Raw genomic sequence first — 288,358 nt, forward strand, 5'->3', positions numbered from 1 at the left:
GCTCCGAAAACCAATAGGGAAACCAGAAAGGCTGCAGGTCCCATTAAGGTTAACATATTTTAAGTCCTTGGGCTGCTGTGGCTGCCAAGGTTTCAGGTTGCTTATGTGTGACATTTTCATAATTTCACTGTAAATATGAGTGACATTCAATGACTATGAGTGACACTTTCTTAGGAGCAAAAACAAGCAATGACGACGAGGGAAACATGTAAATATCAGAAATTGCACCGATTTGAGCAACAAGAAAGTGTAAGAAAATGTTAAAACTGCTTTAAAGTGCCTGAAATTGAAGGGCACAAAGTTAGTAAAAGCAGTAGCTCACAGCTAATCCTCATAAGATACAGTTTTGTAAATATGGGTGATTTATGTTCTTATTTGAAAACTGTCACTCAACAAAAGCTGATCTTGCCCCAGCACTCCATCATTCACCAGAGTTCTCTTGGCATTTGTATTATTGCATGAACACTCCTGGGAACACAAAGAATTCAGCTCCACTACAAGTTGGTTTTTACCTCATGTTCTTTAAACGAAGCACCCTCCACCCCTCAGGTGAGTTCCAGGGGCAGTGTGTGGCAGAAGTTTCACTAGTAAACAAAACGGATCTCATGATAGATGTGGTTGCAAAGTCATCCTGTGCCCTAAGCACCCCCCAACTTTTTGCTGAATGGTACTAGTGGTAACTGACTCTCACTGACCCTGGGCTCTGCCTAACCAGGCCCAGGGCCAGTGCAATGCTGAAAGACACACATTTAGAATACAGTGAAAACACCTACATACACTAGGGTACACTATGGAATGGGGTACCCCTGTGATTGGCATGACCTACCTCCTAGGGCCCTAGTGCATATTAGGGCAGGGGGGTGAAAACTACCTATCAGCCCCTAGTATAAATAGGGCATGGCAGTTTAGAGGCCAGCAGCTCTTTAGCACTTGCATGTGTGCACTGCTGAAGCCTGAGGTCAGTTTTAAAAGTAGCTCTGGGTGGCAGGACTGCTTTTAAAAAGTAAATTGTGCTCAAACTCTATTTTGAGTTTTGGGGCATTTAAAAAGGGATAACCTCCAATGTCTTGGCATATATTAGGAACCCCCAGGGTCTCCCTTAGGTGTCCCAGGGGTGGGGGGTCAGGTATTTATAAGGTAAACCCTTATATAATTAGTTTAATATGACCTGGTTAAGTGAGATTTCACATTTCACTCCCCACATTGTACTAAAGTGCTGCCCAAATTCGACTTTGATGCTAGGAGCATAGTGGAGGGAGAATCTGCAATATTTCTACAGATTCAGAATCCTCCAAACTTCCCCTAGTTGTTCCAGGGAATGGGGGTCCTGTAGCTATAAGCAAAGTACTTATAAAATAGGTTTTGGAAGTCGTGCAAAAAGGAACCAAGTAATTTTTCCCATTGCAAATCCCCTGCCATATAGGTTAACATAGCAAGAAGTTATTAAATAATAACTCTGTACTATCCTCAGGTCATATCATTATGTTCTCTGTACCTAGCTGCTCAGCCAGAGTGAGTGTTCCAGTTAGAATGTTAGTGTGAGTGGAATGTTTGAGTGCCTGTGTGTGAGTGTTGTCAGTTGTGAGATGGGCTGAGAAGCTAGGAGGCTGCTCCTGGTGGGGCTTGCTGTAACTACGTCTAAGAACTTGATAAACTTCATCTACTTCTACCTGGCCTCGTCTACAGCATCTACTTGTGACTCCTGAACATGTGGGACCAGACCAATACAAACTCTTGATAGGCGAGGGCTAGAAGTCCCATTCAAAGACTTCCCAGAATGGTATTAGTAAATTCAAGACTATGGTATTGTTGAATTTCTCCTAAAGTGTAGATACAAGAAGTTATAAGACTTTCTTGTTTGTAAGTCCAAATTCAGCCTTCCAGTGGTCTGCCCTGATTGGTCACAGTTAAGTGGATTAGCCAGGCTGCCTTGAAGAGGTAAAAAAGAGCCCCTCGGGTTAACCAGCTCTGCTGGGAGGGCAGTGTGCTGCTACACAGGAATGCCAGAGCAGAGTTAGGAGTCGTAAACCAAGGTCTTCAAAGGGAAGAGGAGGCCTTAGTGGCATTTACAACTCTAAACCCTCCACCTCAGCCAGAGCCAGGCTTATGGAAGGAATGCACAGATGCAAGGGGAGTGTATATAGAAAGTAAGCCATCCTAGGGTTGTGTTTAGCCAGCTCTTACCTCCCTGCTGGAAAATCAGCCATTATGAATTTGGAGGATTTGGTGCACCCAGGGACAAAATAATGCCACACTCTACAGGATGTGGTCATATTTTTGGGGAGTTGGCCTTCTCCCATTGGTCGGCAGTGACCTCCAGCTTGGCCCAGAGATTTGGGAATAAGTATCTGAGAGAGGCAGAGCCTCTCAGACCTTCGGCTTGAAACTTAAGGAAGCAAGACGTTGCATTGCTGAGAAGTTGGGGTGCAAAGTTCTAAGGCCTGTCCTCTGAAGACTGCACCAGCTGAAACTACAGCCCTGTGGAATACCTTGCTACAAAATAACTAAAGAATGGACTCCCTGCAAGCTACAGGTTAATAGAGCTCACCTGGACCATCACCACCAAGGATCCTCAACCTGGAGAACACCAGTGGATTTGTAAGGGTTTTGTCCAAGTGGCTTGTGGGAACTGAAGTCCTCAACTTTCATGGACCATCTTGGAGCTTCCAGACCCTTGGAGTGAGTTTGAGACTCTTTGGGACCCCTTGAGGAACTTCAGGAACAAGTTCTAGAAGTTTGGAGAACTTTCGAGGAACTTTGTAAAAAAGCTCTATAGAGGGACCGACTCAACCTGGCCAGCCAAGCTGCCTGCCTTCAACTGCAAGCCAGACAAGCCATCCAGGTTCGTCCCTCTAAAAGCTCTGTAGGTCCCACTTCCAGAGTTTGACCAGTAGTAGAAGAAATCCAAGGGCGGTGAACCCTCACCGAATACGGCCTCGTGAAGAGCATCGAGGGACCCCGCGAGAAAAAGCTCCGTAAAAGTTTCTATGTCCGAACGAAGAAAAGGTGCCCAGGAGCAACTGCGAAAGCCAAGCCGCCTGCCTTCAACCGTGTGTCGGCATGGATCCTGTTTGCCCCGCTGAAACGCTCCGGAGGTCGGACTTACATAAATTTGACCGGGAGCTCATCTCAAGGCAATCCGGCAAACCCTCACAGAATCCGGACTGGTTGAGAGCTTCGAGGACTCCGGGAAGAAAAGCTGCAGAAAAGTTTCTAAATCCGAAGGTAAAAACTGTGACCCGAACCTACCGCGAGTGGTAGCAGCTCAGGGCTCCATCGCGGTCAGCCTGAAACTTTAACTTTAAGCCGGTTTATCACAACCAGATATCCCAATAAGGTGCTATATGTTTTTAAGTGCTATATAATGCTAAATATTTGAAAATTCATATCTCCGGTTCCCTGCATTGGATTTTTGTCGTTTTGGTTTCATTTTAAAGATGAAAATATTTCCTATTTTTATAAATTGGTGTTGTATTTTATTATGTGTTGTGTCTTGATTATTTACTGAATTGGTGTTTTTAAATGCTTTATATAACTGTCTTTGAAGTTAAGCCTGCCTGCTCACAGCCAAGCTACCAAGGATGGAGCATAGGAATAATTTTCTAAGACCTATGCTGAGTCCTATCATGTATTAGTGGCCTTATTGCCAGTGGCAGACCTACATTTGCCCCTACCAATAATCCACTTTCCAACAGATGTGCTTTTCGAGTCACTGCATTCAGGCTGAGCGTAGCTGTACTTTACTCACTTGTGATTGTGCCATATATGTGCTTTCCGGTGATTGCAGCCAGGCTGAGATAGAAAGCGTGTATGGCCGTGCTGGGTAGGGGGCCACGGGGCTGCATTTACAGTGTGGTGATAGGGGTGTGACGCGCCGGCCTGGCCTTGTACCTCCTGCTCACAGAGAGGCTTTTAGTTTTCTTTACTGGTTGATTCCTGCCCCCTTGCAGGTTCACCTTTAATCTCTTGTGTGTCCAGGTTGATCATCAGTTGGACCCCATTAATGAGTGGAGACTAATGCTACTAATCTGGTTAAAGTGCAGCCCAGCTCATGGCCTGTAGCACACACCATCCGGCGCAGTCAGTCAGTAGGCTGAGCAGTAACTAACAGGCTCAGCATCCAGTGTCACAACGCTTTGAATTAAAAATATTAAACTAGAAATATGTTAAATACCTGTCAATGAGTGTAGGAAAGTGGCTCTATATATACTGGACCAAAGTAAGGTACAGTGTGTATAGAGTCCCCAATCCCCATAGGTTTGGCAGAGGCTAAAGTTAGATATAATCTTATTCTCTAAAGTGGTAGCTTGGTCGAGCAGTAAGGCAGTATCCGAGGACAGTGTAAAGCATTTTTTGAACACACCCAGTCAGCAAATGGTCTCATACACTCAATAACTGAACTCTATGCCAATGGTTTTATATCAAAAGTTATAGTTGTTTTATTTTTAGAACCAACAGGTATCAAAATATACTTTTCTCAATATGAGTGACTTTAGGTAATTACTTTGCAAAAAGGTAATAGACTTTGTAAACACAATAGCTACAGTGGTTGAAATAGGCAACACAATTTCAAACACAATTTAACATTGAGCTCAATGGGTTTTGCTAGATAAATGCAGTTGATTACTTTATGGACATTTTTGTAACCCCAGGACTGGATCCTAGATTCAGACTCGGGACATGCACTGTAAACAGTTAAGTAAAAGCGTTTTGGTTACAGTAGTGATTTTTAAAGGAATATAAATGTATTTTCAAAGTTGACACTTAGAAACTTTTCAGTGAAACCCAAGCAATGATATCCTATGGGAGGAAATTCAAGTCACAGGTAAAGTAGGTTCTCGTTACTTTTGTAATCCAGTACAGGACTCCTAAGTTCAGCACTGGGACCGCTACCTAAGACAGCCAAGTAATTACGTTTTGGTAGCTGGTGCGATTTTTAAAGAATATTTGTAGGGTTTAAAAATCGACAGGAGAAATTTCACAGAAAAACAGTCAATGGTTTCCTATGGAAGAAAATTCAGGTTACTAGTAAGACCAGTTACGATTACTTTTGCGGTTCAGTACTGGGCTAAAAGGTACAGTACTTACTTCTCTCCTGATCATAGGTGAATAACTCGGAATTCGTTATTCGGCTCATTTTAAATGAATATTTGAAAGTTTCAAAACTCCACACTTAAAAGAAATTGCAAGTAAAACCAGTCAATGTTAACCTATGGAAGGAAAATTAGTCATCGGCTTTTAGGTAAGTACTCGACTGGTGGAGTTAAGGCTCTGGGCATAAACTCAGGGGTCTCCCAGGGTCGGAAAGGTACAGTTGTCGCACCCTCAGCGGCACAGGGGCAGCCTGGGGCAGAGAAAGTAGGCCCAATGCAATCCAAAGGAGGGTAGGGGGCCTTTGGTTGTTGGCTGTAGGCAAGCAGGCCACACGGCTGTGCGAGCTGAGCTCCTGGTCACTTACTCAGGGCAAGTGGGGAAGTAAAGTAGAGTAGTAGTTGCACTTCCAGCGGGGTGAATGGTGCTTTTGAGCCTTCGGGCGGTCAATGTTATTCAATAGGAAAGTTAAAAAGTGAACTAAGACTGCAGACTCGGGGACAGAGATTCTTCAGGTGCGACCACCACTTCGAGAGGTAAGTTGGGATCTTGGAGAAGAGGTAGGCACCCCAAAGGAAGGCACAGGGAGCTGCAGGGTGCCGGATGCAGGGGTGTCTTTGGGTGTCAGGAAATCTTACCCTCAGCTAGTCGCGGTTGGAGGGGTCCCTGGTTCTGAGGCTGCAGGTGTTGTCTGGGTCATCGAGGAGTGTCTTTGGGCACTGGACTCTGGGGCACAGTCACTGGGGGGACTTCCTCATGGTCTTGGATCACTCAGGCACTGGCCGGGCTCGGCAGGTGCAGAGTGGGCTGGATTTGTGGTTCCTGGCTGGCACCAGGGGTATTGCTGTTTGAGCAGAACCACTGCTCTTGGGAGTCCCAGTCTTTTGAACTGCTCAAGGCAGGCAGGTCCTCCGGGGTTTTCGAGGTTGCTGTCTGCAGGAGACACCGGAGTTTCGCAGGAGCAGGTTCAAGGACCAACAGGCCTGTAGGGTGCTGGGGCCAAGTCAGTGGGCATCGTCCTCTTGTTAGCAACTGCATGGCAGGTCTTCTTGTTTCTTGGTCTTCTTGTTGGAATCGGGATCTGTCGAAGGAAGGTTCAGGGGGCGTTACAGGTAGGGTGAGGGCACACCCCCTATCCTGCTCCTCTCCTGTGGGAGGGGGCAGGAGCCTAGCTGTGAGTTGGTGGGGTTCCCCACCCTCAAGATGGCGGCAGCCTGGGGTCGTGCTTCACCTCGCCTCTCCCACCTGAGGGGTGGGGTTGGCACAGGCTGGCACACCACCTTTCCTGACGTAGGGTTTCCTGCCAGTCTACCCGCCAGAGTGGGAGTCAGAATGGGTGGGGGCCAGTTGTTGAGTACAGCAAGTGGCCTGGAGAAGCTCACAAAGGCGGCATGCATTTGAAGCTTCCCCCTGCCCATCCTGGGGGAGGAGACCTAGCACCTCACCCAGGATGTGCATTGTTGCAGGCCCAGGTGAGCGGGGGCTCTCCACCCAGGGGTCCAGCAACATGTCTGCTGTGTGGCAGCTGAGGCAGCCTCTGAGACAAGATGTGGATTGTAGGTTAGGTAGTGCATTTTACATTAAATCCCACACTGGCATCAGTGCGGGTTTAGTGTGCTCAGAAGTTTGATATCAAACTTGTCAGTCTTCAGTGTAGCCATTATGGTGCTGCGGAGTTTGTAATGACAACCTCCCAGCACCATATACTCTTAATGGCCTCACTGCACTTACAGTGCCCAGGAATGGACCTGGGTACTGTAGGGGCACAGGGTCATGCACCTGTGCCCACACCACTAGGGCACCCAGCTAGAGGGGTGACTGATATATGCCAGGGCAGTGGGGTTGTGGGCATGGCACACAGGGATGTGTGCCATGTTGACTCTTTATTTAGTTCTGTACCAGGACACTCAGCCTGCAAAGGCAGTGTGGGTGTGTCAGGGTGCAGGGTCCATAAGGGTGGCACAATAAGTGCTGCAGCCCTTAGGGCTCTTCTCTGGTCACAATGCCCTGGGTACCTAGGGTACCAGTTACTAGGGGCTGACATGTGGCCAGAGATGCCAATTGGGTTTTAGTTTGAACACAGTCTTAGGGAAGGAACACCTGATTGGCAGGAGCCCAGGACACACTCAGTCAAAGCACATCAGCAATTCAGCAAAAAGTGGGGGCATACCATGCAAGAAAGATGGCACGTTCTCACAATGAGTGACAGTCACTCAGAATGAGGCACGGCATGTATATGCCAGCCGCGGTGCCTCCTCCGGCAGCAGTCCGGTCCAGGGACTAGAGTGGCTGACATGAGAGCCAGCTGCAACATAGACACGCGGTCCGTCCCGTCAGCTGGGTGAAGTTCGAAGTCACGCGGTGTACCGCATCACTCTGAGGCAGCAACGAATCCGCATTGTACAACACTATTGGTGAGGGCACAACAGCTGCCAAAGTAGAAAACATAATGGCCACCCGCTCACACGTGACGCGGGCGGCTAGCCTATAACTCCGGTCTCTCTGCAACCATTGGGAAGAAAGCACTCATTGTTGCAGCCTCACCATGACACCATGTAACATGGTGTGCTGACTCATACCGGCGCAGTGTAGGTGAATGGAGCAGGCATGGAGCACTTTTGTGGCAGCCCCCTAGGCTGCGAACAGCGCGGATCGGTCGACAGCGTCTTTTGCTAATTGCTGAGTGCTAAATATACATCGCTCTGGCCAGACTGCTGAGGAGGCCTGTAATGCATGACTTTGTATTTCAGTGCGATCATGCAGACCACCACACTGAAATGCATTAGCCTAATACCTGATGCGTGGTACTTGGCAGGGCTAGGCTGCCACACAGCCTGTGACGCATGCCGGTTGAGGAGTAGCAGGGCAGGCCTGCAGAGCCTTTGCAGGGAAACTCACTCACACACTCAGAGCTTTAATTATGGCATTTTGGCTTATGGCAGTGAAGCTAGGCACCTTGCTGCGCTGCCCTATGCCAAAGTGTAAGGGCAGGATGCACCGTATTTAAGCAATATGGTGCATTCCTATCCTTTCTGGCTGCGCTGGTGCTGTTTTGGCAGCCTAGGGCCAATGTAGGAACCCTTGCACCATGGTGCAAGATTGCCTCCATCGCAGGCGGGATTGTTTTTGTGCAGGAAGAGGCACCTTCCTGCACAAAAACAATGTTATGAGGCATTTGTCCTCTATGTGTGAGCACACTTTGCAAGAGAAAAAAACAAGGAGAAATTTACATATGTCTCCATGTTACGCCTCACCACAGAGGGTAGACGGGTACGTATTTGACGCTTCCCAAGTTGACATCACTTTGTAAATCTGGGGCAGCGCAAATTCCGTGGGCGTTGCATGGGAAACTCCACCGCAACACCCAAAGAACGCCTCCCAGGCGTGGAGTTAGGTGACTCAGCAATTTGCACTGCGTCGCCTTACTCATGATTTGTGAGGCCACTTAAATCCACGCAGGGTGGCTTTGTGTGGCTTCATAAATCTTTATGAGAGCCCTGCGTCACTCATGGACTACTTTATGTGGTGAAAAAGTGACGCTGGGTTCTCATAAATAAGTCCCTAAGTCCTAGGTTTGAGGAAATGCGATGCAAGAACCATGACATTCACGAAGCACCACAGTAAAGTCCACACAGTTCTTAGTTAGTGGAGTGAAAATCCAGCTTACATTTGCAATATTTCAGTGTAGTGATTTTGCATTTCCAAAGTCTGAAGTGCCAGCTAACCAGTTTTAGAAACAAATATTTATCTCATTGGGGCTTTCGAGAAGAGCACACCCCTTATTCGTCTCATAATATTCTCTCCTAGCTGTTGGCTGCGTGATGTCAGGCAAATATAATGATTTGAATTCAAATTTATAAAAGCGAGCAAATACCTGAGGGTGTCCTGGTGCTAAAGAGAAACAGAAGGCAAGACTGAGAGGCAGATTTACAAGATTATCACGCTGTGCAGCGCAGCAATTCACCTTGCTGAGCTGCACTGCGTGACAGTGAAAGGTAAGGAATGCGCTGTATTTAAAAGAATACGATGCATTCCTGCCTTTTTTCCCTGTACTGGTGCACTGTTGGCAGCCTTGGGCCATACCAGACACCCTTGCATCATGGTACAAGGGAGCCTCTGTTGCATGCAGTATTATTTTTGTGCACAAAAGGGCACCTTCCTGCACAAAAACAATCCTGAGAGGCATTTCCTTTATGTGTGCTGCACAATGCAGCACACATAGAAAGAGTCAGTAACAAGGAGAAATAAATATATTTTTTCTCTTACGCCTCTCCTGGGAAAGCGTATCTTTTTGCCACATTACCAGGTCTACCAGTTCTGGCAACTATGGGAATGCGTCAAAAACTCCCATGCAACATCCATGGAATGCCTCCCTAGCGCAGAGTAAGGCAATGCAGTGATTTACACGGCACCTGTTTGCAGTCCTTTAGGAAGTATAAGAACCCGTTCAGGAAGGCCAGCCGAGTGTCTGTCCTGGAGAATGACATGAGAAGATGTCTCAAAAACTGCTGGCAAATCAAGACGAATAAGGGCAGCTGAGCCTCCAGCATCTAACATAATGCAGATATCATTGCTGGTGGCAGTAAACACAGTTTCAGTGCAGACTATAGGACGAACCCTGATTGATAGTTCTTTGACAGAAAATTGTCTTCCATCACTGCAAGTTAACACAGCTCTCAATCATTTTAGCCATACAGGAAGAAGGGGAACATGGTGATAATTGGATAACATTGTGGCCGCCAGATTAGTTTTTTTTCAGAAGAGGATTAACTATCACTCTTTTATAGAAATCAGGGACCTTGACAATAGCAATTGATCTATTACAGGTCAGGGTAATAGCCGAAGCAGTGGAGGCTGCAATATTATTCATGGTGTAGCAGCACATGGGTCTAATGCAGAGCAGGATGATATGAAATGTAGGGGCATATTTACAAGCCCCTATTGCCACCTCAGCGTCCATTTTCAATATTTACAAGGTGGCGCTAAGCCACTTAGCGTGACTTAACGCCACCTTATAAATATGTCTCTTTCCACCGCGGTCCTCTGCGGCATAGGGGCATGCAATGGGTGTTCTCTGACCATTCCACTGCAACACCAATGACTTTTTGATGCTGCCCCAGATTTACAAGGAGAATGGCTCAGAAGGAGAATTCCACAGCAAACATAGAAAGAGCAAAAAGTCATTAGTTATTGTTTATGTGCTGGAAGGTGTCCCTTCCTTTACATAAGCAATCATTAAATATTGTTCATGTGCCGGAAGGGGCACCTTTCTGCACATAAACAATCATTCCCTGCAACGCAGGCACCCTTGCACTATGGCACTATAGCTAGAGCTAGGGAAAACACAGAGGTGCGTCATATTGTTGTAAATACCGCGCATCCCTGCATTTTGTAAATGTTGGAATGCGGCGCTGCCAGATGTGGCGTAGCTCCGCGCTCCAACATTTTCTAGTAAATATGCCCCATAGTTTTTACAGTACGGCCACCAGGCTAATGGGATCAAATCTGGCCTGCACAGTAAAGTGTCGCTAGACCAATGGAGCATCTCCCTAATCATACCTTAATGAGAACCAGATCTGTAGTTTGAGAGTTTTCTTGGATAAAGAACCAAAAGACTGTCACAAAAAGGAAAAAATACTGGGAGACATCCAGGACAATGGGAAAAAATGTCGGTCTGGAAAAGCAAAGCAATGGTTGTTTTCTAGCTAGGTATTTTGAGGACATGCAATATAGTGACCATATCCAGTTTGTAAGGTGTTCCAATGTAATCATACACACAGACGAGATGCACAAGGTGCCGGTCTGTCTACGTCTGTCCTTATTAGAGCTCTGGTATGTTATGGCACCTGAAAGACATTGCTTGTTGAATGAGATATTTATGTATCCGAAAATGCCAATGTCCAAGTGGGTCATAACATAGCTCTAGAAGCGAGAACTCAACCTGAAATCCTACTGTATTTTGTGTTTAAGTTAAATCCAGAAATGAAGTATTTTGTATTATGCCCAATGCTCAGTTTAGCTAGCCTACACATGTTAAAGTTACAGTGCAGGTGTGCTAGAGTCAGTTTTCAGTACTGCTGTGTCTCATACTCAACCAATGACTACTACCCACATGATAAGGTTACAGTCTTCCAACTTTCAGTACTGCTCTGTCCACAGGTTATACTGCATTCAAGCAATGATCACTCCCTGCATGCTAATGTTACACTCTTAAATTTTCAGTACTGCAGTGATCACAGGTTGCACCTCACTCGAACAATGATCACTCCTGTTTGCTAATGTTACACTCATAAAACGTTCAGCATTACTGAGTCCATAGGTTATACCCCCCTCAAGCAATGATCACTCCCTATGTGCTAATGTTTCAATCTTACAACATTCAATATTGCTTTGTCAACAGGTTATACCACATTCAAGCGAGTGGTTGAACGGCTTGGGTGTCTGAGTGACCCGGAGAGCTATCCTGGTGGAAGCTTAGACAGGTTACAGGTTCGCCCAAGACGGACAGGTCAATGGGTAGAGACCAGATGAAGCATCAGCCACTATTCCTCTTGGTTGGGTGTTGGGCATAAAGCTAACAACCTGATCCTATAAAAAGTAGTTGTTTGGAAACAGCAGCAAGAACCACTAAATCTTCTGGCCACAAGGGACTTCCAGGGTCTCTGCAGGAGAGACAGTAGTTAAAGTTGCAAGGAAACTACTGACATAATGACTGGGTTTTTGAGTGCAAAGTGCAAACAATCAATCAGTCAGCATTTGGAGAGTGCAGCACTGTCACCCCTGGGGGTATATGGGCGCTGGGGTGCAAAGTCTCTTTCTAAAAGCCAGGTCTTGAGGAAATGGTGGGAAAAGGGAAGAAATGAGCAGAAAAGGCAAAATAGAAGACAGAAAAACGAGCAAGCAGAAAAGGCAAAACAGGGAGCAGAAAAATAAGCAGAAAAGGCAAAACAGAGGGCAGAAAAGGTGAAACAGAGCATAAGAGGTCAAACCAGAGGGCAGAAAAACTAGAAGAATAGGCAAAATGGTGAGCAGAAAAATGAGAAGAAAAGGCAAAACAGAGAGTAGAAAAACAAACAGAAAATGCAAAACAGAGCAAGAAATGAGCAGAGGAGGCACGCATAACTGTCAATTTTACCAGGTCTATGTGTGATGTGCTGCTCCACTCCAGGTTTTTTCTTTGAATTTTGGGACTTGTAGTTCTGTTTTATAATGGAATAAACAAGACTAGAAGCCATAGAATTCTAGGAAAAGTTCTGGACTGGAGCAGCACATCATGCATAGACTTGGTAAACTTGATAGTTTTGGGCATAAACAGAGGGCAGCAGGTAGACAGGCAGAAGAGGGTAGTGAACTGCGGGTAAGCTGGGAACGAGAACTGTCACAGGGGGAGCCGACACGTGGATATGCTCAATTGAGTTGTGCTAGGGCCTCCACTAAGTAGGTCCTGGGGGAGGATCGGGCGTTGGGTGGTGTAAGGAGGGAAATGGCAGGAGGAGGGACATGGCGTTAAGAGAGAAGAAGGGAGCAGAAAAAGGCAAAACAGAAAACAGAAAAAATAGCAGAAAAGCCAAAACAGAGCAGAAGAGGGCAAAACAGAAAACAGGGCAGAAAACTAGCAGAAAAGGCAAAACAACGGGCTGAAACACAAGCATAAAAGGCACAACAGAGGGCAAAAAAAACAAGTAGAAAAGGCAAAATGGAGCAGAAGAGGGCAAAACAGAGGGCATAAAACTAGTAGAAAAGACAAAACAAGAAAGGAGCAGAGGAGGCACAAACAGAGGGCAGAAGGTAGAAGGGTAGCAGAGAGTAGCGGACTACAGGCAAGCTGGACTGGAGAACTGTCACAGGGGGAGCTGGCAAGACCAGAATTAGTTTCTGGAATGTACGGATTATGTATGACACATGAAAACTCACTCAAGTAACATTTGAGATGAGTCCAAAGAACACTTGGAGACAAACCGTAGAAACAGAAATGAAGGCCCTGAACTAAAGATGGGACACCATACAGAAATGTGCTTAAAACAAGCAGAAGTGGAAGCCCTTTGATGCTGGCCTTTATGCCAGCTGGATTAACAGGCAATAGTTGTATTAGAAGTGTCCACAGATTATACATCACTCAAGAAACTATCACTATCCGTGGGCTAATGTTACACTCTGATGGGCTTATTTACAAGCCCCTTGCGCCACCAGTGTGTCACTTTTTATGACTCACCGCTGGCGCAATTTCCTGCCCCATATTTACAAGGACACGTAAAGCCACCCTGCGTGGCTTTTCCTGTCCCTGTAAATATAGCCCCTTCTCACACAACACTTTGCGTGAAAGGGGCGTGACAAGGGTGTTGCTGTGCGTGTTCTCACGCAACACCCATGTATTCTGCCGCAATTTCCAGATTTACAGGAATTCGTAAACTTGGAAATGCGTCAGAATACTACGCGAGGCGCAACAAGGAGAAATTTTTACATTTCTCCTGGTTTTTTCCTCTTTCTGGGGGTGCTGCATTCGCCAGCCAGCACAAATAGAAAGAGGAAATCACCTCTTTTTAAATATTTTTTTTTTTTGTGCAGGAAGGTACACCTTGTTGCACAGAAACAATCTCCCTGCAATGCAGGCACCCTTGCACCATGGCATAAGGGTGCCTGCTTGGCTCACGGCAGCTGATGATGCGCCAGCGTAGGGTAATGCACAGGGATGCATCATATTGTTGTAAATATGACATATCACTGTGTTTTGAAAGTGCTGCAGCCAAAGGGCTTGCGGTGCCGCGCTGCGGCACTTTCTTATAAACAAGTCCCATAATGTTCATTACTGCAGGGCCCACAAGTTATACCACACTCAAGCGATGATTAGTCCCTGCGGCCTAGTGGTACTCTAACTGTTTTATTTCAATGCTGCATCTCCTCCTGTTAGAAACAATTGAAAATAGTATCTAGTTTTCGTCACTAAAGACTTCTTTTACTCCTTGAGTGCATATGCATTTGAACAGGGCTCTGAAGTTGTTCCTCTCGATGCCTCTTGTGGTCTTAAACTTGCAAATGCTCTTTCTAGGGCTCTAAAATAGTTCCAGCAGGGGCGGCCTTAGGCATGTGCAAGCTGTGCACCTGCACAGGGCCGCCAAACCCCAGGGGCCGCCACGCCAATATATATCCTTAATATAATAATCCTCTGAGGACGGATACATATTTGCGTGGCGGCCCCTGGCAGGGATTTGGCGGCCTCCGGCTCTGTTCCACTTCCAAACACCCTGACCCCTCCCTCTTCACTGGCCTCCGCGCCTGCGTTCCTTGTTCCAGGGGCGGCCTTAGGCATGTGCAAGCTGTGCACCTGCACAGGGCCGCCAAACCCCAGGGGCCGCCACGCCAATATATATCCTTAATATAATAATCCTCTGAGGAAGGATACATATTTGCGTGGCGGGCCCTGGCAGGGATTTGGCGGCCTCCGGCTCTGTTCCACTTCCAAACACCCTGACCCCTCCCTCTTCACTGGCCTCCGCGCCTGCGTTCCTTGTTCCAGGGGCGGCCTTAGGCATGTGCAAGCTGTGCACCTGCACAGGGCCGCCAAACCCCAGGGGCCACCACGCCAATATATATCCTTAATATAATAATCCTCTGAGGAAGGATACATATTTGCGTGGCGGCCCCTGGCAGGGATCTGTTCCACTTCTAAACACCCTGACCCCCCCCCCCCCCCCTCCCTCCCCCCCCTCTTCACTGGCCTCTGCGCCTGCATTCCTCCTGGTTCCTGATTGGCTTATTTTTTTCCCTACCCACTGCTGGCCACGTCGTGCGTCACAATACCCTCCTTCTCCTAAATGTTATCGTTCTGAGACGAATTTGGAAGTGTAGGAGCAGCCGCATGTACTGGTCATCTTACGCCTTTTCTGGACGTTTTTATTAAAAAAACACCTTCCTGAGCTCCGGGGGGGCTCCCCCCGCCTAGACCCCCTCTTCCGGGGTCCTCTACCTACGCTCCCTGCCCAGGGCCGCCATGAGCCTAGAGCCGTCCCTGGTTCCAGACTATGCTACCTATACGCATGTGTTTACAATACCCTATGCAGTGCTCTGAAGCCTCACTGGGTGGAGTTTGTGCTATAAAAAGACAAATATGAAGCTGGGTATAAACTAACCCGGGAGAAGGCACGTGTATGTGCATTTATGCCGCGGATGCATCCACCGACCAGAGGGAGGGTGTCAGTCAGATGTTGACGATATGCTCTGGCTCCTACTGCAAACTCAGAACTCATAAACACGTTAGTGTAAAAACGCAGGTCACGCACCGTACGCGCTGCAGTGGTGTAGTCACAGCTCCAGGGAACAGGCACATTCCTGGCAAACACCATGTATTAGTCAATAGGCAGAAGAGGCCAGAAAGTGCGAGATGGTGTGAGACAGCAGCAGGGGAAGAGGGGAAGGGAACACAGGAAAACAGGGAGAGTGAGGAACAAACTGGAGCCAGGCCGTCTCTCATTGGAGTAACACTTTTTATTGCATTGCTTGTTGTTTTTACAATACAATGTGCTAAACGAATAGACACAATAATACATTTAATTCATTTTGAGCTACTAGTCAGAGGGGCGCAAGTAGCCTGCAGAAATCATCGCTCCCATAATGCCTTGCCTCAGCAATACCCATAAATTAGTTATTCAGCCTGTCCTACAAAACCGCACTTCCTGACCACCCGGCCTCCCATGATGGGAGAATCCTTGGTGCCCCGGCTGAGCCCCTGACCCGGGCACCAGCACTCCCCGCCACGGGCGCCAAATGGTCATGCTATGTCCCACGTCATGTTATATGGCCGGTTGTTACTGTCATTGGGCGACAGGCCGTACCCCCAGAGTGCTGTACGGGTCGGATACCCCTTTCTTATTAAATATCAAACAGGGAACCATCCGTCTTCATAAACACGGATGGTACAGCGGTTAAACTGTCTTCAAATGAACGTTATGACAGAGGTAAACGTTGCGGAGCCATGACTGCCTGTGACATTCATTCCTGCTGCGCCAATGCTCTGCCTGAGACCCCCGGAGGATGAAGGCGCTACTGGTACCTTTTACTTTACTCCCCAGACTGCACACAGATTCATTTTAAAGCTAAGTTCGGTCACACCGCATTTTGCATCACATACATGGCCGGAGGCCTGAATGCGACACCCCCGGTGCCACAGGGCACACGTGCACACAAGCTAGATAGAGGATACACGTTTAAACACATTTTCTAGCGGCAGGAAAAATTTGAGGCCTGGTGAAGAGGTCTTTCGGGGAATGAAGAATACCAGTGAGTTATGGAGTCATTAAAATAAGAAAAGGTAAGTGGCTAAAATGACAGCAAGGAGTCGTATGGGGCCTGATTCTGTTCCAGGAGCACCTCCGCCAGCTTGAGTAGTACCACCGCCAGCCTGAGTGCCACCGCCAGCTTGAGTACCACCGCCAGCTCCACTTCCACTTTCTGCAACAAAAGATACATTTACGTCAGGATGAGAAGGACAGGTAAGTAACAACGGCACAGAGAAATATCAAAGTATGTCCCCCCTAAAAGCTGCTGCCCTAGAGTTTTGGGGCCATTAAGCGGTCTCCCAGTTTAGATTCAAGAGATTCACAACAAACATTTAGCTTGTCAGTCTTCCCTCGCCTTTCATCTCTGCCCCATTCTCTGCGAATTACAAGATACAGGCGCAAACACGAATTTAGTCGTGATGAGAAATCCTCCAGTTTCCTAGGGATTTATTACACCCTCTGGTGTAATAGCCTCCACCTTGCAGTAGCCATGCTGAAGGAAATTCTGCTTGATTTAGCACGTTCTTCGGAAATTGGAAGATTTTACATTGTTGTCAAACTCTAATCCAAAATGATGAAGAAAATCCCATATTATAATTCCTGTTTTTTTAATTTCTTAATAATGCCAACTCAGGACCCTAATCAGAACCTCCCACCACGTGCAAACAGGACAGAGTGGAGTGCATAAAACACATCATTTAAAGTGTGAAAACAATTAGGGACCTTGCAGTAGGCCAAAGAGAGAAAAACTGACTGCACCTCAAAACAGTCGCAAAAACAGTGTTAGTACAAGTTGCAGTAGTTGCTATCACCACCAGTACTATCTGGAGGCAAAAGCCGAACATGATTGTGATCAAGGCAATAGCAATAAGCAATAAGAAGCAAAAGATATTAAACTAAAACCAGGCTGTAAGGTGTTACATTCATGCAACAAGGTATAATCACATTGAAGAGATTTTGTGACTATTAGAAGAGTTGTTTTCTTGTGTAAAGTAATTATTAGAGGCAATCTGTGAGGCAGTAATACGTGTTTTTCTCGTGTCACTTTTCCTGTCCTGTGTTAGTAAATTCAATTTTGATCTGTGCATTGTAGTAATAAATGCATGAATGTGTTTTGGTTGGTAGAGTTGCTCTAACCAACGTACAGTTTTATGCCAGATTTATTTTCACTGCCATGACAAATATATTACAAACTGGCACTAGCCACTGTTTAGTTATGTTTGAGTTATACTTTCCATTTAAAAGGCAGTTTTTGATTTGCCTATACCTTTTCACCCTGTGGATGGATTTGCCATAAACTTGTCAGTACCTTCGTTGAGGTACGTTTTAACATGCCAAATTCCGTGAAGAGCCGTTCACAGGGCAAAAAGTTATAGAGTGAAAGTGAAAAAATAATTCATTTCCTCTTTTAGCTCCCTTAGGATATTTGAATCTCACCTACAGTCCAAACGCTGAACGGATTTATACATTGCAAAGGGCCCTGCATAATTCAGCTGGGAAGCCTGCTGCCCTGTACCTGCACAGCTATGTCTGCTTAAAAAGACTATTTCCATGTTGATGTTGAAATGATGGAAGTAAAACCCTATAGCGGATCAGAGCAGAGCCTTTGAGTTTTAGATTATTGTATGGGGGCAAATACAAGCAAGGTTCCAAGATGTCTCCTCAGTGACGAAATATGAATCAAAACTTCAGCTGTAACAGTGGCAAGAAGATGATTGTTGGCAAAGACAGTGCCTCACCCCAGGCAATAATACTAAATGGGCTGTGATTCACAGCAGGCTTAACCAGCAAATGGAGACTGAAAGCTATTCACACCCTTGTAATTTGCTGAAGGATGTCGACTCAGATATCTGGCTATGTTTCCGTCATCAGCCACCTCCTAATTCTAAACAAGAAGGTTGTGGAGGCGAGAGCGCCCGACACGCATTGCCGTCACTCCATCGCTGTGTAAATCAGGGTAATCAACACCTTTAGACATGCACAATATTAAGTGGGAAGTACATGTCATCTGGCTTTGACAATACAATTATTAAATAGTACCGGTGTGTGGGGAAAGTATTAATTACTTAGGCTTGAACTCTCAATCACACAAATTATTGTTAATTTTGCTAGACTTAGGGGCATAATTATTTACTAGAAAAAGACTCAGCACAGCGCTGTAAGCATTCTTGCTGCGCCGAGCTGTGTCATTAGGTGAGTTCAGGGATGTGTCATATTTACTGGAATACAACGCTTCCCTGTGCTTTCCTCTGCGCTGGCGCAAAATTGTCCACCTAGCGCCAAAACAGGCACCCTTGCACCACGGTGCAAGGGTGCGTGCGTTGCAGGGATGATTTTTTTTGTGCAGGAAGGGTCACCTTCCTGCACAAAAACATTAATTGATGGCGTTTTCCTCCTTCGATGTGTACTGCAGTATAAAGGAGTAGCTGTGTCATGTTTGATATCTGTGGAATGTTAATGACAAATCCTCTTTAATGGTAAAATTGGAATTTACATTACTAGTTGAGAGAGTGGACATTTCTCTGCTCTTACAACTTTGAGTACCTGCAGTCTTTCTCCAATACACGTCTGGGGTGGGTTACAGCTACACTCTGTACATTCCCTTTAGACAGCCACAAACACAGGAAGGTTAGGTGTGTCTGAGTACCCATTTGCATCCTGGGCAGGAAGGGAGGGAGGAGCTGACACTTGGAGCTGAGGTCCTATCCCCACACAAAGGCTTTTGTGCACTTCAAAGACCCTACTTTGAAGTCAACCCCACTTCAAAGGCACAACTTGGTACAAGTACTGGGTCTCTGACCCCACCAAGTCAGACACTTCTGGACCTGTAAAGAACCACTGGCAGAAGAACGGCTGTGCTGATCCTTGGACTGTCACTCTGCTGGATTGTTGCTCTGGATCAACAGCTTTTCTGCTGTGCTGCCCTGCTGCCTGCTGCTCTCTGACCCTGCTGAGGGAGAGTGAGACTCTGCCTTCAACCCAGAGTTATCCCCAAGGGCTTATTGGCTTGCATCCTGTTGCTTGAGACTCAGGACTATCGAAGTCTCTACCCCTGCTCATGTGCCTGGTTCATTGAAAGTGGACCCAGATACTTGCACCAGAGAAATCAACGCATCTCCAGTCTGCTTGGAGCAGAACTGGTGCATCAACCCTTTTGGGTGAGTAGAATTGGTGCACCGCACTTGTAACCACCGCATCACATCTGGAATCATTGCTTGGAAACCAACGCATCACCGCCACTGCATGGAGAAGATCAACTCATTGCCCCTCTAGGGTGGGTTAACCCAGGGCATCGCATTCAGGACCGCTGCAGTCACAACCGGTGCTTCGCTTAAAGGACCTGATGCATCAGTGCAGCTGCGTGGAGAAATCTGGTGCAACAACATGCCCCCTGCATGGGGATCATTGACACATCTTGTGCTGCGACAAGGCTTAAGGTACTTTTGCTCAGAAAGCCCTGCCTGGGTCCTGTAGCTTGCCTGTGCTCCATTGTGGGCGGCCTGAATTGTTGACTTTGTCCTGGCCCAGCACGACCAGATAACACCCATTGCTGCTTTTTGCTTCTAAGGGCTAGATCTCTTTTTATTTTTTTAAAATTCATACCTCGACTTTGTTGTTTTGGTCTTGATTTATTTATAAAGTTATTGTCTATTTTTCGAAACCTGTATAGTGTGTTTTTGTGGTGTTTTGATTGTTACTGTGTGTGTGTGTTGCATAAATACTTTATACATTGCCACTTTAGATAAGCCTGACTGCTCTGTGCCAAGCTACCAGACGGTGAGCACAGGTTATCTTTTTGTGGTTATATAGCTTACCCTGACTAGGATTGTGGTTCTTGCTTGGGCAGGGTGCATACCTCTACCAACCAGAAACCCAATTACTAACACCAGCATTCATGTGAATTGGTATCTGCTCATTGGTATGTTAGGCATCTCTGTGATATCAATAGATAGGTTCACTACACATGCACTAATTGACATAAATATCACAATGAGACACACCTGAAGCTCCACAAAGCTGTTGAAGCTAGACAAACCCTTTCACGTATTAATCCATATTGCAGGGCCAGGGGTTGCGTAAAAACCCTCCTCTCTTCTCTCACATAGTCATAGTGTCTCAATACAGTTTTCTCTCTCTCTGTCTGTTCCAATGTTAAGCGGCTGAATTAGAATATTCCAGATTTTGTGAATAAAGTTGATATGGTTTGCAAAGGTATCTCCAACTAGTCTCTGAAAAACCTGTAGATACTCTTGCCACCTGTTTGTTCCAGTAACAGAAACATTTCCTTATTTATTAAAAGATTTATTTATTTAGACAGTTTTGTATAGCATGAACAAGGCCCTTGCGGGTATCAGAGCACTTTACAGTGCAGATATATCGACATAAAAATGTAAAAATACAATGAATTAGGTGAATACAGTAATTGTAAACATTAGAGAACAGCACATATTTACAAGAGAGTATAAATGATTCAGGTGAATTTGGCCAGGAGAATCGATTTAACTTCTTTTTAAAAAAAACTGCGGATGGATTAAATCTTGTTTCTGGGGGCAAGGCGTTCCGAATCCTAGGAGCCATTCCTGAGAAGGTACGATTGTATGTCTTCTTCTTGGAGAAACTTTGTGGTTTAAGTAGAAGATTGTTAGAGATCCTAGTAAATCTGTTACTACCCGAAAGTACCAGTTTTGTGATGTAAGGCCTTATGTGTCATACAGGAGATTTTCAAATGGATTCTGGCCTCAAAAGGTAGCCAGTTGAGGGCACGTAGGTCGGGGGAAATGTGGCAATTTCTTTTGGAGCCTGTGATGAGTCTGGCGGCTGTACTGATTGAGGCTCGTAGAGGAGCGGTCGTTGACCTGGGCAGGCCGCAAAGAGCAACACTACCATAATCCACTCTGGGTATTACTAGAGATTGAACTGCCTGTTTAAAGTCACTTGCCGGTATGAAAGATTTCACTTTTCTCAGGGTATTTATCTGGAAATTAGCTCCTTTAGTTGCAGCGCTGATGTGCCTCTGCATATTTAGCTTATTGTCCAGGGTTATTCCTAGTGATTTAGTGGAATCAATGATAAGAGGTTCACCATCGAGTGCTGTAATGTGCTTCATCCACTTGCGGATGATGGTTGTTTGGTTGGGAGGAGTGATTAAGAGAAATTCTGTTTTTAGGGTGTTTAGTTTCAGATGGTTCTTTGCCAGGCAGATCTGAGTTTTATGGAGCATTGTATTAAGGGACTTGATGTCTTCAAGTGAGTGGACCTTAATGTAGAGTTGTGTGTCATCGGCATACATGTAATATTGGATATTTGAGGAGTTGAAAAGATCAGTGAGTGGTTCCATAAACAGATTGAAGAATGTCGGGGAGAGGGAGGAACCCTGGGGAGGTGACCGGGGAGGGGTTAGATAACGATTGGTTAATCTTGAATCTTTGTGTTCTGTTTTTGAGGAAGGAAGTGAACCTGTTTAACACTGTACCAGATTGTTTCATCCTGTGTTTCAAGAGGTTTAGTAGGTTGTCCTGTTTGACTGTATCGAAGGCTGAGGATAAGTCAAGCAGGATTAGCAGGCAGGCCTTGTTTTGATCCAATATTTGTAATGCGTCATCGATTATGTGGGTCACGGCTGATTCTGTACTGTGCCCTGATCGAAAGCCTGATTGGAATTGATCGAGCAGGTTGACGTGGTCTATGTGATTACTAAGCTGCATGTGGACACATTTTTCTAGTTGGCCGGGGTCGAGATGTTGGAAATTGGGCGATAGTTATTCAGGTCAGATGGGTCTGCCGTTGGTTTCTTTAGGATGGGGATACCTGACCAGCTGTGAAGATGTCTGGGGTTATCCCTTTTAGAAGAGAGGTGTTTATAATCCTAGTCCATAGGGGCACTAGCAATGGAGTGAAGGTTTTTAAGTGGGTTGCTGGGAGAAGGTCTGAAAAGTGGTTGGAGGGCTTCAGGGCCGTGAGCATTTTTAAGATAGTTTCTTCATTGAGAAAGCTTAAGTCGGTCCAAGAGGCATTGTTCTTGAGTTCGAGCTTTGTAGAGCAGATCATCGGGGTGCCTGATGTGGTCAGTGAGGCTCTCATGTGTGAGTCGGTATGGGATAATAGATCGTTAAGCAGGTCTGTCTTTAAGTTTTCAGTCTTTGTTGTGAAAAAGTATGCAAGCTCCTCGCAATTGGGGAGTGTTTCAGGATTAGCTTGTGGGAGTGGGAGACACCCTTAGATTGGGCTTTGATTATTTCAAATAGTCTTTTGGGACGATTCTTGGCTTGGTCTAATTGTTGACGAATAAAGTCAGCTTTTGATCGTCTAATCTTTCTATAATAGGAATTTCTTGTGCTTCTTAGCAATTTGCGGTGGGCAGCTGATGGATCGGCTCTCTATTGTCTTTCAATTGTTCTTAGTTATCTTCTGTCTTCATTTAGCCTACCATCATACCAGGGGTTTGATTCTTTTGCGGTGACTCTTTTCAGTTGTAGGGGAGCTAAGCTGTCTAGTACCTTGTTCATAGAGTGAAAGTAGTGATTGGTCAGATCATGTACATCCTTAAATCCATCCAGTGATGGTGTGAGGGTGTGACTAGTGGTTGTGAGAGAAGCATGGTTAATGTTTTCTAGGTTCCTCTTCCAAATTTTCGTTCTTATAGGTTGGACAGAGAGTAGTTTGACTTCTTCATTGATGTGAAAAGCAATTATGTGATGGTCAGAACAGTTGCAAGGGAGGATCGATTCCCGCTGCGTAGAGTATGTTTTGGCAATTACTAGGTCGAGGGTTGAACCCTTTTTGTGGGTGGGGCTGTCACAGATTTTGGACAAATTAAGGTCGGACAGAAAAGCTCTGAGGCTATTGACCTCTGGTTCGTCAGGATCATACCAGTGAAGGTTGAAGTCCCGAGAAAGATCTGAGTATTTTGCTGTCCGACATATGCAGCTAGGATATCCATTACATGTTGGATAAATATGGGGTGTTTTCAGGAGGGTGGTAAAAAGAATGTAGAGAGCATAGACTCCTTTCCCCCGGCAGTGACTATGGGCTCGACCAACTTTGAGGCCATTTTGTCTCCACTAGCCTTGCCAGGTCCGACGTTGGCCGTGTTTCCTCCGATCTCTCCCTCTGCCTCTTTAGCCCTCATGGGTAATCTTAAATCTGGTTCGCCTTTGTACCCATGCCCGGCTAAAATTCTGGTGAAACTGGCAGAGGTGATCAATCCGCTGGCGAATTCGTTATTTAATCTTTCGTTGAGCCAGGGATTGGTCCCGTCAGCCTGGAAGCAGGCTATGGTGATTCCACTGCTTAAGAAACCAGGATTGGACCCGAAGGCCCCTGTCAGCTATAGGCCTATTTCCTTGTTGCCGGCTCTCACCAAGATCTTGGAAAAACATGTTCAAGTGGTGCTTTCCAATTTTCTTGAGACCAACGAGATCCTGCATGCCACCCAGTCTGGTTTTCGTCCCCATCTCAGCACAGAGACTGCGCTCCTTGAGGTTTCAGAGACTGTCAAAGGTGTTCTGGACTCGGGGGGCAAAGCCATGCTGGTGATGTTGGACTTGTCGGCGGCTTTCGACACCGTCCCCCATGATCGCCTTCTCGAAAGACTTTTTGAGATAGGTGTGCGGGGGACGGTGTTCAGCTGGTTTTCCTCCTTTCTAGCTGGCCGCCGGCAAACGGTCTGGGCCTCGCCAGATTCCGCCGTGATGCCGCCGCTGGGAGTCGGGGTCCCTCAGGGCTCGATTTTGAGCCCGACCCTATTTAATATCTTTATGACCCCTTTGGCGGCGTTGGCGGAGTCGTTCGGGGCTCGGATCGTATCCTACGCGGACGATACCCAGCTCCTCTTCTCATGTAAGAGAGGAGGAGACTTTGACGGGGAGAGTATCCGGGATTGCCTTGGGGCTGTTTTTCATTGGTTCCAACTAAACAGCCTCAAGTGCAATTCCGAGAAATCTGAGGTACTCTTTTTTGGGTGTGATACCGAGCCCAATTGGCAGGACTGGTGGCCCATTGACATGTTTCCTCCGACTTGCTCCTCCAAGACGGCCAAGAACCTGGGGGTCAAGATGGACAATGGGCTTTCTTTAAAATCTCAGATTTTGGGGGTGTCAGGCACCTGCTTTGGCCTCCTCAGGATGCTGCGGAGGTTTCTCCCCCTGTTGTCCGAGGAGCACAGGAGGCTGACGGTACAGGCTCTGATTGGGTCCAGGTTGGATTACTCCAACATTCTCTACTTGGGCCTACCAGAATACCTGTTGCAGCGGCTCCAAGTGGTACAGAATGCGGCCGCAAGAGCTATTTTTGGCTTAAATAGGCGGGCTAGTGCAAGGGACCTGTTGAAGACATTGTACTGGCTTCCAGTCCGGAAACGGATTGCCTTTAAGGCTCTGACCTTGGCTTACAAGGCCCTTCATGCGATGGGAGCAAAATATCTGCAAAAGAGAATGACTTTTTATCAGCCAACTCGCTCCTTGAGGTCTGAGTCTCTGCTCCTGGCGGTTGTCCCGCGAGTGAAGAAAGCCCGCTCGGGTGGCCGCTCCTTCGGTTTACTTGCACCACAGCTGTGGAACTCCTTGCCGCTTTCGCTGCGGGGAGCAACCAGCTTACTGGCTTTTAGAAAGGATCTTAAGACGTGGCTTTTTACTCAGTAGACGTTATTTGGTCTGCTTTTTAGGTTTTCACTGTTCTGTCCTCTTTTAAACGTGTTATGTTATTATGATGCAGCACTCCTTTACCAAAAAGCGCCGGGATACTCTTTTTGAGTCGCCGTGCGCTATACAAAAGATTAAATAACATAACATAACATAACATAGAGTATTGTTATTGCTCGTGATGTTTAGGCAAAGGTACTCACAGGAGGAGAGCACCGGTGAGTTGGTGTGGTTCACAGAGAGGTAGTTCCTATGGATGCAGGCAATGCCACCCCCTGGCCTATTGAGTCTATCTAGTCTTGTAATGTAATAGTTAGGGGAAACTAGTATGTCTAAGAGAGGCGTGGATGAATCATTTAGCCACGTTTCCGTTAGAATTTTGAGATCGGGTTCATTAGTTATTATGAGGTCAGCTATATCAGTGGCATGACGTGCTGCCGATTTACAGTTTAGTAGGATACATTTTAGCTGGGTCCTGGTGGGAGTAGTGTTGTGGTTGTGAAGGATGGGTACCCTCCTGAGGTTATTTTCAACAATTCCTCTGGGAGTATGTCTCGAAACTCTAGAGGCGTTGGGATGGATGGGTTGGATACAGGACAGTTTTTACAGGTTGTCCGTCTGCACAGGTTCATGGGGAGGGGATGAGAGTTCGGAAGAGTGAAGTGGGGGGTAAGATCTTTCAGTGATATGGGGATTATGTTCCTAGTAGGACATGATGGGATATTAGGGTAAGGTACTGTTTTCCATCTGGGGGGCAACTGAGGTGGGGGGGCTAATGCATGGCCGATAGATGCATTTCGTTTGTGGCTTGTGTTGTTGCAGATCAGGTCGTGAAGGGTTTGGATGTCCTCTTTGACTTGATGTAGGGATAGTAGTATCACATCAAGTCTGTGGTCAGATGTAGGGGCTATCGTGTTAGTAGCCTGAACTGTGGTTAGGTGAGGAGGGGTTATTGCTTGTGTGGAACCCAGGGGTGTGCCCTGGGCTAGTTTGACATATGGTGGTTTACCAATGTGATAGTCCATGGGGGGAGGGGTGGGGAGGGGATGGAGTGACCTCTTCAGTGTTTGAGTAAGCCAATTGCCTTCACCAGCAATAACATTCTCACACCTGCATTGTAGCCAGCTCTTTTATCTCTGGTGCGTTTTGACTTCCTTTATTCATTTAGGCATTTAGCCCTCCATATGGAAAAAAGGGAAGGTCTTCACGTTTTGGGACCTCTAATCTTTAAGGATCCTTCACTCTGCAATTATGTGGCTACTCATAGACACCCTTAGTGACAGGGATGAGGCTGTTCTCCTAACATAGACAGCCTGATTAGCAAAGTTTAGTTTCCATTTGATGACCACATCCCGAAAACCATGAGCACATGCAGTACCGCACAGCAAGTACTCTATACCTTAATGGTGAATTTGCAAACAAGATCTCCTGCACATTTTCAAAGTATGTAGTCAAGTGACAATAATATACAAGCAGTTGTCTTCTTTCTTTCTGTTCCTTATTGATTCTTTATGCAGTGAGCTGAATCACTTTCTAGCCAATTGAGTCTCTTCTAGCCAACATCTGTTTTGTTTTGTTACCACACTCGGCCTACTCACTGTCAGTGAACAACGTTGAAGATTTAACGTGCCGGATCATGTACAAGGATAAGCAGTCTCCTTAATTGGAGCATCTCAATGAGGAGGAAACTAACTCGGATATAGTTTGCATTACATTGAACTGAAGAGAACATTTTTCAGAGGACTTACGGGTCGGGAATACAACCGGACGTAAGGGTTCTTGAGAGAGATATATTAGCCGCTAGGAAGTCGTGGAATTTCTTCCCATTAAGATGACAAAACACGCTTTTGAGCGCTTGCAGGAGATCTTATTTGCAAATTTATGTTGTCATTAACCACATATTAGGGAATAGAGTGGTTTTCCCTAACTCCTTAGCACTGCATTTACCTTGATTGTATTGACAATATTCTGTGTTTGGTCTAGTTTTTCAACAACCCCTGGCTTAAAGGGTTGTGGTCAGCTCAGTGTACTTTGGCCCAGGCTGCTAAAAATCCATCACAAATGTTGCGGAAAACTGTTTGTTTGTATGCCCTGCCCCTGGTTATGGGGCTGTGACGTGGAGAAGAGAGGCGGCGCAGGAGCACCATAAATTCCATTGAGGCGTCTCGCCCCTTTAGAGGACTTGAATGAGTTGGATTGACTTTGTGATTCGGAGGCAACACATGCGCAGCCCCCCCCATCAAAAAGGCCCCTTGTGTCAGGATCCTGAAGCAGTTAGTGACCCATTGGTTTAATTACCAGCTAGGATATCATCAGAGTGCCCTCCCGAGTTGAAGTCCAAAGCCAATCCTGACTCACAGGCAAGGCCTTATATGCTTTTGCCCCCCTTAGCTGATTTAGGAGATTCTAACTATAATCCCAAAAATACATTTAATCTTGTCTCCTGAAATGTGGCTGGCTGGTCCGCCAAAGTTTCCGATGATAGATGGCTTTTATATATTAGATCTTTCAAAATAATATGTTTACAGGAAACCTGGAAGATACAGAATGATTTTTTTGGGATGGGTATAAGACTTTTTAATGCCCAGCACAAGATTCCAACATGGGAAGAGCTAGAAGGGGTCTTATCATATTTGTTGAGCTAGAATTTTGCAAGGAGGTGCAGATTTTCAAGTGGGACTCTTGGGTGTTCCAGGGAATAAAATTGCCTATAGGGAGAGAGCGTCCACTTGGGATAATCAACTTCTATAACATGAAAAAGGGTAAGGGCCGGCCGACCAATATTAATGCTCTAAACATTGCCCTAGACTCCTTAAATGGTGAGGCTCTTGGACATATGAACCTTATTTCAGTGGATGATTTTAATTTCCACCTATGTTAATTTTTTTTAATAGACCCTCCTATCACACAGCCCTGTCCACTCACAGAGGAATTGCATATGGAGCATACCATGGAAGGTGATGAGTTGAACAATCTCTTATTTACGCATAACCTAGTGCACACCCTGGACCACTGGCCCACAGGACCCATTTCACATCTGCCCCCATCCTATAAAGGTTGGGGATCTGCCACCACTATAGACTACATTTTTGTGTTTGCCTCCCTGGGCGTGGTTTCAGGCCTTTTTTACCATTGAGCAAAACCCTTTTAGCGACCATAATCCCCTGACACTCACACTGAGGTGGGAGGGCATTCATACATTTGCCTCTTGTAATTTACAGGCACCTCCAACATCGACGGATCAGGGTAGACGTCTACGTTGGTCAAGCATAGATGCTACGGCCTTTAACCATAGTCTTTTCACCTCCTGTCGGCGTGAGATAGCCCTTTGCTTGGACCTCTGCCTCAAGTGCGGTCATTCTAAGTTCTTTTATCTTTATTTCCCAGGTGGTCTTCGGTTCCTTAACGTCACAGTCAGTGAGGCATGTTCAGACTCCTCACTTGTGGTTTGACCGCAAGTGCTCTCAAGCACTGAGGAGGTGAAAGGCTGAAGCAGGTGCCTCGGGTGAAAGATAGAGTGATTCAGTGCCAGCATCTATACAAAGGGTCAGTGGAATTGTGCAGGCACCAGTTACAAAAACAGGGGTGGAAGGTCCTATGAAAGTAGGGGAGTTAAGGGATTCAGCCCTATTTTGGAAATCAATAATAGCCTCTGATTTGAAGAATCTGCTAGACCTTCCATATGTCATCATATCACTTCAGAACAGTGGGTATCTCACTTTGAAAAGGTATATTCCGTAGGACCCCAGGAGGAGCCATGGGTAGATATACTGCCTAGCCCATCTGTATTTCCCATCAGTTTTTCGCTGGGTGAGGTTCATTTAAGTATAGAGCGGCTATTGCTAAATAAGGCCTCGGGCCCGAAGGAATACCCCCAGATCTGTTTTGTGATAATATCGAGGTCTGGGCCCCCCTTTTAACCCAAGTTTTTAATGCGGTAGCCTTAAAGGGGATGCTGCCCTCCTGGTCTACTGCCATAATTATTCCAATCTATAAAAAAAGGGGACAATGACAATCCTCATTCGTATCACCCGATCTCCCTTATTGATGCTGTTGTAAAGGTCTTGGGTCAGGTTCTTTTATGTAGATTGTCTGTGTGGGCCATAGATAACCAGATTTTAGCGGAAGTCTAATTTGGTTTCCGGGAAGGCATGTCAGCTACAGACCAGTGCCTCAATCCGTATCTTTTGACTGCCAAATACACACTGACACAACCGGGCGTCCTGGACTTAGCCTTTATGGACTTCATGTCTGTGTTTGATCATGTCAACAGAACTAAGCTATGGGATATCTTGATCTCCCTGGGAGGGGAACCTTCTATTGTCCATCTACTTATATCACTTCATGCCCAGACGGTTGCCACAGTGAGATATATACCTGGGGGGAGGGAACTCACAAATCATTTTAACTGCTTGAGGGGAGTGCGCCAAGGCTGCATTTTAGCTACAGTCTTAATTTCTGTATATATTAATGGCCTTGAGGCAGCCCTATTGGCACTTCAGTCGATTCTCCTAAAGTGGGGAGGAGAGACTTGTCAGCCTTACTCTATGCCGATGATGCAGTGTCTTAAAACTGTATAAATCCAAGACTATTGCGAAAGTTGTATATGGCAGTGAGGTGTGGGGGTATATCCCCTCTCATAGTTTACAGGTGGTGGAAAATAGGTTTTTACGGGTGGATTTTGTGCATCCCCCAAGGTACACCAGCTTCTGTCTATGAAGAGCTAGGGGTGGATTAGCTGGTAGATCAAGTGGCAATTAAACCATTACTTTGCTGGATAAATATCTGTTCACATGAAGATAAGTGTTTAAACCACTTGATTCTAGCAGATTGTTTGGCCATGGATTAGGGCTTTAAAATTCCCTGGATACATTATTTTAAGGAAACTGCACAGGTTAAAGCCCAGACCTTTTTTTGCACATGACACTTTACACCCTGGGGATTTGAATAGCACAAAAGAGGTATACTATAAATGTGTCACTGCCCAGCGCGAACATATTGAGCTTCGTAAACCTTTAGTGAGGGCTTATGTAATGTTAAAGTCTGTGCCAGGTATGGAGCCTTTTATCCTACGAAGGCTAGACAGTTGTTGTCTTCTGTTCCAATACTTCTTCCCAGGAATCATTCTTCCTGTCGTTATCGCCTCCTCCGTATGAGAACATCACTACCAGGTCTCTAATACAAAACAAGTGTCAATTCACTTTCTAGAGCCCATGATAGATTTTTTATTTTACGCTTTAGATTTAACCAACTCCACCATCTTTTAGCCTCACCAGTGGGATTTTTTACCCCATCCCAAAGAGGTCCCTGTTGCTGTGATCTTAGATCTCACAGGACACGCTCCATTTTGTTTTACTGTGTAAATTATTCTCAGTGCCAAGAAAACGATTCTTCCGGCTCTTACTTAAGACCTTACAGTTTAGACAGGCAAAAGTGGCACTTTTGCATTTACAGTTGCTACTAAAACCCCACACCCTCCTTGTTGTGATTAGTATTTGGAGATCAGCTTACAGATCTAGGTTATCAAGAATTGATTGAACCCCTATTGCATTGTATTTATGAGGTTAATACTGGTGGGATGGGGTACATAACCAAAGATTTGTGGGGTTCATAGTATTTTGCTTTGTCTTAACCCGTTGCTTACTTTTACCTGTTTTAACTGATTTTTGTGACTGTTTTATTGTATCTTTTTATGGATGTGTTGTCATCCAAATAAAGAATTATTATTATTGTTGCAAAATATGATTATGTTTTAAACATGCCAAAAAATCCACCTAAAAGTGAACTGAGATTCCAATCCTAAAAAAAGTATTGTTTTAGAGTACTGAATAGGTCTAGACCAAAGTCAAAGTTGTAAAATCTTGTTAACGCGGTGACTATACTAATTCGGCGCAGTGACAGGGAGCACTGGACACAAACAGAAGAAATTTACAGCTTCAACTGGTCTGCAACTTCAAATTTCCAACTGTGGGAATTATTGATGCTGGAAATGGAATTGTTCTCACTGTAGGTCTACTGGGACTTTCAAACCTTACTACCCAGAATCTTATGAATGACTGATTGTACTCAAAAGTCTCAGATGGCATGTGACCAACTGGACTAGGGGACCCACTTTCCCCGCTGGTTCGTAGCTGTAACGTGATAAACAGGATTCCGGGCTAAGGACAAATTGCACCTTTAGATTTTGAATTCCCAGAAACTGTAATAAATTATTTAAATATTGCCGGAACCAGAGCGACTGGTGTTAAGAATCCTAACGCTACTGTAAGGCTTGGAGTAGGTGCAACCACCCATGCTCCTATCAGGCCGATAATGACATATGCTTGCTCCCGCTATCATGTAAGCAGACACAGTGCAGGTTTCCCACAACCTTAGCTCACAAGAATGGGAATCCTAGTAAGCTGTCTTGTCAAAGTAGGACAGCAGATCTCTTTTCGATTTTAATGTGAATTCAAAGAACTTTTTGAGACCTAGTTCTTACCAGTGTGGAGTAGGGAGGGCTGAACAAGTGGGAACCTAGGAACAAATGTAAACAAGTGCCAGCTTCAAAAATCATAACCCAAGCCAATCAGTGGTGGGCACATCTTTGTGGGCACATACCTAACATAACATAACATAACATAGGCTATACTTTCCTGAACCCGTGTCTCGCATACACCTCTCAAATGAACACAAGGGAGTGGGCACTGATGGTCACTTGGAACCAGGTAGTCAGTAGATTTGACCCTCATGGTACCCACATTCCCAGGCTGATCTCATTTTTTTTTATTTCCTTAGGTCTCTGCTCTAGGTCTTTGTTGCATGTAGAAACTAAGTAAAGGAGAAACGGTTTGGGGGCTCTGAGGTGCAGCACCGATGCATGCTCCAAGGACAAGGAAGCCTAAACCTTCTGTACAGAACCGCCATTTTGTGTGGAAACAACCAAATATCTCCACATGAAAATTTTAAAATGAAGATACTATACATGTAATATTTATGAGAATGTTAAGCAACATGTTCAATATTTGAAATGAATGCTGTATCCCAGGAAGATGTCTATCAGCACAAACATTGTTTTGTTTGTTGTACACCCATGGCTATGTTAAACCTTAAGTGATACAACATGAGCACATTGCACTAGCAGGATTCTTCCAAAGCCAGGGATTCGGACTACGGGAACAAGTGCACAGTATACAGTCAGAGGCATAAAACAGTTCCTCTCAGCTTTCGCGCTTAGTATGCCCATGCACTTATATATGAAGCGGCCTATACTGTGTGCCGCTGAGGCGGCTAGCATCGCATGGTAAGGCCTCACTCCTTTCCTCCGTGGGTATTTTGTACTGCTTCTGCCCTACCTTGTTCAAATGTAGCCCTCATTCCCCTAGCTAGCATCTCTACTCCCTCAGACAGTTAATAGTACGCACTAAAGAGGCTCATTTCCGAACCTAACCTTACCGTATAAGCATAATTACATGTTTAATTGACACTGGCAGTGCCACTGAAAGTGTCACACTTAAGCCCTGTAATGTCACACATAAGCACACACTGAATACAGAAGTGTCACACATAGGTAAACTGGAAACTTTACAGCAATGGTCTAACCCCTGATACGTGACACTTGGCAGAGCCAGGGTATCAGGATGAAGGTCTCCACACTTCAAAGGGCTGCTTGTATCATTTCATAAGTTGATCACTTGTAACTGTAGCTCAACATCAAATATTTGTAGCATAAAATCCCCCTGCCACTGTGCTTCAAACTCTTTTTGGTATGGTAGCAGACTCAAGTGTAATATTGAAGACCCTTCATTCTTACTGTGATTTTGCTGTGATTTGTTGACCTCTCATTGTGCAAAGTTTTTAAAAAACTTTTCTTCTCTTTTGTTCTTTAATCTGTGATCAGTTCTATTCATTTCAATTGTACTTTTTTTGTTTTCCTTTTTACAGACTGCCTGGCCTGTGCATTTATTTAGCACCACATACACTGTGCGGGGGGACTTCTCTTCTTTTTCAATGATTCTCAGAAAAGGTATGTTTTCCAAAGACATGCATTTATACTTCTTGATAGTGCAATGGATACACATTTTTCATACATATAGATATGTCAATGAGTGATCATGTGGCTTAAAAGGAACGGAGTTCCAAACTGAAGGCGCTTGGAAGAATAATCTTTAAAGGGCAGCACTACAGACAGACTTTCAACTGTAGTGCACCGATTGCTTTCTAGGTAATTGGGCAAGTTTCTGCCTGTGAGGTAGGCGGGTGCTAGCCAGCTGCAAATAGACTTCCAAGGAAGGCAAGTGACGTCAGAACCCACAGGAATCCAGTGAAGTAGCATTCTACCTTGGGAGGTAGGCCCACCACTTAATAGGTGACAAATCACATGGGCTGCTGCGCCTTGTGTTCTCATAACTTGGGAGTTAGTGGCACAACTCCAAAGGACATTTTAGTAGCTAAGAGGAGAATCAACCATGGCACACTGACTCCACTTAGGCTGGAGTCTTGGTTCCATTATCTGATCTTCATTCACAAATTAAATGAAGTTTTTGATACACACTGGGCTTGTTATCCATCTTGCGGACTACAAGGCATATTTAATCCAACCACGTAATTCACCACATCCATGCGGAAAACCAGGTCACATAACTATATATTTAGCCTCAATCATTCAGGCCCTAAACACGCTTAAACACTCAATTCAAGTCAATTCAATATTGCTTTATTTCGATTTTGGATGCAAATCATAAAAGCATACAAAGAGATAGACATATACATGTGCATAAATAAATACAATCAAATAACCCTTTATAAAACAATTTTTAAAATACAATATTTACAGTTTAAAATATTAAACGATTAGCAACCAACGAATTGAATTCAATTTTAAAAACTTGACGTTGCATATTACAGTGTTAAATTTCAGATTTAAGTGTTATAACATGTACAATCTAAAGTCATACGGTGGCGGACAAGACATTTGAGAAAGCTAGCCACTAAGCATACCAGCCGCTCACCCTGTAACAGTTGTAGAAAAAGCAATGCTGGACGATATTGTATAAAGCCAGTACTCCTTAAAAGAGGTATCAGCCATTTTTTCCTGAGTTTGTGATAAAAATTACAGAACAAAATGGTGTGGGAAGTAGATTGGGAAGAGACACCATCACAAGGACAGGGCAACAGCACTTTTGTCCAATTGTTTCTAGAAGGAAATGCAACCAATCTATAAAAAGAATTCATCCTGAACCTTACAAGAAGATGACACTCATAACTCGTGGTGTTGTAGGTGAGGTACGGCTGTATAGCGGGTACCGCTTGTATAAGCAAGGTGTGAATAACAGAAGGTTTGGTGATTTCACTCATCAATCTCAAATCCTCTAGATGAGACAGACATTTCTTTTTTAGAACCTTTCTCGGTACCTCACGAATTAGGGAGGGATTTAGATAATATTGATCCCACCCCAAATCATGGAAGAACCTTGCTATATACCGCAACCACCTTGAGTTATTAGCGTTATCCATTTTCAAGCAGTCAGAGAGAATAAATTTAGTTAAGGTTGCCTTGTCTGAGGTCCAAATCCTATGCCACAATAACAGGGGTTCAATTTTTGCTAGGTCCATTACATATGCGAGACCCAGCTCAGTGTGACAAGCAAAAGTACCCGAGCTGCCAGGCACTCCAAGAAGGAACCTTAAAAAAGAGTTTTCTACCCTTTGGATACTATCAAGGGCCACAAAGCCCCAAAGACCAGCTCCATACAAGGCCACAGATAGACATTTGGCTTTGTATATCATAATAATTTCTGGGGGATCTCTCTTTCCCAGCTTTTTGGTGAAATTAATTAGGGCTGCTGTGGTTCTTAAAAAAAGCAATTATCGTGTTTCCACAGCTGCTGTCCACGAGAGTTTGTGGTCAATTGTTATACCCAAGTAAGAATATTTATCAGTAATCTCTATCTTTTCCTTGTTGAGGTAGATCCCCCTCATTTTATTTTTACGACCTGAACCTACCCTCATAACAAAGGTTTTGCTAATATTTATTTTCAGATCCAAACCTGCCATAAACGTGGAGTATCTGTCCAGGTTTTTTTGAAGTTCGAGGGGGGTACGGGCTAGTATGACTGTGTCGTCAGCATAAAGGAGTGCAGGAATTGAGCGATTGTTCACCATTGGGAGATCCTGGCACCCCTTCAGCATCTCTCTTTCCAGCCCGTTCGTATACAATGTAAAGAGGAAGGGTGCCAGGACACACCCTTGCCTCACCCCTCTTTCTATTGGAAACTCCGCCGTCAGCTCCCCCCCCATCCCATAGCGGACTTTTGCTGTAGCATTTGTGTAAAGTTCTCTCAGGAATTTTATTGCATTCGGTGGTGCACCCATGTCGATCAATATAGACCAAAGTTTGGAGTGGGAGACACAATCGAATGCGGACGATAAGTCCACATAGACCATGTACAGGTCTCCTCCTTTGATGGAAACGTATTTATCAATCAGGAGGGAAAGATTTAAGGCCTGTTCAGTAGTCCCCAAGCCTTGACGAAACCCGTATTGTAGGTCTGAAATGATTCTGCCATCATCTGCCCAATCTTGTAATAGTTCTAAAATTACTCGACCAGCCACTTTACCAAAGGAGTCTAGAAGAGAGATTGGGCGATAGCAAGAAACCGACCCTCTGTCCCCTTTTTTAAATATGGGAACTAACACGGACCTCGACCAGGATTCCAGTAGACCAATGTTGCAAGTTACATTCAGAACTCTGGTTAGAACAGGGGTCCAAAGGTCCATTTGGGCTTTGAACAGATCGATTGGGACACCATCAGGACCCGGCGCCTTCCCATTTTTGCTAACTTTCAGAGCCTGTTCAATTTGCATTGGTGTAAACTGTAGGTCAATTGGATAAAAGCTAGGTGGATCAATGGGTCTGGGGTCCTGTCCGATTTGAGAATCCGAAATAAGAGAAAAAATCTTAGAGAAATGTTGGACCCAATCTTTCTCTTCTATTGCTACTTCTATTTTTGGAAGCTTGTTATTGTCGGTTAAGAAAGGGGATTTGACCACTTGCCAGAAGGCAGCCGAATTCTTATAAATGCAGCTTTCGTGCAATTGGTCCCATAATTGGTTTTTTAATTCCTGTTTTCTAATTTAAGTGCAGAATTGTATGTCTTCCGTAATTCTTTTACCTCTTGTGAGATCCTAACTGGTTTCCTCAGGGCAGTTTTTAAATTAGAATAGGCAGCCGTGCAAGCATGGTTAAATCAGCCCTTTTTCTGTGTGGTTTTATGTTTTACTTCAATCCACAAAACCTCATTAATTACTTTTATAATTGCCTCAAAGTTGGTAATGATTTCTTGATCTGTTACATCCAAGCTAAGACATTTCGTGAGATGAGGGAAGGCCCTTGCTACCACTTGCTTTGTTATTTCTGTGGGGACTATTTTCCCCCATTTCAAAGCGTAACCATTTATTCTGTTTAAGACCAAGTTGTTTTGTGCTAAAATGGAGCTTTAACCGCTTCTTGGATTCTGGGACAATGGCATTGAGATGCTAATTGGAGTGTGGTCACTTAATGCAGTTTTATGTGAAGTGAACACTGCTTTTGCCGACCTTTCGCCATTTGAGACCAGGATATAATCTATGACTGTTTGGTGCCCCCTCCCATGAAATGTTGGAGTAAGTAACAAATCTGCCTTATTAAGAATATTTGCTACAACTAAGTCTAATTCAAACATTGTTTCGTTGAGGAGGTTACCTAAGGTGGAATGCCTAAAGTGTGTGATTGGGTTGCTGGCTTCATCTAGGATACCACAACTATCATTTTTTCCAGAAATACATGGTCCCAGATTAAACCCCCCCCCCCAAAATAATTACCTCCTCCTTGACTGCCTTTCTCTTGCGAGCTAGTAGTATAGAGCGAATCAGGGATCCCACATTCAGTGCTTCAAGATCTGACAGGTTGTTATAGAAATTTACTACAAGGAAGTTATCCTTATTATTGAAGCATAACCTTAGAATCTGGAAATGTGTGTCTAATTTAATAGGCACAACTTCAGTTGTGTTGAGGAGGTTTGCAACATAAATTGTTAGACCTCCTTTCGCTCTGCCTGAAGTAGATGGTTGGGCAGGTGAGAAATAGGTCTTAAAACCCTCCATATGTATCACAACACATGCCCAAGTCTCCTGTATTGCTATAATGTCAAATTTGGGGATAAAGTCCACCCATTTATCATTAGTCACTTTGGCCCACTGACCTGCCACATTCCAAAATAGAACTGTGACACAATGTTTTTTCTCAACCCCTGTATGTCCCCCATTGTCTGATGTCAGTCTATTAGTGGTTTTAGGGTTTAAGTCCTGTTTAAAGGTGGACGCTATGGAAGAATGGTTCTGACCCGCGGTCAGAGTCGCGAGGTCAATCACTATATCCTGCGAACAGGTTTGCTTTGGGCATTGAGTGAGTAAGATGGCCTTAGGGGATTGTTCCATAGTCGTAAACGACACCTTTTGTGGGCTGTCAGAAGTGTTGTTAGGTAAAATCCCAGAATCAAGTCAGTCAACTCCCTCCATGCCTGAAAAGACGGCATAACGATTGTACACGGGAATGGGATGGTTAAATTGCTGGTGGGAAAAGAACCTAGGACAACCTTCCAAATATAAAAATGGAGGCCTAAACCAGTCACTCTGGTTTCGGAATGGGGGCCCTGTGTGATTGCTCTGGGGATGAAACAGGGACCTGACATTACTTACAGGGGCCATTAAACCTCTGGGATAAAAGTATGTCAAATCGCGTGCAGTAATTACATTACTGCCATTTTGGGGAATCCAATTTATAATATGTCCAACAGCTCTTTCGTCCTTAAAATGTATTACTATAATGTCCCCCTTTATATCTTTTTTCCTTTTTCCTAGCCAGGGAAGACGTCTGACATACAGAATTTGCCGTTTATATTTGGAGGGAGTGGGCGATTCTGTTTTAGCCAAAAGATGTCTTTGTTTCTCAGTTGGTATTCAACTTCTGCGCTACCCTCCTCTAGAGGTGGCACGCCAGTAAGAACCGCCACATATGGGACTGATTCCGGTGGCAATTCCACTATGGGCCTTTTAAGTGGAATTTCCCTCACAGCATTTTCTTGGTCATTCACTTTTGGAACACTCCAGGGAGGGTTCGATTTTCCACTCACTAGGGCCTCCTTCTCTTTTCTTGTTATGTTTATATTTGGCTCTATTGTTTTAGGGGGGATTAATTTTGTCACTTTTATTTTAGGTGGATTCATAGTTTTTGTTTCTTTTTGAATCGTGATATTTGGGGCTGGGACAGATATTGGGGGGCTGGTGTGAACTTTTGTAGGTCCTTAGTGGCCTCTTTAATTTCCCCAATGACTTGTTCCAGCTTTCCCAATTGTAGGGCTATTCTTTTTAGCCTCTCTGCTAGTGGCAATATGAGGGATCTAATTAAATGTTCCATATTGCCCACTAGGTCAGTGGTGGACGAGTCTTTTAATAGAACGTGTGTTGGTGTAACTACTACAGATGTTAGGGATGGATTATCTAAGGAGCTTTTGGTGTTCCCCAAGTTGGTATGGGTGGTCTTATTTTTATGTAGACCACTGCCCCTCTTCCACCTTTTTTTTGGGGGGGGACCTTGGACTTGGTTGGGTTTATGTGTCTTTTTTACTTTTTGAATTAACTTAACTTTAGGTAAAGGTGTATCTAACAGAACTTTGACCTCTGGGATCGGGTTAGAAGAAGATGTTGAGACATTTATTGTCGGGTGACTAAATTCAGCTAGTGTAGGGGATCTATCCTGGAAAAGTAGTGGGATACTGTTATTAGGGGATTCAGCACAGCCCTCCTTTTCGTGAATGGGACTAGGGACGGGTGAAATAGCTTGCTGCAACGTGCCCAGAGACGAACGCTTATTCTTAATGAGCTCCACTGAGCGGCGTCTCTCGGTCCGTCGCTCTGCAAGCATAGTTTCTATGTCAGTGTCTGAGCCAACCCTGAAAATGTAATTATCGAGTGTACCTCGATTAATTCCTCCAGGCAATTGTGATTTTTCCTTTTGGAGGGACGACATTATAACAATTAGTAGTGGGTGGGAGAACCTAATTAGAACACGCTTCAACTCTAATCAATGAACTCAGGTCAATTTCTACTAAAGCATTTTACTACAAGAAACCATTTAGAGTTTTATAAGTGGATGTGCTTACTCAGTGATTGTAATGACATCAATATACTGATGGAAAGGGAAGGGGCCCAGCCCGGCGCTCCCGCGCAGCGGCAGACAATAGTCAAAATATAGGGCGGGCAGGTGCCAGTTGGCGGGTCTCGCTGGTAGCGCTGGACCAGGTGATGACAATCAAGCAGGGACTCTTGGGAGATTGAGTCCCTGCTACACTGCTCCTCGCGCCTCACAGCAGACACAGGCGTTCCTGATTGATGGATTCAGCCGCCCAGTACCGCCAATCCAGGTAGGGAAATCCTTACCGGCGCAGCGGCACCCGCGAAGCGGGTGCGGCAAGATTTAGCGTTAGAGCGCCAAACCAGTCCTCTTACAAAAAAATAAGCATTCCACTCCTAGTGAAGCAATCTCACGAGGTGTCCCAGGGTCAGCAGGATAGCGTGGAGTTTTTGTCCCGTGCAGGCGCCAGTGGGCGGATCTCGCTGGTAGCGCTGGACCAGGTGATGACAATCAAGCAGGGACTCTTGGGAGATTGAGTCCCTGCTACACTGCTCCTCGCGCCTCACAGCAGACACAGGCGTTCCTGATTGATGGATTCAGCCGTCCAGTACCACCAATCCAGGTAGGGAAATCCTTACCGGCGCAGCGGCACCCGCAAAGCGGGTGCGGCAAGATTTAGCGTTAGAGCACCAAACCAGTCCTCTTACAAAAAAATAAGCATTCCACTCCTAGTGAAGCAATCTCACGAGGTGTCCCAGGGTCAGCAGGATAGCGTGGAGTTTTTGTCCCGTGCAGGCGCCAGTGGGCGGGTCTCGCTGGTAGCGCTGGACCAGGTGATGACAATCAAGCAGGGACTCTTGGGAGATTGAGTCCCTGCTACACTGCTCCTCGCGCCTCACAGCAGACACAGGCGTTCCTGATTGATGGATTCAGCCGCCCAGTACCGCCAATCCAGGTAGGGAAATCCTTACCGGCGCAGCGGCACCCGCGAAGCGGGTGCGGCAAGATTTAGCGTTAGAGCGCCAAACCAGTCCTGTTACAAAAAAATAAGTGTTCCACTCCTAGTGAAGCAATCTCACGAGGTGTCCCTCAGGTGTCACTCAGATGAAGCTGCATGCTCCCAATGTCTATGCTCCTTTCCTAGGCACTGAGGTAAACACTATTATTTCTAGCTGCTCTCCAGGAGCTTCTCCAGCCGTCCCTATGGATGCTACAAAAATATATAGAAAGGCAATATAAAAGGTGTGTGGGCCAAAGTGATGCTGTAGCTGCCCTGCATTCCTATGGTTTCATCAAAATGTGAACAAGTGGAGAACTTTGAGTGGAGAGATCGACAGCTGGCTCATACTTGACAAATAAGTCTTGAACACAACTAACCCCTTAGACAATGGAGCAAGGACCCACTATTTCACTCACCAAGTTTGACAGCCCTAACAAGTAGTGACATACAGCACATGAATCCCTTAATGCTGCTTATAAGTTATAGGGTCAAGCCTACACTCACTCTCCTTATTTATTTATTGATGCAATTTTATATAGCTTGTACTTTACCCATAGGTGTTAGAGCGCTCTACAATAGAGTGAAGTACATGCATGAGAAATTCCAAGTAAAGTGGTAGAGGTGACAAAATGTATAACTACTACAGTTACTCATGGTGAGGGTTACAGATTTGCAAATTACATATTAACTAAATATAGTATATATTTAGTGAGGTTTAGTTTTGTACGGTACAGGCCAAGGGTATGTATTTGTAAGGTGCACCTGTTTCCAATAAAGCGACCTTTTATACACCAACAAGCTGGTCTTTGGTATGTGCTGCCCCCCCACCCCATTATGGGCCCAATGTTAATGTTAATGTTATGGGGGATTTGTAAAGCGCGCGGCTACTCCTAGAAGTGTCCCGGCGCTGAGAAATCCCCTTTAGAAAGAGGGACCCTAGTCACTCACAATCCTACACAGCTTCATTACTGATGGAACAGCCAGTTCTTAAGTTGGCGTCTAAAGCTAAGCATCTCTGGTTCTTGTCTAAGGGAGAGAGGCAAAGAGTTCCAAAGTCTACCCACTACCACCTGGAAGGCTATTCAAATGACTCGCCATGTGAGTCCTAGACCCAACTAAAGAGATCCCTCTGGCTGCCGCATTTTGCACAACCTGTAGGCGGGCCAGTAAATAATTTGGGATGCCCAGGTATAATACATTGGCATAGTCCAGCCTTGACATAATCAAGGCTTGGACTACCGTCTTCCTGTGGGACAGTGGCAGCAGTGGTAGAAAGTTCCTCGTCATTTTTAGGAGCCTAAAACATGTGCCAGCCACCATTGAACCTGCGACTTCATAGAAAGATCTGAATCAAGCATGACTCCAAGATTTTTCAAAGTGGTGACAGGACTGGATGGAGAAGGATGATCATGGGGCCACCAATTCCGCCACTCATCACCCAGGGTGTGACCAAAAAAGATAATTTCAGTTTTGGTGGAATTGCATGACAGTTGGTTCTGTCGAAACCAATCAAACACTTTAGTCAGGCAATGGTGTATTAAACTTTCATTTAGCGGCTCATCCTTTTCATATGTGAACAATAGTTGTGAGTCATCGGCGTAGGTTATAACCTTTGCCCCGAGTTTCTCCACTAGAGGTACCCGTGGTGCCATATAAATATTAAAAAGAGTTGGGCTCAAAACTGAGCCCTGAGGCACTCCAACATTCACCGAAGGAATATCAGCTGAAAAAGGTGGGGACCAGACAAATTGCTGACGGCCTTCCAAAAAATAAGCAAACCACCTAAGAACCGTGCCCCCGAGGCCACATTCCCTGAGTCTCTGAAGGAGTCTTCCATGGGGCACAGTATCAAAAGCTGCCGAGAGGTCCAGCAGTATTAAGACTTCCTTACCTCCATTGTCCAGTCCCAGGACTTCTAGGGATTCTGACCTGCATCCAAGATAGAGCCGTCCATGCTTATGTTTATCTGAAGCAGATCTTGTTTGTATTGTGCCAGGGATGCAAGGTTGGAGACTGATAAGGCAGGACTGTTTGCAGTTTGCCTCAAGACCTACCATTGCCTGTTCTATTGTGCTCAGGACACTTTTAGAACACTCAGTCCTATTTTGATTGTGAATTTCTTTATAGTGATTTTGAAGTAAAGTTCCTACACATGTTCTGTGTCATTATCAGTACCTTACAAAGGCATACAGTTGGTAAGTTTGTAAAAAATAATCTTTTAATCATACTTTGCTATATTTTGGCACATTTTCTCCATATTTTAGTTGGCATCAGTTTCCATGTCCTTATGTCCCTGACCTGGCAGCAGCTTCTCCAACCCTCAAAGAACACCACAACCCTCCACCCTTCAATGGTAGTGTAAATCCCTGTGGATTACCAAAACTGACAAAGCATTAACAACTATCAATGGCCATGGACACTTCAATTCAGCAATGCAGCTGTCCATGGGGCCTGAGCTGGTGCAAGGAAATAAAGAAATGAAACAGAAGAACTTGAAAAACATCCACAAAAAGGGGCGGCACTAGAGGAATTTAGGACAACATTTGCAACAAGCATTGCCAATGCCAATGCTTTAAAGGAATGTTGTATGGTAATGTGAAGCATTACAAGTAAATAGCATGGAAATGAATATGTATTTGTATGGAAGCAAAGAACTGAAGAACAATATTGGTGTAGGTTAACGATCATATGACCATTGCACTGTCAAGTCAGACATATACATCCATGTAGGTTAATGGCTACCCTCCTCCCCTCTGTGCTGATGCCACAAAAATACACCATCATTTATCTAGGTTTCTGAGACATTTAAATAGCAGTACAGTGCCATGTGTGTGCCCCAGAAAGTTGAAGCTCAGGCAGCTAAATAAATAATATTAATACAGCTGTTTAGAGGGCAAGCACATTTTGTGGAACCACACTTCTACCCAATTAAAACATGTTCTCCTGGCTTCAGATATGTGGGCGGAGCCAACGCCCCTCTCAAGTAATGCTCAAATAATCGTCTTGTGACATCTCCATTGTCAAGTCTGACTATAAAAATGGAGGAATTTGAGACATTCGAAACAAATAGAGCATTTGGAAATATTGGTTTAGGGACATCATTGTAAACTTCAAGTGTACCCGCAGTCAGAGTGAAGTACAATTTATATTAAGCTACCAAAGCACTATTCAGAATATTAAGGGACATTTTGACTATTAATTGTAATGGATTTATTAAAACAGATTGGTTGCAAACACCGACTCTGAAGTTAGAAGATCTGACTCAACTATTTTATGAGCATGTGATACCAATTGTATCCAAATCAGGGCTTCAGACTTTACTCCCAGTCAGACACTCCTCTTCTGGCATACATGCAGTCACTGCCACTAAAGCAGGTTGCAGTCCAGACCCTTGGATGCCTCGTCAGTACAGGCTCACAAAAATACAATGTCGCGCCGAATTTCCTGGGCACGGTAATTGTAGCAGCGCTAGAGACAGCAGGAACTCTGCACAAACATATGAGACTACATGAGTTATTTGCCAGGATTGATAATGGTGCTCTGCTTGCACCGTGCATGTGATGTGATCCGGACCGTTCTTTGCACTGTGTCCAGTCTATTAATCTGGCACCAAGTGAAAAGGCAGGTCACAAGGATTGTAGAAATCCTTCCGCATAAATATTCATGAGGAAGAGTGCCTTGTGCAAATTCTTGTGACTAGCTGGAAATGCAGAGAGGGAGGCCTGCAACCGACAGGTGGCCTCTCACTCTGTGCTCACATGCACAGGGCTCCAACGTGGTAAAGGAAGCAGCTTCTCCCGCCACCACAGACTTTGAAGGACAGAAGGTCTGCTTCCGCGATGCAAAGGAGTGCCAGAGGCAGTCAGCATCCTTCAGTGCTGGGACTTGCATAGCACAAGGAGGGCCGTGAATGCCTCTTTGCGACCCCCGTTTGTCCATACACACTTTCGGATAGCAGGAGGAATGAGGTCCCTCTGTAGGGAGTGTATTACGTACTTTACCTACTTAAAGGGAAAGGCAAAACATAAAAGGAAATATATTACAACAAAAAACGCATAATGCAAGCGCAGAATTCTTATTAAACGGGTGAGTTCGTTTTTATTTTGCCATGCAAGAGAATTTCTCTAGGTTATCGGAAATCCTTTTGTCTCCAAAACATGCGTAAGTTTAGCTGCTATAAGCCATAAGTTAGTATTGCAGGGAAAACGGAAGCTGCGTTTTAGCAAAATTCTCTTGACTGAAAATTTAAATAATGAACTGTATAAACGAACAACTGTATGTGTTCAAGGCCATCTATAGGTCTGTTTTCCCAACATGCAGCAAGACATGCCGAGTGGGTAGACCTCCTTACCTGCTGCACCAGAATGGTAAAACAGGTGGAGGCCTTCTGCATATTCTTGGGAAGGAGTTTTGCTGAAGAAGGCAGTTCCCTCAGGGGTGATTGCTTGTTCTGTGTTAAAGGGTGGTTGGCTGCTTTCTCCACGGTCCTTCTCTACTTCTGGAGACGTTCTAGAGCGGATGGATGTAAACAGCTGAAGAAACCCATTTGTCTCTGTTGCGATGTTGGATTCTGTTGTGTCTTCCAACTCCACTTCTATGTCTGTAGACGGCACAAGGCTATGGGATGATGTCCGAAGAGTGGAAGTGGTCGCCTCTGTTGTAGCACGGGGTGTGCTGACCTCTTCCAAGCTTACATCTACATCGAAAGGTGTGTAAAGGCCAGGGGATGTAGGCCTCCTAGGAGGTAGAATTTCCTCTTTTGTGAAGAATGCACTTGTAGTGCCTTCCAAGTCTATTTCTTCCACTAATGAAAAACATAAAGGGCTATAGTTAACACCTAGACTTCTCCAACAGAAACAAAACGGAGCGCTAATACTAATGACACAAACCTCCAGGAGGGTGCCTCTCAGCTGATGTGGCTTAAAGACAGAGATGTACTGCAAAGCAGACAAAACTCCTCAAATGCCTCATTATAATGTGTTACACAGCTCTGAAATTAGCAGGTTCAATGCTGTTATGGCTTTATCGATTAAGGCTCAAAATTCTTTCTCTGTAGCGATCTGCTCTGGTTATCTTCCATGTGAGATTGAGTTCACAATAATAGTCTTTAATTGTGCCTAGAGTCTGAGGAAACACCATTGCATATTCAGTTGGTTTATTAAAGGACCAAGAATTACAATATAAGATTATTAGATGGTGTCCTTCTGCCAAGATTTAGGGTAGTCACACCAAAATTGGTTGAACACAAGCTGGTGAGTGCTGCTGTGGAGGCGAACAATTTACACCTAAAACAGCTCAGTTGTGCATAGATTTCCATTTGGCCAACCCTGTGTGAGTGGAGGCTACTTTTGAACTTTTTTGTTATTGCTATACCACATTTCTATATTCTATTCAGGGAACCCCCTGACTGGGTTGTGTTGCATGCTACAAAAATGAATGACGATGATGATGATGATGGAGGATGATGATGAAGATGATGATGATGATGATAAGGACGACAATGATGATAATGATGACTAGGAAAATTGTAACAATAACAAAGTGAGGAATTTTGGCTTTGTTGCTAAATTGCCAACCATGAATCCCGCAGACATGAGGTCCCGTTCCAACTCTCAGGTTTAGCCACATTTCATGATTTTTGATCAAGCTAATTCATCTGTATGGGTTTCAGTTTCCATAACTGTGGCAACTGGAAACATATAGTAATGGTTTAAATGCTACCCTCAACTGCTGAATAAATAACTGAAGCTTGGCATTGACATAGTGATTAAAACATCAGCGAGGAATAGCTGCCCAACAATAATAGATCTTCCACTAGAGCAATTTTTTGTGAATAGATTCAAAGGACATGCAATGCTAACTGTAGCCTCGATTTATCATAAAAATGTAATAAATGAGTAATAATAAATGAGTAAACCGTATATACCTAAATAGACAGGTTGTTGTCAGGGCTTTCTAAAGTTGGTCAATGAATGCCAAAGCCATGCCAGATCTTCAGATGTACCCCTGCTTGTGTAAAGGATTCTCATTTGGACACATTGTACGGAAACATATCTCGTGGCTTTAGACACCCCTGTGTCAATGGTCACAGAATACTGATCTCTACTTCATTCTTCATCCAGTCACACTGTCATAAAGCGATCTATGATAAGATTCTTGTTACAGTGAATACTTCTGGTATCTCTCTTGTGTGTAGGATCTACACTTCAGTTACATCACCATTGCCTCGACTAGTGGTTCTGAGACTTACCACAAAGAGAGTTGACACATTTGTTGTTTGCTGGACACTTGGAGCAGGGGAGTCCTTTGGTGTAAGGCTTTCTTCCCACCACGTTACCCCTGCAAGAAGATTGACATGTTATGATGGAAATGCTGCCATTATTCTCACAGGGCACTTTTATATACAACAGATATCATTTCAGTTTGTACTACAAGCGCCCAACTCGACAAACTTCTGAAATCATTAAAAACTGTAATGAAAAGCTAAATTCAAAACCGAAAGTATTCTCAATGACAAATACACTATTTGAAGCGAACACTTTCTCTTTTTTTGACACTCACTTTGAAGAGTCAATGAGAGATAGAATTCACTGGTGGTTTGTATCGAACACTTCATTTGTACAAGCAACAGGTCTATGAAAGTCTTCCAGCAATAGTGTGTTTTATCCAAAACGTGTCACTTCGAAAATTCTCTACAGAGTAGTGATTTAGCCTCCTGTGTGAAATCACTAGTTACCATAGTAATGTGTGCAGCCTTTATAATTGTTTGCATACGGTTTTTTGTAAACGACTGGGAGAGATATCATCATGAATCTGAGGGAACTCTCTACAGCTGTACAATTTCACTGGGTAGTAATCTTAACTTACTTGTAATCTTAAATCTCCAACATTCGTTAAATTCATGAACCTTAGTAAATACTGACAAACAATCCTGGTCAACTACCAAACTCCTTCTCAGTTCAAAGAAAATGAATGGAAATGGCCCTGGAGGGCCTGTTCCAATACAGTACTGTCGGGCACTGATGCCAAGCCAGGGTCAGTAGAAGGTTGTGGTAAGTAAATACAATCCATCATTCTTACCAATCACTGAGCAAAAGAAAGGAGTGAGCGGGCGCTATCTGATGGCAGAGATGTACATTACAGGACAGTATCAGGATGCAAGGTTGTTCGTTGTGGAACAATAGATTGAAAAAAAATGCCCCGATCTCCTACACTTTGTGCGCCTTTGTAGCATCAAGAAGTGGTGCTTCAAGGCACCAAGACGTATAGTGGCTTGGAGAAATACTGAAACGGGTAAGGGGCTGCCAAATGTAACAACAATTAGGGTTGGTCTTTAGGTGCTCCAATGGGTGATCACCAGAAGCAGCTCGCACCTGATTACACATTTTAAGGCTCCTTGATAGATCCACACTGTGTGGGAAAGTTTAAGGGGGAAGATCAGAGGAATAGAAGCGGGTGTTTGGCATTAAAGAAACAGAATTTATCAGCCTGGACTGGAAGCTAAAGCCATAGCCCCCTGTTGCCACACGTATCATTGTCTCTGAGCATGTGCCATATCTGCGATCCTCCCAACCATGACCTACTAGAAAAGCTGCTAAGAAGAAGAGAAAAATGATGCAGCAGAGCACCCCAGGACATGAAAACTTTACAGAACCTTCCAAGCAACTCCCAGCACCATAACATCAAAGAGGTGCCTACACACCACACAGGAGGAGAACTTTGAAGCGCTGCAAAGACAGGACCAAGTGAGTACCACGGAATCTCCTACAACACAGCGACATGTGGCAAGGCTACAATCCTCTGCTCAATCAATCAATCAGTGGTTTGTAAAGCGCAACTATTCACCCGAGAGGGTCTCAAGGCGCTGAGGGGGGGGGGGGAGGCGCCCAGCTCCTGGGGGATCACTTTGATTCTCCGAAAAGCCGTCTTGAGTGATAGATAGGTAGTGGCCCCCTCCATGTACTTTGCAGGGGGGGGGTGTCTTGTTATGCCACTGCCTAGCAGAGTTCTGGGGGCACATGTTCCTTCTTTGCACTATGGTCCATGGCACCCTAATAATGCCAGTGCCTTTGAGGCACACTCCATGTCATGTCCACCACAGCAGCCACTGCTGCTCGTGCTCAGTTGCCCCAGCCCTCGAACATGTCTTCCCTCAGCTTCGGACTCTCTCGGAGGGGGGAAGGCGATAGAATGAGTATGCTTGATAACAATAAATATTGGTTATTTAAGGGGAAGCAAACCCTCAGAGTGAATATGTGCTTTACCAAAGATACAGGCGTTAGGTTGCTAGAGCCTCCCGACGCTTCCTTAGAGCTGGGTACGTCTCTGTACTCTAAAGGCCAGAGAGCCTGCACCCTAGGACCACCCTCTCTCTGGCTTCCGGCCCCCCGAGGTCCTGAGGCCGCCCATCACTCCTCCCTCGGCCTCTCGTAAGAGCCGGCTTTAAGTAGAGCCCCTTCCTTAACTGCCCTTCTCGCTCTTTGGCCAGCATGCCCACCGGAACACTTAAGAATTGGAAAGATTCACAAAGCCAATGTAAGGTAACCACGTTTTGGCGGGAGCCCTTGGAAATTCAACTTTACAGTACTCGTAATCAGTGCTATTACAAATGTTACATATTCGTGTAGATTGTATGAACCATCCCACCATTCATCCGTAAGTGCATTAAGTTGCCTTTATGCTCGTGTGTGTTCCGGTGTCACGATAATCTAGCGATCGAGAATGGCACAAAGCTTTTATATCCACAAACTTTGTTCACTTTATTGTATTATATTATCATTTTATTTGATATAACGAGGTGGCACGATTTTACTACATGGCATTTGTTTGTACTGAGCCTAACTTTGTATACTGAGATATCATTAAAGCGCTGTTTCTCTACTAAAACTGACAACCCTGGTTGGACATTCACATATTTACTGGAACTGTGATCATTTTGTTGTACTGAGCCCTGCCTCTACCAAGCAATACCTTCTTATAATGAAACCTTAATTGTTCATCACATCTACCATCTACCATAGGTTGAAATGGTTGAGGGAGTGCCAAGGCAAAAGTTATCGAATGTTGGGTATTGATAAAATTGTTAGACCTAGAGTTGAGAAGTTTCAAGCAAAAATGAAAAGTCAGTATGATGCGGTGCACAGGGTGCAACCCATTAGGACAGATCTGTGTGCTGGGGATTGGGTTTGTGTCAAAGATCCCAATCATGTTGCGAAGGGGAGGTCAAAATGCGAAGCACCAGTGAGAGTGGAAGTTGTGACCAGAAATGCTGTTCGCACTGACAGTAATGAATGATGGAACAAGGGAAGAGTTGTGAAGGTGAATTTCCACAAGTCTTCACTTGCATCCTCCTCTTCTGATATGGCTGATGTCAGTTCTTCCTCTGGCTTTGTTCATCTTCCCAAACAGAGGAGAAGTGGTTGTACTATCACCAAACATTTCAGGTTTCATGATTAACCCTTTCTTTCGCCTTTAGCTTGTTTGCTGGATACCATTAATGATATTTATCAGTTTCTGCTTTCTTTCTTTGTTCATGTGTTGCTGTTTAACTGCAGCTGGTTTTCATTTATTTTTTATTTATTTTTTTATTATTCAACTGTTATGTTTTTGCCCTTTTGTACCTTGTGTAAGAGAGGGAGATATTGTGGTGATGTCATTTCTTTTACATTCCAGAACTCTTTCTCTGGAATGTAGAATGCTCATGTTGATTTGGTGTAAGCCAGATTCCAGGTTCACCAGTTGCTCCTGACTGTGGATGCTGTGGCTAATAAATCCAGCGCTCGAAAACTTACGTTTCCTTCCTTTTCATTCACACTGCGACACATAGGGCCAAGGAAACCTAGGAGGCCAACTTTCCACCGCAGAGCGAGTACCCTATGTCCTGGTTAGCTGGGGAATAAGAGCACTCTCCCCTTCAGCAATACCTAGCTGTCCCTGCAACTGCAGTAATCGGGGAAAAGCCTGAAAAGCACCAAAAAGTAAAGGGGCTTATTTACAAGGCCCTTGCGCCACTTTTGCGTCATTTTTAACATGGGAAAAGTGACACAAAGGAGGTGCAAGGGGCTTGTAAATATGCTCCAACGTTTGTAGATGAAGTACTAGAAAGGAGTAAGGCCCCTGATGGACTACAGCACAAACTATGGTTATCTTGCAGACTCAGATGAGTGAGTGCTGAAGGCACACACACCTGGCTGTGTTAACCCTTAGGGCCCCTGAGAGTGGTTCAAGTTCACCTTCTCGAGAAGATAAGCACAACTTGCAACAAGTCAGGAACCTGACTGCCGAAATCACTTAATGTAAAGGAGGCATGGCCCAAATTGTCCACCTTATACATGGCTACACCCTCGATGGGCACCTTTGTTTGAAATAAAGTTCTCAGGATTCCTTGGGAAAGCTTTTGTGCCATAGCGGATGTTTGTTCACCTTCTTTGTGTTTTTACTCCTTTGAATACAACAATCTGCAAGACGTATGGAGGGGAATTTTTTTTTCAATTTTTAATAACACAGCATAACTCTGTTGAAGTTGGGTACACCTGAACTATCTCCTCAACCATAGTGTATGGCTGTATTGCCCTTTTAAACTGATTGTCAGGAGACTCTTGGTGGTGGCGGTGAATTATTACGCAGGGTTTTAGTTTACCTGTGACCCTGAATGAGAGGAGGCCTGCTCCACTTCATTGCGAAGGTCTACCTAGCTCCCCATAAATTGAGATCCTCGCCTCTCTTCATGTGTGGGATATGAACGTGCACATGTGTGTGTTTCACCTGGGTTTAAATTCAATTGAAGATATCCACTTGGGACACAAAGTGCATGTCTGCACAGCGTGTTGGTTTTCCCTGCAGACTATTTGTGGCCCACGGAAGATGAAACGCCCTGCCGACTCCTCTGCTCAGTGCCACATCCCGAAGTTGTAGTTGCCCGGTTGAAGGAGAGGAGTTGCTGCCCATGTTTTGTAAGCATGGGGTTCTTCTTAGCTCAGTGAGGCTGACACTCCCTTTGCTTCATGTGTTGCTGGCTGTGCCTTTGCATAGCGAGCTCTCTGGCTGCATTGGTGCAGCTCAGGTACACTTCCTGACCTTGACGTGTTATGACGGCCACACCTGTGGCTGCTGCTGCAGAAAAGGGCACTGTGCACTCCTCAAGGATTGCAGGGGATTTGAACTTTGAATACAACTGGGCATTGGTTGACTCGGTCTTCCCCCGCATGAATCCAAAGTGGACTCAGTAGGGCCCACCTTGAGCCAGTAACAAATACGTCATCTGAACGTGAGGGGGCATTCCTGCCACTGTCGGGAGTGACGTGCCTGAGATGATGGGACGTTTACTGGTGGTGGTTTTCCTTTGAGACTGATGAGCTTTGAGCCATGGCGAGTCCTTGATGCTGTATCGAGCAGTAGAACTGGAGCTAAACAGTCCAGAAGTGAGCAGAGGTAACTCCTGACTGCCACGAAGGCCTGCACAAGGCAGGTTGGATGAATAACTGTACGGTGGTCAGCTCAACGGAGTGAGCTGCCCTTGGCTCTGTTATCTCTACAGCCCAGCTCACATTGGTTGTTCAGCAACTACAGGCTATTGCTTCGAGTTGTGGATCTGAAAAGACGTTGTATAGATTTGTGGGTGTATGAGACTTTGTCATTGCAGTTGCCTGAAATCTGGAACAACTGATAGTGAAGACATTTTTGCAGAGGTCTCCTGTCAGCAGTGCTTAATTTGAGCCTGTGGTTTCCGGTGCTCGGCACTGGCACTTAATTGTCAACACCGGCACTTGTGACGGTCTGTCACAAGGCGTCACTGTATGGTTGATTTAGAGATGACCACAACAACAGATAATTATTAATTCACTATACATCAAAATGACTATTAATTGTCACCCAAGCCATTCTTATCTTATATCTTTGGGGTCATGGAATAGTGTGAATTATCGCACTTTCAGGAGTGTGATGGTAAGCAGTTGTGTTATTACTAATATTGGCAGCATGGTAGGGGAAATGTGTGGTGCAAGCTGCAGTGGCCTCCTGACAAGACTACTGGCACTTCTTTTTTTACAGATTAAGCACTGGCTGTCAGATGTGTATAATGTGGCACATAATGCATGATGCAATTGATCCCAGAAGAAAAGTGATATATCTGGCTGTTTATTCAGTACTGGCTTGAATAAACAAACGTTTCTGGGATATAGAAGATTTATTTTTCCAAAAGAAACGCTTTTATGATCCTTGTACGGTATCGGCCGACTGCCCTAAGATTGGGGACAGATTTCTCCCCGTTCTGTTATATGCGGATGACCGCAAAGGGGTTGGACCTGTTGCTGGCCAACTATGGGTCTTTTATGGGACTCCTGGACCTAACGGTCAACTTCTTTAAGTCCTACGTAATGGTTGTGGGCCCCAAACCTACCACCAGTAAGACCTTCATGGTATCTAATTTTACCTTGTGCAAAGTTAAGGCCTTCCCTTATCTGGGTGTTTAATTTGATGGCAGTAACTGCTGGAAACCCCTGGTGGAGGTCAAAAGATCAGAATCCTTAAAACTATGGGGGTGGGTTTTAGTTTTGCACATGGGCTTGGGTTTAGGGCACCAAGGGATCTTTTAAAAATGTATCAGGTCAACTGTATCGCTCAGCTGCGTTATGGTAGCGAAGTCTGGGGGTATGTCAAGGTAGATCAGATTCAGTCTATGGAGAATCATTTTTTGCGCAAGTTGGTCCAGGTCCCCCAGTGTATCCCGGTGTTTTCTGTGCATGTGGAGCTAGGGCTTCGTTATGTCTCGGCCCGATCTCCTTGAACCTGCTCCTGTGTTGGATTAAGATCTAGAGGACAGCAAAGCTGATGCTAAGCTGGTTGATCCTCAAGGACTGGTTATCTTTAGACAGGGCTACTAGTATACCCTAGTTTTCTCATTTTAAAGCATCCTTTTTTTCTCAAGGCAGGCACAATATTTTTATGATTCATATTTCTTTCTCCGGGTTCGAGTTAGGGAGCAGTAAAAGATTATTCCTGGAACACTCCTGTTCGGAGAGAGAAGGTTTAGAACTTCAGAAGCTATCAGTCAGGGGTCATATGCTTTTAAAAACTGTACAGGGGATGGAGCCATACCTGGGCTTGGTTCGCTCACAGCTTGTTAGGTTTTTTCTGGTCAGGTTTAGGTTTAATCAATTGCACCATTTTTTGGCTTCCCCGTCTGGGTAGGTTCGCCCTGAGGCAAGGGTACCCTGCGGCTGCGACAATGTTTCTCCGCAGAACTTGCTCCACATCATAATGTTTTGCTCCAACTTCAGTTGGCATAGGAATCGTTTTTTAATCCCCTTGTTGGAATCACTGCAGTTTAAACAAGTCAGGCCCGCCTTGTTGTATCTTCAGATGCTCCCTGATGAGTATGTGACTTTTACTGTTTTATCTTTTTTACGAGCTGTACGGGCGTCCAGGAAAACGAGACTTGATTAATTGTTTTATATGTTTTGTGTTCTCATGAGCAATTTTATTGTTTGTGTTTTATTACTCAAGAAATTGATTTAATTGTTTTTGATCTGTTTTCTTTTATGGTGATTTTACCTACCAAATAAGGATTCTTATTGATTGATTGATTGACTAGCCAATTCAAATTACAAATATCTAATTTGACTGAATTCTATAGCATGAATGAGATTTCGTTTTTTTTCTAGATTCAGTTACAGTCAAGAAGAAATAGCAGAAGCCAGGGCTAGTATTCCCTTACAAAGACATAGCAGCTTCTCTCTTAGCCTCCATACTACAAGCCCTCTTCAAACAGTACTGTGGAATGTGCTCTCTTTCCCTTCAGACGATGCTTACACCTCCTCGTGCTAAAGGCTTTTCCCAAACAAGAAACTGCAACCCACTTTTGCGAACAGATTTCACTTTTACAAAACCAGCTGAGTAAGCATTATTTACTTTGTAGTCGTTATATGTTTGTGTTCCAAATAAAGTAGAAACTAAGAAAATGTGCTGGGAAAAAAAAGATAGCCCTGGCCATCTTTTTATCTGTGGGGGTCTCCTTCCGACTGCAGAGTTTCTGCAGTTGTAAAGTTACTATTAAATCATAGTTTGTGAAAACCGAAAAAGAGTAAACTTACACAAAAGTGTAAGTTGATGTTTGTGGATCATGCCTGCAGTGTCAAGGCGGACCACATAGCCCCCATCCTGCAGAGCAGTCTGCACATTGTTTAGGACTAGGGCGAGATCTTTCTATGCATGCAGTCGATCACACGGTATCATCTTCTCACTGCTGCACTTCCGTTCCGATGAGTTGCCCATTATTAAGAAGAGGAGGGCCTGTGTTATAAACTCAGCAACTAAGTGGGATAGCCACCACCTGCCCACCAGCCTTGCGTAATTGACATATTAATAGAAAAGCACAACACGGAGGGCTTCGTTTTTAAAAACCTCAATGACAAAATAGTTTAGTACCCAGTCTACTATGATTAAAAAAAATCAAGGGTAGAGGAGAGTAAATTTGAATATAGCTCTAGCAATAAATATAACAGAGGTAAAATATCAAGTGGAGTTGAAAATGAACTGGTTGGTGCTCTGGAGCAACGCGACTGCCTTAAAGGTGCACAGGCCCATTTCTCTCATTAAGGGTACTGCCTATATTTTCAGTCTTTATATTGAAGCAAAAAGCAAACAAGCAGTGATTTTAAGTTATCTATAATTCTAATCAGCTTTAGTGTCAGAAAACCTTTTAGGGCATATCAGCAAGGGCTTTATCTCCGCTTTCTTGGCTTCAAAAGCCAAAAAAGCGGAGATAAAACTATCGCCCTATCAACAACAGGGTGCAAACATGCAAAATCGCATGTTAGCACCCTTTTTCACTACGCCTCCCTTTGAATCTCTAATGAGATGCACAGTGGGCGTTTCTTCTGAAAATAACTGGAGAAATGTCTCCAATTATCAATTGGCACGCTAACAAGCATTGCGATAAGAAAAGTAGCGTTAACCGCGATAATCGCTACTTTCCTTACGCCTGCTTTTAGTTTGACTTAGCCATGATATCCAATGGAAGGCGGATATCATGGTTAAGTATGCCGTGCCCAATCAACAACTTAGCGCCAAACATTGTGCAATTATCACTGGAATCCCAGCGATAATTGCTCATTTGGCAGCTAACTCTGGTATTTTTATCACTCTGGAGATAAGCGTCGCTGATAGCGCGCTATCTCCGCGAAAAAACAAGCGATAGCCGGCGATAATTATCCTAGCGCTAAGTGCGCTTAGCGATAGTTATCGCCGGTTGTTGATGATATGCCCCTTTGTTCTTTATTTTTTGAGAGAGAGATTTGTCTTTGTTATAACGTTGTTGGAGCCTATACATCAACGTAGATGATCCAGCATCAGAATAACTACCTCATGAAGGAGAAGAGATAAGCAGGCATCATTGTTTTACAGCTGTGGCTGGCCTTGTTCTAAATTCTCACTCCTGTTGTCTATGCCATAACCGCCTGTGTAAGCATCAAAGGTTCCCCTCTTCAGTGCGAAGCCAGAGTTCAACCTGGAAATGTGTGACTCGGTATACTTTCATGAAATCAAATGTTGTGCTAATGTCATTTGAAAGTGAACTTCGGACAGAAGGCACTATCAGTTGTTGATGTCGATATGATTTCAAGTTGTTTAACGAAGGTGCATTTCCCCAGCATGAATAATGCTAATGAGGTTCCCCCATGGTCAAATTATAATTTCTTATGTGGCAAAAACTCACAACATTAAATCAAGACCCTTCAAATAAATACAGGTACGACAAAAGATCCCTTATTTAATTTATACATTTTATTTCTTTTTCCGTTATTTTATCAAAAATATTTTTTCATTTTTTAAATCTTTACTTATGTATATATCCTTTCACAAACATTGATAATAATCCAATTCATATTAAAATTTTACAGTGTAAATACAGTGTGTTGAGAACCTACAGTACTTTGCAATGAAACCTAATACCCAGTTTGTCACACACCAACCAACATACACACTTACTCATACATACCGCTTCACACAAATATATAAACTCAACAAAGACTAAAAGGGACTCAAAGAAACACAAAAAAACCATTTCTACGGCTGAGGTAACACAGATATTATTTGTGCAGTATCAACGCCAGGTCTACGCGCGTTTCGGCGGATTCAACCACCTTCCTCAGGACCAGACCAGATAGAGTTCAACTCTACTCCCTTTATGTGTGTACAGGGTACCTTTAATTCATAAACACCTAGCTGTGTCCAGTTTCTTTTGTGTGTGTCTGATAACTATTCACGGAGCTTTGGCCACAGGGAAGGCCACAGGGAAGGACGACGTGGGATTTCCTGCGCTGGGATAGCGCTCGTGTCTCTGTGTGGGGTGTGCTTTGGGACAAGGATTTGGAGTGCTGCATACGCCGAGGGACTGCGAGGACCAGCAGGCTCTCTGCTCCACACCTGCTGCCTCTTCACTCGGCGTTCCCGCCCCCGCCTGAACATTTAAATACCTATCGCGGCCCCCGCTCCGCGGGTGCCGCTCACGGAGATTTGGCCACAGGGAAGGCCACAGGGAAGGACGACGTGGGATTTCCTGCGCTGGGATAGCGCTTGTGTCTCTGTGTGGGGTGTGCTTTGGGACAAGGATTTGGAGTGCTGCATACGCCGAGGGACTGCGAGGACCAGCAGGCTCTCTGCTCCACACCTGCTGCCTCTTCCCTCGGCGTTCCCTGCCCCCCGCCCGCAGTGCATATAATCTCGCGCCTAATCCCGCAACGCGGGACGCGCGCGGGACATAGCCCGGGACGAAGCCCGGACAAAGGGCGGGCCCTCTACGGCCCTCATAGGACCGAGGAGGCCGGGACGGGCCACCCCCCTTGGCTCTGCAACCAGAGGAAGCACATCGTTTGACTTATACCCATAACACTTCCTGGTCAGTGTTTCTCTTTCCTGTAAGACTATGTCACGTAAGGGGTCCAAAAATAAATTACCTTTAATATGTGATCCAGGCCAGGGGACCCATAACTTTACTGTGACCAAACAAACACTGTCCACTTTCGGTGAATACGTGATCGAGTCGCAACAATCGTCAGACACCAGTCAATTACCCCCATTCAACTCTGTTAACTCGCAAAACTTGTCCTTTTGGGAGGACATGAATTCTTTATGCGGCACTAAATATGCCCTAGTGGCATCCCCTTCCCCCGTAAAAAGTTCTAGCATTTCTACCCCATTTGGGAAACCATGTGACTTATTAGAAAATACCCATGGTGTTGCCTTGTCTCAGGGCCCAAATAATAAAAGGAAGCAAGACGAGACTATGGAAAGTGGGAACCATCTAAACACACCATGTGCTGGTCTTTCATCACCAGTCACCAATCCCCCCCTAACCATGGTAGAGAGTGGAACTTACGTAGACCAAGTACTCTTACTGTCCCAGATAGAGTTATTGTTTAATTCTATCGTATCACCTCTGGTTCACAAAATTAATGCCCTTGGCGATAGAATTACGGGTATCGAGAGAATCATTCAGGCCAACCCCCCATCACTTAATAATGATCCATCCATTGGGTGTAGAGCCCTGCAGGCTATCTCCATAACAAAAGATGTAAACCCTTCTACCCCTAAGAAGGTTATAGCCAACGGTCCAGACTTATTTTTTGCCTCAAAAGTTCCATTGCCTATTAACCCTAGCAAACATGCCCAAACTTCACCACAGCTTTCTAAAAAATGTGGTATTACCAAAGTTGCCCCTAAATTCGGGTCTAATAATTATACTGCTGCCAGAGCGGATCTAAATAGAGTAACAAGTAGAGCGGCATCTATACACTTGCCTCCTGAAGCCGCTCCTTTTGTTCTTGTTCTATCAGGTATACCGGCACCCTGCCATGGGAAATTTGAAAGCCGACAGAAACTTTTAAATAAGGTCTTATTCTGGCTTTCCAAAAACAGACCTCTCGCGCCCAATCATGACGGTGGTATTCTAAGTGTTAGAAGGGTGGGCTGGCTAGGGTCGCTAACCAAAGACATTAGTGGGGATCTGGTCCTAGTGAAATTCAAAAACAAGAACATCGTCCCCCTTCTACGATCTTACCTGCCCCAAAATGGAGACGGCCCCATATCCGTCTGGGACTTACATGACTTTTATCCAAAGTATAATATATATCCTGCTGTTGGGAAGGGGTCCTCATGCGGTTTAACGTGTTCTTAAAAACTTTTGTAACCACAGCCAGTCTTCCACAATTGTAATGTTTGTATTTATGTACATCATGTATTATTATTTTTTTATGTTGATGTTGCTTTTATGATTTTTAATCCTACAAAAATCGAATAAAGCTTAATCGAATCGAAATAAGGGATCTTTTGTCGTACCTGTATTTATTTGAAGGGTCTTGATTTAATGTTGTGAGTTTTTGCCACATAAGAAATTATAATTTGACCATGGGGGAACCTCATTAGCATTATTTGTGTATTGTCCTCTCTCATCCCCGGTCAATTGAATTAACCATAGAGAGGGTCCCAATATTCTTGTGACGGCATTTCCCCAGCATGGCCATATTCTGGCGTGCTGATGTCTTCAGACTTGCCATAACATCAACCACCTTTTCTTAGTGTGCAAAGCTTTATCTTTTCAGAGATGTCCTCAATGTTGTCTTCCTTTTGAAGGTATGTAGATGGCTAATTTTGAGGGACTTGTTAGCAATTTTACAAAGTGAGATAGTCATAAACATTAGGGAAATGCGCCACATGTGCAGGAAGATGTCCCTTCCTGCACATGAACAATCATTAAATAATGGGGATTTAGTACTTCTATGTGTGCTGCAGAAGTAGCATATCACCATTTCTTAATGATAATTTATGTGCAGAAAGGGACAACTTCCTGCACATAAACAATCATTCCCTGCAACGCAGACATCCTTACACTATGGCGCAAAGGCTGCCTGTGTTGGCTCTAGGCAGCTGTTTTTAGCACCAGCGCTAGGGAAAACACAGGGCTGCGTCGTTTTATTGAAAACATGGCCGCATCCTGGCGTTTTGGAAACAGCGCGGCGCTGCAAAATATTCCCCAGTGCTGCGCTATTCCTTGTAAATATGTCCCTCTGTTCTTGGTACTTCATAATCCTGCTTTCAGTTTGAGCGCTCACATGTTCCTTCTGTCCTAATGATGACCTTTACATTTCATAAGAGCTTGGAAAGCATCCAGGTAGATACTATTAGGCTCCACGGCCTTGCTCTTCCTTGCATCTCTGAGTCTTGAGTCATTTATTAGTACACACACCTAAACCCTTCATGTCTGCTGTCCTGAGTGATCACTTCTTTAAGCGCTCCATTGCCTTTTATTTATTTTAGTCATTCAGAAGATGATGAGTTAATTGACTTAAGTTTCTGTACGGATTAGTATGATTTGACTGATTGTTGTTTGCAAGTATTAACTACATGTTGGATCATGTTTGGATATCAGTGTACTCTTGATTATTTAAACTAATTGAGTCCAAAGTGAAACAGTGTCTTTTTTATATTATGTTTTCTTCTGGCACATAATGTGAAACCGGTCCTGTCCATTGAAGACCCAAAGCTAAGGTTTCACTCACTAAGCTGGCTCACACGGTGAAATGAGGAGCTGGGTTTTCATCTTTTGCAAAGAGCAGCAGCCACAGCCAGAACATGAAGAGGGGTGCAGGTTTTCAACCTCTCTCTCGCCCCTCGCGCATATGACTCATATAAAAGTGTACAATGTTTTCTCTCTCCTTGGTCCTCCCCATTACTTTTTCCTTTTTTTCCGTTTGGTTCTTTTTAGCTCACCCAGTACTTCCATCCTCGCACTAAAGCTTTTTGGCGTTTTCTTCTCATTTTCCTTTCTCCATTTTTTCACTCCCCTCATCCTCCTTCATCATCATCATTTGTTCCTGGTTAAATATTACAACACACTACTGTATTCACAGCACTTTCAAAGATTTCCACCAAAGCCGCTGGAATTCCAAAACTCACGGGGACAGACCGCTCCCTTTACAGTCATTGTTTGCGGTTCCATTCTTTTTGTTGGTCAATGTATGAATGAACAAGCAGTGGACCAGAAAAGGGGGGCCAATCGGCCCCCACGCAGGCATGGCGGGGCCCGGCCCCTCCCATATCCCGGTTCCTTCGTGGTGGCTTGCCCCCCGCCCTCGCCCCGGAAGCAGTTGTGCACTTCCGGGGCAGGGCCGCGACGGCGAAGGGGTTAAAAGCCTGGGGAGCGCGGGAAGCGGCCTCTTTGTGCCCGCGCCCCCAGGCTCGCTCCTCGCCCCACCGTGGGGCTGTGTAATTTTCTCTATTTTCTATTTTCCTCTGCAGGTGTCGCGAGTCACGGCGGTGCTATAAGCAAAGAAGCCGGCGTGAACAAGCATCTCGGCGAAATGAGGAGGCGCAGAGTGAGCCGGGCGTGGACAAGCATCTCGGCGAAATGAAGAGGTGCAGAGAGGACCGTGGGCCAATAATGGCCCGTAATTTGCTTTCCCACTTTGTCTTTCTGCAGGTTGGCGCTCTCACCTACGGGAAATTGGCGGTCTGGAGCGTGATCCGAAAACGGAGGGGGAGCACAGCCTGAAGCCCCACGACATAGAGGGACAACGTGGGACCAATTTTCGTCGTGGCAGTTCCCGGTGGCACACCGTTGTTTGCTGGAGGCGGACTTTCGGTTGCAGATGGCAAGAGCGACTACGTAAGTTCCCCGGCCGGGTTTTGCGCAATTATCTTGCTGGGCCTGTTCTTGTATGATAAAAGGTTACAAAAGGCAATGAACGTTACAGTTACAGCGATGAAAATAAGCGCCTATTTGAGAGCATTGTCCGAAAAGCTTCATTGGTAGTCGATGAATTTTAAGTTATGTTAACCGGTCCATTATAAATATGGAATTGAAAGACGCGTAATCTGAACTTTCAGGTTCAACTTCAGACGCGGCTGTGGATTACTTCAAAGATTCAGTGCAGGAGCCGCGTATGTTGTGTGTTTTGGTCGAAAGCATTGCAAAGTGAAATGAGCTATTTTTCTGTAAATAGAAATAAAAGCAAGCGATTTGGGGGGTATTGATTGACATCATAGTGCGCACGCTATTTAAATATACACGCACTATAAATCTGCTAAATTGTTTTTAGGTTAAGCATTTATATGGAGAGATGAAAGGAAAATACTTTTAATTTACACAAACATGACACTTTCCAAGGTAGAAGATTGAAACATGTCTCTGTTTGCTCAATACGTTACATTTGCAATAGCAAGTGAGGTATTTCGAGATGAGCTGCAGGAGCCGGGGCCCATTGGTCTTCCGTAATTTGTGATTCTCGATATTTTGCAGCGCGTATGGAAGGATGAGCATTATTTGCATTTCCGTTTGATGTGCAGTGATGCTCATGGCAAAAAACATGAGAGGTATTACCTAGAATTCCAGGGGAAAGGAAAAGGATGAGCATTATTTGCATTTCCGTTGGATGTGCCGTGATGCTAATGGCCAAAAAACATGAGTTATTTAGACCCGGGCGCACAGCCAGCCTGTCGGACACGCCGCTAGAGGCCATGGCCTCTGCTCCCTTACTTTTCTTTTGCAAGGTTGCCTCTGGTGTAGGAATTCACGATGTTTTCTCATGTTGTGGCAAGGTAGTAAAGTGAAAACTGACATGATTTAAAGTCAAAAGTACATACGAAAGAACAAAGAAAATATCAACGTCAGGTGCCGTCATTAGAAGGTAGCCCAGGTGGCGATTGTAGCAATTTGGGGTGATGTCTACAGGCACTTGTTTAGAAAAAATGTCAGTATGGGCGTGGAGATGGTGGCGGCTCCTAAGTAATAATCATGTTGTCATGACTTGAGTAATGATCATGAGTTAAAGTAATGAGTGCAGCATAGCTTTATTAAATTTGTCCAAGGCCTCCGTAGAATTATGGAACATTATTGGACGCAGAGTTATGTTGCTGATCAAGGAAAAATGCTATGGCTGGCCGAACACCAATCAAGGGACACTGTCATTAAGTCCGATATCAAAGGTTTTAAGACAGTATACCCAACGTTGTTCTTTATGAAAGAGGATTAGTTCTGCATCGGTGTCGGCCTCATCGAGTGTTTCCAGAATTACCCATTCAAGTTCATTTGCAATGGTTGAGACGTGAGATAATGATTGTTCAGACTTGTAGTGGCTTATTTGCACCTGATGATACTACGGTGTTCCCCAAACCGTACTTTAACTTTGCGGCTCGTCATTTCAACGTCCTTAATCAGTATGGACATGTAATTATGTAGACAGCATGGGTTGTATTGCAACTTGTGTGACCTTTAAGAGCCCATGAAATTCTCACTCAATGTGAGGACCTTCGCCGCTGACATAGTTGCCAAATAGACGGGGTAATTGCGCCTCGGGGACTGGCATGCTCCTCGGGTGGGGGAATAACCCTATGCGTGCAGAGGATGGGCACGATCTCTGTCACGATGTCAATGGTCCTGTAGGGTGATGATTTTAATGGTGCAGTAGGTGCAGTGGCGCCAAGTCAAAAGTTGTCAGAATTCCTATAAACAGTTAATGTTGCTATTACTTAGGTAGTGGTGTTCCTATACGTTCGTATAAGTTAAAAAACTGTTTCTGTACTAAATACGAAAGTTAAATTAATTCGACAAGTGTAGAAACATCTTGCATACACGTTATGCTCAAAGAGTGTGATGCTAAAGCACTGCCTATAGCCCTGATGAGAATTGCAGTGTGATGTTTAATGTCTTCTTCTTCTACCAGTATCCTTACATTGCCAGGATTCTTACCCTTTAACTATTGAGATCCGGTAGCGCTTTGGTGTGTGATATCTCCGAGATTATAATAGATTGAGTCAAGGAGGACCATTGAAATATTAAGTTCTTCGCCTTCCTCATGCGGGTGTAAGAGGGGGGTTGGGCAGATATATACTATGAGGTTGATCTATGGGTTAGGGACTGGCATTTAGCCCCCCCCTCTTCTCATCAGTATGGAATAGCATTCTGCTGCGGAGTGTTAGTTTATTGGATTTTAGAAACGACAACAGCAGCAAGTCCCTCGTTTTGTTTTCTTGCTCCGTCTACTAGATGGGACGGGACCAGAGCTCAGGATGGCTCTTGTATGGATAGTTGAATGTTGCTCATTCCTATGGGGGGTGCGTCACATGGTTATCTCATGAACATCCAACTCTTCTCTTCTGAACTCTATGCATTACTGAATGCAACGTATTTTAGGTGGCGATGACTTCCAGGGCTTGGCCTCTGGGACCAAAAAAAAAAAAGTGAGTCCTCAAGTGGATTTCTTATTGAAACCTGAGTGGGAATCTGAGGCGTTACCACTGTTTTGTACGCATTCCTTACATTTTGTTTGTAGTGTTCCTCCTTTTCCTTGAGAAGGCCTTAAACATGGATCCAGCCTGATCAGGTAGCCAAATTATGTGAGCATAGTGTGGGAAGGTTGCCTGACATATGCGGCCCATTATTCTAGGGGGCACATTGCACCAGTCCAAACGACCCTTATTGATGGCGGGTTAAAGACAACCTTATTAGAAAGCTATCCTAGTGGTAGCTGTGGAGAGCAGCCGTCAGGCTAAGGCTGGTAGGGAGGTAAAGCAGCCTGTGTTACCAGTCTAAAATCTCACGAGTAAGGAAATGAAAGTTGTACCACACCAGGTGGACATAAACATAGGTATTTATTCTAAACACATGGTTATCTCATGAACATCCAACTCTTCTCTTATGAACTTTATGCATTACTGAATGCAACGAGACTTAGGTGGCATTGACTTCCGGGCTTTGCCACTCGGACCAAGAGAGTGAATCCTCCAGTGGATTTCTTATGGAAATCTAATTTTGGAATTTGAAGTGCTACCTCTGAGCGAGGAGCCCTGTTTTTGTCTGAATGACTTACAGTTGGTTTATAGTGGTACTCCTTTTCACTGAGATGCTCTGTAGATGGTGCAAAAATGCCTTAAACATTGATCTAGCCAGATCAGGTAGCCATCGGGGTGCCTGTGGAAGTGGCGTCATTTGTTCTTGGAGCAAAGTATGTGAGAATAGCGTGAGAAGGTTGCCTGACATATGCTGTCCATTATGCTAGTGGGCACGTCGCACCAGTCCAAACGACCCTTATTGATGGTAGGTTACGGACAACCTTATTAAGAAACTATCCTAGTGGTAGCCATGGAGGGAAGCCTTCAGGCTAAGTCTTGGAGGAATGCAAAGCAGCTTGTTTTACCAAGGGACGGTTCTCATTTTTCTGTCAAACAGACTGTCCTTTTTTCACACATAGAGCCTATGCATATCTGTGATCATGTCTGGTTGGCTGAGATGGTATTTACCAGAAGTCAAAGTGGGGAGCTAAAAGGGCTCTTGTGCCATTGTACAGCCTGGCATAGTTAGGGCTGTGCTAACCCCTTTTTTGGGTATAGACTTTGATGCTGCACTGTCAAACACTGTTCGGTTCACACATAGATCCTATGGTTAGGGCGGTGTGGATCCTATGCTTGAAGATTTAGATGCTGCACTTGGAAACAGACTGTCCCTTTTCAAACCTAGATCCTATCGCCTAAAGACGTGGGTAGAAAACCAGGAATAGGAGGTGATGTCAAGGTCTGCAGCAGAATTTTTAGTAACAATGCAATGTGCCGTGGCACCGCACTTCACACTGGGTAGCGTCCTTAAGGAGTCATGAGGGCGCTATTGTAATCACGGTGGGCCCCGGGCACTGGGTCGCTGTACTGCACACTGGATATTATTCTCTAATGAGGGTCACTAAGCCAAACACACGACATGGGACACAAACTGAGGCTCTGCGGAACACTCGCAGTTGGAAGTGTTAATGTGTATGCATCTGGCGTCTTATCTAAAACTTAGCAAGTGATGGCAATGTAAGACTAGCACGTGTACAGCAGTTATCGCCAGAAACACTAATGGTTTGTGTTTATCTTTTCCATTTATGTATGGCCGTGTCCATGGTGGATATCTGGAGTGCTCCACATCACAACAGCTGCAACTGGTGGACAGCCCAAGGGATGCTTATGTCAGGTAGAGGATGGCAAGCAACAACGCAAGTGGGATGGGCGAGCGAGCAAGGACGCAAGAGGTGCCAGCACAGGGTTGATTGTTTTGGTGTGTAAACCCTGAATTGGGCTGGCTGCAGTAATGTAGCAGGATGTTGCTTCACAAAAATGGCAGTATTTGTCTTAACAGGAAATTGTATCCCTACAGTAACGACGCCTGCGCTCGCAGGGCCACCAGTGTCAGCATGGTATATTCATAGATCACCAATTGGTAAGGCCAACGGTAGAGATGGGGCAGTACACAAGGGTGTGCATTCCTAGCCTTGGCAACCCCAGGAATAATAGGCCTATGCAACGCCTCATCACCCCTGTTCAGGAAGTGGGTACTTCCATAGTAAAAGTAGTACCATACACGTAACATTTTCCAGAGCGTAGTGGCCAGGTGTGGGTGGTTAGCAGACTGCACAATATGCCAGTGGGAGGGGTACAATGATAGTACCAGAATACCCCCGGTCACAGCATCTGCAGGGACCCTCCATAGGCATGCCCCCACACCCTCAGTCATAATAGGACATGGGGTAACAATGATAGGGGTTAATTGGGCAAAGGCGTTCTGGTGGAAGGGATAAATCTCACTAGCAACCAAGTTAGCGAAATATAATACCCAGACTGCACCATAGGGGGGGCTCAGTTTTTCCCAGGCTGCAGGTAAAAGGGGGGGGTGGACTAGGCGAGTGCACGGAGTCACTCGGTGAAGAATCACTCGATAAAGAGGATCAACACTTGGTTTGAGAAATTATTTCAAACACCTTAATGGCAGAATATCCCACAGGGGGGCATCTGAGAGGGACAATGTAGACTAACAGTCGGCTGATAATGAGGAGTTGACAATTATTAGAGGGGTTGTCTCTACTCACAGGGTGGGGGGTCCAGTTGACAGAGTCAGGGAATGCCCTATGGATAGGGAACAAACTGGCAGGGGTAGAGGGTCTTTTTTGATTAGGAAGATATGACCTTTCAGTGTAGGCGGTTGGGGGGGGGCCAGATAGTCGGTCAACTATGCTGGCCTGTGGCGGTAAGGTCATAATCGGTGAGCAGCAATTTAAGGTCCTTAGGGGGGGGCGGTCCCATTCACGAAAGGGGCCGCCCAGCGGGAGGGGCGATTGGTCTCTCCCAGAACTTCAGGGGCAGGATATGATATCCATTACTTAGAAGGATGCGGGGGAGGGAGTCTACGCTTTCCTCAGGCTGGTAGCCACCCCTCACAGACACTATGACGTCATCAAGGTGCGCGAGTGTACAGGCCCTCCTGTTATGGTTAAATGGAGTTCAGGGAGCGCACGTGGGTGAAACGTGCCCTGGGTTGCGCGCGCACGTGGGTGAAACGTGCCCTGGGTTGCGCATGCGCATCTCGAACGTGAGAGCGTAGCTGTAAAAGGATCTGACACCGGTTAGCGACCTTGCCGTACGACTTAAATTATTAGAATGCATTTTAATTTTCAGGATGTTAGATTCGGTTAGGAAACACGCTGTACTAGATATTTGTTAAGGTTAGCCCATCATACCATGTCAAAAATGGATGTAAATCTAATGTTCTGAAATGTGCATTTAATAATTGTCTAAATGTTTATTTTATTAAAATTTTAATTTTGTTTTTATATTTTAATAAATACGGCCAGGGGGGGGCCTGACCCCCTGACTTCCAAAGACCCATGTGTTGAATGGTTGAATTAGGTAATGCTGTCAGTGTATTAAGGAGGGGGGTGGCCGGTAGTCCCAGACCATGAGAAAAGGGGGGGCCAATCGGCCCCCACGCAGGCATGGCGGGGCCCGGCCCCTCCCATATCCCGGTTCCTTCGTGGTGGCTTGCCCCCTCGCCCCGGAAGCAGTTGTGCACTTCCGGGGCAGGGCCGCGACGGCGAAGGGGTTAAAAGCCTGGGGAGCGCGGGAAGCGGCCTCTTTGTGCCCGCGCCCCCAGGCTCGCTCCTCGCCCCACCGTGGGGCTGTGTAATTTTCCCCACCCTCCATCCCCTTGATTAGCGGAATTTGGGTACATTCAGTGGTAGGTATACTGTCTAGTGATGTGCAGGATCATAGGAATATCATGCTTGCCTCATTAGGCCTTTTTTCCTGTTTACAGGTGGAATGTACATATGGAGATGTTTTGTTCTTTACTGTGGTTTTTATCTAATTTTCTCCTTAGGCCTTTTTTCCCGTTTACAGGGAAATGTACATATGTATAATTTTTGGTGCTTTATGTTAACTAATTTTCTCCTTAGGCCTTTTTTCCCTCTTAGTATAGCAATGTCGTATTTATTCTGTGTGTCTGGCGGTAAGGTCATAATCGGTGAGCAGCAATTTAAGGTCCTTAGGGGGGGGCGGTCCCATTCACGAAAGGGGCCGCCCAGCGGGAGGGGCCATTGGTCTCTCCCAGAACTTCAGGGGCAGGATATGATATCCATTACTTAGAAGGATGGGGGGGAGGGAGTCTACGCTTTCCTCAGGCTGGTAGCCACCCCTCACACACTATGACGTCATCAAGGTGCGCGATTGTACGGGCCCTCCTGTTATGGTTAAATGGAGTTCAGGGAGCGCACGTGGGTGAAACGTGCCCTGGGTTGCGTGCGCACGTGGGTGAAACGTGCCCTGGGTTGCGCATGCGCATCTCGAACGTGAGAGCGTAGCTGTAAAAGGATCTGACACCGGTTAGCGACCTTGCCGTACGACTTAAATTATTAGAATGCATTTTAATTTTCAGGATGTTAGATTCGGTTAGGAAACACGCTGTACTAGATATTTGTTAAGGTTAGCCCATCATACCATGTCAAAAATGGATGTAAATCTAATGTTCTGAAATGTGCATTTAATAATTGTCTAAATGTTTATTTTATTAAAATTTTAATTTTGTTTTTATATTTTAATAAATACGGCCAGGGGGGGCCCTGACCCCCTGACTTCCAAAGACCCATGTGTTGAATGGTTGAATTAGGTAATGCTGTCAGTGTATTAAGGAGGGGGGTGGCCGGTAGTCCCAGACCATGTTCGTGCGGGGCTCTAGCAGCCCGTAAAGAACTGCGAGCAGCTCCTGCTGGGCCTGCAGCTCAAACACCTCTCCACCGTCTCTACGGCTGGGCCTGCAGCTCAAACACCTCTCCACCGTCTCTGCGGCTGCGCCTGCAGCTCAAACACCTCTCCACTGTCTCTACGGATGCGCCTGCAGCTCAAACACCTCTCCACTGTCTCTACGGATGCGCCTGCAGCTCACACCGCCTCTCCACCATCTCTACGGCTGGGCCTGCAGCTCAAACAACTTTCCACCGTCTCTACGGATGCGCCTGCAGCTCACACAGTCTCTCCACCATCTCTATGGCTGTGCCTGCAGCTCACACCACCTCTCCACCGTCTCTACGGATGCGCCTGCAGCTCACACCGCCTCTCCACCGTCTCTACGGATGCGCCTGCAGCTCACACCGCCTCTCCACCATCTCTACGGCTGGGCCTGCAGCTCAAACACCTCTCCACCGTCTCTACGGATGCGCCTGCAGCTCACACCGCCTCTCCACCATCTCTACGGCTGGGCCTGCAGCTCAAACACCTCTCCACTGTCTCTACGGATGCGCCTGCAGCTCACACCGCCTCTCCACCATCTCTACGGCTGCGCGTGCAGCTCACACCGCCTCTCCACCGTCTCTACAGATGCGCTGGCAGCTCACACCGCCTCTCCACCGTCTCTATGGATGCGCCTGCAGCTCAAACACCCCTCCCCCGTCTCTACAGCTGCGCCTGCAGCTCAAACACCTCTCCACCGTCTCTACGGCTGGGCCTGCAGCTCACACCGCCTCTCCACCATCTCTACGACTGCGCCTGCAGCTCAAACACCTCTCCAATGCCTCAACGGCTGGTCCTGCAGCTCACACCGCCTCTCCACCATCTCTACGGCTGCGCCTGCAGCTCAAACACCTCTCCACCGTCTCTACTAATGCGCCTGCAGCTCAAACATCCCTCCCCAGTCTCTACGGCTGCGCCTGCGGCTCAAACACCCCTCCCCCGTCTCTACGGATGCGCCTGCAGTTCAAAGACCCCTCCCCTGTCTCTACGGATTTGCCTGCAGCTCAAACACCCATCCCCCGTCTCTACGGATGCGTCTGCAGCTCAAACACCTCTCCACAGTCTCTACGGCTGCGTCTGCAGCTCAAACACCCCTCCCCCATCTCTACGGCTGCGCCAGCAGCTCAAACACCTGTCTCTACGGATGCGACTGCAGTTCACACCGTCTCTCCACCATCTCTACGGCTGCGCCTGCAGCTCACACCGCCTCTCTCCACCATCTCTACGGCTGCGCCTGCAGCTCACACCGCCTCTCCACCATCTCTACGGCTGCACCTGCAGCTCACACCGCCTCTCCACTGTCTCTACGGATCCGCCTGTAGCTCACACCGCCTCTCCACCATCTCTACGGCTGGGCAGGCAGCTCAAACAACTCTCCAACGTCTCTACGGATACGCCTGCAGCTCACACCGCCTCTCCACCGTCTCTACGGATGCGCCTGCAGCTCACACCCCCTCTCCACCATCTCTACGGCTGGGCCTGCCGCTCAACCACCTCTCCACTGTCTCTACCGATGCACCTGCAGCTCACACCTCCTCTCCACCATCTCTACGGCTGCGCCTGCAGCTCGCACCGCCTCTCCACCGTCTCTACGGATGCGCTGGCAGCTCACACCGCCTCTCCACCGTCTCTATGGATGCGCCTGCTGCTCAAACATCCCTCCCCCGTCTCTACGGCTGCGCCGGCAGCTCACACCGCCTCTCCACCATCTCTACGGCTGGGCCTGCAGCTCAAACACCTCTCCACTGTCTCTACGGATGCGCCTGCAGCTCACACCGCCTCTCCACCATCTCTACGGCTGCGCCTGCAGCTCACACCGCCTCTCCACCGTCTCTACAGATGCGCTGGCAGCTCACACCGCCTCTCCACCGTCTCTATGGATGCGCCTGCAGCTCAAACACCCCTCCCCCGTCTCTACAGCTGCGCCTGCAGCTCAAACACCTCTCCACCGTCTCTACGGCTGGGCCTGCAGCTCACACCGCCTCTCCACCATCTCTACGACTGCGCCTGCAGCTCAAACACCTCTCCAATGCCTCAACGGCTGGTCCTGCAGCTCACACCGCCTCTCCACCATCTCTACGGCTGCGCCTGCAGCTCAAACACCTCTCCACCGTCTCTACTAATGCGCCTGCAGCTCAAACATCCCTCCCCAGTCTCTACGGCTGCGCCTGCGGCTCAAACACCCCTCCCCCGTCTCTACGGATGCGCCTGCAGTTCAAAGACCCCTCCCCTGTCTCTACGGATTTGCCTGCAGCTCAAACACCCCTCCCCGTCTCTACGGATGCGTCTGCAGCTCAAACACCTCTCCACAGTCTCTACGGCTGCGTCTGCAGCTCAAACACCCCTCCACCATCTCTACGGCTGCGCCAGCAGCTCAAACACCTGTCTCTACGGATGCGACTGCAGTTCACACCGTCTCTCCACCATCTCTACGGCTGCGCCTGCAGCTCACACCGCCTCTCTCCACCATCTCTACGGCTGCGCCTGCAGCTCACACCGCCTCTCCACCATCTCTACGGCTGCACCTGCAGCTCACACCGCCTCTCCACTGTCTCTACGGATCCGCCTGTAGCTCACACCGCCTCTCCACCATCTCTACGGCTGGGCAGGCAGCTCAAACAACTCTCCAACGTCTCTACGGATACGCCTGCAGCTCACACCGCCTCTCCACCGTCTCTACGGATTCGCCTGCAGCTCACACCCCCTCTCCACCATCTCTACGGCTGGGCCTGCAGCTCAACCACCTCTCCACTGTCTCTACCGATGCACCTGCAGCTCACACCTCCTCTCCACCATCTCTACGGCTGCGCCTGCAGCTCGCACCGCCTCTCCACCGTCTCTACGGATGCGCTGGCAGCTCACACCGCCTCTCCACCGTCTCTATGGATGCGCCTGCTGCTCAAACATCCCTCCCCCGTCTCTACGGCTGCGCCGGCAGCTCAAACACCTCTCCACCGTCTCTACGGCTGGGCCTGCAGCTCACACCGCCTCTCCACCATCTCTAGGACTGCGCCTGCAGCTCAAACACCTCTCCACCGTCTCTACGGCTGGGCCTGCAGCTCACACCGCCTCTCCACCATCTCTACGGCTGCGTCTGCAGCTCAAACACCTCTCCACCGTCACTACGGCTGGGCATGCAGCTCACACTGCCTCTCCACCATCTCTACGGCTGCGCCTGCAGCTCACAACGCCTCTCCATGGTCTCTACTAATGCGCCTGCAGCTCAAACACCACTCCACTGTCACTACGGATGCACCTGCAACTCACACCGCCTCCCCACCATCTCTACGGCTGTGCCTACAGCTCACACCGCCTCTCCACCATCTCTACAGCTGCGCCTGCAGCTCCCACCGCCTCTCCACCATCTCTACGGATGCGCCTGCAGCTCACACCGCCTCTCCACCATCTCTACGGCTGTGCCTGCAGCTCACACCGCCTCTCCACCATCTCTACAGCTGCGCCTGCAGATCACACCGCCTCTCCACCGTCTCTACTGATGCGCCTGCAGCTCAAACACCCCTCCCCCGTCTCTACATATGCGCCTGCGGTTCAAACACCCCTCCCCGTCTCTACGGATGCGCCTGCAGCTCAAACACCCCTCCCCCGTCTCTACGGATGCACCTGTGGCTCAAACACCACCCCCGTCTCTACGGATGCGCCTGCGGCTCAAACACCCTTCCCCCGTCTCTACGGATGCGCCTGCAGCTCAAAAACTCCTCCACCATCTCTACGACTGCGCCAGCAGCTCAAACACCTCTCCACTGTCTCTAGGGTGCGCCTGCAGCTCACACCGCCTCTCCACCATCTCTACGGCTGCGCCTGCAGCTTACGCTGCCTCTCCACCATCTCTACGGCTGCGCCTGCAGCTCACACCGCCTCTCCACTGTCTCTACGGATCCGCCTGTAGCTCACACCGCCTCTCCACCATCTCTACGGCTGGGCCTGCAGCTCAAACAACTCTCCACCATCTCTACGGATGCGCCTGCAGCTCCCACACCCTCTCCACCATCTCTACGGCTGCGCCTGCAGCTCACACTGCCTCTCCACCGTCTCTACGGATGCGCCTGCAGCTCACACTGCCTCTCCACCGTCTCTACGGATGCGCCTGCAGCTCACACCACCTCTCCATCATCTCTACGGCTGGGCCTGCAGCTCAAACACTTCTCCACTGTCTCTACGGATGCGCCTGCAGCTCACACCGCCTCTCCACCATCTCTACGGTTGCGCCTGCAGCTCACACCGCCTCTCCACCGTCTCTACGGATGCGCTGGCAGCTCACACCGCCTCTCCACCATCTCTACGGATATGCCTGCAGCTCAAACACCCCTCCTCCATCTCTACAGCTGGGCCTGCAGCTCACACCGCCTCTCCACCATCTCTACTGCTGCGCCTGCAGCTCACACCGCCTCTCCACGGTCTCTACTAATGCGCCTGCAGCTCAAACACCTCTCCACTGTCTCTACGGATGCGCCTGCAGCTCACACCGCCTCTCCACCATCTCTACGGCTGTGCCTGCAGCTCACACCGCCTCTCCACCATCTCTACAGCTGCGCCTGCAGCTCACACCGCCTCTCCACGTCTCTACGGATGCGCCTGCAGCTCACAGCGCCTCTCCACCATCTCTACGGCTGTGCCTGCAGCACACACCGCCTCTCCACCATCTCTACAGCTGCGCCTGCAGCTCACACCGCCTCTCCACCGTCTCCACTGATGCGCCTGCAGCTCAAACACCCCTCCCCCGTCTCTACGGATGCGCCTGCGGCTCAAACACCCCTCCCCGTCTCTACGGATGCGCCTGCAGCTCAAACACCCCTCCCCCTCTCTACGGATGCGCCTGCGGCTCAAACACCCCTCCCCCGTCTCTGCGGATGCGCCTGCAGCTCAAACACCCCTCCCCCGTCTCTACGGATGCTCCTGCAGCTCAAACACCCCTCGTCTGTCTCTATGGATGCGCCTGCAGCTCAAACACCTCTCCACAGTCTCTACCGATGCGCCTGCAGCTCAAACACCCCTCCCCCGTCTCTACATATGCGCCTGCAGCTCAAACACCCCTCCCCCGTCTCTACGGATGCTCCTGCAGCTCAAACACCCCTCGTCTGTCTCTATGGATGCGCCTGCAGCTCAAACACCTCTCCACAGTCTCTATGGCTGCGCCTGCAGCTCAAACACCCCTCCCCCAGCAGCTCAAACACCTCTCCACTGTCCCTATGGATGCGCCTGCAGCTCACACCGCCTCTCCACCATCTCTACGGCTGTGCCTGCAGCTCACACCGCCTCTTCACCATCTCTACGGCTGCGCCTGCAGCTTACACCGCCTCTCCACCGTCTCTACTGATGCACCTGCAGCTCAAACACCCCTCCCCCGTCTCTAAGGATGCGCCTGAAGCTCAAACACCCCTCCCCCGTCTCTGAAGCATACAAGGCACAGGTTGGCTCTGGACACGTCACTTACGCGGGTTCGTAGTTACACACCAGCAGAGACGCCTTGGAAAGTTCGCTTCCTTGTACTTTTTCACAGAAATTCTCGCCACATCCGACTTTGGTACTGGTCGCCCACACCACCTGGAGCGAGAGAGAAAGGCCAAACTCTTCATTCTCTTACAATAATTTACAGCGTAATAGTGGAGACAATGCTTGCCACTGCCCGCTAAACCAGAAACAGTCAAATACAAGAGGTTAACTTTGAATGCACACAGAGGTACACAGCACGCGGGCAGTCATGCACATATGGAACATACCCAGACACAGATTAGAACACACCTGCCGTCATACGTCCACATGGAGGCACCCATGTAGATGAGTCAACTCGCATCCAGAAGGCTTTGAGGCCAGACCAACACTCAGGGTGAGGTATACGGGGGTGTGCCTCAGGCGACACGAGGCCGTGAGCATTTGGGAAGCACAGGCTTTCGTGCACAAGTGCAGCGCTAGTGATATGCCTCATAGCACCCCTGGCAGATGCACCTCAGGGGAGCCGAGGGTGATGCCCCTGCGCGGACCCCTGACTGATGTGCAGAGATGGCTCGGACAAGCATTGGGTGATGTTCATCAGAGGGGCACCTCACAGCACCCGGTGCACGAGGCCAGCCCTGATTACTGTCCAGTAGGCCACCACTGGGTACCACACTTTCAGAGGCACAAGGCTATGTGTCCCTATGGAGCACAGGATAGCGTGCAGTGCGCCTGCAGGTCCAAGACCTCGCAGTGCTGCAGATTTACAAGTTTCAATAATTCCCAAAAGTTTACTGAAGCAGGCCTGAAAACCATACTCTTAGCACAAGTTTGTGATTTCTGTTTTCACATGAGCAAATCTACATTTGTATATCTGGGCATGCAAAAATCTGCTGAGTGATTGCAAATACACTCAATTAAAAAAAAAAGATCTCCGGAGACAAAAATATTTCCCTCATGGGGACGCTCTTTTCTCTAAACCCCCACTGTTATCTCAGCCTGGAAAACATTTTAATCCTGCCCTTGTGGGCAATAAAGTTCAACCTTTTCCAGTGTGGGAAGAGATTGGCGAGGTTGGCGAATACTCTTAAACTTGTAAGTCTATCAGTGTCCACAAACTCACAGGGCATGCCAGCCCTGGAACTAATGCTTCCCCCTTCTCTGAATACCCTGCATCTAGATTTGAAGCAAGGTCGCAAAATCAGAACTTTGCTAGAATCCAACCCTTAATAGAATATGACCCCTGGCATATTCAGAGAGGCCATTATCAGAGCTCTGATTTATTTTTTTTAAATAAACATGCAACATCATCACTGTTGTTCATACAGTAAAACATAGAGATAAATCAAAACGCAATGCAGAACTTCAATGGCCTGTAAGACAGATGAAAGGGCAGATATCAACGTTATAGCCAACATTATAGCCAGGATACAGCGAGGTCTAGTGATAGTGAACACAAGAAGGGCTTTTGATGCATATGGAACAACAAATAAACAAAACAATCACCCATACCCTCAACCAACCCGCGGCCTCCACCCACCTCCCTCCTTGAAAACTCCATAGATCAATTTAATAAAAGGCCAGTCGTCCGCTAGTATTTCGGAAGCGGTGTTCTTTGCCGTTGGTCAATAGCGCTTTAGGGAAACTGGACACCCAAGCTTGATGCTTAGGTATCATCGTATCAGGGACCCCATGGGTGGTCATGGAGGTCACCCGAGGAACACTTAGTCAGTAACATCAACTTAACTCTCAGTCTCACCTCCTGGAAGCCAGGCAATATGATGTCCCATGCTCTTGCAAACTCCATGGACCTTGGAGCATGGACCAAAGCAATCCCTTCCCACGCCACCCAGCGCAATACATGCGCCCTCGAGCCCTCTAAGCGGGGACCCTCGGCATGTTTCCAAAGCATGGTGATTCTATGGTTAGGCAGCACCAAAGCTAGGTCTATGAACCGGGCGGTGACTCTATATTTAGCAGGGCGATGATAAAGGCCCAGAAGTCACAACTGGGGCGTAGGAGTAAATGTATGATCTGTAGCCTCAGCCAAAAGACGAATCACCTCTGTCCAATAAAGGGTCGACTGAAGACACCTTCAGAACATGTGGCGGATATCATCTGCAGCACCATGACAGCATGGGCAGTCAGGTGGGGTACTTGGAAAATTAGGGGGAAATGTACAATGAAGTGGCAGAGAGTGTCGTTAGCCTCCTTTTATTAACGACACTCTACGCCATTTCGGACACGCAAGGCTGCACCATATTCACAAGAATGTGGTGCAGGCTTGCGTTTCCCTCTGCGATGGCGCTAAGTTTAATAACTTTGCACCTACACAGGCCCCCTTCCACCAGAGTGCAAGGGTTTCTGCATGCAGGCGAGGATTGTTTATGTGTAGGAAACTGTCCCTTCCTGCACATAAACAATCCTGAAATGCAATTCTGTCACTTCCATGTGTGCTGCATAAAGCAGCACACATGGAAGTGACAGAATTGCATTTGTTTAATGGTTTGTTATATACAGGAAGGGACACCTTCCTACACATAAACAAACCATGGCATTTTGCTTTTTCCATGTGTACTGCACACATGGAAAAAGCAAAAACGAGGAGAAATGCATCAACTTAAGACCAGGATTTTCCTGGTCTTAATTTTGGCTCTGCCTTCTATGTACGCCACCCTTGTACATAGATGGAACTTCAAATACAATGAGTGTTGCTGTGGGACGCCCACCGCAACACCCATTGTCCACCCCTTCACGCTAACCATAGAGTGAAAGGGGGCCTTATTTACAAGGCAGCGTTAAGTCAGGTTAAGTGGCTTAACGTTGCCTTGTACATAAGGCAAGGCCCCTATCGCCACCGTAACATCACAAAAAGTGACATTCCCATGTCGATAGGGGCTTGTACATATGCCCCTTAGTTGCAGGGGCATGAGATATTCTCTGATATAATGAGAATTCTGCTGGAATTTCTCACATCTCTGGAAAAGGGACAGGGGAATTTTTGTTTCCAAGACAAGCATATTTCCGAATCATTCCATCTCTTTGACAAGTAGATAGTTTATAACATTCCAAATGCCTGGAAGCTTATCTAGGCATCTATGTTTTATTTTGACTTCTTAGTTTTGTAAATATTGTTCACTATAGAAAGAGATGCACATAAGTGGTGAAATGGTTTATGTGTAAATAAATACATCATTTACTCGTAATAAAACGCCTTACAATATTGAACTATTGAAACATGATCCTTTATTTAAAAAAATATACAATTGAAAACATAAACAAAATATGTTTGAGAGTGTGGGTATAGGTGAAGATACATATTTGTAAAATATTATCTATTTGTGACTGTTGCGTATGACTAATCTCACCAACACTGCTCACATTATAGCCATATTATGTATGTCTACATTTAAAAATGTTGACAATTACATGTTTATACAAATGTGTTCATATAACATGTATACCTGTATCATTTAGACATCACACTTATATTTCGCAGATATGTTCATCGTCCACACAAGACAATTCACAGAAGAATACGTCAATGCGTGTCCAAATCACATACAGATCTAGGGACCATGCAGGAAAAGTACATCATTAAGAAGTACTGGCTGAACCTCAACACAATGAGGCATTGGATTACCAATTATATTATGAACTTTTGCCTGACGTCAGAATTCAGACTGCTATCCCACCTGTTGTGAAGGTTATGGCAGTGTTACATTTTTGTGCGACTGGCTCATTCCAACGTACAGTGGGTGACTCAATTGGAAAGTCTTAGCCAACTTTTCCTCTGTTCTCAACCAGGTCCTGGGTGTTATGCTCAGAAGCATGAATGATTACATTGACTTTTCTATGGATAATGCTACAGTAAATAGCTTCAAGGCTTCGTTTTACGCATCAGAGGTACACCAAATGTTTAAGTACCCAAGATGGAAGCTATGTTGCTTTGGTGCCACTTACTGATCGGGAGCTAGCGAACCACAGTAAGAAGCACTTCTACTTCATCAATGTGCAGGTGGTTGGCATTCTGGACCCACACCACCAGTGTCTTTGTAAGATCACGAAAGTCCACCCAGGACTTGCTGGTGCTATGCAGAGCCAGTTGTCACAAATATGTAACAATTACTTTATTTCTTCACAATGGGTGGATTTCTTGCATACCTTGCACTGGAACGGTCATATTTTATTTCCCATTATGCCTCATACTACTGTTTATATCCAGATATGGAATTCCTAATGTTGTGTCTACTCTGCATTGCTTGTATGTAGACAAGTGTCTGTACACATTGTTTACGGGTTCTTCTCCTTTGTTGAGATTTTGGATATCTACCACATTTAAAGTAAAATATTTTTTTTCCAAACAAAAAGTACTGTCGTTTAATATACTGATGTCAGTTTTGCTATAATTGTTGGCGAGACTGTGTGCCTAGCCAACACGATTGTCAAACATAGTCACCTTTCTGCAAAGTATGGATGGGTTGTGACCAAATAAGTTGTTTGCAAAAAGATTCTAAGAAGAAGGTGCTTACTGTCATTATTTTGATTCAATAATGAATTTATTTATCATGAAAACAATAACTTTAAAAATAGTTTAGACCTACTAAGATTCTCAGAAAATAAGGTAAACTGGATGTTGAGTGAATGGGGTGCTCTTGGACAGACTTTGTGATATTAATTATAGAAAATTAGCCACTCAAACCGACACTGATGCCAAGAAATCAGAGAGATTATTGACCAGACTCCTGATGTATGAGATAGGACACCCCCCAATGACAGCCATCACAGTTATTGGGAAAACACAATGGAGCCAAACAGATTACATAATAGAATTGTATACATACCAATCAGAATTATAAAAAAATACAGATCAAGTTACTCAAGATGAGATTATCTTATTTTTAGAATTTATGAGGTAGTCTAGTTCAACTCTATCCTCTGAGTCAATTCTGGGGACCTCCGATTAGGCATATGGAGAATACAATGACAGTGGTATATCCAATTGATATCAAAAAGAAACTTGTACTCAAAATTTCTCAGTGTTCTGAAGGTTTTCTCACTCATCTAAACCTGCTACGTTTTAACTACATACGAAGTGTACATACAATATTTTGCTCTATATATAAATATATATCCAACCAAGGTGCCTCTGAACATAGAAACGCCACTCCACACAGAACAGGTTAGCAAACATTTTGTTTATTGCATCTGTACTTCAAAGTCCGGTATTTGAGTCCCCGGCGCGTTTCGAAGCAGCATGCTTCTTCCTCATGGGGTGGGCAGCAGTTGACGAAACCGGCCACAGCGTCATTTCCCCTTTCAAGTATGCTATCTCCAGTGATGCATACTGGGTGCTGTAGTCGTGCAATTCTTCACTTCAGGTAGAGTTCGTCATAAAGCTTGTAATTAATTTATGCCTTTTGTTATTAGTTTTTACAGCCCTCCAGTGGGCCCCAGACTCACAAGTGCAGGTGCCAATTTAAATAGTTCTTGTGCGCTGTATCCAAGCTGAAAGTTCACAGCGAGGCAGACCCATTCCATGGTAGCTGGGCGGTGCGTTCCCCGCGGCTGAGGCCGCCGCGACACAAATCCAACCAAGGTGCCTCTGAACATAGAAATGCCACTCCACACAGAACAAGTTAGCAAACCTTTTGTTTATTGCATCTGTACTTCAAAGTCCGGTATTTGAGTCCCCAACGCATTTCGAAGCAGCATGCTTCTTCCTCATGGGGTGGGCAGCAGTTGACGAAACCGGCCACAGCGTCATTTCCCCTTTCAAGTATGCTATCTCCAGTGATGCATACTGGGTGCTGTAGTCGTGCAATTCTTCACTTCAGGTAGAGTTCGTCATAAAGCTTGTAATTAATTTATGCCTTTTGTTATTAGTTTTCACAGCCCTCCAGTGGGCCCCAGACTCACAAGTGCAGGTGCCAATTTAAATAGTTCTTGTGCGCTGTATCCAAGCTGAAAGTTCACAGCGAGGCAGACCCATTCCATGGTAGCTTGGTATAAATATATATGCATGTTTATGAAGAAATATTAACTCCAAAAATTCCCAGAAAATCAAAATAAACGATTATTACTGTAAATGTTATATCATGTACATACAACTCACACTCTTTTTTGTACTTCTAGGTTAGGACACAGCATCCTTAACTGCTTAACCGCGGCGGCAATTCTGCCGCGGTGTGGCGGTTCAGTGCAGTGGGCGGAGCCGCGTCGGTCAACGGACGTGCGCAGCACTACAAAGGTAGTGCGTGCGACGGCCGTTGGCCGATGCCTGCAGTGAAGGGCTTAAAATTCTCCATTGAGAGAGGACTACCATAACCAGGGATCTGAAAAACGACCCATAGTCCTGATGAAAGCCACCGACCCAAGAGGGCGTAAGTAGGCTAAAACATGTTGACCAGGTGTTTCTTGATATAGAAGGGGGGGAGACCTAATTCCTACACAAAACACATCCTGTAATTTGTTTTAAACATGCCACTACCCCCTATATATTGGAAAAAAAGTCAAATGATTTGGGAGGTATGATGTCATTTCAAGCATATTGTTTTTATCAAGGACTAGCAGCCCGTCCCGACGTTGTCCAGGCATAAAAACAGAATGTCTTCAATGGTTCGAGTAGGTACTAATAATTTATTTTAAAACCTTAACACGCTCCAGTCGCGAACGTGTTTGTCCGCTGTAGCCGACGCCACTGCAATATGTACCTTAACACGCTCCAGCCACGAACGTGTTTGTCCGCTGTAGCCGACGCCACTGCAATATGCGAACTGTGTCCGCTCCAGCCGCGAACGTGTTTGTCCGCTCCAGCCGACGCGTGTGTGTTCGCTCCATCCCCGAACGTGTTTGTCCGCTCCAGCCTACGCCACTTAGACGCACAACATCGCGTCAACAACCACCGCCCACAACAATGCTAAAGGACACGCCCACTTGTATTGGAACGCTAGTCCCACACTGAACGCTTCTCGCAAGCGGTATAATCCCGCAGTCTTTTGCCGAATGCCGCGCCCATCGCTTTACAGCACAACGCACACGCCCACAACGGACTACTTTGCACAAAACATTCTTTTCCCCTTCTAATGTATATTTTGGGCTGCTGTATAGCCTATGTCCATCTGCTGATACTGTCTTTTGCAATGCTGTATTGGGTGTTCCGATTGGCGCTGTGGTTCCGGACCTTACCCGCCTCAAAGGTTTGGGCTCTCTCTTTATAATATTAGTATGGATTCCAGAATGTCTCTGGTATGAGAGACATCTCCACCTGGTGTAGGACAAACCTAACGTTGTTACTATCAGTCATCAGTATATCAGCGGGGAACATGCCACAGACAGACTCACTGTTGAGGGTCCTACAAGAATTCCTGTTTAGGGATACTCGATTTGATTTTGTCCTCTTCCCCTCTATTTGATTTCTCTGTTATCTCTATTGAAGCTGAGTGCCTGCAGTGAAGGGCTTAAAATTCTCCATTGAGAGAGGACTACCATAACCAGGGATCTGAAAAACGACCCATAGTCCTGATGAAAGCCACCGACCCAAGAGGGCGTAAGTAGGCTAAAACATGTTGACCAGGTGTTTCTTGATATAGAAGGGGGGGAGACCTAATTCCTACACAAAACACATCCTGTAATTTGTTTTAAACATGCCACTACCCCCTATATATTGGAAAAAAAGTCAAATGATTTGGGAGGTATGATGTCATTTCAAGCATATTGTTTTTATCAAGGACTAGCAGCCCGTCCCGACGTTGTCCAGGCATAAAAACAGAATGTCTTCAATGGTTCGAGTAGGTACTAATAATTTATTTTAAAACCTTAACACGCTCCAGTCGCGAACGTGTTTGTCCGCTGTAGCCGACGCCACTGCAATATGTACCTTAACACGCTCCAGCCACGAACGTGTTTGTCCGCTGTAGCCGACGCCACTGCAATATGCGAACTGTGTCCGCTCCAGCCGCGAACGTGTTTGTCCGCTCCAGCCGACGCGTGTGTGTTCGCTCCATCCCCGAACGTGTTTGTCCGCTCCAGCCTACGCCACTTAGACGCACAACATCGCGTCAACAACCACCGCCCACAACAATGCTAAAGGACACGCCCACTTGTATTGGAACGCTAGTCCCACACTGAACGCTTCTCGCAAGCGGTATAATCCCGCAGTCTTTTGCCGAATGCCGCGCCCATCGCTTTACAGCACAACGCACACGCCCACAACGGACTACTTTGCACAAAACATTCTTTTCCCCTTCTAATGTATATTTTGGGCTGCTGTATAGCCTATGTCCATCTGCTGATACTGTCTTTTGCAATGCTGTATTGGGTGTTCCGATTGGCGCTGTGGTTCCGGACCTTACCCGCCTCAAAGGTTTGGGCTCTCTCTTTATAATATTAGTATGGATTCCAGAATGTCTCTGGTATGAGAGACATCTCCACCTGGTGTAGGACAAACCTAACGTTGTTACTATCAGTCATCAGTATATCAGCGGGGAACATGCCACAGACAGACTCACTGTTGAGGGTCCTACAAGAATTCCTGTTTAGGGATACTCGATTTGATTTTGTCCTCTTCCCCTCTATTTGATTTCTCTGTTATCTCTATTGAAGCTGAGTGATGCTCTTGTGCAAGCTACCCCCTCCCCCTTTGATTTGTTGTTGTTATTATCAACCAAGCCAGGGTCAGTGGGCAGCAGTGTCCTGTTTCATGGAGATGCCAGCTGGAAATGTTTCTGGGACTGAGCTTTAAGCAGATGATACATGACCACAGAAAGAGTCCGCTAAATCAGACACTGCGCACCCCAGAATGTAGAGTTTGAACACTCAGGTGATGCTTCCGGATATCATTCTGGGTGCTTGGGAGTTTAATAATCTGGTCCAGTTGATACTCCTGCTTTCTGGCTGTACCCATCAGGTTTCTACTCATGATGTTCACATTAGTGACCTCAATCTGAGCTTTCCTGAGCTCAAAAGGTCCTGCATCAGCACTTTCCAACCCATTCTATGACCTTGACTTGGTGGACAAGGCGGCCTGGTTGTAGACAGATGTTTTGGCTGTTGTTGTCACAGTAGCCAGGACAGTGGGCACCACAGTTGTTGGAGGGGTGAGCCCACAGGAGGCTTGTCGCGGTACTGATGTTGCTAATGGAGGCACAACTCTGCTGGATGTTTTTTGATCTTACATCCTCAGTGAGAGGTTTAGAGCACTGGTAAGCCAATCCTGAAGGGTCAGGCTGGTCTTCAATATCTACTTCGTCTACAGTAGTACAGCTTCCACTGAAGACCTGGAATCTTGTGCCCCAGGCAGAGTGGACAATGCAGTCAAGGCATAGCACTGTGATCTTGATGTCACGTTGAACAAATATAACACAAAGAATCAACACGACTTTGTGGAAATGATAGTTGTTACCATATAAATTGAGATGGTACGCTATTAAACATTTACCCTTTATTGATGCTTGTAAAGTCTGGCAGCTCATCACTAATTTTCATTGCCCTATTGATGGAATTGAGGGACAATTTTCATTTTAGGTCATATACCTAAGATATCTAATGAGTGGCCTATTGATACAGTGTGAAGTTAAAGCATTTGTGAGGTCCACAGGGCTTGGTTGACCTAGTGGGTTGCAGCTGTGGAGCCCAGGGTTATTTGGCTCGACCTACGCTATAGCACAACAGTGCTTGATACAACTATTCAAGCACTTGACTGTCAGTGTTAGTAATGGCAACTAATCATAGGCTTCTCAAGGAGATTAGTGTGGGTATAAAGCACATACAACCTAGTGTTCATTACATAAATTGAGTGTCAAAATGTTTCAGTTTCAGTAAAAAAAGGACTTTCTTACTTTGAAAAAAATACACAAACTACACACAATTTCAGATAGGCGTTATGCAAGTATGAGGCAAAGACCTAAGATTGCTGATTCCCCGTGACTCCGCCCAATCCCTTTTGTACTATTAGGAATATTATCAAGATACACAATGCAGGTGTTGCACTACCCATCCCACAAGTTACTACTTGTGTAACGATATATCTGTAAGAGACATTAGTTAGTATTAGATTCCTTTCCTTACCCACTGAAACTTCAGGTCCCACTGCAGAGCCCGCATCCGCCACCTGGCGTGATGCACCAGCAGGATGCAGGAGGCCATCAACCCCAGAAGCCGCAGCGTCAACCTGACCGAGACCCGGGATAACGGCTTAAAGATAGGAATCAGAGCCTGAATATCCCGGACCCGCTGCTCGGGTGGCTAAACCCGAAACCGCGCCGAGTCGAGAGCCGCTCCGATGAAAAGGAGCTTCTGAGAGGGGCACAGGTGTGACTTCGGCACATTGATGGAGAACCCCAGCCGATGCAGGAGATCTGCCGTAGTCTGGAGGTGGCTGACGACTGTCTGGGGCGAGCCCGCCTTCAACAACCAGTCGTCGAGGTAGGGGAAGACTGAAACCCCTAACCTGCGCAGATGAGCTGCGACCACCGCCATCACCTTTGTGAACACCCGTGGGGCGCTGGTAAGGCCGAAGGGGAGCACGGTATACTGAAAGTGCTCGTGGCCAACCGTGAACCGCCATTGTCCCTGACCGCCGGGACGGCGGTTCCCACGGCCGCCACCGCGTTGGGTATTACCCTGCGGAGCGTGGCTGGCAGCATGTGTGGGTACACCCCTTCCGTGGCCACGAAAGGAATGAAAGGCAGCCGATTGCTGGCGCGGGGCCGAGAGGCCCAAGGACTTGGCCGTAACCCTGGAGTCCTTAAAGCGCTCGAGCGCATGGTCTGCCTTGTCGCCAAAGAGGCGACGGCCATCGAAGGGCATGTCCATCAATGTGTTCTGGACATCGGCCGAAAAGTTGGCGGACCTCAACCAGGCATGGCGTCTGACCGCCACCGTCGTTGCCATCGCTCTACCCAGTGAGTCGGTGGTATCCAGCCCACACCGTATGGAATATTTGGCTGCATCCCGGCCCTCCACAAGGGCTTGGCCGAGTTTGGCCCATACCTCCAACGGACACTCTGGCAGCACTTCCGCGACCGTATCCCACAGAGAGTGGGTGTAGCGGCCCAAGAGGCATGCGGTGTTGGAAGACCGCAGTCCCAAACTTAGGGACGAGAAGATCTTTTTGCCGTACTGCTCGTACCTCTTAGATTCCCTGTCCGGCAGTGCCGACGGGAATGCGGTCTGGGAATTAGAGGCCTGGATGACCAGGCTCTCGGGGGTAGGGTGGGTGGACAGGAAACATGGGTCAACCGGGGCGGGGCGGTGGCGTCTGGCCACGTTCCTATCTACGGGCGAACCCGTAGCGGGCTTGGACCAAGTGCCCAGAAGAACGTCGGTCAAGGCCTCATTAAAGGGCAGCAGAGGCTTAGCCGAGCTTGACTGCGGTTTAAGGACCTCAGTGAGGAGATTAGTCCTCACGGCCGCGACGCGGAGCTCAAGGCCCAAGGCAGCCCTCATCAACACCACGCTGTGGGTAGCCCCCTCCTCCGAACCAGTGTCTGGAGAGGTGTCCAGGCCACTGGCCTCCCCAAGGTCTCCTGCCAAGTCCTCATGAGACTGACACTCTCTGGTCAGAGGGTCCTCAGACCCCTCCCAATCCTCTTCATCACCCATCTCCTGAAACTCAGGGTTCTCAACTAATGGGGCCTGTTCATAGAAGTGAAACTCCCCAAACGACGTCTGGAGCGGCACCCATCGGGGCCGTCCCGACGTCGGAACAGGAATGAAGGGGGCATCGGGGACGGCGCCGCCCGAGGACGGCGCAGGAGGCGACACCTGATGGTCCAACGCCGGGGAGGTCGTAAGGTCCACCGGTGACGATCCAGATCCCGAAGAAGGTCTAGCGGCGTCCCGCGGCGCCGGGCCCGAAGGCGCCGGCGGCGCCGGGACAACTGGACCCCGCGGCGCCGGGAGAGCGGGAACCTGCGGCGCCGGGCCCGAAGGCGGCGGCGGCGTCGGGGCCGAAGCACCCAACGGCATCGGGGCCGAAACCCCCGACCCGCTAGGGGTCCCAGACGGGTCCGCTGGGCCCAAAGGCGCCACGCATCCCGTCGGAGGAGAGAGTTTCCTCATGGCCATGAGGAAGCGCTCGATCTCCTCCGGCGTCGCGTTGAGCCCAGTGACCGGAGGGTGTGGCGCTGAACGCGGCACCCGCGACTCCGACGGAGCCGCATGGGCGGTGTCACCCGAACACCCGGCCGCATCGCGCGAGCATCGGGGGGAGTCCGCAGAGCGATGACGCCTCTTGGACTTCTTGTGCTTCTTACCTGACGACGACTTCGACCCGGAGGAGTGCGGCCTACTCTCGGAGCTGTGGTGGCTTCGAGCCCGCGACCTGTCCCTCGACCTCCCGTGGGACCGAGACCTCTCGCGGCGCAGGACCGACTGCCGGCGTTCGAGTCGCCTGCGGGACCGCTCCCGCCTGGCTTTCAAAGAGAGGGCCCGGCAGTCGGAGCAGGCCTTGTCGTCGTGATCGACGCCTAGACAAGTTAAACATAGGTGGTGAGGATCCGTGACCGACATCAGGCGGTCGCAATCCTCGCAGTGCTTAAAGCCGGGCATCCCTACGGCACCAATCGGAGTCGAAAAGACTTCGAAAAATGATCAAAAATCGATCAAAAAGTTAGTCAAAAATTGACTAGGGTTACTGCTTTTTCCAGATCTGCGCTTGCTGGCGCGGAAAAAAGAAGAACTGACGTCAGCACGCGGAGGCGGCGTCTAAGTACTCCGACAACATCATCACGGCGCTCACGAGGCCGACGACGGACGCGGAGCCGCAGACGACGCCTACCGACGCGCAAGGGTACTGCTACGCAAAAGTTTCCGGATCCAGTCTGACCCCTGGGGATATTCTAAGGTAAGGAATCTAATACTAACGTGTCTCTTTCAGATATAGTATCTGTGGCTGTGTTTGTGCTACAGATTCTTCAAGTATCTCGGGCCATTAGCAGACAAAGGTGTCCCTTTCACTTAAAATGTGTTGATACTAGAGGTTTGATGGTTCATAGCTGAGTGACACAGCTGCACCACTCTAGTCAGCAGGCACAGGCCACTTTGCAGTACTCTTCAATGACTTAAACAAAAACCTTGCTCTATTTTCTTTTCAGGGTAGATGGGACAATGTATGTGAGTTAGGTTTTAAAATAAAACAGAAGAGTTCTTGCACTTTTCAAGCCCCATCCTACTCACTGTTATTGATGCGAACCATATTTGCAACAGTAGTGTGTTTATTATTTGATGAGATGAATCAATGTCACTATGGCACCACTTTTCTACTACTTGACTTTGCTTTTACATATAATTAGAATTTTAGTTCTATAGGCTAAATAAAATAGTAAAATAAACTCCCAGAATACAGTGATACATAAAATATTATGCCAGATCCGGAACAGTTTTGGCCCTGTGACATGGATTCACCGGTCCGCCTTATGCTACAGTCTATTTTTAATATGGCATCGCAGTGACTCCATGGAGTGAGAATATGCTATCTGAATACAAGAAGAGTGGGCGAAGCTTACAGTGAGATGACTAGCTTGATAGATGTTGCTGTTACATAGAAGAAGGTGTAATTTGTGCTTAAAAATCCCAAAATGGTATTTTATTTTTGTAAAGAAAAAAAGTCATTCTCTCCTTACCATGGGAGTCTTCTCCCATGGCAGGGGGAGCATTATTACGATTTTACTGTCCCTCACTACTGAAAGACAGTAAAAAATGGCTAGATGTTCAACCATCTAAATTGGGCGGGTGGACAGGTAGCCATTTGATGGCACTTACTCGCCAGGGCCGTTAGAAAAGTTTGGTCACAGCAGAGACAAACTAGTCTCCTTTGTAGCCAAATTGGCGGTTCACCAAAAATTAAATTGGGTGGGCGGACCACTATGTTGGCGGGGAGGGAACACCATCGCCGACGCAGAGAAGATCCTTTCCTGCAAACTGATAAATCAGGCCTAAAATTTGGAAGTCATAAGCCATTAAAAAATATTAGACCTTTAAATACATTTTCCCCGAAATATTAAAAATGTCTAAAGAATATTGTGGGTTTTCATTTGAGGAAGACAGCACAGACCTACATTGAATAGCCACGATTCTCTTCGTTAAAGCCAACGGGGAAAATCATGAACTTCATCACCAAGGAACCATGTGGCTATCAACATTCCCGCTGATTAACTTGATGATCTGTCAGGTAAAGTGTATCTTTGTTTGGCGAACTCTTGATTTTATCTGTTGGTTGGAGGAGGCTGAGCGGGCAAACTTTTTTTCAAATATATATATTTTAAACAGTTCTTGGTGGAATTTTTACTTTCTTAGAAAGTGTGCAGTCACATTTTATATTGCAATGGGAAAACATAAGCTACCTGTTAGCACAACCAAGCCCCACACTAGCACTTCCCTAAATGTTTTTTACAGCATGAATTAGAGGAGCACTCTCTTTCCCTTTCCCCACCTCCCCGCATGCCGCCTCCGAACCTTTCTCTGGAGGTCTCTGGCTTGTATGATGTGACCTTAAGTAATTTGGAGGGTCCAAGTGTTATTACTTCTCTCACTGTCCCTTCTACCCCGGGACCAGGTGTGCTCCCGGAGCCTCAAATTTAAATTATCCCTCTGGCGTCTAAAGGCTTAAGAGGGAAGAGAAAAAGATTAGAAATGTGCAACAGGTCTAAATGCCCACGGACGATGCCTAAAAACCTGCAGGGGGATGCTGAGGTTTGCAATAAGACAGAGACTGAGGATTTGCTGGAGAAGCCCTATGGAAGATTTGTAGGCGAACTAGAAGTAAAGCTGAAGCCAATACATGATTGGTTAACTGTAATACAAGCTGAACTTTGTAATCTTGATCTGCGCCTGCCCGAGGCCACCCGGTGGCCATCAGGAGGGCGGGCCCTTAGTCACGTAGGGCCACCCCCGACCCCCAGCTTATGGTTCCACCCCTCCTCAGGGCAGGTTGCCTGGTGGAGGTGGGCGGACCTGTGACGCACGTCCGGGGCTGGCAGGGAGAGGGTATATCTCCCCCTCTGGCCGTTGTGGTGGCCTCTTTGCCGCTCCGGACGTTGCGACGAACACATCGGGACACTCTTTCTACCTTGGTGCCGTTGGCTCGTCCTGGTGACGCGACGTGTCTTGTCTGGCGTCGGGTTTTGTCCGGGTGAGTGCGGGCATTTGAGGTTGTGGCCCCCCCCCCCAATTTCCTATTGTGGCTCCGTGTGGGAGTTGGGTCGTCTGGATGGTGGGGCAGGGGTTTGTGGTTATGGAGGTCCGTGCCCCCCCCCTCATTGGCTGGGGGTCGTGTTGTGCGGCAGATGCTTCCGTGGCCTCGTGCTCGGGTGACTGGGTCTCGTTAGCCCGGCTTGGAGCTTGATGTGTGTGCCGTTCCACCACCAGGCCTCAATGCTGGCCTGCTTCTTGCTGCTCGGTTCTCGTGCGGTCCATGTTGGAGGAGTACAGGCAGGGGCTTGCTGGTGTTCACGTGCGCATTCGTTGCGCCTCGAGGGTCGCTGTTGTGAATCTCGGCGCTTTATACAAGGGCGGTCGCAGCGACTGCTGGGGTCTGTCGGCCAGATTGCACATTTGTGGGGTGACCGGGTTACACCGTTCCATGCCTTGCTGGCGGCAGCACGTGCTTGCGTTTGCGCTATCTATGGACATGAGAGCATGAGCAGGGCCCGGCAGCGGTTGAGCGGCGACCGAGAGCATGTGGTAGCGTTCGGCAGGTGGACCTCTCTACCAGCAAGGGCTGATCGGGGCGCGATCTTGGATATGTGGGGTGTGTGCTGCGAGTTGGTATGGTGTCAGCCCCCCCCCCCCCTCTTTGGGTAACTGCTGGGATTACGAGTGACTAAGTTGATGGCGGTATGAACGGGGGTAAAAATTTATATGATGATGATGTTTTGCCGTGGTTGTGCATAGTGCTTTACTTTTGTTGACTAGGATGTAATGGGGCGGGGTGGCCATCCGGTCGCTAAGCAAACTAAAGGAGAGTGGCTTAGCGGTCTATGTTGCAGCATCCAAGGCTCCCGTTTCTTCGGAGGCATGGGTTTGTGTACCATAGCTGGCAGTTTTCTTATGCATTGCAATGTCCGATCATTAGTCAGCTTAGCACTCCGATAAGGTTCATCACGGTTTGATCCCCTACACCGGCGGCAGATGAGTCCGGCACATGTGACTCTGGGTAATAGCTATAAATCTTCCCGACGGCCCCCAGCTCCTGAGAACCTTATGGGTGATTGCGCGCGTTACTACAAATATGGATTTAATACACGTCAGCGCTAAGGGTCTCTCCCCTGTTCTGCCAGGCCTCCAATTATCAGTCGGGTGCTCGAGGTTGGCGGTAGAGCTGTGGGGATTGGGCCTCTCCTCCTCAGGGTCGGCATTCCTATTCGTTGTGCAGAGGATGTAGGGCTAGAAGTATTAAAATGTGGGCACGGGAGTCGTCTCCTTCATGCTTTCATGCTCTTAAGCGACCTCCTTCGCTAGTCGCCATAGTGATGTTCAAAGCAGTAAAGAAGGGTTTCCTGTGTTTGTCCTCCAGGGCTAGGCGGTCTGGTTTTCAGAGTGATGTAAGCCGCTGTACTCCTCATGGCTTGCCCCAGGCACCGACATGTAACTTAAACGTGTTGCATGCGATTTATACATCTCCTAAAAGTGATTTATATCATATATATCTTACTGCTTCCGGATAGCCGCGGTTAGGAGTAAGATTGACTTTGGTTTCGGACGCAATGCATGTATTGTAAGGCTGGTAAATATTTGTTGTTAGTTGGGAGGATGTTTCACTTGTGCGGCCTTGTCGGGGCACGTTGCCGACTCGCTTCGCATTTTGTGTTGGGGGTCTTAGGGCGGCAATCCCTTTGCGTTTGTAATCTTCGGCTGGGGCCTTGTGTTTCCGGGTCAGGGTCCGGGCCTCGGTTGGGTCCGGGAGGCACCGGCCAGCCTGGCTACCCTTTCCGAGTTGAGTCGCGTTCGGAGGAGGACGGGAGGGCCGCGCCTTGTGCCGGGTACGTTTTGTTTCCCCGCTCTCTGGCGCACACGAGGCGGCGAGTGGTGGTTCGGGGACTCGGGCGGAGGCCGCTTGGTCAAGCGCCGGGCCCCATGGTTTTGGCGGGTAATGCAGACCCCCCTCCCCCACCTGCTCCCCGCCTCCTAGTCTCGATGCGGTCCCCCTCCCTTCTTTGGCGCGCGATTCCATTTGTGAGAGTCGTAATCTGTTTTCCTTATTTACTACGTTGTAACGCAATTCACCCTGTGGTAGCCGATTCCAGTTGAGGGAGTTTGAATCTGTTTCTTTCTTTACAACGTTGTAACGCACTACATCCTCTGGTTCCGGCGGATGCACATTTCTTGCATGATAATGTTTAAAAGAAAATGCGCTATTCCTTGTGAGGGAGTGTTAATCTGTTTCTTTGTTCAAAAGGTTTTAACGCACTACATCCTCTGGTAATGGCGGATGCACTTTTCTGGTATGATTACGTTTTACTGAAAATGTGCGTCGATTACGTTTTACTGAAAATGTGCGTTTCCGTGGGAGGGAGTTTTAATTTATTCCAAAGGCAAAACAAGTCCCCTAGCTCAGTTTCCAGTTCTAGCCTCAAATATTTAGGCCTCTTACCCTAAAGCAAATTCTCAAGATGCCATTAGCCCGGAAACTGAGGCGTGTAGAGTATCGTGTAGGTAATTCTGGTTGCCTGGAATAACCTTCCTGGTTTGTTCCCAGGTACCTCTGTTATGAATTTACAAGCTATTTATAAGGAAGGGCACTATACGATTTGTATGGGGGTCAGTCGTGCGGTGCTAACCCCTTATTCATGTTACTTCATTATAAATTTACCCGCATCGGTTGTGCCTTCCCTACAAGTCGCCATGAACAGGTGCGAGTGCACAAGCCTTCTACGTCACCAGTTGTTTTTGTAGGATGTGCAGTTATGAATATTTCTAATTCACGGTCCCCCTGTACGCCATTTTGGTCCGGTTTGGGAGCCCGGCATAGGGGGAAGTCTATGTTAATGCGCAAACATCCATCAAATATATATATTTTAAACAGTTCTTGGTGGAATTTTTACTTTCTTAGAAAGTGTGCAGTCACATTTTATATTGCAATGGGAAAATGTTAGAAGCGGCTGTCTCTAGTTGGCAGAGGTATACACTTCTGACAAATAGGGACACACCTTTTCTAGTCAGGGCAAGGAGATCACACACTTAGATAACCCCTGCTCACCCCCTTGGTAGCTTGGCAAAGCAGACAGGCTTATCTCAGAGGCAGTGCGTTAAGCATTTATGACCACATACAGTAATAAAGTGGATACACTACAAATGGACACGACACAGTAGTATTATAAAAATAAGTATTTTTATATAAGGCTTAGCACAAGACCAAATAACGACAAAAATATACCACAATCTTAATAAATACTCTTGGAAGGAAAAATAATAGTTCAAGCACGGTTTCTTCTTAGCACAAAGTCTTTAGTATCAAAAGCAACTCTTCTTCTCTAAAACACAGGTCTTGGCAACAATGTAACCCACACTGGAGTCACACGACGTCGAGGCAAAGTTAATCCAAAGGTTCGGCGTCGACCGCGAGGAGCGCTACGTCGAGCCCGGAGTCGCACAGACCCCAACAACACAGTACCTTGGAAAAGTGAAGCACTCGATGATCAGCGGCGTCGAGATGTCCGGCGTCGCGTCTTCGGCGTCGATCGGGCCTCGGAGTCGGGGCGATCTGCAGCGGCGTCGACCGAAGTCAGGCGGGAGCAGCGCTCACGGGATGAAGCAGGATACGACGTCGTCGATGTCGATGTTGCAAGAGTGAGCAGCGCTCACGGCGTCGAGAGGGCTCGAAGTCGATGCGATCAGCAGCGGTGCAGACACGAGGTCACTTGGAGCTGGAGCCGAACTCACTACTCACTGGCGTTGCTGCTGGCGTCGATCGGGCCCGGCGGCCGGCGTCGAGGAAGCGGGACACTGGAGCCGTTACTCACGATGTCGAGCTGGATTCGGCGGCGTCCGTCGGCGTCGAGATTGCTGGATTCTTTCAGAGGTGCTGGATTCACAAATTCCAGCAAATAGCACTTTAAGCAGATGAAGTCCTTTAGCCCTGTGACTTCAACAGGAGACTGGCACTCTTCCAGCCCTTGGAGATTTTCTTAGCAAAGAGTGAGAGTACACACACAGTTCCTCTCTCCTGGTTCCTTGGCAAAAATAAAGAAGCAATGCAGGATTCCCCCAACAAACAGCACTCTGGCAGAAGGGATAGGCAGTCCTTAGATCAGCAGGCTTCTTGTCCTTGGTTCAGGTTTCCTTGTCAGAAGTGATCTGAATTCTTGGTTCAGGGGTCCTTCTCTTATACCCCTTTTTGGCTTTGATCCCTTTGTCCATGCAGGGGAATTTCCCCCCATCCTGGGTTTGTTGTGGGTGTTGCCAGGCCGAAGCACCTGGCCTATTCACTGGGCAGGGCAGAGTCCTCAGCCGCTCAGCAGGAGCGGAGCCAGCATTGTCACTGGCAGGGGCAGGGCCATCAGCTGCCCGGCAGGAGGCGGGCCAGGAAAGTCCCAGGCAAGCACAGAGTCATCAGTCGCCTGGCAGGGGGGCGGAGCCAACATTGTATCAGGCAGGGCAGGCTATCAAGAGCTACTCTTCCCCTACTCTCAATGCAAATGCCCCACTCATCCCACACTGACTCATTCAGACTCTCTGGAGCCACCCAGCTCCTGTCACACACACACCAGAACCAGCAGAGACCGGTAGACAGTTAGACAAGAAAATAGCTACTTTCTAAAAGTGCTATTTTCAAACACAGAGTCCAAAAACCATCCACACAAATGGATGCGTTATTAAACCCTGAGTTCCGGGATACCAAACTCGACATTGCACCATGCTCCCCGAGCCCGCTAGGATTATAACATTAATAATCCTGGCAGCCCATTCTAACTGATGGAGAGCAGGTTACCTTACAATAGTGAAAAACGACTATGGCTGTAATTCACTATTAGGACATGCCAACCTTGTCAGGCTTGTCCTACCTTATGCTTACAATGCACCCTGCCCGTGGGCCTACCATAGGGGTGACTAACATGAAGTTAAGGGAAGGTTTAGGGACTGGCAAGTAGGTGTACTTGCGCAGTCCTCGTGACAGTCAGACTGCACGTGGTCTGGCAATGGCAGACCTTCAGACATACTTTTACTAGGCCGCTCTTGTGGGTGGCACAACATGTGCTGCAAGCCCACTAGCAGCATTTGTATTTACAAGCCCTGGCACTCCTGGTGCACTCTACTAGGGACTGATAGTAAACCAAATAAGCCAAACATGGAAGTCAATCAATACAGCAATTTCACATGGGGAGCACTTGCACTGTGGCACTGATCAGCAGTGGCACAGTGCCCAAAGCATATACCAGCAAAAACATTGTAAACAGAGGAGGCAAACAGAAAAAACGGAGGGGAGACTCATGCCAATGATGCCAGGTCTAACACGTGTCCCCTCCAGCTGAAATGTGGGGAGAACTACCCTTACCCTAGGGAGTCCTCATCACTAAGGCGGAAAAATCTGGACAGACCATCAGCATTGGCGTGATCTGTGCCAGGGCGGTGTTCCACCGTGAAGTCCATCCCCTGTAGGGAAATGGACCACCTCAACAGCTTTGGATTCTCACCCCTCATCTGCATCAACCATCTGAGGGGCCTGTGGTCTGTCTGCACCCGGAAGTGAGTCCCAAACAGGTAGGGTCTCAGCTTTTTCAGTGCCCAGACCACAGCAAATGCTTCTCTTTCTATCGCACTCCACCTCTGTTCCCTGGGAAGTAACCTCCTGCTGATGAAGGCTACAGGTAAGTCTCGGCCCTCTTCATTCACCTGAGCTAGAACAGCCCCCACGCCATGCTCTGAAGCGTCCGTCTGGACAACAAATTCTTTAGAAAAGTCGGGTGCCTGGAGTATGGGTGCTGTGCACATTGCAGTTTTCAGGGTGTCAAAGGCTGTCTGACAGGCGTCAGTCCAGTTCACAAGTCGTGGCTGCTTCCTGGAAGTCAGCGAAGTCAAGGGGTGCACAATGTTACCATAATCCTTGACAAACCTCCTGTAGTAACCCGTGAGACCCAGGAAGGCTCTCACCTGAGTCTGGGTTTTGGGCGGTGCCCATGCCAGGATGGTATCAATCTTGGGTTGCAGGGGGGCCACCTTGCCGCTCCCTACTTGGTGCCCCAAGTACACCACTGAACCCTGCCCAATCTGGCACTTACTGGCTTTGATTGTGAGGCCTGCTCTGCGCAGGGCCAACAACACTTCCTGGAGGTGGCACAAGTGTTCCTCCCAGCTGGCGCTGAACACTGCGATGTCGTCCAGGTAGGCGGCACTGAAATCCTCCAGTCCAGCCAAGACCTGGTTGACCAACCTCTGGAAGGTGGCAGGGGCATTCTTCATCCCAAAGGGCATAACCCGGAACTGGTAGTGCCCATCTGGTGTGGAGAATGCTGACCTCTCTTTTGCCCCATCGGTCAAGGCGATCTGCCAGTACCCAGACGTTAGATCAAACGTACTAAGGTACCGGGCAGCCCCTAACCGATCGATGAGCTCATCAGCTCTGGGGATGGGGTGCGCGTCAGTCTTGGTGACTGAATTGAGTCCTCGGTAATCCACACAGAACCGAAGTTCCGGTGAAGCACCAGGCGCTGCAGCCTTTGGAACCAAGACCACGGGGCTGGCCCAAGTGTGGAAAAGTAAATTTTGCCATGTTCTGTGTCCCTACGTGTCATCCATCATATGTTATGTGTGCATGATTAAATATGCATATGTACTCCCCATGTCCGATTAATGACGCAATTACAATTGTGTCCACCTCTAGTATGCCAGTTTCCAGTCCTCGTGAATACTACGAATATCAGGCCTATGTAAAGCTACGTTGCCACGTTTCTCAGTGTGCACGTTATTCCATTATAAAGTCCCCGTTTCTAGGCCTCAAAAGGGCCCGGACACCAGATTCAGCTCCTGTCTCCTGAAGCTTCGCTGAGGAGGGATACAGCCCCCACCTGTATCCTCGACCCTTCACTTACTTCCTGCCTCGCAGTGCCCGGTCCAGCCTGGCTCAGTCTCTGAGTCTGCCAAGAATATGTTATGATTCCAGTTATCAGTTCAGTCCTCCTTCCCTGCATTCCTAAACTACTGAACTGCATCAATAGTTTCCGTCATTGTCTAGCCTTCACGTCTCCACGTTGGAGAAATACTGCATTTAATGGTCATTTAATATTCTTCATCACGCACTACATGTAGAATAATGCATGGTCCAGTCTTAGAATCAAGTTAGCCTTTCCCCTCCTAACTTCTAGTTTATATCAACATGTTCCCTAAACATCAGATACTAGATAGGGTTTAGGTACATGTCGCTCCGACCCTCCAGACTTCAGTCTCTGCTCCTAGCACAGAGTTCATAGCCCCCAGCTTCTCCTAGTGATACGTCATTGCCAGTTTGCGCGCACCATCAGGTTAGAGGTCCCGGCTCCTCAGGTAGCCCCCTCCATGGTTTCCGCCCCATTCATGACATATCCTGTTACGTTTGCATCACATGTCTATGTATACGCCCTGTTACACCTCTTTTCCCCCTTATCTTTCGCGACTGCTACGCGTCACGCCTACTGCTACGCCCACTGCAATGTAATGCTATGTGTTTGCGTTATGTATATATGCTCATGTATTGTTATTAAAAGTCAGCGCGCTCATCCCAGATCCAGCCCCAGCAGCTGCTGGGCCCTGTCACCCTGTCATCCTATTCCTATGCAGGTTGTCCTGATCCTGTCCTTATGCTGTAATAAACCTGCAAAACTCCTACTACCTCGAATCTTGACTCTTATTTATTGAGCTATCTGTTATGATATATGTCTAGTCAAAAATAGGGTATTATTTATTTATTTACCACATAATGGCGCCCGAATAGGGACTTGCCCTTTCCCCACGCGTCGGTGAAGCCACGCCGACCCCCTGACCCTCTGCAGTCGTGACGGAACTCTTCTGCGCAGTGGCAGATATTTCTGCTCAGGTATCCCTCAGGCCCACGGAGGAGACGGAGGAGGCGGTCCAGCATCCAGACGAGACGGTGGAGGAACGCGGCGAGTCCCGACCAGAGCCCAAGCCAAGAGTCCAAGGTCCGAGGTATCCGGAGGTCCACCCGTAACTGAAGTCCGAAGTCCGAAGTTCGTCGTCCGTCGTCGTAGCAGTCCAGTCCAGTCTGAGGCCTTCCGTTCTTGCTGCCCGGTGAGTACCGTTACTGGGGTGGTATCTAGACAGGGTCAATTTAATTGACTCTGGTCTGTGGGTTGGTGGTACACAGTCCCACAAACGAAGTGTCCACTTCGGTGGATGCGGGTCCTGACGTGTCTCTTTACGAGACCGGTAAGTTTCGTACTGTTTCAGCAGTGCATCTAGTTTTTGTTCTAGTCAGTTTCTGTTCTCGAGAAAATTTATGTGTTCTGTTCTCAATATTTCCAGGTAGTATTCTGTTCGAACTGTTATTTTAAATGTTTTTCATGTATTTTAATGTCGTGGTATGAATGGGGTATAAGTATCGTGTTTATTGTGTATTGTATTGTGTCTAGATTACAGTTCAGTCATGCCCATATTTTCCAAGTTACGTCAGTTAAAAACTAGAAAGGGTCTGCTGGAAGCAGCAGTTCCCGTCCCGCCCAGGGACAGTCCAGGTCACTTTATGTATCAGAAGCATGGCATAAGTGCCATATTGTATCTAGATTTATGGGTAGAGTATACCAAACAGTTAGAAGAAAAGTATAGATGGCCCGTATCGGGTACATGGGATGCCGAATGCATCATGCGAGTAGAAGAGGCATTATGGAAAAAGAAAGCCAGACAATCACAGAAAGATGCCATTGAGTTATGGCGCAAAGAAGCTCATAAAAGAACCGAAAAAGAAATCAGAAAGTCAGAATTAAGTAGAGAATCCTTAGAGCGAGCCCAAGAAAAAGAATTAATCGAGATAGGTGAACAAGTCAAAGCCGAACAGTCAGACAGACAGAGGCATGCCCTTATTAAGGGTATGTATCCTCTTCTTGCCGAGGGCTTGCCAAAAGCGACCCCGGAGGCATCCAGTAATTTCCCGCCACCACTAGTTCCGACCAAGCTACGTCACAAACAGACCGCAGCTGATATTTTTATTTCGTCCTATCTGGACGACACAGTCCCTGAATATGCAAATCCTGTTCGCGCTCCGCCAGTCCCAGTAAATCAGGCACATCCTGCTTCTCCAGACACCGGGGCACCCCATGCAGTACCTGCTACGGTACCCCCGGTCCAGCCAGCATTTCAATTTCCCGCTCCACCAAGAAGAATATCAGTCGACGATTCTAGTCTAGGGGCCGCAGGAGGAGGTCCTCCTCAAACCCCGCCGCCACGCAAGCGTTTATCAGCACTCGAATTACATGCTCAAGCATCACAGCGTACTCCCAAGAGTAATAAGTCTGTTGCAGAAATCAGGCAAGCCCTTGGTGAATGTGCCTATGACCCAGTCCCAGGCGAGAATAATATGGTTTTATATTCAGTACGCGTAAGGAGGGTGACCGAGTATCTAGTCACCCTACCCAATATGAAAGAAGATCTAGACAGAATATATCGTTTCATCCGTACAGGGGATGATCCAGAAAGTATTAGTGATGCCATGTCTCAAAGGAAAGCTGAGATCCAGCGTATGATATTAAAGTTTTTAATTAACTGTCTAATAAGAGAACAAGATTACCCGTCTAAAGATCCGGCCGAAATGAAAATCCTGACAAAGTGGAGTGATAATATAGCCGAGGGTAAGCACAATACCATTAGTGCCATGGAGAGTATGTACAAGAAAATCCGTAGAGAAATAATAAAGATACACGAACAACGTAAAGCAGCACAAGTAAGCGAGAAAGAAAGTAACTCTGATCCTGAAGAGGAAGACGACGAGAATACCGCCAGAATAGCGTATGTAGGAAAATCTAGATTTCCAGATCGCCATTTACGCCTAGAACACAAGTCAATTTTCCATCATTCAGCACCAGAACAAGGTTCCCTAGAACAAGTGTTCCAAGCTACCGATCACATTCTGAAATCACGAATCGGTTACAGTGAGTTAAGTACCATGCATGAACAAGAACTAGCCCGATCAGCAGTCCGATGGATTACTGATTCTACCACTTTTCCAGACGAAATAGTGGCACAAATGTTTCTGAAATTGCCCCCAGCCGAGCAGCGACTGGTGGGTATGTATATGATTCAGCACCTCATTACTTTGTAGGAGGGTCAGCACTCTGATCCAGGTCCGTTACACGATGTCCTGAACGAGTTACTCCAGTATAGATGGAGAGGTCTAGGTACCGATTTAATTAGTGTCATTCTCGAACAGCGCCACAAATATAGAACGTTTCTGAACCCGCATTTTGTTCATGTCTCACCCCCAGAAAGTAAACCCTTTTACATAGAAAGACAGAACCCGTTACGAGAAGTGCATCCAGTTAAGACAGAGGACGGTGAAATGCAACGAGTGTTTGTTTACACCCCGATTACAAAGATGGAACTCCTTGAAATGAAGAAATTAATTCCCTGTCATGACAAAGATCCAGCAGGGTTCCATAGAGAATTAAAAGACATGCTCCGTATGGGAGAATACACTTACCCAGATATCATTAAAATGTTAAAGGTCCTGTTGCCCGCAGGGGTGTATGAAAAGCTAAAGGAAAAAGAATGGGAGGTGGGAGAGAAAAAGATAGATTGGGCAGTTCTAGAAGCCGAAGACAAGGCACGAGTACCAGGTACCGGTCTTGGAGATAAATGTAAAGAATTACCAGAATTATTAATTCAAGTTTTACCCAGATTATTGACAACTAGAAAAGAAGACTGGGATGCAATCTCAGCCTGTAAACAGAAACAAGAGGAAGATATTAGTGATTTTTATTCTAGATTTGAGAAATGCTTTAGCATCAATAGTGGCCTCAAGACAAGTAGTGAGTCATACCCTCACCTTTTTGTTACTAAACTAGTCGAGAATTCAAGCCCGCAAGTTAAAACTCGAGTTTTGAAAGTCGAAAGTACCTGGCAAGCTAATACTCCGTCCCAGATGCTCCAGATGCTCCAGTACCACCAGAATAGAATCAGGGAAGAGCAAGAACACGAGAGAAAACGTATGAAAGATACGAAAATGAAAGTACTAGTTGCACAATCTGTTCCTCAAGACAGTCAGAAGAGGGGTCCGAATCAAGTCAATCATCCCGCAGCTCCCGTTAAAGGGAACTGCAACTATTGTAAACAGCCAGGTCATTTTATAAACGAGTGTGCAGTTCTGAAACACAACATAGCTACTGGTAAGACTAAAGAAAGACCACGTCCGCCTAGACAAGAACAAGTTTCCCAGATTCCTCAGTCACAGAATGCACAACAGACAGTTACAGCACCGCAGCCTATTGCTGCAACACAGCACGTTACATCGCAGATGTACCAGTATGCGCAGTCTGAGTATCCAGAGTACCAGCAGTATTCATGAAACAGCCTAGAGAGGGAGGTAGGCTTGCCTCTCATCGAGATACCTGTAGATCAAGAAGGTCCCTATGTTCACAGTCAAGTATTAGGGAAAGACAGAAAGTTTTTGATTGATACAGGGGCAAGTAGGACCACAATTAGTCACGCCGAAGTTCCAGGGGCTCCGCTCTCAGGCTCAAGAAATGTTTCCCTTGGATTTTCAGGAAAACCTATCGTAAATGAGATTTCAAAGCCAGTTACTCTAGAAGTAGGTCCATTGTCCCGCACTACTGATCTGTTACTTACTAAATCATGTCCAGAAAACCTATTAGGCATTAAAACACTGAAAGAGTTAGGTGCAGTTATATGCTGTTCCCCAGAGGGAATACGATTGTTCCTACGTGACTTCAAGGGTCACTATGTTTTACGAGATTTTGATTCAAGACTGTCTAATGTTCCGCAGCACTTATGGGCGCAAGGTCCAACTGATGTAGGTTATATGCAAATCACACCCTATCGTGTGACTCTCAAACCAGGTGTAGTGTTACCACGAATCAGACAGTACAGATTGCCACCCGAGGCTGTAGCAGCCTTATCCAAAATTATTGACGAGCTCATCGCTCAAGGAGTGGTTGTAGAAACTGACTCCAACGTATGCAATTCTCCGATCATTCCAGTCATGAAACGTACTGATCCAAATGCACCCCCAGTATATCGATTAGTGATTGACCTACGAGAGCTTAATAAATGTATTATTCCTCAGTACCCAGTTGTCCCAGATATCTCTTCCCTATTGACAGCCATTGATTCCGAAGCCATGTTCTTTACAGTAATAGACCTCAAGAACGCATTTTTTAGTGTTCCAATTCATCCAGACAGCCAGTTTCTTTTCGGATTTTGTTTAAATGGAAGGAGCTATATGTTTACACGAGCTCCTCAAGGTTTCACAGAAAGTCCTAGTATTTACAGTCAAGCACTTAAGAGACAACTTGATAATGTTCACATGCCAACTGACACTGCCCTGCTCCAGTATGTCGATGATCTACTGATCACAGCCCGTTCTGAACGTGACTGCGAGCGAGCGTCACTGACGGTTCTGTATTTCCTAGCCGAGATGGGGCACAAGGTGTCCCCTTCTAAGCTTCAATTTTGTGTCCAGCAAGTGGTCTACTTAGGACACTTACTGTCCAAGAGGGGTAGGCAGTTGACACCAGACCGTATCCAGTTAATAGCGAGTCTTCCTCAGCCCAAGACCCAGAAGGAGGTACGTGCTTTTATCGGCCTTACTTCTTATTGTAGACAATGGATTCCCCAGTATGCATTTCTAGCCAAGCCACTGATACAGTTAACGACACAGGAGGCAGCCGCATCGACTGTCCTCCCTTGGACATCTGAACATACACTTAGTTTCAACGAGTTAAAGAAAGCTTTATGCCAAGCTCCAGTTCTAGCCACACCGAACTACAGTAAGCCTTTTACACTTTTCGTCACAGAACGTGAAGGTACAGCATTATCTGTTCTCACACAAGATCAAGCAGGACAAAACAAGCCATGTGCTTACTTTTCGAGCACATTAGATCCTGTAGCCCAGGCTCTGCCTGTGTGCCTCAAGTCAGTTGCAGCCACAGCACTAGCTATCAGACAAAGTGATTCTATAGTCTTAGGACATACCTTGACGGTACAAGTTCCACATTCTGTGGAAGTTCTTCTGAACCGAACACAAACTCAGCACTTGACAATTGCACGTTTAACAGGTTATGAATTGACACTGTTCCAGCCACACATAGAAATCAGACGCTGCAACATTTTAAATCCTGCTACACTGTTACCATCAGTTACTTCGAATCCTGACCCACATGACTGTGTGGAAGTAGTTAACATTACGACAAAGCCAAGACAAGATCTGACAGATATTCCGTTATCAGATCCCGACCTGACACTTTATGTGGATGGTTCATGCCTAAGAACTAGTACAGGAGAACTAGTCGCCGCGTATGCAGTGACTACTGACACTGAAGTTATTGAAACACACCGTATTGACACTCTGTCCGCTCAAGCAGCAGAGCTAGTTGCTCTGACACAAGCCTGCATACACGCCAAGAACCTGAAAGTTAATGTTTACACAGATTCACGCTACGCATTTGGAGTCGTACACGACTTCGGAGTGCTCTGGCAGGAGAGAGGTTTCATGACTTCTCATGGAACCAAGATTCAGCATGGTCTCCTTATTCAAGCTCTGTTAAATGCCATACATTTACCGACATCTATCGCTATCATGAAGTGCAAAGCCCATACGAAAGTCACTGACATTATTTCCCAGGGTAACGATCTAGCAGATCGCACAGCCAAGCTTACAGCACAGACTCCAGACATTCCAGTTAACATGACACATACTCCAGATCCGACTACATGTATGACAGTTAAGGACCCTACTCAAGATGTCATAGATATCCAGTTACATGCTACTCCCGATGAAATCAAGAAATGGTCCGAACAAGGAGGGGTCCAGACAGATCAAGGATGGTTAACGAAGGGTAGAGCCACATGGTTTCTCCCCGACTCTATGGTTCAAGTCATTATTAATACCGCACATAGTCCAGCACATTTAGGAGAAAAAGCTATGTTAGATAGTATCCAGAACATTTGGTTCAACAAGCATTTACGAGCTGCAGCTAAGCAGAAAGTCCGTACCTGTATGATATGTTGTCAGTTCAATCCAGGTAAAAGTGTCCCGGTGGAACAAGGTGGTTTCCAGCCTCCTGACCACCCTTTTGAAGTCCTCCAGATGGATTATATTCAGATGGAGCGATGTCGAGGTTTCAAGTATGTCCTTGTAGTTGTATGCGCTTTGTCCAGGTGGACAGAAGCATATCCAGTCCCAGATTACACAGCCGCGACCACTGCCAAGCAGTTGGTTCGTGAATTCTTCCCTCGTTATGGACTCCCTAGAGTCGTATATTCTGACAACGGCCAGCCATTCTCCTCAGAGTTAATGAAGCACGTTTCCCTTTTGCTAGGGTACCAGTGGAAGTTCCATTGTGTACGCCATCCTGAAGCAGCCGGTCTCGTAGAGAGACATAACCAGACCCTGAAAATCCGAATCGCCAAAGTATGTAAAGAAAAAGGTGTGGACTGGCTAGTAGCTCTGCCAGTCGCTTTATTTTATATGCGCATGGTCGCACATTCCAGATCAGGTCTGTCCCCGTACGAGGTCGTCTTCGGCCGCCCCCCTAACATGTGGGGTACTCCTAGACCCCGAAGTATTACCGATGTTTCAAGTAATATGCTGACAGATTACCTAGCTTCCTTGATGTCTGCCCTCAACTCATGTCGTTCACAGGTTGCTGCCGCATTTCCAGACAATACCGAGGTGGCACCGCATGAAATCGTTCCAGGATCCATGGTGATGGTCCGCAACTTTGACAGATCAAGTCCGCTGGAGCCTCGTTGGAAAGAGCCCCGTCAGGTCCTCCTCACCACCCGTACAGCCGTGAAGTTGGAAGGACGCCGAGGCTGGGTGCACCTTTCTCATGTTAAACTTTTTAATGGACTGAAACCCGCCTTAAAGAACATTTCCCAGGATTCAAAGGATTGCCAGAATATTGCTCTCAAGGACTGTCCCGCAAATGACATTGATTCAAAACCCCCCCTGTTAGAGAAAACTCCGCAGCAGGAGTATAAACAGAAACTACGGTCTAGTAAATTAAGTCAGCCAGTTTGATTGTCTAAGTCCTCCCCTAGGTGAAACGGTTAGACTGTTTCTGACATGTATAAAATAGACCCCCATAGTGAGAGAGTTAGTCAAAACTCAATCCGATGTATCGTTTTTCTATGTTTCATATTATTTTCCAGCCTTATGATTTCCTGCACGAGTTATGCATTTTACCTATGTTTCCCAGTTTCACATGTAAATAAGTCTGCTAATGCTACAGTAGAGCACACGTTTAGTGATCTGCCCCCTCATGAACTGTCCTACCGCCTCGCTATGCGTAATAACTCCTTTATCCGCATGTTACATTACTCACACCAGACCAGCAATGCCACTAATTGTTGGGTGTGTGGTCGACTCCCCCCTTTCCAGACACCGAAGGGAGTTCTGCCACTTTTTCCTTATCCATTTTCACATAATGGTTCGTGTGGAGCATGGTCCACGTTAACGTCATCCTCAACAGATATGTCTTTTCTTAACAGTACATGTTTCCCAGACAAGCAAGGTCTCCCTCACAGAACCGGGTTAGATCTAGAAAATGAAGTGTATAATTTAGGTAATTATTCTTCGAATTTCATGGTCTTGAATGTTCAGTCTGATACTACTCCAGACTTACCTGCTATTTCAGTACTACCAGTCAAAGGCGAATTATGTGTCCGAAATAATGGTTCCGTACATGTAGGACATAGTGATTGTACTACTGTTGTCAAGTATAGTGACAGTGGGAAATCTATTTTTAAAGCTTCACGTCATTCATATTTTATTTGTGGTCAAACCGCATATGTTCGTCTGCCCCTCGATTGGGAGGGAACCTGTTACATTGCCTTCCTACTGCCACCAGTTTTTCTAGCCCCACCTGATTATCATAGAAATACACATCTAGTACACATTAGACATAGAAGGGAGTCCCCAATTGTCGATTATACTGAAACTACTCTAGAACAATATACCGATTTCAATAAAGGTTTCTTCTTCTTTATAGGCCCTGTCTAGAATAGTAAACTGATCCGTAGGTTAACCAGAACCCTTGAAGCTGTAGTAAATGAGACTGCCTCTGCTCTAGGTAACTTAACCGAAGAGCAATCTGCTATGAGATTTGTCGTTTTACAGAATGGTCTCGTCCTTGACGTCATACTGGCCGATAGGGGCGGGGCCTGTAGAGTCATCGGATCTAGTTGCTGCATTTTCATTCCAAATAACGCGCCGTCTGTCTATTCAGCTATAACCAGACTCCATAAAATTGCCCATCTGTTACACCAAGATCCAGGCACCTGGACATGGTCCGGTTGGTTCTGGAATATAATTTCCGCATGGGGATGGAAAATATTGTCCTTCCTAGGTATAGCAGTAGCGATCATATTTAGCTGCTGCCTCTGTATACAATGTGGCCCTGCGATTTGCGGCATTTGTGCTACCTCTTGTATTCCTAGTCCCAAGCCCCGTTCTAAATCCCGTTCCAGGATAATTCGAGACGAGCAAATGATACTGTATGAAATGATAGATGGTATCATGAATATTGATGTTTCCTGATGGAAACGTAGTGACAAGGAGGGAATGTGGAAAAGTAAATTTTGCCATGTTCTGTGTCCCTACGTGTCATCCATCATATGTTATGTGTGCATGATTAAATATGCATATGTACTCCCCATGTCCGATTAATGACGCAATTACAATTGTGTCCACCTCTAGTATGCCAGTTTCCAGTCCTCGTGAATACTACGAATATCAGGCCTATGTAAAGCTACGTTGCCACGTTTCTCAGTGTGCACGTTATTCCATTATAAAGTCCCCGTTTCTAGGCCTCAAAAGGGCCCGGACACCAGATTCAGCTCCTGTCTCCTGAAGCTTCGCTGAGGAGGGATACAGCCCCCACCTGTATCCTCGACCCTTCACTTACTTCCTGCCTCGCAGTGCCCGGTCCAGCCTGGCTCAGTCTCTGAGTCTGCCAAGAATATGTTATGATTCCAGTTATCAGTTCAGTCCTCCTTCCCTGCATTCCTAAACTACTGAACTGCATCAATAGTTTCCGTCATTGTCTAGCCTTCACGTCTCCACGTTGGAGAAATACTGCATTTAATGGTCATTTAATATTCTTCATCACGCACTACATGTAGAATAATGCATGGTCCAGTCTTAGAATCAAGTTAGCCTTTCCCCTCCTAACTTCTAGTTTATATCAACATGTTCCCTAAACATCAGATACTAGATAGGGTTTAGGTACATGTCGCTCCGACCCTCCAGACTTCAGTCTCTGCTCCTAGCACAGAGTTCATAGCCCCCAGCTTCTCCTAGTGATACGTCATTGCCAGTTTGCGCGCACCATCAGGTTAGAGGTCCCGGCTCCTCAGGTAGCCCCCTCCATGGTTTCCGCCCCATTCATGACATATCCTGTTACGTTTGCATCACATGTCTATGTATACGCCCTGTTACACCTCTTTTCCCCCTTATCTTTCGCGACTGCTACGCGTCACGCCTACTGCTACGCCCACTGCAATGTAATGCTATGTGTTTGCGTTATGTATATATGCTCATGTATTGTTATTAAAAGTCAGCGCGCTCATCCCAGATCCAGCCCCAGCAGCTGCTGGGCCCTGTCACCCTGTCATCCTATTCCTATGCAGGTTGTCCTGATCCTGTCCTTATGCTGTAATAAACCTGCAAAACTCCTACTACCTCGAATCTTGACTCTTATTTATTGAGCTATCTGTTATGATATATGTCTAGTCAAAAATAGGGTATTATTTATTTATTTACCACACAAGGACTGCTAGAGGACTCAACCACCCCTAGGGCAAACATCTTGGAGACCTCCTCCTTGATGTATGCTCTGACCTTGTCAGTCACTCTGTAAGCCTTGTGCTTGACAGGAGTGCTGTCCCCGGTGTCTACATCATGGACACACCACTGAGTAACACCAGGAATCAAGGAAAACAGATCAGGGAATTGCCCCAACAAATGGCGACAATCCTGCTGCTGTTCAGGGGTCAGTGTGTCAGAGAGGACAACACCATCCACTGACCCATCTTGCTCTTTTGCATACAGGAGGTCAGGAAGAGGCTCACTCTCCTCCTCCATTCCAGCATCTGTAGCTAGGAGCATGCCCACTTCGGACCTTTCTAAGTGGGGCTTCAAACGGTTGACATGCAGGACCCGCAAGGGGTTCCTGGGAGACTTTAAATCCACCAGGTAGGTGACATCGCTCTTCTTCTCCACAACCTCAAATGGTCCAGTCCACCTGTCCTTGAGCGCACAAGGTTCCACAGGGGACATGACCCAAACTTTCTGTCCAGGCTGAAGCTCTACCAGAGTGGCCTTCTGGTCGTACCACCGCTTCATCTCCTCCTGGCTGGCCTCCAGATTTGCCTGAGCAAGATCCCTGAAGCGCCTAGTCTGGTTCCTAAAGGCCAGCATGTAACTGTATACATCCTGGGGAGGTTTCCTGGGAGATTGCTCCCAGCCTTCTTTGACCAGACTTAAAGGTCCTCTTACCGGGTGACCATACAAAAGCTCAAAGGGGCTGAACCCTAGAGACTTCTGTGGCACCTCACGGTAAGCAAACAACAGGCATGGCAAGAGGACGTCCCATTTACGCCTCATTGGTTCTTCAAGACCCATGATCATGCCTTTAAGGGTACGGTTGAATCTTTCAACCAACCCATTACCTTGAGGGTGGTAAGGAGTGGTGAACTTATAAGTTACCCCACACTCCTTCCACAGAGACTTCATATAGTTGGAAATGAAGTTGGTGCCCCGGTCTGACACCACCTCTCTGGGGAACCCCATTCGGGAGAAAACACCCATCAGTGCCCGTCCCACCACGGGGGCAGTCACTGTTCTGAGAGGGATGGCTTCCGGGTACCGTGTGGCATGGTCCACCAAGACCAGGATGAACCTGTTGCCCAGGGCTGTCTTGGGGTCCAGTGGCCCAACAATGTCAATCCCCACCCGGTCAAAGGGGGTACTGACCACGGGAAAAGGTTGGAGGGGAGCCTTCTGCTTCCGCCCGCTTTTCCCACTTGCCTGGCAAGTCTGACAGGTCTTGCAATGGACATCTGTGTCCCTTCGCATCTGAGGCCAATAGAAATGGGTGACAAGCCTGTCATAGGTCTTGTCCTGCCCCAGATGTCCAGCTAAAGGAACGTCATGAGCCAAACCCAGTAGGAAGGCTCTGAAGCGCTGGGGTACCACCAGCACACGGGCTGACCCAGGCTCAGCAGCCTTAGGCTCGCTATACAGGAGGTCGTTCTCCCAGTAAACAAAATGTGACCCTGACTGATCACCTGAGGTTTGGGCTGAGGCCTGCTGCCTCATACCCACAAGAGAAGGGCACACTTTCTGTTCTGCACAGAATTCCTCCCTGGAGGGACCACCATCCTGCTGCCAATGGGTCAGCTCGGGCAGGTCTCCCAGTTCGGCAACTTGTTCACCTGTGGGTTCCAGGGCATCCCCCTCGAGGTCTGCCTCCTCCTGGACCACGGGAACTACGGGGGACGGTTTCCCGCGCCCCCTGCCTCTTCTCTTCACCGCTGGGTCCTGGGCCATACTTTCAGGCTCCAGAACCCCATCAACACCCTTACTTGCTGTCATGGATCGAGTGGTTGCACACACCCACTCTGGCACACCCAACATTTTCAAATGTGTCTCCCTCTCCACCTTAGCCCAAGGGGAGTCTTCCAAATCATTGCCCAGGAGACAATCAACAGGCATGGCGGGCCTCACAGCAACCTGAAGAGTACCCGAAACTCCCCCCCATTCAAAGGAAACTTGAGCTACCTCACACTCTCTCTGGGAGTTGTCAGCAGCTATCACAGGGTAGAATGCGTGGGGAACAACCTGCTCTCTGGACACCAAGTGACACTTGACAGCTGTCACACTCGCTCCGGTGTCTCTGAGAGCTTCCACTCTATGGCCATTAATGGTCACCCACTGCCTATATTTCTTAGTGTTACTAGGCAGAGGGGGTGGAGGGACCAATTCCATGTCTCCTAGAGAGACCAGGGACATCTCTGCGGGACCCTCCCCACCATGGGCAACCATCTCCTCCCCTCCCAGAGCTACACTAGCCAACTGACGGGGTGGTGCACTGGGTAGTGCACCAGACTTCTTCAAGGGACACTGAGGGTCATAAAAACGGTGTCCTACCTGCTTACAAACGAAGCAGGTCAGTGGGCCCCTATGACCAGGTTTACCTGGCGGGGCCTCTGATTTCTTCACAGGGGGAGGCTGGGAACCTTTCCCTTGGTTCCCTTGGGGATTACTTTGGGGCCCTTTCTGGGACTCCTTCTGTTTACCCCTGTCCCCCCCACTCTTCTGCTGGGGACCCTGCCCACCTTTGGCTGAGTCTCCCACTGGACCCTTGTGGACCCTGGTACTGACCCAGCGGTCCGCCTCTTCAGCAAGTTTTCTAGGGTTAGATATCTTGCTATCAATAAGGTGCTGGCGCAGCTCTGGAAAACAGTTATTAGACAAGTGCTCCCAAGCAAACAAATCATAAAGAGCATCATAACTTTCCACTTTGCTGCCCTTTACCCAACCATCCATGGCTCTGCAAAAATATGACACATACTCCACCCACGTGGTACCAGGCAACTTCTTACATTCTCTAAAGGCCTGTCTGTACTTTTCTGGGGTTAGGCCATACCTTAACATTAAAGCATCCTTCATATGAGCATAAGACATCCTATCTTCAACAGGCATGTCTAACAGGGTATCTCTTCCCTCATTCACAAAGCGGCCCCACAACCCCGCTCCCCAATCCTTCTCAGGGACCCGGTGGGCCAACAATGCTAACTCATATGCTTTAAACCACTGACCAATATCCTCATTCTTCTGAAAATCTTTGATCACATCTTTGGGAAAATAAAACCTACTTTCTGCAGGCACAGATGGGATGCTGCCACCAGAGGGATTCAATTCTAACTTTTTAGCTTGGAGCTCCAACTCCCTCAACTTGGTATCACGCTCAAAAGCTAACTTCTCTCTTTCAAACTCTAATCTTTTGATCTCCAAATCAGCTTCTCTCCTGCCTCTTGCATTCTCTATCTCCAACTGCCCATTTATCTTAAGTTTTGCCATTTCCATGTTGTAGGCTCGCTCCTTCGCCCTTTCTTCTCTTTCTTCAGGGGAAAGACCTTTGGAGGAAACACTGCTGCCAGGAGGGGATACAGGCCCAGTCACGGGCACTTCCTCCTCCCCTTCCTCTGTCGGTACCACCACCGGGGCAGAGGGATTTCTGGCCTCTAACCAGGCCTCCAATGCTTTGCGAAATTCTGGTTTGTTTTTGCAGCCTGGGGTAGGAACTTTAAATTGCTTGCAAAAGGATTTCAGCTCCCTTAAGGAATAATCATTTATCTTACTCCTATCAAATTCCTCCTCAACAACAACAAGGGGAGTGACTCCGGTATCACTCATGGTTAAAACTGGCAGTGTTCAAAAAATCAAGCTTCAGGAAAAGCGGAGAACAAGAATAGAATATCCAACCAAAACAGATTGTGGCTGCGCTATGGTCTGCTTTCACTATGTAGTGCACACTAATCACTGCACATGGGTCATAAATGCAAAGTTCAAAATCCCACCGCTGGCCCACCAATGTTAGAAGCGGCTGTCTCTAGTTGGCAGAGGTATACACTTCTGACAAATAGGGACACACCTTTTCTAGTCAGGGCAAGGAGATCACACACTTAGATAACCCCTGCTCACCCCCTTGGTAGCTTGGCAAAGCAGACAGGCTTATCTCAGAGGCAGTGCGTTAAGCATTTATGACCACATACAGTAATAAAGTGGATACACTACAAATGGACACGACACAGTAGTATTATAAAAATAAGTATTTTTATATAAGGCTTAGCACAAGACCAAATAACGACAAAAATATACCACAATCTTAATAAATACTCTTGGAAGGAAAAATAATAGTTCAAGCACGGTTTCTTCTTAGCACAAAGTCTTTAGTATCAAAAGCAACTCTTCTTCTCTAAAACACAGGTCTTGGCAACAATGTAACCCACACGGGAGTCACACGACGTCGAGGCAAAGTTAATCCAAAGGTTCGGCGTCGACCGCGAGGAGCGCTACGTCGAGCCCGGAGTCGCACAGACCCCAACAACACAGTACCTTGGAAAAGTGAAGCACTCGATGATCAGCGGCGTCGAGATGTCCGGCGTCGCGTCTTCGGCGTCGATCGGGCCTCGGAGTCGGGGCGATCTGCAGCGGCGTCGACCGAAGTCAGGCGGGAGCAGCGCTCACGGGATGAAGCAGGATACGACGTCGTCGATGTCGATGTTGCAAGAGTGAGCAGCGCTCACGGCGTCGAGAGGGCTCGAAGTCGATGCGATCAGCAGCGGTGCAGACACGAGGTCACTTGGAGCTGGAGCCGAACTCACTACTCACTGGCGTTGCTGCTGGCGTCGATCGGGCCCGGCGGCCGGCGTCGAGGAAGCGGGACACTGGAGCCGTTACTCACGATGTCGAGCTGGATTCGGCGGCGTCCGTCGGCGTCGAGATTGCTGGATTCTTTCAGAGGTGCTGGATTCACAAATTCCAGCAAATAGCACTTTAAGCAGATGAAGTCCTTTAGCCCTGTGACTTCAACAGGAGACTGGCACTCTTCCAGCCCTTGGAGATTTTCTTAGCAAAGAGTGAGAGTACACACACAGTTCCTCTCTCCTGGTTCCTTGGCAAAAATAAAGAAGCAATGCAGGATTCCCCCAACAAACAGCACTCTGGCAGAAGGGATAGGCAGTCCTTAGATCAGCAGGCTTCTTGTCCTTGGTTCAGGTTTCCTTGTCAGAAGTGATCTGAATTCTTGGTTCAGGGGTCCTTCTCTTATACCCCTTTTTGGCTTTGATCCCTTTGTCCATGCAGGGGAATTTCCCCCCATCCTGGGTTTGTTGTGGGTGTTGCCAGGCCGAAGCACCTGGCCTATTCACTGGGCAGGGCAGAGTCCTCAGCCGCTCAGCAGGAGCGGAGCCAGCATTGTCACTGGCAGGGGCAGGGCCATCAGCTGCCCGGCAGGAGGCGGGCCAGGAAAGTCCCAGGCAAGCACAGAGTCATCAGTCGCCTGGCAGGGGGGCGGAGCCAACATTGTATCAGGCAGGGCAGGCTATCAAGAGCTACTCTTCCCCTACTCTCAATGCAAATGCCCCACTCATCCCACACTGACTCATTCAGACTCTCTGGAGCCACCCAGCTCCTGTCACACACACACCAGAACCAGCAGAGACCGGTAGACAGTTAGACAAGAAAATAGCTACTTTCTAAAAGTGCCATTTTCAAACACAGAGTCCAAAAACCATCCACACAAACGGATGCGTTATTAAACCCTGAGTTCCGGGATACCAAACTCGACATTGCACCATGCTCCCCGAGCCCGCTAGGATTATAACATTAATAATCCTGGCAGCCCATTCTAACTGATGGAGAGCAGGTTACCTTACAATAGTGAAAAACGACTATGGCTGTAATTCACTATTAGGACATGCCAACCTTGTCAGGCTTGTCCTACCTTATGCTTACAATGCACCCTGCCCGTGGGCCTACCATAGGGGTGACTAACATGAAGTTAAGGGAAGGTTTAGGGACTGGCAAGTAGGTGTACTTGCGCAGTCCTCGTGACAGTCAGACTGCACGTGGTCTGGCAATGGCAGACCTTCAGACATACTTTTACTAGGCCGCTCTTGTGGGTGGCACAACATGTGCTGCAAGCCCACTAGCAGCATTTGTATTTACAAGCCCTGGCACTCCTGGTGCACTCTACTAGGGACTGATAGTAAACCAAATAAGCCAAACATGGAAGTCAATCAATACAGCAATTTCACATGGGGAGCACTTGCACTGTGGCACTGATCAGCAGTGGCACAGTGCCCAAAGCATATACCAGCAAAAACATTGTAAACAGAGGAGGCAAACAGAAAAAACGGAGGGGAGACTCATGCCAATGATGCCAGGTCTAACACGAAAACATAAGCTACCTGTTAGCACAACCAAGCCCCACACTAGCACTTCCCTAAATGTTTTTTACAGCATGAATTAGAGGAGCACTCTCTTTCCCTTTCCCCACCTCCCCGCATGCCGCCTCCGAACCTTTCTCTGGAGGTCTCTGGCTTGTATGATGTGACCTTAAGTAATTTGGAGGGTCCAAGTGTTATTACTTCTCTCACTGTCCCTTCTACCCCGGGACCAGGTGTGCTCCCGGAGCCTCAAATTTAAATTATCCCTCTGGCGTCTAAAGGCTTAAGAGGGAAGAGAAAAAGATTAGAAATGTGCAACAGGTCTAAATGCCCACGGACGATGCCTAAAAACCTGCAGGGGGATGCTGAGGTTTGCAATAAGACAGAGACTGAGGATTTGCTGGAGAAGCCCTGTGGTAAATAAATAAATAATACCTCTATTTTTGACTGGATATAACAATAACAGATAGCTCAATAAATAAGAGTCAAGATTCGAGGTAGTAGGAGTTTGCAGGTTTAATACAGCATAAAGGACAGGAACAGGACAACCTGCACGGGCAAGATCTGGGATGGCTAGCAACTTTTAATAACAGTGCACAAGCATATATACTAAAACAATTGCATTACAATGCATACAGTAGGCGTGGCAGTGGGTGCGGCCTGTAACAGTCGCGAAAGATAAGGGTGAAAGTAGGTGTAACAAGAGGCGTGAACAGGGCGTATACATAGACATGTGATGTAAACGTAACAGAATATGTCATAAATGGGGCGGAAACATGGAGGGGGCTACCTAAGGAGTCGGGACCTCTAACCTAGTGGTGCGCGCAAACTGACGATGACGTGTGACTAGGGAGAAGCTGGGGGCTATGACTTCTGCGCTAGGAGCAGAGACGAAAGTCTGGAGAGTCAGAGCGACATGTACCTAAACACTATCTAGTATCTGATGTTTAGAGAACATGTTGATAGAATCCAAAAGTTATCAGGGTAAAGGCTAACAGATTCTAAGACTGGTGCATGAATTATTCTACATGTAGTACGTATTGGGGAATATTAAATGACCATTAATACAGTATTTCTCTTACATGGAGACGTAAAGGCTAGACGATGACTGAAACTATTGATGCGATTCAGTAGCTTAGGAATGCAGAGAAGGAGGGCTGGACTGATAACTGGAATCATAACATACTCTTGGCAGACTGGCAGGCAGAGCCAGGCCGAGCCGGGCACTGTGAGGCAGGAAGTAAGTGAAGGGTCAGGGATACAGGTGGGGGCTGTATCGCTCCTCAGCGAGGGTTCAGGAGACAGGAGCTGAATCTGAGTCTGGGCCCTTTTGAGGCCTAGAAACGGGGACTTTACAATGAAATAACGTGCACACTGTGAAACATGGCAACGTAGCTTTACATAGGCCTAATACTCGTAGCTTTCACGAGAACTGGAAACAGGCATACTAGAGATGGACACAACTGTAATTGCGTCTTTAATTGATCATGGGGAATACATATGTATATTAATCATGCACATATAACATAAGATGGGGAACACGTAGGGACACAGAACATGGCAAAATTTACTTTTCCACATTCCCTCCTTGTCACTACGTTTCCATCAGGAAACATCAATATTCATGATACCATCTATCATTTGATACAGTATCATTTGCTCGTCTCGAATTGTCTTGGAACGATATCTAGGACGGGACTTAGGACTAGGAATACAAGAGGTAGCACAAATGCCGCAAATCGCAGGGCCACATTGTATACAGAGGCAGCAACTGAATATGATCGCTACTGCAATACCTAGAAATGACAATACTTTCCATCCCCAGGCAGAAATTATACTCCAGAGCCAACCGGACCATGTCCAGGTGCCTGGATTCTGGTGTAACTGATGGGCAATTTTATGAAGTCTGGTTATAGCTGAATAAACAGACGGCGCGTTATTAGGAATGAAAATGCAGCAACTAGATCCGATGACTCTACATGCCCCGCCCCTATCGGCCAGTATGACGTCAAGGACGAGACGATTTTGCAAAACTACAAATCTCATAGCAGATTGCTCTTCGGTTAAGTTACCTAGAGCAGAGGCAGTCTCATTCACTACTGCTTCAAGGGTTCTGGTTAACCTGCGGATTAGCTTACTATTCTGGATAGGGCCTATAAAGAAGAAGAATCCTCTATTGAAGTCTGTATACTGTTCTAGAGCAGTTTCAGTTTGATCAACAATCGGGGACTCGATCTCCCTTCTATGTCTAATGTGTACTAGATGTGTGTTTCTATGATAATCGGATGGGGCTAGGAAAACTGGTGGCAGTAGGAAGGCAATGTAACAGGTTCCATCCCAATCAAGGGGCAGACGAACATATGCGGTCTGACCACAAACAAAATAAGAATGACGTGAAGCTTTGAAAATAGATTTCCCACTGTCACTATACTCGACAATAGTAGTACAATCACTATGTCCTACATGTACAGAACCATTATTTCTGACACATAATTCGCCTTTGACTGGTAGTACTGAAATAGCAGGTAAGTCTGGAGTAGGATCAGACTGAACATTCAGGACCATGAAATTCGAAGAATAATTACCCAAATTATACACTTCATTTTCTAGATCTAACCCTGTTCTGTGGGGAAGACCTTGCTTGTCTGGAAAACATGTACTGTTTAGAAAGGACATATCTGTTGAGGATGACGTTAACATGGACCAGGCCCCACACGAACCATTATGTGAAAATGGATAAGGAAACAGTGGCAAAACTCCCTTCGGTGTCTGGAAAGGGGGGAGTCGACCACACACCCAACAATTAGTGGCATTGCTGGTCTGGTGTAAATAATGTAACATAGGGATAAATGAATTGTTGCGCATAGCAAGACGATAAGATAGTTCATGAGGAGGCAGATCACTAAACGTGTGCTCTACTGTAGCATTAGAAGACTTATTTACATGAGAAATTGGAAAACATAAATGCAATGCATAGCTCGTGCAGGTAACCATCAAACTCAAAAATAATATGAAACTCAGAAAAACGATACATCGGATTGAGTTTTGACTAACTCTCTCATTATGGGGGTCTATTTCATACATGTCAGATACCTGTCTAACCGTTTCACCTAGGGGAGGACTTAGACAATTAAACTGGCTGACTTATTTTACTAGACCGTAGCTTCTTTTTATACTCCTGCTGCGGAGTTTCCTCTAACAGGGGAGGCTTGGTATCAATGTCTTTAGCGGGACAGTCCTTGAGAATAGTATTTTGGCAGTCCTTAAAATCCTGGCAATCCTTGGAAATGTTTTTAGGTTTTAGTCCGTGAAATGTTTTAACATGAGACAGGTGGACCCACCCCTTCCTGCCTTCCAGCTTGACGGCAGTACGGGTGGTCAAGAGGACGAGCTTCGGCTCCTTCCAACGAGGCTCCAGCGGACTTGAACGATCGAAATTCCTCACGAGAACCAAGCTCCCTGGAACGATTTCATGCGGTTTCACCTCGGTATTGTCTGGAAATGCGGCGGCAACCTGTGAACGACAAGAGTGGAGGGCAGACATCAAGGAAGCTAGGTAATCTGTCAGCATATTACTGGAAACATCTGTGATACTTCGGGGTCTGGGTGTACCCCACATATTTGGGGGGCGGCCGAATACGACCTCATACGGGGACAGACCTGATCTGGAGTGTGCGACCATACGCATATAAAATAAAGCGACTGGCAGAGCTACTAGCCAGTCTACACCTTTCTCTTTACAGATTTTGGCGATGCGGATTTTTAGGGTCTGGTTATGTCTCTCTACGAGACCTGCTGCTTCAGGATGGCGTACACAATGGAACTTCCATTGGTACCCTAACAAAAGGGAAACGTGCTTCATGAGTTCAGATGAGAATGGCTGGCCGTTATCAGAATACACGACCCTAGGGAGTCCATAGCGGGGGAAGAATTCACGAACCAACTGCTTGGCAGTGGTCGCGGCTGTGTAATCTGGGACTGGATATGCTTCTGTCCACCTGGACAAGGCACATACAACTACAAGGACATACTTGAAACCTCGACATCGCTCCATCTGAATATAATCCATCTGGAGGACTTCAAAAGGGTGGTCAGGAGGCTGGAATCCACCTTGTTCCACCGGGACACTTTTACCTGGATTAAACTGACAACATATCATACAGGTACGGACTTTCTGCTTGGCTGCAGCTCGTAAATGCTTGTTGAACCAAATGTTCTGGATACTGTCTAACATGGCTTTTTCTCCTAAATGTGCTGGACTATGTGCGGTATTGATAATGACTTGAACCATTGAGTCGGGGAGAAACCATGTGGCTTTTCCCTTCGTCACCCATCCCTGGTCTGTCTGGACCCCTCCTTGTTCGGACCATTTCTTGATTTCTTCGGGAGTAGCATGTAACTGGATATCTATGACATCCTGAGTAGGGTCCTTAACTGTCATACAAGTAGTCTGTTCTAGAGTGGATGTCGGTGTCTTGTTAACTGGTATGTCTGGTGTCTGTGCTGTAAGCTTGGCTGTTCGATCTGCTAGATCATTACCTTGGGAAATAATGTCAGTAACTTTAGTATGTGCTTTGCACTTCATGATAGCGATAGCTGTCGGTAAATGTATTGCATCTAACAGAGCCTGAATGAGGAGACCATGCTGAATCTTGGTTCCATGAGAAGTCATGAAACCTCTCTCCTGCCAGAGCACTCCAAAGTCGTGTACGACTCCGAATGCGTAGCGTGAATCTGTGTAAATATTAACTTTCAGGTTCTTAGCACGTATGCAGGCTTGTGTCAGAGCGACTAGCTCTGCTGCTTGAGCAGACAGGGTGTCAATACGGTGTGTTTCAATAACTTCAGTGTCAGTAGTCACTGCATACGCGGCTACTAGTTCTCCTGTACTCGTTCTCATACATGAACCATCCACATAAAGTGTCAGGTCGGGATCTGGTAATGGAATATCTGTCAGGTCTTGTCTTGGTTTAGTCATAGTGTTAACTACTTCCACACAGTCATGTGTGGCAGGATTTGAAGTAACTGACGGTAACAGTGTAGCAGGATTCAGAACATTGCAGCGTCTGATTTCTATGTGTGGCTGGAACAGTGTCAGTTCATAACCTGTCAAACGTGCAATTGTCAAGTGCTGAGTCTGTGTTCGGTTTAAAAGAACTTCCACGGAGTGTGGAACTTGTACTGTCAAGGAATGTCCTAATACTATGGAATCACTTTGTCTAATAGCTAGTGCTGTGGCTGCAACTGACTTGAGGCACGCAGGCAGAGCCTGGGCTACTGGATCTAGTGTGCTCGAAAAATAAGCACAGGGCTTGTACTGTCCGGCTTGATCTTGTGTGAGAACAGATAATGCTGTACCATCACGTTCTGTGACAAAAAGTGTAAAAGGCTTATTGTAGTTCGGTGTAGCTAGAACAGGAGCTTGGCATAAAGCTTTCTTTAACTCATTGAAACTAAGTGTATGTTCAGATGTCCAAGGGAGGACAGTCGATACGGCTGCCTCCTGTGTCGTTAACTGTATCAGTGGTTTGGCTAGAAATGCATACTGAGGAATCCATTGTCTGCAATAAGAAGTAAGGCCGATAAAAGCACGTACCTCCTTCTGGGTCTTGGGCTGAGGAAGACTCGCTATTAACTGGATACGATCGGGTGTCAACTGCCTACCCCACTTGGACAGTAAGTGGCCTAAGTAGATCACTTGCTGGACACAGAATTGAAGCTTCGAAGGGGACACCTTGTGCCCCATCTCGGCTAGGAAATATAGAACTGTAAGTGATGCTCGCTCGCAAGCACGTTCAGAACGGGCTGTGATCAGTAGATCATCGACATATTGGAGCAGCGCAGTGTCAGTTGGCATGTGAATATTGTCTAGTTGTCTCTTAAGTGCTTGACTGTAAATGCTAGGACTTTCTGTGAAACCTTGAGGAGCTCGTGTAAATTTATAGCTCCTTCCATTTAAACAAAAACCGAAAAGGTACTGGCTGTCTGGATGAATGGGGACACTGAAGAATGCATTCTTGAGGTCGATTACTGTAAAAAATATTGCCTCAGGATCAATAGCTGTCAACAGAGATGAGATATCTGGAACAACTGGATACTGGGGAATAATACATTTATTGAGTTCTTGAAGGTCAATCACTAATCGATATACTGGGGGTGCATTTGGATCTGTACGTTTCATGACTGGAATGATCGGAGAATTACATATATTGGAGTCAGTTTCTACAACTACTCCTTGAGCCATGAGCTCGTCAATAATTTTGGATAAGGCTGCTACAGCCTCAGGTGGCAGTCTGTACTGCCTGATTCGTGGCAAGACTACACCTTGCTTGAGAGTCACACGATGGGGTGTGATTTGCATGAAACCAACATCAGTTGGACCTTGTGCCCATAGATGCTGGGGGACATTCAGTAATCTTGGATCAAAATCTCGTAAAACATAGTGACCCTTGAAGTCACGTAAAAACAAACGTATTCCTTCTGGGGAGCAGCAAATAACTGCACCTAATTCTTTCAGGGTCTTAATACCTAACACATTTTCTGGACATGATTTCGTAAGTAACAGGTCAGTAGTTCGGGACAATGGACCTACTTCTAGAGTAACTGGCTTTGATATCTCGTTTACAATAGGCTTTCCTGAAAATCCAAGGGAAACATTTCTAGAGCCTGAGAGCGGAGCCCCTGGAACCTCGTCGTGACTTATAGTCGTCCTACTTGCCCCTGTATCAATCAGAAACTTTCTGTCTTTCCCTAATACTTGACTATGAACATAGGGACCTTCTTGATCTACAGGTATCTCGATGAGAGGCAAGCCTACCTCCCTCTCTAGGCTGTTTCATGAATACTGCTGGTACTCTGGATACTCGGACTGTGCATACTGGTACATCTGCTGTGTAACATGCTGTGTTGCAGCGATAGGCTGCGGTGCTGGAACTGTCTGTTGTGCAATCTGTGGCTGAGAAGTCTGTGAAACTTGTTCTTGTCTAGGCGGACGTGGTCTTTCTTTAGTCTTACCGGTAGCTATATTGTGTTTCAGAACTGCACACTCGTTTATAAAATGACCTGGCTGTTTACAATAATTGCATGTCCCTTTAACGGGAGCTGCAGGATGACTGGCTTGATTCGGACCCCTCTTCTGACTGTCTTGGGGAACAGATTGTGCAACTAATACTTTCATTTTCGTGTCTTTCATACGTCTTCTCTCGTGTTCTTGCTCTTCTCTGATTCTATTCTGGTGATACTGGAGCATCTGAAGCATTTGGGACGGAGTATTAGCTTGCCAGGTACTTTCGACTTTCAAAACTCGATTTTTAACTTGTGGACTTGAATTCTCGACTAGTTTAGTAACAAAAAGATGAGGGTATGACTCGCTACTCGTCTTGAGCCCACTGTTGATGCTAAAGCATTTCTCGAATCTAGAATAAAAATCACTAGTGTCTTCGTCTTGTTTCTGTTTACAGGCTGAGATTGCATCCCAGTCTTCCTTTTTAGTGGCTAATAATCTGGGTAAAACTTGTATCAATAATTCTGGTAATTCTTTACATTTCTCTCCAAGAAACTCGTACTGGTACTCGTATCTTATCTTCAGCTTCTAGAGCTGTCCAATCGATCTTTTTCTCTCCCACCTCCCAATCCTTTTCCTTGAGTTTTTCGTATATATGCCCGCAGGCAACAGGACCTTTAACATTTTAATAATATCTGGATACGTGTATTCTCCCATACGGAGCATGTCTTTTAATTCTCGGTGGAACCCTGCTGGATCTTTGTCGTGACAGGGAATTAATTTCTTCATTTCTAAGAGTTCCATCTTGGTAACTGGGGTGTAAACAAATACTCGTTGCATTTCACCACCTGGTGTCCTAACTGGGTGTACTTCTCGTAACGGATGCTGTCTGTCTATGTAAAACGGTTTACTTTCTGGAGGTGAGACATGAACAAAATGCGGGTTCAAAAACGTTCTATATTTATGGCGTTGTTCTAGAATGACACTAATTAAATCGGTACCTAAACCTTTCCATCTATACTGGAGTAACTCGTTCAGGATATCATGTAACGGACCTGGATCGGAATGCTGACCCTCATACAGTGTAATGAGGTGCTGGATCATATACATACCCACCAGTCGCTGCTCGGCTGGGGGCAATTTCAGAAACATTTGTGCCACTATTTCGTCTGGAAAAGTGGTAGAGTCAGTAATCCATCGGACTGCTGATCGGGCTAGTTCTTGTTCATGCATGGTACTGAGTTCACTATAACCAATTCGTGATTTCAGAATGTGATCGGTAGCTTGAAATACTTGTTCTAGAGAACCTTGCTCTGGTGCTGGATGACGAAAGACTTCCTTGTGTTCTAGACGTAAATGTCGGTCTGGAAATCTAGATTTACCTACATACGCTATTCTGGCGGTATTCTCGTCGTCTACCTTTTCATTTTCTTTCTCGCTTACTTGTGCTTCTTTGCGTTGTTCTTGTAACCTTATTATTTCTTTACGTATTTTCTTGTACATACTCTCTATACTATTGAGTGTCTTGTGCTTACCCTCGGCTATATTATCACTCCACCTTGTCAGAACTTTCATTTCGACCGGATCTTTAGTCGGGGAATCTTGTTCCCGTATTAGACAATTGATCAGAAACTTTAATAACATCAACTGGATCTCAGCTTTTCTGAGAGACATAACTTCAGCAATACTTTCTGGATCTTGTCCTGTACGAATGAAACGATACATTCTGTCTAGATCTTCTTTCATGTTCGGTAGGGTGACCAAATACTCGGACACCTGCCTTATACGCACGGAGTATAGAACCATACTATCCTCGCCTGGGACTGGATCATAACAGCATTCAGTAAGAACTCGCCTGATTTCTGCAATGGACTTATATTTGGGCGTACGCTGTAACGCACGTTCATGTAACTCGACTGCTCCTAAACGTCTACTTGGCGGCGGGGTACCAGGAGGACCTCCTCCTGCGGCCCCTATACTGGAATCATCGACTGATACTCTTCGTGCTGGCAGAGTGACTGAAGTAGCGGGAATTTGTACTACGGGCTGGACCGGGGGTACCGTAACAGGTACTGCAACAGGTGCCCCGGTGACTGGAGGACCATGAATTACATTATGTACAGGAGCTGGTAGAACAGGATTTGCATATTCTGGGACTGTGTCATCCAAATAGGACGAGAGAAAAATATCAGCTGCGGTCGGTTTGTGACGTAGCTTGGTCGGAACTAACGGTGGCGGAAAATTACTGGATGCTTCCGGGGTTTCTTTTGGCAAGCCCTCGGCAAGAAGAGGATACATACCCTTAATAAGGGCATTTCTCTGTCTGTCTGACTGTTCGGTTTTAACTCGTTCACCTATCTCGATTAGTTCCCTTTCTTGGGCTCTTTCTGTGGATTCTCTACTTAATTCTGACTTTCTGATTTCTTTTTCTGTTCTTTTATGAGATTATTTGCGCCATAACTCGATGGCATCTTTCTGTGACTGTCGGGCTTTCTTTTTCCATAATACTTCTTCTACTCGCATGATGCACTCGGCATCCCACGTACCTGATACGGGCCATCTATACTTCTCCTCTAATTCCTTGGTGTACTCCACTCATAAATCTAGATATAATATGGCGCTTATGCCATGCTTTTGATACATAAAGTGACCTGGACTGTCCCTAGGCGGGACAGGAACTGCTTCTTCTAACAGACCTTTTCTAGTTCTTAACTGACGTAATTTAGAAAACAAAGGCATGACTGGGCTGGAGCCTGGACACAATACAATACACAATGAACACAATAATGACTTTAAAAAACACCACTTTCATACCACGACATTGAAATACATGAATGACATTGAAAATAACAGTTCAGACAAAATACTACCTGGAATACTGAAAACAGAATACATGAATTTCTCGAGAACAGAACAGACTAGAACAGAAACTAGATGCACTGCTAAAACAGTACGAAACTTACCGGTCTCATAAAGAGACACGTCAGGACCCGCACCCACCTAAGTGGACACTTCGTGTTGGATCTGTGTACCCCAAACCCACGGACCAGAGACAATTCAATTGACCCTGTCTAGATACTACCCCAGCAACGGTACTCACCGGGCAGCAAGAACGGAAGGCCTCGGACTGGACTGGACTGCTACGACGACGGACGGACGAACTCCGGACTTCTGTTACGGGTGGGCCTCCGGATACCTCGGACCTTGGACTCTCGGCTTGGGCTCTGGTCGGGACTCGCCGCGTTCCTCCACCGCCTCGTCTGGATGCTGGACCGCAACCTCCGTCTCCTCCGTGGGCCTGAGGGATACTTGAAGCAGAAATATCTGCACGTGGCCGGTATGGTTCCGTCACGGCTGCAGAGGATCAGGGGGCCTGCGTGGCTTCTCCGGCGCGTGGGGAAAGGGCAAGTCCCTGTTCGGGCGCCATTATGTGGTAAATAAATAAATAATACCTCTATTTTTGACTGGATATAACAATAACAGATAGCTCAATAAATAAGAGTCAAGATTCGAGGTAGTAGGAGTTTGCAGGTTTAATACAGCATAAAGGACAGGAACAGGACAACCTGCACGGGCAAGATCTGGGATGGCTAGCAACTTTTAATAACAGTGCACAAGCATATATACTAAAACAATTGCATTACAATGCATACAGTAGGCGTGGCAGTGGGTGCGGCCTGTAACAGTCACAAAAGATAAGGGTGAAAGTAGGTGTAACAAGAGGCGTGAACAGGGCGTATACATAGACATGTGATGTAAACGTAACAGAATATGTCATAAATGGGGCGGAAACATGGAGGGGGCTACCTAAGGAGTCGGGACCTCTAACCTAGTGGTGCGCGCAAACTGACGATGACGTGTGACTAGGGAGAAGCTGGGGGCTATGACTTCTGCGCTAGGAGCAGAGACGAAAGTCTAGAGAGTCAGAGCGACATGTACCTAAACACTATCTAGTATCTGATGTTTAGAGAACATGTTGATAGAATCCAAAAGTTATCAGGGTAAAGGCTAACAGATTCTAAGACTGGTGCATGAATTATTCTACATGTAGTACGTATTGGGGAATATTAAATGACCATTAATACAGTATTTCTCTTACATGGAGACGTAAAGGCTAGACGATGACTGAAACTATTGATGCGATTCAGTAGCTTAGGAATGCAGAGAAGGAGGGCTGGACTGATAACTGGAATCATAACATACTCTTGGCAGACTGGCAGGCAGAGCCAGGCCGAGCCGGGCACTGTGAGGCAGGAAGTAAGTGAAGGGTCAGGGATACAGGTGGGGGCTGTATCGCTCCTCAGCGAGGGTTCAGGAGACAGGAGCTGAATCTGAGTCTGGGCCCTTTTGAGGCCTAGAAACGGGGACTTTACAATGAAATAACGTGCACACTGTGAAACATGGCAACGTAGCTTTACATAGGCCTAATACTCGTAGCTTTCACGAGAACTGGAAACAGGCATACTAGAGATGGACACAACTGTAATTGCGTCTTTAATTGATCATGGGGAATACATATGTATATTAATCATGCACATATAACATAAGATGGGGAACACGTAGGGACACAGAACATGGCAAAATTTACTTTTCCACAGCCCTATGGAAGATTTGTAGGCGAACTAGAAGTAAAGCTGAAGCCAATACATGATTGGTTAACTGTAATACAAGCTGAACTTTGTAATCTTGATCTGCGCCTGCCCGAGGCCACCCGGTGGCCATCAGGAGGGCGGGCCCTTAGTCACGTAGGGCCGCCCCCGACCCCCAGCTAATGGTTCCACCCCTCCTCAGGGCAGGTTGCCTGGTGGAGGTGGGCGGACCTGTGACGCACGTCCGGGGCTGGCAGGGAGAGGGTATATCTCCCCCTCTGGCCATTGTGGTGGCCTCTTTGCCGCTCCGGACGTTGCGACGAACACATCGGGACACTCTTTCTGCCTTGGTGCCGTTGGCTCGTCCTGGTGACGCGACGTGTCTTGTCTGGCGTCGGGTTTTGTCCGGGTGAGTGCGGGCATTTGAGGTTGTGGCCCCCCCCCCCAATTTCCTATTGTGGCTCCGTGTGGGAGTTGGGTCGTCTGGATGGTGGGGCAGGGGTTTGTGGTTATGGAGGTCCGTGCCCCCCCCCTCATTGGCTGGGGGTCGTGTTGTGCGGCAGATGCTTCCGTGGCCTCGTGCTCGGGTGACTGGGTCTCGTTAGCCCGGCTTGGAGCTTGATGTGTGTGCCGTTCCACTACCAGGCCTCAATGCTGGCCTGCTTCTTGCTGCTCGGTTCTCGTGCGGTCCATGTTGGAGGAGTACAGGCAGGGGCTTGCTGGTGTTCACGTGCGCATTCGTTGCGCCTCGAGGGTCGCTGTTGTGAATCTCGGCGCTTTATACAAGGGCGGTCGCAGCGACTGCTGGGGTCTGTCGGCCAGATTGCACATTTGTGGGGTGACCGGGTTACACCGTTCCATGCCTTGCTGGCGGCAGCACATGCTTGCGTTTGCGCTATCTATGGACATGAGAGCATGAGCAGGGCCCGGCAGCGGTTGAGCGGCGACCGAGAGCATGTGGTAGCGTTCGGCAGGTGGACCTCTCTCCCAGCAAGGGCTGATCGGGGCGCGATCTTGGATATGTGGGGTGTGTGCTGCGAGTTGGTATGGTGTCAGCCCCCCCCCCCTCTTTGGGTAACTGCTGGGATTACGAGTGACTAAGTTGATGGCGGTATGAACGGGGGTAAAAATTTATATGATGATGATGTTTTGCCGTGGTTGTGCATAGCGCTTTACTTTTGTTGACTAGGATGTAATGGGGCGGGGTGGCCATCCGGTCGCTAAGCAAACTAAAGGAGAGTGGCTTAGCGGTCTATGTTGCAGGATCCAAGGCTCCCGTTTCTCCGGAGGCATGGGTTTGTGTACCATAGCTGGCAGTTTTCTTATGCATTGCAATGTCCGATCATTAGTCAGCTTAGCACTCCGATAAGGTTCATCACGGTTTGATCCCCTACACCGGCGGCAGATGAGTCCGGCACATGTGACTCTGGGTAATAGCTATAAATCTTCCCGACGGCCCCCAGCTCCTGAGAACCTTATGGGTGATTGCGCGCGTTACTACAAATATGGATTTAATACACGTCAGCGCTAAGGGTCTCTCCCCTGTTCTGCCAGGCCTCCAATTATCAGTCGGGTGCTCGAGGTTGGCGGTAGAGCTGTGGGGATTGGGCCTCTCCTCCTCAGGGTCGGCATTCCTATTCGTTGTGCAGAGGATGTAGGGCTAGAAGTATTAAAATGTGGGCACGGGAGTCGTCTCCTTCATGCTTTCATGCTCTTAAGCGACCTCCTTCGCTAGTCGCCATAGTGATGTTCAAAGCAGTAAAGAAGGGTTTCCTGTGTTTGTCCTCCAGGGCTAGGCGGTCTGGTTTTCAGAGTGATGTAAGCCGCTGTACTCCTCATGGCTTGCCCCAGGCACCGACATGTAACTTAAACGTGTTGCATGCGATTTATACATCTCCTAAAAGTGATTTATATCATATATATCTTACTGCTTCCGGATAGCCGCGGTTAGGAGTAAGATTGACTTTGGTTTCGGACGCAATGCATGTATTGTAAGGCTGGTAAATATTTGTTGTTAGTTGGGAGGATGTTTCACTTGTGCGGCCTTGTCGGGGCACGTTGCCGACTCGCTTCGCATTTTGTGTTGGGGGTCTTAGGGCGGCAATCCCTTTGCGTTTGTAATCTTCGGCTGGGGCCTTGTGTTTCCGGGTCAGGGTCCGGGCCTCGGTTGGGTCCGGGAGGCGCCGGCCAGCCTGGCTACCCTTTCCGAGTTGAGTCGCATTCGGAGGAGGACGGGAGGGCCGCGCCTTGTGCCGGGTAAGTTTTGTTTCCCCGCTCTCTGGCGCACACGAGGCGGCGAGTGGTGGTTCGGGGACTCGGGCGGAGGCCGCTTGGTCAAGCGCCGGGCCCCATGGTTTTGGCGGGTAATGCAGACCCCCCTCCCCTACCTGCTCCCCGCCTCCTAGTCTCGATGCGGTCCCCCTCCCTTCTTTGGCGCGCGATTCCATTTGTGAGAGTCGTAATCTGTTTTCCTTATTTACTACGTTGTAACGCAATTCACCCTGTGGTAGCCGATTCCAGTTGAGGGAGTTTGAATCTGTTTCTTTCTTTACAACGTTGTAACGCACTACATCCTCTGGTTCCGGCGGATGCACATTTCTTGCATGATAATGTTTAAAAGAAAATGCGCTATTCCTTGTGAGGGAGTGTTAATCTGTTTCTTTGTTCAAAAGGTTTTAACGCACTACATCCTCTGGTAACGGCGGATGCACTTTTCTGGTATGATTACGTTTTACTGAAAATGTGCGTCGATTACGTTTTACTGAAAATGTGCGTTTCCGTGGGAGGGAGTTTTAATTTATTCCAAAGGCAAAACAAGTCCCCTAGCTCAGTTTCCAGTTCTAGCCTCAAATATTTAGGCCTCTTACCCTAAAGCAAATTCTCAAGATGCCATTAGCCCGGAAACTGAGGCGTGTAGAGTATCGTGTAGGTAATTCTGGTTGCCTGGAATAACCTTCCTGGTTTGTTCCCAGGTACCTCTGTTATGAATTTACAAGCTATTTATAAGGAAGGGCACTATACGATTTGTATGGGGGTCAGTCGTGCGGTGCTAACCCCTTATTCATGTTACTTCATTATAAATTTACCCGCATCGGTTGTGCCTTCCCTACAAGTCGCCATGAACAGGTGCGAGTGCACAAGCCTTCTACGTCACCAGTTGTTTTTGTAGGATGTGCAGTTATGAATATTTCTAATTCACGGTCCCCCTGTACGCCATTTTGGTCCGGTTTGGGAGCCCGGCATAGGGGGAAGTCTATGTTAATGCGCAAACATCCTGTCCCAATGGTATCTTGCTATGGTTGTCCAACCATTCCATTACTATGCCTGGCATTTAGGTGGCAAATGACATGCCCACGTTCTTATTACCCAAGATAAATATTGGATATTCTGCCAGGATATTCTGCCAGCGTCATCAGGAGTTTAGCAGGACAGTTTCACTGGCGGTGGAGGTTGTGTGTGGTTCATTATAGACTTTTGAAAGCGATCCTCCATATCCCAGCCTTCCTTTGTTAGGCGCTAGGTATTCTTGTGTGTGATATTCTTACGCTTGTCTGGCCCGATTGTTTAGGGTTTTGTTCGCGCTGTATGACTAGTGTTTTCTTGCCTCTTGGCCGCGTCACAGGCAGGGTTCCTGGCCGAATCTTTTCAGTAGTGTTTAGTGCGTGCTGGCTAACCTAGGGTGCGGCTGTAATAGTGGCTTCTTGTAGTAGTGTGTGCTTAGATGGCGCTGCATTATTAATGGTTCCTTCGCACGATCGCGTTCACATGCAGTGACCAGGTACCCACCGACCTTGCATGTGCCCTGGCTTGATGATGTATACTGCACATAAGCGCTCCTTCGCCGGGGACGCGCTCGTACTCCCGACGCGGGTGCCGGTAACAGGTTGCGAGCCTTGGGTCGCGTCCAATTAAGTGTACTTAGACCAAGCGCGTTGCATGCTGAGATTTCTGTCGATTCAGTCTGTGTGCTGAGTTTGCGCTTCTTTACCAGGGGACGTTGGCCAATTCGTTTTCCCTGCATGTGCCGGTTTAGGTAAAGAATTGCTGCTCATTAAGCGCTCCTTACTTGTGGGCCGAGCTCGCGCCCCTGTGGTTTGTGCTAGCACCAGGTCTCTGGTCCATAGATCAGTGATAAGGAAGTAAGCTCCCTTCCCTCCCCCTAGCGCTTTGAGTTCCTCGGGGTGAGTAGTGCGCTATACAAATTTAAACTTGACTTGACTCATTGCTTCCCTCTGTCTCACCAAGCAGGGCCAGGGGTCAGAATGGCTTCCAGTGTGGCGTTCATTATTGCGGTACCAGCACGCTCGCGTTCGCCGGTCACTGCCTGCTGATCCCAGATATGATATTCACATCCCCGAGTATATCCTGGGTGCCTGCTGAGAAATTAAGGTGTTTTTCAGTCTGCTTATGGTTTTGAGTACCTGCATTGAAGTGGGTAGGACACCAGGCCACCATCTAGTGTACTCAGCATAAGGCAGTTAATGAGTACGCGTGTCTGGGTGCCCCTGTGCAAGTCGCGTGATACCATTAACTCAAAACAAGATAGTGCGACTGTCAGAACTTATGTACGTAGAATACATCAGTGAGGAATAAGTCTGCCAAAGGTTTTTTTCAGTCACTTTTCATGTATTTGGCGTCTTTTGGTCTGCTCCAATACTTTAGTGCTGGCATTCCATTGAATTATACGTCCAAGTGTACTAGGGGGGGCCCCGAGCCACGTTGTGACTCCTTTATGGCTGTGTGGAAAGTTATGGCACCAGAATAGCTTACATATTGCAGAACTGCTACTGTGCGTTGCCCTGTGGCGTGCCACTTTGGGGCCTTCACTTTGGGTATCATCGTACTGTACTGTCATGGCAAGGTAGTCCTGTAGGGAAGTCCGTTCTGGATGTGCAATAGTTTGGATATTGAGCTAATGCTAGATCGAGCCAGTTTGGAATCACTCGTTTGTGTGCTATGGGGAACCTCGAGCCGCGTTTTGTGACTCTGTTGGTTGTGTGGAAATTATATTGCCCCTTAATATTATACATATGACAGAATCCTGGGGCGCTCTGGGGGTGGGGCCCTCACTTTTGGATATTTTCTGACTGCTCTGTCAGGGGATGGTTTTAGTATATGGGAGTCCACCTTTAAGTGCCAAAATTAGGATAGTAGCAAATCCTAGGTCTAGTCCTAAGCTATTAGGACTTGTAGAACCTTGCACATATCATCCTGGGGCCTTACCAAGTGGTAGAGTTAGTCTTGCTTATGTACATTCCCGAGTCCTGCACTGTTTAACTTTCCTGGGAAGATAGGTCATTGACAATGATCAATCTGCTCGCCTTCATACTGCTGTCGTCTGTCTGTTCTTCCTAGGCTCTGTTATCTGGAAGGCAGCCTACCCGCTGCGCCTTCAGTTCTGGACCTCCCGGTAGTCGGTAGGGTTTTCAGCCTGCAGTGCCAATCAGTTCACGCACTAGTGGAGCAACTGCAACCACTGCCTGAGCCTGGACTGCCAATTATACCTATAGTAGTGGGCCCCCAGCAAACTCTCTAGATAGAATGGCTCAGATATTGAAGACACAGAATGTCTGAACAATATGGGGGTCGCTCAAAGGGGCGGGGCCTATGTAATAAGGGGTGATTGAAAAACAGGTACGCAAACAATCTGTGCTTGCATATTGTGATGCCCGACTTGTCTTTTGCGGTCTCTGTCATTGCATCCAGATATATGATTACAACAAGTAACAGCAAACCTACAAGTCAGGACTTTGGCTTTGTCATTGGTTGGTAGTTGCATAAGAAAAATAAGCAGCAACTATAGGTTGTATATAATACTGAAAAAAAAGCTTCCACTTAAAGCCCGGTGACATCTCAACAATATTGCTGCTCCTGAGTTTCAAAAAGAGAAGGGAAATCAGAGAGAAAACGGCTATTTAAGTGTTTCCCTTCTCCTGTAACCCTCACCTGGCATGACGTATGTCGTAACTTCTCCACTAGTAAGAAGTGAGCAGGGTGAGCACGCGCACTTGGTGCCTGCTGTCACTGCAGTCTGGAAAAAGAAAGGACAGCCTGAGCCTGATAGCGACCCGTTCCGTGGTCTCCTTTAAACAAACATTTACAATACAATAGGTCTCACATTTACACGTCTAAGCTATGGCATTGTATCTGACAATGCCTTTTATTTATGTTTAAAAATGAGTTTCCGCTGGTTTCCTTGTGCTCTTCCCTAGGTGAGAAGTTGCCCTGTGGTTTGTCAGCGCCAATTCTGGGGAGCTCCTTGGTTCAGCTTTTAAATCCCTCCTGGCGGGGGTCGTAATGCAACTTTACATACAGGCTATTCTTTAGGTAGCAGGGTTGAGCTGCCGCCAGGTCTAGGGGGCATGTGATACCAGCTGTTTACCTTGGCTATCGTGTATATAAAGTGTAAGTCCACCTCGCAAGTTATACTAAATTATGCGTGCGCACTGTAATATCCCTCGGTACTTCGCTTGAGTATAGTGGCACAAACATTCTCTAAGCACATTTGCATTGGAGAACTGCGCTTCGGCAGAAGTTATACGTTACGGGGGACCCCGCGAACCTGGGATAGTCGATATTATGGCTGTAGAGGGTTTGTCACGGGGGTTTATGCTCTATAGTGTCAGAGGGGCTTATGGTCAGCAGGCATGTCATGTTACAGGTCGGGATCTTAAGTGTGCACTTGGTTCCAGTTCCTGCAACCCCTGGGGGTGGTCGTAAGTCTCCCTTACAGACTAGCTATCTTAGTGGTAGCATGGCCTAAGCTGTTCCAGACTAAAACCCTGAGGGCAGGTGGTGCCTGCGTTTAATACCTCTTCTGTATTGGCACAGGCATGGGCATTGTCCTAGTTATATAGTATAGCCTGCTATGCCTCTGTGCTCTTTGACTTAGCAGCACAAGCGTTATCAGAAGCACAATGTCCTATGTTATGCGGAGAGCGGCGTGACAGCAGGTTGCAACTAAGCTTGGTGTAGCCTGCTGGCTCTTGTCGTGAAGGGTGTTTGAGTTTCACGGCTTGTGCTGGAACGCCTATTAATTGATACGAAGCGCCTCAGCAGTAGGGGCCACTCCTCTTCACTTTGTCACCTCCTGGTAGTTTGACTACACGACCCGGGGTTGTTTACGATATGTTGTAAACGAGTAAGACCCGGGGTAGCTGCAGATTAGTGGCAGAAGGGCCTGGGCTTCCTCAGGCATGTATTTCATGTCAGGATCAGGTCTCTGGGGAGGCGCTAAGTTGTGCCAAGCATTTGTCAGGTCTAGGAGTAAAGCACAGCGCCATGAAGAAATCCTCCCATACGGGTGGCGGGTTTTCTTCTAACTTGAAACAATTTAGGACATAGTCTAAGGCTATTTTGAGGCGGATGGGGTTCATCTCACGCTGTGGGCGTTGACCTATTCCTCCCCATTTAAAAGAGGCTCTTTTGAGCAAAGGTTGCAGGTAAAGGTAGTAGCGTTGGTGGGGGACCCGTGCGGCGGCGGGTACCATCGCACGGGCTGTGGCGGAGTTACAGGGCAATCCGGAAACAGAGAGGTGCAACACAGTACTTCAGCGGGCACATAGGGGTGCCAGAGCCTAACCTAGAACCTCATGGGAGGCTAGGAATCCGAGACGGCGCCCCAGTAGTCCTTCGGGCGGTTTTGGGCCTGTGCAACCGGGGGTCGCTTAGATACGCCCCGCAAGGGGCGTGAGTAGTTTATTACCATAATGATCAGCAGCTGGGTGGTTCGCCACTGTGCTGATTGGCTCATCAGGCGGGCAGGTGGCGAGAATGCGGCCTGCCCTTGGATTGCCCGTAAGATAACCCAACGTGATTACATAATGTTGTATGTAACAATAAACCTGCAGCAATTTTTCCCAATCTTAACACTTGTGTCTGCGTGTTATTTGCGGGATGTTTGTTATATGGGGGCGGGGGGTTCCTGTGGCCCTGAAGTGACTATGCGCCTGCCCGAGGCCACCCGGTGGCCATCAGGAGGGCGGGCCCTTAGTCACGTAGGGCCGCCCCAGACCCCCAGCTAATGGTTCCACCCCTCCTCAGGGCAGGTTGCCTGGTGGAGGTGGGCGGACCTGTGACGCACGTCCGGGGCTGGCAGGGAGAGGGTATATCTCCCCCTCTGGCCGTTGTGGTGGCCTCTTTGCCGCTCCGGACGTTGCGACAAACACATCGGGACACTCTTTCCCTCCCTACCTCTAACCCTGAGTGTCAGCTATGGGGGGGCTCCTGGGGGAGTTTTAATGTGTTTCCTTTTTCGTTGCAGGCGGAGTTACAGGGCAATCCGGAAACAGAGAGGTGCAACACAGTACTTCAGCGGGCACATAGGGGTGCCAGAGCCTAACCTAGAACCTCATGGGAGGCTAGGAATCCGAGACGGCGCCCCAGTAGTCCTTCGGGCGGTTGTGGGCCTGTGCAACCGGGGGTCGCTTAGATACGCCCCGCAAGGGGCGTGAGTAGTTTATTACCATAATGATCAGCAGCTGGGTGGTTCGCCACTGTGCTGATTGGCTCATCAGGCGGGCAGGTGGCGAGAATGCGGCCTGCCCTTGGATTGCCCGTAAGATAACCCAACGTGATTACATAATGTTGTATGTAACAATAAACCTGCAGCAATTTTTCCCAATCTTAACACTTGTGTCTGCGTGTTATTTGCGGGATGTTTGTTATATGGGGGCGGGGGGTTCCTGTGGCCCTGAAGTGACTATGCATACTAGCCGTAATGGCTGCCTCAAGGGCTACTCTATTTCTACGGTATCTGTCACCACAAAGAATTGGGGCGCTACTTGTACAGGAAATTGCTCCTCAGATAGGGGCAGCGCATAGTGCCCTTCCCTTATTAGAAGTGTGCAGCCAGGGGGTATACAGGCATGTTCCACCGAGAGCAGGAATGATGTTGAATGTGGGTGTAAGGAAGGCAGCGGGGCTATGGAAAAGTGACACCAAACCTCTACCTAATGCTGTTGGTATTGATCTTCTTCCTCAGGCCTGCCCTCATGTGGTAGCGTTATTTAACGTGCCATGTTTACCAATGAATACTACTGAGTCAGTCATCCAGCTTAAGAATAAGCAACTTTATTGGTTACATTCACATGTCACTTTCCCTTACTCAATGGCCTCAGGTATATTGATGGTCCGAAGAGTAGGAGGGGTAGGCCCGCTGCTCAAATGTGCTTTGTTCATTGTGTTATTGTTAACTTCAGCTCTCCCTTTGTTGTCCACAAACTTATGTCCAATTGCCATATAGGTGGCTATATACATTCTGTACAAAAGAGGGTGGTGATGGACGGAGCATCTGAACCAATCAAACACTCACACCCAGTCAACAGATCTGGGTTTAATCCATCACCGTTCTTTAGCCCACTCTGCCACCCCAGTTCAGACATGGCTATATGCAAATCAGTCTGACGCTGTGCCTCATGGGAACAGTCCAGCCCGAACTGCCAAGCCATGCCTTCCCTGGACCAGAATCAAGCTTCCTAGGACCGGTTTCTGGCATTCCAGCCGTCTTCAGCCAGGCTTGCTTGAATCCAGTGGCAAAGTGAGCAAGGGACTCACGTCTGAGCATACCCTGCCACACTTATGGTGGCCAAAGCGGTACAAAAGGGGGTGGTGATGGACGGAGCATCTGAACCAATCAAACATCACACCCAGTCAAAAGATCTGGGTTTGATCCATCACCGTTCTTTAGCCCACTCTGCCACCCCAGTTCAGACATGGCTATATGCAAATCAGTCTGACCCTGTGCCTCATGGGAACAGTCCAGCCCGAACTGCCAAGCGATGCCTTCCCTGGACCGGAAACAAGCTTCCGAGGACCGGTTTCTGGCATTACAGCCGTCTTCAGCCCGGCTTGCTTGAATCCAGTGGCAAAATGAGCAAGGGACTCCCGTCTGAGTATACCCTGCCACACTTATGGCGGCCAAAGCGGTACAAAAGGGGGTGGTGATGGACGGAGCATCTGAACCAATCACACACTCACACCCAGTCAAAAGATCTGGGTTTGATCCATCACCGTTCTTTAGCCCACTCTGCCACCCCAGTTCAGACATGGCTATATGCAAATCAGTCTCACCCTGTGCCTCATGGGAACAGTCCAGCCCGAACTGCCAAGCCATGCCTTCCCTGGACCGGAAACAAGCTTCCGAGGACCGGTTTCTGGCATTACAGTCGTCTTCAGCCCGGCTTGCTTGAATCCAGTGGCAAAGTGAAACATCGTCCGCCATTTTTCCACCCTGGTTGCCTTGCGGCCGGGGCGCAAAAAGGTTCATATGGAAGACACCGCCAGCCATATCATGATGGCCAGATGCAGATGCCCTTCATACGGCTTTGCTTTGGGGGCCTGTTGTGGGCCCCCAGGGTGAAGGGGTGGGGTGGGGTTGCACATGGGGGGTACCTATGGTACCCCCCTGCGTTTCACAGTACAACATGCCAGGCACCGCGCGGTGCCTGTCATGTTGTGCTGTGAAACGCACAACATGCATTTTTGACATTGTGGCGGACGGTGCTTTCAGCACCGTCTGCCGCAATGTTAGAAATGATCGACCCCTAAATCTGCATTTTGCTCTCCAACTTCTGACAGTCAGTAATTAGAATTTAAATAAGCATGAATGAGGTGTGAACTTGCTCCAGGAGCAAACAATAAGATGACCTGAATGAGCAATGATGACTCATCTGAACCTGACAGACTATGCAGGGGGCTGGGAGGATGATCCTTTTTGATATTAAAATGACCAGGCCTGTGTGAATGTCACATCCTGCTTGACAGGACCACTGGCTCTTTTCATATGACACTTGGGGCACACTTCAAAAAGCTCCTTCCCCCCCTTGCCACAGGCAAATGTTAGCTTATACTTGGTGAGGGCCCTTCGTTTGACAGGTCTGCTGGATTTACAAATACCATTTGGGGCACTCTTGAATTGGAGTGGAGTTGACTGGAGTAGGGTGGACAAGAGGGGGTTTACTGGGGTGGGGTGAGTTGGAGTAGGGTGGATTGAAGTGGGGTGGGGTGGATCGGAGCTGATTGGAGTATATTGGATTGCAGTGGGTGGGGTGGATTGAATTGGATTGAACTGGATTGGAGTGAGGTGGATTGGATTGAGTGGGGTGGATTGGACTGGGGTGAAATGGATTGGGGTGAACTGGAGTTGGGTGGGATGGATTAAATTGAGGTGGATTGGATTGGGGTGGCGTGGATTGGAGTGGGGTGGGTTGGATTGGAGTGGGGTTGATTGGATTTGGCTAGATTGGGTTGGATTCGATTGGTGTTGAGTGGGGTGGGGTGGGTTGGATTGTAATGGTGTGGATTAGATTGGAGTAGGCTGGTTTGGAATGGGGTGAAGTTGATTGTAATGGAATGGGGTTGTTGGATTTTTTTGGATTGGAGTGAGGTGGATGTTTCGGATTGGAGTGGACCATATTATTTTGAATTAGAGTGGGGCAGATAGGTGTGGGGCTGATTCGAGTGGGGCAGATTAGAGTGGGTCAGATTGTTTTTGATATGAGTGGGGTGGATTGGGGAGGGAGTGAGATGGATTGGAGTTGAGTAAATTGGATTGGAGTGGGGTGGATTTAATTGGAGTAAGGTGGATTGGAATTGGGTGGGGTGGATTGGATTAGATTGGTGTTGGTGGGGTGAACTGAACTGGGATGTGATGTATTGGATTGAGATGGATTTGATTGGGGTGGGGTGGGGTGGATTGGAGTGGGGTATTTTGGATTTGGGTAGATGGAGTAGTTTGGGGTGGATTAGATTGGAGTATGTGAATTAATTTGGAATGGGGTGGATTAGATTGAGGTGAGGTGAATTGTTATAGGGTGGGGTGTTTGAATTGTTTTGGATTGGAGTGAGGCAGATTATTTTGGACTGGAGTCAGGCAGATTACTGTGGGGCAGATTGGATTGGGCAGATTAAAGCGAGCAGATTGTTTTGGATTGGATTGGAGTGGTTTGTGGCGGATTGGGGAGAGCGTGGGTGGATTGGATTGGGTAGAGGTGGATTGGAATGAAGTGGGATAGATTGGATTGGGCTGGATTTAGGTGGATGGCATAGGTGTGGGTGGATTGGATTAGAGTGGGATAGCTTGTAATGGATTAGAGTCATGTGAATCGGGGTGGACTGTGGTGGGCTGGATTGGATTGGAGTGGGGCAGATTGAAGTGGTCTGTTTGGAGTGGGGGAAATTATTTTTGCTTGGAGTGGGGTAGATTAAAGTGGAGCAGATTGGAGTGGGCAGATTGTTTTTGACTGGAGTGGGGCAGATTGGAGTGGGGCGGATTGAAGTGGGGTGGATTGGGCTGTACTGCACTATTATGTGTTAAAACATCATTTCTGAAATTACAAATAAGAAAGAAACAATGTTGCTGTGTAATATTTAGAATAACATAATTCTCACCTTTTGACAACAGCTCCAACGAGTGAAAACAAAAGAAAACATGAGTGTACAGTGAGAAAAGAAGCCTTGGCAAAATAAAAGAAAGTTAACTATAGAAAATAAATCTTTGTAATTGTGTTTGGCCTGTTAGTCATGTTTTTTTGTCAGTCACATGCCTTCTGTATGGGTTGGCACTAAAAGTTAAAAAGACAAAATCATTCACTTTGGGAGCAGCGGACAGGCACTCATTAAGTTGAATCAACCAGTGCTTGGTCCCTGCTCCACAGAAAATGATGATAGGCATGTTTAGACCAATTATGAGGCATTAAAGAAGTACGCCACACAAGCCAACAAAAGCAGTGGGCGGACTCAAGGTCCTTTTTCTTAACACTAGTGCATACTCTCGCAAGGTAGACCCCAAAAAGTGAACCCAGGAAATGGTGTGTTCCAGGTTGGGGTTGGCTTAAAAATGCAGGTGACTTTTCACCTGCCCCCATACAAAGTTCTCAAATGAGGAATGGCGCGCGGGCGGTTAACAGGTGTACTGCTTCTCTGTGGTCAGCTGCATTCTCTGGATGACAGAGGAGCCAGTAGTCGCCCTTCACCAACTCCTGCAGCCTCTTTCCAAATGGGAATATGACACAGGTACTCACTTCTCTGTGGGCCACCGGAAAGACCTGACCTTATCCAAGAAATATGGGCAAGCAGTACAAAGGCCACATTTGAAAACACCTGCTTGGGTAATCAAGTATGAGAAAGGTGTCCTTTACCTATTTACTTTAAAGACATTGTCGGACAAATATATGGGCACATTTTACATTATAAACATTTAGATCTACATTAGCTCAACTTTATTTGAAAAATCCGGTATCCAGCTACAGTAGTGACCACGTGTGGCACCTCAGGCTCCTCGTGCTTCCTATTTGACATGATAGAATTCATATTTCACATTTTACTGCTGCTTCATTTGTTGTTGCCTGTCAGGGTCTCAAATTGTAAAGTCTGTTGTCACTAATGAGTGGTTGTATGATCTTACAACGAACTCCGTTGTAACGCATGCCTTTACCACGCATGCGTTACAACGGAATACTATATTCACGCTTTTCCTTCTCCACGTTTTTTCCGTGGTGACGTCATAAAAAAAATAAAAAAAACGGCCGTTTCCCTCTCCTGCGCCGCCGATTTCCTGCACATCTCCTCTAAAGGTTAGTGGTTTATTTTTGGGGGGGCAAGCCCCCCCAAGCCCCCCATTTTTATTTATAACCTTTACCACACATGCCTTTACTACGTACATCGTAGTAAAAGTATGCGTGGTAAAGGCAGTCGTTGTAACCACGCATGCGTTGTAATGCATGCGTGGTTATGTTTTTCGTTGAAACGGCCTCGTTGTAGTGGCCGTTTCCCCTAATGAGTGTGCATGCAACGGCTGACTGCGTTACAATGTGTCTTGCAGCTCCCGATTTAATTTTGCTTGTTAAAATCCCAAAGTTTGTCACATTTGTGTAGAACGACTGAAACATTCACAATGGTTTCCCTTGCAACGTGTGTGCTCAGCACTGAGGATGTGATGGAATTTGGCTGCGGGCCGTCCCTATGGAAATCTACATGGTGGCCGGCAGAGGCAGATCAATGTCCGGTTCCATCCAATAAAGTCAAGAACCTTGGGGTTATTTTTGACGACCAGCTGAATTTTTCGGCCCCGATTAACAGCGTGACTTCTTTATTTTTCTTAATATTGAAGCTTCTCAGGAAGATATTCCCTTTTATACCACAGGGTTTAAGTAAATCTGTGGTAGTTGCCCTCGTCCTCTCGCTGCTTGATTACTGCAATGCGCTATATATATAAGCATTGATAAAGCCCAGAGGCTAAAACTGCAATCCATGCAAAACGCTGCTCGGTTACTGCTAAACGTCTCTAAAGGACACTCCACTTCTGCTGCTATCAGATCACTGCACTGGCTCCCGAATCAGCAAAGGTCGGACTTCAAGGCTCTGTGCCTTATTCATAAGACTCTGTTCAGCGGAGGGCCTTCCGACTTTCGGAATCTTTTCTCCTGGTATTCCCCCACCAGAAACCTCTGATCCTCGGATGCTTGTTTCATTTCCACCCCTAGAATTCATAAAGCTCGATGGGGAGGCAGAAGTCTGTCCCACTGAGCAGCCAAACTCTGGAACCAGCTGCTGATTTCCTTGAGATTAAAGTCCAACAGGCTTCATTTCAGGAAGGCACAAAAAACACGACTGTTTCCACCTCCTTAAACTTAGTCATAGCCGCTCAATTCCCTTATCTCACCTCTCAGCGTCAAGACGCTTCGGCATTCGAGCGCTCTATAAAACCATATCCTATCCTATCCCAATTAATGAATTCATTGTCTTCATTTCTGCACTACATGGGGGCCATTCTCTACTGTGACGTGCAAGGATCTACTACCTTTTGAATAGATTTATAGTTATTTTACTGGTATTGTTAAGTATATTTTTCTCTTTTATTTGTTTTCTAATACTGTAATCCGAACAAAAAACGTACTTGACGTGCTAGTGTGTATTCACAACATGGCTGTAGCTCACCTCTGCTCAGCAGGTGGGTAGCCTGCAGGATATTAGGGATACCAGTTACATTCATAATTTAGCTTACACTCCAGTTTCAGACCTCCTCAGCGAGCCTGAGTTCTATATGTATCTTACTGCCAAGGGAGACTCTTAAAGGAGCTTTGATGTTCTGCACGGAGATATGAGGAAAGAATATTGTACAATTCTGCAGGGGCATTGGTGAAGCTTCACGTCTGTCATCCTTTGCAGGTGAGACGTGTACAGGGATGTATACCAACAGAAGAAATGGTGAGCCAATTTGGCAATTATATAGAAAAAGCATAGGTATTTATTCATCCACTGGCTTCCACCTTCTATAGGAAATCCTTCTTAGGACCGACTAATGACACCGAGGTAGAGAGATTCATGAAAAACAAGATACATATTTGTGAGTCAGGCTGATTTTCATAAAGAAAACATGGGGGCATATTACCAAGGGCCATTATCGCCGCTTTAGCGGGACTTTTTCCCGCTAATGCGGCGATAATTTTATCGCCCTATTACCAAGCTGTGGCTAACACCAGTTAGCGACAGCTTGTAGGCGATAGCAGGCATTTAGGGGTCCACTTTGCATGTCAGCGATAATTATTGCTAATGACATGCAAAGTGGGTGTGCCTAAATTTTCAGCGACTGAAAACAGTCGCTGCAATCGCTATCGCCTATGCTCAACACAGGCGTAGTTTTGGAAATATTCGCACTAAGCGCGAATATCTCCAAAAGCTAACGCCTGCCCTGACCAGTTCTTAGCCATGTTATCCAATGAGAGGTGGATAACATGGCTAAAGCATTGCCACGGTAATGCCTGAATATCGCTGTATTGACAGCGATATTCATGCATTTCGCCTGTTTTTTATCGCTCCTGAGATAAACCTTGCTAATAGCAAGGTATCTCCGCGATTAAAAACAGGTGAGGGGCGGCAATAGAAATATTCCCGCTAAGCCAACACAGTGATAATTATCGCTAGTTGTTGGTAATATGCCCCATGGTTATTTAAACACATATGCGTCCATAGGAATGCAGTGCTGAGAGTAACTGAGAAAAATCACACATTTTTCGTCTAGAGAGCTGCCCTATTTATAAAAAATACCATACACATTAATGAACCAGGTTGATTAATGAACCAATGCACACTTCTTCCACAGCACCTTCATTCCACAATGCTCCCCGGTTTAAGGTAAGCACTGTGAAATGACGGAGGGGGATATCTGTTCCCAGCAAAGAGCCAGATGCTGTTTGGATATTGTTTGATCGTTAGAAAGAGATAGCAGCATATTTGCATAAAGGGCCAAAGAAATGCATTGGTTTGGGGGTGACACACTTCGTATGCCACATGCTAGGGAGAATTATGCAAGGCTCAGTCAGGAAGATTACACATAGAAAGTGGAGAGGAGTACACCATTCATAAAAACACGTGACTATTTGTGTGCCAAACTCATAATGCTAATAGTTATTTGTACATATCTTCATGTATTGATAGGATTGGGACACCTTGGCATCATATTTCATTAAAAATGTTGCTTCGCCTTAAACTGATTCTAAATGGCTTCTGTGAAAATAAACCAAACATTTGTGAGACAATGTGACTTTAATGTAGGAAAAGTATAGTCATTTGGTTGGAGATTGGACATAACTTCATGGAACTGCATTGCACTGATCATTAACCTTTTGGTGCCAGGTATTGTGACAATTCCTGCTTCGCTCGTGCAAATAACAATAAAAGGTGCAGAAAGGAGCGTGATTTTAAATAATCTTATACATATTTGTGAACCAATGTTATTTTCCTATAGGACAAGTATGATAACTTATTCGGATTGAACTGTATAGAATTATATATTGAGAAGAGAGGAACCCGTTCGGTGTGGCAAATTTGCTCAGCTCAGACAATTTACATTCAGGTAATGTAGAGGTATAATCCTATTATTAGGATTATTATGAATACTGGTGAGCCAAGCTGATCTTCATGAGCGAAAGGATGGTTACTTATTTCTCTTTAACGCCATAGAAATGCATTGGATGAAGGGTGGCACTCAGTGCCCAGGTTTTTGTTGGAAATGTTGCTTAGCTCAGGCTAAACCCCTCATGGACCTTGGAGGGGGGTGTAGTGTGTTTGAAAAGAAACATAAATATTAGTGAGCAAATGTGATTTTCCTTTAGGACAAATATGATTACTTATTTTGACCTTGCATTGAAAGGTATTGAGGTGAGGGCCACTGTGATAAATTTTGCTAGGCTCAGACGATTTACATACAGGTAGTGTAGAAGCATGCTCCATTTATTAGCATCAATATGAATACTGGTGAGCCAAGGTAATCTTTGTGAGGGAAATGATGGTTACTTATTTGTCTAAAACACCATAAGAATAGGTTAGCAGAAGGGGCAGAGTAGGCCTAGGTTTCAGGAGGAAACGTGCTTAGCTCAGAATAAATTCTCATGGACCCGCTAAGTGGGTATGATGTGTTTTAAAAACAGCGTAGACATTTGCAAGCCAATGTGATTTTACAATAGAACAAATAAAATGACATATTTGAATATAACTGCACAGGAATGCATTGAGGTGACGGTGGCCTGTTTCGTGCCAGCTGTTGCCACACATTTTGTTTGTTTCAGAGGATTTACTACTAGGTAGCGTAGAGGGATGCTACCTTTATTAGGAACGATATGAATATTTGAGAGTCAAGTTGATCTCCACGAGGGGAAGGATGGTTACTTACTTGTTTATAACTTCATAGGAATGGATTGGCTGGAGGGTGCAGAGAGGGCCTATGTAGAAACCTTGCTTAACTCAGGCTAAGAACTAATGGACTTTGTAGTGGGATGTGGAGTGTTTTAAAAAGCATCATGGGGGCGTGGCTTCGCGGGCGAAGATGGTGGACGCAGCCTGTTAGAGCTCCCACCGGCCCGACATTAATTTGCCCATTTATCCTGGCTCCCGGACCCGATCTGCAGCGCATAAGCGTTAATAGGGTGGCGGACGGCGGGGGGTGCCTCCCGGTGCTGCGAGCGGGGCTCCCGGGCCCCCCAGAGAGGAGATAGCGGCGGCGACGGCCAGCGGCCTGGTCACAACGTGCGAAGCCGGGGCCTCGATTTTGGTGACTCCCGGGCGGGCGTTCCGGCTGTGGGCCCGCGGCCTCGACTTTCACTGCTGCTTTGGGGCATCGACTGGGCATCAGAGCGGAGAGTAGAGGTTCCGTCATGCCCCCTATTGTCTGCGTGGCTGCCCGGGCCGTAGGGACGTCGGAGGAGGGCTGCGGCCTGCGCAGCGATCCAGAGACCGGGGCCTCGAGTTTGGCGGTCCCTGGCCATTGGCTGTAACTGTTCGCCCTACACATTGGTGACTATATGGGACTGCGGGGTAGGGTTCTGGGAGCTCGTTTACAGGGGCTATTTGCCCCCTAAGTGGGTGGGTGTTAGAAGGGGGGGTGCATCTTGGTTGAGGGGGTAGTTGGGGATCCATTGGTATGGTTGGTCTTGGGCGCTCTGTTTTGGGCCCGAGGTCGCCCATGCCGCGACAGATTCTTCTGAGTTCTATGAGGCATAGGGGTGGGGGGCGGGGGATGCGGGAAGGGGAGTTGAGGGGGATGTTCTGGGGGGGTGTGGGAGTTGAGGGCGGTGGGGGGGATGTGCACGTAATTTCTAATGCCTTGCTAGTACTAGTGTGGTGTAGTCAGGCCTCTGCTGGGTGCTCTTGCTTTGTGTCCCCTGGGATCATGGTTGACGCATTAACTCCGGGGCCCCCCACGGCGTCCATGCACATACTGAGCTGGAATGTTAGGGGTATGTTGGATAAAATCAAGAGGGGGGCCATCTTGCGATGGGGGAAGAGGGAAGGTGCAGATGTACTACTACTCCAAGAAACGCATATGATGGGGACGAAGGTACTTAACCTGCAGCGATTTGGCTATCAGCAGGTTTTCCATGCGGGCTTCTCTAGGGGCTCTAGGGGGGTCGCCATCTTGGTCCATCGGCGGTTGGCCTATGTTCATGAGAGGCAGTGGCTGGACCCGCAGGGTCGATATATCTTCGTGAAGGGGATGGTGGGTGTGGAACCTGTTGTATTTGGGAGTGTATATGCCCCCCCCATTACAGTGGTTCCTAGCTGAGAGGCTGTTTGCAGTGTGGGCGGAAATACCGGAATCCTTAGCAATACTGGGTGGAGATTGGAATGATGTGCTTGGATGCGAATGTGGACCGACAGAGGCTGCAGGAGTCACTAACGGTTGCTACCCCTACCCGATTGAGCGCGATGGTGGAGGGGCTGGGTGGATGCCTGGCGACACTTGCATGCTGCGGCCCGAGAGTACACCTATGTTTCAGCTGTGCATGGCTCTTTCTCGCGCCTCGATTGTGTGTTTGTGCCCGGTGTGTATTTAAGCAGAGTGCGAGGGGCGGCTATCCTGCCTAGGGGGTTGTCCGACCATTCCCCAGTGGCCGTAGATATTGAGTTGCACAGGAAGAGGCAACCGTTTCGGTGGCGAATGTCCTCATGGCATCTTCATCAAGCTGAATATATACAACATATGCGGGGGGCGGTCGCCCAGTATTGGCAGGAAAACTTTGGCGCGAATGCAGATGTGACAAATGTCTGGGAGGCCATGAAGCCCACGTTGCGGGGAGTGGACATAGCGTGGTGTGCGGCGGCCCGTCGTAGGCGCAGGGAGGTCATAGTTGTGGCAGCGGTGCGCGTGGAGGTCCTTGAGCGGCAGTGTCAGGAGGAAGGTGACGGTGGGGTGGTCTGGCTGCTCTTACAAGCACAACAATCCTATGCGTCCGTACTGTTAGATGAGGCCAGACAGGCATGGCTGGCCACAATTAGTAGGATTTACCAGTGGGGAGACAAGTCATGTACTATGCTCCATAGGCTGTGTCAAAATACCCTGCAGCCGCTTACGCTGCCGGGACTTACAGATAGCGCTGGCATTACGGTGACGGACCCGGCGGAGCTGGCGGCTAGCTTTGCTCGATATTATGCGGAACAGTATGCGCCGCAGGATTGCCTCCCAGCTGATGCAGTCGATAAATTAATTGCTAACCTGCCTCCGAGGGCCGTCTCAGATGAGACGCGTGCGACATTGGATCTCCCCCTTACTGTGGAAGAGCTGGGGGACGCGTTGGCACAACTTAACACCGGAAAGGCGCCTGGGCCTAGTGGCTTCCCATGCAAATTCTACAAGAAATTCCAACTTCAATTGGGAACCCACTACAGAGCTGTGTTAGAGGCAGCGCAGGAGCTGGGTCGGCTGCCGGCAGACTGGCGCCATGCCGAGGTAGTAGTATTCCAGAAACTGGGTAGGCCGCCTGCTCGGCATGATTCATATCGTCCTATATCTCTGCTTAACATTGAAGCTAAGTTACTGGCGAAGGCGTTGGCGAACCGGCTTCTTCCCTGCGTGGCTGACCTAGTTCATCCGGACCAAGCCGGCTTCATGCCGCATAGGGCGACGCGGCACAACATCCGACGGGCACAAACAGCTGTGGATGCGATGGGGGCCACGGGAGAACGGGCCGCCCTGCTCCTGGCGGATATAGATAGAGCGTTCGACTCCGTGAGCTGGGCCTACTTGTTTGCGCCTCTGCCCCGTTTCAACCTGGGTCCGGTGTTCATTTCATATGTTAAGCTGCTGTACACTGATATCACGGCGGCTGTGCGGATCTCCGGGGCGGTATCCGGGAAGTTTCCAACTGGTCGTGGGACCCGCCAGGGTTGCCCGCTGTCCCCATACTTGTTTGCTTTGGCCATGGAGCCCCTGGCCTCCTGGGTGCGTATTGATGCGCAGCTACGGGGCTTCAGGTGGGGCGGGGGACTCACCGACAGGATCGCACTATATGCGGATGACGTTCTCTTCTTTCATACGGACCTAGATAGGTCGGGCCCGCGGGTATTGGAAATTATGTGTATATTTGGCGAGGTCTCGGGTCTGTATCTTAATCCACGTAAGTCCACCTTGTGGGTGCTGGGCGATGGGGCTTCTGCGGGCTCCTGGGCATCGGCCTTGCAGGTGGCGGCCGGAGGCTTGTTGTATCTCGGTGTGTTCCTGTCCGAATCAGCGACGATTTCTTGGGAGCGTAATGTAGTGCCAGTTTGGGAAAGAGTTCAGTCAGACGTTAGAACGGGGTCCCGGATGCCCCTCACAATATCCGGTAGATCTGCGATTTTTAAAATGGTTGCGCTCCCACGCCTTCTGTATCAGCTACAGAACCACCCGCATCCAGTTGCACCCCAGTGGTTCCAGCAGGTTAATTCAGTGCTGGGACGCTTCTTGTGGGCTGGGGGTGCCGCCAGAGTGGCGCTGCGCACATGTTTCCTGTTCACATACTGTGGTGGGCTTGCCACATCAGACGTGCTGTCGTACTATCAAGCCTCCCACTTGTTGGTGCTGAATGAATAGTGGTACGGGGATAGGGGAGACCCAGCATACGCCTTAGAGCGCTCGCTGATGGGTGTTCATACATTGCATACGATTTTGTACTCGGCCGGACTACGGAGGCGGCTGCCCCAGGCCACGCAGGTGGTGTTTATGATATGGTGGCAGGCTCTGCGTCGTATGGGCTGGTGGGGCCGATTAACAGCGGAGACTCCTTTGTGGAATAACGGCGACTCCCCGCACTAGCCTCGTTGTCGGGGTTCGACGGATGGGATTCTATAGGGATCTCTTCCCTGGGTGATGTCGTATCCAGCGTGGCCCGCAATTCATTCCAGGAGCTCAAGGACGAGTTCCATATGCCCAACGCCCCAATTTTTTAAATACCTGCAGTTCCGCCACGTGATTGGGCCCAGCTTGGTGGGTCTGGAGTCGCTGCCGGTGTTTAACCCGCTGGAGGCGAAGATCTTCATGGGAGACCTTGGAGACAAGAAGGTCTCACGAATCTATCAAACCCTAGTCACTCATTGTTCCTCCTCCCTTCTTAAGTTGAAGGACGCCTGGGAAAGGGACATTGGACCATTGGATGATGACGATTGGAGAGAAGCTTTGGAGTCCCCGCGAGGGACTGCAATCGCGGTGCGCTACAGACTGGTTCAATTTAAATATCTACATAGGGCCTACTATACGCGAGAGCGACTGTGGACAGCAGGGTTGATTGGGTCCCCAGAGTGTTTGAGATGTGGAGCTGAGATGGGTACTCTGTTGCATACTGTGTGGTCTTGTACTGGTCTGGCCCAGTTCTGGCGGGGTGTAAGGGGCTGTCTATCGGAGGTACTGGGATGGGATCTTCCCCGGACGCATAGGTTGGCCCTTCTCCATGGGCTGGAGGGCGTTGGAGGAAACCTTTACAAGCGTCACCTGCTGCTGCTGGGCCTTGTTGTGGCCAAGCGGGACTTGGCACAAGCATGGAAAAGTGACCGAGCCCCCCCACTGAAAGTATGGAAAGCAGGGATGGACTACTGTATGGGGCTTGAGCGCCCGGTGTTCGAGGCCAGAGGATGCCCCCGAAAACATTACAAGATATGGAAGAGATGGGCGGAGTATAGGGGTTTGACTCTGGATCCTCCAGTGGAACCTGACAATGAGGTGGACTTGGTGGATGGGCTCCAGGCCTGAGGAGACACCTGTTTCCTTGCTTGATACATACAGTTTCTGGAGGCTGTCTGCGATTGCGTGCGCTGGGCTAGGGAGGGATAAGGGGTGGGTAGAGGGGTCGTTGGGTGGGTGTGGGTGGTGGGTGAGGGTGGGTGGGGCTGTTTCTGATTGGGTTTGTGACATGCTCATACATATTTTGTTGTTTTGGCAGGTCTCTCCTGACTGTGGAGGACTACATACATGCTTTACCTAATCAATAAAATAAAAAATGTTGTTGTGAAAAAAAAAAGCAGCATAAATATTTGTGAGCCACTGTGATTTTCCAATAGGACAAACATTTAACTATGGGAATACACTGAGGTGAGGGCAACCGTTAGGTGCCAGTTTTGGGAAAGATTTTGCTCGATCCGGATAATTTATACGCAGGTAGTGTAGAAGGGTGCTCCATTTATTAGGCGTAAGGTGAATTTTGAGGGTGACATAGTTGTCCCATGTTTTGGTGGAAAAGTTGCTTGGCTTAGGCTAGATCTAATTGACTTCATAGGGGTATGTGTTGTGTTGAAATACAACATACTCATAGACTTACAATGCAAAGTCTTATTAAATAGATGGAGTTAGCTGAATTATGTTTGGTTCAGTAAGTGGAATATGTGGTGTATAACATGTTGCCTGGAAATAAGATGCTGGCCATATATAACTCTAGCTTCTATTCTGTGAAGAAGATGCTGGCCAAATAAGATGCTGGCTTTAGCCTGCGAATAAGATGCTGAACGCATAAGAGGCTAATTTCAGCATCATGCCCACCCCATTGTTTTTGTTCTTTTATAAATTTCACTTTACCTTGGAAGGGGTTGTTATGCTTTTTTCAAGTTTGAGAAAGCGTCCATACTTTGTGCTGAATTCCTTATTACAAACAAGTTCTCTTGCATATCTTGCCATTGGTATGCAAATGAATAGGGGATATGTGTGACATGCAGAGTCCAGAAGAAAGTAGGATTAAAACACACAACAAAATTAGTCAATTTACAAATCCAGCTGCTCCTTAAACACCACATTGCAGTTGCAGAACGAATATGTGTTGCCAGTTCCTTCATTCAAAGTTTCACACCTACGGTACCACCAGCCTCATGCGACCACAGCTCACCTCAGGAGGTTCCTTAGTGATTGCCCATGGGGTGCCTGTGAGTTTCAGAAGCTGGATTTTGAGCTTCCTATTTTACTCGTAATTAAGAGTTTTGACCTCCTAGCAAAAATGTTTTTATATATCTCTCTACCTTTACAAAAGTCACAATGTATGTATAACTTTTAATGTCCTTTTTACTATAACTATTTTAGAATAAGACACTTTGCACTCTAATTTAAAGTAGAATTAAACAGATTTCAGCAACGTGCCACGATCATGTCACAATAGGTGTTGCACAATGGACTACCTAATCCGAGCAACGCAATGATAGAACGACGTGCAATATGGTTTTGTGCAAAAACAAGCAACCTACCTGGGTATAATGGCCACACATTTGATTAGCGGCACACGTTGAAGTATCGAAATTGTAATATTTATATTCATTGTACCAATCTGCAACAGCAGTGTCTACATTCACGGTTGGAGTGGTGATCAGGAATAGGTTTTCTCCCCTTTCACCTCTGTCTGGGTTGTGCTCCCAAATGCATTTCTTTGCGTAGGCCGTTGCAACACCTTCCAATGTTGTATCCCATTCCTGTAATAAAAAGAAATAATCTGAATGTTTTAGTCAATTCACTGAGCAACATTTTCCACTGTCCTTAATAGTCACATCATTTTGACGTGCCTCACTATGTATAGCCAGGGTGTCAAATTAGTTTACTGTACAACCATATCTGGCAAGTATGTACGAAAGATTCTACCAGATCAAGAGGCCGGTTATACTTGACATATTCTACATTAATGCAAGCAAGAAGTGGTCATTAAATCCAAATCTGTGACTGCAGGTGAGTGTCTTAACAGTTTCAGCGCTCCGTCCATCATCTCCTAGGGTTTGCCCTAAGTTGGCAGGGTAAGCCCAAACGTGGATCCCTTGCTGTCTTTGCCACTGGATTCAAGCTAGCTAGGCTGATGAGGGGTGAAACCCACAAGCCGGTCCCAGGTTGCTTGTTTGCTGTCCAGGAAAGACCTGACTTGGCAGTTTGGGATGGACTGTTCCCATGAGGAACATGGTCAAGACTGATTTTCATATGGCTGGGTTTGAACTGGGGTGGCGAAGTGAGCTAAAGAACGAAGATGGACAAAACCCAGATCTGTGACTGCGGTGAGTGTGGATGATTCTTACCTCCAAGATAGGGAACATTTCTATCCAGTTTGCAGAAGACAAAGAAGAGACAGTCCGACCCCCAACTGAGACAAAACAGATGACTGTTCCAATCAAAATGAAAGGGGTAAACTCAAACTCAGAAAACAAGGTTGATTGTTTGTACTCCTGGTTCTCAGTTGGATTTGTCCTGCCAGACCTGCACTCAGCTCTGCGTCCTGCTCGATTCCAGCTAGGGATGGGGCTTTAACTTAAAAGTTTAGGTCTGACTAGGGTGACCACTACTTTCCAGATCCTGGACTTTTTGTGTGTGAAAATCTAATTAATTCTGGATGTAGTATCCTTGTTTTGCCACTTCTGAACTAATTAGAACAACAACCCTGAAAAAAATGATCTCTTAGTAAAATGCTCAGAACTGGAGACAGTTCCATAATGACTTGAATAGAAGTGGTCACCTTAGCCTGGCCAACAAAGCTGTGTGCTTCAATTTGAGCTGGGTGTTGCAGATCGAGCCCCCCCACACTCATTTCTGAGGGGCAGCACCAATTTGTCTTTAACAAACTTTCATCCAGAGCAACAAAGAGTGAACACAAAAGGAGGAAAGTAGGAGGAAGAGAATGGGGACAAAGAGCAGGAATGAAAAAGAACCCTTGAGAGTGAGATAAAGAGCCATCTAGTGCTTTATTAAAGCGTGGTGGCTATTTAGCCAGCCACTGGGTAATTTATGCATTTTCTTTTCTATTTACCTGGGTTTTGGCTAAATAGTAAAGATTATTTACTATTTGGCCAGTGGCAATGCAGATACCAGGCAAACTTCACTATTTAGTTATCTGCTGTCTAAAGCATAGAGGGGCATATTATCAAGGACGGGCGATACATTATCACCGCTTTTATCGGCAGGAAACTGCCGATAAAACGGCGATAATGGACTTGATAATATGCTCTATAGAATTCCTATCGAAGCCCATGTTAGATGTCTTCACATCTAACATGGGCTTTGATAGGAATTCTATAGAGCATATTATCAAGCCCATTATCGCAGTTTTATCGCAGTTTCCTGCCGATAAAAGCGGCGATAATGTATCACCCGTCCTTGATAATATGCCCCAGAGATTCCACACTGTTTGGTCAGTGGTTGTGCAAATAGTAAAGAAACATCACTATTTACTCAGCTGCTGTCTATATAAGAGAGAATATACTGTTTGGCCTCGGGCATTGCAAGCATTTGGAGGATATCCAAACAGATCGAGGATATGGCAGCTATTCTTGAGCCTGGCACCACTTTCAGCAGCACCCTCACATTGTCTGCTTTCTGTTCCATACAACAAGATGCAGTCTGTGAGAGACTTTCTAATTTTCGCTCCAGCTAGGCCCAAAAACTGGCCTGATTTAAAGAACCATCAGCCAGCTGCGGCTCCTCCTTAAAGGTGGAGGAGGGTCACCCCACTGAAGAATGAAAAAAAAACCGATAATAAAACAATGTTATCATCGTTTTATTTTTCACTGGCAGTCACTGCTGAGTCTAGGGAGGGGCCAGGCAATACTCTCTTGACAGCTCCAGGACTGGGAGGAGTGGAGGGCACTTTTAGGGGTGCATATCAGTTTAGATTGCAGTCTTAGGCCGGCCAAATAATCATGCGCACTTAGATTTCTCCAAAAATTTGATGTATTGTACAGTTGGATGGAGAACCCGCACAGGCTCTCAGTCGCTTAGTGAGCGATTAAACATATCGTCCATAACAGTATTGGAGCCTGTGCTGGCCCAGGGACTTCCGGAAGGGAGGAGGACTGAGGCAGCCAGCAGCAGGAGTAGCAGGTAAGTGCTTTAAAAAAAGTATTTGCCCGAGTACTGCCCCAGCACCAGGGCCGGACTAGCCATAGCGGACCGCACGGGTGGGGGCCGGTTTTGGGCACCTGGGGGCCGTTTTTGTTACCGGCCCCGGCAAAGAGCTCGGCGGTATTTAATTTAATGCAATGGTTGGGGTAGTCTGTACTTAAAAGACTTAGGGAATGATTACGAGTTTGGCAGAGAGGATACTTTGTCACAAAGGAGTACCCTCTCCACCAAACTCAAGTTCCGCTCGCCTCATTTACAGTCAGGCAGAACTTAAGTATTTCAGTGACGGAGACTACTTTGTCTCTGCCACTGGCACACTTTTCCAAAAACTGATGAAGTGAGTAACGTGGGAGGTTTGTCCATTTGTCCGCAAACCCTACTTAGAGTCGAGAGACATATGGCCAGATTTTAGGTTCACACACTGCCATACAAAGCCTGGGGGTAAGTGAAAGTAAGAACATTTTAATGGCCCTATCACCATGGGAGAAAACTCCCATGGCATGAGGGCCATTGTTCTTTTCTTTTTAATAAGAAAATGCCGCTTTGAGATTTTGTTTTTCAAAGTAACAAATATATTGAAAGTGTGCTGGATGGCACCAATATGTTTACAGATCCATACAGCACACTTTCAATGCATCAACAGGAATCACAGTGATGGTGGGTCCTGCCAATGTAACAGTTGACCGCAGGGGTCTGCAGCAGTTATTCTGATATCTGAATCAGCCCATTTGTTACTATCCTAAGGAACCCTTTTTAGAGATCTTAGAATGATGACAGATTGTGAAAAAAAGGTGCTAAATCCATAACTTGCATTTTGCATGCAGCCTTTGATGCTAGTTCATAGCTCACTGGGGAAACAGCCTTGGTTCATATCTCACTGGGGAAACAGCCTTAACAAAGTGGGCTCAGCCACGTGTACAATTTCCCCGCAAGCCGTACCACACTTGCCTTAACCACGCAAATACCTTAACCACGGATATGCGTGGTTAAGGCAATTCCTGTCCTTGTAAATACGGCCCCTTTACACGCAGCATTTTGAGTGAAAGGGGCGTACCATGGGTGTTGCTGTGGATGTTACCACGCAACACCCATAGAACCTAACACATTTCCAGATTTACAAGGAATCGTAAACCTGGAAATGCGTTAGAATGCTACGGCACCCTAGGGGTGGCGTAGTGAGGAGCAGCGAGGAGAAATGTTTTAATTTCTCCTTGTTTTTTCCTCTTTCAATGCGTGTTGCATTCTACAGCATGCATTGAAAGAGGAAAATGCCTGTACTGCTTGTTTTTGTGCAGGAAGGTACCCCTTCCTGCACAAAACCAATCTCCCCATGACACAGGCATCCTCGCACCATGATACAAGGGTGCATGCGCCGGCGCATGGCAGCTGTTTGTGCTCCAGCGCAGGGGAGAGCACAGGAATGCAACATATCATTCTAAATATGCCACATTCCTGTGCTTTGAAAGTGCCACAGCGTGGCACAGCCAAAGGGCTTGTGGTGCCGCGCTGCGGCACTTTCTTGTAAAGAAAATTCCGCCTCTGGATTTTGTTTTTCAAAGTAACAAATATATTGAAAGTGTGCTGGATGGCACCAATATGTTTACAGATCCATACGGCACACTTTCAATGCATCAACAGGAATCACAGTGATGGTGGGTCCTGCCAATGTAACAGTTGTCTGAAGGGGTCTGTAGCAGTTATTCTGATATCTGAATCAGCCCATTTGTTACTATCCTAAGGAACCCTTTTTAGAGATCTTAGAATGATGACAGATTGTGAAAAAAAGGTGCTAAATCCATAACTTGCATTTTGCATGCAGCCTTTGATGCTAGTTCATAGCTCACTGGGGAAACAGCCTTGGTTCATATCTCACTGGGGAAACAGCCTTAACAAAGTGGGCTCAGCCTCGTGTACAATTTCCCCGCAAGCCATACCACACTTGCCTTAACCACGCAAATACCTTAACCACGGATATGCGTGGTTAAGGCAATTCCTGTCCTTGTAAATACGGCCCCTTTACACGCAGCATTTTGAGTGAAAGGGGCGTACCATGGGTGTTGCTGTGGATGTTCCCACGCAACACCCATGGAACCTAACACATTTCCAGATTTACAAAGAATCCTACACCTGTAAATGCGTTAGAATGCTACGGCACCCTAGGGGTGGCGTAGTGAGGAGCAGCGAGGAGAAATGTTTTAATTTCTCCTTGTTTTTTCCTCTTTCAATGCGTGTTGCATTCTACAGCATGCATTGAAAGAGGAAAATGCCTGTACTGATTGTTTTTGTGCAGGAAGGTACCCCTTCCTGCACAAAACCAATCTCCCCATGACACAGGCATCCTCGCACCATGATACAAGGGTGCCTATGCCGGCCATGGCAGCTGTTTGTGCTCCAGCGCAGGGGAGAGCACAGGAATGCAACATATCATTTTAAATATGTCACACTCCTGTGCTTTGAAAGTGCCACAGCGTGGCACAGCCAAAGGTCTTGTGGTGTTGCGCTGTGGCCCTTTCTTGTAGATCTGTCCCTGGGTATCATGCGTGAGGGTTGGAAATGTGTTTCCATCATTTCATAGCCAACTTGTGGTTCTGTTTAAGTATGAAGTGAAGCGGTCTATTTTAAGAGAGATAGAGATGAATTTTCACACAGGTACCATCTACGCGGTGGTTGTGATTGGCTGGTAGAATGTGGGTTTATATTCTGGCATATTAGAGAAGTATTAGGTGGCAAATAGAAAGTTGTAAGGAATGTTCCAATCAACAACAACAGTCTTGCAAGTGCTTTTTTGAATGGGGTGGGCAGGGAAGTGTAAGTCAGATCTGTGGATTAATACCATCATCCTCTAATCTGACCTAGATCTGACCATCTGTGTGGGAACAAAATAAGTAATCACTCCACGAATAACTGGAGCCACACCGTGCAATAGTCAAGATTCTTTCCTGTACCCATAAAAAAGAGAATGTACAACCGTAGTAAATTGAGCAACCACACCCTTGCAATGACCCTTTTGTTTTAGCGTTTATCAAAAAGATAATAGTTAAAATAAGAAACGAACACATTTTAACATATCTATATTTTATTGTCATTATTAGTAATGCAATTATTAGCATAACCATAAACACAAACACATTGGCCTTATTCACATTTAAGGCAATTCCTTATTTACATTTGATAGATATTATACATCAGTCCTATTTTTCAGACCTCAACAGTCAACCAACAGACACCCAAACATATTGTTCGGCCCTGTGAATATTTTAGTATGAAGAAAGTTCTTTAATTTTAGAATAACATTAAATACTGCACAGTTCAAATAGAAACACAGTTACCAGGTTGCAATCTTATCTGCGAATTTCACTGAAACACTACACCCAGACTGTCCATACTCCAAACGTGTTAGGTTTCCAGATTTCTTTTACAGAGGCTGCCCTGTCCACCACAAAAATGAGTGCCCAGTAGACACAGTTCCTAGGCTGTTTCCTAGGCTGTTTAAACATTGCGTAGCATATTAAAAACAAAACTACAATGCCCAAGATACATTGAGTGGGCGACTGATGTCAGTGTGGCAGAAGGAACCACTCAGAGATATGCCAACAGGCCCGATTCGGGCAGGAGACTACTGGTTTTTTTTTACCTAAAAATGGCTTTATTTCATCTGTCTCCTGCTTAAAACTGCCTTTGCTTTAATGTATATCAATAGGAATTTCATGACTTGGGACGAATACGCATCCATGCCTGAAACCCACTCTGCTGGGGGAATATTTTGAACAAGTGTGTTTATTCAGCTGGAAGCTGAGCAAATGAACACTTCCCTCCTGAATTACCCAAATACACAGTTTACCTGTTTTTCACTTCCCCATTCCAGAGAAGCATATTTCTGAGTATCACCAATGTATCTATTTCAAGTCCCCCCAAAACACCGTGCCCCCTAGAACCAATTGCCTTATGTAAGTTCTCCTCCCTCTGTGGCCCAAATACATAGCTTTTAAGGTTTCGATTTGCTTATGTGCAACATTCTTTGGTTTCAATGTGCGAATGAGTGATATTCTACTGCTCATTGTGTGGCAATTTCAAGTGAAATTGCCTCCTTTAAAAGTACAGCAACAACTAGTATTTGTGTGCCTCTGAGTTTTCTATTATTGTTCCCAGATATCTAACACGATAATCAACATGTCATAAAACAAACAGGACCAGTTGATGTGCCAGTGCGTGCTAGTCGTATCAGATGAAAGAGTAATAAAAAAAGATTTTGTTGTCGATTATAATTAAACATGTTTCTGTTCGGAACATATTAGCCTGTTAATTGAAACTTAATAAGGTCTCTGAAAGGCGAGAAGCCTTCAGAGTTCTTCAATAACTCACGTTCCCCCATTCACACCATTTTTCTCTGCAATTTCTCATTCTTTTTCAGCCACTTACATTCTATGTCTCCCCAGATATTTTAGAAATTCTACATGTATCACCCATAACATCACTATTATCACATTCCAACCTTCAACATTTACGTACTTGTCCCCCCCCCCCATGCTCACTCAAACATGGACTCTCTCTTCATACACAAACACCTTTCCTTTTTCGTGGCAGCTGACAATATTTCAACAGATCAAAGCAAACATAAGGAGATAATGGACTGAGCGCTGAAACTTTTCAGATACTCACTCCCAGATCTGGGTTTAATTCATTCATTCATGTTTTTAGCTCACTTCATCACCCAAGTTCAGACCCAGCGATGTGCAATTCAGTGTTGACCCTGTTGCTCATGGGAATGAGAGAGCGCAAACTGATAAATGTATGAGTACATCACACTTACCTGTAGTAAGCACAAGTCATGAAGAGAAATGCCATGAGTGCTAATAGTATTTGCAAATATATCCTAAAATGTATAGCTAATGTAGAGATTTAAGTAGAAGTGGAACTAATACAGAAATGTGTGACATTATATGACTTTATTAGACGTGATTATTTTGAATCCATGTCGTGAAGCTGCTAAAACATGAGATGGTATGCGGTTAAACGCAGAACGTGGTAGGCCTCAGGGCCAGAGCTGGAGGGAAAGGGAAGGTGGTTCTTTTCACGACACAGATTGTTTTAAGGTTTTTGGCCATTGCATTAAATAGGCCATGATTTATAGAAATGTTTACTTAATAATAGAATAAGAGTATTAACATGTTTTAATTAAATGAAGAAGTTGAGTGCTATAATCATAATGAGAAATATTGTAGGCCTGAAATGTTTTAGCATTGATTTACACGTACATGTCTGGGCTGAGAAATGTTGCAAGCCTTTTAGAAGTCTATGAGAGTTGGGTTCTTGGCGGCAGATATCTGTCTGCAACAGGAAAGGGGGGATCCAATTATAAATGAATGAATAGAGGTCTGTTCAGTGGACGGCCCAGACATGGAGGAGGGTTCTGGAATGTTTAAGGGGTATCAGCGGGCCGGAGAAGAGACTGAGAAGCAAGGTCAACTCTAACGTCTGAGGCCCAATACAAAGCATCATGGAAAAAGCCTGAAGTTGCACCACGTGAGAGGCGTTTCGCAAGGGGCGTCTCAAATGTTGTTGACTGTTTTGTATTAGGGACAGCACCCCTGGGTGGAGTTAGAGCAGAGACCTGAGGACCCTTTAGAGAGCGGATGGGTAGGCAGTGAGGGGTCATGACTGGAGAACTTTAGGTTTTCACCAAGAGACTTAGAGTGGGTGACTTCCCTTGGGGGTCATTCATTGCTGACACCTTTGTTAGGTTGGGATTTGGTTAAGTAGGGATACCATCTAGAACAGGGTAGGGACGCCTAACCTGTGTTTGTTTTCCTCCAATCTAAATGAAGGAGCGATATGCGTCTATGCTGATAGCTTTACTATTTTTAGAACTTGTGTTAGTGATTTCTGTTGCTCGTCTGAGGGCTTTTCGAGAGCACATGTATGTAATTGGACCTGTGTATCTCGTGAATCTCATTCTGAGATGTCTGTATTTGCAGCTCATTATATCTTTACAATAAACTTTTGAAACCTAGAAGTTGTCCGTGATCTTTGAGAGTAGAGTCCTTTATTGGGTGAACTAACTTGCAGATAGGTGTACTGTTTTCTTCCAAGACAGGCAACAAAGGTTCAGTCGACCAGATCGAGGTTTGGATCAATAGATATAAGGTATCGATCAAAATCTCGCCCTTTCAGTTGGTAGCTATAGAGGATGGTTGCCTTCTTGAGGACGGTGACCTAGGCCAGGTTAGCTTACCCCAAGGCCCCTAGAGATCGATGATTGGAAGAACAGCCCGCTGGAGAAGATCCGGATGACGTGAGACAGGAAAAAGCAGCAGTATCGGTCGAGAGTGAGTATAAAGGGTTATGCGTGTTAGATTGCGGTGTTTTGTATTGTATCTATGTTGTAATGTCTGGCGGAGTTGAATGTCTGTAGAGTGACTGTGGAACAGGTTGTGAGCGCGCGCAACCGGTGAAAATCTTAAGTTCAAGGAGAGCTTAAGTGGTTCGGGTGTATCGGACACCTAGAGTAATTGTCAACTAGTGTGAAGGGGGTCATGAGGTACCATTGATCACCCGAGAGACCGAGATAGGGGGAACGTAAGAGTGAGTGCGTGAGTAACGGACGCTGGTCGGAAGTTACTGTGTGTGTAAGCAACCTATCAGAGAGACGATAAGACATCTCGTCAGTTGTGTTGACAATTACAGATAGACTGTGGACGTACAGTCGAGAGAAGTGACCGCTTGGTCGGAAGTAGTCATTTTTCGGTGTATGAATGGGACGCATGCATAACCGGGAGACGAGTTGAGAAAGGAGGGGTGCTGCTGCGAAGCGGAGAAAAGTGACGTCAGGTGGTGTCGCGCAGTGATTGGCTGACCGGCGAAAGACCGCGCTGTGATAGGCCAGCTAGCGAACACGTCACACAGGGTTGCGACGTGATTGGCCGACAGGAGAAAGACCGCGCTGTGATAGGCCAAGCTAGCAAAGCCGCGATAGGATTGGTGGATTGTCATCAGGAAGTAAACAGAGTAGCGAGGCTGGATTTTGTGCGCATAATTATGAAGTGTTTTAAATGGTTGAAAGCGTTGTTTAAGAAAGAGAAGCGGGGATCGTATGAAGGGGAAGAAGCCCCGCCGGAGGGTACGCCAGCTCGTTACATGGCAGTAAATGTTGGGTTGCATACGATCCTTTGGATATCAGAGTGGAGTAAGATTACTGAAGGAAACGAGGAACTGACGTTCCCGAAGTACGGGACGTTCAGATTAGAGGTGTTACATCGATTAAAATCAGTCATGACCTCAATTAGACCCTTGCCTAGACCAACCCAGTTTGAAGCTCTTGAAGCATGGATTAGGGCAGCGCATGAAAAGAATATGAACAGACGACAAGAAAGGGTGAAACGATCGGTAAGGGCAGTACAGGATGCCAGGTGGGATGCAGATGCTAAAAGATGGAGAGTGCATAATTTGGAAATAAATAAACTGTACCCAGTGTTAGAGGCGCCAGTAAATAAAAGCCCCCTAGAAGAAGATGATGAGAGCGAAACAGAGGATAGCCTGATAAACAGATTATTGACAGACAGGCCACCCCCATATAATAAAGCAGGGGGAGAGGTCGAGAATACTGAAGGAGAAAAGGGGGGCATTGCAGGAGAGCATAGACCGCTTCCCAGTTCACAGTGGGATCCTGAGCCAAAGAAAGAGCTGTTCCAGCCTAGTCAGGTGCAGCAGGTGGTCGGTAGGTTTGTGGTACAAAGAGCGCCGGAAACGGAAAGTGCCACATCCTACCCATTACCAGATGCACTACAAGTACCTGTTACCATAGGTCCTATAATATCGATATATGACCAAGAAAGAGCAAGAGGGGAAGAACGGGTACGGAAAGACAGAGAAAGAGCAGAGAAGGCTAGGAGGAACGATACCACTAATTCCCCAAGTCAGATGCCGATACCCAGAGAATGGAGTACACCGATGCACACAGCAGGGGACCCGGGAGGAGATCCTGGGGGCCCTAGATGGCCAATGGATCTGAGGGGATCGGGACGAAAATCCTTTCAAGAGCTAAATGAGTACATGAAGCAGTGGGACGAGGCAGTGAAGGCTCAAAAGTGCATCAATGCTGCAGAAGCAGAAAGGGAAAGTCAGGACAGCAGAGCACGGACTCACTGCGGGGCTGGGGAGAGTAGCCCGGAGTGGGACTGTAGAGGGAGTAGGGGAGTCACCCATTGGGCCCGGAGTGGAGGTAGAACAGACCTGGAAAACGGGGGCCCCGGGAGTGAAGGGGTGGCGCGCCCAATACTCAGTGAAGGGGAGAGGAGAGCACAAGAGTACAGAAACAGCTTTAAATGTCCACACTGTGTGCCCGGCACCAGAGAACTGAATGGGAGTTGTGAGAGGTCGCACCATAGTCCCTGTGATGACGGCAATGAGCGCAGCCCAGGGAATATGGGGAACCAGGAAGGATCGTATCGGATACTGAGCGATACGAGGCAAAGGGAGTGTAGCGACCAGAGGGAAAATAACAGAGAGATGTGCGGTGAGAGGAGAGAAGAAGAAGAGAGTGGGCAGAGAGAGAGTGGGGGTAACAGGCCCGTGTTCCATCACCTTCCTAGATCGGATGGCCGAGCATGGGACCTGGAGAGATGGGAGCGAGGGAGACCACCCATTAACTCTCCCGAGCCCAAACGCAGAGCTCGAAGTTGGGATGGTAGGGAGACCAGTGAGCCCCCTTCGAAAGACATATTGCGAGCTGAGATAAAAGCCAAAAGACTCGATGTCTCCAGTTTAAGGTCAGATCTGGATGACATGGTAGATGGTACCCTGCCTTTAGAAAGAATGGAAATGTATGAACAGGATGAAATACTGTATATGGCAAAGGACATTACTCGAAAGGCGAGAGCAGTCCATGAGAAGTTAGTCGAACTAGCAGGCAAATATATGGTGGACTTGTCAAGAACCAAAGCATTACAGGGTAACCACAGGCTACATTACTCAGATCGGGACCTAGATGAGAGGAGAACGATTGGGCTGAAAACACACATAAGGGAACTGATTACTGGAATTAGGACATGGAGGGCACTAGATAAGTGGGAAGAGAGGTGGTCCAAGAAAGGGACCGGCAGAAGAAGCATGATTGGTATGACACCAGGACAGCAGGGAATAGAAGCTTACCCTTTGCGTGAAGTTGCAAATGGGAACTATGTACATGTCCCTTGGAGTAGGGGAGATTTAGCTGCTTTTACCACTTCTTTCCCCAAGTTACGAGAGAACCCTGTGGAGTGGTACAAGCAAGTCGAGAGGTTTGTAAAAATTTCCAAGGTCCTATGGATAGATCTGAACACGTTGTTTGACATTGTAGTACCAGGCGATCTATGGACAGCATGCAAGGTTAGCGCTGAGTGGCCCACAACGGAGCCAGAGAGAGATGCCAAGACTAATGGGCCGTCCGAGATTGTGATGGCAAAATTCGAGAGAGTGATGACTTGGCTGAAAGAGAAGGTGCCAATGCAAGACATAGATTGGGTCAGAATAGACCGAACAAGACAGGAACCCAAAGAGACAGTTCATGAATATTACGAGAGATTGCTGAAGGCGTTTAAACAGTATAGCGGCTTGGATGTAATGGATCCAAAAGACATAGGGCAATTCGTGTCCAAGTTCGTCCTGGGACTGAGACCGGATATTAGTTTAATGATTCAGCAACACTCGATCTGTTGGCAAAGTAAACCCCTAGACGAAATATTGAGATATGCCAGGTACTGCTGTGATGAGATAGATTCCAAGGCTAAGAAACTAAAAGAAAAGTTGATGGTGGTACAGATGCAAGCAGCCGGGAAGGGGGGACCACAGCAACAGCAGCAAGGGACAGGTACAGGAGGAAAGAAGCAGTACAGTCAGAACAAGGGTAATGAGGAGAGTTCCACCTTTAGACCCAGAATAGACATCGCTACCTTGAAGAAAACGACTAGGTGCCACCAGTGTAACGAGCTGGGGCATTGGAAACGCGAGTGCCCCTACAATGTAGAGATAGGAGAGCAAGAGATAGAGGAGGAAGAGGTCCAGAGCGCACCTACAAGAGGGGTAACGCCATACCAAGGAAAGGTGCTCAAAGGGGGGGGGGGCTCCTCCCCGAGCCCAGTTCCCGCAACCTCCTCGAGTAGGGAGTATGGGTAAGACCTATAGACAAATGCCCCTGTTTGTGGAAGGTGAAGAGTGCTATTATGTGGACCCATTAACCGGACAGAGAGTGGAAAGAGAAGACTGCACCCTCGGGGCAGCCTTAGAGGTAGATCAGAGGGGACCCTATGTGGAAGCAGAAGTAGCAGGGTGCCCTACGACATTTCTGGTGGACACAGGAGCCACTAGATCCACGATCAGATCAGCTGCAGTTCCAGACCTGCCCATGTCTGGAGAGACCATACAGGTGGTAGGGGTCGCAAACAGGAGAATAACCAGCCAATTGACAGAACCGGTGCAGGTGAAAATAGGGAAGTACAGCGATGAGCACCAGTTTGTGGTTTGCGATTCAAGTCCTGTGTGTCTGCTAGGAAGAGACCTGTTGTGTAAATTGAATTGTACTATATATTGTACACCTCAGGGAGTGGAGGTATTGACTAATGATGATGATGCAGATTTCAAAGTTGCGAATTCAAGGATATGTGTGGAGCTGTACCCTACTTTGACAGTAGACGAGCTTCCCTGGGACTTGAGAGAGACAGTGGCATCAGAAGTATGGGATTTCACTGGGGAAGAAATTGGATTGGTCAAAGGGGTAGACCCAGTGAAAATTGTAGTGAAGCCGCATGCTGAGTTCCCAAGAACACCCCAATATAAATTGACTCCAGAAACGATTGCAGGCATAAAACCCGTGATCGAGTCTATGATTAAACAGGGAATACTGAAAGAAATCGTGGGTAGTCCATGCAACTCCCCGATTATGGGTCTACAGAAACCAAATGGGAAATTTCGGATAGTGCAGGACCTTCGAAAGATTAATAACATAGTCGTTTCATGTTGTCCAGTGGTACCGAATCCATCAGTGATACTGTTTCAGATTCCATTCCAAGCAGAGTGGTTCACTGTGATCGATCTTTGCCAGGCTTTCTTTTCGATCCCTCTGGACGAAGATAGCCATTTTCTTTTCGCATTTAAGCTGGAAAATCGCGTCCTAACATGGTGTCGTATCCCTCAGGGGTATACAGAGAGCCCATCGATCTTTAACCAGCTTTTGAAGAAAAATCTTGAAAGTCTAGTGCTGCCCCAGAAGTCAGTTCTGGTCCAGTACATAGACGACCTCCTTGTGGCGTCAGAAACAGAAGAAGCTTGCAGGGAAGACTCCATTGCTTTGTTAAATCACCTAGCTGCCAATGGGCATAAGGTATCCCCGGGAAAATTGCAGTACTGCCTGACAGAAGTGCAGTACTTGGGACACAGAATTGAGAAAGGCAAACGAAAAGTGTCACCAGACAGGATAGAGGCGATCATGAAAATGAATGCGCCTCAGACCCAGAGAGAGGTCAGGATGTTCCTAGGGATGGTGGGTTATTGCCGACAGTGGATCGTGAACTTTTCACTGAAAGCAAAGCCCTTGCAAAAACTGACGCACAAGGAGGTGAGTGATCCGGTACCATGGGACAAAGACTGTTTGATGGCGTTCCTACAGTTGCGAGAGGACCTGTGTCGTGCTCCGGCATTGGGAATGCCTGATTACAATAAACAATTTTTTCTTTACTGTTGTGAGAGAGAAGGTTGTGCGTTGTCTGTGTTGGTCCAAATCCATGGGAATGCCCGTAGACCAGTTGCTTATTTCTCGGCTACTTTAGACCCAGTAGCCGCAGCGTTGCCCGGATGTCTCAAATCCGTTGCTGCAACGGGTGTCAGCATTGAGAGATGTGAAAATATCGTCATGGGGCACCCGTTAGAGGTGTGCGTTCCACATTCTGTTGAACTGTTGATGACCAGGACCAAAACACAGCATCTGACCAATAGCAGGCTCACGCGCTATGAGCAAGTTATTCTTGCTGCAGAGAACGTGACCCTCAAGAGATGCTCTGTTTTGAACCCTGCTACCTTGATGCCACTTCCAAATGATATTGAGGATGATGATGAATATACAGACCATGACTGTCTCGATGTGACTGAACTATGCACCAAACCCAGACCCGACATTGTGGATGAGCCACTGACTGACCCAGATGAAATTTTCTTTGTCGATGGCTCATGTGTAAGAGACGAAGTTGGGCAATTGAGAGCAGCGTATGCTGTTTGTACAATTGAAGGAGTTGTGGAAGCAGGGTGCCTGGAAGGAGTAAACTCCGCTCAGGTAGCCGAGATTATTGCCCTGACACGTGCTTGCTTAGCAGGCAATCAAATTCGAGTCACCATCTACACCGACAGCCAATACGGGTTTGGGGTAGTTCATGATTACGGGCAGTTATGGTCTCAAAGAGGGTTCATGACTTCTTCAGGCTCTCCCATTCGCAATGGAGAGTTTGTGCGCCTGTTGTTAGAAGCATTGCAATGTCCAGCAAGTATCGCAGTTGTAAAGTGCATCGCACATACCAGAAATGAGGACTTTGTTTCGAAAGGCAATAGATATGCTGATGAAGTTGCGCGGTATTGCGCGGAACAAGGTTACTCTTTCACAGAGGTGGATGTGGGTGGAATAAATGTAAGAACTGAATTAGCCATGATACTGGAAACTGTTGATACTTGGGATGAACTGTCAATCATGCAAGAAAATGCTCCTGATTCTGAAAAAGAAACATGGGAAAGGGCAGGATGTGTAATGGGTGAGACTCATTTTTGGGTCTCAGCAGACGGCAGAGCAGTGTTGCCCAATGAGATGGTGAGTCCAATGGCTAGACTCATACATGGTCCCGTACACTTAGGGAGAGATGCTATGCTGAGAGTGTTTAGACAGACTTGGTACAATCCTAAGTTTAGAATAGCAGCAGAAGCAGTGTGCCAGCGTTGTGTGACCTGCCAGCAGCTGAACGTAGGAAAAAGAACACCAGTTGCACTAAGTCACATAGGAAGGTCTGGAGGTCCATTCAACAGAATGCAGATAGATTTCATTGAAATGCCAAGATGCAACCGCCTCCGCTATGTCCTGGTGGTTGTTTGTGTGTTCTCCAGATGGGTTGAGGCATATCCTACACGTAGGTGCGACACCCTCACAGTGGCTAAGTTACTGCTTAGAGAACTTATCCCTCGTTTCGGGGTGCCGGCCTTTTTGGAATCAGATAGGGGAACACATTTTAACAGCGAGCTTGTGAAGATGATTTGTGTTGCGCTAAATATTGACCAAAAGCTCCATTGCAGTTACCGACCAGAAGCCTCAGGAATTGTGGAACAGATCAATGGAACGATCAAGTCCAGAATAGCTAAAGTCTGTTCCTCAACGACCCTGAGTTGGCCTGATGCCCTGCCATTAGTCCTCATGAGCCTTCGTAGTACCCCAGACAGAAGAACAGGGTTGTCACCACATGAGGTGTTAATGGGGAGAGCAATGAGGCTGCCATCTATTCCAGCTACTGCACTGTTAAATATCACAGATGATATGATCCTGGACTATTGTAAGGGGCTGTCTGACGCAATGCGTTCTGTGTCTCTTCAGGTACAGGCTGCCGAGGTTCCAGCGTGCCAGGGCCCTTGCCATGACCTGTATCCTGGGGACTGGGTCCTGGTGAAGAAACATGTGAGAAGAAGCTGCTTGGATATTCGTTGGCGTGGGCCCTACCAGGTCATCCTGATCACCAACACAGCTGTAAAGGTGGGAGGCCTGCCCAATTGGATCCACGCGTCACATACGAAAAGGGTTCCAGCACCTCTGGAAACAGCTCCTCTCTCGGATGGACGTCCAGCTGGGGACCAAGAAGCCATAGAGGGGGCTAGCCAAGCTGTAGAGGTGCCAGCGGAAGCAGGGAACGAGTCTGACCAAGCTGAGGACGGTCAGTACAACAGTGAAACAGACGACGCTACAGAAGGAGAAAATAGCTGGGAGTACGAGTCTGACCCTGACAGGTCTGAAAGAGAGCGAGAACAGACCAGAAGGAGAAGGAGTAGAAGGGCACGTGGAGAAGCTAATTGGCCGCAAAGAAGGAGCTCTAGCCTGAGGTCAACTCCAGAGTTAACCCTTCCTCCGATATCAGAAGACTCAGACCCAGAAGAAGGTGCTCAGGGCGCTGAAGCACCGGACCGAAGAAGGTCAAGAAGAGTGCGTGTGCCTAACAGAAGATACTCCACACCTGAGTGGACATATCTGGCGACAAATGTCTGTGAAACCGGAGACAGGGAGGATCCGAGCGGTGGTGGTGTCCAGTTCTGAGCCCATTATCACCGTGGAAATACGACTGTTGGTACCCGGTGTCGAACAAGAAGGGTCACTAACATTCGTGCTCCCCAGACCTCCCCGCCTCAGCAAGTTAAAACATATGTTTCTTACAGAATTGCAATTCCCCGACTTTGGTACCACGATAACAGCACATGAAGAGCACACTCTTCGCTTGGAAATATTGAACTATGCTATTGAAGCTGCAACCACAAATCTGATAGTTGACTGTTAAAGGATTGTAAATAAAGCAAGCAGAAAAAGAAGATTACCTAGCGCCCAGGAAGCAGAGAATTTTAGGGAATCCCTTGAGTTGATGGAGAAGGGCTAGGGTTGTCTTTTTGAACTGTTAAAGGACTTTTTGCGAAAAAGGCTGTCAGCCTCCAGCTGTGTGGATTCTAAAGACAAAAAGGATTTAAAAAAAAAAGACTGTAAAGGAACGAGAGTAAAGGAACTTTTTGCAAAGATAAAGAGAGAACTATATAGTCTGACGAAATGGAGGCCGGCACCCCGAACCGCAGAGCTAAATGTATAATAGGTACACTAATAGTAGGAGTGATAATATTAATAGCTTTAGTGGTAACAATTTCTTATGTAAAGGGACATGCAGAAGAGGTAGAGGTAACTGATGCGAGTTCTGCAGTAACACTTACACCCACTGTTGCAGGTGAGAAAAGGGAAAACACTCAAGAGAAAGCGTTATTGGCTGCAGAAGCCCGCAGGTTACATGTAGACGAGTCCCAAGGAGACTTTAGGTCAAATGCTTATGCTAAACTCTTGTATGAATACGTGGATGCCATGGAGGTTAAGGATTGCTATGTCTGCATGCAGTTGCCGGCATCTGTAGACGAGGGTATTAGATACCATCACCTCCCGCTGACATATGGCATTACATGTAGCTTATTGCTTAGTATATTTTATGAGAGAGATAGTTTTGAATACTATTTCTCTAATTATGATTCAGTGTTGCCAGAAGTCCCAAATTATAAGCAGATGAACAAATGGGATTACTGGAAGAGTGAAGACAGATTGGCCAAGTTCTTCATTCCTTGGATTACCTTAGATACTTCACATGCCCGTAGAAATAATCTGACATGCAAGGTGTCAGAAGTCGAGAAAAAGTTCATAGGGCAGGTGGATGATCGTTACAGGAGACAAAAGATTTTGAAAAAATCAGGACAAGGGAAATTAGATTGGACCGAGGAAGAGAAGTCACACAAGAGAAAGGGTAGTAGTGGTCCAATAGCTTTAGATAAAGCGCAGAGAGGAAAGTTATGTCTTCACCGAGCCAAAACGTATTATGAAAATGTATACGTGGGTGAAGTTGACTGTGAACATGCTTTTAATTTAGAGTACTACACTAAGGATTTCCTGAAGGGAATGCAAGTGATTCCAAATGTGTATTTTGTATGTGGAAGAAATGCTTACGTGAGACTACCTGACAACTGGTATGGATCATGTTATTTGGCAATTGTCTTCCCCAAAATATATCATGCACAAGACTTATTGATCATTGAGGGCCAGACATCATCGAGGGGAAGGAGAGATTTAGGCGATGCAGAAATGGTTGGAGATGTCTTTGGAGCTATGTTTCCTCTTTTGGGAATAATCCTTAATGATGTTAAAATTAGACGACTGGCAACAGTTGTCGACAGGTTGTCTGCCAGCACTGCTCAGTCCTTAATGCTGGTAGAAGGAGAGATGCAATCGATAAGGGCTATGGTTCTTCAAAATCGTCTTGCATTAGATGTCCTATTAGCAAAAGAGGGCGGAGTCTGTAAGGCTTTGAAGGTTCAGGAATGTTGCACTTATATTCCAGACCTTTCAAAACCCCTTGAGAAAGTTATTAAGAACATAACTAATATTCACAAGGAGATCGAAGACTTGAGTAGAGAAAATGTCTGGGAAAAGGTGGGCCACGGAATGAGTGCAGTTGGAGGGTGGTTTTCCACCTTAGGAAAAAGCTTTATATGGTATATCCTAAAGCCTATCATCATAATATTGATCTGTGGGATAATATTGTGGGGATTGGTGAGGGTATTCAAATGGTACAGAGCAAGAAAGGCAGAAAGGGCCCAAAGAGAGCAGCTGCAGAGATTGGCTGCCATACAAGATAATCAGTACAGGAGCCTGAGAGCTCTGGAAGCGCAGAGAATGCCAGCAATAACTGCAGTTTAAATGTTAGTGATGACCCCGAGAGGTCATCAAAGGGGGGAACTGAGAGAGCGCAAACTGATAAATGTATGAGTACATCACACTTACCTGTAGTAAGCACAAGTCATGAAGAGAAATGCCATGAGTGCTAATAGTATTTGCAAATATATCCTAAAATGTATAGCTAATGTAGAGATTTAAGTAGAAGTGGAACTAATACAGAAATGTGTGACATTATATGACTTTATTAGACGTGATTATTTTGAATCCATGTCGTGAAGCTGCTAAAACATGAGATGGTATGCGGTTAAACGCAGAACGTGGTAGGCCTCAGGGCCAGAGCTGGAGGGAAAGGGAAGGTGGTTCTTTTCACGACACAGATTGTTTTAAGGTTTTTGGCCATTGCATTAAATAGGCCATGATTTATAGAAATGTTTACTTAATAATAGAATAAGAGTATTAACATGTTTTAATTAAATGAAGAAGTTGAGTGCTATAATCATAATGAGAAATATTGTAGGCCTGAAATGTTTTAGCATTGATTTACACGTACATGTCTGGGCTGAGAAATGTTGCAAGCCTTTTAGAAGTCTATGAGAGTTGGGTTCTTGGCGGCAGATATCTGTCTGCAACAGGAAAGGGGGGATCCAATTATAAATGAATGAATAGAGGTCTGTTCAGTGGACGGCCCAGACATGGAGGAGGGTTCTGGAATGTTTAAGGGGTATCAGCGGGCCGGAGAAGAGACTGAGAAGCAAGGTCAACTCTAACGTCTGAGGCCCAATACAAAGCATCATGGAAAAAGCCTGAAGTTGCACCACGTGAGAGGCGTTTCGCAAGGGGCGTCTCAAATGTTGTTGACTGTTTTGTATTAGGGACAGCACCCCTGGGTGGAGTTAGAGCAGAGACCTGAGGACCCTTTAGAGAGCGGATGGGTAGGCAGTGAGGGGTCATGACTGGAGAACTTTAGGTTTTCACCAAGAGACTTAGAGTGGGTGACTTCCCTTGGGGGTCATTCATTGCTGACACCTTTGTTAGGTTGGGATTTGGTTAAGTAGGGATACCATCTAGAACAGGGTAGGGACGCCTAACCTGTGTTTGTTTTCCTCCAATCTAAATGAAGGAGCGATATGCGTCTATGCTGATAGCTTTACTATTTTTAGAACTTGTGTTAGTGATTTCTGTTGCTCGTCTGAGGGCTTTTCGAGAGCACATGTATGTAATTGGACCTGTGTATCTCGTGAATCTCATTCTGAGATGTCTGTATTTGCAGCTCATTATATCTTTACAATAAACTTTTGAAACCTAGAAGTTGTCCGTGATCTTTGAGAGTAGAGTCCTTTATTGGGTGAACTAACTTGCAGATAGGTGTACTGTTTTCTTCCAAGACAGGCAACAAAGGTTCAGTCGACCAGATCGAGGTTTGGATCAATAGATATAAGGTATCGATCAAAATCTCGCCCTTTCAGGAACAGTCCAGCCCGAACTGCAAAGCTAGGTCTTCCCTGGACTGGAAACAATTATCCTGGGACCTGTTTCGGGGTTTCACCCCTCATCAGCCAGGCTAGCTTAGTGGCAAAGTAAGTAAGGTACCCACACCCGGGCATACCCTGCCAACTTAGGGCGAACTAAGCAAACACAAGGAGATGATGGACAGATTGCTGAAACTTTTTTCAGTTCCAGGGAAGACCTGACTTGGCAGTTCAGCTGGACTCTTCCCATGAGAAACAGAGTTAAGACTGATTTGCATATGGCTGGTTCTGAACTGGGGTGTCAAAATGAGCTAAAGAACCATGAAGGACTCAACCCAGATCTGTGATTGGGGGTGAGTGTCTGAAAAGTTTAAGCGGTCCGTCCATCATCTCCTTGTGTTTGTCAATATTTCAACATATGTCCTTCACACATTTTCAAATAAAAGGGTTATTATAGTTAGCATTTGTGTGATAATCACTGCGTGTTCTCTGCAGAGAGGCCAAGGATTGAATGACCAGGCAGTCTGAATACTATAATCGCCCACTAACAGGCACAGCGAGAAACTCACACTGCCTTCACTCTCAACCTCACATCTCTTGCCCCCATCATGAACGTCCACCAACAAACTGAACTTATTCAGACACCTAGAAGAGAATTGGTTCACAAAATACAGTGTATGCTGCTTGAAAAAACGACTTAAAGATGACATCTGCTAAAGGTGAACACTCGACAGGAAAGCAAGATTAAATAATACACCTGAAATGTAAAGGTAGGCTTCATTGCTTTCATGGATTTCCTTTAGGGATGTTAGTCATTCTTGAGAAATCAATCAGCACTTCTATGGATCTCCAACTTGTTGCTGGTCAAATAGTATCTGTCAGGCCTGCTGATTTTGACGAAGAGTAGACAGCGCCGAAAGAATGGTTCTCAAGTGTTGCATTGCTACTCAAAGGCTGCTGCACTGTGCTTGTAACTCCACAGGTGGCACAGCCACCAGGCACCCAGGGGTGGCTTCTTCACTTGGGCGGAGGTGCGTCGCCCCACTGCTTTCTCGCAGGAAACAAACATGTGATTAGAAAAAAGGTAGCTGAATGTTACAAACATTGTGATGATTTAGTGTCTTATGCAGGTGAAAATATTCCCCTATGCTAACGCCACGCTTCTCCATTCTGAAAACGCAGTGATGTGCCTTATTCACAAGAATGAGGCACACCCCTGCGTTTCCCCCTCGGTGGCACTGAGTTCAGCTGCCTAGTGCCAACGCAGGCACCCTTGCACCTTAGCGCTAGGGCGTCAGCTTTGGGGAAATGATTGTTTATGTGCAGGAAGGTCTCTCTTCCTTCACATAAACAATCATTCATGGCGTTTTAAAACTTCTATGTGTGCTACTTAATGCAGCACACATAGAAGTTGCAAAACGTCATTTTTTGGTGATTGTTTATGTGAAGGAAGTGTCACCTTCATGCACATAAACAATCATAGGCAATTTGCTGTTTCAATGTGTGCTGCTCATGGCAGCACACATTGAAACAACAAAAACGAGGAGAAATAAAGCATTTCTCCTCATTTTGCCTGATTAAGACCACGTTTTCCCTGGTCTTAATTTTGGCGCTGCCTCCTATTTAACCACCCATGTAAAAGGGGGCAGCGTCAACATCAAAGGGTGTTGTGGTGGAACGCCCACCGCAACACCCATTGCCCTCCCCTTTCAAGCTAAGTACAGCGGGAAAGGGTGCCTTATTTACAAGGCTGTGTTAAGCCACATTAAGTGACTGAACGCTGCCTTATAAATAAGGGGAAGCCCATATTGCCAAAACAACGTCACTAAAAGTGACGTTGTGGTGGCGATAGGGGCTTGTAAATATGCCCCGCTGTGTCTTATCCAGAGCACTATGATGTTGCGGTGTGACTGGGCTGGCGCTGTCCAGAGCCGCGGGGAATATGCTGCGGCGGCTGGGACGACGACGTAGGCAACCTGGCAAACGCCGACCTGGGAGGATCAACCCTGGACCTGGATGACTGCTGAAGAAGCCCTGTGGGTCTCGCCCGAATCTACTGACGCCTGGGCGCGACCTCAGCCCACTGGCCTTGCAGGAAGGAGCCACAAGGAGAACTGAGATGAGCGGGAGCAGCGCTGCGGCGGGCCTTCAAGATACGTGCAAACTCTGTGGGCAGATTTGGGCAGGCACTGAGAGATTGGCCTTGAGACAGCAAATTTGAGAGGGGATGCTGCCTTGTCCATGATCTGTTCTGCCTCCAGGCCCCGCAGGAGCAATCTGAGCGGAGCATCTAAGTGTGAGTTCCATTCCCCCTTGTCTGCTTGAGCACCCCTGAACTTACTATCAGAAAGGATGGGGACTACCTGGCCACTATGAGGGGTCGCGCCGCAGTTGGAGGGCGCTCGCCTGCTCTTAGCACCTTGAAAGTGAATTAATCACAACGCAACAGGGAAAAAAGGGACAAGGGAGACCAAAGGATAGTACAGGGTTATTATTTTGCATATAAAGAGCAAATTAGCAAAATAAATTACAGTAACCAAAAATAACCAAAAGTGTACTGGCAAAGTGAAGGTGAATGAACGGCGCAGTGACACAAGTGATTATGTGACAACGTGGGGCGGCGTAAGATAAACAATTAGTATATAGTGGTCAAAATACAATATTTAGATTTATATACAAGAATTACATTTATTATTCAGAAATTGACCAAAAAAGAAAAGAAAGGCCGCAATTGGCGTTGCAGGGTCGACGGCGTTTCAACCTTTATGACTTGATGTCATCATCAGGACATTGGTTACATAGATGGAATTCTGTGCTATTTCGAATAGGTAGGCAGAATCCAGGTCTGGATTTTAAAGACAAATCTTCGTTGTAAATCAGAACCATTCACAGAAACGCTGCAGACGCTTCACTCGTCGGATCGGTCAAGTTGTCGAGACCGGTTCCTGCATTGGCGAAAAGAGACTCCGGATCTATTTGGGACGCTTTTCTTTGATTTACAGCCGCTTTTGGTCGGCATGCCATTGCCTTGCCACGATATTGAAACTGCTCCTGTATCTTGGACTTAATTCAGTTAACCACAGAGCCTATTCTCCAAATTGATGTACATTGTCAGCAACCGCCATACGGATTAATTCTTGGTTCTGATTTACAACGAAGATTTGTCTTTAAAATCCAGACCTGGTCAATTTCTGAATAATAAATGTAATTCTTGTATATAAATGTAAATATTGTATTTTGACCACTATATACTAATTGCTTATCTTACGCCGCCCCACGTTGTCACATAATCACTTGTGTCACTGCGCCGTTCATTCACCTTCACTTTGCCAGTACACTTTTGGTTATTTTCGGTTACTGTAATTTATTTTGCTAATGTGCTCTTTATATTCAAAATAATAACCCTGTACTATCCTTCGGTCTCCCTTGTCCCTTTCTTCCCTGTTGCATTGTGATTAATTCACTTTCAATTTGTCCGTCTATAAGATACCCCTGTTGAGACATTGTATTATTGTCATTATCATTACCCGGTCTCAACTGGGTTAACGGGTTTACTCCTGTTATATGTTTTTTTTCTTAGCATCTTGAGGCGGAGTGGATGGGGTGCATTCCCATCAGAACAGAAGCGGCCCTCCCCTGAGAACTACCTGATCACTGAGGGGGGACTCACTGTAGACTGGAGGAATTCACATACGCTCAGCACCCTAGAGTGGAATAAATGAGGGGTACTCCTACCCTGATTGCGGCAGCCCTGCCCTGAGCTCAGACCGGGACACTGGGGAACTCCCACAGCTGACAATATAATACAGCCTGATCGCACTAAAGACACCTGATCTGTGCAAGTTACACAAGTGTCTGTAGCGAAGTGTTTGTTTTCCCTGCTGACCATGGCTGGGGAGGCCCAATGGGGCCGTTCCTGGCCTGCAGGCCTTAAGCTGACCATCCGCTCTCCTACACCTGGCTCCACACTGCCTGCTTGAGACAGGGGCCAAGAAACAATTGCACTTGCCGAAGACCCCCTGTTGAGGACCAAGTAGCTGTTAAGGTGCCCCCGGGGAGGAGAACCTGAAGAACCCAAACGCGGCTACGCCCTGGCGGTGAACGATCCTATTAGTCCGAGCACCATGGGGCAAACGAAGGACAAGATGATGGGATCGGTTCTGCGCACCCATCACAACAGGAGGACTCAGACAGCTCACGCAGATACCCCAAATGAGTTGTATCCCGCCGACCAACATGGAGGCCCCCCGGACAAGCTTGACATAATACTACAAGAAGTGAGAGACTCCCGCTAGGCAATGGAGCAGCAAATTGGCTGCTTGACAACCGGCCTCACGCTAGTCAAGACAGATCATGACAAACTGGCCTACACAGTGAAAAGTAGACAGCACCTCCTAACAGAGCTGCTCCTGTAGCACAAGGAACATACAAGGCAGATCACACAGCTACAGAGTCAAGTAACTAGCCTTCAAAAAAGAGCCAAAGATGCAGAGGGTAGGGTAACGAGGAACAATGTCCGCATAGTCGTGCTACCAGAACGTTGCGAGGGCCCTAACCCTACCTGCTTTGTGGAACAATGGTTGCAAGAACATGTAGCCCCAGACGGTTTGTCTGACTTTTGCTGAGTGGAGAGAGCCCATCGGATCCCTACCAGGAAACCAATAGCGAGTGAGCCTCTACGTCCATTGATCGCCCACTTACTTAATTATATGGACTGTGACACACTCCTCCGTCTGGCCATGGAGAAGTCCAATATTCAGTACAAAAATCAACAGATCTTGCTATATCCTGACTTCATGATACTGATACAACAACAGAGGGCCTCCTACCAATCGGTCAAACAGAAACTCAGAGCCCTGAATGTGCAATACTCCTTATTATTCCCAGCCTTACTAAAGATCATGCACAACCAGAAGTCACATTTCTTCGACAGCCCGGAGGCTGTTGGAGACTGGATAGATGGGATGTATGACGTTACAACGCATATTTTTACAATGCCTACCTTTACATCGCAAGTTTTACAACGCATACCATTACAACGCATAATGCTTTTGGGCGCTGGATAGTGAATAGTTTAATTTACTATTCCAACTCCAGTCCCCGTGGATAGTAGGGAAGGTGTTGGATAGTAAATTAAACCTATTCCCTATCCTAGAGCGCCCCCCAGCGCTATGCGTTGTAATGGTTTGCGTTGTAAAAGTTACGTTGTAATGGTAGTTCGTTGTAAAAGTTTTGTTGTAAAGGCTGTATACAGGATGGATGTCACATTCCCCTCCCACACGTCAGTAAAATCATCACAGAGCACAGACCGGGGACCACGCCCGAAAGCAGGAACAGGCACACACCGTATGAGATTGCCTCGTAAACTCAGATCATCCCTGGAGCAGGCCAAGCGAGGTATAGAGGAAGCGCTTGCCGCAGCGGCACCCTTCAAAGACTGTGACTCCCACTCCTTGCCAGAATCGTCTGAAGATACCGCAATGCATTCAGGCTCAGAGAACAGCCTTACATTGTTTCCCACTGTCACACCGCAGACTGCAAATGACCTTTAGAACCTAGTCCCTCAATGCACAAACACTTTGCCGAATCAATAGCAATTAGCATAATGTGTAGGTTGTAGTCTTTCACTGTCTCCTTCCTACTCCCCCAGGTGTGCTTTCTCCTTCCTGCTTGCCCGTAGTCTGTTCATCTACTCTACCCTGGACCCTGTGTTGGGTGATGATATGGTTTAGTGGGATTCTGGCTCACCCCTTAATGCGCAGGATGTAATTACCCGCCCCGAGCTTGGTCTGCTCTTAGAACCGAACACACACACTTGGCCGCACAGGGAAAATATACTGTAATCACCTGGAACGTTAGAGGGATGGGAGCGGTACATAAGCACCATGGAATACAGGCTCAAATAAATAGGCGCAAAGTGAAATTCGCCCTGATGCAAGAGACACACCTCACTGACTCAGAGGCCATCAAGTTACGCAGGAAATAGAGGGGACAAGTGTTCACCACATCATATTCCGCCTTTTATGAGGGGGCTACTGTCTGGGTTTGAGGTGGGGTCCAGTTTGTGGCCTTAGAGCTGTGTATAGATGCAATTGGCAGATATGTTATTATTCATGGCACACTTGACGGCGCGCATATAGTAATAGGTAGTATGTATGCCCCCAATTACGACCAAAACAAATTCTTAATGAGCCTCGGCACTGTGCTGGCGGTTTGGGTGGGATACCCATGAGTGCTGGGAGGAGGTTATAATGCGGCTCTAGGTATCCAACTGGACTGCTCTCACCCTCCCCTTCAAGGCGCGGTCTCAGTAAAGCAGGCGGCCACACTCCGGGGTTGGGCGTAGGGTTGGTCGCTGGGGGACGTCTGGCGTCACAAGAATCCAAACAGCCAGGAATATTAATTTTATTCACTACCACACCAGCTTCATACCCGACTGGACAGAATATTCTGCTCCCTGGCCAACACCACACAGGTGGCTGACGCCACTTACCTAGGACAGACCTTCTGTGACCATAACGCCCTAGAGTTTATGCTGGCATGGGAGAGAATACCTACACCAATTCCTAAAGGGAAGTTGTGATCACAGATGGTTGAAGATACAGTCTTTAATCCACTATGGCATCAGCCATTACTAAATTCTTTGACGATAATGACAACACAGCGTCCTCGCACCTAATAGAATGGGACGCGTTCAAGACAGTCATGAAGGGTGCTGCTACTAGCGCCACTGTGTGGGCTAGGCAAGAATTCCAGAAATGCCTGAAGTCTGTGGAGGACACTCTGAATAAGGTAGAACAAGAGGCAATTAGCAGCCCCACTAAAAAGGAGGAGCTACAAGAGGCATGCATACACCATGCTGAACTGCTGGAGCGCCTCTGAATACTTGATTACCAGTCATATACTCAAATAAAGCATAAGGAAGCTGACAATTCAGGATCGCTTCTGGCACGACTGCTGCGGGAGGCACCTTCCCCCACTCCTATACACGAGATAGCCTTATCAGATGGTACTAAGGTTATCACAACACACAACATAAACTTAGCCTTCTGTGAATATTACAAATCTTTATACAAGGCCCCTGAGGAGACAATGACACATAGAAACCTTTTTAAATGATCTCCAGTACCCCCAAATTTCACAGGCAGACCAAGAAGAACTGACTGGCCCTATCACTAAACAGAAAATCAGGGAAGCCATCTGAGAGCTCCCCCGCACTAAAGCTCCTCGTCTAGATGGCCTGCCGGTGGAATTCTATGACACCTTCTTGGATATACTGGTTCCACACCTGGAGTTTGGGCTGGACTGATCCCATAAGGCACAGGGTCAGACTGATTTGCATATAGCCATGTCTGAACTGGGGTGGCTGAGTGAACTAAAGAATGGTGATGGATTAAACCCAGATCAGTTGACTGGGGGTGAGGGTTTGATTTGTTCAAACGCTCCGTCCATCATCCCCTTTTGTATCGCTTTGTTTGCCCTAAGTGTGGAAGGGTATACTCAGACGTGAGTCCCTTGTTCACTTGGCCACTGGATTCAAGATAGCCTGGCTGATGAGGATTATGAATCCGAAACCGGTCCCAGGATGCTTGTTTCCGGTCCAGGGAAGACATGGCTCGGCAGTTTGGGCTGGACTGTTCCCATAAGGCACAGGGTCAGACTGATTTGCATATAGCCATGTCTGAACTGGGGTGGCTGAGTGAACTAAAGAATGGTGATGGATTAAACCCAGATCAGTTGACTGGGGGTGAGGGTTTGATTTGTTCAAACGCTCCGTCCATCATCCCCTTTTGTATCGCTTTGTTTGCCCTAAGTGTGGCAGGGTATACTCAGACGTGAGTCCCTTGTTCACTTGGCCACTGGATTCAAGATAGCCTGGCTGATGAGGATTATGAATCCGAAACCGGTCCCAGGATGCTTGTTTCCGGTCCAGGGAAGACATGGCTTGGCAGTTTGGGCTGGACTGTTCCCATAAGGCACAGGGTCAGACTGATTTGCATATAGCCATGTCTGAACTGGGGTGGCTGAGTGAACTAAAGAATGGTGATGGATTAAACCCAGATCAGTTGACTGGGGGTGAGGGTTTGATTTGTTCAAACGCTCCGTCCATCATCCCCTTTTGTATCGCTTTGTTTGCCCTAAGTGTGGCAGGGTATACTCAGACGTGAGTCCCTTGTTCACTTGGCCACTGGATTCAAGATAGCCTGGCTGATGAGGATTATGAATCCGAAACCGGTCCCAGGATGCTTGTTTCCGGTCCAGGGAAGACATGGCTTGGCAGTTTGGGCTGGACTGTTCCCATAAGGCACAGGGTCAGACTGATTTGCATATAGCCATGTCTGAACTGGGGTGGCTGAGTGAACTAAAGAATGGTGATGGATTAAACCCAGATCAGTTGACTGGGGGTGAGGGTTTGATTTGTTCAAACGCTCCGTCCATCATCCCCTTTTGTATTGCTTTGTTTGCCCTAAGTGTGGCAGGGTATACTCAGACGTGAGTCCCTTGTTCACTTGGCCACTGGATTCAAGATAGCCTGGCTGATGAGGATTATGAATCCGAAACCGGTCCCAGGATGCTTGTTTCCGGTCCAGGGAAGACATGGCTTGGCAGTTTGGGCTGGACTGTTCCCATAAGGCACAGGGTCAGACTGATTTGCATATAGCCATGTCTGAACTGGGGTGGCTGAGTGAACTAAAGAATGGTGATGGATTAAACCCAGATCAGTTGACTGGGGGTGAGGGTTTGATTTGTTCAAATGCTCCGTCCATCATCCCCTTTTGTATCGCTTTGTTTGCCCTAAGTGTGGCAGGGTATACTCAGACGTGAGTCCCTTGTTCACTTGGCCACTGGATTCAAGATAGCCTGGCTGATGAGGATTATGAATCCGAAACCGGTCCCAGGATGCTTGTTTCCGGTCCAGGGAAGACATGGCTTGGCAGTTTGGGCTGGACTGTTCCCATAAGGCACAGGGTCAGACTGATTTGCATATAGCCATGTCTGAACTGGGGTGGCTGAGTGAACTAAAGAATGGTGATGGATTAAACCCAGATCAGTTGACTGGGGGTGAGGGTTTGATTTGTTCAAACGCTCCGTCCATCATCCCCTTTTGTATCACACTGCGGGGTTGGGCGTAGGGTTGGTCGCTGGGGGACGTCTGGCGTCACAAGAATCCAAACAGCCAGGAATATTAATTTTATTCACTACCACACCAGCTTCATACCCGACTGGACAGAATATTCTGCTCCCTGGCCAACACCACACAGGTGACTGACGCCACTTACCTAGGACAGACCTTCTGTGACCATAACGCCCTAGAGTTTATGCTGGCATGGGAGAGAATACCTACACCAATTCCTAAAGGGAAGTTGTGATCACAGATGGTTGAAGATACAGTCTTCAATCCACTATGGCATCAGCCATTACTAAATTCTTTGACGATAATGACAACACAGCGTTCTCGCACCTAATAGATTTGTTCAAACGCTCCGTCCATCATCCCCTTTTGTATCGCTTTGTTTGCCCTAAGTGTGGCAGGGTATACTCAGACGTGAGTCCCTTGTTCACTTGGCCACTGGATTCAAGATAGCCTGGCTGATGAGGATTATGAATCCGAAACCGGTCCCAGTGACTGTATCAAACAGCCCTGAAGGATGGCACCCCCCCTCACCACTTTGCAAGCCTTGGTCACTTCACTCCCTAAACCGGGCAGGGACTCCTTGGACATGTCAGGCTGCTGCCCTTTATCAATCCTATCAACAGAATTCAAGATCCTGGGTAAAATATTATCTCACTAGCTACTCCCCTTCATGCCACAACTTATCCACACTGACCAGAAATGGGTTTGACGCAACCTGCAGTACCTCCTTGAATATCAGACGCCGCTACCATGTAATGGAGGCCACTTCCAATAACGTTGAGAGTACGGAATGCATTACCCTTGACCTGCGCCATGCCTTTGATACCCTCAACTGGGGATATATGTTTAAAGCACTGGATAAGTTTGGCATACCTCGTAAAAATATAATATGGGCCAGGTTGCTTTACACTGCCCCCACAGTATCAGTCCGAACTGGCGCTCACATTTTGCAACCATTATTGGTGAGCAGAGGCACCCGACAGGGTTGTCCCCTAGGGTCATTGCTCTTCGTGCTAGCACTGGAGCCCTTGGCCATTGGAATCCGAAAGGAGGCGGTAGAAACCGGGATCCGAGTGGGCAATACAACACATGTAATGTCATCTTATGCCAATGACCTCATACTATACATTAATAATTTGGCAAATGGTCTGGAACCCCTATCACGTATTTTCGCTCATTTTGAAAGTATCTCAGGCCTAGCTATTAATGAGAAGAACTCTCATGCATTCTTTATCTGACTAGTAGGGCACTGGGACCCTATTACCTTTGGGCGACTCTTTCTCAAAGTAGAGCCAGACACCTTTAAATATTTGGGCATCCAAATATTATAGATCCTCGCAGGACCTATTAGAGGGCAACCTGTTGAAGGCAATAAAAGAGCTTCGCACACAGACATCCTTCTGGACTTCACTACCCCTTTCGGTAATGGGCAGACTAGCATTCTCCAAGATGGTCATGCTCACAAGCCTGTTATATTTTTTCACAAACTTGCCAGTGCTGATCCTCACCCCCCTTTTTAAAACACTGGACACACTGCTCGCAGACCTCATATGGGGAAGGGGCCGCAGGAGAGTGGGGCTGGCCAAATTACAACTGGGGACGGACAAGGTAGGCCTAGGGGTGCCAGACTTTCGGGCCTATTGCTATGTAAGCCACTTGCAATGGCTATCATATTGGCTAGCAGTACACAACCTACATGAACTGGACTGCACACCGCTACTGCTTTCTCAGGGCACCCTCTACACCTTATTGTTCCCACAGAGTATAATCCCCTCAGAAATCCCTCTACTGCTGTCCACAGCGCTTGCCTACTGGAAGCGGACGCTACAATACACAAACCAAACACTCCCCTACGCCCCTAACACTCCCCTACACGCCTAACACTCCCCTATTAGGAATCCCTATGCCCACTGGCTTGGTCACCTCGCGTAGTATACTTAAATGGACGTGTGAGGGTTTCTTCACGGAGGGGCATTATTCACAGACAGGACCATGAGAATTTTTCCCGAGCAGAAGGGACCTCGCGCTCCCTCTTTCTATTGCATGCAGCTCTGATTAGTTACGTGAAGAAACACTGGGCACCACATGGTGAGGAACCTCCGACACATGAGTTGACATATGCGGTATACCTTATGGATAATGGGCGTCACCTGATTAGATGTCTTTAAAGGGGCAACAGGGCACATGCAGAACTTGACAGACAAGGACTGGACCTCTCTTCTAGAATACTCTAAAAAAGTATTCCGTAACACCAAATTCAAGCTAATACAATATACGATTCTTCACAGGGCCTACCTCACTCCACACCGCCTCAACCGCATGTTCCCCACTGCCCAGGTGTCCTGCCCAAGATGCCAGACGGAGAATGCAGACATAATGCATAGGTTGTGGACATGCCCATGTCTCAGCTTAGGGGATTCAGGTCAGAGATTGCCCACACTGTGGAAGAAATACAGGTATCCCTAGTTGGGACACAGGGGACGGTGTCTATTGGGCCTTTATCGCCACCCCAAGCAACAGAAAGTACAGCTTAGGGTTTGCTGATTTGGCCTTACTTATAGCGAAGCGCTCCATCACTATGAGGTGGAAGTCGGCCCTTCCCACAACATTACACTAATGGCACGGTGAGGTAGTACGATGATGCAGTGCAGAAAGTGCAGCCATCACGAGGGAAGAATATAGGGGCCTAAGGAAAACACTGATCTCCATGGAATGGGATCTAATGCTTGAGGCACTCAAGGCAGTTTAAACCCCCTATCCCACAACGCAAATAAAGCACATGTTCCCCTTCCCCTGACATACTGCTGTGCCCGGCCCCCCACCATGGTCGGCCGCACGACATGGCAGTAATGAAAACGCCCTGATGAATGAATGAATTCGCCGGTGAGGGGAAGGCTAGTGCAAAGCAAAGCTCCGGATATGCTTTAGAAAAAGGGGTGAGCCCGATCAGAGGGAGGAGGGTGGGTTCCCAGAGATGTTTTCTCAAATTATAATGCTTACATATAGTCATTGATTGACAATTAACCTCCGATAAATCCTCAATCGCATGTGAATGTTACAATGTTGATGTCTTGCATAGGTAGCCGCCTATTTCTTGACTGTATCTTATCTGAATTGAGAAATTTCTCCTAATTCAATATTAGTAGCTCTGCCTACACATTCAATATTTTCACGGCCATTCTAGATGTGATTGTAAAATCAATAAAGTATTTTAAAAAGTATATATATACGTCAGATACAGAGCTGGTAACTTCAGGGTCAACTAGGACTGCATAAATGGGCGAAGAGGTTTTTATGTAATACAACGGACGATCTGCGCGGAGCGCGTGACATCCTTGCCCGATTTGGCATTGTGTCTGGCCCTAAAGTCAATTTGCAAAAATCCAGCTTATACCCAATGATGCCGGATACCCCCTGCCACCTGATCTAGAACATTTGAAGTGGGAACCTGGATGCTTACAGTACCCGGGAGTTAAAATATATCACAGAGAGGTGGAATTACTGGAAGGTAATGTGGGCAGAGTGATACAATCAGTGAAAATAGCGATGGATTTTTGGGGTACGCTGCCGCTGTCAGTAGCTGGGAGAGTGGCCGTCTTGAAGAGGGTAACGCTGCCGTGCCGACTGTTCTACTTTGGGGCTCTCCTGGTATGGATCCCGAGAGCGATATTCAAAGAGCTTGACTGAATGATTACGATATTCCTTTGGGGTGCAGGTCGTAGGAGAGTGGCGTTGGCCTCATTGCGACGTCCCACGAAAGAGGGCGGGTTAGCAGTGCCTGATTTTGAGAGTTACTACCTAGCTGCACAGGTATACTGGCTGATCAAATGGCTGGCAGCGGATCGTAACCCGCAACCCTGGCGAAAATCCTGCTGCGAGTGCTTCGGAATACGTCTGACGACACAACCAAAACTAAGGTGCTGGTGTGCTGTTGGGCTAGGTACCTGAGAAGGGCGGGCGCTGCGACCCCCTATTACCCTGACATTCCTATTGCAATGCTACGCTATTTTCCGCAGGGAGATGACTGTGCAGGGCTGGAGGACTGGGCTGAGGCAGGACTAAGAGTGATGGGGGACCTATACCAAGATTCCACGCTCCTATCATTTGAAGAATTGTAACCTGCATACGATTTGCCCGGGGGTCAATTCCTGAAGCACAGGCCTTCACACGAAGGATTAGAAAGCACTGGAACGTTGGGGGTGCGGAACCTAGAGCACTGGCCGGGTGTAGGTATGTTGTCCTATCAGCAGGGAGAATTAAGACGGTGTCCTGCCTGTACAAGGCAATACAGGGGGATACGTAAAAGCCGTTAGATCATTTGCGATTACAATAAGAAGAAGACCTGGGCAAACAGATCCCGAAGGGAGATTGGAACAAAATCCTAGAGCGAACCCCGAAAGTGTCTAGAAATGTGAGATATACATTGATTAACTATTACATGCTACATAGAGAGTATCTAACATCACCCAGAATGAGGAGATATTTGGAAGGCAGAAATGGCAGTGTGCTCGAGACGCGGGGAGAGGGAGGTGCACATACTTCACATGTTTTGGAGCTGTCCCAAATTGTGATCCTTTTGGGAAGCGGTAAGCCAGGGGGTAGGCGACCTTATTGACAAAGAGCTCCCGCAGGCCCCAAAGCACTTCCTACTAGGGTGATTCCCCCTTACGGCCAAAAACAAAGTAAAAGGAAAGTTCCAGGATCTCGCCTACGTTTTGGCCAAGAGAGAGATAGCCAGGAATTAAAAAACACTAGGAGGGCTGCGGATTGTCACCTGGAAAAAAGAGCTTGCGACGTGGGCAGGAGCAGAAGGAAGACTATTGCTCAGAGAGGCCATCCGGGGAAAAGGCAAAATAGAGGGCATGGGAAAGCCTAGTGTGTGAGTTGGGAGCAGGCAGGCAGGACAACAATAGTAGGGCAAGCACCCCAAGGTTGGCAGAGCCAGAGCAGGAGAATAGGCAGGAGGGACATACAGCCTAAAGAAGTCTGACGGTGCAGCGCTACAACGCACAGACTTTAAGCAGAAAAATGCGTGAAAACCCAACAACACGTAGACACACTCACATGTTTACATAAGCGCAACTCAAGGGGGCAGGGGGATACTTTGGTTTACAGTGGGGATGTTGAAGAAAATACGCCAGAGAATGAACACAGAATGCCATGTACAATAAGCACTGAATACGGAAAGAGAATACTCAAATATAATGTACGGATGTTGTCTAAAAGCCAAAAAAAGATGATTTAAAAAAAAAAAAAATCAATAGGTGAAGAGGTACTTGTTTTTTTGGCTTTCACCTTTTTGTCTTGGTCCTCAATAGTATTGCTAATTTCTGGCAGGTCTAGCAGAGGTAAGAATCTATTGCTACATGGAAGCTCAGTAGTGGATGTTAATAAGTCAATAGTTATATTTTGTGAATCGTCCACAAGCATTCCTGGAGCTTCATCTTCCTACACATACTGGGTATGCACACTTTGTTGGCAGTAGATCCATGAACTGTATCGCCTTTGGTTTAGGCACAATGTTAGTAGCAGTAGGAGCTAATAGTTCCTCACACTCGGTCAATAAGCAAGCATAGTGCCTTAAGTAAAGCTCCGTTATACAAAGCTTTAAGGCCCCAAACCAAGACGTCCAATGAGAAAGGGTAGCAAAAGCTAATGAGGTTACAATGCTGTAGGAAAATAGGATCTGCTTCTGATGGTTACCCCCAGTTTTGCTTCATGTTACACTGTTTTTGAATAGTCTGACTGGGCTACTGCTACTCAGGACCCCAGTCTATCTGCTTTATCCCTAAACTGTTATGTCATGTACTCAGGTACATTCCAGATTGGATACTGGGGTATCCTTGTCAGTCCCTAGTATATGGTGCCCATGTACCCAGAACAAAGGTACCCCAGAGACCTCCAATGGGCGGAAGCATATATTATAACACCCATGAGAGGCCATGCAAATTGGACCTACAGGCCTACCCAATGCAGCATGTGTAAGTTGCTGCATGCACCACTTACTTAAGATATAACCGGTGCAGGAGGTATGATTCCACCCCTCAGAAATGAGGTTTGTGAGGTCCCTCATGTTAACGTTCTATTCCCGAGCAGCCCAAAAGCTTGCTGCCGACAAAGATACATTTCTGCCCTCCTGCTGCTGAGGAAAGCTCAAGCAGGGGAAGCTAGAACAATAGGCATCCTGTCACAGGGCGGTGTGACCCCCTCCCAGACAGGATTTAGCATATTAGGCCTGGGTGGGTGCACTTGCCAGCGACCGAAAGTCTGCATGAGGGTCAAATTTGGTGTCCCTGGGCATAGTCCAGTTCAAACCAGTCCTGGGAGCCGTTGGCTCCTGCTCTGGTGTAAAACTGGACAAAGGACATGGGAGTAACCTCCCACTGTCTAGACCCTCCCCTAGGAGGTTCCCCTGAATCTGTCCAACCCTCTCCTGTGGGTACAAAAGGGCTTGAAGGACCCTAGATTCGACTTGGACACGATTCTAACCAGCAGCGTTACCACCACCACCAGTGATTGTGGCAGTTAACCAGCCTGTGGACCAGGACTGGACTTTCATGATGTAACCAGCCTGTGAAGACACATACGAAAATAGATTCACAATTATTGCTTAAAACAGTAATTGTTTGCCAACTTCACACATGCCATAACAGTTGTCGGGTAGGGGGAGGTCAAACCGACGGGGTAGCACATCTAGTTAAGTTATAGCTGTATTTGTAAGCTCCTCTCTGACGTAGGGGTAGCAGCGAAAGCGCTACGATTGAAGGCCCTGGGCATCATTTTGGGCCAGCCCATATACCATCACTGGTGCCATAGGAGAATGGCATTCACTGCATCATGCTGAAGTACATTGCCTACCTGAAGGCCATACATTTAAGGTAGTATGATAGGGTGTGACGGCTGGGACAAGGAAGACTGTGTGTAATGAAGGTTACTGTTAAGTAATTAGGCCATTTTCTCTACGCCCTTTGTTCTCATCCCAGTCTTTATTTATATGGAATACCAAAACAAGATCAGACCCTCAGAAAACCGAGGCCCAAATTTACTGTTCCTCATGAAACGGAGTGCTGTGTAAAAAACTGCCCCAGGGTCTGTCTTGAGAAAGTGTTAAAGATGAAATACTTGTTAGATGCAAAACGATGTAACTGATATGGTATCCCAACTCTAGTCTACTGCGAACAGCAACAGATACATTCACTACTCCAACTTTGAGTGCTCATGTATATTTATTAAAGTATGAAATGAAATGATGAAATGATTACGCTCTTGTATAGCGCACGACTACCCGTAGGCATCTCGGCGCTTGCTTAGGGAACCTGTCCTGGTATTCCCCTGTGAGATACCCCGGCAGGGTGTCCACAAGGTGGAAGCCAGGCATCCCGCCGCGAGGGGCCGTAGTGGAGATTAAGCAAGCTATTGCCCAGAGTCGCAGAGTGTGACCCCGTGAGTTGAGTAGGCACCGGAACGAGTATTATCGAGTCCGTGGAATTTTTTGAGCCCGAGACCCGCCGAGGCGGGGAATCGAACCCTGGTCCACGGCTGATCTCAGCTTCCAGGTCTGCCGCTTCTAACCACTGAGCCACGCTTCTCCTCAAAGTATCATAGTGCTATGTTGCTACATTGGTGTGCCTCCATCTTCTGATGTTTGTTTATCAATGACTGTTCCTTTTTGGTCATTTGTGTCACACCTGTGGGTAGCAGGGTGTTTGAATGGTGAGCACCACAGCATTATAAAGACAATCCATTCTATCAACCTTGCGTTTTTCTTACCTAACCCGTACTCTCTTTATAAGTGCAACTTCTTGCCACACGACCATTATTATAATTTGTACTGGCAGCGCCTCTCACTAAATCTACCGCTGTGGTATTTTCTGTCCTTTGTGCATTGTAGTGCTGCAGTTTTATAATGCTGGTGGGCCTTCATCAACTGAGACTTGACCTTCGAGGATTGCTCTACGCTTATGCCGCAGCATCACGCCCTTTCTTATGCAGTGGAGTTGAGAGTGGCGTAGTAACTTAAACCCTGCCAATCCACCCTTGCTGCTCACCGTAATTTTTTCGAGACCCTCACTCCGCTCCCTCCCACCGCTACCTGCCATGGGCGGTAATCTGAGGGATAGCCCCGGGCACCAGAAGCTCTGGCTACACCACTGCCAATGTAGCACTTTTCCAGCAGAAATCCAGCTGGAAACCTGGACAGGACCCTGGGGCAGTAGGAGGCTAGGGAGATCTGGGATCATATTGAAAAGTTTGTGAAAGGCTGTTTTGGAGGAAGCAATTTCCTATAGAGTTGACGATGGTAAAGGCAACTCTGAGTGCAATGGCTTCAGATTTGGCATTGTGTCCAAGTCAGAAGTGAAAGACAGAGTTGTGTTCTTCCAACACTGACCCTATGACCTCTAACTCGAACAAACGCATCTGGACATTGAAGAATTTATCCTGCGACTTCTGCTTGGACACACCTGAGGAAGACAAGCGAGAACAGGAGCAGACTCAAGACTTTGAATAGAACCAACCAAGGGGCATATTTACAAGAGAATGGTGGAGCGGGCCTTAAGCCAAAATTGTTAACGCCGCGCTTTGCCATTCTGAAAATGAAGGGATGTGCCGTTTTTACAATGATACGTACCATCTGTGTGTTTTCCCTAGCGATGGTGATAAATTCAGTTGTCTAGCACCAACGCAGGCACCCTTTCACCACAGTGCAGGGGTGACTGCATTGAGGGAATGATCGTTAATGTGCAAGAAGGTGTCTCTTGGGGAGAAGATGTGGCCTAACCGATAGGGTGCTCAACCTGAAATCTGGGGAATCGGGTTCGAGTCTCAGCAACAATGCTCAACATCCTCTGATTCTGGGCAAATAACTTAATCTGCCCGTGCCTAACAAAAATGAATGTGTCCTTATGTAACGCAACAGCTGCTCATATAAAGCTCTCAGATACTGGATATCTTTGGGTCAAGTTTGAGCTATATAAAATTCCGGGGGGAAAAAACCATAAACAATCACTAATGGTGATTTGTAACTCCTATGTGTGCTGCATTGTGCAGCACACTAGAAGTTGCAAATCATCATGGTTTAATGATTGTATTAATGAAGGTATCCCTTCCTGCACATAAACAATCATTCATGGTGATTTGCTGTTTCCATGAGTTCTGTACAGTGCAGCACACGTAGAAACAGCAAAAACAAGGAGAAATGTATAATTACTCCTCATTTCGCCATGTTAAGATCAGGTTTTTTCTTGTTCTTAATTTTGGTGCTGCCCCATATTTACGACATCCTTGTAAATAGGGGGCAGTGTCAAAAAACAATGAGTGTTGTGGGGGAATGCCCACCACAAAACCAATTACCTGCCCCTTTCACGCTAAGTGCTGCGTGAAAGGGGGCCTTATTCAAAAGCCGGCATTAAACGGCTTAAAGCCACCTTGTAAATAAGGCGAAGGGTTTATCGCCACAGGAACGTGATAAAAAGTGACATTCCTGTTGCGATAAACGGTTGTAAACATGCCCCTAAGTAGATGCAGATGAATCAAGGAGCATTTGTCACGGGGCTGGGAGCCATGTTTGGTGCAGAAGCAACAAGAACAGATGCCGTAGAGGCCTGAAACCGACATCTGTTTGTTACATGGTTTAAATCCTCTCTTTTTAGGGGGCAACATTCCTACACACTGCCAAAAATTTTGGAGAAAACTTTGGAATGCACCAAAACTATTAGGAGGCGAGGGCACACAAAAAGGACAACTCAAGTCAGCGAGTAGGGGTGGCGCCTATATGTGGATGTGTGGCATTAAGTCTGGAGGCAGTGGATGTCGATGGTGCCATCTGGCTGTGCATAGGAGGTATTGCAAAGAATTTCCAGATTCGTTCTCACACCTGAGGAGACTCACAATATGAGGAAATTGTAGTATCCATTAAATTCTGTCACAGAAATAAAACAATAAATGGAACACAATTTTAGCAGAGAAGATTAAATGCAGTTACAGAGCTAAAACAAGAAAAAAGCAATCTATGCATACATTAGGAACACGCTCACAATGCAATGTTAGTGATAATTGTGGTAATCACACTTAGACAGCCAGCTCTGGAGCACAGCCAAATTGCAGACAGGAAGCAAAACAAGGATAGAAACACAATTTTGAAAGAGAAGGGACTCTGGATAACAATGCAATCAATGTTTGTGATAATCCTGTAATCACATTGTTAGTGACATGATCGGTATTGGGCGACATTCATTTCAAATGTAAGAATCACCAAAGGAGCTTTGAGTAATGTAAATAAAATGTTGGTTTCCTTTGGTTCTCATCAGTTGTGTTGTTTTGATGAGGAACTCAGTAGTCATGCTGACATATTGAGTTTCACTCTTGCTACATTATATGCAGTGGGCACTCATTTCATTGGAGCCTTTGGTGTAATGGTAGCCACACTAAAACATATTTGATTTGATTGAAATGTTGTAAAAGCGCGTCGTATGCCCGTAGGCGTCTTGGCGCAGTCTTGTTTGTGTCTTACATTGCCTCCCTATCAACACATTATGCCATCTAAACAAATGCACTAACCCTCTGAAATCAGACCGTAGGTTTCCGAACACGGGCTTACCCTAAGAACTTAAACATCCCATTGCCTCCACAGATTTCAACTCAAACACCTTCATGAAGAGGCAAGAAGAGGCAAACAGAAAGCTGGTTTAGAAAAAATACTGGGAGTCAAAGTGCTCGGCTCTAAGAGGGCCATATTTCGGTGAGCGTCCTTGAGCCAGGGCCAATAATCCAACAACATCGGCGTCTTGAGGGCGTTTTTCTGCTCATAACCGCATTACAGATGCCTCGAAAATCTGCTAAGGTAGAAGAGGTGACATATACAATGAGACTGGCTAGGCCCGGTTCTAGCAGCTGGACCCCTTAAGTGCTTCCTCAATTTCAACGTCCGAATGTCAAAATGTTTTTTCCACTGTCGTTAAAACTGAAATTGAGTGGTGTGTTTTGGGATAGAGGGGGGTGAGAAAACAAATTAATAGGGAGAGCCGAGCTAAGGGTCTAGCTTGGCCCTTAGAGCCCATGCACACGCCAAGCCCTGAAAATGTGTGCCATGTGAAACATACAACAAACATCTTGCCAAATATGATAGTCTCTTCAAAATTTAAAGATTTGGATTTCTTTAACACCTGGAAGCTTTTACATTAATCTCACAATATAGCGCTGCACTGAAAAGTACTTATAAAAAAGTGATAGTTTTTAAACATGAGTTTACAGTCATTCCTGCTCTGTCCTCACACTGGTGACAGTGCCATTAGTGAACCAAGAGTCGAGATAGTTGTCATGTGGATCGTGTATGTGGCCCAGATTAATATAGAGTAACAGTTGCCTATTAAATCAAACACAATAGGTTTGTGTATAGTTGGTTTTCTGATTTGCGTATTTGAATGTGCTTTCATGCTCAAATATGAAGAAAAACGAATTTTGATGAAATAAAATATTTGCCCAAGCTCACACAATTTAAGTGGGGAAGCTCCAATTTATCCAGGTTTTATTTTTTCACTTTGTACAAATCAGCCACTAAATGGCTATCTATTTGTCTCTCCTTTTTATGTTAATGTTTTGTGTTTACTACTTTGTGCAGTTTTCTGCTGTTTTTCTATAGTGGGAACTCGACCTGGCGATATTGAAGTGCTTTACATGAACACCAGTTACATTGTACAAGGTCACATTCGTTTCTTGTAGTCATTAGCGATTTGCCCAGAATCTCAGAATGTTGAGCCAATGCTGAGACTTGGTCCAAGCTTGTTCAGTGTCAAAGTTGGAAGCTCTTGCCGTAAGGCCACATCCTGGGTAGATTGAGGGTGGCAGGCAGAAGGTACATGAAAGTTCGGCTCATAATGGGCTCGATGTTCCAACAGGACCTCAAGCTGGACCGAGCGTTCAGTGCCAGACTTTGTAGTGCAGTGTTACCAAAATAACGAGGATCCAACAAGACCTATCAGCAGCTCTTCCCGCCAACTGCTTAACAGCTGACCCGTGCCCCTCCTTATGCCCTAGTCCCGAACAGCAGTTCACGAACTTTGAGCAAATTGCGGAGGATATCACTCTTCCTCTACTCCAGTCCCTGAAATCTGGCTCTCCAGCCGATCCGTGCCCAGCCCGGGTGCTTTCGGAGGTAGCAGAAATAGTCTGCACTGAAATCACGCAGATAGTGAACCTCTCTCTGGTCACGGGCGAGGTTCCTCCTGTCTGGAAGCAGGCTAAGCTTCTGCCGCTCCTGAAGAAACCCGGACTGGACTGGACGGCCCCTGGGAATTATCGACCCATTTCCCTTTTACCGGCACTCACGAAAATTTGTGAAAAGGTGGCATTTCAACAATTAGAGAGCTTTGTTGAAACCTCCAACGCGCTCCACCCTGCCCAATCGGGCTTTAGGGCTACTTACAGCACCGAGACGGCCCTGCTGGAGATGAGCGAGGCCATCCGGGACTGTTTAGACGGAGGTGGCAGAGCGGTCCTAATCCTATTGGACCTCTCTGCCGCGTTCGATACCGTCCCTCATGAGCTTCTCCTTGGCCGGCTGGCTGACATAGGCATTGGGGGGATCGTGCTAGACTGGCTGTCTTCCTTCCTCTCTGACAGGACTCAGCAGGTCTGGTTGCCTCCCCATGCCTCCGAGCCCAAACCTCTGCTTACAGGTGTCCCGCAGGGATCAACTCTTAGCCCCTTACTGTTCAATTTTTACATCACCCCCCTGGTTTATCTAGCGGAACAGTTCGGGGCTAAGATCATAGGGTATGCAGATGATACCCAACTGCTGTTCACCTGGCCAGATGATAACCTTGATACATCTACGGTCCATTTGTGTTTGTCCTCCGTATTTCGCTGGCTGGCTAAGGCACAGTTGAAGTGCAATGAGGACAAATCTGAAGTGCTTTTTTATGGTTCTTTTCCTCCCTCGTTCATGAGCTCCTTATGGCCTCCTGACATTCCCAGCCCGAAAGAGATGGGGAGACCCGCCAAAAATTTGGGCATCTGGTTCGCAGAGGATTTAAAATTTGAACATCACATTAAAAAACTTACTGGCACCTGTTTTGCTACTTTAAAAATGCTCCGCAAATTCTTTCCCCTGCTTCCAAGAGAGGCCAGGGAGTCTGTTGCTCGAGCGCTCATACTGGCCAGGCTAGACTATGCAAACGCATTGTTCAGTGGTATCCCTTCTTACCTGGTAAAACGCCTGCAAATTATCCAGAACGCGGCTGTCCGTCTATTATTTAATATCCCTAGATGGAAGAGCGTTCGCGCTGAGATGCGCACACTCCACTGGCTCCCTGTTGCACAGCGCATCTTGTTTAAATCTCTGGTTCTGGCGTTTCGTGCTACCCACAATCTCGGTCCCCAGTATTTGAGAAAAAGATTCATTAGCTATGCCCCTGCACGCACCCTGAGATCCTCCACTTTGTTTAAACTGTCCCTTCCCCGCTTTAAACGTGCCAGACTTGGCGGCCAGTCGATCTCGGTGGTGGTGGCCCGCGCCTGGAACGCTCTTCCTTTTCATCTGCGCTCCACACCTACAGTAGCTGCCTTCAAAAAACATTTGAAAACACATCTGTTTAATAGTGTAATCTAAGATTCTTTCCCATGCTCTGCTGTCTGCTTTTTTTTTTCCGCGCCAGGATACTCTCCAGTAACGGAGCGCGTTATAAAATGGTTTATACTCATACTATACTTATACTTAGTGCATAATGTCAAGGTTTAGGTGTGGTAACAGTGACCGTCACCTCCTTAACCTTGAACTACTATTACACTCTGCTTGGAATCCTGGTCCTGGTGCTAAAGACTAGCCTGCTGGAAATGATAAAAGTTGTGTTAGTGAGTATAGGCATCAGCTCTTACTCTCAAGTAACTCTTTAGATGCGCCGTTTGCATGTTTGGAAGAAGATATGATGTAAATCTTGGGTTTTTAGGCTACCTATACAATTGACAACATTGGGACCGCAGGGGCCCACCCGAACAAATCCATGGCCCATCCAAATGAAAATTCCTGGAACCGGGACTGAAATTGGCGGATGGGGGAATCACCAATGGTCAGGGATACACTGGGCCCATCTGGGAGGCGCTGATACCTAGAGCGGCGTGTCATCTGTCCATGGAAATGTGGCCGCGTGAGTCTGTGTCCGGGAGTCGTACTGATGTGATCCCGCTGAAACCATGCAGCATTGCTGTGCAGCACAGTGCAGGCATCTTAGAGTCGATCAGACATAGCTGCCTCAGAGTAGGGTGAGCTGGGCATTTTGTTTGTTTTAGGGCTAGCAAACGAGCACTGCTGACACTTGCATTGCACCGGGCCAGTGCCTGGATGAGTGATCCATGTTTCCCCGGCTGGATATCGAAGAGTAGGAGCGTGGAGGTTTCTTCCATCCCGCCCTGTGAGTGAAGGGAAGATGCATAGATCCTGCAGACCTTATCTGGTTTGGACTGGCCTACCTGCTCTGCAGGTGCGTAGGAGTCTGTGCATTCAGCTGGTGGAATGGACCTGATTGCCTGTGAATGGTCGTAGTTGCCCCTGCATGTCGTTTCAGCATTGTGTAGATGTGGCCAGGCACAGTTTGGTTAAAATTCACCAGGCTTCGCTGGGAGATCAAGAGGTTATGTATCGGCCTGGAGCCCCTGCCCCTGCCGTGGCTTCCTAGCCGTGTCTGTTCGTACTTAATGAGACGTGGTGCTCTAAAGAATCACAGAGCAGATTCAAATCTCCTGTTCGGGCATGTGTAGGTCCTACCCCTGGTCTCATACTGATATCAGCCCCATACAGGTTCACCTGAACTCTCCATCTATGAGGGTAACTGCTGCAACTGATGTGTGAAACACACACATGGTTGTTTTGCTTGCCAGAGACCATGATAGCCTGCTACTTATTGCACTTACCTGATCATCTTAGTTCACTTTTTATGCAAAGTGGCCGGAACACAACCTCACCAACTTGTAAACAGTCCCCTCGACGGGGGCCAGAGGACAAGCAATAGCACTACGCCTACTTGTAGTTTCTTATCAGAAACATGGGCATAAATGAGCCCAGAAATCAAGACTCACTCTTGACGCTAAACACTCCGCCGGATCACTGATCGTGATCAGTCTGCATCTCAGTCAGAAAATTGAAGAATGTGGGAGGTCAGTGGAAAGTGTCAGTACTTTGTGGGGTACATTCAAAGTTCTCACCAGAGGAGCTTGAATGCCTAAACAAAATAGGATATCTTACAGATCATATGGCTACACTAGGAAAGGAAAGTAGGGACCTGGTAGTTAACTACACAAGTACACTGAATTTCGAAACCGTAGTTGGTATTGCAATTGAGTTGGACCACTAGCCATTTACCCAAATCCAGGCCCTGGGACAGGTATAAACAAGCCTAATCCAATCCAGAAAAGATTTCAGAATGCCCATCATTTCCTATATAATGAAGAGGTGCTCCCATTCGAGTGAATCAGAATCTCTAGCAGCTGCACTCGTCAGTGAAGTCCAATGTCGCGAGACTCATTACTGGCTCTAGAAAGCATTCGCACATATCCCCAGACTTAAAGTCTCTAAAATGGCTGCCTTTTGAAGCCAGAATACAGCTAAAAATTGCAGTTATGACACACGCGGCCGTGCACCACAAGGCACCCAACTACCTCGCTCAAAAGCTGTCTATATCAGGAGGTTCGAGATCCAATAGGAGTACAAAAAATCTACTCCTGAAACCTCGTAGATTCCGGAAAGTGAAAACTTACAAGCGCTCCTTCTCAGGAATGGCACCCAGGATCTGGAATGCGCTCCCTCCTGAAACCAGACTGATCTCCTCCACTGCACTCTTCAAGAAAGAGGTGAAAACAATCCTTCTGGCCAAGATCTCCTGATCGTTATAGATGTTGGTTCAGAGACTCTGCATTGCCTTATACCACTGCTCACCCTATCCCTTGGCACTATACTCTACTTGTTGGGGGCACTACTACGCTACTCTCTTACTACCGACCAAGATATGTTACACGTTGGTTTACTGATCCACCTAAACACCTCTGTAGTGGGATCAATGACTTGTGCTGTCCTATATTACTTCCTTACCTGATTGTATATGGATTGGTTTTATGTATGTTTTTATTATCCATGTTATTACCATGTTATTGACTATTATATTGTTCCCATTATCTCTGTTGACTCCTACTGCCCCTACCCTGTCTTTGTGAAGCGCTCTGATATCTGTAAGGATCCTGTTCGCGCTATATAAAACTTTGAATAAATAAATAAATAAATAAATGTACCCCATCTTTTTTGACTGAGCAATCAAACTCCCTGCTCATAAACTCAGGCAGCAACATTCGATAGAAGAAGCGCAGATTATATTGTGCTATTCTTCAAAGAACCGAGCAGTAATAACTCATCAGAAGTCTATGGGATTATTAGGTTTAGTGTCTTATCCAGACTAAAATAATTGTAATAAATCCCTAATATCTACCCTCACAAGCAGTTCCCCTAAATGTTTATCAGACTATCCGTTGCAATGGTATAGAGATTCAACAAAGTGTCTAGGCATTTGAATCAGTCTTAATGCACATACTATTATCAGGGAACATGTCACTATAACACGAATGTAGGCACAGGTAAAGTGGTGGGTTACACTTCTGTTATCAATGGCAGACCATATAGCCTAATGAAGGTGATTATTGTCCCATAGTTGGTGTATTTGTTCATTAGTGACCCTTCTTGTGTCCCCCCACAGTTCCACCGGACTGGAAGATCCTTAAAGATAAAGTTGCTGTGGGCAAGCAGGCAGCCTACAAGAAGGTGGACAAAGCATACTCTCTGGTATGACCAAGGAGGCTTGATGGCCATAGATTTAAAACTATAATACTTGATCGAACAGGTACATTTTGACCATTGCTGTTACTTCCCGCCACCTCTTATGCCTCCTGGGGCTATCGGAAGGGGTAAAGTGCATCCACAATCTCTTAATACCGTGCTAAGGCATCTGCCATCACCCAAACCATTCACTATAGACACGGTGGCCTGCACTGTTAAGGCTTGGTGCAGACTTCGCCATACAGCCCAGATGGATAATATGTATTTCCTGAAACAGCCTCTGCTTAATCACCCTGACTATACCATGAGAAGAAAAGTTTTAGAGCTTTGCCCCCTTCATTTAACTACCCTCGGTAGTATTTTCTCAGAAGCTCATTAAGGCATAAGGATGAAACCCAATCACCCCCCCTCAAATGTTTGTTTGCACAATAGACTAAGGGCAACGACGGGCATACAAAAGTGAATTCACTACATTTCGTCAAGAAAATCCGGAGTTCTAATGGTTGACTTTAATATTCTCCTCTCCCAATGTTGGTGCATAGTTTCTCTACTGTTTAATGCCATACACGGGGAGGCACTGAATATGGTGCCATCCTCGCAGGATAGATGGTGCACTGAGCTGGGGAGCAGAGCTCCAATCATGACTGCAGATTTTGTTCTCCACAGACTTGGGGTCTATCTCCTTTTAGTAAACACAACATAGTTCACTTAAAATATATCCGTAGAATTTATAATACCAAATTAAGGGCCTGATTTCGAGTTCGGCGAACTGGTTACGCTGTCACAGGCTTGAGGGATATCCTGTCCGACTTTTTACAAGTACATTATATCCTATGACACTTGTAATAAGAATGACAGGATATTTCTTGTATTTGTGATGGAATAACCAACTGCCAGCCTCTAAGCCTGCCACAATGTGGGTTAGTGAAGGATCACAAATTTGGGAAAGACAGGACTGAGGCTGGTTTCCTGCATCTGGCATGGTTATGCCCTCAAGTTAATACATACTGGGGGGAGGTTCTGGGCTCATTTGGTGCAATGATTGGCACTTCCTGGAACTTTGCACGTTGTAATAATGTGATACTTTTCTGTTCGTGGCTTATTATTGTGCCCCTCTATTGCTATCTATTTTGGAACAGTTCCAGTTTAAAAAACAAAAACAAACATGAAGTACTGTCCCATAAATCCTGTAACTGGTTAAAAACATACCTACCCACGTAAGAGCCTCGTCGGTCCTTGTTGAAACTACCCCCCTGCTGCTGCTATTAATGGGCCCAGCTGGCCCGGAAGTGATCCCCAGCCACACACGGGCCAGTGAGGCTCTAGGCTGTGTGCGCCGAGACTGTGAGGCTTCAGTTCATGCTGCTACTTATGATGAAAGGAGTGCTCGGAAAGGGCACGCAGAGCTCTGGACTCTGTCTCTGGCTGAGGGAGCAGCTCCTGTAGATAAGAGAACCCGCCAGCTGCAGCATGGCATGGGGACACTGGGGAGGGCGCAGGCCAAGGTTCTGCCCTATCAACAATATTATCAGAATTACGTTCAGGACAGGGTGGAGCACATGAACTGCCACAGGGGTCACCGTGACGAGGTCAAGTCGGTGTCAGGGTTAGAGCATGGGACGCAGAAGACGCCTCTTCAGCAGCAGCAGCCCCTGAGCTGCCACGAACGAGGTCGTACATTTTGGTGCCAGTTGTGGATTAGCATTTCATCCCTCCAGAGTAAAGCATAGAGCATGACTAGAAGCAGGCCTAGGAGATGCCAAGAATGGTCAGAATCAGAGGAGAGGCTGGGTTAGTAGCAGATGAGAGGCTGGGTTTGAAAGGCACAGAGGAAAAGAAGACAGCCTCTCTCTGTGTGAGACACAATGGAAATGGATGAACCAAGCCCAAGCAAGTCGTGGCATGTACCTCGTTATATTCCAATCAAAGTGGCAACAGAGAGATTGTGGTAGTCATGGAACAGGATGTGGTCCAAGCTAGACAGATGTAGTCTGAGAGCGCAGCACAACACATACCATTGAGGAGCGGCTACTCCGCTAAGGTGGAGGAGCGCTGCCCAACTAAATGGAAAAAGAAAATGATAATAACGCAACATTAATAACGTTAATATTGTCTACTTCTGTAATGAGCGAGCCAGGTTGAGGCAGGGCTGGACTTGTCACAGAGAGAGGGAGGAGGAGCGGTTGCTGCTGCACCATAATTGCGCATGACGGGTAGGCAGGCCATCTTGGGCCAGCCGAACCATCATGCGCACTTAGCATGTTCTCCACCGGCTGCAATGTCCAGCCTGGTTTGAGAACATGTAGAGCCTTCCAGTCCCCGTCTGAGCACCGACATGGTAAGTCTTCTTTTTTTTCTAAACCCTACTCCCCCCACCATTCACTACTATCTGTCACTGATACCATGTCTCACACTGTGTAGTAGGCATTCTGGGTGGGTGGCTGAGTGTGCAGGGCATTTCATGGCAGGCAGTCTCTGGGCTACAAAAGAGAGATGCTCTAGAGCACTCACTCATCCACCAAGCCATCACCACCAAGCCATCGATACTCAAACTCACTTATCCACCCTTCCACTCATTCATCTATCCATGGCTTCACTAATCCACTCATTCATTCATCCAGTCGAGTACTCACATTTACTCATCCACCCATTCACCCACACATTGACTCACTCACCTCTAACGTGGGCTGTCAAGACTACTTAATATATATTCTCAATCTTATGCATCATTTTGAATTAGTTAAGATTGTGAATTATCCACCATTTAGTATCTTTCCCTAACATGAAAATGTGCCCTTCAGCTACGATTCCCTGCCCATGCTATGGACAGAGCAGACAGAGCACTGTGCACTTTATGCTGTTTTGCGGATTTTATTCAGGTTTTAGAAATTTGCATGTAAAACCACTTTTGCGTGCTTATGGTAGTGGTTCACACCGTGCTGCAATAAAATATCTCTTTGAACTTAACGACGCTATGGTTTGTCTTAACTTGGCACTTTATATTGTAAATGCTTTTAATGTACGCAAAAGTATTAGTGTATCGATATAGTAATGACCCTCTGAAGTCTTTTATGAATTTGTGTGTGCCTTTTTCATAACATTTTATGTGTTTTAAATGTGATTAACTTTTGCCCCATGTCACAGACCTTGAGCCATCTGCTCCGTTTTACTTAATTCTTCTATATGTAATGCACTTGGTTTTAATGTTTGTGATCAATTTTGGACAGATGTAGCACATCAGATGTTATCTGCTTTTACTTTTGAAGTATGTATACTTATATGGTTGTTGTATGCATAGCAAATAAAGTTTTTTTTTTTAAAAACGTTTTATTGATTTTAAAACAAGAAAACAAAAGAGCAATACAAAACAAGGCAATACAGTAAAACGGGTCATCACGTGGCCTGTGGGGGGGGGTACATAGAGGAATCAAGCGGTAGTGCAATCAATAATTGGGGGGGGTGGGGAGGAGAGGGGGGGGGAAAGGGGACCAAAATATACACAGAACAACTATATTCCTGCGGAGGAAACGTCAGGTTGGGAGGAAGACAAATCATCATCAAGTTCCGACATTGGGGGAGTACATATATCTCCACGGTATGCGTTCCACTGGGTCCACACCTTCCCCCACTTGCCTGGTCTGCCACGGGAAACATACACCGTTTTTTCTCGAAACATGCACCAATCCATGTTTTGTGTCCACCCCAAAAGTGTCGGAGGCTTCTGAGCGCCCCACAATTGGGCAATATCACGCTTGGCTACCATGTTGCCCAAGGTCGCCCAACGGAGCTGCGCTTGATTGTAGTCATTCGGCTCCCAGACATTCAACAAGCATCTTCGCGCTTCAGGCAGTAATCGCACTCCCGTGACCTCACTCATTACTTCATGCACACAGTTCCAATAACGTATCACAGCAGGGCATTCCCAGATAATATGGAGGAACGTAGCCACCATACCGCATCCGCGCCTGCACAATCCATCCATCGAAAATCCCATTCGAACCAGACGTGGACCAGTCACATACACCCTATGCAAAATTTTCAGTTGAACGAACCGAAGACGTGCCGGGATAGCCACTTCCTTCGGGGAAGAAATAGCGGACTGCCAGTCCTCATCATCGAGTTCTAGACCATCTCTGGTCCACAACCCTCGAAGACTATCTAGTAAATCAGTCCTGGTATTGATCAACTTTTTATAAATTAGCGAGATCGTGCTATCAGGAACGTGACCATCCAGAATCCGATCCTCGAGCGGGGATGCCTCCGGCACATCTGAGCCTAGTGGAAAAACAGACAAGACCGCATGCCGGACTTGCGCATATCTGAAGAATTCCTTATCATTCAGCCCATACTCAACTTTCAATTCCTCAAACGTCTTGACCCTGCCCTTGATCCATACGTCTTCTACCCTACTGATCCCGATCATGTCCCACCGATCAAATCCCTTCGATTGCCAAAGGGAGCCCAGTTTATCCGAAGCATATAGTGGGGTAGCCCGGGTCGGCCTGTCGGCCCATCCCGTGGCCGCCGTAGCTCTACGCCACACCTGCACTGCTGTTTTGGTGGGACCCGTAAGAGGTGCGCCAGCTGATTTCGCATATAGAGCCCTATTGTAGTCCCCACCGGGTAGCAACCATCTGTCCATCGCAAAAGCCGGGTTTAGTGGGGGAGTGTAGGTGCCATGATTGATGGCCCCCAATTGAGAGGCCCAGTAATAGCGACGAACGTCCGGAAGAGCGATGCCGCCATCGTACCAAGGGAGTGTAAGCTTCGAGAGGGCGATGCGAGGACGGCCCCCCCATAACAATTGCCGCTGTAGACTCTCAATCTCACGAAAATAATCCGCCGGCACTACATCAAGCGTGTTTTGAAGCGCATAAAGGAATCGGGGGAGCGACATCATCTTAAACAACGCAGCTCGTCCCAAGGGAGAAAGGGGGAGTCTGCTCCAAGTCCCGACATCCGCCCGAAGGCGTCTGAGAGGGGGCAGCAGATTGCGCTCATACCGAAGTGTGGGGTCCAAGGTAACAAAGATTCCCAAATATTTGAAACCATCTAATACCACCGGAATAGGACAATCACGGGGCAGGAGAGGAATATCACCGGAAAGAACATAAACGCAAGATTTAGGCCAATTTATAACTAAGCCGGAATTTTTACGGAAAGAAGTCAAAACGTCGAAAAGGACGATTAACGAATTTTGGGGTGATGTGAGGTACAAAAGGATATCATCGGCATACAGAGATACACGGTCTTCAAATTCCGGAGACCATCGAATGCCCTTCATGGATGGTTCCCATCGCAGCCAAGCCGCCAGTGGCTCTAAAGCAAGGGCGAACAAGAGTGGGGACAGCGGACAGCCCTGGCGCGTACCCCTACCGAGAGCAAAGGAGGCCGAGACACGTCCATTCACCACTACCCGGGCTAAGGGATCAGCATAAAGCAATCGAACCCAACGGATAAAGGTGGGCCCAAACCCGAATTTGGAAAGGACCGCCCAAAGATAGGGCCATTCAATCGTGTCAAACGCCATGGTGGCGTCCAAAGACGCCAAGATGGCCGACTCTCTCAATGTCCCCGCTCGCGCGAGGACTCCATGCAATCGCCGAAGTTTAAGTGCCGTATTGCGATGTGGTATAAATCCGGACTGGTCCGGATGAACCAGATCGCCTATAACAGCCACCAGACGATTAGCAAGAACTTTGGCTAGGATCTTGGGTTCAGCATTTATTAGGGAAATAGGCCTGTATGATTCACAGCGGTCACGTGGCTTACCCTCTTTATGAATAACCACTATGGAGGCCAATCTCTGATCAGGAGGAAGAAACCCGTCCGCCAGTGATTCCAAAAACATAGATCGCATATATGGTGCCAATACATCCGGACGGAGCTTGTAAAGTTCTATAGGGAGTCCATTAGGGCCCGAGGCCTTCCCGGAGCGGATCGAACGGATAGCGGTCGCAACCTCATCCGCCGTGGGCGGAGCTTCCAACAGATCCCTCTCAGAATCAGACAAGCATGGTAGCGAAATATCGCGTAAAAGCATGTGGGAGTCCTGCTCCTGTCTATCGGACACTGGGGAGTACACTACCCGAAAATAATCGGCGAACCTCTCAACAATCCCAGCAGGGTCCGTGATACTTGCGCCATTCGCGTCAACTATAACAGGAACCACTCGACTCGCACAGTCTCTCTTATCCAACCAAGCAAGCAACTTCCCGGCCTTATCTCCCACATCATACAGACGTCCCTGCTGTTCACGACTCATCTCCTTCGCTGCATCAGTCACCAGAGCCCTGTACTCATGTTGTTTTAGGTCCAACAGATGAAGCCTCTCAGGGGAGACCCCAGCATCAAACTCTCCCTCAAGAACGGTAATTTCAGTCTCAAGACGAACAACCTCCTCTCGTCTACATCTCTTAACATTGCCAATCGACGATAGGGCCTGCCCCCGAATTACAGGTTTGTACGCCTCCCACAAGGAAACAGAAGAGGATACTGACCCCACATTTTCGGCAAAGTATTGATCAATTGACTTAAGTAGTTCCGCTCTAATCTTAGGATCACGGAGGTACAATGGGTTGATCGGGGCCACTCGACCCTCCGATCCCCCATGTGCGTTCACAACCAACCACAGTGGGGAATGATCCGAAATACCCCTGGCAAGATGTTTCACCTCCCCTATACGGGAAGTCTGGGAGGAGGGCATCAAAACATAATCCAATCTCGAAAGGCTGCCGTGGGCCCCAGAGTGAAAGGTATACTGTTGTTGCCCAGGATGATGTAAGCGCCAACAATCGGTCAGCCCCAGCGCCTCCATGAAGTCCCCAAGCCAGGATTGGAACTTAGCGAGAACTCGGGGAGGGTAACGATCACACATCCCAGATACTACTGAATTAAAGTCTCCCCCGACCACAAGCAAACCCTCGGGGACTCCCAGAATCACTCTTCCCAGATCTGCATAGGTCGTAGATTGAAGACCTGGGGGTATGTAGACATAAAATAACGTAACCACCCTACCCTCCCAACGCCCCACAATGGCGGCGTACCGCCCTCTATCGTCAAGTATAATATCATCAACAGCGAGGGGGAGGGAGGTCCGGATTAGAATGCCCACCTCTCTGGAGCCAGAAGTGAAACCTGAGTGTGCAATGAGACGATATCCACGCCTATTCATGGCGTGGCACGTGTTACCCAGCAAATGCGTTTCCTGAAGCAAAACCACATCAGGGGACAAGCGTCTCAGTAACTGCAAGACCACTCCCCGTTTAATTCTGTCTCCCAGACCATTTACGTTCCAACACAGTATCCGTAGTCCCCTACCCCCCATCCCAGAGTCCACCCCAAGTTCCCCCCCACACCAGCCGCGACACCACAACACAGAAGATCATCATCATTATGCCTTGAAAAAAACAAAGAAACACATCCCTGAACTTCCCAACCCCCCAGAACAACATCATACCCCCCACCCCGCACCCCTGCGTTAGACTCAAAAGCCACCCCAACTCGCAGCGTGCCTGTCGCCCTAACATACAACTAATCTACGAAAAGAACCCCAGAGGAGGAAGTCTCACCCGCTCCTCACCCACACCCCAGTAAGACAACGGAGTAGCAATCATTATCAGTAATGCAGCGAACCACTGCCGAAAGTCAAAACGTTGGTCCGGGGGCCGATGTCGCCCCCTATTCCTGCTCCGTCGGGCCGCCCTCCGCTCCACCGGAAGGTTCCGATTGTTCAAATCGCCCTTGTCCCGTAGGCAGCGAGTCCAACCAGTCATTAGCCTCTGCAGGATGGTCAAAGAAAAATGTTCGATCGTCATGGACGATACGCAATCGAGCCGGGAAAAGCATGGCATATTTCATGTCCCTGTCTCTCAGTCTCTTTTTCACTCCTTGAAATCCCAGCCGCTGTTTCTGGACTTGTTGGGTGAAATCCGGGTAAAAGCTGACCGCAGCGTTCTCATATTCCGTGGGGCCTGATGTGCGGGAAGCCTGCAGTATCACATCTCTGTCACGAAAATTGAAAATCCGCGCAATGATGGGGCGCGGAGAGGCACCCAGCTTGGGCGGGCTACCCAGGACACGGTGGGCCCGTTCTACTGCAAAAAACTTGCTCAGGCCTTTGGGCGCTAAATGATTTAGGACAAGGTCCTCCACCAGTAGGTCCACGGCTGACGATTCCGTCTTCTCCGGGACACCGACCAGTCGGACGTTGTTCCGTCGTGCTCGGCCCTCAAAATCGTCCAAGCGACGAGAGAGATAGTCACGGGCGGATCTCAGATTACCGACCTCCGTCTGGAGGTCAGAGACGTCGGTGATAAGACTAGTAGTCTTCGGGTCGAGAGACTTGACCTTTTCGTTGGTTTTAGCAAGATCCGCCCTGATCAGATTGACATCTATGGCAACAGTGTCCAGCTTGTGGGTTAGGGCCTCATACTGTTGTCCCATTGCGGCCTTCATCCCAGCAATGGCGCACATGACGTCTTTCAACGACGGGTCATCACCCAGCAGGGATTCGTCCACAAGGCCGGCCGGGGGTTTAGCCATTCCGCTCGGAGAGCTCTTAGTGAGGGTGTATCGGTCCATGACGTTGGATTGGACAGAACCTCCTCGAGCTGCCGGTCTGGTCTTGCGCCTCTCTGCTTCAGGCTTGGTGGCCATCTTAGGTCGTGTGCCCCGGAGGGTAGTCTGAGACCTAGTGAAAATGGCTACACTCGAAGTGCCCGCAGAAACTCGGAGAATAAAGTGAGGACCAATCACTAGGCAAAGAGCAAGAAAGTCCGGATCTCCGAGCGATGTTGCGAACAGTTGAGTGAAGCAAACAACCAGGGCGACCAAGGCAAGGTCAATGACGTAGGATCGTCAGAATCGAAACCGAAAGTAGAAGACCGGGCAAGGGAGGGTAGCGCAGGCCGTTGTTATTCAATTACTACCCAGCTGGCAGAGTAGGCAAGCCCGGGGCAGTGCCATGGAGCAGGCCGCCAATATTCAAAAAGCCATATCTTCGGTTCCCGGAGACCAAATCGAAATTCGCAAACGGATAAGTGATCAGCAGGTTCTCGACCACAAAAGCCCGTCGTCCAAATCAGGATTAGTTGCAGGATAGTCGATGGAGGTGGCGAAGGTCCGGGAGCTCTAAGCTCACGCGACCATCTTGGGTGCGCGCTAAGCTCCTCCTCGCAAATAAAGTTTTTTAATCGAACCGATTCACTCACTCACTCATTTAGCTACAGGTTACAGTTTCATCTAATCTTACGTTTAGGCATGCAACTCGACTACAATGTGTTGAAAACAGACAAGTTGTATGATGTTGTATTCTAGTTTAAATACAATATAAAATTGAAATACAGAAATGAATTTCCAACAATTTGGAACAGGCCCTTCACACAGAAGCTAAGAGCAGGTTTGTTACTGCAGCAAGTAGAAGCACAAAATCGAACCTTATGCCTCGTCTTTTGCATGTAGATTGAATGTCTTGTTGGATTCTGAGACTAATGTAACCAGTCACTATAGAATCATGCTATAGTGACCACTTGGACACAAAGCAAAAAATCTATAGAAGATCCTACTTTGTTTTCATTAAATAACTCATACGAGAATAATTCTTCTTACAAAATCAAGGCTTCGACAGACAGAGATTAGGTGACACAAGGACACATTTCATAATCAACAGGATTGACTTCTATTGCTAGGGATATTCGAGTGCCCACCACTCGCCGTAAGGTCCAACTGATGAAAGTGAATTTTTGTGTTGGATCTACGAGTAAAGAGGCGAAGGCCTGATGTCAGACAAACGTGGGAAGCTAGTAAACTATAGGAACCTTCTATGTTCCATCAGTTTCCAGTCTACCAAAATGTGTAATATCAGTATAGAGTTAAATGAAGCAGTTTCATGTGGATAAAAACCTTCAGTCCATGCTTTGAAGACGTAACTGCTTCCCAAACTGTCACTAGGTCGTATTGTGTCAAATAATTCTAATCTGATCTTACATGGAGGTGTCCTGTACCTAAAGGGAAAGCGCTCGCAAACCCCACTGCTTTAAATTCTATTGAATACAGAGAGGAACAAAACAGCAACATGGAGATCGCCTTGGCCGAGAAGACCTTCAATAAGGGGAACTATAACCCATGCAGTGCTGAATGTTGAAACATGAATCTGCTGAAGCAATTTGCGGTTCCTACTGTAAGGTCTAAAGGGTGATGTTTCCTCTTTTGGTGAGCCTAAGGTGACTCCTAAGAACTTGTATCTATGCACTATTTCCAGTGTTAACCCATTCGTGTGATTATCACTATGTCTTCCAAATGATGTTACTCTTGTTTTGGAAATGTTCATTGACAGTTTATTGTTGCTCTTACACATCGTCGGGGAATTTAACAATCTCTGCAAGCCAATTGGAGTCTGATTAAAAAATCAAATAATCTGCGTAGGAGAGCAAGCAAATTCTAGAGCGCATTAAATGAGGTGAAAAGCAATGTGTACTTTTCTTATACTCAATCACGTGTTCGCTCACCTATTCATTCATAAACCACACACTCATCAATTCATCCAGGCACTAATGTACCCATCCATTCATCTATCCATGCACGTTCTCATTCATCCATCCATCAACCCACCCATTGATTCAATATTGCGCTCAACTACTCACACGTTCACTAAACTTTTTGTAGAAAAGTCAGATCCATTAAAGTAGGGTCTTGGAAAGATAAACGCAGCACAATAGAGCTTTTCATTACCGTTCGCCACCATTCAGTTTAGACCCAACATGGGTGTTAGTGGTTCTAAAGATAAAAGGTAAAAAGGTATTTATAAACGTAGGGCCCTGGTGCCACTAGACAAATAGCAACAAAACATTAAGACAAATGGTAGACCAAACAACCATTGGCAATGTCAATAGGCCTGGCTTATAACTGAAAGTGTCTTTTACATATGTTTAGGCTATCAATAAATCATCATGCATTACTCTGGCACTCATTCTTGCCTTCATACATCATGCTAGTCACTCGCTGACTTCTTCTTGCACTTTCCCACTTCCCAATCCGTAATAAAATTGACATAAAAAATCCCATAGGCATGGGGAAAATAAATGATAAGAATAAAAGTAGAAAAAAAATTTAGCAGCATGTATTTACAATACAAAATTAAACTGAAATATAGTAGTGGGTAGCCATCTTGCATTGGTATTGTACAATGTATATCATTGTTTTAAAGTTCCAACGAAGCTACCAGGAGCAATGCGTTGACCATCTTGCAGCGGTAAAAACAATGATATACTATTCCTAATACATGGTTTTCCCTCGGCAAAAATCACACTGGGTATACATCTACAAATGCTAACGTGTATGTATAGTGCATGACTGCTGTATGAAGCTAAGGTAGAAACATAGGGGCAGATTTACAATAACTGGCGCATCCCCAGGGATGCGCCAGTTATTGTGCGCCGCAGCTCCGCCACCCATGGTGCGCCGCTTTTACAATGCGGCGCACCATGGGGCAAAAACGGCACAGATGCGTGACGCATCTGTGCCGTAAAGGTGGCGCATTGCTGGAGTTGCATCGTAGGCGCGACGCAGCTCCAGCAATGCTCTGGGGGCCCTATCTGTCCAATGCTGCGCCCAGCCTTACACCTGCTTCAAGCAGGTGCAGGGTTTTGACGCAGCATTTGCCTAAAAGTGCCTGCGTGAAATCTTGTAGATTGCATGCAGGCACTTTTGCGAGGCGCACCTGCCCCGGAACGCCCACCCTGCGCCGGAACGCCCACAGGTGGCGCAGGGCTTTACAACATGATGCATCTGCCTAGATACGTCACGTTGTAAATGGGTCGCAGGGATGCGCCACGTTTACGCCGCTGTTGCGTGACGCAACGGCGGCGTAAACGTGGCGCAAGTCCGACATAAATCTGCCCCATAATCCTTCTAAAGGTGGTGGCCATCTTGGAATAGTAAAACAATTATTCATTACTGGCAATACCATTCTGAGATGGCTTTCAGGTTTAGAAATATTGGCCACACAGAATGCAGTAAACTCCAGATGAAATGAGAGGTAAGTGAGCAGCCCAGTAGGATTCTCAGGAGAGCTGAGGCATCCCTGTTAGGGGGGTTGCCGCCGGTATCACAGCGCCTGAGAGTCTCCTTGAAGCCTGTCGCCCAGCGGGCTAGCGCTGCACTCCAAGAATGAAGACCAAACACGCTGTGCTGCCAGCCTGCATGGCTCTGGCCTCCTACTACATCCACACCCCGCTGCCGGACACCATCTACTAGCCCTGGAAGCTCATGCTGCTGGATGCCACTTTCAGGGGTGCGCAGGACCTGGTAAGACCACTCTGTGTGGGGAGGTGGAGGGGGGACTTGACGTCTGACACGGCCTACATCATGCACCATAGGAAGCCACCAGGCAGCCAGTGCCATGGAAAGCCTTAGCTAGCCAGATGTCCAAAGCAAACACCTGCCACATATGTGTGACCAGAATATCTATAACACGTAGCACGAATTATAAAGTCACAAGACCCTTCCTCCATCCCCCCACCCCCCACCCCCTCCGGCCTCCACCAACTCCACAGCAGCACGGATACACCCTCAACCTACAGAAATGCACATTAGCACTCAGGTGTAGACATAGCATTCGGCCTGGTGACATCACGCTAGTTACTAGCCGGCTGTGCAAAACACAACTCCAAAGAACTGAGGGAAGTAAACACACTATCACCTAGACAAAGATGTGAATGAAAGCACCATCGCCGCATTTGTAAAACATGACCTCCCGAGGTGAACGATCCAAGAAATCCACGCAAAACGTGTCACGTACACATATGATAAGCACTCTTAAAATGAAAACTGAAGTTTCTCTAGTTATTGTTTCAAATGAGCACAGAAGATTATATCACTACATTGAGTGACGTTTTTAAACTGAACTTTCTAATGAATCTAAACTTTTTTTAAATGAACTTAAGAACGTTTATGTGCAACCCCCCCCCCCCCCCCCCCCCTTCCACACACACGCACACACACGCCCTGCGATGTTTCCATGAGTGAACCAAGCGCCATGATTCGGGTCAGTTCTGAAATATATATGGCCATTGTTCCTATTATACCGGGGTCAAATATGCATTGTGTGAAGCAGTATCTGAATGGGGGTTTGAATGGTGCATATGCTGACCCAACTTACTTAAAGGTGCTCCTAATTTGACAGTCATGGAAACGAGCTACAGTGAATTAAACCGTTTTGCATAAGACCAACAGTTTGTACAGGGAGAAGCCCGGATTTGAGCAAAGGTTTCCTCAACACATTGTGTTATGTTAATATAATTTGTAAATTGCCTGAATCACCCCATTGTGCAATTTGGTCATTGTATACACAATCCTTTCTTTCTAGTTTAAGGCGGAATCATGCTTTATATTGAATTATTTGCTGATCTATGTTTGTTATGGGACTCTGACGCTGGGGGCGGGGTGGGGGGCGGTGCCTTCATAGGTGAAGATGTCTGTGTGGTTGATTACAAAGAAGGGCTAAAATCAGAAAAGAGAATGACTAGGAGAGGAGATGGAGTTGCCAACTTTAGAACTGGAGAATTAGGGTTCGAGTCCCGGCGTCAGCTCCACACATCCCGTCATTCCGGGAAATTTGGGTAATCTTCTAAAAAAATTAATCTGACCCTGTGTAATGTAATTTACGTGTCCTTTGACAGTGTGCGCTATACAAAGTTGCAAAAAATAGTAGTTGTAACGCATGAGCAAAGTGCATGGAAAGTGCATCTAAGTTGCTGTCCATTGTACAAGATGACGTGTAAGGACAAGACATCCTGTTAGACCCACTGACATCCCCCGAACTACCCATAAAAATGTCCCAGTCGGTGTCACCTCCCAATGAAGAAAATTGAACAGATTAGCAAAACTTTGCGGATTGGCAAACCTAAGCGATCCAAGAGAGTTTGCTTTATGCTCACACCACCAGTGGGACATGTTTGAATTGCAGACATTGGCTTCTATTTGCATTTATGTAGCGCTTACTACCCCCGACGAGGCTTTGAAACCCATAGGTGTTCACTGACATTTCCAACATTTATACCCAAATGTCAATGAAAAAAGTTTTAAGAAAAAGAACACCGAATTATATTTTTTATTTTTCCTTTTAAGATATCATTTCCAGCTGTCTTCATATTAGCCGTGTTGTCTTTTAAAAACGTATTTATTTAGTTGAATGGGCAGGGGACGGGCTCGGCTCTACTACGGCTTGACAGTTCCATACTAGAAGGGCCCGAGCCAGACAATCAGCTCGAGCCTTGTTTAATTGGCCCATCTACAGCTGCACCACTATTGTACATCATTTTAGAAAATTTCTGAGTCTGTTATGATTCGTAATCTCTTGATCTGGCCCTACGCACGGACCGCAACAGTCTTCGTCTAACCACACTGGTTTCTTGCCATATGGGTTTGAGAAATAACGAAGTACACACATTGCAACACTTTATGTTAGAATACAAGCTATCAGAGCAGTGGAGCAAGGTTCTCTCGACTAGTGCATATAAGAGAACACAATGTGCTATTGCACATCAGTGGGCAGCATTGACTTTCCGGCAATGTTTGACCTTCCTGAGTGTGGGCCGTGGGGCACATTTCTCAGTTTCTGGTGCAGGGCAGTGACATGGGTGCAAGATTCTGGAATAGAACCGAGGAAGTGGAACACTCCTATAGATCCACTTCCTGGTATTGCCACGGCTTAATTTGTGAATAAGTGCCGGGGTCTACGGTTTATTAGAGGGGCCCACTACGAATGCTGAGTGTCTCAATTCTGAGGCTTCCCGGTCCAGCTTCTTTCTTCTACCACCCTACATTGCCAGTCTCCATGTATCGCTTGTATACGTTCTTTTTCATCCCGGCTTTATACCCCTGTCATCGCCGTTTTACTACGTTTACAATCTTCGTACTTCCTCTCCCTTGCCCTCAAAGAATGATGCATAAAAAGAAGCCCCCCCTCATGACTCTTATGTATAGCACCTGCACAAATTAAGGGGCAGATTTATGAAGGCCTTGCGCCGCCGGTGCGTCACTTTATTTGACGCAACGGCGGCGCAAACAATGCGCTCTATTTACAACGTGATGCATCTAGGCAGATGCGTCACGTTGTAAAGCCCTGCGCCACATGTGGGCGTTCCGGCGCAGGGTGGGCATTCCGGGGAAGGTGCGCCTCGCAAAAGTGGCTGAGTGAAATCTATAAGATTTCACTCAGTCACTTTCAGGACAATGCTGCACCAAAACCCTGCGCCTGCTTGAAGCAGGCGTAGGTCTTGACGCAGCATTGTGGAGATTGGGCACCCCCGAGCCTTGCTGGAGCTGTGTCGCGCTTGCGACGCAGCTCCAGCAATGCGCCACCTTTACGGCACAGATGCGTCACGCATCTGTGCCGTTTTTGCCCCATGGTGCGCCGCATTGTAAATGCGGCGCACCATGGGTGGCGGAGCAGCGGCGCAGGATGACTGGCGCATCCCTGGGGATGCGCCAGTCATCATAAATCTGCTCCTTAGTGCAGAGTAGAGCAGCAGCCTGAAGAAAGTTGACCTCCGAAAGGGGAGGGGGGGAGTGAATTTGTAATTTGATTTGGTCAAATGTTTTCAACCTCAATGTGGTGCCTCGCTCCATAAAAGGATATTTTAGGGATTTTGAGGAAAGATGCAAGGTATCTAAGTATTCACCCTTTGGACTCCCCCTCCCCACCTCATGGAATCCTTGTTGGTCCACATAGCCTTTCACATTCACAGGTCCATTATAATGAGAACAGTTGCTGCCAGCAGGCTAAGTTTCTTTCTGTTTATTACCTCTCTCAGTAATCAGGTTTCTGGGAGATAGACAGATTGTGAGAGCTGAAGCAGACTAACCTTTCCAGCCAGCTCGGTGTTCTGCATACACTTCACGATAGGCATATCAATGTAAGTCACTCATCCAAACCATGCACTCATGAACATTCTATTACATCACACTCACACAGGCTGAGCAACAAGGAACTAGGAGACACAGGATATAACACAATCCAGATCTCAACCGTCCAAATGTGTATTTGTTTTCATAGGCTGTTGTTCAATACTCTTACAGTTGCACCACACAGAATGTTATAGTGCTGTTGACTAAAAATAAGGAACTTCTCTTTTTGTGTTAAAAAGCCATTTTTTGTTGCAGACCTTTCTCTTTGCTCCGCTCCCCCGTAGTAATTTCAAGCTGTAAAATTGTATTGACTATAAATTAATGATGGTGCTGTTGTGTTTAAGCTGATTTATATGTATGTTTATTTAATTGTTTTGGCTGCCAATGTGTTGCACTTTATCATCTTCAGAGGGTTTTAGACACCGTAAACAGACGGAATTTCATAAAATAAATGTCATAGACCAGCACAGCACAGCACCACCACCTCAGCTTGACTCAGCATTAATCAGCACCAGCACAACACCACCACCTCAGCTTAACTCAGCACCACCTCAGTATCACTCAGCACCAGCACAGCACCATTTTAGCATCACAGCATCACCTCTGCATCAGTGCAACACTATCACAACACATCCCCAGCATCTGCTCAGCACCAGTCAGTGTCACTCATCACCACTACAGCAGCAGCACCACCTGAGCTTCACTCAGCCCCAGTGAAGCACCACTCCAACGTAACAAAAATGCTTATAACACTTTATTATAACTTACTTTTCAACATGCTGTAGTGCAGCCACACTGCTCCACAACATAGCTTGAACACAATCGCAAAGCCAATAGCTCTGGCAAAACACTTATAAGGTCCCAAAGGCGAGACCTATTTCCTATGCCAATGCAATGTCTTTGTTGCAACTTATCATATTAAACATATCAAGCCTATATAAAGCCTTGCTCAGTGGAATGTCACAATAACCAGTTCACCCCTGCTGTTTTAATGATACGCTTTACTACAAGGTAAAAGTGCAATACAAGCACACTCTTTTAGCAAAAGCACACAAATTCTGCCCAATCAAAATCTCTACACAAGGGAATCAACGTTTGGGCAAGCAAAATCCCCTTTCTATAAGGTTGCAAATATGTAAAACAATATGCAACCCTTCCTCAAACTGCATAACAAGGATTCTCAAAGTGCAGATTTTGTACCCCTCTTGATTGTCATTAACGTAATCAACATAACAATGCTTTCCCATGATGGTAATTTGTGTGATTCCTTGTAACAAAATAGCGGTGTCCAGGGTTTGACACAATGTAATGACAATCCACCCATAAAGGCCAATTGGCTTTTTACATATGTTTTTCACAATAAATTAGTCAGGGCTATTGCGTTTTCCCTAACTTTTCCTAATAAACAGATCAGGCGTATAGCCTTGCTCAGTGGCTTCCTACCCTAACCAGTTCTGTCCTGTTGCTGTGTTCAGCACACACTTTCCTAAAAGGCAAGAACTGCAACACAAGTTCTCTTTTCTAGTGGAAGCACACAACTTATGTCAAATCAAAATCTGTACTAGGGGTAACCAACATCTGGGCAGGGCCAAAGTCACTCTCTGTATGTAGTACTCCTGAAAGCTATCTGTAGTAGTACTCCTCGAAGCTTTATTTTCTGTTGCTCAAAAGAGGTGTTTGGCAGCCGAGCTGTCAAGACAGACCTAATGAGTGAGGCTTGAATGGGAGGAGGTGCACTGACTGACTTGTTAAGAAACACGACCTCCCAACCAGACCTATGAAAGCACTTTGTGATCAATGTTTTTAAACAAAGCTTGGGAGAGCTAAAGAAATCAGTACCAGGCACCTTCACCACCAGCGGCTATGCCCAGGGTCTACGCTCTGCTACCCACATTCGTTCCAGGACGTGTGTGATTTTTTGCCACATTTGATGCAACTATTAAGAGGCACATTAACTGCACCCATGTACCCCACCTGCACGATCAGCGGTCTAGTAGGGTTCAGTCCGTTTCGGGTCAGGAGCATGTTACACGTTTCCTTTTCATTCTTTCACGGTTGTGCCATGCTAACTACCAGCACAGCTAACGGGGGTCTCTGGCTTGTCAAATTATTAGGTCTGAAATCTTACCTGGCAGGCAACGTTCTGGTAAAGTCTCTAGACAATTTTAAAAAAGAGAAGCTTTTCACATGTGTCACAGGACAGCCCAATATTTTTCTTTGGCATTATGTAAAACAAATCAATTGAGTTAGTTATTTTAAATGTGTAAAATATGTATACAGCGCATTCATTCAACAGGTTAATTTTTTTTACAGAGAAACACTATCAGTGAATTCGTCGCCGTTGTCTTCCTTCCTGCCAACATTACACGAACCCACTGAAATGCCTCTACTAACTCACAGCACTAAGACCAGAAGCGCGCTAAAGCAGCGGGATGAGATGTGTTTGGCGCTACAGAAAACACCAAACATGAATAAACTATAGATGCATTCCTCACTTACCATTTTAAGCATGTCGGCTGCATAGGGGGACACTCCTGAGCGATAGTTGTTGTGCAGCAGAACAATCGAGCTTTTATCTTTCTCTGTGAGTGCCCAACTTCCTTCTGTAGCCACAAGAACAAGCAGGACAACGGCACGCGGACAAAGCATCTTGGCTGTTCGGCTGTTCGTGTTCCTCTCCGCAGTCAGAGCACCCGGCGAACTGCTTTGTAAGAGCTCAAAACATCAGGAACTCCCTGTCTCAAATTGGGGGCAGAGCCTTGGATTTCGTATGGTTCTGCTTTTCACAGCCACACCCAGACATTGTTTCGAGAACTTAAATCATGTGTACAAAGGGGCTTAACACGGTCAAGCCTATTCGTGCTCTCATCTCTGTTGGTGAATCACTGTCATTATGTACCAAACCACCAATCACTGAACATTGACAGAGGAAACTTGCTGAAAAAACATTTCATTATTTTCTCCAGGTGACCCTATCTGAAAATACGTATACTTTTTTCCCCAGATGTACAAATAAAGCAAATCCAAAGCCAGTTTAACTTGTGTGTATACATTTGTTTATTGGTGTCAACAGGTAGAACATCTTAATTTAATTTGACACTGTTTTTGAATCAAAAAGGTGTAAATTGTCGCATACGTGCTATTTTATATGAGGCTTACCTTTACTGTGTTATAGCAGAGATACTTCAACAGTTTTATCACCCAAAAATGTGAGGGAATCCGGAGAATATTGCAATGTTGCTGTCCATATTATGCTTTATGTGTGTGACAAAGCATATACTGCTGGCCTCTTGCCCAATAAATTGGTCTTAGTATTAGGCAAACGTATTGTATTTTAGCTTTTACACATCACTAATTACCCCTATTTGGGGCACTGAAACAACACTTATCTATGTGGATACCGTGTCGATGTGTGATGGAAAGTGTATTGTCATTGCTTTGTGTGTATTTGGGAAGGGTTTCCATGTACTGCTTGATGACCTTTGTTGTCAGTTTTATTTTCAATCGTTCAATTGCTTAGCTCCCATAGGCTTCCCTATCTTTCTTGTGTTATCTCCTCCCTGGCCCATGGATGAGGTACATGTGTTCCTCCTCGTCTTTGTAATTCCTCATCTTGTTGCAACACACTAATGTACAAGTTACTTACCTTCGGTAACGTAATATCTGGTAGAGACTCTGGGGCCGATTCGCAAAAGTAATCTGAGCCAAAAGTCTAAATTTACAACTTTTGGTATTCACAGAAGTCACTTATGACTTTTGGTATTCACAAAAGTCACTTACGACTTGTATCTTTAAGTCTGCACTCGGCCTGGAATTTCCACACTTGGGGTGGAATTTCCACAACCCGGGCCGGAAATCCCGCACCCGGGCTTGAATTACCTCACTCGGTCGGAATCTCCGTATTTGGGCCGGAAGTTCCTAAAACGGAATGGAACCCATTCTTTCATACAAGAAATGACATACAGGAAATACATCACAGGAAGTTTTTGACAGACATTTTGTGTTGATTCTGAGTCATCGTCCATCACAGATAAGATCCTCTGCCATCCTGTTGTTCTGTAGCGGAGAAACCGGAAATGGCATTTTAAGAAAAATCATAGACATGAAACAAAAGCTAGAACAGACCATTAAAGGAAATTTGGGCTGGGACAAGGGGAGGGGGTATGGCAAAACATCACACCCCAGGAGAGTTTGCTCCTCCTTTGCATTATGGTACATGTAGTCCATATTTTGTGCTCAACACAAGAGTTTATTGTTGTTTTACAGTAAATTTGGGGGAAGCAGTGCTGTGTATCCCAGAGTGATGATGTTCTGAGTGAATCTCGCACTATGCGAGATTTACTCAGAACATCATCACTCATGCTGAGGGCCCATCAGTTGTGGAGGAGTCAAATCTGTTGGGGCAAAAACTCAACAATGCAATAGTTAGGGCCTTTTGTGATACAGACACCCATTATCAAAAGGTCCGGGAAGGTCTCTCAGAACATATACGTATAATCCTCTTGGTCAATAGATTCCCTTGGGACATCAACAACACTGACTGCTGATTCCGGTACATGACCTGATGCAGGTCAATCTTTTGACTCCTGTCAACAGCTGTTGTTTACATACAGTTAGTGTGGATTACAAAGTAGTCTCAGGATGGAATTTTTGGACAGTCGTAATTATCCAACTTTCATCATTGACAACAGACTGCATACCATATTTGGTCCATAACTGAACAGGTTGCTCATGTGAAAAAAGTGGCAACCAGTTGACCACAGACTTGCATACCCTGACCTCTGTTATGTTCAATGGCCCGTTTGCCAGGATACAGACCTAGCCGAGGTACAATATGTATGTGTAAGCCTGACTTAAAGCTATGTTGTGCAAAACACAACATGCTAATATGATCTTGCACACAACTTCAGGGGAGTACATCAGCACACCCCCTGTGTGGTCAAGACACCTGAATCACGACTTGAAAAGACCAAAAGTGGCTCTAAGATGGCTCAAGTTCGTATGTGTGCCCCATTGTAACACCCAGCATCACCTGAGGAGGGAAGATAGGGCAATAGGTTACATTTCCCTCTTAAATTTGAACAGAACATGATCTATTCTTTGGTACATGCTTTTCTGTTGAGGCCGTGTATGTGGCTTGATGATTCTTATTGTACAACGGTTGTTAATGTAAGGTGGCATTCATACATTTCATTTACACATATCCCTCATTTTTAGTGCTTGGTACTTACCCAGTAACCAAACGTTGCCAAATTCTCCCACAGCCATCCCCGGGCAAGAGGTGACATGTGGAATACAAAGCTCTTATGGGTACTGCCTGGAAACACTGCATGCACATCAATGAATCTCCCACTGGCATCACAGACAGCCTGCACATTGATGGAATGCCATTGGTGTCTTTTGCAGAAGATGTGTGCAATGTGGAGGGGTGGCTGAAGAGCTGCATGGGTACAATCAATTGCACCCAGCACACGTGGGAAGCGGGAAATGAGATAGAAATCCCTAGCTGCCCTTTGTCTCCTGTCCAGTATATGGGGTATGCATATGTGGAGGTGGGCTCTTGAATTGATGCAGCTCAATACCTGATGCAAGGACAGCAACTGGCTTGCCTAAGTGATGCCCACAAGGTCACTGGAGACCCTTTGGAACGACACCGTAGCATAGAAATGGAGAGCAAAAAGTATTTTGAGATATGCTGGACTGGCATGGGAGCAGCAGGTCACAGAGTCAAGTTCCTGCTCCCACTCACATACCATCTCCAAGATGACTTCTGGAGGGAAATGGTATCTGGCCCTGACATCTTGGCTGGACATCCCAAATAGGTTGATCCTTTGTCTGAATAGCCTCTCTACTCTCCTCCTCCTCCTCAAGTCTTCTTGCCGCATGGCAAGGGGCAGAGCAACAAACACATTCAGCAACATGTTGGAAGATTTGTGTGTGTCAGCTCTGATTTTATATGTGCTGCAGGGCTGGGATTGGCTGTTGGGCTGCAGTGTTTCAGCTGGAGCGTGAGGGGGGATGGTGGGTACTTGCACATATGTATAGCAATGAAGAAAATGATCATCCCACCCGAATACAGATATTCAAGCCTGGAATCAGAGATTCCGCCCTGAGTGCGGAAATTCCAGCCCAGGTGTGGGATTTCTGGCCCGAGTGCGGAAATTCCGCCCAAGTGCGGAAATCCGGCCCGGGTGCAGATGTAAAGATACAAGTAGTAACGATATATCTGTAAGAGACATTAGTTAGTATTAGATTCCTTACCTTAGAATATCCCCAGGCGTCAGACTGGATCCGGAAATTTTTTGCGTAGCAGTACCCTTGCGCGTCGGTAGGCGTCGTCTGCGGCTCTGCGTCCGTCGTCGGCGTCGTGGGCGCCGTGATGACATTGTCGGAGTACTTAGACGCCGCCTCCGCCTGCTGACGTCAGTTCTTAGACACAGCTTTTCCGCGCCAGAAGCGCTGAGCCATGTTAAAAACCAACACTGGTGCCATTGAAACTAGGGCCCTGAAAGGGGATAACCCTAACCCTAGATATCGGTTTGCAGAACAGGGAGGATGGGTGGGTCGGTAAGGAATCTAATACTAACTAATGTCTCTTACAGATATATCGTTACACAAGTAGTAACTTGTGCATCTGAAAGAGACACGTTAGTATTAGATTCCTTACCTTAGAATAGATACCCCAGCAATACCAATATTTTTTTATGGCTTATGACTTCCAAATTTTAGGCCCGATTTATCAGTTTGCAGGAATGGATCTTCTCTGCGTCGGCGATGGTGTTCCCTCCCCGCCAACATAGTGGTCCGCCCACCCAATTTAATTTTTGGTGACCCGCCAATTTGGCTACAAAGGAGACTAGTTTGTCTCTGCTGTGACCAAACTTCTCTAACGGCCCTGGCGAGTAAGTGCCATCAAATGGCTACTTGTCCACCCGCCCAATTTAGATGGTTGAACATCTAGCCATTTTTTACTGTCTTTCAGTAGTGAGGGACAGTAAAATCGTAATAATGCTCCCCCTGCCATGGGAGAAGACTCCCATGGTAAGGAGAGAATGACTTTTTTTCTTTACAAAAATAAAATACAATTTTGGGATTTTTAAGCACAAATTACACCTTCTTCTATGTAACAGCAACATCTATCAAGCTAGTCATCTCACTGTAAGCTTCGCCCACTCTTCTTGTATTCAGATAGCATATTCTCACTCCATGGAGTCACTGCGATGCCATATTAAAAATAGACTGTAGCATAAGGCGGACCGGTGAATCCATGTCACAGGGCCAAAACTGTTCAGGATCTGGCATAATATTTTATGTATCCCTGTATTCTGGGAGTTTATTTTACTATTTTATTTAGCCTATAGAACTAAAATTCTAATTATATGTAAAAGCAAAGTCAAGTAGTAGAAAAGTGGTGCCATAGTGACATTGATTCATCTCATCAAATAATAAACACACTACTGTTGCAAATATGGTTTGCATCAATAACAGTGAGTAGGATGGGGCTTGAAAAGTGCAAGAACTCTTCTGTTTTATTTTAAAACCTAACTCACATACATTGTCCCATCTACCCTGAAAAGAAAATAGAGCAAGGTATATGTAAGTCATTGAAGAGTACTGCAAAGTGGCCTGTGCCTGCTGACTAGAGTGGTGCAGCTGTGTCACTCAGCTATGAACCATCAAACCTCTAGTATCAACACATTTTAAGTGAAAGGGACACCTTTGTCTGCTAATGGCCCGAGATACTTGAAGAATCTGTAGCACAAACACAGCCACAGATACTATATCTGAAAGAGACACGTTAGTATTAGATTCCTTTCCTTAGAATATCCCCAGGCGTCAGACTGGATCCGGAATTTTTTTGCATAGCAGTACCCTTGTGCGTCGGTAGGCGTCGTCTGCGGCTCTGCGTCCGTCGTCGGCGTCGTGGGCGCCGTGATGACATTGTCGGAGTACTTAGACGCCGCCTCCGCCTGCTGACGTCAGTTCTTAGACACAGCTTTTCTGCGCCAGAAGCGCTGAGCCATGTTAAAAACCAACACTGGTGCCATTGAAACTAGGGCCCTGAAAGGGGATAACCCTAACCCTAGATATCGGTTTGCAGAACAGGGAGGATGGGTGGGTCGGTAAGGAATCTAATACTAACTAATGTCTCTTACAGATATATCGTTACACAAGTAGTAACTTGTGCATCTGAAAGAGACACGTTAGTATTAGATTCCTTACCTTAGAATAGATACCCCAGCAATACCAACCCCGGTGGTGGGTCTGCGAACCAATAATCACACCAGAAAGTCCTGGAGGACAGAACGGCCAAAGAAGCCATCCCTCCGGACTTGGCTGTCCAGGCAATAGTGTCTTGCAAACGTGTGCAGCGATGCCCACGTAGCCGCCTGACAGATGTCTTGTAAGGGCACTCCCCGGCCCAGGGCAGTTGTAGTCGCCGTGGCTCGGGTGGAATGAGCCTGCAATCCAACAGGGGGCTCCTTTTTAGCCAAGGAGTAACATGCCTAGATACACAAGATGATCCACCGGGAGATGGTCCTCTTGTGCACCGTTTTCCCCTTCTTAGCGCCCACGTAACCAACAAAGAGTTGGTCATCCACCCGGAACTGGCTTGTGAGATCCAAGTAGAATGAGGGCGCACGTTTTGGGTCCAGACGGTGGAGCCACTCTTCCTCTTTAGAGGGATGCGGTGGCGGGAAGAAGGTTGGCAAGGTGATGGACTGCCCGATGTGGAAGGCTGTGACAACCTTGGGCAGGAAAGATGGCTTAGTACGCAACACCACTTTGTCCGGATGGACAGAAAGGAAAGGTGGGGTACAAGAAAGGGCCTGGAGCTCACTCACTCTCCTGGCAGAGGTGATGGCAACCAGGAGAGCAGTCTTCAGAGTAAGAAGGCGGAGAGGACAGTTGTGAAGTGGCTCAAAGGAGCGCACATCAGAAACGTAAGAACCAGGTTCAAGTCCCACTGAGGCATCACAAACGGAACAGGAGGGAATGTGTGTGTGATGCCCTTTAGAAATCTATTTACAATAGGGGACTTGAACAAAGAAGGTTGATCAGGCAGCCCCAGAAAGTCTGAAAGGGCAGAAAGGTAGCAATTGATAGTGCCCAGAGCAGAGCCCTGCTGGGCAAATGAAAGAAGGAAGAGAAGACCCTCAGAGAGAGGGGCAGCAGGAGGATCGACAGTCTTTGCTCTGCACCATACCACAAATCTGCAGGCGTATACCGTTTTTGTGGAGGGACGCCTGGCTGCCAGAATGACATCACAGACTTCAGGAGGCAAGTCAAATGGCCTCAACTGTCACCGCTCAATCTCCAAGCATGGAGGTGGAGACTGGACAGGTTCGGGTGGAGGAGCGTCCCCTGCTGCTGCGACAGAAGGTCCTCCTGAAGAGGCAGACGAACCGGGGATCGACTGACATACTGAGTAGCTCTGTATACCATTACCTTCGTGCCCAGTCCGGAGCCACAAGGATGACTTGTGCCCGGTTGCACTTGATCTTCTTCAGCACTCTGGGCAGAAGTGGTATAGGCATACAATAGACCGCAACTCCACTCGCGACGAAAAGCGTCTCAGAGCGAGTGCCGCCTTGGAAATTCCAACGCGCAGAACTGATGACATTGCGCGTTCTCTTCGGTGGCGAATAGATCTAACCAAGGCTCTCCCCATTGCTGAAAGAGGCCTTGCGCCACGTCCGAGTTCAGACGCCATTCGTGATCCAGCATGCACCGACGGCTGAGCTCGTCCGCCCTGGCGTTCAGAGAACCTGCCAGGTGTTGAGCCACCAGGGTCACGCCCTGGCGTTCCAGCCATTGCCAGAGGCGCAGAGCCTCCTGGCAAAGGGTCCACGACCCCACCCCGCCCTGTTTGTTGCCGTACCAAATGGCGGTGGTGTTGCCGTGAACACCTGCACTACACTCCCCCGGACAGAGGGGAGGAATGCCTTCAGTGCTAGACGAATCGCCCGTAACTCCAACAGGTTGATGTGGAGCCGGGCCTCTACCGGAGACCAGAGGCGCTGATCTCCGCCTCTCCAATGTGGCCTCCCCAGCCCTGGAGGGACGCGTCCATCACAACTACGTGCTCCGGTTGGGGAAGGGAGAGGGATCTGCCGCTGACCCAATCGCGGTCCGTGAGCCACCACTGCAGCTGTCTCGCAGTGCCCTCCGAGATCAGGACGTGGTCGGACAGGTTGCCCTGATGCTGGGCCCACTGAAACTTCAGGTCCCACTGCAGAGCCCGCATCCGCCACCTGGCGTGATGCACCAGAAGGATGCAGGAGGCCATCAGCCCCAGAAGCCGCAGCGTCAACCTGACCGAGACCTGGGATAACAGCTGAAAGATGGGAATCAGAGTCTGTATATCCCGGACCCGCTGTTCGGGTGGATAAACCCGAAACCGTGCCGAGTCCAGAACCGCTCCGATGAAGAGGAGCTTCTAAGAGGGGCACAGGTGTGACTTCGGCACATTGATGGAGAACCCCAGCTGGTGCAGGAGATCCGCCGTAGTCTGGAGGTGGCTGACGACTGTCTGGGGCGAGCCCGCCTTCAACAACCAGTCGTCGAGGTAGGGGAAGACTGAAACCCCTAACCTGCGCAGATGAGCTGCGACCACCGCCATCACCTTTGTGAACACCCGTGGGGTGCTGGTAAGGCCGAAGTGGAGCACGGTATACTGAAAGTGCTCGTGGCCAACCGTGAACCACAGGTAGCGCCGGTGGGCCGGCAGGACGGGGATATGGAAATAAACGTCCTGCAAGTCCAACGCTACCATCCAGTCTCCTGGGTCCAGGGCAGCTAAGACCTGAGCCAGTGTCAGCATTTTGAACTTCTCCTTCCGGAGGAAGCCGTTGACATGCCTGAGGTCCAAGATAGGGCGTAGGCCCCCTTTGCCCTTCTTGGGTACCAGAAAGTAGTGGGAGTAGCAACCACACCCTACTTCTGGCCCAGGAACGCGCTCGATTGCCCCCTTGGCCAAGAGGGCCGTAACTTCCTCCTGCAGAAGTCGCAAATGATCCCCCGATACACAGTGGTTTTGCGGTGGCATGGCTGGAGGGGTCACCTCGAAAGGGAGGGAGTAGCCCCTTTGGACGATCTGCAGCACCCACTTGTCCGACGTGACAGTGCGCCAGTGGAGGAGGTGATGGCGAACCCTGCCCCCCACTGGCGTCACGTGGGCCTGAAAGCACTGACTAGGAGGGTTTTGAGGCGGATGCTGCAGTGGAAGGTGTGGACTGACCTCGCCGTTGACCCCGACCGCCGGGACGGCGGTTCCCACGGCCGCCACCACGTTGGGTATTACCCTGCGGAGCGTGGCTGGCAGCACATGTGGGTACACCCCTTCCGTGGCCACGAAAGGAGTGAAATGCAGCCAATTGCTGGCGCGGGGCCGAGAGGCCCAAGGACTTGGCCGTAGCCCTGGAGTCCTTAAAGCGCTCAAGCGCATGGTCTGCCTTGTCGCCAAAGAAGCGACGGCCATCAAACGGCATGTCCATCAGTGTGTTTTGGACATCGGCCAAAAAGTTGGCGGACCTCAACCAGGCGTGGCGTCTGACCGACACTGTCGTTGCCATCGCTCTACCTAGTGAGTCGGTGGTATCCAGCCCACACCGGATAGAATATTTGGCTGCATCCCGGCCCTCCACAAGGGCTTGGTCGAGTTTGGCCCGTACCTCCAACGGACACTCTGGCAGCACTTCCGCGACCGTATCCCACAGAGAGTGGGTGTAGCGGCCCAAGAGGCATGCGGTGTTTGAAGACCGCAGTGCCAGACTAAGGGATGAGAAGATCTTTTTACCATACTGCTCATACCTTTTGGATTCCCTGTCCGGAGGAGCCGACGGGAACGCGTTTTGAGAATTGGAGGCCTGGATGACCAGGCTCTCGGGGGTGGGGTGGGTGGACAGGAAACATGGGTCACCCGGGGCCGGGCGGTGGCGTCTGGCCACATTCCTATCTACGGGCGAACCCGTAGCGGGCCTGGACCAAGTGCCCAAAAGAACGTCGGTTAAGGTCTCGTTAAACGGCAGCAGAGGCTCGGCTGAGCATGACTGCGGCTTAAGGACCTCGGTGAGGAGGTTAGTCGTCACGGCCGCGACGGGGAGCTCAAGGCCCAAGGCCTTGGCTGCCCTCATCAACACCACACTATAGGTTGCCCCCTCCTACGTAGCCACGGTAGGAGGCTAGACAAAGCCAGTGTCAGGCGAAGTGTCTATACCACTGGCCTCCCCAAGTTCCCCTGCCCAGTCCTCTTGAGACTGGCATTTACATGCCAGAGGGTCCTCAGACCCCTCCCAATCCTCCTCATCACCCATCTCCTGGTACTCAGGGTTAGGAAAAGTTGGGGCCGGTTCATGGAAAACAAATTCTCCGAACGGCGTCTGAAGCGGCGCCCAGTGGTGCCGCACCGGCGCTGGAACCGGGTCGAGGGAGGCGTTGGGGACGGCGGCGCCCGAGGACGGCACCGGTGGTGACACCTGAGGGGCCGGCGCCGGGGAGGTCGTCAAATACACCGGCGACGACCCGGATCCGGAACCGGATCCAGTGGGGCCCCCGACCCGCTAGGACCCCCAGACGGGACCGCTGGGCCCGCAGGCGCCGCGGAACCCGTCGGAGGAGAGAGGGACCTCATGGCCACGAGGAACCGCCCGATCTCCTCCAGCGTCGCGTGAGGCCCAGGGACCGAAGGGTATGAAGCCGGACGCGGCGCCTGCGACTCCGACGAAGCCGCATGGGCGGTGTCACCCGAACCCCCGGCCGCGGCGCGCGAGCGTTGGGGGGAGTCGGAAAAGCGATGACGTCTCTTCGACTTCTTGTGCTTACCTGACGACTTCGACCCTGAGGAGTGATGTCGACTCCCGGAGCTACGATGGCTCCGCTCCCGCGACCGGTCCCTCGACCTCCGTCCGGATCGGGAACTCTCCTGGCGCGGGGCGAACTGCCGGAGTTCGAGTCGCTTACGGGACCGCTCCCATCTAGCTTTCGAAGTTAGGGCCCGGCACTCGGAACAGGCCTTGTCGTCGTGGTCGACGCCGAGACTGTGGAGACACCGACGGTGAGGGTCCGTTACAGACATCAGCCGGTCGCAATCCTCACAGGGCTTAAAACCAGGCATCCTACCGGCACCGTTTTGGAGTCGAAGATTCAAAAAGGAACGATCAAAAAGATCAAAAAGAGTTAGTCAAAAAGTGACTAAGGTACCACTTTTTCCGGATCTGCGCTGCTGGCGCGGAAAAAAGAAGAACTGACGTCAGCACGCGGAGGCGGCGTCTAAGTACTCCGATGACGTCATCACGGCACCCACAACGCCAACGACGGACGTGGAGCCGCAGACGACGCCTACCGACGCGCAAGGGTACTGCTACGCAAAAAAATTCCGGATCCAGTCTGACGCCTGGGGATATTCTAAGGTAAGGAATCTAAAACTAACATGTCTCTTTCAGATTTACTTTTGTGAATACTAAAAATCGTAAGTTACTCTGTAAATACCAAAAATCGTAAATTTAGACTTTTGGCTCAGATTATTTTTATGATTCTGCCCCTCTGTCTAGCTGCAGATTCCTTAACTTTGAATCCTCCCCAGGCGCCAGTCTGGATCTGGAAATTTTTTCCAGCAGTATCTATGCATGCCAGGGGACGGCGTAATATGGCTTCGTGGTTAAATTGTCTCTGGATATGATGTCAGTCGAGCCATAAAAGTTCCCTCCGGCGCGTGACTGTCAGTTTCTTCTATGAAAACGTCTGCACCGGAATACGGATCCACTCTAGAAACTGGCTGTGGAAGCTGTGTGCCCAAAAATTATGACATCTTTTTTTCCCCTTTTTAAAAAAAACACCAATTACGAACAACATGAAATGGTATGCCAATACCATCCAAAGGGTTTAACGTAAATTAAACAACGATTCTTAGGGTACACAAACCCTGCACCTCGAAGCAGAACCATCCTTAACAAGCATTTGTAATGGGAAAGTTTGAGCTATTGATCTTTCAAATGACAGATTTTATATTGATGTGTTGGTTTTGAAAATATTGAAATTAATAGCTTTGTCATTTACAATGTCAATACTTAGAACATTTGCAAATGTGACACTTATAGTATTTGTAATGCAACATGTTTTGTATTTACGTGACTTAGATGTATTGATATTACAAATAAAAATGTTTTTTAATTTTTTTAAATAATTAATACTTCAATAAAAGTTATTTTAATTTATAATGGCAATAGCTTAAACTTTTGTAAATATCTTTTGTGAAGATTATGTTCAGTGTATTTTATTGTGACGAAAATCAAAGAACAGAAGTGTAATATTAACGTCTTTTTGTGACATTTGTAATAAAGCTTGAAACATTGTGCGAACATATTTGAACCAGTTGTTGTTGAATTATTGCACTGATTGATGCTGTGGTGACACGGAGAGATGTTGTGGTGGTGACGAGTGATGCTGTGGCGTTCAGTGATGTAGTGGTAGCGCATAGTAATGTTGTGGTGCCCATGAGTGATGCTGTCATGCCCCTGAGTGATGCTGTGGTGGTGCCATAGACAGATAGAGGGCGAAAGATAGAGTGAGGGCAATAGATAGATAAAAAGAGTTACGGCGATAGATAGACTGAGTGAGGGCAATAGATAGATAGACAGAGTGAGGGCGATAGATAGATAGACAGAGTGACGGCAATAGATAGATAGACAGAGTGAGGGCGATAGATAGAGTGAGGGCGATAGATAAAGTGAGGGAGATAGATAGATAGAGGGAGATAGATAGACTGATAGATAAAGTGAGGTCGTTAGATAGAGTGCGGGTGTTAGATAGAGTGCAGGCGATAAATGGATAGAGTGAGGGCAATAGAGTGAGGGCGATAGAGTGAGGGCGATAGAGTGAGGGCGATAGAGTGAGGGCGATAGAGTGAGGGCGATAGAGTTAGGGCAATAGAGTGAGGGTGATAGAGTGAGTGTGATAGATCGAGTGAGGACGATAGATAGATGTGTGTGGTTGTGTGTTGTGTGTGTGTGGTTGTGTGTGTGTGTGGTTGTGTGTGTATGTGTGTGGGTATACAACGTTTACAACGCAAATTTTACAACGCACTACCGTTACAACGAAACTTTTGCAGCGCAAAATCCATTACAACGCATGCATTTACAACGCAGTCATTACAACGCATGACACTACAACGCACACCACTACAACGCATACCATTACAACGCAGTCATTACAACGCATACCATTACAACGCATAACTTACCATCCAACACTTACCCTACTGTTGCACCCCCTGGAGTTAGAATAGTAATTTTAACCCCTACACTATCCAACACTTACCCTACTGTTGCACCCCCTGGAGTTAGAATAGTAATTTTAACCCCTACACTATCCAACACTTACCTTATATGCAATGTAGTGTAATGCGTTGTAATGGTATGCGTTGTAAAAGTACTATGTGTTGTAGTGGAATGCGTTGTAAAGGTAGTTTTAAAGTATTCGTTGTAATGGTATGCGTTGTAATGGTGTGCGTTGTAATGGATGTTGCGGTGTAAAAAATGCGTTGTAAAGGTAGGCGTTGTAAAAGTATGCGTTATAACGTCATACATCCATGTGTGTGTGTTTGTATATGTGAGTGGTTGTATGTGTGAGTGGTTGTATGTGTGAGTTGTTGTATGTGTGAGTTGTTGTATGTGTGAGTTGTTTTATGTCTTTATGGTTGTGGTTGTGTGTGTGGTGGGCTGTGTGGGTTTCTGTGTTTTGTTGTGTGTGGGGTTGTGTGTGGTTGGGTGTGTTCGGGGGGTTGTGTGGTTGTGTGTGTGTGGGAGTGTGTGTGGTTGGATGTGTCGAGTTGGGTGTGGGGTTGGGTGTGGGGTTGGGTGTGTGGTTGTGTGTGTGTGGTTGTATGTGTGGTTGTGCATGTGTGTAATTGTATGTGTGGTTGTGTGTGTAGCTGTGTGTGGTTTGGTGTGTGGGTGTGGTTGTGTGTGTGTTTGGGTGTTGTTGTGTGTGTGTATAGTTGTGTGTGTGTGTAGTTGTATGTGTGGCTGTGTGTGTGGTTGGGTGTGTGCTTGGGTGTGTGTTTGGGTGTGTTGTTGTGTGTGTGTGGTTGTGTGTGTGTGTGTGTGGTTGTGTGTGTATGTGTGTGTGATTGTATGTGTGAGTGGTTGTATGTGTGAGTGGTTGTATGTGTGAGTTGTATGTGTGACTTGTATGTGTGAGTTGTTTTATGTCTTTATGGTGGTGGTTGTGTGTGTGTTGTTGGGCTGTGTGAGTTTCTGTATTTTGTTGTGTGTGGGGTTTTGTGTGGTTGGGTGTGTTTGTGGGTGTGTGTGGTTGTGTGTGTGTGGGAGTGTGTGTGGTTGGGTGTGTGGAGTTGGGTGTGGGGTTGGGTGTGGGGTTGGGTGTGTGGTTGTGTGTGTGTGGTTGTATGTGTGGTTGTGCGTGTGTGTAGTTCTATGTGTGGTTGTGTGTGGTTGTGTGTTTAGTTGTGTGTGGTTTGGTGTGTGGGTGTGGTTGTGTGTGTTTGGGTGTTGTTGTGTGTGTGTATAGTTGTGTGTCTGTAGTTGTATGTGTGGCTGTGTGTGGTTGGGTGTGTGCTTGGGTGTGTGTGTTTGGGTGTGTGTTTGGGTGTGTGGTTGGGTGTGTGGTTGGGTGTGTGGTTGTGTGTGTGGTTGTGTGTGTGGTTGGGTGTGTGTCTTGTATGTGTGGTTGTGTGTGTGGTTGTGTGGGTGGTTGTGAGTGTGGTTGTGTGTGTTGTGTGTGTGGTTGGGTGTGGTTGTGTGTGACATTGTGTGTGTGGTGTGATTGTGTGTGTGGTTATATGTGTGTGTGTGCATGGTTGTATGTGTGTGTGCGGTTAGAGAAAGATGTATGTGGAAGAGAGCAGCATATTAGCACAGCAGAAGTGAACAGGGAGTGAAAGAAGGAGGCGAGTGGAAGAGAGCAGCAGATCAGCACAGGAGAAAATAAAAAACAGGGAGTTAAAGAAAGAGATGGGTGGAAGAGAGCAGCAGAACAGCATGGGAGAAGAAAACAGGGAGTTAGAGAAGGAAGCGGCGGAAGTGAACAGCAGATCTGCACGCTAGAAGAGAACAGGGATTTGGAGAAGGGGGTTGGGTGGAAGAGAGGCACAGATCAGCATGGGAGAACAGGCCAGCGTGTTAAAGAAGAATGCGTGTGGAAGAGAGCAGCTGATCAGCACAGGAGAAGAGAAGAGAACAGTGAGTTAAAGAAGGACGTGGGGTGGAAGAGAGCAGCAGATCAGCACAGGAGAAGAGAACTGAGAGTTAAATAAGGAAGCGGGTGGAAGAGAGCAGCAGATCAGCATAGGGAGAAAAGAAGAGAACAGGGAGTTAAAGAAAGAGGCGGGTGGAGGAGAACAGCAGTTCAGCACATGAGAAGAGAAGAGAAGAGACCAGGGAGTTAAAGAAGGAGGTGGGTGGAAGAGAGCAGTAGATTAGCACATGAAAAGAGAACAGGGAGTCACTGAAGGATGCGGCGTGGAAGAGAGCAGCAGATCAGCGCAGCAAAAAAGAACAGGGATTTAAAGAAGGAGGCGGATGGAAGAGAACAGCATTTTAGCACAGGACAAGAGAATAGACCAGGGAGTGAAAGAAGTAGGTGGGGTGGATGAGAGCAGCAGAATAGCCCAGGAGAAGAGACCAGGGAGTTTAAGAAGGAGGTGGGTGGAAGAGAGCAGCAGATTAACACTGGAGAAGAGAACAAGGAGTTAAAGAAGGAGGCGGCTTGGAAGAGAGCAGTAGATCAGCACAGCTAAAGAGAACATGGAGTTAAAGAAGGAGGCGGGTGGAAGAGAGCAGCAGATTAGCACAGCAAAAGAGAACATTGATGTAAAGAAGGAGCCGGGTGGAAGAGAGCAGCAGATCAGCACTGGAGAAGAGAAGAGAACAGGGAGCTAGAGAAGAAGGTGGGTAGAAGAGAGCAGCAGATTAGCTCTGGAGAAGAGACCAGGGAGTTAAAGAAGGAGGTGGGGTGGATGAGAGCAGCAGATCAGCACAGGAGAAGAGACCAGGGAGTTAAAGAAGGAGGCGGTTGGAAGAGAGCAACAGATCAGCACATAAAAAGAGAACAGGGAGTAAAAGAAGGAGGCGGGTGGAAGAGAGCAGCAGATCAGCACAGGAGAAGAGAAGAGAACAGGGTGCATAAGAAGAATGCGGGTGGAAGAGAGCAGCAGATCAGCCCGGGAGAAGAGAAGAGGACAGGGAGTTAAAGAAGGAGGCAAGTGGAAGAGAGCAGCAGATCAGCACTGGAGAAGAGAAAAGTGAGTTAAAGAAGGAGGTGGGGTGGAAGAGAGCAGCAGATCAGCACAGTAGAAGAGATTAGGGATTTAGAGAAAGAGGCGTGTGGAAGAGAACAGCAGATTCGCACAGGAAAAGAAAACAGGGAGTTAAAGAAAGAAGTGGGTGGAAGAGAACAACATATTAGCACAGGAGAAGAGAACAGGGAGTTAGAGAAGGATGAGGGGTGAAAGAGAACAGCAGATCAGCACAGGAGAAGAGAAGCGAATGGAGTTAAAGAAGGCGTTGGGGTGGACGAGAGCAGCAGATCAGTACAGGATAAGTTAACATGGAGTTAAAGTAAGAGGTGGATGGAAGAAAACAGCAGTTCAGCACAGGAGAAGAGAAGAGACCAGGGAGTTAAAGAAGGAGGTGGGGTGGATGGGAGTAGCAGATCAGCACAGGAGAAGAGACCAGGGAGTTAAAGAAAGAGGGGGTGGAAGAGAAAAGCATTTCAGCACTGGAGAAGAGAAGAGAAGACATCAGGCAGTTAAAGCAGGAGGTGGGTGAAAGAGAGCAGCAGATTAGCACAGGAGAAGAGTACAGGGATTTAATGAAGGATGCGGCGTGGAATAGAGCAGCAGATCAGCGCAGCAAAAGAGAACATGGAGTTAAATAAGGAGGTGGGTGGAAGAGAGCAGCAGATCAGCACAGGAGAAGTGAAGAGTACAGGGAGCTAGAGAAGACGGCGGGTGGAAGAGAGCAGCAGATCAGCTCGGGAGAAGAGAAGAGAACAGGGAGTTAAAGAAAGAGGCGGGTGGAAGAGACCAGTAGATTAGCACAGGAGAAGAGAACAGGGAGTTAATGAAGGATGCGGCGTGGAAGAGATCAGCAGATCAGCGCAGCAAAAGAGAACAGGGAGTTAAAGAAGGAGGCGGGTGGAAGATAGCAGCAGATCAGCACAGGAAAAGAGAAGAGAACAGGGAGCAAAAGAAGAAGGCGGGTGGAAGAGATCAGCAGATCAGCTCGGGAGAAGAGAAGAGAACAGGGAGTTAAAGAAAGAGGCGGGTGGAAGAGACCAGTAGATTAGCACAGGAGAAGAGAACAGGGAGTTAATGAAGGATGCGGCGTGGAAGAGATCAGCAGATCAGCGCAGCAAAAGAGAACAGGGAGTTAAAGAAGGAGGCGGGTGGAAGATAGCAGCAGATCAGCACAGGAAAAGAGAAGAGAACAGGGAGCAAAAGCAGGAGGTGGGTGAAAGAGAGCAGCAGATTAGCACAGGAGAAGAGTACAGGGATTTAATGAAGGATGCGGCGTGGAATAGAGCAGCAGAACAGCGCAGCAAAAGAGAACATGGAGTTAAATAAGGAGGTGGGTGGAAGAGAGCAGCAGATCAGCACAGGAGAAGTGAAGAGTACAGGGAGCTAGAGAAGACGGCGGGTGGAAGAGAGCAGCAGATCAGCTCGGGAGAAGAGAAGAGAACAGGGAGTTAAAGAAAGAGGCGGGTGGAAGAGACCAGTAGATTAGCACAGGAGAAGAGAACAGGGAGTTAATGAAGGATGCGGCGTGGAAGAGATCAGCAGATCAGCGCAGCAAAAGAGAACAGGGAGTTAAAGAAGGAGGCGGGTGGAAGATAGCAGCAGATCAGCACAGGAAAAGAGAAGAGAACAGGGAGCAAAAGAAGAAGGTGGGTGGAACAGAACAGCAGATCGGCACAGGAGAAGACAACAGGGAGTTAGAGAAAGAGGTGGGTGGAAGAGACCAGCATAACAGCACAGCAGAAGAGAACATGGATTTAAAGAAGGTGGCGGGTGGAAGAGAGCAGCAGATCATCACAGGAGAAGAGAACATGGAGTTAAAGAAGGAGGCGGGTGGAAGAGAGCAGCAGATTAGCACAGCAAAAGAGAACATTGATTTAAAGAAGGAGCCGGGTGGAAGGGAGCAGCAGATCAGCACTGGAGAAGAGAAGAGAACAGGGAGCTAGAGAAGAAGGCGGGTAGAAGAGAGCAGCAGATTAGCTCTGGAGAAGAGACCAGGGAGTTAAAGAAGGAGGTGGGGTGGATGAGAGCAGCAGATCAGCACAGGAGAAGAGACCAGGGAGTTAAAGAAGGAGGCGGTTGGAAGAGAGCAACAGATCAGCACATAAAAAGAGAACAGGGAGTAAAAGAAGGAGGCGGGTTGAAGAGAGCAGCAGATCAGCACAGGAGAAGAGAAGAGAACAGGGTGCATGAGAAGAATGCGGGTGGAAGAGAGCAGCAGATCAGCCCGGGAGAAGAGAAGAGGACAGGGAGTTAAAGAAGGAGGCAGGTGGAAGAGAGCAGCAGATCAGCACTGTAGAAGAGATTAGGGATTTAGAGAAAGAGGCGTGTGGAAGAGAACAGCAGATTTGCACAGGAGAAGAAAACAGGGAGTTAAAGAAAGAAGTGGGTGGAAGAGAACAACATATTAGCACAGGAGAAGAGAACAGGGAGTTAGAGAAGGATGAGGGGTGAAAGAGAACAGCAGATCAGCACAGGAGAAGAGAAGCGAATGGAGTTAAAGAAAGCGTTGGGTGGACGAGAGCAGCAGATCAGTACAGGAGAAGTTAACATGGAGTTAAAGAAAGAGGTGGATGGAAGAAAACAGCAGTTCAGCACAGGAGAAGAGAAGAGACCAGGGAGTTAAAGAAGGAGGTGGGGTGGATGAGAGTAGCAGATCAGCACAGGAGAAGAGACCAGGGAGTTAAAGAAAGAGGGGGTGGAAGAGAAAAGCATTTCAGCACTGGAGAAGAGAAGAGAAGACATCAGGCAGTTAAAGCAGGAGGCGGTGAAAGAGAGCAGCAGATTAGCACAGGAGAAGAGTACAGGGATTTAATGAAGGATGCGGCGTGGAATAGAGCAGCAGATCAGCGCAGCAAAAGAGAACATGGAGTTAAATAAGGAGGTGGGTGGAAGAGAGCAGCAGATCAGCACAGGAGAAGTGAAGAGTACAGGGAGCTAGAGAAAACGGCGGGTGGAAGAGAGCAGCAGATCAGCTCGGGAGAAGAGAAGAGAATGAAATGAATGAATGAAATTTTATTTGTAACGCGCAGCTATGCCCAGTGGGCGTCAAGGCGCCTACACCAAAATATAAAGCTGTTAACAGACAGAAACAGAGCCTACTGGTATGCCTTAATAAAGAGCCAAGTTTTCACTGACTTCCTAAAGAGATCAAGGGAGGGAAGTCGTTTGATTTCAAGGGGGAGTGAATTCCACATCAGAGGTGCCAGTATGGAAAAAGCTTTGGACCCCCATCTGGCCTTCTTGGCTCTGGGGATTACCAGTTGGTGTTGCTCGCTGGATCGTAAACATCTACTCGGAACATATCTGATAAGTGATGAACCAAGGGCATCAGCCGAGCCTGCAGTTAGAGCCTTATAAGTGAGGCAAAGAAGTTTGAAGGTGATCCTTGACGGAATGGGGAGCCAGTGGAGGTTCTTCCTCGCTAAGGTCATAGATGACAACCAGGGCAAAGCGAGAGCAAACCGCGCTGCAGCGTTCTGTATGACCTGTAGACGCTGGAGCAAGCCCTTGTTGGCCCCGGCGTACACTGAGTTACAGTAATCGAGCCTTGAGCCAACAAGGGCAATCACCACCTGTTTCCGCGCCTGTGGGGACAAATAGTGCACAATCCTTTTCAGGGTCTTGATGACACCCCAACAGGTCGCCACCGTTCTATTCACCTGTAGCTCCATGGAGAGCTGGGTGTCAAAGATGACACCTAGGTTTCTAGCAGATTTGGTAGGTATGGGGCAGCTGCCTAAAGAAGGGGGCGTTAAAGAAAGAGGCGGGTGGAAGAGACCAGTAGATTAGCACAGGAGAAGAGAACAGGGAGTTAATGAAGGATGCGGCATGGAAGAGATCAGCAGATCAGCGCAGCAAAAGAGAACAGGGAGTTAAAGAAGGAGGCGGGTGGAAGATAGCAGCAGATCAGCACAGGAAAAGAGAAGAGAACAGGGAGCAAAAGAAGAAGGCGGGTGGAAGAGATCAGCAGATTAGCTCGGGAGAAGAGAAGAGAACAGGGAGTTAAAGAAAGAGGTGGGTGGAACAGAACAGCAGATCGGCACAGGAGAAGACAACAGGGAGTTAGAGAAAGAGGTGGGTGGAAGAGACCAGCATAACAGCACAGCAGAAGAGAACATGGATTTAAAGAAGGTGGCGGGTGGAAGAGAGCAGCAGATCATCACAGGAGAAGAGAACAGGGAGTTAAAGAAGGAGGTGGGTGGAAGAGAGCAGCAGATCATCACAGGAGAAGAGAACAGGGAGTTAAAGAAGGAGGTGGGTGAAAAAGAACAGCAGATCGGCACAGGAGAAGAGAAGAGAACAGGGAGCTAGAGAATGAGGCGTTGATAGCAGCAGATCAGTATGGGAGAAGAGAAGTGAACAGGGAATTATAGAAGGCGGTAGAGTGAGTGAGGGCGGTAGGGTGGTAGAATGTGGGCGGTAGAGTGAGGGCGGTAGAGTGGTAGAGTGAGGGGAGGGTGATAGAGTGAGGGTGGAGTTGGAGGGTGTATTTGGGTTTTGAGGGTGTATTTGGGTTTGGAGGGTGGCGTTGGGTTTGGAGTGTGGCGTTGGAGGGTGGCGTTGGAGGGTGGGGTGGGAGGGTGGGGTTGGAGGGTGTAGTTGGAGGGTGGAGTTGTGTTTGGAGGGTGGAGTTGGCGTTGGAGGTTGGAGTTGGGTTTGGAGGGTGGTGTTGGATTTGGATGGTAGAGTTGGAGGGTGGAGTTGGAGGGTGGAGTTGGAGGGTGGAGTTGGAGGGTGGATTTGGAGGGTGGAGTTGGAGGGTGGAGTTGGAGGGTGGAGTTGGAGGGTGGAGTTGGAGGGTGGAGTGGGAGGGTGGAGTTGGAGGGTGGAGTTGGAGGGTGGAGTTTGAGTGAGTAGTTGGAGGGTGTATTTGGAGGGTGGATTTGGAGGGTTGAATTGGAGGGTGGATTTTGAGTTTGCAGTTGAAGGGTTGATTTGGAGGGTTGAGTTGGAGGGTGGAGTTGGATGTTGTAGTTAGAGGGTGGAGTTAGAGTGAGGAGTTAGAGGGTGCATTTGGATGTTGTTTTTGTTGTGTGGATTTTTAGTGTGTATTTGGAGGGTGGTTTTGGAGGGTTGAGTTATAGGTTTGATTTGGAGGTTTGATTTTGAGAGTTAATTTGGAGTTTGTTTTTGGAAGGTGGATTTGGATTAAGGGTTGTAGGGTGGATCTGGAGGCTGTATTTTGATTTTGAGGGTAGATTTGGATTTGGGGTGTTGTTTTGAAGTCTTGTTTTGGAGGCTTGATTTGGAGGGAGGATTTGGAGGTAGTGTTTGTAGTGTGTGGCATTCAGCAGTGTGTGGCGTGCAGCAGTGTGTGGTGTGAGGGTGAGTGAGTGTGTGAGTGTGTGTGTGGGTGAAAAGGTGTATGATGACGAGAGGGTGTGTGAGGGTGAGAGGGTGTTTGAGGGTGATAGTGAGTGTGAGGGTGAGGGTGTTGAGGTGTGAGTGTGAGTGTGAGAGGGTGTATGAGGGTGAGAGGGTGATTGAGTGTGAGAGGGTGTATGAGGGTGAGAGGGTGTCTGTGGGTGTGTGAGGGTGTGGGTGTGTGAGTGTGAGGGAGTGTGAGGGTGAGGAAGTGTGAGGGTGAAGGTGTGTAAGGGTTATTGGGTCTGAGATTGAGGGGGTGTGCGAGTGAGGGTGTGTGTGGTGTTGTGCGAGTGATGGTGTGTGAGGGTGTATGTGAGGGTGTGAGGGTGTGATTTATGAGGGTGTGTAAGGGTGAGGTGTTGGAGGGTGATGGTGTTGGTGTGTGAGAGTGTGTGTCAGGGTGAGGGTGAGAGGGTGTGTGAGTTTTAAAGTGTGTGTGAGGGTGGAAGGGTGTTTGAGTGTGAAAGGTTGTGTGAGGATGAAAGGGTTTGTGATTGTGAGAGGGTTTGTGAGAGGGTGATTGAGGGTGTGAGGGTGGGTGAGGGTGATTGAGTGTGTAACATGGTTTGTGGGTGTGATGGGGTGTGAGGGTGAGAGGGTGTGTGATGATGAGAGTGTGTGTGAGGATGAGAGTGTGTGTGAGGTTGAGCATGTGGAGGTGTGAGTGTGCGGGTAAGAGTGTGTGTGAGGGTGAGTGGTTGTGTGAGGGTGAGAGTGTGGGTGAGGGTGAGAGGGTGTGTGAGTGTGTGAGGGGGTGTGAGGGAGGGTGAGGCAGTGTGAGGATGAGGGAGTGTGAGGGTGAGGATGAGGGTGTGTGAGAGTGAGGGGGGAGAGTGAGTGTGTGTGTGGTGCTGTGCGAATGATGGGGTGTGAGGGGGTGTGTCAGGGTGTGAGGGTGTGTGTTAAGAGGGTGAGTAAGGTTGAGGGGTTATGAGGGTGAGGGTGTTGATGGTGGGTGAGAGTGTGTGTGAGGGTGAGGGTGAGAGTGTATTTGAGTGTGAAAGTGGGTCTGAGTGTGAAAGTGTGCTTGAGTGTTAAAGGGTGTGTGAGGGTGAAAGGGTGTGTGAGTGTGAGAGGGTGGGTGAGAGGGTGAGTAAGGGTGTGTATGTGTGTGTGATTTTGTTTAAGTGTGTTAATGTGATCCTTATTTGAGTGTATTTTTGTTTGTGGTGTTATGCTCATTGTGTGATGTTGTGTGTTGTTGATGATTTGATGGTGTGTGAGTGTGAGTGTGTTCTAAGTATGTGTTGCTTTGTTGCTGTGAACTTGTGTGTGTGTATGTGTGTGTATGTGTGTGTGTGATTTTGTATTTTGTGTGTGGCGTGTGTGATAGTTATAATAGAGTCCCTTTTTTGTGGGTTTTAAAAAAAAAAAAATTTATTGCCACAGTTGGGTCATTTGAAGAATAATACATTTACAGCATCAAAATATATATATCCACGATCTTTCTTTTACAAAATTGTCTGGAACGGACGGGGAGGACAAGATTACCAATTTCATATATGAAATACAAAATCCATAAACTATTCCTCTAAATACTCTTTAAGTACCCCCCAAATCGATATACCTATACGTTTTTTCCTAGCACCCTTTAAAGCATAGAGATTCCATTCTAATTCATATACATTAAACAATTTCCTTCTCCAAAATTCAAACATCGGTGCTTCAGGTTGTAGCCATTCTGTGGCTATGCATAACCGGGCTATGGTCATTGCCACAAATAAAAAATTCTTGCATTTACACAAATTCACATTTTCATTGACACATTGCCCCACCCCTATTAACATAAGTGCAGGGGATATTTTAATCGGATAATGAATGACTAAAGATATAAACCTTTCTATATTAGAGATGAAAGACGATAGTTTGGGGCAGTTGTAAAAGACATGAACAATATCTGCATCTTCCCCTCCACACCGAAAACATTTTCCATCTTACATGGGCCCCCACGTTGCCATTCGTTTGGGAGTATAATATAATCTAAATATAGTCTTATATACCTGAGTTTTCAGATTGGCTGACAAACACATATCCTTAGCCATCAAAATAGTATCTACAATATTTATATCGGTTTCCTCCAGCTGGTTCTGCCAGTATACATTATATTTATTCAAATCGTCAGATTTATATTCCATCAACAACTGTTATACCATACCAATCCTTTTTTTAGGTCTCGCCCTGCGATTGCAGGCCAAAGGCCTGCTGTCGCAGAGCGAGACTATTGTTATCATTCCGGCTTTCAAGGACTGAAAGGGAGCCGGAGAGGACAACAGACTGTCACGCGCACGCAGCAGCAGCAGCAGCAGCCTGCCGGGATCAGGTCGCGCGCATCAACAGGCTCTTCACAACACATGCACAACACACATACAGCCCCCCCCCGCATACACACATACATACATACAGAACCCCCCCATACACACACACACACACGCACGCACACACACACACACACATACACAGAGAACCCCAGGCGCTTACACGCACATCCCCTACCTCGTCTCGGCGTCTTCGCGCTCCCTTGCCCCCGCTCCTCTGGTGCGCGCGCACCACAGGTTTCGATTCCCGCGTCGGCTCCTCTACAGCCAATCAGGATTCCCGCGTCGGCTCCTCTACAGCCAATCAGGAGGCAGAACTCCTTTTAGAGATGCTCCCTCTCTGGTCCGCTACCATTTTTAGGGCTCGCCTACGACGAACGTGTATCTATAGTGTGCCGCCTGACTTGTTTTCTTTTTGCTTCACATAGATCGATGCAGGAATAGTGTATGTTAAAAGTATCTATGACATTGTAACTAATGATCAAAAGGCTATAATACATATGCTAAATCTCTCATCGTCCAAAATACTTTTATAAGCTACTAGGAAGCCAAATATATTGTCGCTACGTGGACTCGAAAACGCAGGCGGAAAACAGAGCAACAGATACCCGCCCCTGTGCGTAAGTCACTGGGAGACGCAGAGGCAGGGCCAGGGAGGCAGACGAGCCCCCAGCTGTAGAGAGGGGCCGTGGAGCCCGCCCCGAGGACATCATGCAGCCCCCTGCATACCCATCTCACAACGGGGACTTCACCTTTGTGTCATCAACAGAGGCAGCAGGTGAGGAGAGCTCAGTACCTACCACCAGGGATCCATTTCCAACCAGGCAGTTGTGCGAGAAGCAGCGCCTCCGGCCCTTTGCCTGTTTTAAAGTTCTCCTTTGTACTGTTTGTTTTATTTACATTTCTCGCGCAGTCTTGCTTATAAGACTCATGTTAACCGATTTATGTACGTAACGGGAGTATTGCGGCCTGGACTTTTGTTTCCTAAACACACTACTGGTGTGGGGCTAGGGTTCGTTAGAGTACGGCGGTGTCAGATCTGTCCTCGGGTGGCTGTCAGTGATTGCAACGCAGGTAGTTGTAATTGCCTTCCTTGTGGAAACCAGTAAAGGCTTTCTGTCTGACAGCAAAGCCCTAACAACTTTAATGTCACCTTTTACTCTATTCAATTATACATATACACAATGCAGAAGGTCTGTACACCACTACTTGCCTGCTAATCACGGGGTGTACTAGCGTTTGGAAATAACTGATGCGAATGGCACCTTTTCTACATCTCATAAGTAAACAAGCAGGGGGTTGAGATCAGCGGTCGAATCTAAAGGGTATGGTAACTGCAATGGCGAGTACGACGGGGAGTCCTCGGGAAGCGTGGGAAGGGAGGTCAGAGATGTGGCTAAAATAACAAAATGCACTGTATGTAATTATTTTCTAGGCCTTTCATTTACAGTTTGCAGGTAACTATATAAAATGAGTAATACACACAAGTAAAACTGTGGTAAATACATTGTTCTGCTAGGAAAGCTTGGTTTATTAATGCAATAACATCAGATGTCTGTCCGTGTAACTAGAGGGTCACTGATTTGAGTACTTGAAGATGCACTGGGCAATAATGAAATGTATTTATGGTGCAAGGAGGTTCCAGCCTGTAACAGAAAACACTGAATATAACTCATTAAAAAAATATATTCCACACAGTATAAGAGGTTGCCAAAGTTTAAATCGAATTGCACACAGTATAAAATTGGCTGTATACATATGAGAGAGGCTGCCACAAAATGAGCAGAATGATTCACTGTTAAGTGCGTTGAATATATATATTTTATAGATGTGCAGAATCAGACTGTACCAAACATTTTTTACGTCTCGCCTTTGAATTCCGCTGTAGGCGTCTCACCAGCCTATTGTTTTCCCAAAAAGTCATACATAATATGCAAACATAGTGTCCCTCTTTTAATGTGTGGATATTAAGATCATTGCATTCCACATTATCACAGGCTATTGTTTTCCCCAAAGATCATAGATAAACTGCAAACATAGAAGCTATTGGCATTGTAAATGACAATGCCATTTATTTATCTGTTTCAAAACCAACACATAAATAAAAATGTTGTCATTTACAATGCCAATAGCTCTAACTTTTGCAAAGGCGAGACCGTTGCATTGTAAATGCTTGTTTTTATTGTATTGCCTCTATTAGTTTATTAGGAGTGGGTCTAGTTAGTTTCTTAAAACAAAAATCTCTGACTTGAAGATATTTAAAAAAGAAACAATGAGATAACTGATATTTACTACCCATATTTGAAAAAGATCTGAATATTCCGTCCGCCTCATATAAATCTCCAATTCTGACCACCCCTTTCTTGCTCCATTACTTTGCTACATTGTCCCAAAATATCGATGGAAGTATGTTCTCCGCTGATAGAGGAGTGTAATACGAAATTCTCTCTAGCTTCATGATCCTCGCGACCTTTCTCCAAACTTTATATGCCACCTCTACCACCTTAAAACGGGTGTGCTTGCAGTAGTTCCCCTCTAACTCTTTTAACAAACATCCTTTTGCATGCTCACCCAATAATAGGTAAAATATCGACGGGGATTCTGCTGGTTCCTCAATTTGTTCCCCAGTCAACAAAATTCTCATTCTTCGTAAAAAACAAACATAATAATAAAACACAAAATCCGGAATCCCACGCCCACCTCTCTCTATTGGCAAAGTCAACCATTTCAATGCTCGTCTAGTTTTTCCGGGCGCCCCAAATTTTTTTATACATAAGGTTTGCAACTGATGAATATGATTTAAGGGTATCTCTAAGGGAATACAACGATATAAATATAATATCTTGGCTAATACATTCATCTTGATAATGTTGCCTCTCCCAAATATGGACAATTGGAGTCTCCCTCATCTATCTAAAGATTGCTTGAGTTGTTGCATTGTCTTACCCCAATTAACGTCCACTATTTCTTGTGTATGAGATTTGATTATAATTCCTAAATATGTCACTTCGAGAGTAACCCTATAATCGTTAAATTGAACACTGTCTGTACATAGCACCTGCGTTTTTGCGGCATTTAGCTTATAGCCAGAGCTATTTCCAAAATTAGTGGCCAAGCGTTCAATCTCTGTCATTGCCAGCCCAGGATCAGTGGTGATGATAGCTATGTCATCCGCATATGTGAATACTGAATGAGGTATGCTTGAAGCAATGAATGGTTTAATATGTGGTGACTCTAGCAGTTTAGTTAAAAATGGATTAATAAATAACGCGAAGAGAAGTGGGGAGCAGGGACACCCCTGGCGTGTACCTCTTGTGATAACTATCCTTTCCGACTTTCGGCCCATAACTACTACTCTTGCGTTAGGAGAGCTATACAATACCTTAATAGCTCTCAGGAAGTTTTTACTAAATCCCATTCTGTTCATTACTGCCCACAGATATGCCCACTCTACGCGATCAAACGCTTTCTCAGCGTCGAGTAATATCAATGCCAAGTCTCTTCTCTCGATTTCTGCTATATCTATCAAGGTGATCACCTTATTAACATGTGCCACGGTTCCTCTATTTGGGATAAACCCATGCTGCATCAGTGAAACTAAAGGTGTTATAACCTTAGCCATGCGGTTTGCAAGCATCTTTGAATAAATCTTGCTATCGCAATTTAGTAAACATATGGGCCTATATGAGGCAGGCTGATTGATTATTATTTTTTTTTTCTAAATTAAAAATGGCGGACACCATTTTGTTCCAACACGCTACCTACGTTTTTTTAGTTTAGCGTTCCAGTTTTTTTTCTATTTTCTGTTTAGTTTTTTTATTGACGTATATTTCAGCCAATCGTATTGCTACGTTTTGTTACGTAGCCTTGCGATTGGCGTGCGTCAACGGGGAAATTCCCAGATCTTCGAGAACAGTCGTGGGTGAAAGGCGTGTTGTGTTTCCTGTCGTGTTGCTGCATCGTTTGACAGGTAAGTTTGAATTTTAATATTATTATTTCGATTTTGGGTATGTAGTATTTATTGTGTTTATATTTATTGTACGTTTATTAAGTTTTTCTAATGTTTTATAACTTTAGTGTATCCCAACTGTATTTGGGTTTGTGGATGTACTTATGGGATAGCTATTGACCGATTTTAATTTTTGCTGTGATATGTGTTAATGGTGTATTTACTGAATATATTGCAATGTATTTATTGTATTTTATGTACTTCCGACATTTTCTCGTAATTCTGTTTGTTATTGACAATGTATGATTATTCTTGAACGGTTGTATTATATTCACTGTGTCTTTTGTTTGCTTTATTATTCCTTTGTGTTTACAATGATTTGTATTAATTAAGGGTGAGATGAATTTACACACTATCGGTATGCAACAACTTAAAAAAAATTTTTTTATTGCTTTGTGTTTGATGTAAATATTTCTGGTAGGTGTTGTTTATTTTGATTTAGGCTGTGATAGTTTGTGAAGTGTTTTGGCCTTGTGAATAGGTACCTGTTTTTATTTTTAATAATTAAGGGTGAGATGAATTTACACAGTATAGGTCTGTAAGATCCTTTATTATTTTGTGTTTGTTTTGCGTTTTGTTTTAGGTAAAGACTTTTTTGTAGGTCTCGTTTATTTGGATTTAATTTGTGATAGTTTGAGAACTTGCTTGGCCTTGTGATTAGGCACTTGTTAATATTTTCTTTTTTTTCTGGGCAATTATGGTTGTTGTAGATATGTATACTTTGTGTTTTGATTCCCATTTTGAAAGTTGTATACTTATTGCAATGCTAAGTTGCCTCGATCATTTTAGTTGACTTTAACAGGATATGTTTAGATGCATTGGTTTTTTTTGTGGGTTTGGGTTATTTGACTAAGATGAGCGTGTGTGTGTGAGAGAGAGTGTGTGTGAGAGGGTGTGTGAGAGGGTGTGTTTGAGGATGTCTGTGTGAGGGTGTGTGTGTGAGGGTGTGTGAGGGTGAGAGGGTGTGAGGGTGAGGGAGTGTGAGGGTGAGGGTGAAAGGGTGTTGGAGTGTTAAAGGGTGTGTGAGGGTGAAAGGGTGTGTGAGTGTGAGAGGGTGGGTGAGAGGGTGTGAGGGTGTGTATGTGTGTGTGAGTGTGTGATTTTGTTTAAGTGTGTTAATGTGATCATTATCTGAGTGTATTGTTGTTTGTGGTGTTATGCTCAGTGTGTGATGTTGTGTGTTGTTGATGATGTGATGGTGTGTGGTAAGTGTGTGTTTTTTTGTTGCTGTGAACATGTGTGTGTGTATGTGTGTGTGTGATTATGTATTTTGTGTGTGGCGTGTGTGATACTTTATAATAGAGCCCTTTTTTTGTGTTGCGGATTTTTTTTCTAAATCAAAAATGGCGGAGCCATTTTGTCCCTAAACGCTAGCTACGTTTTTTAGGTTAGCGTTCCATTTTTTTTTCTATTTCCTCTTTAGTTGTTTGATTGACGTTTATTTTAGCCAATTGCTTTGCTACGTTTTGTTACGTAGCGTTGCGATTGATGTGCGTCAACGGGAAAATTCCCAAATCTTCAAGAACAGTCGTGGGTGAAAGGTGTGTTGCTGCGTCGTTTGACAGGTAAGTTTGAATTTTAATATAATTCTTTCAATTTTGGTTATGTAGTATTTATTGTGTTTATATTTATTGGACGTTTATTAAGTTATTCTAATGTTATATTACTTTTGTGTATTCCGACTGTATTTGGGTTTGCGGATGTACTTATAGTATAGCTATGGACCGATTTTAATTTTTGCTGTGATATGTGTTAATGGTATTTTTACTGAATATATTGCAATGTATTGATTGTATTTTATGTACTTCCGAAATTTTCTCGTAATTCTGTTTGTTATTGACAATGTATGATTATTCTTGAACGGTTGTATTATATTCACTGTGTCTTTCGTTTGCTTTATTATTCCTTTGTGTTTACAATGATTTTTATTAATTAAGGGTGAGATGGATTTACACACTATTGGTATGCAACAACCTTAATTTTTTTTTTTAGGTTTCGCCTGGCGAACAGCTGCACTGCAGCGTTTCGCGCAGGTGAAATCTTATGTTTTAACAGTATGGGCACTTTGTCCCGCCTTCTCTTCCATTGGCTAGCTCCATAAATGGAGGCTAGCCATTGGAAGAGAGATCTGTTCGTCATTGCCTGAGCAGATTCGTGGGCGTTCCGGCGATTTTTACTCATCCCGCGCCCTTGTGAACGTCATGCGGTGGTGGGCGGTGTTTTGTTTTTGTTTTTTAAATGTTTGTGTTGGCCATTTTTAAAGTGTCGTTTGCAGGGGTGGGTTGCGTGATGTCCCGCTGTCCGTTCCCGCTCCCCACCCGCTGTCCGTGTGCCCGTTCCTGCCCCCCTCACGGAGATTCACGGAGGAGAAGCGAAAGTAAAAGTATCGTTTTGAGCAATGCCTTGAAGCCACCGGGGCCAGGAAGCGGATTCCGCTAAGGCCTGTCCCTGGAGAGCGGCCTGCTTCCATCCAGGGCGCCTAGGTAAGCGTAATACAGGAGTGACGCTGAACCTCCTCCGCAACTGAGACTTTCTTTAGCAGGGTTCTCTTTATCAGTTAGCGACGAGTCATCTCACCTACGCTCCTACTTAAGCGACAACATCAACCACATCCACAATAATCAGTGCGGTGTGTTCGCATTTCCTCAAATGTCCTGTATTGCGGCTAATGAAGCTCCAGTCTCCTTTTTCAGAAGGCCATAAGCCACTGTCCAAGTTACCATTCACCCCTGCCTAATACAGTTCTGCCTTTTGGTTTTGTAGGAGTAAATGGCGGTCCGGCCTTTTCTTCCATTCGAAGTATTCACCTGTATAAATGAGGCGGTGGTGGTTTACTGTTAATTAGGGCAGATGAGGTTCTTGCAGTTTCAAAAGTTCTTATGATACATGGTCACCCATACCCATCACTTTTTTCCAGAGCTCAAGTCCTAAGCAAGCATTTGCAATGCAGTAGGTCTCGCATTTTTGAGGGTGTAAGTTATTGGCATTGTAAATGACAATATCATCTGTTTTGAAAATTAACGCATAAATGAAAGGCATTGTCATTTACAATGTCAAAAGCTCAAACTCTTTTAAATGCGAGACCTATTTCATTTTAAAGAAGCCAACGCCATTTTCCTGTGCTGCTTGGAAAGTGAAAGTATGCACCGTTCGCTGAATGTTGTAGGAAAGCATGTCGTACCTGCAGTATGAGAAATTCAATAAATTAGTGCTTTCAAGGGGGGACTCTCCAAGTTAGGCAGAAGCGTGACATTCAGCATGTGACATTGAATGTGACTTCAAAGGAAGTGACATCAGATCTTAAGACCTCACCTATGTTTCAGGTCTATCATGAGTACATTACAACATTTAACAAATTAGATTTTGCATTGGGGCTGTGCCAAAATATTGATTTAACCCCAACACAAATTCTGGGCTTCAACTCATGCATTTATTTATTTTAAAACCTACCACCAAAAAATTGGCAACAAGGAGAAACATGGCAGTAAATCCGTCCTGCTTAATGGGTTTCAATGTTTGTGTTTAAGAATGTCATTTACAATGTCATTAGCTCAAACTCTTTTAAATGCGAGACCTATTTCATTTTAAAGAAGCCAACGCCATTTTCCTGTGCTGCTTGGAAAGTGAAAGTATGCACCGTTCGCTGAATGTTGTAGGAAAGCATGTCGTACCTGCAGTATGAGAAATTCAATAAATTAGTGCTTTCAAGGGGGGACTCTCCAAGTTAGGCAGAAGCGTGACATTCAGCATGTGACATTGAATGTGACTTCAAAGGAAGTGACATCAGATCTTAAGACCTCACCTATGTTTCAGGTCTATCATGAGTACATTACAACATTTAACAAATTAGATTTTGCATTGGGGCTGTGCCAAAATATTGATTTAACCCCAACACAAATTCTGGGCTTCAACTCATGCATTTATTTATTTTAAAACCTGCCACCAAAAAATTGGCAACAAGTAGAAACATGGCAGTAAATCCGTCCTGCTTAATGGGTTTCAATGTCTGTGTTTAAGAATTTCGTTTGGGGTAAGGCACCTGCTGCAACGATCTTTGTGTGACAGCTAAATCTCAGGGAGTAATAATAATGGTAAAATAACTCTGGAGGCGAACCTTTAGTTACTGTTTCCGGTATCCCGGTGCCTCTGTAGTACACATTCACTCGCCACCAGTCTGAGCCAGGAAGCATGCACTGAGCAGGCCCAAGGATTACAGCCAGCACTCACTCCCATAAACCCCCTCCTACATTGCTACAGGTAATATCTCCCGCCTCTTTGCTCCATTTGCCCCTCCCCATTGCTGTCTGCGCTCTGATGCTAGGATGCATGCAATTTAGTCTCTCCAGTGATGGGTGCATTAGTGCTCAGAATATGTAAATCTGTGGGCTGGAAATCTTGCGGTTTCTGTCCGGTTGTCCAGTGTGAGGTCACATGGAGTGCTAATGCTGCTCCTTGCCTTCTGTGTCGCTTGCTATTCTTCCCTTCATCCTGAACCCCAGCCTGGGCTCCTTTCTTCCACCCCTGACAACTTTCATTCCCACTCTGCAGATCCCACCCATTTCTTAACACCCACTCAGCCTTTTTACCTCATATCCTGTTGCCAGACCTCTTCATGTGCCACACACCTTTTCAATCTCTACTACTCATATTCCTGTACCTCCTTTATATTACCCAGTTACTTTTTATATTCTTTGCAGCCTTGGCTGGCTCTGTGTGTGTGTGTGCGGCTGGCTCTGTGTGTGTGTGTGCGGCTGGCTCTTTGTGTGTGTGTGCGGCTGGCTCTGTGTGTGTGTGTGCGGCTGGCTCTGTGTGTGTGTGTGCGGCTGGCTCTGTGTGTGTGAGTGCGGCTGGCTCTGTGTGTGTGTGTGCGGCTGGCTGGCTCTGTGTGTGTGTGTGTGTGCGGCTGGCTGGCTGTGTATGCGGCTGGCTGTGTGTGTGTGTGTGTGTGCGGCTGGCTGTGTGTGTGTGTGCGGCTGGCTGTGTGTGTGTGTGCCGCTGGCTCTGTGTGTGTGCGGTTGGCTCTGTGTGTGTGTGTGTGTGCGCGGCTGGCTCTGTGTGTGCGGCTGGCTCTGTGTGTGTGTGTGTGCCTTTGTGTGTGTGTGTGGCTCTGTGTGTATGTGTGGGTGCAAATGCAATAGTTCTCACATTTGCGAGAGATTAAGCTAATGGCAATGTAAATGACAATGCCATTTATTTATCTGTTTTCAAAACCAACACATAAATACAAATTTTGTCATTTACAATGCCAATAGCTCTAACTTTTCCAAAGGCGAAACCATTGCATTGTAAATGCTTGTTTTGCTTTGTGTTTGATGTAAATATTTTTTGGTAGGTGTTGTTTATTTTGATTTAGGCTGTGATAGTTTGTGAAGTGTTTTGGCCTTGTGAATAGGTACCTGTTTTTATTTTTAATAATTAAGGGTGAGATGAATTTACACAGTATAGGTATGTAAGATCCTTTATTATTTTGTGTTTGTTTTGCGTTTTGTTTTAGGTAAAGACTTTTTTGTAGGTCTTGTTTATTTGGATTTCAGTTGTGATAGTTTGAGAACTTGCTTGGCCTTGTGATTAGGCACTTGTTAATATTTTTGTGGGCAATTATGGTTGTTGTAGATACGTATACTTTGTGTTTTGATTCCCATTTTGAAAGTTGTGGACTTATTGCAATGCTAAGTTGCCTCGATCATTTTAGTTGACTTTAACAGGATATGTTTAGATGCGTTGTTTTTTTTTTGTGGGTTTGGGTTATTTGACTAAGTTGAACGTGTGTGTGTGAGAGAGTGTGTGTGTGTGGGTTTGTGTTACTATCCTTGTGGGGACTTGGGTGTGATAACACACTCACGCTGTGGGGACTTGATTGCACTGTGGGGACCTGAACCCAGGTCCCCACAAGGTAATGTCCTTTAATTGATAAAAAAATGGCTTCAGGAACATCTGTGTCAATTTTCACAACTTTTTAAAAAATTGTCTTGTGGGGACCTGTGTTTCAGAAAGTGTGTTTATATTTTTGCTCCCTCTGCCCCCATAGACAGGAGGCGGTATTGCAGTCTTAAACACACTTTGCATTTAAACACACTTTGTTCTAACCCTGGGCGAAGCACTACGCTACGCTCGCGTAGTTTGCGAAGTTTGCGCAACTTTGCACTACGCGAGCTGCACGTAGCACAGTGCAAACATGCGTAGCGCACCGTAGCGTAATGCAGCAGTCATTGTTTGCTTGTTCGCGGTCCTCAACGTCATGTTCGTGATCGCGAGCAAGCAAAATGATATACCCGGCGAGACTCTCAACGCGGGGAGGTCAAATTTCTCATTGCGAGTGGTCGTGCATGCTCGTGACCGCTCGCGATGAGAAACTACCAATTCGCGTTGAGAAAACTGCCGCTCGAGTAAAAGTCTACTCGAGCGGCAGAAAACTACAGCTCGCACTGTGCAAGATGCCGTTTTCAATGATTGCACAGTGCCGGATGCTTGTTCGCACTGTGCAATCATTGAAAATGCATCTTGCACAGTGCAAACATGCTACTACGCAGCTCGCGTAGTGCTACGTGAAGTTCGCGTAGTGCGAAGTGCACTACGCGTAGCTTCGCGTAGCGCTACTTCGCGAACTACGCCCACCCTTAGTCAAGGCAGGCAGGTCTCTGGATGTCCCAAGGTTGTTGTCCACAGGAGTCACCGGGATTAAGCAGGAGAAGGTTCCAGGATCGACAGGCTGGTAGGGCTCGGGCCAGGTCAGTGGGTGTCGTCCTGTTGTTAGCAGCTGCACGGCAGGTCTTCTCCTTCTTGATCTTCTTTCTTCTTTTCTTATCGGGGTCTGAGGAAGGAATGTTCAGGGAGCCCGTAAATACTGAATTTAGGGGCATTACAGGTAGGGCAAGTGCAGGGACCAATAGGTCCCTGTCCTGGGGTGGGTACACCCCCTAGTCTGCTCCTCTCCGGTATGAGGGAGGCAGGAGCCTAGCTGTGATTGGGCAGGGCTCCCCATGCTCAAGATGGCCGGAGCCCGGGGTCGTCCTTCACCTCGCCTCTCCCACCTGAGGGGTGGGGTTGGCACAGGCTGGCACACCCCTCTTCCTGACGTCGGGTTTCCCACCAGTCTTCCCACCAGAGTGGGGGTCAGAACTGGTGGGGGTCAGTTGCTGGGTACAGCAAATGCTCCGGAGAAGCTCACAGAGGCGGCAGGCCTTTCAAGCTTCCCCCTGCCCATCCTGGGGGTGGAGACTAAGCCCGGGCGTAGTGGGCGTAGTGGGGCTATGCGGATCTACGCGGAGCTACGCGGAGTGGGCGTGCAACTATGCCCACCCCCGCACTCCGCGTAGCCCCACTACGCACCTCCCTCCCGCTCTCCCCTACATACATTATTTAAGATAAATACCCTTAATTAAACATGTTTAAAGCACATACCGTGTCCGGGGCTCGTCTGGGGCTCCCTCTTGGAATCGCGTCCCGTGTTGCATACCAATGCGCATGCGTGGGCGGCCGCGCATGCGCATTTCTCCCGAGAAATGCGCATGCGCGGCTGCCCATGCATGCGCATTGGTATGCATGATGGGACGTTATTCCAAGCGGGAGCCCCGGACGAGCCCCGGACACGGTAAGTGCTTTAAACTTGTTTAATTAAGGGTATTTCGCTTAAATAATGTATGGGGGAGAGCGGGAGGGAGGCGGGTGGCGGCCGACTCGGCTACGCTCACGGAGTGGGCGTAGTGTTGCCGGCTACGCTTTCTACGCCAAATGCGTAGGAGGCAACACTACGCCTACTCCGTGGGCGTAGCCGATTCGGACGCCCAGGCTTAGTGGAGACCTAGCACCTCGCCCAGGATGTGCATTGTTGCAGGCCCAGGAAAGCGGGGGCTCTCCACCCAGGGGTCCAGCAACATGTCTGCTGTGTGGCAGCCTAGACAGCCTCTCAGTCTAGACATGGATTATAGGTTAGGTGTCAGGGGCCATCTCTAAGATGCCCTCGGGTGCATTTTACATTAAATCTCACACTGGTATCAGTGCGGGATTAATGTGCTGAGAAGTTTGATACCAAACTTCTCAGTCTTCAGTGGAGCCATCATGGTGCTGTGGAGTTCATAATGTGGACCTCCCAGCACCATATACTCTTAATGGCAGCACTGCACTTACAGTGCCCAGGAATGGCCATGGGTACTGTAGGGGCACAGGGCTCATGCACCTGTGCCCACACCACTGGCATAGGGCACCCAGCTAGAGGGGTGACTGAGGTATGCCAGGGCAGTGGGTCTTGTGTGCATGGCACACAGGGATGTGTGGGATCACTGAAATAATATCGACTACCAAAATATCGACTACCCAAAATATCGACGAGAAAATATCTACAACCAAAATATCGAGTTTGTATGTACAAACAGGTAAGTACAAAAATATCGAGTACAAAATATCGTTAACAAAAATATAGTTGTAAAAAATATCGACTTTAATAAAAACAATGTTTAATTACATTAATATAAAAAATTAATTACTAAAATATAATTAACAATACTTAAAATAACTTTTAATAATTAAATAATTAATGAAAGTAAAAAAAGAATATTTTTTTAATCATATTTCTTAAAACATATATATATATATAGTAACAAAATTTAATTAAATAATAGCCAATATTATTAACGTACAAATACAAAAGAGTAAAAATTACTATTCCCACTGCAAAGAGTGCAACAGTGGATATATGACGTTACAACGCAACTTTTACAACGCACTACCATTACAACGTAAGTATTGGTAAGTATATAATAATTTTTTTTAATTTAAATTATTTAAAATTATTTAAATATAATTTAATTTAATTTCATTTCATTAAATTAAATTAATGTAAATTTAATTTTACTTTATTTTTACACTGTACCCCTGTACCCCTGTACCCCAAAACTGACCCTGAACCCTAAAAAAACCCTTTACCCAAAAACCCAAAACTGACCCTGAACCCTAAAAATACCCCTTTACCCAAAAACTAAAAACTGACCCTGAACCCTAAAAATACCCCTTTACCCAAAAACTAAAAACTGACCCTGAACCCTAAAAATACCCCTTTACCCAAAAACCCAAAACTGACCCTGAACCCTAAAAATACCCCTTTACCCAAAAACTAAAAACTGACCCTGAACCCTAAAAATACCCCTTTACCCAAAAACTAAAAACTGACCCTGAACCCTAAAAATACCCCTTTACCCAAAAACTAAAAACTGACCCTGAACCCTAAAAATACCCCTTTACCCAAAAACTAAAAACTGACCCTGAACCCTTAAAATACCCCTTTACCCAAAAACTAAAAACTGACCCTGAACCCTAAAAATACCCCTTTACCCAAAAACTAAAAACTGACCCTGAACCCTTAAAATACCCCTTTCCCCAAAAACTAAAAACTGACCCTGAACCCTAAAAATACCCCTTTACCAAAAAACTAAAAACTGACCCTGAACCCTAAAAATACCCCTTTACCCAAAAACTAAAAACTGACCCTGAACCCTAAAAATACCCCTTTACCCAAAAACTAAAAACTGACCCTGAACCCTAAAAATACCCCTTTAATTTAACATAATTAGCAATTAATCAATTAAATTAAATTAATTACCAATTACATTTTAATTAATTAACAAATATTATTTAATTACCAATTAATTAAATATTACTACCAATTAATACATTTACATATTTAATAAATAATAATTAAATTACTTCCCACCCTATTCCCCTATAAACCCACAACCCGCTACAGGAAATGCATTATTTTAATTTACATAATTAGCAATTAATCAATTAAATTAATTACCAATTAAATTTTAAATAATTAACATATAATATTTAATTACCAATTAATTAATTATTACTACCAATTAATATATTTACATATTTAATTAATTATAATTAAATTACTTCCCACCCTATTCCCCTATAAACCCACAACCCGCTACAGAATAAAATTACACAATAATTTAAAAAATATCATTAATTAAAAATAATTATACCATAAAATGACACTTTTCACACATATTATAACATAAAAACACTATAAATAATTACATATTATATAAAAAACGATATTTTTTACTTTCGATATTATTTACAGTCGATATTACTTCACTTACCTTAAAAACGATATTTTGGCTGTCGATATTCTGTCCTGTCGATATTTTCTCCAAACGATATTTAAAACTCGATATTCTGTCCAAACGATATTTTGGAGTCGATATTATGTCTGTGCACCGGATGTGTGCAATTACCCACAGGGTTTACCTTCAAAGTATTCTTATCAGTTAAATCCCGTATAAGTTCCCTTTGCAAGAATACCAGACGTTAGTGATTGGCTGATTCCCAATGCGGACCACAGATACTCTTTGATCAAAGCCGCACACGAAGGCTTGGCTTCGGCCCATGCCGGCATTTCTGCGACAGTTTCTATCTTGCAGCAACATTAATGGTGGTGTGAGTTATATAAACAGACCCGTAATTATGTACTTTCTTGTGACATCTGTCAGCAAATTAAACCTTGTACGGAAACACGCCCACCACAAACACAGCTATGCATTTCTAATAGGCCTTTTCGTTGTGTCTGTCTAGATCACTGCGGTCCATTTTCTTCAGATACTGAATATAGATACATTTGGGTTGCAGTTGATTCGTGCACTAGGTTCCTTTGGGTATGGCCACAACGTAGTGCTGATGCTAGAAATGTCATCAGAGATTTGTGTGTCTTTGTAGGGATCTTTGCCTGTGGCACCATCATTCAGACCAAGGTCCAGCGTTCGCCTCTAAGGCGTACAAGGATGTGATGAAGTCCTTAGAGGTGCTGGTGCAGTTTTCATCTCCTTACAGGCCTGAGAGCAATTTGGTTGTGGAGCGGATGAACCGCGACTTAAAGCAATCTTTGACAGCTAGAGTCTTAGGCACTGGCAGGAACTGGCTAGTCCATTTGAATGGAGTCCAACGTGCACTCAAATCTCCCTAGAAGACCTCTGGGTGGGCGGATCCCATACGAGATGCTCTTTGGCATCAAAAAGCCGTGTAATTAGAACGTTCTAACGTAAGTGAAACAGTGAGATACAGACGTCGGTTATTTGGCAGTGTTATTGGAGGTAGATACTTTTCCTGACGGAGTGTTTATTGTCTCGTTCTTTTCAGGCTTTACACTGTTATTTTCCTGAGACGCGAACAAGTATAGACTGCACGGACTTTGTTGACCTCGCTAGTTTTTAAATCGTACCACGCTGTGTTCTCTCAGCAGTAAGTGTCATCCCAGGCCTTCAGCGAGTTTTGTTATTTCCATTCTGGTTTCCACAACTCTCTAACGAGAGTGTTTGTCTCTTTAGGTACAACGGACCACACTTTCCACTTTTCAGCGCCTTACGAAATTACATCTTTTTTACATACGCCTTATATGAACACAAGTGAGTGCGCAATCTCAAGTTGATGTGTTTACTTTTGTGATTATATTATAAATGCTTAGGACAAAGTGACTTTGAACAAATTCATGCATGATCATCAAAACAGTGACATTCTAAGTACTTTGTATCTGGAGAACCAGATGTCATTTATGTGACCTAGTTTTTTGTATTTCTTTTGATTGCAGGTATCGCCCCTGAAGAAGGGCCTAACAGGCCCGAAATGCATTGGGCAAGGCTATATGTTTGGGCAAGATATTTCTGATTAATCATGATGTATAAGGAAATTGATTTATGTACAAAAATCCTTAGAGATTTATGAATTGTGATATTCACTGACATTTAAGTGAATCTTATGGTCTTATGAATTTGAAATACTAGTAAAATTTAAATGCTCACAAATAAAATGATTCATGATTTTTTCACAAGTAAACTAATGTGTTGAAACATTTCAACCTAGTTAGGTTGCAATCGCAACAGTGCGAAAAGGGCAAGCGGTTTCCGCTTGGTCACTTTCTCATGTCAATATACCGACACACATTGGACAGTGTGTCTCCCTTCTCAGCACGCGTAATTTATCGATGTTCATCATTTACAAAATAAGTGTCTATTGTTTATATCGATAGGAGTGCCTCTCCCATTACTAATTATTGTTTTGTTACCCAGTCCACAGGGAGTGAGCACCCATTTCTTACAATGTCCTTTGATGCCATAACCAGTCTCACGGATAATCGTGCTAATATATTGGCTTACACCAATGAACAAGCCACAGAAATATATTCCCTGATACATGATGTCAGGTCCTTCAATGTACAAGGGAGTAGTTTGTCACAACAATTGAAACAACTAGAATTTTTGACGAAAAGACAATTGAACCAACGCCTCCATGCGTCAACACTTGTGCAATATCATCGTGCCAAGAGGATACCTAGGGGTTTAAGAATGCCCATAAAACCCATGCTTTTTCGTTTTCACATGAAGAAAGATTTTATGGACCGCTGGTATGCTGTGCTTAATAAGTGTTCGTTGGATTTAATCTTATTGTTGTTGGAGGAACTAGCAGTAGTCATCAATGAAATCACAGAGGAAATTAATCTTATCGAATCAGATCTAAAGACCAGGATGGATTCACAAGATTGGTCCAAGTTTCTGGAAGAAATGAATGCCAGAATGGATAAACACTCAAAAGAAATTCAGGAGGGAAAACTAAGGAAGTATAAACGTGATACACTGGACTACAAGTTGAATGAAGTGTATACATGGGCGGAGGTGTACGCCCAAAGGAGAACCTTCACAAAGAGAACACCTAATACATCTTCACAAGAAAGTGTGGTCTCAGAGGGAGAAACTCAAGCCACCAGACAACCTCCAACAGTTGCTACACCACCTGATGTAATGGAAACAACAAGCAATGAGGGAGCTGCATCTTCCTCTAAGACGTCTTTTTCCGCCCAGGACGCGGATACCACTCAACCTCCGGGGAAAACAAAAGGAAGACAAGGAGAGGCAAAGGAGGTCACAAAACCCAACCTGAGGAGCACACGACCAACTTAGTATTGAACATCTCAGTGTATGACTTGACACCCCAACAAATCAAAGTTCTCAACAAAGGGTTGAACTTTGTGCCAACTTACCAGACCAATCCCCTTGAGATTGAAATCGACTTCTTCAAATTCATGAGAGTTTTACGTTTAAGATATTTTTTTTCCAACTTTCCTGATCAAACCTCAGAGCAAGATCCACCTGAATACATGGAGTTCAGACCAAAGTCAGTCTTTCAAGCTCCCACTTCTCACAAAATTTTAGACGCCTTTGAAAATCTGGTGCTAAATGATCTTAGAAAGATAAACACTTCCAAAAAAAGTCGATGGAACCTTTCCAAATATGAGAGAGATACATTACAAGAATTAGCAAAAAACCAGAGCATTCAAATCCAGCAAGCTGATAAAGGGGGAGCAATTGTTGTAATGAACAAAACTTTCTATGAGTCAAAAGTGATTGAGCATGTCTCTGACAATAATACATACGTCAAATTGGATCATGATCCAACCAAGGAACTCAAGGAGGTACTAAATAAGATACTAGACACTGCTGAAAACATGAAATGGATCAACAACAAAACAAGACAATTTCTTACAGTTTCAGTTCCCAAGCAGCCAGGACTATATATGCTGCCAAAAGTCCACAAAAATCTTTCTAACCCACCATTTCGTCCCATAGTCACGGGATGTGGCACCATCTTCGAGCCTCTGGGCCAATTCATTGATCAGTTTTTGCAACCTTTCGTACAGTCATGGTATTCTTATACCAAGGACACCACCCATTTTTTACAAAAACTAATGAGAGTAACTGTTAAACCAGGCATGCTGCTATGTACCATGGATGTCAGCGCCCTTTACACCTCTATACCGCATTCTGCTGGCATCGAGGCTGTGGAATGGGCTCTGTTAAAACAAGAAAACCTGCCTGTCAATAAGATTTTTTTACTGGAACTTTTGCATTTTTGTTTACATCACAGTTATTTCAAATGGGACAATGTTTACTATTTGCAAAACAAAGGGACCTCCATGGGTTTTTCTGGGGCCCCAGCCTATGCAAATACTTACATGTCAAGATTCGAAGATCAATATATACTGACAGATAATGAATGGATAAACAACACAGTTCTATATTGTCGGTACATAGACGACATTTTTCTAATTTGGCAGAATTCAAAAAGCCTTCTGGAACAAAAGATATTAGAGCTTAACCACAAGGATGAGAACATTAAATTTACGCACAGCATTGAAGAGGAAGGTATTCCTTTCCTGGATGTAAAAGTAAAAATTGGAGATAACACCATTGACACAGAGGTGTATCACAAGGCAACTGATAGAAACACAGCTCTGTCGTACAACAGTTTTCATTCAAAAAGCTTGATAAACAATCTGCCATATTCCCTAATGCTAAGGGCTAAAAGAATTTGTTCCCAAGAAGAAACCTTACAAACCAATCTTGATACCATACATAAGAGATTCTTATCCAAAAAATATCCTGTTGATGTACTTCAAACAGCAAAAGAGAAAACTGGCAAACTATCCAGAGAAACCTTATTTGAGAAAAAAACAAAGCAGCCTTTACAAAGACAGGTATTTGTTTCAAAATACTCAACCAGCTCGCAAGAGATTAAAAAAAGTATCAATTGCCATTGGGATTTGTTAAGCAAGGAAACTGATTTCAAAGACTTATTTCTCAACAAACCAATTTTTGCCTATAAGAGGTCACGAAACATCAAGGAGCTGTTGAAACCTTATCCAGTGAAAACAACAGAAAGCTATAAGGGCATGAGAAAATGCCAAAACTGTGTACACTGCAATAATGTAATCGTAACCAACACAGTCAAGCACCCACATACGGGGGAAACTATTCCCATCAGAATCAATGCAGACTGCAATACCATGAACGTGGTCTATGCCATCAAATGTCCCTGCGGGCTGTTATATGTGGGGAAAACTGAGAGAAAAACCAAGACTCGCATATCCGAGCATAAAAGTACAATACGAAACAAGAACACAAAGAGCAGTTTGGCAGTTCATTGGGAAAAAAGTAGGCACACCATAGCCCAACTAAAATTCCAGATCCTCGAAGTGGTGGCCCCATCACCCGGAAAAACACTCACGAAAACTCTGCTACAAAGAGAAATTTTCTGGATAAAAAAACTTCAGACACAAGATCCCAAGGGGATCAATGATCGAGTAGATCTAACGTGTTTTCTATGATATATGCGCATCTTAACACGCAGGAGGACTGTTTCCTTGGTCTACTATATTTCACAAGTTTGCATGATTGTTTTTATAATCACACTATGTTCTTTCACTTTATTGAATTTTTACAATTGTTTGTATTTGTATTTGACGCACTTCACTAGTTCATCACCACAAACACCATTACAACATGGCGCCTATCAGTTGCCCTTTCAGATTTTCCCCGTTTCTTAATAGTCCGTCTTCCATGCCTACATTTAGACGCGTCATAAACACGGGCAGTCGCCGTGAGATTCGAACTTGTTTCCGGATTACCATCCGATCCAGTGACCTGTTGCAAAGAGGAGAGACTTGCGCGCTTAGAAGTTTTCTACTATATTATCAGGTACGAGTACAACATGGGGAGTAGCTAGAGGGAGCTTGTATATTAGAACGCTGTGGAACTGATTCCCGCCGTTCTTGTTTTTGTTTCCAGCAGTATGCAGGTTCAGTCGAGAGTTGTGATTAGGTCCGCAGCATGCTAGAGGAGTAAAATACAAGCCGTGTAATTAGAACGTTCTAACGTAAGTGAAACAGTGAGATACAGACGTCGGTTATTTGGCAGTGTTATTGGAGGTAGATACTTTTCCTGACGGAGTGTTTATTGTCTCGTTCTTTTCAGGCTTTACACTGTTATTTTCCTGAGACGCGAACAAGTATAGACTGCACGGACTTTGTTGACCTCGCTAGTTTTTAAATCGTACCACGCTGTGTTCTCTCAGCAGTAAGTGTCATCCCAGGCCTTCAGCGAGTTTTGTTATTTCCATTCTGGTTTCCACAACTCTCTAACGAGAGTGTTTGTCTCTTTAGGTACAACGGACCACACTTTCCACTTTTCAGCGCCTTACGAAATTACATCTTTTTTACATACGCCTTATATGAACACAAGTGAGTGCGCAATCTCAAGTTGATGTGTTTACTTTTGTGATTATATTATAAATGCTTAGGACAAAGTGACTTTGAACAAATTCATGCATGATCATCAAAACAGTGACATTCTAAGTACTTTGTATCTGGAGAACCAGATGTCATTTATGTGACCTAGTTTTTTGTATTTCTTTTGATTGCAGGTATCGCCCCTGAAGAAGGGCCTAACAGGCCCGAAATGCATTGGGCAAGGCTATATGTTTGGGCAAGATATTTCTGATTAATCATGATGTATAAGGAAATTGATTTATGTACAAAAATCCTTAGAGATTTATGAATTGTGATATTCACTGACATTTAAGTGAATCTTATGGTCTTATGAATTTGAAATACTAGTAAAATTTAAATGCTCACAAATAAAATGATTCATGATTTTTTCACAAGTAAACTAATGTGTTGAAACATTTCAACCTAGTTAGGTTGCAATCGCAACAGTGCGAAAAGGGCAAGCGGTTTCCGCTTGGTCACTTTCTCATCAAAAAGTATGTGCCAGACCTTGATGGCCTAGACGGTGTGGCGGCTGCTGCAATCTTTGACGTAGATAAACATTCTACTATGTTACAGGACCTAAAAGAGATCTGTGACAGTCTTGCAACTGAACATTTGCCCTCTGCCACTGATGCTACACTGCTGATTACAGTGGCCGGATGGCTTCCGAAAGTGGGTGATCTGGTCCGAGAGAAGTTAGAGAACAAACAATAATTTGGTCCCTCTTATCATGCACCGGTTCCAGTGCTTGGCTTGAGGGGTACTCGTACAATCATTTTACCACCGCTTCCTGGTCGCAAAAGACAACAGATGCATCTCGATTGACCATGTCAAGCTACAACATCTGTCCGATTCTGAATAGTATGACGCCTGCTGTTTCGTGCCCCACAATTTCGAGGAATACTGGGGTTGTCCCATCTTTCAACTCACCTACCGACACAGTCATCGAGATGAACCCTATTGCCTGTCCCTCCTTCTTCTACCTGCAATGATGAAGTTGAGTATCCTTATCCCAGGAGTGAGTCTTTGCATGGATTGCCCAAAAGTCCTTTACACAATGGAACCTTTTCTTATGACTTGGCCTCCACCACTTCCATTGGCCCTACCAAATTGACTATTTTTGTCTCCTGGTTTAGACAGACTTATTTAGTCCCTCCGTGGACATACATCTGGTTGGTCCTCATCCTGATTTTTTTCTTCATGTCAATTGGTTTTGTAACTGTGTTTTTCTACTTATTAGTGGTCACTAATTACCGGAACGCTCTGCTGTGAACTTGGTTAATGGTATTTTGGCCCCCCACTCATCTTCCCACATCATGAAGCGTGACCAGACTCTTGTTAATATTTAAGCATTTCCAGTTGCTGATGACATCGTTTGGGATAAAGTGAATTTTCAGGTCCATTTACCAAATGAAATTATCAACGTGCCATATGTCTTTCGTGTCCCCATGGGTGATGTGGTAACACAGGACATACGTTCAGATGACTGGGATGTGCATGCAATACAATCATTGTTTTCAGATTTGAAGTATTATGCTGCTGTCACGAGTCCGATGACAACCTGCAGACTTTGTTGTCCTTTTTACTCACAAACGTCATCTCGCCCTCTGGAGCCCTTTAAGGAAAACCCTCAAGAGGAATCCCAGGGGGTGTGGCCCATGACGACGAGGGAAACTGGCCTATTAGAGGAGCAGGCGGCCGTCACCAGAGGGCTGAACTTCCCCCGAGAGTCAGAAGCTGGATTCCCCAGAGCAGGAGGAGAGTTCATGGCGTAGACGGCGAAAGAAGGCAGAGATGGAATATCCTGGAGGGGGGTGGCTCACCAAGGGGTTGGAAGGTGGAAATCTGACTATATGGTTACCCCCACATTTTGCCTGGTGTTTTGCTGGTTTTTGACTTAGTTGGACTGGGACCCTGCTATTCAGGGCCCCGGTCTATCTGCTTTCACTATAAAATGGACTCCATGTACTTTAGGTACATACCAGATTGGTTATTGGGTCACCCTTGTGAGCCCCTGTATATGGTACCCTAGGTACCCAGGGCATAGGCGCACCCTAGGCAAACCAGGGGCTGAAGCATGTATTATGCCACCCCTGGTTAGCCTTCCAAACTGACACCACAGGTCTGTACTTACAGCCTGAGTAAGGTGGTGTAATCACCCCTTACTTAGATATAGTATATCTGTTGGAAATGGGATCCCCGGCTGGCCCGGGCTTTCGCCAAAGTCAGTCAGAGACCACCACCCCCAAGTCAGGGCAAGGGAGTTACACGCCAAGATAACCCCTACTCACCCTCTAGGTAACGTGGCGCGAGCAGCAAGGCTAAACTTGGAGGCGATGTAGGTTAAGTATTTGCGCACGCACCCCAGCAACAACAACTAAAGGCCCACCACAAAGGAAAACTCCACACAAGGTTATATAAAAATAGCCTTTGTATTATAATAAATAAACATCAGATAAAACACACATCTTGTTACACTGTGCCAACAGGCACGGGCGGAATTTACAAGGGATCTTTGTACAGGACAGGGCCACTTGAACCACTGTCAAGGGTATCAACACTTTTAGCAGCAATACTTTCAGTAATAAAGCAATACCTTCAGTAATAAAGCAATACTTTCAGTAATAGCACTTTAGCAATACCTTCAGTAATAAAGCAATACTTTCAGTAATAGCACTTTAGCAATACCTTCAGTAATAAAGCAATACTTTCAGTAATAGCACTTTAGCAATACCTTCAGTAATAAAGCAATACTTTCAGTAATAGCACTTTAGCAATACCTTCAGTAATAGCATACAACCAGTAATTACTGGTAACAGGGCCTCACTAGCACCACCTGTACTAGGGAGAAAACAACCACCTACACGTCACACTACCTGTAGGGGTGCAAAAGCAACACACATGATGTCGTAACATTCAGAGGTGTAAAAGGACAAAGAGAACACATGATGAATAATCTACCCATTCAGAGGTGTAAGCAAAACACATGATGCCGTAACATTCAGAGGTGTAAAGGCACATGACGCATAATCAATACATTCAGAGGTGCAGAACAAATACCAATTTCCCCAAACTCACCAGTCACCACCTGTGACTGTCCCGGTGTCCCAATGTCAGGGCCTAAACGTGGCAGTTGCCCACAAAGTGCTGGGCAACTGGAGCAGGGAAAGTTAGCGCAAAGTTGGAGCCTCTCTGGGCTCAGAGAACCACCACTGTGGAACTGGTGAGCCTCTCTTAGGCTCTCTCACCAGTAAGGGGGGGGGCTGCTGAGCCTCTCAGGGCTCCAGCAATGAACAGGTGCAGCCTCGCTGGGCTGGGGGGTCCCTCGCTCTGGGGACCCGGATTACAGACAAATGCTCCTCAAGAGCCTTGCAGGCTCACGGACGAAATGCCCCTCAGAGCCTCTCTGGGCTCGTAGTTAATGTACTCGCGAGCCTCTCTGGCTCGCCAAACAAGAAATGCGCCGGTCGTTGGAGCCTCTTTTAGGCTCGGGTTGGAGTCCCCCTCTTGGGGACTCGGGTCGCTCAACAAGGCCCCCTAAGAGCCTCTCTGGCTCTGACTACAGGCGCGAGGTCGCGCTACAGAGAGGGGGCGGGGCGGACACCGGCAATGTGTCCCGACGCTCCCCCCTCCTCTGCAGGCACCTTCACTCACCGGGTTCGCGCTGGGCTCTCCAGCGGCGGCGGGTCTCTCCCGCTGGTCCCGGGGCTCTCCTCTCCTCTCGGGGAGCCTCGGCAGGCTCTCTCGCGACTCGGTGGAGGAGGCGGGACTTCCGGGTTGACTCTCCCGGGCCGCGCGGTGATTGGACGGCCGTCCCTTCACTTCCGGGTCGCCGCGGGCAGCGCGGCGGCTCGCTTTAGGCAGGCAGGCGGGCTCCCAGATGATCCGAGGAGTGGGCTCCCTCGTAGATCAATCAAAACCGGGCACAACAACGCGGCAATGAGCGGGGTAGCACCCGCGCCGCCAAACCACCACACGGGGCGGACAAAATACAGCGCTCACGGCGCTCGGGCAGAATCCAGCGTTTTCAAGCGCTAGGCAGGCGATCTCAGCGCACCTAGCGCTGAAGGGCAGAGAGCAGCGCTCTCAGGCTGCAGGCAACGAAGTCCTCAGTGCTCCCCAGCACTGGAGGACAGGACAGGGCTCCAGCAGGGGCTGGAGGCAGGCAGGGGGGCAAGGCTGGGCCAGCGCCAGCACACTGGGTCTCCAGGCAGGGAGACAGTCCAAGTGGCGGTCCTCCTGGCCCCAGCAGCAGCAACAGCCCCCTCTGGCAGGATCCAAAAGCAGAACATTTTCCAAGGGGACACAGCCCCTTCTTATACTGTAAATTCCTTTGTTACAATGTGCAGGGTGGGGGGAAAACCAGTCGCAGCTGGTTCTGGAGCACTCTTGATGGCCCAACCACCCATTTCATTCACTGGGGAGGCTAGGGTCGTTAGACACACCACAGGGGGGCGGAGCCAGCATTGTGTGGGGAAAACCCAGCCCATCCAGGACACAGGTACACTCCTCCCACACATCACTCATGCTAATCTCCCACTCACCACCGGGCAGACCCATCCAGACTTCCTGGAGCCTGGCATGCCAGCCAGCTCCAGCCAATCACTCTCCAGCACCCTCACAGCACACGCACATCAATGTCCAGAAGTAGCACTTCCCTTCTAGACACATACATGCCGCATATACCATCTCGCAGCATTCACTCTCACGAGTTTACACATACTAAACTCGAGCCTGCACTCCCCACGCATCAGGAACTACCAGGGACACACACATTCCCCATGCATTCCTATGGGAGGGCAGGCCAGCCATACTACACGCACGCACTTTCACTCTGGGACCCAGGGGAAAGTGCGCAGAGACCCAGAAATCACTGACACAGGGTCACACATAAGGCAAAAAGTTTAGGGGTGAACCTGCCCTGCGGGCCAAGTCCCACATAACCCCCTTCCAGCCAAAACGCAGGGGAGAACAATCACCACCGTGATGGACTTCCCTGCTTGGGGCGATAGAACACGGACGCAGGCCCGCCACTGCCGGGACACCCTCCTGTTCTATGCCACGGTGAACCCCTAGGGTTCCTTCTAAAGCTACTGTAAGGACCAGCTGGGCTACCCCACTGGTACTCCTCAGCTGTCCGCGGCCAGGACCAGGCCCTAGGCCACCCAGGTGCCACTGGTTCCTGCCTACTCACGAAATGGGGGGTAGTAACCCCAGGCCCATAGTAGCCATTCTCCACTCCTCCTGTCTGCAAGACAGGGCTAGACTGCCACTGGTTCTCCAGCCTAGGGTCTACAACCTCAGGTGGACCAGGAGTCTCAGGGAAGGCGCTCCTCCCCTTTCCTCTTCTTTTAGGGTTCCTCCTCCCCGTGCGAGGGGGACACCTAGAACGCCATCCCAACCTAGGGTTTAACCCCTCAGGTTGCACCGGGGTCAGAGGTGGGCTCTCCCACCCTCTGCACCCCCTTCCAGAGGTCTGCCCTCTCCCACCTGGAGAAGTTCCTCTGGAGGAAGAACCGGTCAGGACACTGGTTACAGTCGTCCTACCCTTCAGGTCAGGCTGATCCTGAACCTGGCCATCCAACCTCCGGTCTAAAACCTTTGGTGGAACAACTGCCTGGCACTCCAGGACTTCTGGGGACTCACACACAATCCCTCTGAGGCTAACAAATGACACATCTGTTGTGTGACTGTCTGTCTGGCGCAGATCTCCCGCCCTCTGTCCACCTGACAGTGCGTGACGATCCCCCAGACCAGAAGTGGCACCACCCGGGTCCCTCCAAGAAGATCTAGCCCAACTGGCTAGTCTCTGGTCCACTGGTGCATCCACTGGGAAACTCATCCCCCAATCACTCCTCACGCTGGACTCCTGTACCCTCCCTACCGGAGCGGTACTGCCATACTCTAGAACCACAGGAGCTCTGGTTACAGACGCTCCAGGTCCTCTACTCACTAGGAGATCCTCCTCAAATGGGCTAACAGGACAGCCTAGGTCCCCAACCTGGTGTTCCCTCAAGAAACCACCCAGGTTCTGAGACAGGGCTTCGGGCCTCTGGGGGCTCTCAGCCACCCACTGACTCCTGCTCCACTGAGCCAGGCAGTCAGCCCCTACACCCTTCTCACTATACTGGGACCTAGCTGGGCTACACTGAGCCTCTTCCACCACGCTGGGCTGGAAGATCCCTGACCCACTACTTTCGGAGTCACTCACCAATGACTCTACAGAACCTCTGGCCCTTTCCCAGCGGTCTGCTTCCTCTGCCAGGTCAGATGGTTCAGACAATCCACACCCTACTAGGTGTTGGCGCAATCCTGGATAAACAACACTGAGCAACTGCTCTCTGAGAAACATATCAAACAATATGTCCCAATCACATTTCGTGGGCTCCCGTACCCAATCACACAGGGCTCCACAACAGTCATCCTCAAAGTCTACCCAAGACTGGTGAGATGGTTTCCTAAGGTTCCTAAACCTCAACCTATTCTCCTCCTCTGGGGAAACAGGAACCATACTCTGGGAACTGGGACTTTCTAGACTGAGATTTACATAGCTGCCACCACTGGACTCAACCCTCCCTGGGGGATCCAGAAACTTATGACTGCGGTCAGGGGATAACCTACTCTCTAGGGCTACCTTCTCCCTGGCCAAGGCCCTCTCAGCCTCTGCAGTCCGCTCATTCACACCCAGCTGCGCCATCTCTCTGGCATACTCTAACCGGAGCTTCTCCATGGCCAGCTGGTGCTCCCTCTCTTCTCTCCTATCCACCCACTCCTCTGGGGACAGGGAAAGGGATGGGGTGCTACACCTGACACTGGACCCAGCAAGGGACTCCCTATCTAGGGGGTACTCACTCTCTGCTGGCGCCCATCCACTGTCACACTCACTCTCCACATCAGACTCTTCAGGGCTCCCCTCAGACCCACCACCCTCATGGTGTGCGGTCCGGGCCCTCTCCCTCTCACTGTGCTCACGCTCCCAGTCACTCTTCTGCCACAGGATCATGTTATCCCTAAGCTTGGACTGGGTGTCTGACTCACTCACTGGGATGTCTCTCTCCTTACATAACCGTACCAACTCATGCACACTGTACTTAAACAGGCCACAAAGGTTAAAAGGAGATTCCATCTTGACAGGATGCTCACAGACACGTGCAACACAAGGGATCTAGCAATCTGAAGTAAAAGTATACAATCCCAAAACTTTCACACTCTCCTTAAAAAAAAGAACTCACTCATGCGTCCAGGAAAACACACCATTCATCCACACACACCCTCCCCTCGGATCGGTAAGGCAGTTTCTACCACCCCTGACTTCTCAACCTGACCAAAAGTGACACAGGTACCAAACTCTGGAAGCAGGGCTGGGGACAAATGCACTGGACACAATTATAAATGACACTCTTCAGGAGAAGAAACAATGGAATTTCACCAAAAACAATAATCCCCAAAATGTGGTTATCTAACAAATGTAGAGCTTTGAAGTGCGGCCAGCTGCTACTGTGGTACAACGCAAACACAAATCCTTATCCTCACCGCTTGCCGCCAATGTTGGAAATGGGATCCCCGGCTGGCCAGGGCTTTCGCCAAAGTCAGTCAGAGACCACCACACCCAAGTCAGGGCAAGGGAGTTACACGCCAAGATAACCCTTACTCACCCTCTAGGTAACGTGGCGCGAGCAGCAAGGCTAAACTTGGAGGCGATGTAGGTTAAGTATTTGCGCACGCACCCCAGCAACAACAACTAAAGGCCCACCACAAAGGAAAACTCCACACAAGGTTATATAAAAATAGCCTTTGTATTATAATAAATAAACATCAGATAAAACACACATCTTGTTACACTGTGCCAACAGGCACGGGCGGAATTTACAAGGGATCTTTGTACAGGACAGGGCCACTTGAACCACTGTCAAGGGTATCAACACTTTTAGCAGCAATACTTTCAGTAATAAAGCAATACCTTCAGTAATAAAGCAATACTTTCAGTAATAGCACTTTAGCAATACCTTCAGTAATAAAGCAATACTTTCAGTAATAGCACTTTAGCAATACCTTCAGTAATAAAGCAATACTTTCAGTAATAGCACTTTAGCAATACCTTCAGTAATAAAGCAATACTTTCAGTAATAGCACTTTAGCAATACCTTCAGTAATAGCATACAACCAGTAATTACTGGTAACAGGGCCTCACTAGCACCACCTGTACTAGGGAGAAAACAACCACCTACACGTCACACTACCTGTAGGGGTGCAAAAGCAACACACATGATGTCGTAACATTCAGAGGTGTAAAAGGACAAAGAGAACACATGATGAATAATCTACCCATTCAGAGGTGTAAGCAAAACACATGATGCCGTAACATTCAGAGGTGTAAAGGCACATGACGCATAATCAATACATTCAGAGGTGCAGAACAAATACCAATTTCCCCAAACTCACCAGTCACCACCTGTGACTGTCCCGGTGTCCCAATGTCAGGGCCTAAACGTGGCAGTTGCCCACAAAGTGCTGGGCAACTGGAGCAGGGAAAGTTAGCGCAAAGTTGGAGCCTCTCTGGGCTCAGAGAACCACCACTGTGGAACTGGTGAGCCTCTCTTAGGCTCTCTCACCAGTAAGGGGGGGGGCTGCTGAGCCTCTCAGGGCTCCAGCAATGAACAGGTGCAGCCTCGCTGGGCTGGGGGGTCCCTCGCTCTGGGGACCCGGATTACAGACAAATGCTCCTCAAGAGCCTTGCAGGCTCACGGACGAAATGCCCCTCAGAGCCTCTCTGGGCTCGTAGTTAATGTACTCGCGAGCCTCTCTGGCTCGCCAAACAAGAAATGCGCCGGTCGTTGGAGCCTCTTTTAGGCTCGGGTTGGAGTCCCCCTCTTGGGGACTCGGGTCGCTCAACAAGGCCCCCTAAGAGCCTCTCTGGCTCTGACTACAGGCGCGAGGTCGCGCTACAGAGAGGGGGCGGGGCGGACACCGGCAATGTGTCCCGACGCTCCCCCCCTCCTCTGCAGGCACCTTCACTCACCGGGTTCGCGCTGGGCTCTCCAGCGGCGGCGGGTCTCTCCCGCTGGTCCCGGGGCTCTCCTCTCCTCTCGGGGAGCCTCGGCAGGCTCTCTCGCGACTCGGTGGAGGAGGCGGGACTTCCGGGTTGACTCTCCCGGGCCGCGCGGTGATTGGACGGCCGTCCCTTCACTTCCGGGTCGCCGCGGGCAACGCGGCGGCTCGCTTTAGGCAGGCAGGCGGGCTCCCAGATGATCCGAGGAATGGGCTCCCTCGTAGATCAATCAAAACCGGGCACAACAACGCGGCAATGAGCGGGGTAGCACCCGCGCCGCCAAACCACCACACGGGGCGGACAAAATACAGCGCTCACGGCGCTCGGGCAGAATCCAGCGTTTTCAAGCGCTAGGCAGGCGATCTCAGCGCACCTAGCGCTGAAGGGCAGAGAGCAGCGCTCTCAGGCTGCAGGCAACGAAGTCCTCAGTGCTCCCCAGCACTGGAGGACAGGACAGGGCTCCAGCAGGGGCTGGAGGCAGGCAGGGGGGCAAGGCTGGGCCAGCGCCAGCACACTGGGTCTCCAGGCAGGGAGACAGTCCAAGTGGCGGTCCTCCTGGCCCCAGCAGCAGCAACAGCCCCCTCTGGCAGGATCCAAAAGCAGAACATTTTCCAAGGGGACACAGCCCCTTCTTATACTGTAAATTCCTTTGTTACAATGTGCAGGGTGGGGGGAAAACCAGTCGCAGCTGGATCTGGAGCACTCTTGATGGCCCAACCACCCATTTCATTCACTGGGGAGGCTAGGGTCGTTAGACACACCACAGGGGGGCGGAGCCAGCATTGTGTGGGGAAAACCCAGCCCATCCAGGACACAGGTACACTCCTCCCACACATCACTCATGCTAATCTCCCACTCACCACCGGGCAGACCCATCCAGACTTCCTGGAGCCTGGCATGCCAGCCAGCTCCAGCCAATCACTCTCCAGCACCCTCACAGCACACGCACATCAATGTCCAGAAGTAGCACTTCCCTTCTAGACACATACATGCCGCATATACCATCTCGCAGCATTCACTCTCACGAGTTTACACATACTAAACTCGAGCCTGCACTCCCCACGCATCAGGAACTACCAGGGACACACACATTCCCCATGCATTCCTATGGGAGGGCAGGCCAGCCATACTACACGCACGCACTTTCACTCTGGGACCCAGGGGAAAGTGCGCAGAGACCCAGAAATCACTGACACAGGGTCACACATAAGGCAAAAAGTTTAGGGGTGAACCTGCCCTGCGGGCCAAGTCCCACAATATCTATATCTACCTTATATATAGACACATAGTAACCTATAAGTCACTCCTATGCAGGCCTTGACAATCCCGGAGGCAGAGTGCTTGGTTTTGTGTGAGAGGTTGCCCTAGCATGAGCTGAGCCCCTCTGCAGCTTTCTGAACCATCGGTACAAAAGGGGGTGGTGATGGACGGAGCATCTGAATCAATCAAACACGCACACCCAGTCAAAAGATCTGGGTTTAATCCATCACCGTTCTTTAGGCCACTCTGCCACCCCAGTTCAGACATGGCTATATGCAAACAGTCTGACCCTGTGCCTCATGGGAACTGTCCAGCCCGAACTGCCAAGCCATGTCTTCCCTGGACCAGAAACAAGCTTCCGAGGACCGGTTTCTGGAATTCCAGCCGTCTTCAGCCCGGCTTGCTTGAATACAGTGGCAAAGTGAGCAAGGGGCTCACATCTGAGCATACCCTGCCACACTTATGGTGGCCAAAAGCGGTACAAAAGGGGGTGGTGATGGACGGAGCATCTGAATCAATCAAACACTCACACCCAGTCAAAAGATCTGGGTTTAATCCATCACCGTTCTTTAGCCCACTCTGCCACCCCAGTTCAGACATGGCTATATGCAAATCAGGCTGACCCTGTGCCTCATGGGAACAGTCCAGCCCGAACTGCCAAGCCATGTCTTCCCTGGACCGGAAACAAGCTTCCGAGGACCGGTTTCTGGCATGTCAGCCATCTTCAGCCCGGCTTGCTTGAATCCAGTGGCAAAGTGAGCAAGGGACTCTCGTCTGAGCATACCCTGCCACACTTATGGTGGCCAAAAGCGGTACAAAAGGGGGTGGTGATGGACGGAGCATCTGAATCAATCAAACACTCACACCCAGTCAAAAGATCTGGGTTTAATCCATCACCGTTCTTTAGCCCACTCTGCCACTCCAGTTCAGACATGGCTATATGCAAATCAGTCTGACCCTGTGCCTCATGGGAACAGTCCAGCCCGAACTACCAAGCCATGTCTTCCCTGGACCGGAAACAAGCTTCCGAGGACCGGTTTCTGGCATTCCAGCCATCTTCAGCCCGGCTTGCTTGAATCCAGTGGCAAAGTGAGCAAGGGACTCACGTCTGAGCATACCCTGCCAGACTTATGGTGGCCAAAAGCGGTACAAAAGGGGGTGGTGATGGACAGAGCATCTGAATCAATCAAACACTCACACGCAGTCAAAAGATCTGGGTTTAATCCATCACCGTTCTTTAGCCCACTCTGCCACCCCAGTTCAGACATGGCTATATGCAAATCAGTCTGACCCTGTGCCTCATGGGAACAGTCCAGCCTGAACTGCCAAGCCATGTCTTCCCTGGACCGGAAACAAGCTTCCGAGGACCGGTTTCTGGCATTCCAGCCGTCTTCAGCCCGGCTTGCTTGAATCCAGTGGCAAAGTGAGCAAGGGAATCACGTCTGAGCATACCCTGCCACACTTATGGTGGCCAAAAGCGGTACAAAAGGGGGTGGTGATGGACGGACCATCTGAATCAATCAAACACTCACACCCAGTCAAAAGATCTGGGTTTAATCCATCACCGTTCTTTAGCCCACTCTGCCACCCCAGTTCAGACATGGCTATATGCAAATCAGTCTGACCCTGTGCCTCATGGGAACAGTCCAGCCCGAACTGCCAAGCCATGTCTTCCCTGGACCGGAAACAAGCTTCCGAGGACCGGTTTCTGTCATTCCAGCCGTCTTCAGCCCGGCTTGCTTGAATCTAGTAGCAAAGTGAGCAAGGGACTCAAGTCTGAGCATCCCCTGCCACACTTATGATGGCCAAAAGCGGTACAAAAGGGGGTGGTGATGGACGGAGCATCTGAATCAATCAAACACTCACACCCAGTCAAAAGATCTGGGTTTAATCCATCACCGTTCTTTAGCCCACTCTGCCACCCCAGTTCAGACATGGCTATATGCAAATCAGTCTGACCCTGTGCCTCATGGGAACAGTCCAGGCCGAACTGCCAAGCCATGTCTTCCCTGGACCCGAAACAAGCTTCCGAGGACCGGTTTCTGGCATTCCAGCCGTCTTCAGCCCGGCTTGCTTGAATCCAGTGGCAAAGTGAGCAAGGGACTCACGTCTGAGCATACCCTGCCACACTTATGGTGGCCAAAAGCGGTACAAAAGGGGGTGGTGATGGACGGAGCATCTGAATCAATCAAACACTCACACCCAGTCAAAAGATCTGGGTTTAATCCATCACCGTTCTTTAGCCCACTCTGCCACCCCAGTTCAGACATGGCTATATGCAAATCAGTCTGACCCTGTGCCTCATGGGAACAGTCCAGCCCGAACTGCCAAGCCATGTCTTCCCTGGACCGGAAACAAGCTTCCGAGGACCGGTTTCTGGCATTCCAGCCGTCTTCAGCCCGGCTTGCTTGAATCCAGTGGCAAAGTGAGCAAGGGACTCACGTCTGAGCATACCCTGCCACACTTATGGTGGCCAAAAGCGGTACAAAAGGGGGTGGTGATGGACGGAGCATCTGAATCAATCAAACACTCACACCCAGTCAAAAGATCTGGGTTTAATCCATCACCGTTCTTTAGCCCACTCTGCCACCCCAGTTCAGACATGGCTATATGCAAATCAGTCTGACCCTGTGCCTCATGGGAACAGTCCAGCCCGAACTGCCAAGCCATGTCTTCCCTGGACCGGAAACAAGCTTCCGAGGACCGGTTTCTGTCATTCCAGCCGTCTTCAGCCCGGCTTGCTTGAATCTAGTGGCAAAGTGAGCAAGGGACTCACGTCTGAGCATCCCCTGCCACACTTATGATGGCCAAAAGCGGTACAAAAGGGGGTGGTGATGGACGGAGCATCTGAATCAATCAAACACTCACACCCAGTCAAAAGATCTGGGTTTAATCCATCACCGTTCTTTAGCCCACTCTGCCACCCCAGTTCAGACATGGCTATATGCAAATCAGTCTGACCCTGTGCCTCATGGGAACAGTCCAGCCCGAACTGCCAAGCCATGTCTTCCCTGGACCGGAAACAAGCTTCCGAGGACCGGTTTCTGGCATTCCAGCCGTCTTCAGCCCGGCTTGCTTGAATCCAGTGGCAAAGTGAGCAAGGGACTCACGTCTGAGCATACCCTGCCACACTTATGGTGGCCAAAAGCGGTACAAAAGGGGGTGGTGATGGACGGAGCATCTGAATCAATCAAACACTCACACCCAGTCAAAAGATCTGGGTTTAATCCATCACCGTTCTTTAGCCCACTCTGCCACCCCAGTTCAGACATGGCTATATGCAAATCAGTCTGACCCTGTGCCTCATGGGAACAGTCCAGCCCGAACTGCCAAGCCATGTCTTCCCTGGACCGGAAACAAGCTTTTGAGGACCGGTTTCTGGCATTCCAGCCGTCTTCAGCCCGGCTTGCTTGAATCCAGTGGCAAAGTGAGCAAAGGACTCACGTCTGAGCAAACCCTGCCACACTTATGGTGGCCAAAAGCGGTACAAAAGGGGGTGGTGATGGACGGAACATCTGAATCAATCAAACACTCACACCCAGTCAAAAGATCTGGGTTTAATCCATCACCGTTCTTTAGCCCACTCTGCCACCCCAGTTCAGGCATGGCTATATGCAAATCAGTCTGACCCTGTGCCTCATGGGAACAGTCCAGCCCGAACTGCCAAGCCATGTCTTCCCTGGACCGGAAACAAGCTTCCGAGGACCGGACTGGACTCTGCAACATATATCTTGGACCTTTGACATTCGACTGGAAGATGGAAGAAATCTCCCTTGTGGTCAAGGAGTGACCACCCTGTTCAAAGAGGCACCAACTACAACTTTGCCGGTCTGCATTTTTTAGGCTCCCGCTGGATTCCGAAGAATCTGCAACACAGGACATGGACTTCCAGACATCTCTGACGCTGACCTGCGCTCCCAGCAACGCTGAGACCTGGAGCGGATCCAAGAGACGTGGGACCGGAACTCCTAGACATCCTACATTTTGCAACCTGCACCTACTTCCCGAGGTATCCCGAAGTTGTGCATTAGGGTGCTTGAAGCCCCAGCCCAAGCACCTTTTGCACCGAATCTCAGAGGCCCACACTCCACGAGTGTCCGGTGGGCCTGCTTTGTGCATTCCAGCTCGATGCGTCTTCGCAGTTCCTAGTCCGTTGGCTAGTGAGCCCTCACGAAAACCAATCTTCACTTTCTTCAGCTTTCCTGGTTGCTCCAGGTTTGCTCCAACTCCTCTCCAAAGGAGGAGTTCCTCAGACCTTGCTGCTCTGCACCGAAGCCCATCTCGACATCTTGCATGGATTGCGTTTGCCAAGGCTTGTTGGGTCCAATCCGGATACTGACGCTGCAGTCACCTGAAACCTTTGTGGGACAGCTCAAATCCAGCTCCTGGTTGTCATTGATGCCTCCTGGTCCTCGTGGCTGAAGAGACAAGCTTCACCTTCTCACCTGAAATCACAGACATCGGCTGGCATCTTCCTATCGCCATCCTGGTCACTGGCTAGTGACCCAGACTCTGTCTCCTCTGCTTTCAGGTACTTCACATCTCCATTCCACCCTTGGATCCACCCTTGGATCCACCTTTTCCTCTGGTCGCCTGCAGCACTTCTTCGCAGCACTCCATTGGAATCGACGACGAAACCCAACACCAAAAGGCACTTATGCACCGGCTTCCCTGGGTGAGGAAACACGAGTACTCCGGTGCTCCCATGGGTCTTGACTCTCAAAGTGTCCTAGTCTAAAAGGGTTCCATTGTAGTTCACCTAGAAGTACCCTTATACCGTCCGTTCTCCATAGAAAGTCAATGGTAACCCGTGGCTGTGTTTAGACACTGCACGCGTCACCCGTGGGCCTCCTACATCCTAACCTTTGGTGGTTGTAGGCAGCCCCAGCAATTCAACAGGCCCTAGGCCTGCTTTCTAACTCTCACGTGGTTCTTATACCACTATTTTAGTATATGGTTTGTGAGGCCCCTTGGGCATAACGTTTACTGTGCAACTTATCATATGCTAATTAAGTTCATTGTATTGTACTTTTACCTCTGACCTCATAAAGAGTGCAGAGGGATTGTGTTTAGAATAAATACATATATATTTGATATATACCTTGTGTGGTGTGCTTTCATTTGATCATTCAAGAGATTATAATTGGTAAAACAACTTGCTTAACTCGTCTCCAAGTCTTAGCTTGAAGGCTTCTCTCCACAGCTATCACTAGGATAGCTTTCTATAAGGTTGACTTTATAACCTACCATCAATAGGGGTCGTTTGGACTGGTGCAAGGTGCCCACTAGAATAGTGGAAATCATATACCATGCCAACTTCTCACACAAGGTACGGGTGAAACTACAGGGGTTCACGGGAGACGGGAGGAGGAAGGGTGCTGTTAAGAGGGAGGTCACATTGGGGCTCACTTGGTGCCGGTTAAAGGTGACTCCTACTCTCACTCCTCGTCCCTTGATACAGGAAGTATCCACTTTCCCACCACTCATTCCAGTGTTGTTTTCTTTCTCTCCCTTCCCACCCACGCCGGTAAACCAACTCCTGGAAAGCGGACAGCCGCATGCCTAATCCCAAGTCCAGGAGAAGCCCTGGTCAAGGCGGGACAATCCCAACCAGGAAGCCTACCCTGGAATTCCATAGACGTTTGCCTTGATGTTATTTATTTATTTTAAAAACCCCTCCTGATCCACGATCTTCTCTCCCACAGGTCCTTTTGGCTACCTTCGCTCTGGCCCTGATCCCTAGACAGCTGCTTTTAATGTTGAAGATTTATATTTAAATTCTGTCACTTATGTCGGTTTGTTCTGTTATCAACATTATGGGCATCATTTCCTACATAAGACTAATACAAAGAAAAATTGGTCGACTGTGCACAGGCTTAATCTGAAAAAAGATAAATCAATTGTAGCGTGCCACGGAGGTATCGCCTAGTCGTCCTGTAGGTGTCAGATTAGAAATAGCAAGAAATTCGTCCCTCAAATTAAGGGGCGACTCTCTGGGCGCAACTTCTTCAAAATCGCAACGGCGATTTTAAGACGAATGAGCAAAGGTTAAAACGAGACTCTCAGAACATAAAAGCAGCATCAGGAGAAATGATGTGAAATCGACTGTAGCAGTCCATTTCAATGAACGCAGACACAATGTTTCACAATTACAATTTATGGTCCTTGAAACCATCATGAATGTTGAAAATCAAGATGTAAACAAAAGACTGTTGCAGAAGGAAAAAAGAATGGATTTTCATACTTGATTCGATGAAGCCCCATAGGCTTAATGACCAATTGGAATTCTCTTGCTATCTGTAAACTATGATTAGACCATTCGTTGAGATTTTATTCTTTGATACTTTTTAATTAACTATCATTTCTTGATTTATTACACTGTTTTACAACTGTATTCACCACTTGTGATCTATTGATGACTCTTCTTTCACATATATTTTATTTACATTCATTCGTTTACAATCATTCTGTAAGCTTTCTCTCTCTGCTGGCTACTTTACAAAGACTCTTGTACACTCACTGCCCGTTCCATTTTTCTTTCTTTCTCCCAGCATGCTTATTTTTTAAACCAACGCGATGTACACAATGGATGTCCGCGTTGCTGACGGCGTTTAGTCCATTTATGGAAACGACGGCCCTCCGGCCACTCCAGTAAGATTTTTGTGACCATCGAAGATCTCATCATGTACCACTTTTTGAATTTCCGATCACTAACTCACCTTTCTGGATCACTACGGTAAAAATGATCACTCGCATGCAGCCAGTTTATTTTCTTACCATTCACGTTTACACACAATTTACACGTTATTCTCCACACTTTCCAGTACTGATGATTTAAACTCACACAGTCGAGTTTCTTTTTTACCTTCTGAATTATACCACGGTTCACGCACTGCACTATATCTTCGGAGAGTTTTGAACACTCTAACTCACGGTTTAGTAACAAGTTTTTTTACACTTATACCATACTATGACAATGATGGTTTCTTTTCGTTTCATCACTTCGTTTTTCGTCTATGATCATTTAGGATATTCATCACCTTTTACTATAGCCATTTAGTTTGCAATTTGATACATTATGTAGCGAATAGTGTGGGTCCTCATAATACATTTGTATTCTTAGATTCCCCTGAAGAAGTGCCATGCTGGCACAAAATGCATTAGGACCACTTCATATATGATTATACTCCATTAGGAGAATGAAGAAAACATTAATGTGAATTACAACATTGAGTGAAATTCTTCACATACAATTGAAATAAACTGATTGATGCAACCACAACGGATCCTTCGCAGTTGTGTTGGAAAAATCCTTTTTTCGGTGAATAAACCTTTGCTCATTCGTGTTAAAATCGCCGTTGCGATTTTGAAGACGTTGCGCCCAGAGGGTCGCCCCTTTATTTAAGGGACGCATTTCTTGCTACATAAGACTAATACATTACGTCCTGTTGTTAATTACACATAGTGGGAACATTGCCCTACACCATTAAAAGGAAGTTCAAGACACTTAGCAATAAATGTACTTACTTCACTGGTTTTGATAGGTCAACACCTGGGTTCTATTATTTTAAATTAAATGTTCCTTCAACTCCCAAAGTTATGTTGACCCATACGAAATTAATGTATTCAAATTCTTTCAGACATAATCTGTCAGTCAGGGGTTATGATTACTGGAAGGCCACCATTGATTTGAAATCGATCTGAGGTTGTAAGAACTGGAAGGTGCGAAGCACTGAAGCCTTACATCATGCCTTCCTCATCCTAGCACAGATTTTGTTCTTAAATGAAACAGTGTACCAGACAACTTGCTTTGGTTTGGCAACTGCAAAACAGTTAAACCCCCCTGCCATTCCCTCTTTAGCTGAGTATAATAATTGGGGCATATACGCAAATTATACAATTGATGCCTTACAGTCTTTGTTTCAAAATAACACGTTTAATGTATCTGAAATGTATCCTTTAGGTTGGCTAGTTTGGCAGACAAATTCTAATGCCTGCCAACTTCGTTTTCATAACACTAGTTCAGGTTATATGCAAGATTTCCAGATACAGATTCGGTAACAACCTATACGGTTGGAAAATTATGTCAACTGTGGTTGCAGCACTCTATACTATCGTCCGTTAAACAACATATATCGTTGTTGTCCAATAACATTAATTTGGCATACTTTGTCTTGGGACCCAGGGTCCTAGAATGAAGAGATTCATTTATGCAGCTTATAATACAATATGGAAACTTTCACAGATTGAAGCAGCATCCCATCTGCGGTAAATTGACCAGGCGAATTTAGAAAAAGTACTTGCTGTTGCTTGACAATAGTATTAACACACTGTCTTCCCACATTTACACGTTGGATAACATTGTGTCTTCTGTTATTGATATTGTGCAAGAAGATGTGTCTTTGTTGTATCATGGTCAAAATCAATTGCTTTCTGTGATGCAATTCGCATGGACTTTGCAAACTCTGAAAATGGAAAAGAACCATGGGATTATTTAAATGCGTGGGCTTTATTTTTGCCATTTAATTAAACTGACGAATAGTAATTTATGTCCATGAAAGATGCAATCGACACACTTCTACACATAGAAATAATAGACCCTTTGCCTTTCTCTGTGGCGGAGACTGACTGCTGTCTGGCTCATCAACGGAGGTATATCTTTACCTTTCTCTTTGTTTCAATTCAGCTCTTGTATGACACATTACCGGCTATGCCGCTTTGAACCCCTGGGTAGCACTTTTCTGCCTGAATTGTGGTCCTTGCCTTTCACATACAGCTGTTTACGGGATGAGAAGGAGGTATACCTTACGGGGGGGACTGTGATTCTGCAGTAGGTTATTCCCTTGTTTGTACAAACATAAAGTTGCACAGGGCTTGTAATGTGTCCGCTCCGAACCTTGCTTGTGTTTTAAAAATGTATTCCAGTTCCTGCAATAACTCCCACATTCACTCTGCTTACTAACGGTAGTTATCTTATTTTAAATAACCAAGAATGTTGCGGTTTGCTTGCTGGAATACAGTACATTGTAACGGTTTTACAGCACGCTGTTTGCTGTAAAAATGTGCTTTCTCCTCACCGGCATGGGCAGCTCGATACCTCCATTTGGCCTTCCATACCAACTTTGAAAACAGATTTCAACAAGTTGAGTGGGCTAAAAGCGCTTTTATTCCAACAAGAAGTCCCCCTTACTTCCGCGTGCGAGACTTACAATCTGCAGGTGGTGAGCACTGCTAGCAAAATTCAAACGCTTTTGAACACTAACCTCCCACTACATTTTGAGGAGCTTATAGACTGCATTGTTAATGCATCTAATACTCAAGGCCTTGCACATTTTTCTAAAGCTGTCAGCTCTGGCCTTGTGATTTATTTTCAGACAATATTTAGTGTAATACCTGCCTTCATTCATCCTATCTTTTCCAGCGTCTTTGGAGGATTCCCTTTAATACTAACCTTAGCTAATGGAATCCTGCTGCTCCTGTGCCTGCTGCGCAATGGCTGCTCCTCTTGTAGTGCTGCACAGACCGGGCCGGCTGCAATTGGTTCGTGACCGTATGCATGGATGCTTCGGTACACTACCTCTGGCTACTCTCAGTGTGTCTTATGGGTTGTCCTTCCGCTTTGCATACTTCACCTGCTTGCAACCAGTATTTTCATGCTTACAGTGTCCGTTTACATGGTCATTAGATTTATGCCTCTCCAATACCTCATGTTCAGACCCGTATTTTGACCAGTTAATGGGCCTCTTAGTGGTCCATGAGCAGGTCTATACTGGTGCCTTCTGTGAATACCAAAATGAACAAATGGTAGTAAGTTTAGGATTTTGTCATAAGTTAGTTCTGTGAATCAGGCCCAATATTGGTTCTATGCATTTTGCTGCTAGTAATGGCACATGTACTGTACCACAGAGCGCGATAGTTAAAATAAACATTTTAAACTATAGCATGACTCTGAATACTCTTATTGTGGACAAGTATGAGTGAGTGAGTGAAAGAGTTGTCTTGCTCCTGAGATGCCTTGGAGAGTAGGGAGTGTCGTTTTCTGGGTTACCAAGCATACCAAGGTCTGGGGAAGTATCCAGGCTACTGGCATCACCCAACTCCTCTCTCCAGTCCGGCTCTTCAAGGTGGTCTGCCAGAGGGTAAACAGTCCCAGTCCTCCTCACTCTCCTCCGGCCGCCAATCAGGGTGATAAGGAACACCAGGGTAGAACAGCAGGGCAAAGGTACCCGCCGGTACCGGCATTGACCCACGCCGGTCCGGCTCTGTGTCCTAGTTGAGGGGGAGGCCGGGGTAGACGCCGGCCGGGGACACAACCGGCGTTGGAGGTGGATGAGGCATCATCAGAGGCATTGTGAGGTCGACCGGCACGTATACGGATTTAGGACTGGATTCCTGGGGGCCCTGCGGCACCGAGGTTGGGACCGCCGGCATTGAAGGCCTAGAGCCCTCAACCAAAGGCACGCCGGCGGAGTCGGGCTGCCCACAGATGAAGTGGAGGGCTTCATAAAATGCAAGAAGCTGGGCAGGGGACACATTGGCTCCCAGGTAGGGAGGGAAGCTCGGAGCCGTCCTAGAAGGCTTTGAAGGATGACGACCTTCAACGTCCCAAGTCACGTCGGCCGACGGATGGGAACAAGGTGAAGAGCGATGGTGCTTCTTTGCCTTCCTCTTGTGCTTTGACTTACCCAATGACGAAGACTTCGAAGAGGAAAGATGGTGGTGACTCTGCAACCGGTCCCACGTCCTCCATCTCGATTGGGATCTTGAGCGGCACGGAGCTGACTGCCGGGCTTCCAGAAGCTTTTAGGACCGCTCCCGCATAGACTTTGGGTTCATGGCCTGACAGTCGGAGCACGACTTTGGGTTGTGGTTGCGCTCCAGGCACCAGAGGCACATGAGGTGCAGGTCTGTGATCGATACCAACTTGTGACAGGAGTCACAAGGCTTGAAGCCGGTCCAACCATGGGACATCCCTACATGAACCAGTAGTCGAACGACTCAAAAAAGCTGTTGATAAAAGTCGGAAAAGTGTTAGTCAAAAAGTGACTAAGGGAACCGCTCTCTCCGTGTCTGCACTGGCTGGCAGGAAAAATAAAGAAGTGATGTTAGCCCGCAGTGGCGGCGACTAAGTAGACACCGCATTGTCATTCTGGTGGCCACAACGCCAACGACGGATGTGGAGTCGACCGACGCCACCTACCGACGTGCAGGGGTACTGCTAAAGAAAATATTTCCTAATCCAGACTGACGCCTGGGGGTAATTCTAAGGTAAGGAAACCATAACTAATAGTCTCTTTTAGATGTTGTTGGTGTTCTGGACAGGGCCATTGTCCTCGGGAGATCTTGGTCTTTATTGAGAGGTGGCAGTTTTCCTGAGGTTCTGGGAAGTTGCTGGCCACGGGACAGGTAACAATACAAGACAATTTATGAGTAGAGCACATTCAATTACCCTCTCCACAGTTATTAGTTATTCTAAACAAACGTTTAAAAATCTTTTTATAGCACACACAAACAATGGCACCTAATCAATGAGGACAAAAGAATAACATATCACAACATTCTATACATCAACAAAAAATACATATCACAATAACCCTAGAAAATTATTCTCACTAGTGCCCCCCTATACTTTTGGGCTGCCCCAATACATTTGATTAGAATAACTAATAACTGTGGAGAGGGTAATTAAATGTGCTCTACTCATAAATTGTCTTGTATTGTTTCCTATCATACCAGTTTCCTTTGTATAAAACTAAGTCCCCTACCCAGGTATAAGAGGGTAATTTGGGTATACCCCTGTTGATTATGGTTGGCCATAGGATAGGTGTTGTCTTCGCAGGCTCGAGAAGCAGGAGACAGGCCGGTAGGGATGGGGCCTAGGCAGTAGGTGTCTTTTTGCTTTCCTGCACAGCATCCTCTTTGCCCGTCTTTTTCTTAGGTAGCAGGAATCTGAGGATCAAGGTTCAGGGGTACCCCTAAAAACTGAATTTAGGGGCGTTACAGGTACTGTCAACTGGCAGCCTGTGTGAGTGGGTAAATGCACCTCTCACAGCAGATATAAGTTTCCTTATATCTGTGGTCACTGCACTTAAAATCTATGCGACCCCTATGGCAGGCTCTTCAGTCCTGAGGGCAGGGTGCTTGGTTACTTGGTTATAAGTGTGAGGGTGCCCCTGCATGAGCAGGACACTCTTACAAACACCAGAGTCAATTCTCCAGGCTTTATAAGTACGGTCAATCATTTTAAGACAAATAGTGGACATCAGTTATTACAAGATGTCTAACTATATAGCAGCTGCACCAAACCGGTCATGCTTGGTATTAAACATGTTGGAATCATACCCCAACACCGATTCCAGCATTGGAAGTATGATCCTATGTACTGGGGGGGCTCCCTTGGGGTAGTCTTCCCTGTACTGTACTATCGGTAACATTCTTTCAGGGTCTGACAGCAAGCTAATGCGGATGCCGACCACAGAAACAATTTTGCCTTCTTGCTGCTGAGCCAAGCTCGAGCAGGGGAAGGTAGAGCAATAGGTTTCCTGTCACAGGGAGGTGTGATCACCTCCCAGCCAGGACTTAGTGTATTGGGCTGGGGTGCGTGCACTTGACAGGGCCACCAGACTGCTTTAAACGGCACATTTGGTGCCCTCCTTGCATACTCCAGTTTGAGTCAGTACAGGGAGCCCTTGGCTCCTGCTTTGGCGCGAAACTGGATGAAGGACATGGAAGAATACCCCTCCTCTCCATCCAGCCTATCCTCTAGGAGAGGCCCTTGCGTTGTTATAGCACTTTCCCTAGGGTGCTTAAGGGCTTACTTGTGGCTGGTTCCTTGGATTCCTCATGAGACAAGACCCAAGCCTAAAACCATGCCACTCTTTAACGATCTGGACATCTGTACTTCGCCTGGAACTGAGACTACATGAAGGAAGACTCCTGCTGTACCTGTTCTCGCTGTTCTGCAAGTCTTCTTTGTCTGTGTCTGTGCTTATTCCTGGATCTTCACCAGACCATTGGGCACCAAAGACACCCAACGTAATCTCCTTTAGAGTGAAGGAGTCAGTCCCCTAAATCTGCAGGTACCGCAACAAAGCTGACCGGTCTGCTGCTCCAGACGTCCCATAGACTTTGAAAGGCTCAATCAATCACTTAATCACTAATTTATAAAGTGCACTACATACCTGTGAGGGTCTCAATACACTAGGGGTGGGGGAAATGCTGCTATTGTTCAAAGAGCCTGGTCTTGAGGAGTCTCCTGAAGGTTAGGAGGTCTTCGGTCTGCCGTAGGTGGATGGGGAGGGTGTTCCAAGTTTTGGCGGCAAGGTGGGACAATGATCTGCCGCCGGCTGTCGCTCTTCGGGTGCGGGGGATGGTGGTGAGGGTTCTGTCTGCGGACCGGAGCTGGCGGGCGGGGGTGTGGAGGCTGAGTCGGATGTTGAGGTATGCTGGTCCGGTGTCGTGGAGTGCCTTGTGTGCGTGGGTGAGGAGCTTGAAGGTTATCCTCTTGTTGATGGGGAGCCAGTGCAGGTCTCTCGGGTGGGGTGTGATGTGGCTGCAGTGGGGGATGTCAAGGATCAGGGGTGCGGAGGCGTTCTGGAATGCGTTGGAGCCGTTTCAGGAGTTTGGCTGGGGCTCCTGCGTAGAGTGATTTGCCGTAGTCCAAATCTACTGCTGATGAGGGCCTGGGTCACTGTCCTTCTCATTTCGGCGGAGATCCACTTGCAGATCCTGCGAAGTATGCGGAGGGTGTTGAAGCAGGATGAGGAGACAGCGTTGACCTGCTTTGTCATGGAGAGGGTGGAGTCGAGGATGACCCCTAGGTTGCATGCATGGTCGGTGGGTGTAGGGGGTGCTCCTAGTGCAGTCGGCCACCAGGAGTCATCCCAGGCCGAGGGGGTGGAACCAAGGATGAGGAACTCCGTCTTGTCTGAGTTTAGCTTCAGTCGGCTGTTTCTCATCCAGACGGCGACGGCTTTCATTCCTTCGTGGAGGTTGTTTTTGGCGGTGTGGGGATCGTTGGTGAGGGAGAGGATCAGCTGGGTGTCGTCGGCGTAGGAGAGGATGTTGAGGTCGTGCCGACGGGCGATGTGAGTGAGCGGAGCCATGTAGACATTGAACAATGTGGGGCTGAGGGATGAGCCTTGGGGTACGCTGCAGATGATCTTGTGGCTTTGGAGCAGAAGGTGGAGGCGGATTCTCTGAGTTCTGCCGGAGAGAAAGGAGGTGGTCCAGTCCAGGGCCTTTTCTTGGATTCCGGCGTCGTGGAGGTGTGCTCTTAGAGTGCAGTGGCAGACCATGTCGAGGCGGCTGACAGGTCCAGTAGGATGAGGGCTGCGGTTTCTCCATTGTCGAGCAGGGACCTGATGTCGTCGGTGGAGGCGATGAGGGCCGTATCGGTGCTGTGGTTGCTGCAGAACCCAGATTGAGACGGGTCTAAAATGTTGTTCTCTTCAAAGAAGCTGATCAGTTGTTTGTTGATGGCCTTTTTGATGACCTTGGCAGGGAACGGGAGCAGGGAGATGGGTTGGAAGTTCTTGAGGTCCTTAGGGTCCGCCTTGGGTTTCTTGAGTAAGACGTTGATCTCTGCATGCTTCCAGCTCTCCGGGAAGGTAGCTGTCTCAAAGGAGATGTTGATGGTTTTCCAGAGGTGGGGTGCGATGGTGCTGCTGGCTTTGTTGAATATATGGTGTGGGCAGGGGTCTTCCGGGGATCCGGAGTGGACGGTCTTCATGATTTTGATGGGGTCGTCGTCGTTGATGTTGGTCCAGGCGAGCATGCAGTTGGTGGTTGTGGGAGTGGGGGTATCGGTGGTTGCCGGGGTGGTGACGGCATCGAAGCTGTCGTGGATGTCTGTGATCTTGCGGTGGAAGAAGGTGGCCAGCAAGTCCCACAGGTCTTGTGACGGTGGGATGTCGTTGGTGTTGGAGCTGGGGTTGGGGAGTTCCTTCACGATGTTGAAGAGCTCTTTGCTGTTGTGTGCGTTGTTGTCTAGGCGGTCTTTGAAGGCGGTCCTTTTGGTGGATCTGATGAGGTGGTGGTGTCGTCGGGTGGTGTTCCTGTGGGCTGTGTAGCATTCCGGTGTTCTTTTGAGGGTCCAGTTTTTCCCAGTTTTTGGCAGGTACGCTTGGAGGCCTGGTGGTCTTCGGTGAACCAGCTGGCTCTCTTGCTGGTGTCGGTGTTGGGGGGCTCAGCAACACAAGTAGTGGTTCTGCAACTGCCTTGAGGCCTGACCTGTCCTCTCTGCAATTTGGAGGTCAGTATCCCTCATTGGAAACACTAGGATCAAACCCCTGTGCGCTGCATCAACTTGCCGTTTGCCAAAGCTTGTTGGCTCAGACAATTTCAGAGCTCTTCGGGCTACAAGAAGCTCCAGTCTCCAGCATCTCTACCTGCCAAGCACAGCATCCTCGCCGCATTTTCTGCAGTGTGGGCCTTCCTTCTTGGTGAGCTGCTCAATTGTGAAAATAAAGGATCAGTTTTGGTAAAGAACACCGGCCCTGGGAACCTGATTGGTAGGCACACTCAGTCAAAGTGCATCAGATATCAAGCATGAAGTGGGGAGTAACCATGCAAAAAGGTACACTTTCCTACAGTAACTATGACAAAAAGATCCTACTTTCTTACACTGGAAGCACATTTTTCAGTACCCACTATCTTGAAGATGGTGAGACTTCTCCATTTAGGGCTTTTAGGGTCAGTTATCCCTCCCCAGATGAGATTCACAACTGCCAAGAAAATTATAAGTCCTTACATTGCTAGCATTAGTCATTTGGTATAGTTGTCCAAGTATGATCTGGTCAGGAAACACAAGTTTCCTTGTCACCATAGTGGCACTGGGCCCGTGTCAATGTATACCACAGCTTCTTGACCATTAATCAGTGGCTATTGTCTGTACTGGCCAAGTTAGTGGGACATAAAAGTAGGGACATCTGTGACAGGGGCAAGTTCCATGCCTCTGTCACAGATAAGGACAGCTTGGGTGGGTGATCTTACTAGGACAGAATCCACTCCAGAACCCAAGGTTAACCATACTAATTCCTTGGGGGCACTACCACTACTTCTACTGGTGCTAGGGGAACTAGTTGCTTTACGAGCAGTGGTAGTAGGCTTCCTGGTTCCAGATTTAGAGTAATTGTCATCTTTTGTTTTATTAATTTTATCCCTACACAGGTAACACCAAGGTTTCATGTTGGAGCAGGAAGAGGTTTAGGACCAACCCACAGAGGAAGACTTTTGGGCACTTTGTGAAGACTCTTTGGCTTTATTTTTCTCCCCACCCTTCTCTTGGGCTTTAGAAGAATCTTGCTTCTTCTGGTCACCACCACCATGAGATTTCTGTTTCACCCTGGTGCAGACCCACTTGTCTGCCTTGTTTATCAATTTTTAGAAAGAAGTCAGATCTAAGTCAACCAGGTACTGGTGCAGTTGTTGATTTTGACAGTAATTAAGGATGTGCTCATCATCAATAAAATGTACAACCCCTCATAGTCATGCACATTACTTCCATAATGCCAGCCTTCCAGAGCCTTCATAGCACTGTCTACAAAATCTACATAGGCTTGAATATGTGCCATCTGTGTGTCCATACGCTTAAACTTGTACTGTTCAGTGGTTAGACCAAACCGTCCTATGAAGGCACTCTTCAAGACTGAGTGATTATCTCCATCTTCCTCCTTAACAGTGAGAAGTGTGTCTCCACTGTTGTCTGTTGTTAGCAAAGGAAAGCCACAGCATAGCTGCCCACTGACCCTGAGGGACCTTCCAAACTTTACAGCCCCCTCCACAGCAGTGATCTATTGGTGGATGCATTCCCCTCTTAGTAAGGAGGGACTATCCTGCTCAGATTCATTGAATCAAATGAGTGTTCCTAAACCTCCGTTCATTAGTCCTGATACCATGGGAACCTAGTCCCAAATTATTCCTAGTCCTCTGAACTTCCCGAGTCTACTTGTCAAGGGCCAACTGCTCCTTCTTGATTTTGAGCTTGGCTCTCTCAAGCTTGAGCAGGTGGTATTCCCTTTCTAAGGAGTCCTCCCTCTAACTAGTGATGGAGGTACCTACAGTGTGATAGAGGAGGTTGAATTGACAGAGGAAGACCTAGACCTCCCCAGGACACTTTGCACCCTCCCAGGAGAAACAGATGGGGACCTACCAATTGGGGCTAAATCTGTACCATTTGTACTATTCCCTGGAGGATTAAAGTTCAAAAGTGAGGGGTCATCAGACTGCTCTTGGTTATGCTCAGAAGTGGGGTCATTGAGGTGAGCCACCCCTGACCCTTCTTCTTGAGGTGCACTTAACCCAGAGTTATCCTGCTCTTCTGGCTTCTCAGGATTCTGGAGGTCTTACTGCAGTAGCATCTCTAAGAGCTGTTCTTTGTTAGGGTAGCTACCTGTCGCACAAGTTACTTACCTGCGGTAATGAAATATCTGTAAGAAACATTAGTTGGTGTTAGATTCCTTACCTTAGAATATCCCCAGGTATCAGACTGGATCCGGAAAGTTTTTGTCAACAGTACCCCTAAGCGTCGGTAGGGGTTGTCCTGTGGCTCCGCGTCCGTCGGCGTGTGCACCAGAATGACGTCGCTGGAGTACTTAGACGCCGTCCTCGCGCGCTGACGTCAGTTCTGTACATAGTTTTCCACGCCACGAATTCAGAGCCATGCAAGAAACCGACACTGGTGCCATGAAACTAGGGCCCTGACAGGGAAAGTCCTTAACCCTAGATATCGGTTCGCACAACGGGGAGGATGGGTGGGGCAGTAAGGAATCTAACACTAACTAATGTAAGATCTATTGTTACCAAAGGTAAGTAACTTATGCATCTGAAAGAAACAGGTTAGTGTTAGATTCCTTACCTTAGAATAGATACCCCAGCAATACCAACTCCGGTGGTGGGTCTGCGAACCAAAATCACACAAGAAAGTCCTGGAGAACTGAACGGCCAAAGAAGCCGTCACTCTGAACTTGGCTGTCCAGGCAGTAATGCTTGGCAAACATGTGCAGCGAGGCCCACGTAGCTGCCTGACAATTGTCCTGCAAAGGTACTCCCCCTCCCAAGGCAGTAGGTTCATTTTTAGCCAAGGAATAACAGATCTTGATGCACAAAATGACCCACCGAGAGATGGTCCGCTTGTGCACCACCTGACCCTTCTTAGCGCCCACGTAGCCGACAAAGAGTTGGTCGTTCACCCGGAACTGTTGCGTGCGGTTAAGGTAAGAAGAGAGAGCACGTTTTCGATCTAGACGGTGGAGCCTATCTTCCTCTTTTGAGGGATGCGGAGGCGGAAAGAAGATGGGCAAGGTAATGGTCTGGCCGATGTGAAAGGCAGTAACCACCTTGAGTAGAAAAGAAGGACGGGTCCTCAGAACATCTTTGTCCGGATGGACAGAGAGGAAATGAGGCTTAGAAGAAAGAGCCTAGAGCTCACTGACTCTCCTGGCAGAGGTGATGGCAACCAGGAAAGCAGTCTTTAGGGTCAGAAGACATAAAGGACAGTTATGGAGCGGCTCAAAGGGAGCACACATCAGATAAGTTAACACCAGATTCAAGTCCCTCTGTGGCATTACAAAGGGAACAGGAGGAACCATGTGAGTAATGTCTTTCAAGAATCTATTAACAACAGGGGACTTCAACAGAGAGGGCTGATCAGGAAGCCTCAAGAAGGCTGAAACGGCCGAAAGATATCCCTTAATAGTGCCCAGAGCAGAGCCCTGCTGGGCCAGGGAAAGAAAAAAAGAGGATAACCTCTGAAAGAGGGGCAGAGAGGGGATCCACAGCCTTTGCTGTACACCATGCCACAAATTTGTTCCACCTGCAGGCGTATACCGTTTTTGTGGAGGGACGCCTGGCTGCCAGAATGACATCAAAGACTTCAGGTGGCAAGTCAAATGGCATCAACTGTTGCCGCTCAATCTCCACGCATGGAGGTGGAGGCTGGACAGGTTCGGGTGGAGGAACGTCCCCTGTGGCTGGGACAGAAGATCCTCCTCAAGAGGCCGTCGAATCGGGGGATCGAATGACATACTGAGTAGATCGGGATACCAGTATCTTTGTGCCCAATCCAGAGCCACAAGGATGACTTGGACCCGGTCGCGCCTGATCTTCTTCAGAACTCTGAGCAGAAGTGGTATAGGCGGAAAGGCATACAACAGACCGCAACTTCACTCGCGACGAAAAGCGTCTCAGAGCAGTGCCGCCTTGGAAATTCCAACGCGCAGAAATGATGACATTGCGCATTCTCTTCGGTGGCGAATAGATCTAACCAAGGCTCTCCCCAACGCTGAAAGAGACCTTGCACCACGTCCGAGTTCAGACGCCACTCGTGATCCATCAAGCACTGGTGGCTGAGTTTGTCCGCCCTAGCGTTCAGGGAACCTGCCAGGTGTTGAACCACCAGGGTGATGCCCTGATGTTTCAGCCACGTCCAGAGGCTCAGAGCCTCCTGACATGGGGGCCACTACCCCACCCGCCCTGTTTGTTACAATACCACATGGCGGTGGTGTTGTCCGTGAACACCTGCACTACACTTCCCTGGACAGAGGGAAGAAATGCCTTCAGTGCAAGCCGGATCACCCACAGCTCGAGAAGGTTGATAGGGAGCCGGGACTCCGCCGCAGACCAGAGGCCTCTGATCTCCGCATCTCTCACATGTGGCCCCCCATGCCATGAGGGACGCATCCGTCACCACTTTGTGCTCCGGTTGGGGAAGGCAGGGGGATCTGCCATTGACCCAATCACGGTCCGTGAGCCACCACTTCAATTGTCTCACAGTGCACTCCGAGATCAGGACGTGGTTGGACAGGCTGCCCTGATGCTGTGCCCACTGGAACTTCAGGTCCCACTGCAGAGCCTGCAGCCGCCATCTGGCGTGATGTACCAGCAGGATGCAGGAGGCCATCAGTCCCAGAAGCCGTAGGGTCATCCTGACCAAAATTGGGGATCAAGGCTAAAAGATCGGAATCAGTGCCTGAATATCCCGAGCCCGCTGCTCGGGAGGATAAACCAGAAACTGCACCGAGTCCAGAATCGCTCTGATGAAGAGGAGCTTCTGAGAGGGACTCAGGTGTGACTTCGGCACGTTGATTGAGAACCCCAGTGAGTGCAGGAGGTCGGCCGTAGTCTGGAGGTGGGAGACAACTGTCTGGGGCGAGCCCACCTTCAACATCCAGTTGTCAAGTTAGGGAAAGACTGGAACCCCTGATCTGCGCAAATGAGCTGCGACCACCGCCATCACTTTCGTGAACACCCAAGGGGCACTGGTGAGGCCGAAGGGGATCACGTTAAACTGAAAGTGCTCGTGGCCTACTGTGAACTGCAGGTAACGTTGGTGGGCCGGCAGGACGGGAACATGTCCTGCAAGTCCAATGCTACCATCCTGTCCCCAGGGTCCAGGGCAGCCAGAACATGAGCTAAAGGCAGCATCTTGAACTTCTCCTTCTGGAGGAAGACGTTGACGCTCTGAGATCCAAGATCGGGCGCGGGCCCCTTTGCCTTTCTTGGGAACCAGAAAGTAGTGGGAGTAACAACCACGCCCTACTTCTGGCCCAGGAGCGCACTCGATGGCTCCCTTGGCCAGAGGGCCGTAACTTCCTCCTGCAGAAGTTGCAAGTGATCCCCTGATATGCGGTGGTACTGCAATGACATGGCTGGAGGGGTCATCTTGAAGGGGAGGGAGTAGCCCCTTTAGACGATTTGCAGCACCCACCTGTCCGAAGTGGTGGTACGTCAGTGGAGCAGGTGATGGCGAACTCTGCCCCACACTGGTGTGGAATGGGTCTGAAAGCTTAGACTAGGAAGGCTTTGAGGCAGATGCTGCGGGAGCGGATGTGGGCTGACCGGCTCTCTGGCCCCCTGCTCCGCCACGGCGGAATACACGTGAGATGCGGAACAAAGTCAATGGGAAGAACATATTACGAAAAGGTAAGTAACAGACAGTTCCGACTAGTTAGGACTAAAACGACTGGATACCTGGACACTAAGAGAGTCAATCTACCCTTGAGCACCGAAATGCTCTTGTTACCTCACTCACGGGCTGCGGGTGCATAGGTGCCAAAGTGTGTCGGGTTTCCGCGTCGAAGTCTATGGAGCCTTGAAGAAAGATGCTGTAGGCGACCAGTAGGAAGATGTCCGGTGCGACCCAAGGGTGGATCGAGGAAGAAGAGGACCTGAAAGCAGAGGGGACAGTGTTCAAAGTCACTAGCCAGTGACC

General features: G+C 47.1%; 1 protein-coding gene across 1 annotated transcript; it reads right to left on the reverse strand.

Moving 5' to 3' along the window:
• Positions 1–15,553: 15,553 nt before the first annotated feature.
• On the reverse strand, positions 15,554–213,586 carry LOC144755440 (uncharacterized). The gene is made up of 6 exons (XM_078644354.1): positions 213,289–213,586; positions 148,372–148,593; positions 73,688–73,797; positions 46,406–46,494; positions 44,507–44,959; positions 15,554–16,536 (listed from the first exon to the last, which is right to left on the reverse strand). The coding sequence occupies exons 1-6, from the start codon at positions 213,436–213,438 to the stop codon at positions 16,382–16,384; spliced, it is 1,179 nt and encodes a 392-aa protein (XP_078500480.1). The 5' UTR covers positions 213,439–213,586; the 3' UTR covers positions 15,554–16,381.
• Between the last annotated feature and the right edge of the window lie 74,772 nt (positions 213,587–288,358).

The sequence above is a fragment of the Lissotriton helveticus genome, chromosome 5_1, assembly GCF_964261635.1.
Source record: "Lissotriton helveticus chromosome 5_1, aLisHel1.1, whole genome shotgun sequence".
NCBI lineage: Eukaryota > Metazoa > Chordata > Amphibia > Caudata > Salamandridae > Lissotriton > Lissotriton helveticus.

Excerpts from the sequence above, each read along its gene's own strand:
- LOC144755440 (XM_078644354.1), bottom strand. The coding sequence starts at position 213,438 with ATGCTTTGTCCGCGTGCCGTTGTCCTGCTTGTTCTTGTGGCTACAGAA. Across the intron at positions 73,798-148,371 it reads TGTGTGGCCATTATACCCAG|GTGGTGTGGGCGACCAGTAC; the intron begins GTAGGTTGCTTG and ends CTCTCGCTCCAG. Across the intron at positions 16,537-44,506 it reads TTACCATTCTGGTGCAGCAG|AAAGTGGAAGTGGAGCTGGC; the intron begins GTAAGGAGGTCT and ends CTTTTGTTGCAG.